Source organism: Pristis pectinata, chromosome 21, assembly GCF_009764475.1.
Source record: "Pristis pectinata isolate sPriPec2 chromosome 21, sPriPec2.1.pri, whole genome shotgun sequence".
In the NCBI taxonomy this organism is placed as follows: domain Eukaryota; kingdom Metazoa; phylum Chordata; class Chondrichthyes; order Rhinopristiformes; family Pristidae; genus Pristis; species Pristis pectinata.
This window is the reverse complement of record NC_067425.1, coordinates 12,220,961-12,509,318: the sequence shown is the minus strand read 5'-3', so window position 1 is coordinate 12,509,318 and position 288,358 is coordinate 12,220,961. Positions and strand designations below refer to the sequence as shown.

The 288,358-nt window shown below is 40.8% G+C and overlaps 4 protein-coding genes and 1 non-coding gene across 8 annotated transcripts; 4 read left to right on the top strand and 1 right to left on the bottom strand.

Moving 5' to 3' along the window:
• Positions 1–1,601: 1,601 nt before the first annotated feature.
• Positions 1,602–1,674, bottom strand: trnak-uuu (transfer RNA lysine (anticodon UUU)). The gene has a single exon. It is a non-coding gene; the product is annotated as a tRNA-Lys (tRNA).
• A 45,357-nt stretch (positions 1,675–47,031) lies between these two features.
• On the top strand, positions 47,032–84,442 carry tlcd1 (TLC domain containing 1). Its single transcript, XM_052035881.1, has 4 exons — positions 47,032–47,355; positions 55,467–55,549; positions 65,723–65,805; positions 80,681–84,442. Exons 1-4 carry the CDS (start codon positions 47,156–47,158, stop codon positions 81,071–81,073), a joined length of 759 nt encoding a protein of 252 aa, XP_051891841.1. The 5' UTR covers positions 47,032–47,155; the 3' UTR covers positions 81,074–84,442.
• A 3,382-nt stretch (positions 84,443–87,824) lies between these two features.
• On the top strand, positions 87,825–182,290 carry LOC127581486 (nuclear pore membrane glycoprotein 210-like). The gene is given in 35 exon segments (XM_052035945.1): positions 87,825–88,142; positions 94,535–94,671; positions 99,359–99,490; positions 107,718–107,814; positions 108,542–108,692; positions 111,271–111,403; positions 116,530–116,688; positions 118,765–118,833; positions 120,780–120,886; positions 124,803–124,943; positions 127,121–127,243; positions 128,984–129,182; positions 132,240–132,385; positions 135,533–135,692; positions 135,695–135,753; positions 137,366–137,539; positions 140,083–140,206; positions 140,209–140,274; positions 143,350–143,447; positions 145,625–145,732; positions 151,359–151,460; positions 151,540–151,668; positions 152,045–152,172; positions 153,501–153,633; positions 155,117–155,179; positions 156,330–156,509; positions 159,047–159,127; positions 162,379–162,510; positions 165,485–165,643; positions 166,613–166,704; positions 167,437–167,611; positions 169,634–169,809; positions 175,023–175,243; positions 178,595–178,741; positions 182,154–182,290. Coding segments are annotated over 35 exon segments (4,710 nt in total). The 5' UTR covers positions 87,825–87,870.
• Positions 182,291–201,295: 19,005 nt separating this feature from the next.
• On the top strand, positions 201,296–232,176 carry tada2a (transcriptional adaptor 2A). Of its 2 annotated transcripts, none has more exons than XM_052035451.1 (15): positions 201,296–201,475; positions 205,043–205,149; positions 207,593–207,652; positions 208,368–208,459; positions 212,425–212,582; positions 213,387–213,475; positions 214,369–214,441; positions 214,987–215,050; positions 217,161–217,204; positions 221,934–222,044; positions 223,046–223,117; positions 225,375–225,507; positions 229,281–229,324; positions 231,203–231,276; positions 231,686–232,176. In XM_052035451.1, exons 1-15 carry the CDS (start codon positions 201,451–201,453, stop codon positions 231,869–231,871), a joined length of 1,332 nt encoding a protein of 443 aa, XP_051891411.1. In that variant the 5' UTR covers positions 201,296–201,450; the 3' UTR covers positions 231,872–232,176. The 2 variants fall into 2 exon arrangements, with proteins under 2 accessions (XP_051891411.1, XP_051891410.1); XM_052035450.1 differs by having other exon boundaries at positions 231,194–231,276; positions 231,686–232,165.
• A 25,411-nt stretch (positions 232,177–257,587) lies between these two features.
• dusp14 (dual specificity phosphatase 14) lies at positions 257,588–286,928 on the top strand. 3 transcript variants are annotated; one of them, XM_052035454.1, is made up of 4 exons: positions 257,674–257,869; positions 280,015–280,053; positions 282,205–282,276; positions 285,007–286,928. In XM_052035454.1, the coding sequence occupies exon 4, from the start codon at positions 285,118–285,120 to the stop codon at positions 285,724–285,726; it is 609 nt and encodes a 202-aa protein (XP_051891414.1). In that variant the 5' UTR covers positions 257,674–257,869; positions 280,015–280,053; positions 282,205–282,276; positions 285,007–285,117; the 3' UTR covers positions 285,727–286,928. The 3 variants fall into 3 exon arrangements, with proteins under 3 accessions (XP_051891412.1, XP_051891414.1, XP_051891415.1); XM_052035452.1 differs by lacking the exons at positions 280,015–280,053; positions 282,205–282,276 and having other exon boundaries at positions 257,588–257,869; XM_052035455.1 differs by lacking the exons at positions 280,015–280,053; positions 282,205–282,276 and having other exon boundaries at positions 257,698–257,825.
• The last annotated feature ends 1,430 nt before the right edge of the window (positions 286,929–288,358 follow it).

Below are 288,358 nucleotides of genomic sequence, written 5' to 3'. Positions count from 1 at the left end.
TGCCATTTGTCACACTTTTGATTACCAACAAGACCAGGTTTCTCATCCACAAATCATTCTCAGGTTTTCATTTACAAGGAATCGTGGACAGTCAAAATTTGAAGGCAATAAACTCCAGCCCTGACCTATATTAGTTCATGGAATTTAATCACCGCTGGCAAAGCCTGCACTTTCTGTCCATCCCCATTTGTTCTCAAGGAGGTATTGGTGAGCCACCTCCTGGAACCATGCAGTCCATGTGGGGGACTTCGTTTCCTATCACCATTAGGTAGGAAGTACCAAGAAGTTGAGGTACACAATGAAGGAACAGTAATATTTCAAACTCAAGATGCTATTGTTGGATTCGACTGCTTTAAGTAGTTTTTTAACAGGTATAGTGTTTAATACACCTCAAGTGGCTGCACAAGGAATGGCCGCTTCCTAGCTTATTGGTTCATCCATCAGGTGAACACGTGTTTTTTCATTGGTTGGTTTGGCCACAGGTGTCCAATAGGTTTCCTGATTGGACTATTGTTAGCTAAGAAGTACCTCTTATCTCAGGTATAATAGGTGTCGTTTTTTTGTTAATCACTCTCCTGCCGCTATTTGTCTCTTGCTCACTTCCCCCCATCCCCCCTCCACCCCCATCCCTAGCTCATCTTTAGTTCCTTTTGTCTCGGTTTATCTCCTAGCAGTAGTGTGCTCTGTGACTGTTTCTTTGTTTTAAACTTTTCCAATAAAACCTTGTGAAGCACCAAGTTGTTTTCAACTCATTCCTGGATTCCTGAAAGGACCTGCGGATTCGAAAATAACCGGATCCGACACTTATGTTACTTTGAAGGGAACTCATGTTTCTACTGCCTGTATTCTCGCAGCTAGTGGATATCACAAGATTGGGAGGTGCTGTTGAAGAAGTGGTGACACAGTGGTGTAGCCAGAAGAGCTGCTGCCTCACACCTCCACAGACCCAGGTTCAGTCCTGACCTCAGCTTCCATCTGAGGAGTTTGCACATTCTCCCTGTGACTGAGTTTCCTCGGTTTCCTCCCACACCCAAAGACATGTCTGTTGGTTGGTTAATTGGCCACTGTGAATTGCACCTTGTGTGTAGGTGAGTGATAGAATCTGAGAATGGGGTAAGACTGAAATGGAATTAGTGTAGGATTGGTGCAACTGGGTGCTTGATGATCAGAAGCAATGGGCCGAAGGGTCTGTTTTGTGTGCTGTATGACTCTCGGCTTTGATGCTGCATCATGGACTCTTGTTGATGGTTTTATGATGATCTGAAATGCACTGCCTGAAAAGGGAGTGGAAAAAAAGATTTCTTTATTAGTCACATGTACGTCAAAACACACAGTGAAATGCATCTTTTGCAATAGAGTGTTCTGGGTGCAGCCTGCAAGTGTTGCCATGCTTCCAGCGCCAACAGAGCATGCCCACAACTTCCTAATCCGTACGTCTTTGGAATGTGGGAGGAAACCGGAGCACCCGGAGGAAACCCACGCAGACACGGGGAGAACGTACAAACTCCTTATAGACAGTGGCCGGAATTGAACCCGGGTCACAGGCATTGTAATGGCATTACACTAACCGCTACACTACCGTGCCTGCCCCATAAAGTCAGCGCCTGAACAGGGACTTGAACCCTGGACCCTCAGATTAAAAGTCTGATGCTCTACCGACTGAGCTACCCAGGCTCTCATTAGTGACATTAAAAAAAGTGGAGTTTATTTCAGAGGTAGACTGACTACAGTATAAAGCATATTTAGTGCTGCTAGACAGGGAAACACTTCTAAGCAATGATCACTTATCCAGGGATTGGACAGTAATCGTGAACTCCTGATCAAAAGGGATAAGAGTAGCCAAGTGACACTGAACCCAAAAGACTGTTTACTGTAGACCTAAAAATTTGGTAATGCATTCACAATACAGGAAGGATGTGGTAGCAATAGAGAGAGTGCAGAAGAGAGTCACCAGGATGTTGCCTGGAATGGAGGGCTGAGAGGATGGGTAGACTGGATTTATTCTCACTAGAGCATAGGAGACTGAGGGGTGACCTTATAGAGGTTTATAAAATGATGAGGAGCACAGATAGGATAGAGAATCAGAATCTTTTTCTCAGGGCTGGGGAATCTAGAACTAGAGGGCACAGGTTTAAGGTAAGAGGGGAGAAATTTAAAGGATATCTGGGGGATAAGTTTTCCACACAGGGGGTGGTGAATATCTGGAGATGGTAGAGACAGATACAATTACAATGTTTAAAAAGAATTTGGACAGGTACTCGGACAGGAAAGGCATAGAGGGTGGTCACGTCTAGGGATTTTCCACTGTAAGCCGGAGCCTGCCACATACTACAAGCTCTTCTGTTGATGAGTGAATGAGACATTCCTCACAGCAGCCCACTTTCAACCTGTGATAACAAAAGTACCCATATATATCTTTTGAGATGTGACAGACAACAAATAAATGATCACTATCTGTAAGACTCACTATCAGATCAGATAGTCTGGCTCCAGGGAGCATTATCATTCATAAATAGCAAAAAAATTCTAATAAGTCTGTGGTATTTCTCCTGAAATCTGATGTGGCCTATTACTTTTTTTTCTGCTTTTATAAATAAGCCAGACCTTTATGTTTCACTGATAAATTAAAATTATAACAGAGGCAGCATAATGAGATTCCTTAAATGAGCCTTCAGAACACACCACCCTGGGGCACGATCCTTCTCATATTGCCGCTAATATCCTCCAATATATAGAAAGTCATTAATAATAATACTTTACAAAATGATGATCCCGTTTCAATTATACCACAGGTTTCGTCATGTCAAAAGATAATAGTTGCGACAGCAACTTTGTTTCCATTATGGTGTGAAGTCTCTGCAAAATTCCAGCAATATTGTAATGATAGGCATCAGTTTTCAGCTGAAGGGTGGCGGCAGGTATCCCTGGAATCTGCTAGTGTTGGTGGGAACTGTCAAGTAACGCGAGCGGACAAAGGGACAGGACACATGTTAAACTGCTTGAAAGATGCACCAGGCATGACTGAGCTCAATGGCAAATAGATACTGCAGAAGACAGAACTACTCACCAGTGTGAGGGCTTAATGATTCCAATTACTGCTGCAAAGAACTCTGTCATGTTATCATTGCCCACCCTTTGTGGCCAAAGATTTAGATTAGTTTAAGTACCTCCATTTTGTTACCTTACTGTTAGCATGCTATTTGAAAAGATGGAAAGCTTTGGCAATGAAAAGGCAGCCACAGAGGACTTCTATTAGTTGTGGACACACTCTGACAGGAAGCATACCTCACTTCGTCATCTTTGATTTACTGTTAAGAGGTGCCATTAATCTTCATTTTCTTTCTCACATTACATTATCTGCTTAGCAGCCTCACTTCAAACCCCAAAGCCAAACTCGTATCGATGCAAGGCTTTCCTATCCTTTCAAATTACGCAGGTGCATCGGCCGTTACTTCTGCTTCCAGCCGATCCAAGTTCCAGCTGAGATACAGCAATATGCTGAGTTAGCTGAGGGTTTGATAGAGTTAAAACTGGGCACAGGGTCTCTGGGGAAGAGAGACAGACTTTGGATAGTGTTCCCACTCCTGAGACTGCTACTACCCACCCAAACAGTAAAATGTGCTACAAGGGAGCAACAAACAATCTGCTGGAGGAACTCAGCAGGTCGAGCAGCATCTGTGGGAGGAAAGGAGTTGTCGACATTTTGGGTTGAAACCCTGCATCAGGACTGAGAGTGGAGAGACAAGATGGCTAGTATGCAGAGCAGAGGATTTGATTGTGATGCACTCTGTGGTTATCCATCTACGTTAAAATGCCCCCAGATCTGGGGAATGGAGAGGGAAGCCACCCTGGGATGCGTTCCACAAGGTTTCTATCTCAGTCGCCTTTCTTCTTCCAAACAGCCAATTCCATCGACAGAATTTCCCAGACTAAAATCCCAACAGCTACATGTAAAATAATATTTTGTGTTATTTTTCTCTTATAGCCTCATCTTTGGTATGAAATAACCCATCCGATACTTCAAAGATAAGAACGCAAGATGCTTCAGTATTCCTTCAGATGATTAGTGGCAAACACTGCAGGATCTTATGGAAAATCACACAGCAAAACAGCTGCTTCACAAAGAACCCTCCTCCCTCTCATCACTTGGAGCCCTGACAGTGCAGATCATCTAAACAGTGCCTGTCATATTTGAGTCTTTCTCCTTCTTCTAGTGACCAGAACTGGATGTAATGTATGAGGTGTGGCCAGACGAGAGCTTAATTAGCCTATGTTACCAGCAGCAGGGCCAACACATTTAGCATAAGACATGCAGTAGAGTGAGAATGACCCACCTTATTCATCCATTCACATTGCACCTTAATTTGAACACTCACGTTTCCCACCAAAATATTTTTAAAATACATCGAAGGCAATAAAACCTTCATTGCATTCATTTGATCATTACCTCTGATGCTTATAGAAAGAAAGATTTGCATTTATTTAGTGCCTACAGATGTGTTCTCCTTAAACCCAGCTCCATTGCAGCAGATCTTCCTGACCCTTGTACCCCAGCCTAATAACAAAGTCCAACATACCGTTTGTCTCCTAACTCAGTCTATTAAGGCATAGAATCATACAGCATGGAAACAGGACCTTCAGCCCAATTGGTCCATGCCAACCAAGATTCTCATCTAAGCTATTCCCATTTGCCTGCCTTCATCCTTAGCCATTCATGGTGTGTGTGTGTGTGTGTGTGTGTGTGTGTGTGTGTGTGTGTGTGTGTGTGTGTGTGTGTGTGTGTGTGTGTGTGTGTGTGTGTGTGTGTGGGTCCGCACGCGCGCGTCATCTCTTCATCTCCCTTGCATTTTACCATCGCTAGATCTACATTTTACCTGACATTATGCCCAACATCAAACCACTTCCAACCCATTGTGTTACCTTTTTGAGTTTCCTCAACTATTTGCACCACTGATGTACAAAGCTGACCAAATCGCATTGAGTTTCCACCACCCCTTTTGTTTCCTCAACTATTTGCACCACTGATGTACAAAGCTGACCAAATCGCATTGAGTTTCCACCACCCCTTTTGTTTCCTCAACTATTTGCACCACTGATGTACAAAGCTGACCAAATCGCATTGAGTTTCCACCACCCCTTTTGTTTCCTCAACTATTTGCACCACTGATGTACAAAGCTGACCAAATCGCATTGAGTTTCCACCACCCCTTTTGTTTCCTCAACTATTTGCACCACTGATGTACAAAGCTGACCAAATCGCATTGAGTTTCCACCACCCCTTTTGTTTCCTCAACTATTTGCACCACTGATGTACAAAGCTGACCAAATCGCATTGAGTTTCCACCACCCCTTTTGTTTCCTCAACTATTTGCACCACTGATGTACAAAGCTGACCAAATCGCATTGAGTTTCCACCACCCCTTTTGTTTCCTCAACTATTTGCACCACTGATGTACAAAGCTGACCAAATCGCATTGAGTTTCCACCACCCCTTTTGTTTCCTCAACTATTTGCACCACTGATGTACAAAGCTGACCAAATCGCATTGAGTTTCCACCACCCCTTTTGTTTCCTCAACTATTTGCACCACTGATGTACAAAGCTGACCAAATCGCATTGAGTTTCCACCACCCCTTTTGTTTCCTCAACTATTTGCACCACTGATGTACAAAGCTGACCAAATCGCATTGAGTTTCCACCACCCCTTTTGTTTCCTCAACTATTTGCACCACTGATGTACAAAGCTGACCAAATCGCATTGAGTTTCCACCACCCCTTTTGTTTCCTCAACTATTTGCACCACTGATGTACAAAGCTGACCAAATCGCATTGAGTTTCCACCACCCCTTTTGTTTCCTCAACTATTTGCACCACTGATGTACAAAGCTGACCAAATCGCATTGAGTTTCCACCACCCCTTTTGTTTCCTCAACTATTTGCACCACTGATGTACAAAGCTGACCAAATCGCATTGAGTTTCCACCACCCCTTTTGTTTCCTCAACTATTTGCACCACTGATGTACAAAGCTGACCAAATCGCATTGAGTTTCCACCACCCCTTTTGTTTCCTCAACTATTTGCACCACTGATGTACAAAGCTGACCAAATCGCATTGAGTTTCCACCACCCCTTTTGTTTCCTCAACTATTTGCACCACTGATGTACAAAGCTGACCAAATCGCATTGAGTTTCCACCACCCCTTTTGTTTCCTCAACTATTTGCACCACTGATGTACAAAGCTGACCAAATCGCATTGAGTTTCCACCACCCCTTTTGTTTCCTCAACTATTTGCACCACTGATGTACAAAGCTGACCAAATCGCATTGAGTTTCCACCACCCCTTTTGTTTCCTCAACTATTTGCACCACTGATGTACAAAGCTGACCAAATCGCATTGAGTTTCCACCACCCCTTTTGTTTCCTCAACTATTTGCACCACTGATGTACAAAGCTGACCAAATCGCATTGAGTTTCCACCACCCCTTTTGTTTCCTCAACTATTTGCACCACTGATGTACAAAGCTGACCAAATCGCATTGAGTTTCCACCACCCCTTTTGTTTCCTCAACTATTTGCACCACTGATGTACAAAGCTGACCAAATCGCATTGAGTTTCCACCACCCCTTTTGTTTCCTCAACTATTTGCACCACTGATGTACAAAGCTGACCAAATCGCATTGAGTTTCCACCACCCCTTTTGTTTCCTCAACTATTTGCACCACTGATGTACAAAGCTGACCAAATCGCATTGAGTTTCCACCACCCCTTTTGTTTCCTCAACTATTTGCACCACTGATGTACAAAGCTGACCAAATCGCATTGAGTTTCCACCACCCCTTTTGTTTCCTCAACTATTTGCACCACTGATGTACAAAGCTGACCAAATCGCATTGAGTTTCCACCACCCCTTTTGTTTCCTCAACTATTTGCACCACTGATGTACAAAGCTGACCAAATCGCATTGAGTTTCCACCACCCTTTTTCTCACATTGATCGTCAAATACTTGATTTTAAACTAAAACTGGTGGAATGCTGATGAGATCAAAACCCCCATCTGTTTTGCAGTAGTTTCCATTTCCCACGCCTTCAGTGTAGAATCAGGCACAGTGTAAAGTGGGGCAGTGGTGGGGAGGAGCGCTGGTTGGCAATCAATCTCATTGTCATCTCCAGTTTAGATTAAAGTGAACTTCTTATTGTTTTTTCCCTCTTCCGGATAGCCTTTTATCAACTTGCAAGATTTACCCTGAAGCTGCACAGCTATGAGATGAAATAAAACTATTTCATGGTCACTAATAATCATTAAGTGTTTGAAGTTATCCGGCATGATATTACGACGGTGGCAATAAATGTGTTAGTATATCAAGTTCCTTTATCTGTCCTCTAACTTTAATCTCCTTCGTTAACACAGCAGATGGAGAGACTTCAAACAGGCACATTCTGACGTCTTATTACAAATAAACTTTTGTGCAGTTTTGAAGCTGTGACTTTCAGGAATTCTGGCAATAACTTTTGTATCATTTATGTAGGACACTGTTAAAAAGAAAATTATCCAGCAAACTTTCTTTTCTCAATAAGGGCTTGAAATCGGCGATATCAAACCTACAGGGATAATTGGATTTTCTTAGTCATAGAATAATACAGCATGGAAACAGGCCCTTCAGCCCAATTCGTCCGTGCTGACCAAGGTGCCCACCAACTCATCCCATTTGCCTGCCTTTGGCCCATATCCCTCTAAACCCCTCCATTCCATGTACTTTTGCAAATTTCTTTTAAATGCTGTTATTGTACCTGCCTCAACCACTTCCTCTGGCAGCTCGTTCCATACATTCACCACCTTCTGTGTGAAGAAGTTGCCCCTCAGGTCCCTTTTAAATCCTTCACCTCTCACCTTAAACTTATGTCTTCTAGTTTTTAGTTCCCCTTCCTTGGGAAAAAGACTATGCGCATTCATCCTATCTATACCCCTCATGATTTTATACACCTTTATAAGGTCACCCCTCAATCTCCCACGTTCCAAGGAATAAAGCCTAGCCAGCCCAACCTCTCCCTGTAACTCAGTCCCTCGAGCCCTGGCAGCATCTTGGTAAGTCTTCTCTGCACTCTTTCTAGTTTAATTATGTCTTTCCTATAAAAGGGTGATCAAAACTGTACACAATCCTCCAAGTGCAATCTGACCAATATCCTGTACAACTGCAACATGACGTCCCAACTCCTGTACTCAGTGCCCTGACTGATGAAGGCCAGCGTGCCAAACGCCTTCTTCACCACCCCCTCTACCTGTGACGCCATTTTCAGCGAATTATGTGCTTGTACTCCTGGATCCCTCTGTTCCATAACACTCCCCAGGGCCCGACCATTCATTGTATAACTCCTACCCTGGATCGACTTCCCAAAATGGAATACTTCTTGTCGGAAGAACTTACACAGACTGCAGGACAATCAAAATGAAAAGGAAAGGTTTTCTCCAGGGTGGGCCGCCAGGTTTAGGAATTTATCTTCTCCCATCATTAATGTTATTAATTTCGGCTTAATCTGAAGAAAGTGTTAAATATTAAATTCACATCCATCTGCTGAACACTTATAATGTACAATTTTTGAATATCTTAATATGAATTTTAATGTGTTTTCTAAGATTAAAATGCAAATATTCTTTTCTTGATATCACTTGGAAATTGGGTCGTAAAGGCATTGAAATTGTGCTTTAGTTATGTGTAAGCAATCTAATAATAGCCCAGTTTAAAGCATGATACACCAAACTCCTTCATCTGGGTGCTTGGCAGAAGTTCATTGATATCCAGTTCAAGGTTACAACAGATGGGAACAGTTTTAGATTTTCCAGTAGATTTAGCGTTGTAGAAGTGTGATGGCACAGAAGGAGGCCACTCTTCCCACTGAGTCTATAGAAGTTGCTAGTAGAGTCATCCCATCAATTCTGTCTTTTCCCCCGCAAGTTATTCTCTCTCAAGTGCCTATCCAATTCACCTTTGAACTGGTTCTGTTACCACCTCCCTACAGCTGTGTCTACCTTTCTTTCTTATATCCTTCTTGTATCTATTGCCCAAAATATGCACCCTCGTCTTTGAACTCTCCTTTACTGGGAACAGCTTCCCTCTATTTACCAGGTCTGAAACTGGGGTACAAATCAGTCCAGTCACATGAGCCTAGGGTTTGTTTCTTCCCAAGCTTGTTGTGAATAAGTTTGGGCCCAATTCCAAGTGGTAACAATAGATAAAAAGGAAATGTGTGCAGAATTCTAGAGTTCAAACAACACGTTAGCTGATTAGCTGGTATATGGAATGAAGAATCCATATGGGTGCTGACTGAATGGTTCATCTGAGTGTAAGTTCAAGCAAGGGAACTGCAGGTGCAACATGAACTGATTTCATCCAGATCAGATATAGAGTCATAGAGGAACGCAGCACAGAAACAGGACCTTCAGCCCAACTGGTCCATGCCGACCACAGCATCCTCCCTGCTAGTCCCAGTTGCCCGCATTCAGCCCACAACCCTCCAAGCCCCTCACCTCCATGTACCTATCCAAATGCCTCTTAAATGTTGCAATTGTACCCCCCTCGACCACTTCCTCTGGCAGCTCATTCCAGGTACTCACTACCCTCAGCGTAAAGAAGTTATTTCTCAGGTCTCTTTTAAATCTCTCCCCTCTTATCTTGCATCTGTGCCCTCTAGTTATGGACTCCCCAACCCTGGGGAAAAGACTATGACCGTCCACTTTATCCATACCCCTGGAGAAACAAAGGACTGCAGATGCTGGAATCTAGATGAAAAACACGATGATGCTGGAGGAACTCAGCAGGCCAGACAGCATCCGTAGAGAAAAGCAGGCGGTCAACGTCTCAGGTCAGGACCCTTCTTCAGGACTGAAGATAGGAAAAGGGGAAGCCCAATATATAGGAGGGAAAAGCAGAGCAGTGATAGGTGGACAAGAGAGGGGAGGCGGGGTGGCCACAAGGTGGCGATAGGTAGATGCAGGTGAGAGGTAGTGATGGGCAGGTGCTGGGGAGGAGGGGAGAGCAGACCCACCAGGGGATGGGTCACAGGTAAGGAGAGAGAGAAAAGGGGTAGAGAAAAGAGAGATAGGCTGGGAGAGGGAAGAAAAGAAGAAGTGTGATTGGAGGGGGTGTGTGGAAGGTGTGTGGGGATTACTTCAAATGGGTGAATTAAATGTTCTAATTGTTCTAAGTTAGAGGAACTGAAAACAACGAATCCTCCTGGGTCTGACAGTGGATCCCCTGTAAGGTTGTGGGAGACCTGGGACAAAACTTGTGGGGAATTACCATTCCATCTCACATAGCATTCCATGCGTAAACAACCTTCACCATGAAGAAACTTCAGCTGACCTCTATTCTCCCACACTGTGGGAATTTTAGATTGATGTCCCTTGTCATCACCCTCCCTCAAGAAGAAAGTATTTCCGTATCCACTCCATCAGGTGTGCCATAATGACACAAAAAAACCACTCGTACCTGTGGAACTACATTCATGCACACTAGGGCATTCTAGGGAAACTTAAACCAAAAATGCTCTTGGCTATATCACAGTGATTTATGAAACCTTCCAATTGGCATGCCTTCTGAAACATCAGGTCCCATTGTAAGATCTCATTTATGAATAACAATCGGAAATTGTTCTTCTTTTCTGGTGCCTTCATGGACATTGATAAATTATTGTCATTTTCAGTATGGAAGTGTTGTCAAATATTAATAACCTTAAAAGTCATGTAGCAACGTGATTTAATTGGGCTTCTGGAAATGTCAATTCCTTCCTTTAAGCAGATGGTTGATGATCCTGTGCTAGCAGTGAGTTTGATGAAGTTGAAAAGTGTCTGGGGAACACTGAGATATCAAACTGTCTATGTTAATAATTTACAACAAGAGAAATGTGTTTTGTCACATCAGTCAGGGCTAAAGTTGAACCCTGATTTGGAGTCAAAAAATCAGATTTCCAGTCCACCCAATGATTTCATTTCCATATCTAAGCACTGTATGGAAGTTGTTTTGACTATGAGTATGTACAGGCTGCATCTTATTTAGCACAGAGTGCTGGCTTCCAAGAACATCTTATACAGCTGATACCAAACTTTGCAGATGAAATAGCTATCAATGCTTACAGTAGATATTGTAAGCACTCAGGAACAAAGTAGAAAAATGTACAACAATGTCAGATATTAACAAATATTATTTGGGGTTAAATTCAAAGGCAAGTTTTCATTTTGCGTTCCTTCTCTTAGTACAGCAAGAACAATCTATTGGATGAGCTGATTACTTGGCGTTTGATCAGATGTCATTAATTAAACATGAAATTAAACCAACTTTTTGGCCTGATACCATTGCTTTGTGGCACAATCCATAAATTCAATGCTTTATCCTCAATTGGAGATTATTTTTATTTTTCATGCCCTACTGTACATAACGGAATTCTTAGTATGTTCCTCTCAAGGTAATACTTTTCCTCCCACATTCCAAAGACATACGGGTTAGGAAGTTGTGGACATGCTATGTTGGCGCCGGAAGCGTGGCGACACTTGCAGGCTGCCCTCAGAACACTCTACGCAAAAGACGCATTTCACTGTGTGTTTCGATGTACGTGTGACTAATAAAGATATCATCATCATATAAAAACAATTCAGTTGCATGTCACTCAGAGAAAATGAACTCTCACACAGATTTTTTACCATGTATATGCAATTTTTACAATCAAATGCTCACCCACTGCATGAGCCATTCCGTTGATCAACCATTAGAACTTAGATGACCAATTTGCCAGTATCCCCACCCATTATAACGCAGTTCTCAATTAAACAAAACATTCACCCTCCTGTTTCACCTTCCAGTTGGGACGACAAGGCAGTGTAACTAGTAGAGCTGCTCCCTCTTGGCTCCAGTGACTGGAGTTCAACCCCGAACCCCAGTGCTGCCTGTGTGGAACTTGCACATTCCCCTGTGACCGCATGAGTTTCCTCTGGGTGCCCCGGTTTCCTCCCACATCCCAAAGACCTGCAAGTTGGTAGGTATGTAGGTGAGTGGTAGAATCTATGAGGAGAATTGAAGGGAAAGTGGCTGAATGAAAAAAAATTCATTCAGCATTAACATCAGTGGATGGTTGATGGTCAGCTGGACTTGAAGGGCCAAAGCACCTGTTTCCAAGTCGCATGACAATTTGACCCTTAAAGAGTTAAAGCTGGACTGGAACAGTTAGTTAAAGGATTGTCACAGATGAAAAAGACCATTTAGTGATAGGGTGGGTGACGCCCTTAGTGGATGAGAGAAAGAAGGTGGGGAGAAGACAATGCCATGCAAGTGTTTAATAACATTGAGATCATTTTGTTAGAAAGTTTACAAGGTAAGTTAAAAAATAATGAAAATACACTGGGTTCACCAGCTGCCTCACCCAAAGGCGGTCCTTAGGAATCCTTGGGTAAGCCCAATCCCTTAGTAAGGAGTAAGCTGTGATATCAGCAGGTGTTGAGGGTGAGGGAGAGTGAGGGCATATTTTGCCCCATGTGAACCTGTGGGACTTCCATTCAAAAATGATTTGGGAAACCACTTGTGTCACGTTCTGGTTCCTTTTCAGGTGTAAATGACCAAGCCTTTCCAACCTATCACCATAACTCAGTGTCGCTGGCTCCAGGGATGAGTCTCAAGATGTTTGTCAATGTTGCCCTCAGGTTTTGATTACCTCCCATGTGTCTCAGTGATCAGATGTCTACGCACAGTTGAGGGAACTTGATGCCAACTTGCTCTCGATTCTATTCTGTTCCTTCAGTTGTACCTACAAATCACAAGGTGGAAAACAATTTACCCCAACAACTGATGTGGCAATTTATCCTTCATATGTGCTCTCAATCACAATTACCCACTCTGTTCAATTTTCCTTTTTTTCCCCTTTTGGTTCCTCCAGCTCTTCCAGTGTGAACCCAATGTTATTTCTGCACTAACCATTAACCATTCCAGTGCTTTACACCTCTGTGTGAAAATGGGCCTCTGTTTTAAATCTCTCACATTTAATCTTGTTTCTCCGACTGCTCTTTTCTCCATCTCTCAGCTACTAGAAGCAATCTGCTTCTGTCTGCGCTGCTATCACATTGTTCTGCTGCCTTTCATTTATCTGTCGAGCGGCTGCTTATCTCCTGCTGATGTAGAACCGTTCTCAGCTACTGTTGGCAGATAAATTGTGGCTAAGTATCACCACTGGTGTTTTATGTAAAATCAAATCAATTCTTCAAAATGGAGGGTGAAATCACTCAGTACAGCAACCACAAATTGAGATTATTTAAAAAAAATATTTTAAACTAGTATCTTAAAACTCGACTATCTATTGGAAGTGCTGGACTGTAAAGCAGGTAGTAGCCTGCAGATGATGGTAGGTTCTTGTCACAGGCATCTCTGGTCACTGCTGCTCAATGCTGTGCTTGCCAAATCCTGTCACTGCAAGCACGGTAGAGTAGTGGTTAGCGTAACGCTATTACAGCGCCAGCGACCCGGGTTCAATTCCAGCCGCTGCTTGTACGTTCTCCCCAAGAGTGCATGGATTTCCTCTGGGTGCTATGGTTTCCTCCCACATTCCAAAGACGTACAGGTTAGGAAGTTGTGGGCATGTATGTTGGTGCCAGAAGCGTGGTGACATTGTGGACTGCCCCCAGAACACTCAACGCAAAAGGTGCATCTCACTGTGTGTTTCGATGTACATGTGACTAATAAAGATATCTTATCTTATATACTTTACAAAACACATGTTCTGAATATGTACATAAACACCCAGTTCATGATTTATTTCAAGAACTTGGAAAGAAACAGAAAATGCTAAAAATAATCAGCAGGTCAGCCTGCATCTGAGGGAAGAGAAACAGTTAATGTTTCAGGTCGAAGATCCTTCTTCAGAATTGGGAAGGACAAAAGAAACTCATAAAACTGCAGTGAGGGGGAGGGAGGGGGGGAAACAATTCTGTCTTTATTTTAGACTTCTAGCATCTGCAGTTTTATTTTGATTTTCATTAGACAGCTTCCCTCTCCCACCCTCCCTGAACCATAATGAGCTTCTTTCCTCTCCATCCCAGTTCTAATGAAGGGTCTTCAACCTGAAGCGTTAACTCTGTTTCTCTTCCCATGGATGTTACCTGACATTTTGTTCTTATTTTTGATTTACAACATCTGCAGTTTTTCAGGTTTTCATTTACTTGGAAAAAAACCTTCACTCAAAAGGCAATGAACCAGAAAGCAAAATGAAATATGGGAATTTAATTGTACAGGGATTATTTGGAAACTGGGGGACATCAGAAACTTATAAATAAAAGGATTCCTGATGAAAAGCAATCAACCTGAAACATTAACTCTTTCTATCTCCACAGCTGCCGAGTCCTTCCACCATTCTTTATTTTTAGTTCAAAAACTGGATTAGTTCTTCCAGTCTTCTCTTCCTGCCCTGTATCTATGGAGTCGGTTATTTCTATATCTCAAAACGTTACTAAATATAAAAGCACTCACTCCATGCTTCCAGACATTCAACAATTCCGAGCAAGAAATAGGATGCTGGAGGATCTCAGCGGGTCAGGCAGCATCCGTGGAGGGAAATAGACAGTCGGCATTTTGGGTCGAGGTCCTTCATCGAAGGGTCTCAACCCAAAACATCGACTGTCCATTTCCCTCCACAGATGTTGCCTGACCCACTGAGTTCCCCCAGCATCTTTTTTCTTGCCCCATGTTCCAGCATCTGCAGTGTCTTGTGTCTCCATTCAACAATTCCAAATCCAGATCAAGGAGATTTCCAAAAGTTCTGGCCTGCATCCACCCTTCATCCAATATCAGCAAAACACTGGCTATCTACATTCATATCATCTGCTTTGTTTTGAGACTTAGATTTGCTCCGGGACATGACAACATCACAACAGTCACAGGTGTTGACACCTTTGGGATATCCTGAGCAATGGAACAAAATAAATGTGGTTTGAATAACTCCTCCCAACATCCCCCCCCCCCCCCCCACCCCAATGAACTCTTTCTACGACTCTGCTTTTGGGTCTTCTGGTCCCACACTATCCATCTCTCCCTGAGCTCCCAGTCGTTCTGCCATCATGCTCCTGCCTCTGCAGCCACCTCACTCCAAGTCCTCATCAAGTTAGTTCTCTTCCTGACTTCGAACCTGACCCTGTAGCCCTGCTTCTTCAGCTTTGATTTTCATGCCTTTCCCCCGTTGGTTTCTATTCAATATCCATCACCCTGAAATACCCTGTGCCACAGAACTGGGTGATGCACAATATTATGTTAGTGTCAAATGTCTATCATATTTCCCCAGAACAATCGTTGCACTCAAAAGAAATTCACCATTTAAGATTCTTTGAGATATTCAACATGATGGAGTAAATGCTCTGTTTATCATTTATTTACCTTTGGTGTATACAGACTCACACATTTGCAGAATACTTAACAGGAGACAAATTTGAAACTCCTCCTGAAGTCTGTCAAAAGGGCTGTTTAACGACAAACAGAGTTGTAGGGTTTTTATGCCATTTGCTAATGAATTAATTTGTGTCCTGAGGGATTTAAAACTTTGAAGCAATAAACTCTTAGTATGGTACTTAAAACTGTTTCACTGCAGTTCACAGATCTTTTATCTTTTATGGGTTACCCTGAAGTGTACTGATCAATGTCATTCAGACCAACGTAAACCTTCTGTACCTTGAGATTCCTTGTACCACTTTCACGCTTCAACAAGTTTTAAAACTGGCATCTATTGTTAACAAGACGTCAAATCCAAATACTGTCTATATAATTGCTACTTATAGAATACGGATTAATTACCTTAAGACACCTCCCGGAGAATAATTATGTGGCACTGGTTTTAAACTCTAAAGGTCTGTTATTTGAATTCCAGCTTCATTCACTCCCCTGTAATTAAATACTAATGAAATTTATTGTGCCCTTTGTCTGGTTTCTCTCTGTGAACCGTGGTGGAGCCATAACCAATTGTCCCTCTCAGCTGCCTCAATTGCTAATCATAGACCATAGATCAAACCTGTCTATTCCTGATCTGTAGATTTATCACTGAATAAATTCAGAGTAAACTAGCCAATTATTGAAACAGCATTCAGCTGCTCCATATCTCAAGAACTTATTATGCGTAATTGCATTTGTTCCATTTTAAAACAAATATTGGGACTTTCTACTTCTCTCTTTCCCTTCCGTGAAAGATGTGACTCGATAGGTAATAATCACTGTATGCACAGAACAAGGTAAGGTGATGGTAACCGTAATGGATTCTTAATTCAGAGCCCCAAACTAAAGATCTGGGTGTGGGGGAGGGAAGAGGTTATATATAGGAGAATTAGGATTAATGTGATAGACATGAACCTACTACAGGTATTGTCTTCTGTTTAAAGACAGGGTTCAAGGAATGATTAACCTCCGACACCTGAGCTCGGCTTTCAACTCACTTCCTGGAAATACACATTGGGGAGCCATTTATGATGGATGGATAGAAAGAATCACAAGAGACTGCAGACACTGGAATCTGGAGTAAAATTAAACAAACTGCCGGAGGAACTCGACAGGTCTGTAGATGAAAGTAGACCTTTTGGGTCGAGACCCTTCATCTGGAGTAGAGGGGGGAGAGCTAGTAGAAAGAGGTGAGGGGAAGGGGTGGGGTCAAGAACTGGAAAGCAATAGGTGGATCCAGCTGAGGAGGGGCAGGTTGGGAACAGGAGCCTTGGAATCCTTGTGCGCTAGGTGAGTGAGACCCCAACGATCACTTCAGTCTCTGACCCTCTACTGCAAAGACACAACCAGGCAGACGTTGGGCATGCTCCGTATTAAAAATTTCCCGGTTGCTATCTGGGCTCAGGTGGTTGGCCTCTGTAGGGCTGATCAGGACTGGCCTACAGCCTTGGAGTGGGAGAATGTGGTGGGATGGAAGAACCTAGTGCTGTAGCCTAGGGGTTGGGGTATGTAAGGTGCAGCATCAGCTTTCCTGTTCTCTCAGATGGTTAGGACGAGGAGGGATTGGGACCTTGTTCCTTGAGTCTGAACTGGGAGGACTGGGAGCCAATGATGAAGTAAGTGACAGAGGAGAGAGGGGTCGGAGACTGCTGCCTTCATTGGGATCCTTGGAGGATCTCGGGGTAAGGACCTTGGCCTCAGGGGATGGAAGGGTAGGGAGACTGGGGTCTTGGTGAAATGAGGTCAGTGGTGTGATGGAGAGGTTGGTGAAGTGTGAGTGGGTGAGGTATGGTCTTCAAAAGATTTGTAGGTAACGCAGTGGTATTCAAGTAGCGCTGCTGCCTCACGGTACCAGAGACCCAGGTTCAATCCCAACCTCTGGTCTCTCTCTCCCTCTGCACATCAAGTAAGGAGATTCCACTGAGTATTGAATGCAAAAGACAAACACTAAATGCTAATCAGGCAGCATCTGTGGCAAGAGAAGCGGTTTACGCTTCATTTCAGAGGCCCTTCATCAGAACTGAGTGCAGATGCTGGAATCTGGAGCAATACCCAAACTGGCCGAATGAAGGGTCTCGGCCCGAAACATCGATTGTCCGTTTCCCTCCATAGATGCTGCCTGACCTGCTGAGTTCCTCCACCATTTTGTTTGAGTACAATAGGTGCCCAATACTAATTCGCGCACTAAACACCAGCAACCAAAGGTGAATTTCTACCCCAATTTGTTTTAACATCTTTAATCCAGTTGATTTTCCAACCTTCCAGTGCTTTTTTTTCCAGCAACTAACAGCGTGCAAGACAAGTAGCCTGTTCCTGTGGCTTCCCACACCTTCAAACTGAAAATACATCTACCCATCCACAATAGATTATAAATGTCTGAGCTGCAGCCCATGCTCGCCTTTTATTGAAATGTTGGTAACATTATTGAAAACACCACCAGCAATTGTTATTAGCGGATCTGTCTATGCTCAGCTCCGGACCTGTCTGCTGTTGAAGAAGGCAACCAACAATCATCCTTCATAAAACCTGGAGGAGTCTGAGTGCAGCACTTTAATGATGACACAGAGTGAGCAAGATGACAGGAGTGGAGGAGAACGTCTCCACCACCGCAGCAGGTTTTCTTTCGCGATTTCAACAGGATGCTGAATATCGAAAGGAATGCAGCAGTGCATGACTGCAATCGTTCTGCAACAACAATAGACCCTCCATATCTCCAAATTAGGAGGCCTCAACCTGTAAATGGAACACAGAAGGTGATTGTGTTTGATGGTGCTGCTTTGTATTCAGACTGAGATTTGTAAAACACTGTCCTTTACTCTGAGCTCTGTTGTGTCCCCATGCACAGGGATATTATCTTCCTGTGTTGAAGTTAATGCTTTTTCTGTGTTAATTATTTCAGTGCAATATTATCATTTAAATTATTAACATCCTCAAGCAGCTAAAATTCAACAGGTTTAACAAATGTTCAGCAGCTTAAAGGTGCAGTGCTTTTGTGGAAAGCAATAGTTTTCCCGACAATGTTAGATTAACACCGTTGACACTTCCATCAGACTAGTGGAGATAGTGTTTCCCTGCTCCGAACTCACCAAACCATGAATGGCACGAGGATAGAGCACACATGTGGCAGTCTGTATATTTTGACGTGGTTAACATCACTGAGTTTGCCAGTGAGGGATCGGAGAACATGACTGTGTGTCCATTGTTTTTTCGCTGCACCCTGCAACGTTCTGTTGACGGGCGCTCTGCATGAATTGATTAGTCCAGCACTGAGACCAGGAAGACTCCCAGATCTCTTTCTGTCTCGTTTCACAACCAATGGATTAACTTTGCCTGCCCTTCCTCTGGATGACTTCAATGGAACCTATCCCTCTCACTGATGTTGACATCGTTGGACTCTGTCTTTACCTCTCACTGCCTTGGTGAAGCAGCCAGCATAATTGAAGACCCCACCCACCCGGGTCATTCTCTCTTCTCTCCTCTTCCATTAGGTAGAAGATACAGGAGTCTGAGGGCACGTACCACCAGATTTCAGGACAACTTCTACCCCACTGTGATAAGACTATTGAAAGGTTCCCTTATACGATGAGATGACCTCACGATCTACCTTGATGTGACCTTGCACCTTATTGCACTGCACTTTCTCTGTAGCTGTGACACTTTACTCTGTACTGTTATTGTTTTTACCTGTACTACATCAATGCACTCTGTACTAACCCAATGTAACTGCACTGTGTAATGAATTGACCTGTAACAACGGTATGCAAGACAAGTTTTTCACTGTACGTCGGTACAAGTGACAATAATAAACCAATACCAGTACCAATACCAATCTGTCACATGCTTGGCCAACCATCCTCCCTCCATAACTCTCCTGGGTGGGACTATGTGTCTGGATCTACTTTCCAGGCCCCAATCACTCATGTCCCAGGCTGTGATCTGGGCCTAAGGATGATGTAGTGTGGGCCTGGGCGTTCACTGGTCAGGGGAGAAGAGGGGTTAATATGTCTGGGTGTAGGGGTTGTGTAGTTGGGTCTGGGAACCATGTGATCTAGGTCCTGGGTAAGTGAGGTTTGAACATTTGGGGCCTTGAGGAGTTAAGTGATCTGAGCTTGGAGGCCAACTGATCAGGACTGGGGATGGGACAAGGGAACGTTGAACAATTGGACCTTGAGGGTTGAGTGACTGAGACCTGGTACTTCAGTGATCTGGATCTGGAGGGATTAGGTCATGCATGCAGGGCTTGGTACTGAAGCCTGCAAAGTGAGTGATCTGGGCTGGGGATGGAGAGACTGGAGCTTGGGTGTCCAGGGATCCCAAGAACGAGGGGGGCCAACAAACAAAAGAAGGGAGTTGGGGCTGAGAGAACAAGGCCTGAAACCCCATGGTCTGGCCTGGGGGTTGAGAGATTCGGGCCTGGTGGTCGAGCAATTGGAGCCTGGGGGTGAGGTGAGAGCTGTGAGGTTGGGGATGGGATATGCTACCCAATAGTGCAGTGGTGAGAGGGTCAGTGATGGGGCCATTTGAGAACAGGCAAATGATTAAACTGATGGGAAACCATCTGATTCAAGTTTCCTGATGAGAAGTATCTCTAAGACACTGGAAGATAATCAGCAATTCAAATTAACAACAGGATTATTTTATTAACATAAAAGATAAGTTTACAGTGCATTCTTTCCACAGAGGCTGATACACTCTCTGACATTGAATGGTGTTACAACATGGAAACACAAGAGACTCCATGTTAGCACTTGGAGCAACAAACAATCTGCTGGAGGAATTCAGCTGGTTGAGTAGCATCTGCAGGGGGAGAGGAGTTGTCAACATTTCAGGTCAAAACCCTGCATCGGGGCTATCCTGAAAGGTCAACAAATCCTCTCCCCCCCACAGATGCTGCTCAGCCTGCTGAGTTTCTCCAGCAGATTTTATTGATGGAGACCATTCAGTCACAGAATGTGGCTCAGGTGTTACCAACCTCTCCCCTTGTGGGAGGCCCCCTTTAAATTGGAACAAGCATTGTTTTGAAAGTTTTTTTTGTATTAGAGTGCACAAATACCAGCTTAGTTTGGAAGCACTGGGCGAATTTCTCCCAGTCACGATCTAAATCAGAGTTGTATAGGGGATGACATCAATCACAGTCAACTCAATGCATATCAATTTTGTAAGTGCGATTCACAGCAAATCAAAGTTCTGGAATGGCACGATTCAATGCAGAGAATCCAGAAAAGAAACAATTTTCATACACTTGGTGCTGAAAAAAGACAGCTTTCTGACATTGAATTTCGAGGCACATGTTTTTACCAGAAAAAATATTGCTGCATTCAAAACCCAAAAGGGACTGGATAACACAGACCATAAAAAGTTATTTCCTTATCCAAAACACAGCTTACACTGAGGCAGTAGGTTGTAAGCGTGAATTAAATTCAAACCTAACCTGGGAAAATATTACCTTAGTCAGTGACAATAAATTATAGAACATTCCCCAGGGAGCTGATGGATACAAATTGTGCTGACATTTAAATGAAAATTAATTAGATTTCTCCCAGGAAAGAATATTTTGGGATAGTGCATCTGAGTAATATGGTAAGTGATAGACAGTAAACATAATATGCTCAGGTAGAAGACTGCAAATACTAAAGTGTTCTACCACTGCTGTTCTCTTTGTCTCATGCCTGGATCACGAGTGGACTGATTGAGAGAAATTCATTGCCATAATTAGTCAACAACTGCATTACTGCTCTAATACGTGACTGCCACCTGGTGGAAGCTAAACTATCTCAACCTTCAGCACTCTTCACTGAGCTGCTGAGTTTTTTCCAGCTTTTTTCTGTTTTTAATTTTTCACCGAGCATTCCCTATTTCTCCTTCGAACTAATTGAAGAAAGTATTTCTATTCTTACTCCATTTTTATACAGCCTTTTCTATATCCTTGGGATTTTCCAATGTGTTGTACAGCCATTTTAGTACTTAGAAGATTAGTCACACTGTAAACAGAGTTGCAGGTCTGTTTGTTTATTTATTTAAGGTAAGATATCTTTATTAGTCACATGCACATTGAACCACACAGCGAAATGGACCTTTTGCGTAGAGTGTTCTGGGGGCAGCCCGCAAGTGTCGCTACGCTTCCGTCACCAACATAGCATGCCCACAACTTCCTAACCTGTACGTCTTTGGAATGTGGGAGGAAGCCAGAGCACCCGGAGGAAACCCACGCAGACACGGGGAGAACGTACAAACTCCTTACAGACAGTGGCAGGAATTGAACCTGTGTTGCTGGCGCTGTAATAGTGTTACGCTAACCGCTACACTACCGTGCCTATTTGCGTATCTGCTGTTTGCAATTTTTTTCTTTGGATCACTGTCTTGACCAGCCTAATGTCCCTGAGAAGGTGATGTAGGGTCACCTTCTTGAATTGCAGCAGTTTCTCTGGTGAAGGTTCTCCAACAGTGCTGTCGGGGAAGGAGTTCCAGGATTCAGACCCAGCGAAGGTGAAGGAACAGCTGGATATTTCCAAGTCAGGATGGTGCGTGACTTGGAGGAGAAGCTGCAGGTGATGGCTTTCTTCTGCACATGCCGCCATTGCCCTTCCTGGTGGTAGAGGTCTTGAGTTTGGCCGGTGCTGTTGGAATTCCTTAGACATTCCCACAGGATTGAGGATGACTTACTTGCTCTCTAGTTCTGCGGGGTCTGACATGACTGATAAGGCCAATGTGGGAACTGCTGACTCTTTCACAGATGGGGCAGGTGGTGGCTGATGGTATGGCGGTTCGGGGGGAGTGGTGAATAGTTACTGACATTATGTAAGTCCTTATGCAGATGTGCTTTTGGTGCGTCGCCTTGAGGTTCTCCGAAACTTTGAACCGTCACGGACCAGGGGGATGTTGCAATTTTTCAAGAACACATCTCTGAATCTTTTCCTCTGTCCACCTGGTAATCTCTGAATAGAGTGAAGAATAAACTGCTTGAATAACTCAGCGGGTCAAGCAGCACCTGTGGAGGCAAAGGGACAGTCAACGCTTCGGGCTGAGACCCCGAAACCTCCTGCACCCCACCCCAGACCCCCATCACCCTGTTTCTTTCTCCTCCTCTATCCACTCCCTCTGCCCATTACTTCCACAGGGTCCCGTCTCCCCACTGTTCCCATCTGCCCTCCCCACCTCCATTATTTGGTTCCATGCTCCACCTTCCGCTCCTATCAGACTCCATTATCTGCAGCCCTTTGTAGCCTCCCCCATCACCTCCCAGCCCCTGTCGCGACTTCCACTCCTCACTCCTCCATCTGTCTATCGCTGCCCCTCGCCTGGATCTCCCTAACGCTTGCCAGCTCTTGCTCCACCCCTTCCCCTCACCTCTTTACACTGGCCATCTCCCCTCTATCTTTCAGTCCAGGTGAAAGGTCTTGACCCGAAACATCGACTGTCCATCTCCCTCCACAGATGCTGCCTGACCTGCTGAGTTCCTCCAGAAAATTGTTTGTTACTCCAGATTCCAGCATCTGTAGTCTCTTGTGTCTCCTGTCTGTTTAGGGAGTCTGGTCCTCAATACTAGGGATGTTGGTCTTTGATTTGCTTATCCCTCCGCTGAATTTGGGGACAGCATTGATGATGCCTTTCCAGTGCCTTGACGTGTCGGTGGCAGGTAGTCCAGGTCTCGGATGCATGTAGGAGGGCAGGAATCACTGTCGCTCAGTCAAACATGAGCTTTGCGCCAGGTCTGAGGTCTTAATTCTCTGTTCGTCAATTAAACAAAAATTGTGCTGGTACACTGAAAGCAGTGGTGAATGTCTGTCTTCACTGATAGTTGGCTCCTGAGATGAGATCCATGTTTCCCAGGATTTTGCCATGAACCTTTGCTGTTGGCGGCAGTGTGTACAGAGGTTCTTTGTCTTGTGGATGTTAAGTACCGACCTCTCGTATGCTTCACTGAAAACATCAGCGATGCCTTGAAGCTCAGTCTCTGGACCAGCACAAACACAAATGTGGTCTGCACACTGCAGCTCAGCTGCTGAGGCTGGAGTAACCTCGATGGGTCCATCTTGCAGATTGGTATTGGAATTGGTTTATTATTGTCACTTGTACTGCGGTACAGTGAAAAACTTGTCTTGCATACCAATTGTACAGGTCAATTCATTACACAGTGCAGTTACATTGAGTTAGTACAGAGTGCATTGATGTAGTACAGGTAAAAACAATAACAGTACAGAGTAAAGTGTCACAGCTACAGAGAAAGTGCAGTGCAATAAGGTGCAAGGTCACAACAAGGTACATCGTGAGGTCAGAGTCCATCTCATTGTATAAGGGAACCGTTCAATAGTCTTTTCACAGTGGGGTAGAAGCTGTCCTTAAGTCTGATGGTACGTGCCCTCAGGCTCCTGTATCTTCTACCCAATGGAAGAGGGGAGAAGTGAGAATGTCCAGGATGGGTGGGGTCTTTGATTATGCTGGCTGCTTTACCACTGCTGGTTCTAGACACTCCAAGCCAGTTAGCAGTCACTGCCTCACAGTTTCAGAGACCTGGGTCCAATCCTATCCACTGGTACTGTCCGTGAGGAGTTTGTACTTCCTCCTGCGTGGGTTTCCTCTGGATGCTCCGCTTTCCTCTCACATCCCAAAGACGTGTGGGTTGGTAGGTTAATTGGCCACTGTAAATTGTCTTTAATGTGTAAGTGAGGGGTAGAATCTGGCGAGGAGCTGATGAGAATGGTATTGGTATTGGTTTATTATTGTCACTTGTACCGAGGTACAGTGAAAAACTTGTCTTGCATACTGATCGTACAGGTCAATTCATTACACAGTGCAGTTACATTGGGTTAGTACAGAGTGCATTGATGTAATTTTGGGGGCGGGGGGGGAGGGGATTGTTTTGAGAGCTGGTATCAACCCTATGGTCCAAATGTCCTCCTTCTATGTCACATGGAAGTGCTTCCACCTTGTCAAGCTTTTTAGAATTTTATACATTTCGATGAGATCAGCTGGGCTGATAGCTGCTCTTGAAGCCACAGTCTGTATTCGGCAGATCCAGATAAGTTTTGGCCAGTACTGACCCCCGATACATTGATAGCAATGTGTTCAACCATTGACTATTAAAGGTAGGGTATGGACACTGCCTGGCACTTGTGAACATTATTTGCCACTAATCTGAGACACAAGAAATTCTGCAGATGCTGGAATCTGGAACAACACACAAAAAGTGCTGGAGGAACTCAGCAGGTCAGGCAGCATCCATGGAGGGAAATAAACAGTTTCGGGCCGAGACCCTTCATCAGGACTGGAAGGGAAGACGGCAGAAGCCAGAATAAAAGGGTGGGGGAAGGGAGAGGAGCACACGCAGGCAGGGGATAGGTGAGTCCAGGTGAGAGGGGAAAGGTAGTGGATGGGGGAGGGGGAGAAGATGTAATAAGCTGAGAGGTGATAGGTAGAAGACGCCGAGGGCTGAAGAAGAAGGAATCTGGTAAGAGAGGGCAGTGGACCATGGAATAAAGGATGGGGGAGGGGAGAGGAGATGGGCAGGTCATCAAGGTGGGGGAAGGGAGCCACAGGAATAAGAGAAGACAAAGGACTTGGGGGGGGGGGGGGGAAGAAAACGAAGGGGTGGGGTTACCAGAAGTTGAAGAAATCAATGTTGAGGCCATCAGGCTGGAGACTCCCAAGGCGGAATATGAGGTGTTGTTCCTCCAACCTGCATCTGGCCTCAACGTGGCAGTAGAGGAGGCCGTGGATAGACATGTCAGTATGGGAGTGGGATGTGGAATTGAAGTGGGCGGCCACCAGGAGGTCCCAGCTGTTGCGACACTATTAATCAGCTTGTGACTGAATGTTGGCCCAACTCTTTATGCATTGGACATGGACTGCCTCAGTACCATGTTTACGTATGATCTAAAAATACACTGTCAAACTCACTCTCAAGGTCAATAAGGTAAATGATTCAGCCTAAAGCTAAAAACATTAATCTGCACATTCCATTAACTTTAAACTTGGCTTGAAAGTCTCTATATCTAAACCTGGAGCTGACTCACCAGAGTGGCATTTACTTTATCGACTTTCACAGAGCTTCAGCAATCATGTCCACAGGAGCTAACCTTCGACAATTTGCTCGGTATCCCTGTTCTATCCGGACTCAGAAAGGCATGGAATTAAATATTGACCTTGGGCGCCATCCTGTGACTGAGGATGAATACTGCAATTGGCTTAAAATTTACAAGTCATGTGCAGTCATCAACTATTGCTATATTGTTAATGCTATATTGGTGTGGGGGTTAAATTGCTGACTCTACCACTATTGGAAAACCTCTGTCTTTCGAACTGTGCTTCCGTTACAATTGAAACACCAGCCTCACTGCCCAGTCGTGTCCTAGCTGACATCAAAAATTCACTATTTCCTTTGGTCGTCCCTTGGGATCGAGGGTGACCTACTTCCACCACAATTCTATAGTTTCTGATGTGGCTGATATAGCTAATGTGGGACTATGCCAATTAGTTTAAAACTTTTAAATAAAATAATTAAAACACCAGAAAACATGTAAAACAATTAAATTTATCTCTTAATTCAATTATGTGAAATTTCTCTTTCTGAGTCATTAATATCCATTGAAATGAATTGACTTGCTGAACTTGGGTCATGTCTACCTGGTGCACACTTCAACATTCAGATTGCCCAGTGTAACTGCTGAGAAGCTGCAAGAAGCTGGAAAACAGCCACTGAACTCCATGAGGAATCCAACATCAACACACAGTCGGAATGACAGTGACAAGGACCCATCAGGAAGTTCAAGGCTTCCCTATTCAAGTGAGCTACCCTCAAAAGTGAGCCAGGTTGTCAATCTGGGCCTTCTTGCAATAATGTTGTGCGTCACTGATTAGAGGTAAGCAAGGGGCTGTTTCATTACAATGCTTTACTGAGGCTACAACGACATTTCACTCTGTACTAACTCAATGTAACTGCACTGTGTAATGAATTGACCTGTACGATTGGTTTGTAAGACAAGCTTTTCATTGTACCTCGGTACACGTGACTATAATAAACCAATACCAATACCAAATTTTCTTTCATGCTTTTTATCGCAGTTAGGTTGCAGCTGAGGTGCTCAAGAACTAAATGCATCATCTATCATTGCCATTGAAATACAAGAGGCAAGCTGGGCACAAGTAAAAGGGAATGGTATGTGGGTGCCGATCTTCGCAGACACTTGAATTTTCATGGAGTGGAGCCAATTGGGGGCACTGCCCCCTCACTGTCAGCTGCTCTCCATAGTACAGCTCTCGAGGACTAAGCAGCCAAAAGCCCAGAGAAAGTGTGTCCTTGAACAGATAGATGCAAGAAGAGTAAACAAGGGAAATCTTGTCCACCCATCCCCCGGACTGAAATCTGTGGGCTGATCGAGCAATAGGGGCCTTCATCGAGGCACATTAGGGGAGTGGATAAAATACAGCACTTGAGGTGTGGTGGGGGTCTGCAGCTCACTGGCTGAGAGAGCTGTGCAGGCAAAATCGCTCAGCACCTGGATGAGTACTTGAGGGGGTATTACCTGCAAGACTATAAGATAGCTTTATTAGTCACGTGTACATCGAAACACACAGTGAAATGCATCCTTTTGCATAGAATGTTCTGGGGGCAGCCCCCAAGTGTCGCCACGCTTCCGGTGCCAGCATAGCATGCCCACAACTTCCTAACCCGTACGTCTTTGGGATGTGGGAGGAAACCCACACAGACACTGGGAGAACATACAAACTCCTTACAGACAGTGGCTGGAATTGAACCAGGGTCGCTGGCACTACAACAAGAGCTGGGATTAATCTAACTTCTTTTCTTGGTCAGCATGTAAATGATGGGCCAAATGGGCTCATAGCATCACATAGCACAGAAACACACCTTTTGCTCCAACGCGGACCACATGAACCAATTTATACTAATCCCATTCACCAGCACTGGGCTCTTTGTCAAAACAGAGTCCAATCCTGGGCACTCAAATCAGATGGAAGACAGTAAGAACCTGTAGACGCCTAGCAATGCCTCAGCACTAAACCAATGTGTTGAAATAAAGCATGTGCCCACTTGTGGTGGGAGATTCCTGCTACATTCTTTTCATCCACCAGGGGTTTGCTTCAAGTGCAGTGTGGGCAGAGATTCAACATAAAACATTTCAGCTCTCATTTCTGCTCCACAGTACCATGGTTCTGTACACTGCACAGACTTTACAAAAAGTGACATAAATAGAAATAGTTTAGTAAATTATCACATACTGCCTTTATATAAGATGGCATGATTAACATTAATCAGTGAATACTTAGTGTCAGCATTTTCAAAATTCTGGAAACTTTGGCATGCTTAAATGTGAAACCAAACCCCAAGAAACTAAAGGTAAAAAGAAACAATGGAAATTTTTACATGTGAAAAACAACACTGTTTAAAACTCCAGTGGGAGTTTGGTTTACTCTCAGGAGGATACATAGCAACTCCCATATTGGGTAAGCATTAAAGCCTATCATGGTTTACTGCAAATGTGTAATAAAATTTAACAAGCTGGAATTCTGCCAGGTACTCTCTGATTTTTTCACTTTTCCTCCCTCAGTTCCTCAGCACTCTCTGTACAGCTGCAGTCCTGGTATGTTTTATGTTTGATGTCGAACCACGCCTCTGGCACTGAGAGTGTCCTGGCCCTTGTTGAATTGCTGAGCCAATGTGCTGTTATAGATGTTACAGTTAATCCTCATGCCCTGGGATATGGAAGAGACAAATCAGCCTGGGTTTTCATCTCCTGATACTAATCTGGTCCCTCATCCACATGTGTGTCTGTGGCAAGTTGATCGGTGAACTTGAGGTGAGGACTACATTACTCTGTCCTGCGAACAAATAGCACAATGATGCCCATTGGCTGACACTGTGAGTACCAGCGTGTACCAGCCTCTTTGAACCAAAAGCAGAGGAAGTTCAAACAGAGGGTAAAATCAGGCACGGTAGTGTAATGGTTAGTGTAACGCTTTACAGTGCCAATGACCCAGGTTCAATTCCGGCCACTGTCCGTAAAGAGTTTGTACGTTCTCCCCGTGTGTCTGCGTGGGTTTCCTCTGGGTGCTCCGGTTTCCTCCCACATTCCAAAGACGCACGGATTAGGAAGTTGTGGGCATGCTATGTTGGCGCCAGAAGTGTGGCGACACTTGCGGGCTGCACCCAGAATACTCTACGCAAAAGATGCATTTCACTGTGTGTTTCAATGTACGTGTGACTAATAAAGATATCTAATCTTATCTTATCTTTGTCTTATTTATGTTTCACCAGACTATGGCTTTGTCAGCCAGTAAATGCGACTTCAATCATACCCCTGCACCACTGTCACATCAGAAGTCAGAAGCAAAGTGATAGTTTTCCACAGAATGAACTGCAGTTGCTCTTCTGATTTCATACAAAGGTTGGTTCCAATGCTCTTAAAGCAGTTTTTCCTCCTTGTAAAGAACTGGTGAGTGAAAGCTGCCAAGATAAACTGCAGGGTTTTATTTGCGCTGAGTCAAGGGCAGGTGAGGAATTAATTATTCATTTAAAATGGTGCTGTTGCTGTGATCCTCCTCAAACATATACACGGACCCTCCCGCCCGAGGTGACACACAAAGACATACAGAGACACAGTGCGGAGACAGGCCCTTCGACGATCAACACCTCATTTACACTAATTCTATTTTTTATTCTCCCCATGTTCCCATCAAACCCCCCCCCCCACCCCCCCTAGATTCTGCCACTCACCTGCACACAGTGGCCAATTACCCTACCACAGGTCTGGGATAACCCGGGGGAAATCCACGCAGTCACAGGGAATACGTGTAAATTCCGCACAGGCAGCACCGGAGGTCAGGATTGAACCCAAGTCCCTAGCACTGTGAGGCAGCGACTCTACCAGCTGTGCTGCTCTGCTGCCATTCCGACATAGTAGGGAGATGAGCGTGTTTGTAGTTTGAAGTTATAAGAAGGGGAAGTCAGGAGAACACACACCAGTCCTCATTGAGGGGTCAGCGGTGGAAAGGGTGAGTAACTTCAAGTTCCTGGGTGTCAACACCTCAGAGGATCTATCTTGGGCCCAACACATTGATGCATTCACAAGTAAGGCATGCCAGCAGCTCTACTTCATTAGGAGTTTGAAGAGATATAGTATGTCACCAGAGACTCTTGCAAATTTCTACAGATGCACGGTGGAGAGCATTCTGACTGGGTGCATCACTGCTTGGTACGGAGACTCCAATGTGCAGGATTGGAAGAGGCAGCAGAGGGTTGTAGACTCAGCCAGATCCATCATGGGCACAACTCTCCCTGCCATCCAGGACATCTTCAAGAGGTGGTGCCTCAAGAAGGCGGCATCTATCATTAAGCACCCTCACCATCCAGGACATGCCCTCTTCACGTTACCACCATCGGGGAGGAGGTAAAGGAGCTTGAAGAGCCGCACTCAACGTTTCAGGAACAGCTTCTTCCCCTCCACCATCAGATTTCTGAATGGCCCATGAACACTACCTCGTTATTCCTCTTTTGCACTTCTTACTTATTTTTGTAACTTATAGTAATTTTTATCTCTTTCACTGTACTGTTGCTGCAAAACAACAAATGTCAGTGATAATAAACCTGATTCTGAAGATTTATCAGCTTAAAGGCTTTCCTTTCATTCAAGCCTTGAGTTGCAGGTTGTCCACAGTCCCTCAGCTACTAGAGTTCAGTAAGGCTTGAAGCTTGGCATGAATGAAGCAACTTATTCCATATGTGTGCGAGAGCCGTGATGCCTGTGTCCCTTCCTTTCCTCACCTGGCACTCATGCCCCTTTCTAGCAGGGAATTGTGATCAGGAGTCAGGTCCTGGGTGAATTGCTCTCTCTAATCTGGGGCACACTGACTAATTATAATCCTACTGCTGCCCCAACCGAGACCAGCTGATCACCACACAAACGCGACTGAACCTGGGACAGCTTTAACCTGCTTCACCCAACAACACCTCAACTAGTGCGTTCATTCACCAAACTATCAGGGAACACTTGGCAACTTCCCTCAAAGCTCCCATTACTACAGATCATTACCCGATACACCCAAATATTTTATCAATGAAGGAATATGTGGCTCATGTGACCCAGAGACTGACAAGTGGTGCAGGTTTCTCAAAATCAAACTGCAAACAATGTTAACAAGTCGTTGCAAATTTTGCTGTTGCGCATTGTTGTAAATAAGTTACAGCAAAAGTGAAACACATTGGAGACACAAGAGACGGCAGATGCTGGGATCTGGAGCAAAAAACAAGCTGCTGGAGGAACTCAGCGGGTCAGGCAGCAGCTATAGAGGGAAATGGATGGTCAATGTTTCTGGTTGAGACCCCACGTCAGCCCTGACCGAGGTGCAAGGTCTCAACCTGAAACGTCAACTGTGTCTTTGCCTTCATAGATGCTGCCTGACCAGCTGAGTTCCTCCAGCAGCTTGTTTGAAGCACATTGTAGCTGGTGCTGCCTTGAAAATTATACTTCTTGTTGTATCTTGCTCTTCTCAAACTTAATATGGACTCTGACCTCACGACCTACCTTGTTGTGACCTTGAGCCTTATTGCACTGCACTTTCTCTGTAGCTGTGACACTTTATTATCTACTGTTATTGTTTTTACCTGCACTACCTCAATGCACTCTGTACTAACTCAATTGACCCGTACGATCGGTATGCAAGACAAGTTTTTCACTGTACCTCGGTACAAGTGACAATAATAAACCAATACCAATACCAATATGGGGAATTAAGATTGATGTGTTCAAAATGGCTGCTGCAGCCACAAGCTGAGGAAGATCATCCCAATAACTCTAGCCAGTTATTGAAGTGAAATGGCCAATAAGGTAGAGTTATACAACATGGAAACTGGCCCTTCGACCTAACTCGTCAGTCCCAACCAATTTGTCTAACTGAGCTAGTCCTATTTGCCTGTGTTTGGCCTATATCCCTTTAAACCTTTCCTATCCATGTACCTGTCCAAATGTCTTCTAAATGTTGTAACTGTATCCACCTCTTCCTCTGGCAGCTCCTTCCATATACCCACCGCCCTCTGCATAAAGAAGTTGCACCACTGGTACCTTTTAAATTTTTCTCCTCTCACTTTAAATCTTTGCCCTCCAGTTTTGGACTCCTCTATCCTGGCGAAAAGACTGTGGCTATTCACCTGATCTATGCCACTCATTATTTTATAAACCTCAGAAAGGTCACCCCTTAAGCCTCCTACACTCCAGGGGATAAACATCCTTGCCTTTCCAGCCTCTCCTCATAACCCAAGCCCTCCACAGGCCTCCCAGATGGCACAGCAAGAAGCCACGTGGTCCTTTCACCTCTGGGTTCCTGATTAGGTTCCAGCCCATATTATGGGGCAAGAACCCCTCACCAATGAATGTGCTTTCAGGATTATATTTCCTGAGGGAACCACTAATTTCTTCCTGGAAAGATGTTACTCCTTGGTTGAGGCTTAAGTTCTTACTCCACATGCGGGAACCATATTTTTCAAAAATATATTTTATACATAAAAATTTCAGATACGTATATAATTCAATAATCCACACCAACACTTTCATCACAGGTCATGTTATTCCAATTACGTACTGTTAGCATGACATCAGTTATCATTTATACGCAACCCATAGCAAACAGTTCGTGAGGCTTTAATACAGATTCCAGCCACTTACTATATAATAGGAGGTAGGCCTCAAACTGTGCAGTGACTGCACACAGCATCAGTGCCCCCCTCAGTGTGGCCCTGGACCTTAAAGTGTACCTGCTCACGGCAGTCGGTCATGGACTATACCAAGACCAGCAAGTCCCGAGTAAACCAGAGGGTGCCTGTCACTGAATTGATGATGATTGCCACTTGTCTCAGTGTTCATCCTTAAGAACAGCTTGCAGAGTTATGATTGTGGGAACCAAGTCAGAGTGAAGAATGAGACTGAGCAACAAGCTTCAAAATTGTGCCCAATTCTTTGTTCATCCCATGCCCCTCTGACTTATTTTACATAGGAGGCAATTGGCAGCGTTGTTTGCTTATTTCTGATGTCCGTGACCAGGTTGATTTAGTCCCAGTGGCCTGGATGGATGCTGCCACGTGCACCACTTTCATCACAGAGAACAGCTTTTAGCTTTCATTCTCAGGGCAGCCTGTCTATAGATGTGAGAAACATTACGGTGGCCTGCATCCACAGCTAGCCTTTGGAATTTTAGAAAGGCAGCTGCTCCGCTCTCAGTTTCTTCTGGCTGCTCCATTTTCCTCCCACATGCCAAAGATATATGGGTTGGAGGGTTAACTGGCTACTTTTAACTACCCCCAGTGCAGCTGGGTGGTAAAATCAGGAGAGCTGATGGGCAAATATGGAGAATAAAGTAGGATTGGTGTAAAAGGGTGCTTGATGGTCAATGCAGACTCAGTGGGCCAAAGGACCTGCTGTATATCTATGTCTGTATGTCCATCTATGTATCTTAATGACCATTAATTATGTACTTAACACACTCAAAGTTACCAAACCAATTGTCACAATTGAGGGAGAAATAGAGACATTATAAAAGTACATTTCAGCCAAATCCACCTCCACTTTGCCTACTGTCACTATATGGGTGTAACTGTGTATCTCCATTTCTAATAATCAAGTGGAAAGGTTATTTAAGCCATAGAAACAGTGCTTGAAGAGCAATCTTATTTTGGTATGGGGCTCACTGCATTACATCAATGCCCTGTTAATTGTCATGGCAATTGGAATCATTAAACAAGGAAGAAGATGATAGCCCCAAACAACCTAATAGAGGAGACACAAGATGATAGCCAGAACGTTGACTTTCAAAATCCACATCTAAAACGACCTTGGAACTTTGTGTATACCTGAATTAACCGGGAGGATGGTCCTACTGATGTTGCAGAGTACTCCCTTAATGACTTTCCTATCTCTGTGGAGCACTACGTACTCTGAAGGTGCCCAAAATGGATTTACTTGTGTAATCAATGATGCACTAAAGTCTTGGGGAACAGGTTATTTCAAGCATGCCTTGCTGCTGAGGCTTTGTGCCAATGTACATGAATCAGAGCTCAGAGTTCAGTAGCCTCTCCCTGAGCCTCAAGTTCCTACTCATTTCAGCTGACACCCAATTTTCCCCTTCTCCCCTACACCTTTATCTCCCAGCCCCACATCCACACTGGATTTAACCTCAGTTCCTTTGTGCACTTCACATATGTCAGGTGCAAAGTGGAAAGGCCTTCCAAAGCCTCAGGCCTGTCAGTAGCCTTGCCTTATTGAACCCAGCAATGCTGGGCCCTCAACAGCCCACCACCCACTGACATGCCTTTGCTGCTGTTATTCTCCACTGGAGGTCTGGGACACAAGTATCACAGCTGTGACGATTTGAAAAGTCACAGGAAGCTCTGTGTTGGTATCAGACTGAACATTACAGCTTATGACTCATTGAGTGACATAGCTCAGTAAACATCTCCCTGGAAAGATTGTAGTCATAATCAGTTACTTCTAAATTGCTGGAACATTTTCTTCCTGTATGGACACACCCCTGAACTACTTCAGAATTTAGATAGAGATTGGCAATACAAGGTGACAGGCTAGAAATGGAACAGTAGCAGCAAATAAGAGTCACATGCACATCGAAACACACAGTGAAATGTATCGTTTGCGTAGAGAGTTCTGGGGGCAGCCCGCAAGTGTCGCCACGCTTCCGGCTCCAACATAGTATACCCACAACTTCCTAACCCGTACGTCTTTGGAATGTGGGAGGAAACCAGAGCACCCGGAGGAAACCCAGGCAGACACGGGGAGAACGTACAAACTCCTTACAGACAGTGGCCGGAATTGAACCCGGGTCGTTGGCGCTGTAATAGTGTTACGCTAACCGCCTGCCTATTTCTGGGCCAGTGAGTGATGACACAAGGGCCTGTCGCTACTGAATTCAATAGGGTACAAAGTCCAAGGGATTGTAAGCTACTGAACAAGGAAGACACTTCCATTGTGCATCTATTGTTATGGAGTGAATAAAAGAAATGAGGTGTGTGCAGGTGTGGTTGTGGAGATCTGTGTCACAAGGGAGGGGAGAACTTGGTGTCAGTTTGGGAGGATCAGACCTTGCAGTTTCCAGTGATCATCAGAGTGTTCAGGGCAAGTGTCACGTCAGGAGGGAGGATGAGGTGAGGGTAGGTCCAAAAGGAAGAGTGGGGCCGGGACAGATGTACAATCAAAGGATTGGACTGAGTGTTGGGGCAACGTTTGGGTTTGTTTTTTGGTGGTGAGGTGAGTTTCAGGTTGGGGGTCAGTAGAGTGTCAGATCAGTGATTGGTAAAGGGGTCAGGATGGGCGATCAGTGGACGGGAGTCAGGAGGTCAGTGAGCCATGGGTTGGGCTACCTTGAAGGGACTAGGGCAAAGATCAGGCCCAGAGTTGGGGTAAGCGGAAGAGGGGTGGATCTGGAGCTGAGTCAGGGATTAATTGGAGGATCAGGTTGGGAGGTCTGCAGTGGGTTATGAAAGTGAGGTTGGGTGGGGAGTCAGGGTGTGACTCGGGTATGGCAGATGGTAGAGGGGTCAAGCCAAGGGTTGGGCCACGTGGTTGGTAGGGGATGATTAACAGCAGATGGGTAGGAGCTGGTCAGTGGTTGGTGAGAGGAGAGGGAATGATCAGTGGCTGGTAGGAAGGGGGCTGGGAACCCATCGGTGGTTGATAGGCGGGGCTGAGGGCCAATCAGTGGTTAGTGGGAAGGGGACAATCAGTGGTTGGTGGAGGGGATGGCAGCTGATAGGTGGAGAGGATGGGGCATGATTGGCAATTGGTTTTCAGGGCTGGTTGGTGATTTGTGGAGAGGATGGAGACCAATCATTGAGGGGGGAGGGCCAAGAGATGAATGGTGGTGGATAGTTGCAAGGGTGGTGAGCTGGGGAGGCAGGAGCTGTGGCTGGTAATGTGGGGGTTGGCAAGGGAGTTCCTGGTGCAGCTACAAGGGTGGAGGACCAGAGGGGAAAATCAGTGAAATGGGTAGGTATGTCAATGAAGAGGAGCCACCTGAAGTGGAACCCCAGCACCTGCATAGTGGGCTCTGACCTGAGCAGGCTGATCTCTGTAACCAGAGCTAACACAGCCTCGTGCATCCTGGAAAGTCTGCTTTCTACTTGAACAGCTGCTTCCTCTGAAGGACGCACGTGCGGTCCAAAATCTCAGAAGTGACATCCAGGTGCACATTCCACATCACTGGACACCTCCACACATCTCTGGGCTCCTCCACATTATAGAGCATCGGTCACGTAAAGGTAAACCACAGACTTTGTGGAACTCACGACAAGTCCACAATTGTCTGAGTGACCTGACAGAAATATATAAAATTATGAGAAGCATATATAGGGTAGATAGTCACATCCAGGGTGGAAATGTTAAATACTGGAAGACATAGCTTTACGGTGAGATGGGGAAAGTTTAAAGGAGATTTACGAGGTGTTTTATTTTAAACAGAGAGTGGTAGGTACCTGGAATGTACTACTAGAGATCCTGGTGGAAGCAAGTACGATAGTGGCGTTTAAGGGGTATTTAGACAGACACATGAACATGTAGGGAATGGAGGGATATGGACCATGTGCAGGCAGATGGGATTAATTTAGATTGACATCATGGTCGGCACAGTCATGGTGGGCCGAAGGGCCTGTTTCTGTGCTGTACTGTTCTATGTCTGCTTTGTCTTCCCATCTACAAGGCAGGTCATTCACAACTCATAACTCATGGGACCTACGACATAGAAGAAGTCGGCCATCTGGCCCCTCCTGCCTGCTCCGCCAATCAATGCGATTATGTCTAACATTACTATCCTGCACTAACTGCATCTTCTTTGGTTCTCTTGATATCCAAAAATCTACCAATCCCTCTCTTGAACATACTTAGAGAATTCTAAAGATTCATTAGCCCCTGGGCGTAGAATTTCCTTCTCATCTCAGTCCTAAATGGTATATGCAATTTCTGGACACTCTATCCAAGGGAAATATCATTCCTGCATCTCCTCTATTGAGCCCCATTCTAGAATTTGAATTGAAGATGACAATTGCATCCATTTTCTTCACAGGGACCTCTTTCAAAATCTTGGTATACAGCTCATTGGATCTGATGCATTTATCAGTTTTCAATTCCATTGATCGCTCTGCACTTATTTTTTAGTAATAATAAAATTACATACATTCTAGAATAGTTTCCACAGATTTGAAGGTAGCAAATATAGCCCCACTCTTTGAGAAAAACATGGAGAGCTACTGACTACGTAACCTGATATCAGTTGTAGGGGAAATGCGACAACCTATTATGAAGGAAATGGTAACAAGGTTCTGTAAATAATAGGATTGGGCAAAGTCAATATGGATTTATGAAAGGGAAATTGGATTTGACAAACCTATTGGACTTTTTTTGGGAATTAATTTGGACTTTAAGAAGGCCTTTGAGAAGATGTTACTCAAGGGATGAATAAACAGGGTTCATGGGAACAGGATCAAGGATTGATTAACAGACAGAAAACAGAAATTGGGAGTAAATAGATTGGTATCAAGTTATGAGGTATAACTAGTGGGGTTCCACAGGGATTATGGTTGGGGCATCAATTAATCCCAAACTGTATCAATGATTTACATGAGGGGACCAAGTGTAATATATCCAAGTCTGCCGATGATACAAACTGGATTACAATCTGGGTTATGACAGGGGTGCAGAGAGGTTTCAGAGGGTTATATACAAGCAAGGTGAATGGGTGAAGATATTGCAGATAGAATGGAACATGGAAAAATGAGATATCACCCACTTTGATAGATAACTTGGAAAAGAGGATATATTTTTAAATGGTGAACAATGTCCCAAGAGACATGGGAATCCTCTTGAATTATTGAAAGTTACAGCAAGCAGTTAAGAAGGCAAGATGTATGTCAACCTTTATTGCAGGAGGATTTGATGACGAGTAAAGATGGCTTACTGGAATTATAAAAGGCCCTGTTGAGATTGCACCTGGAATATTGTGTGCAGGTCAGGTCTCCCTACCTAAGGAAGGTAATACTCGTGATAGAGGGAGCGCAGCAAAGGTTCCCCACATTGATTCTTGGGATGATTAGTCTTCTGGGCACAAGTTAAGCAGACTTGCCCCATGCTCTCTTGATTTAGAAGTACGAGAGGTGATCTCATTCAAACTAACGTAATTATTTCAAAATAAGGGGTCAGTCACTCAGAAAAGAGATGGGCAGTCCTGATGAGGGGTTTCAACCCAAAAAATGGACAAATGCCTTCCCTCCACAGATGCTGCTCGACCTGCTGAGTTCCTCCAGCAGATTGTTTGTTGCTCGAGATGGGAAGAATTTTTTTCACCCAGAACGTGGTGAATCTTTAGAATTCTCTGCCTAAGAGGGATGTAGAAGTTCAGTCACTGAGCAAATTCAAAACTGAATGATAGATTGTGGATATTAGGGTAATCAAGGGATATAATGTTACTGCAGGAAGGTGTCACTGAGTGGTCATCATCTTATTAGAACACATAGAGCAGTAAAGCACAGGAACAGGCCCTTCAGCCCACAATGTCTGTGCCCAATATGATGCCAAATTAAATTAAACTTCTGTTTGTGATGTACATAAATGACCTGGATGAGCATGTTGATGGATGGGTTAGTAAGTTTGCAGACGATACCAAGATTGGTGGAGTTGTGAATAGTGCAGAAGACTGGCAACGGATACAGCGTGATATAGATCAGCTGCAGATGTGGGCAGAGAAATGGCAGATGGAGTTTAACCAGGATAAATGTGAGGTGTTGCACCTTGGCAGGACTAATGTCAAGAGGCAGCACACTCTTAAGGGCAAGACCCTTAACAGTGTTGAAGAGCAGAGGGACCTTGGGTGGAAGTCCATGACTCACTGAAAGTGGCTACACAGGTAGACAGGGTGGTTAAGAAGGCTTATGGAATGCTTGCATTTATTAATCGGGGTATTGAGTATAGGAGTCAAGAAATTATGATGCATCTCTATAGAATTCTGGTTAGCCGCATTTAAAGTATTGCGTGCAATTCTGGTCACCTCATTATAGGAAGGATGTCGAGGCTTTAGAGAGGGTACAGAGGAGGTTTACCAGGATGCTGCCTGGATTAGAGGGCCTGTGCTATCAGGAGAGGCTGGACAAACTTGAGCTCTTTTCTCTGGAGCAGAGGAGGCTGAGGGGTGATCTGTTGGAAGTGAATAAAATTATGAGGGGTATAGATAGGGTGGACAAGCGATATCTTTTTCCCCATTATTGAAAGATCCAATACCAGAGGGCATGCATTTAAGGTGAGAGTGGGTAGGTTCAGAACAGATGTGAGGGGTACATTTTTTACTGAGAGTGGTGGATGCCTGGAAAGTGTTGCCTGATAGGGTGGTGGAAGCAAATTCATTGGGGGAGTTTAAGAGGGGCTTGGATGGGCACATGAATGAGAGGAAAATAGAGGGATATGGGCATTCTGTAGGTAGGAGGGAATAGCTATGTTGGCACAACATTGTGGGCCAACTGGCCTGTTCTCTGCTGTACTGTTCTATGTTCTAAACCTATCTGCCTGCACATGATCCATATCCCTCCATTCCTTCTCCCCGTGTCGGCGTGGGTTTCCTCTGGGTGCTCTGGTTTCCTCCCACGTTCCAAAGACGTACGGGTTAGGAGTTGCGGCCGTGCTATGTTGGTGACGCTTGCAGGCTGCCCCCCCAGTACGTTCTCAGTAACGCAAAAAGACACGTCACTGTGTGTTTCCATGTATATGTGACTCATAAATAAAACTTATCTTATATCTTATCTTATATTGATTGGTAGAACAGACACTGGTTCCAAATGGCCTACTCCTGCATCTCAATTCAGTTGGAACCTAAATCCTACCGAGCAAACCCTCCTTCCAGTAAAATATCAACAGCCCATGTTTCACCTTCCTATCACGTCTAACTGTTAGTCCACCCAATTAAACTGAGGAGTGAATCAAGTCTTAAACAACACTCCCTTAGGCAGCCACAATACTGCAGCATACAAGGCTTTCTTGGAGGTGTGGGAAAACAGGCGGGAGTATTGATGGGGTGAGGAAAGAGGCAACACTGTACTCTCCTGTGTGTCTCCACCCCTCCACTGGGCCTACTTGCCATGAGTGACTCCAAAGCACTAAGGTACAGGCATATCATAGGGCCAGTGAGCAGCATGGACCAAGGTTACTTACCGTTAGAGGTTCTGCGAGCTTAATCAGTGATGCTTCTGGAGAAAACAGAGCACTTCAACATAAATCTGACAGAAGCTGTGGACAAAACATCAATGTCCCAGTGGGACCCATTTAATTCGTATCTCTTTGCTGACCTGCTGTGCAGTTTGTTCCTTGTTTTAAAGTGAGTGATAAATGCAGGTCACAGATTGCATAATCCCCACACAACTTCTGTCACTAAACACTATTTGATGTGCTTCTGACACCACACAACTATCAGAGGGTCTAAGGCTAGTCCTGGTTGGAAGTGCCCAGGCCAATAGCACCTAAAAAGAAATGTGTGAATAGGACATGTAAATACTCAAAGCAATAATGTGGTGCCAATGACCCGTCCTTGCAAAGCTTTTAATTGACATGCACAAATACATTTCGATTTAAGTTTTCTCAATAAGTAGATAATTCTTGCAAGAATTCCAGCATCTGCAGTCTCTTGTGTCTTGATTATTGCAAAGACCAGTTTCACTGCAAAAATTTAATGCCCACTGCATTTTTCAACTGCAGCGACTTGGACAATTGGAAGAGTGGGCTGATCTTTGAGCGGGCGTCTCATGGTGTATACACTAGTTGAACTTACTTTAGCTTAAAAAGAGACCTGTGCTGCAATTGGTTGGAAATGCGAGTTATAACGTTGCTGTTGGACTATGAAATAACTGGGGCTTCAATGAACAGTAAGACAAATGGATGCCTAATAATTGAACTGGCTGGATTAAGAGGGGAAGACAAAGGCACTCATTTTCTCACATAGCATTTTCTTAGCACCATGCACCACTGAGAAGATCATAGATGAGATGGGAAAACCATGTCACCAGAATATCAGATAAACTACAGCCAAAGATCTTCCGCAGTGAGCTAAAGGAGGGAGTGTTTTCAGAGAGGCCAGAAGCAGCTTTTCAAATTATCATTGACACATTTCAGCAATGACCCAAAGGGGAATCTTAGGAAGATCTCACTCCACCTAGTAAAGCTAATCCGTGCAACACTATGACCACTTTTCACTACAATAGACTTTGGCTTTTTTTGTTCTAATTGTGTTCTTGTAAAAAATTGTGTTATCTTTCTGAAAATAAACTTTAGTTAACCTGGGATGTTTATTTTCCCATATGTAAGAAGAGATAATTGAGTCAAGAGAATCAAAAAAAACTTAGAAATAAAAACAGGTAAAGCTTGAAATAAATACATAAATTTAGGTAAAATATTCATTTTAATAGAATTAATGCAGCCAATCAGCAATATAGAGAGGGGTGACCAATTTGGTAAGATCCTTTTCACATAATTCAATAAGGCAAGAAAGTTCTCTTTAAATAAGTATTTATAATTCTTAGTAATAGTTACACCCAAATAGGTAAAATGGTTTCTTACAGTTTTAAAAGGAAGATTAATATTGAGTGGTATCAGATTGTTCAACAGGAAAAGTTCGCTCGTGTAAATTCAATTTATATCCTGAAAATTGACTAAAACGGGAAAGTAAAGAAAGCATAGAAGGTAACGAAGTCTCAACATGAGAAATGAAGATAATGGAGGGTTTGCTTTACCTAACTTTAGGTTATATCACTGGGCAGTCAATATATGAAATCTTACTTTTTGGTTACATTATATCAATCACGAAGCCTGTCCAGTATGGGTCTCTTTGGAAGTTAATTCTGTAAAAAAATTTACTATTATTTCTTTGCTTGGCTCTTCACTTCCTTTATCAATCAATAAATTAACTGATAATTTGGTAGTTAAACATGCTTTGAGGATTTGGTTACAATTTAGAAAATACTATGGTTTATTGAATTTTTCATTGTCTAGTCCCATTTTTGCCAATATTTTCTTTAAACCTTCTATGACTGATATAGATTTTAAAGAATGGGATAGATTGGGTATTACTTGTTTTCAGGATCTGTTTGTTGGAGGAAATTTCTTAATGTTTGAACAAATAGCAACTAAATATAATTTGCCAAAAACTCACTTTTTTTGATATTTGCAAATTAGAGATTTTCTCCTTCCCTATAAGTCCTGATAAGAACTTATTAGATGTAATTTTTAACTTGAAGCATTTCTATGATGCTTCAATATCTAAGATTTATGGTAGATTATCAGGAATGAATAAGGTCCCTTTAAACAAAATTAAAAACGCTTGGAAACATGATCTGCAGATTTCAATTTCTGAGGAAACTTGGAATCAAATTTTTTAAACTGGTTAATACTTCATCATTATGTGCACGTCACTCCCTCCTTCAATTTAAAGTGGTCCATAGAGTCCACCTGTCCAAAGACAAGTTATCGCATTTCTGTTCAGATATATCTCCTTATTGTGACAAATGCAATAATGGAGAGGCTTCCTTAATCCATATGTTTTGGTCATGTCCGAGTTTGGAAAAATTCTGGATAGAGGTATTTCAAACTTTTTCTGTACTTTTTAAAATAAATTTTAAGCCAACTCCTTTCACTGCATTATTCAGGATTGTTGGAGAAAAAGATATAATTCTGGAGACTTCCGATTTACACATATTGGCCTTTATTTCTCTTATAGCCAGGAGGGCTGTATTGCTTAAATGGAAGGAAACTACTCCCCCTACTCATGCTCAATGGTTACGGGATGTTATGTCATATCTAAATTTAGAGAAGATCCATTGCTGTATTTCTGGATCTATTCTGAACTTTCAAATATTATGGGGACCTTTTTTGAACTACTTTCAAAACCACTGATTTGGTGCTAAACGTACAGATATTGGCCAATACTACTATATCTTTAGGATGTTACTACACAGTTTTGGTTTTGGTAGTGGGGTTGGATTCTTTTAATATAATAAAATTATTCCAACTTCAATCAATTGATTTTTTTTTGTTTATCAATATGAAGCATTGTGATTTCTTGTGTGACTCAATATAATCTATTTTGTAACTTTTTTTTCCTGTTTCATGCATTTTGTACTTATTTGAAATTAATAAAAATATTGACAAAGAAAAATTGTGTATAATTTAGTTTTTTATGCTTTTCTTGTGAGTGCTGCTTATCTGATACCATGTGCCTGTGATGCAGCTGCAAGTAAGTTTTTCTTTGCACCTGCGCATACTTGTGCATTTGACAAACTTGACTGATTTTTGAGTTTGACTTTGAGGTAGAATCTATGAGTAGAAGTGTTGATAGTGCACACCAGCCATACCAAGATATGAACCACTGGAAGTGAACCAGTAGTAAAGGGTGGCAACAGGCAAGGAGCGTGAATGATAAACCCAAGACAATGGCTAAGAGAGCAAAAGAATCTGTGGTATGGCGGGCAGAGGCCATTTGGTTCTCACACTAACTATGGTCTTGACTCCGAGTGCTTAATGGTAGCTGGTGGAGTAGGAACACTATAGCCAGAAACAGATTACCACAAATCTAAAAGAGCTTTTTTAGAGAGAAGAGTTAAAGCAGTTGACATATACCATGTGTTCCAGAAATGTCATATAGTACCGGTGAAAGAGAAATTCAAATGTGAGCAGTTTCAGTCCTCTAAAAGAGTTTGGGAAAGGGCCGACCAGGGGGAAACTGAATGTGCCTTATTAGTGTAGCTTCAACTTGTAACTTGAATTTGTAACTTGAATTTGTAGATGGAGTTCATCGTCAGCCATCATTAGGCACAGGAAGAATGAGAGTTCAGGAGGCTGTGAAGGAAAGTGAGGGATGGACTTGCAAAGGAAGTCAGCGATGAACTGTCACCTTCCAACCACAGCACGGGGATCCAGAGTGTTGCCAACGAAATAACCAGCCAATGCTGAGGAGTGCCAGCACTAAACTCTGTTAAAAATATCATGAATGAAAGATCCGAATAGGCAAGTACTCGGTGAATTATATTACACCTGATGACATCTAAGCTGCTATTCTGAACAGAGTCCAGGAACATTAGTTATGGCTTATCACTCTTCAATTACTTACCATAATAACATTTACAAATATCGAGACTAACGGCAGAACTTATAAAACCCCCTGCAGTGTAATGTGCAATACTTAACTGCATTGGAAGTTAACACCACAATAAATCTTGGATAAATGCTGGATGCAATTATCTGCAAATGAATACTAGTTAGCATGAATTATTATTGATTCCTCAGCTGTGAACTGTGACCTCATGAACAGTGCACTGTGAATTGCACAGCCTTGCTCACAGAAAATGAACTCTCATCTAACACACACACAATGTGCTAAGAAGCAATTAACCCACCACCAGATCTAATATTCTGAACAGTAAAAATGTCACTGCCTGATGGCACATAACTTTTATTACAATTAAAAAAAGAAAAGAGGCTTTCAGTTCTGAAGTTAATTTGTTTTCTCCGCCAGCTGCTTGACGCATTACTCTGGATTTCCAACATTTATTTATTTTTTTGCTTTTAACACATCTTAAGTCATATAGATATCAGTTTTATAAATGAAATATCATTAGCTATACATTATACGTGAACCTTTGTGATGAGTTCTGGTAGCTAATTGATGAGTGGAGGCTGGAAAAACAGCAAGGAGTTTCACCATTGACTATGTCACAAAGAGGATTCTGTGCTTATCCACAGTCCACATGCACGTATTTTTGAAAAAAGGGCAGAGGGGTCACTGCTACAGCAGCGCCCAGCAATTTTCCTCCCCCTAGCGTATTGGAAAATTGTAGCAAAACTATCCAGCATCTGCAGTCCTTTCTTTCTCCAGCAAATCTATCCAGGTACCTTCTGAGGTCTCCTAACCAGGAATCAAACTGCAACACTCCTGGTCTTTGAGGTTTAGAACTCAGCTCACACTACGTCCTGCCAAAGAAGATAAAAGGAAATAGTTGATTTAGGTGTGGTGGCAACATTCAATCTACTGAGAAGGCATTGTACGTACTGAGCTCGGGCATACCCAAGGTTAAAAGTTAACTTTGGTCTGAGCTACTTGGGAAGGTTTGAGAATTTGATTTTCAGATACATGTGAGGTTCAACCCTTTTAATGTACAATGAAACACCAAGCAACCATTCCCCAGTGCTCTGAGGAATTATTCAATGGGCGATTGTGATCAGTTTCTGCTTCTATAGTCATGTGAAAGATGGTACCCAGTATATGCCATTCCCAATAAATAGCACTCAATACAAAGCATCCCAAGTGTAAGGAAACCTCAAGGCACTTGTCACTCTTACGGCATGGCAAGCCCAGCAAAAATTCCTAGCACATGACACTCCCAGTAAATATCCCAGCATCTGGCACTCACAAGGCATTCCCAGGATACAGCACTCCCATTCACAATTTTCCTGCTGCTTAATGGGGCATTAAGATGCCCCACTTGGGTTAAATGTAACGTGTGACTGGTCGCCTTGAACGTGGACTGTCCACAGTTCCAGAGCAGTATTTGGGCAATGACCTGGCACCACCCTCTCACATGTTATCCACTGAGAAAGCAGACAGTACTTAAATATAGGGAAGGCACAGAATCTTTGGCCTGAAGTACTAACCCAAAATGTCGACAATTTCTTTCCCCACAGATGCTGCTCGACCTGCTGAATTCCTCCAGCAGATTGTTTGCGGCTCCAGATTCCAGCATCTGCAGTCTCTGGTGTTGTCATTAACTCTGTTTCTCTTTCCTCAGATGCTGCCTGAATTGTTGAGTTTTTCCCAACATTTTCTGTTTTTTTTCCTGATTTCTAGCATCTACAGATTTTTTTATTTGCATTTATAAAATTTTAATCTTCAGGGGAAAATGGGCTAGAATGATAGAAAACTGGAAAGCTATGTGGGAGGGAAGGGTTACATAGACCTTAGAGCAGGATAAAATGTCGGCACAACATTGTGGGCCGAAGGGCCTGTACTGTGCTGTAGTGTTCTAAAAAAAGATAAGATACCTCTATTAGTCACATGCACATCGAAACACACAGTGAAACGCACCTTTTGCATAGAGTGTTCTGGGGACAGCCCACAACAGAGCATGCCCACAACTTCCTAACCCATACGTCTTTGGAATGTGGGAGGAAGCCGGAGCACCCAGAGGAAATGCACACAGACACGGGGAGAACGTACAAACTCCTAACAGACAGCGGCCGGAATTGAACCTGGGTCGCTGGCGCTGTAATAGCGTTACGCTAACCTCTACACTACCGTGCCTGGGGGGAAAGATTTCCCACTTCTTGTTCCCATGGTCTTACACTCTCCTGGCTTTAGAACCTCAAACAACATTTGCTGCCATCCAACGACATCAGATGGGCCCCTGAACATACAGGTTCCCACACAGTCATCTCCTTCTCCACATTTGCCGTCTAACCTGTTGAATTTCCAGCATTCTGCCTGAAGCTCTGATTTCCAGAACCCTGGTTTCCTTCAGTGCCTTGTTCGCACCTCTTGCTGTGAGTGTTAGGAAGTCAACCTTCCATCATCCAGAGTGAGATGCCTTCAAAGGCTTCCAAAGCAAAATCCTCTCCACTCTAACGCAAATTCAGATGAGGTTCTGTGCTTGAACAAACTTTCTCTCTGGAGCAACAGTTTGCCGGAGGAACTCAGGGGGTCGAGCAGCATCTGTAGAGGGGGAAAGGAACGGATGCAGGGTTTTGACCCGAAACGTCAACAATTCCTCTTCCCCAGCTCCCACCATAGCACCACCACCCCCACACAACCCACCACCTCCCCCACATAACACACCACTGCCACCACCCCCCACACCCCTACCCAACACCCCCACACAACCCACCACCACCCCCACATAACACACCACTGCCACCAACCCCCACCCAACCCACCACCAACCCCCCACCCAACCCACCACCACCCCCACATAACCCACCACCACCCCCTACCCCAACACCCCCACACAACCTACCACGACCCAACACCCCACACAACCCACCCCACACAACCCACCACCAACTCCCTACCCACCACCTCCACACAACCCACCACCACCCCCATCCCCCAACCACCACCACCACCCACACCCACCCACCACAGATGCTGCTCGACCCGCTCTGAGTTCCTCCAGCAGATTGTTTGCTGCCCCAGATTCCACCATCTGCGGTCTCTTGGTGTCTCCAGACTTGTGTGTTTTGCGGGGATCGACAACAGGCGTGCCGGCTGCATTGAACCCTCAATCTGGAGGTGCAAACCCTGTGGCGTTAGTGGGACGGGATTTAAAACTGGGCGCTGGAACAAGTTGCACTGACAGGACTGGCACAATGGAAACAAGCAGCGACCGTACCGGTAAGAAGTTAACTTCCAGCCTAACTTGGCTCCAGTGCCTGGTTCCGTGGCGCTGGGGGCGAAACATGTTGCCGCCTTAGCCCTGGTTAATTGAAAGCGTTTGCAAGTCGCTGCAGCGAATGCCATTGGTGGGTTGGTCCTCCCCCCCCCAAGCAATAGGGGAGCAGGGAGAGTGAGCTCAGCCTTGTTACATGGAGAGAGGCGTTTCCAGCGCCGCCGCTCTCAGCGAGTTCAACGCCAAGCCTGTGCCCTGCTCTTTTCCCCGCACCGCAGCCGCACCATGTTCGCCCAGACTCACCCCGTGCTGTCAATCTTCTTCTTCGCCCTGACTTTCAAGACGCTTCGAGCCTTCCTACGGGAGCGGAGTTTCTCCCTCCCGCCGCAACAAGTCAAGGAGAACAAGACCAGGTCCTGGAGGTGGACCAATCTTAACGTCTCCCTTGTTCACTCGACGATCACGGGACCGTGGGCTTTGTTGTGGTAAGTTGCTAAAAATGGTTCTCCACATGCGGGGTTGTCCGTCTGTTTACAGGCGCAGGCTGCTCGCACTGTTCTCCTCCACGGGTCGGGACCTGTACCCGACACCCACCCCCCGCCCTTCTCAGCACAACTTGAGTTTAGAATCTGGGCTACTCCACGGCTGATCTGTTACTGACAACTGAGCGCAGCCCTGGATAATGTGGTACAACTCTTCTCCACACAAGCTATATCACCCTCGACATTTTAACCAGCCATGGAAATTAATTAATGTCTTCTTTTACAGCTTGAAAATAAAACAGGATTAAATCTTACTCTGACACTTTCATTAAACACCACTCCACTGCCAGGTTTGAAATGGCAAATCCTGCCTTACAATTGAATAGTGATTGGCTGAAAGGTATTTTCATTGGAGTTACCTTGGTGATATCAAAATACTGCTATTTTATAACTAGGTTCAAGGCGATGTGGGCCTTGGCCTTGACTCTGCGGCGTGGGCTGTACGCTCTGCTCTGGGACGTAGAATGTACTCTCTTCTCGGGGGCATGGGCTGTGCTCTCTTCTGGGGGGCATGGGTTGTGCCCTCTTCTCGGCAGCGTTGGCTGTGCCCTCTACTCCGCGGCATGGGCTGTGTCTTCTAATCTGTGGCATAGGCTCTGCCCTCTAATCTGCAGCATAGACTGTGCTCTCTGTGCCACGACATAGGCTGTGCACTCTACTCCACAGCGTAGGCTGTGACCTCTACACGATTGTTCAGATTTATCCTGCATGCTAAAATTATTGTTCTAAGCTGCACACTAAAGTAGGTTGTACCTTGCTTGTTACAATGCAGATCCCATCCTGTGCACTGAAACACAGATCCTACCTTGTAGGCTGTCATGTACACTAGGACGTAGGTCTTCCCCTTACGTTAAAGAAATTCTACTGTTGGCTGCAATGTAAACTATCCTGTGTGCTAGAGTTTAGGAATAATGGGTGAACAACACAAGGAATAAACCCACTTGATCTCATCCTCTCCAATCTACCTGTGGCAAATGCATCTGTTCATGATAGCAGTGATAGAAGTTCAGTTGCAGTTCTTGTGGAGACAAGGTCCAGTCTTTGCTCTGAGTTGTGTTGTGTGGCACCACAATTATGCCGTGGGATAGACGTAGAACAGACTGAACAGCCCCAGACTCTGCATCCATGATGTTCTGCAATGTACACCATCACGATTTGTAACCTTTTTACCATTGCCATCAAGTCAGTGGATCAACCTTGGTTTTTTGGTATAGACAGGCATAGCTAAAATGGTGAGGTGCCACACAGGACTGTATGCATGCTAAATGGCATATAGAACACTACAGCATAGTACAGGCCCTTTGGCCCACAATGTTGTGCCGATGTTTTATCCTGCTCTAAGGTCTATCTCACCCTTCCCTCCCACTTAGCCCCCTACTTTCCTATCATTCATGTGTCTATCTAAGAGTCCCTTAAATGTCCCCAATGTATCTGCCCCCACAACCTCTGCAGGCAGTGTGTTCCGCACACCCACCACACTCTGTGTAAAGAAAAAACTTACCCTGACAACCCCTTTATACCTTCCTCCAATCACCTTAAAATTATGTCCCCTCATGTTAGCCATTATTGCACTGGGAAAAGGTCTCTGACTGTCCACTCGATCTATGCTTCTTGTCATCTTGTACACCTCTATCGAGTCTCCTCTCATCCTCCTTCTCTCTAAAGAGAAAAGCCGTAGCTCGCTCAACCTATCCTCATAAGCCATGCTTTCCAATCCAGGCAACATCCTGGTAATTCTCCTCTGCAACCTCTCTAAAGCTTCCACATCCTTTCTATAATGAGGCAATCAGAACTGAACACAATAGTCCAAGTGTGGTCTGACCAGAGTTCTGTAGATCTGCAACATCACCTCACGGCTCTTGAACTCAATACCCTGACTAATGAAGGCCAACATTCCATACGCCTTCTTAACAACCCTACGGACCTGCGCAGCAACCTTGAGGGATCTATGGATGTGGACCCCAAGATCCCTCTGTTCCTCCACACTGCTAAGAGTCCTGCCATTAACCTTGTATTCTGCCTTTGAATTCGATCTCCTGAAGTGCATCACTTCACACTTATCCGGGCTGAACTCCATCTGCCACTTCTCAGCCCAGCTCTGCATCCTATCAATATCCTGTTGTAACCTACAGCAACCTTCTACACTATCCACAACACCACCAACCTTTGTATCATCAGCAAACTTACTAACCCACCCTTCCACACCCTCATTCAAGTCATTTCTAAAAATCACAAAGAGCAGGGGTCCCAGAACAGATCCCTGCAGAACACCACTGGTCACTGACCTCCGGGCAGATATTGCAATCATTGGATTAGATCAAAGCTCTTCAGTCTTACCACATTTTGTCTGAATGGTGCTGGACAGTTAAACAGCGAATGGGAGGGGGAGGCTCAACAATATCTCCATCCTTAATGTTGGCAGAGTGTCATAGACAAGGCTGAGGCATTTGTAACCATATTCAGGTGGAAACATCAGATATATGATCCATCTTGGCTTCCTCCGGAGATCCCCACCAGCAGAAAAGCCAGTCTGCAGCCAATTCAATTCACTCCATGTGAAATAAACAAATGGCTAAGAGCAATGGACACAGCAAAGGCCAAGGGACCAGATAACATCCCAGCTGTGGTACTGAAGACCTGCTCTCCAGAATTACATGCACCTCTAGGCAAGCCATTCCAGTAGAGTTACCACACTGGCATTTACCTGGCAATGTGGAAAATTGCCCTGGTCTATCCTATTCACAAAGAGCAGGATAAACCCATTCTAGCTAATTGGTGCCCATGTAGACTACTCTCAATCAGCAAAGTGATGGAAACTGTCATCGATAGTGCTATCAAGTGGCTCTTAGCAATAACATGTTCACCGATGTGCAGTTTGGCTTTTGCCAGGACCATTCCACTCCAGGCCTCGTCACAGACTCAGTCCAAACATGGACCAAGGAGCTGAAGTCCAGAGGTCAGATGAGAGTGACCACCCTTGACATCAAGACAGCATTTAGTCAAGTGTGGCATCAAGAAGCCTTGATATAACTTTAGGTATCAACGGGAAAACACTCCAGTGGTTGGAGTCATACCTCGCACAAAAGAAGGTAGTTGTGGTCGTTGGAAGTTAATCATTCCAGCCCAGGGTCATCACTGGAGGAATTCTTCAGGGTATTGTCCTAGGCCCAGCCATGTTCGACTGTTTTATCAGTGACCTTACTTCTATCATAAGATCAAAAGTGAGTAAGTTTGCTGATTGCTACGCTATGTTTACTTCCGTTCACAACTTCCCAGCGTGCAGTAAGATTTATAGAGTACGTGGGTAAGGGTTGGCAAGTGGCAAGTAAAATTTATGCTGCAATAGTGACCATCTCTGACAAGAAAGAGTCCAATCACTATCCTGAACATTCAATGGCATTACTGTCGCCAAGATCCTACCGTCATCATCGTGGGGGTAACCACTGACCAAAGACTCAGACACATAAATAGTGTGACTACCAGATCAGAGGCTGGGTATCCTGCAGCAAGTGACTCACATCCAGACACCACAAAGGCTTTCCACCATCTACAAGGCACAAGTCAGGAGTATGATGAAATTCTCTTCACTTGGCTGGATGAGTGCAGCTCTGTCAACTCTCAAGAGTCAACCTGTTGATTGGCACCCCTTCTGCCATCCCAAACGTTTACTCGTGCCACCACCAGCGCACAGTGACTGCAGTGCCTACTGTATTCAAAGTGCACTGCCGTAACTCAACTAGGCTATTCTGACAATACCTCACAAACCTGCGATGCTGACCACCAGGAACGACAAGAGGGTCCATCACAAACAGCACTGTGGAAGCACCTTCACCCGAAGGACTGCAGTGGTTCAAGAAGGTGGCTCACCACCACCTTCTCAGGGTCAATTCAGGATGGATAATAAAGGCTGGCCTTGCCAGAGACACACCATATCCCAGAAAATGAATAGATTAAAAATGAAACATTATATGCTAACATTTAGTTTCTGCGTTGTACACAGCAACATAGGTTCCATCCTGTATAGAGTAATGTGGGTCTCCAGCATTAAGAAATACTTAAAAACTATTAAAATCAAAATAATGAATTAAAGAATTTAAAAATTTTCAGGTTATGTAAATATAAGAGGCTAAAATACTTAAAACAAATTAAAACATTAAACAGATAGAACTAAAGTGAAAACATTGGCACTTGCTCCTCCTTGCATTTCTTTCTCACAGGCCAATAATACCCAATGAAATCAGTGGGACGGCATATCCCGTGCCAGATTAGACCAGACGCAGGAGCAGAAGGCCGATTACCATGTGAAAATGCTGGGGAATCTCAGCAAGATTCAGCACCCAACATTGGAAGACACGGCAGTGGAGTGTATTGAAATATCCAGTTCCCACTAATGTTAAGTTCAGGACCTCTGTGCTTGACTACATGTGCAGGGAAGTCCCACATATTCAGGTCGATGTAAAATTGGGAAGTGGGTCTGAAGCTGTCAAATTTTTTTCTACATACGAGAACAGGCTTTTCAGCCAAGCAGTTTGTATATAATTCTTGTATGAGCAGAAAAGGAAGTATCCTCAACTGAAACATGAACTTTGTTTCTCTTTCTGCAGATGCTGCCTGACCTGCTACATGTTTCCAGCATTTTCTGTTTTTATTTCAGCTTTCCATCATCTCCAGTTTTTTTTTATTATCTTGGATCATATAAGATTGATGAAACCTCTGAGTTAGTAAATCATAGTTCAAGCCCCACTCAGAAGACTGAGAACATTTCGTAGGTTCTCATTTGAAGCCTCATTCTGGAAACCTGAGTACAAAAATCCAAGGTATTACTTCAGCAGTGTATTGAAGGAGTGCTGCACTGTCGATGATGCCACCTTTCAAATGCGACACTAAACCAAAGCCCTATCTATTCTCATGGGTGAATGTAAAAGATTACATGGTACTATTTTGAAGAAATCATTGCCAATGTTTATCCCTAATGAATATCACTGATAAAGGTTATCTGGTTATTACCAGATGATTGATGGGAGCTCGCTACTTTTTCTACATTACATCAGAAAAAGCCAATTGTCAGTAAAACATTTTGGGACATCCTGAAAGGAGCTACATAAACAAATATCTATCTTTTTTCCCTTATTACCAGGTAAACACTACATCTTAGGGTGACATTTCAAATGACTTGTTAAATGCTTTTAAAGCAATGGGGATCTCACTGACAGTGCAAGCATTAATGCCACCCCCAATAGCACTTGAGAACATGGTGGTGACCTGCTCTTTGAACCACTGCAGTTCTTTAGGTGAAGGTACTCCCACAACACTGTGAGGGAGGGGCTTCCAGGATTGAGACTCTTCATTGATGAAGGAGTGGCGATATATTTCCAGGACAGGATGGTGTGTGACAAGGGGAAGCTTGGAGCGGTGGGGTTCCCATGCACTTGATGCCTGTGGATGGAGGCAACAGGTTCAGGTGATGCTGTTGGATCAGACTTGGTGAGCTATTGTGGTGCATTTTGTAATGGTACAAGTTGCAGCCACTGTGTGCCAATGGTGGAGGAAGTAAATGTTTCAGGTGATAGATGGGGTGTCAGTCAACGGAACTGCTTTGCCCTGGAATATTTTGAGTTTTTTGAGTGTCGTAACTGATCAGTAGTGATCTCCACGATGTTGATGGTGCTGAGACTGGGTGACAGTAATGCCATGAATGCTAAGGATAGGCATTTGGACTCTCACTTGTTGAAGGTGGTCATTGCCTGTTACTTGTGTAGCATGAATGTTACTTGGCACTTAAAATGTGTCAAATATTGTGCATACAAGCAAAAAGGAAATGGGAATGGCCATCGAAGGTTCTAAAGCATGATTCCAAGAAGACTGGGGGAATTCTTCTTGTGACCAGAGCAAAAATTATCCCTGGTTATCTTGTCATTTAGCTTTTTGTTGTATCATACCATGTGCATGTCAGCTGGTGTGTTTTGCTATAGTGACGACTTTAAAAAAACATTATTAGCTGGGAAACACTGAATTATCCTGAGGGCATAAAAGGCATTGCATAATTGCAAGTCCATTGTTTAAATGAACATGTGAAGAGTCTAGAAGGCATGTTACTATGGGAGCAACATACCTAGCAATTACAGTTTGAAAGACCAGAAACACCAGTATTAGTAAGACTGAGAGATGCACAATACATAGCAATGAGAATACACATAGGATTTGCATTAGAGCTAGGCAGAAAATTTATTCTGTTTTGCTCATTGCAGATGTTTCAATATACATATATTCAGGCAGTTGATCAAATGTGTCAGATTATAATTCTGATAATAGTACAATGACTTGAAATTAAGAAGAAATATACAAACTCCAGGTCCTGGTAAATCCAAGAGGTTCTTTTGCTTTTTATATCACAAACTCAAAGGACACTAAAATGGGTCACAGGATACTCCATGGAAGGATCCCTTGTCCCAAAAATATTGACTGCTCTATCTTACATTATAGTCCTCAAGCTTACTTCCAGTAATTGTTGCAACGTATTATCAGTACATGTCTCAGCAGGTCCACATGTGTGTATATGCTTCACAAAGGTCTCCTCCCACCTTTCTTCATCTAATGTCATCAACATATTGTTCTATACCTTTCTCCCTCTCTTTTACTGCACCTAGGCTTCCTGCCTCAATTACTCCCTCCGGTAGCCAGTTCTATGTTTTAACCACAAAACTAGACAAAGATGCTGTTTTGAATTCCTAATTAACTTTTAATGACTATGTAAAATTGATGGTCTGTAAGTGGAGGACATCTTCTCCATATCTGCCATTTCATAATTTCATCAATGAGTTGTCCCTCATTAACCTCTTTATGAAAAAATTCCAGCCTGTTCAGTTGTTTCTGACTGGTAGGAATCATTCACTTCTGATATGATTTCTCTGCATCTTTCCAAGTCTCTAGATTTCTTCACAGTATTCCATGCATGATCTGACCAAGTTTCCTAAACCAGTTTAATGAAAATTCTCTTACTTTCAATTCTGTCACTCAATAGGTAACTCCCAGTGTTAGGTTTGCTAATTTTATGGCCATGTAAACCTGATACTGATTTGAAAATAGCTAGCACTTTCATACAGGCAACACCAAGAAAAGCAATGCAAGGAAGGAGAAGTGAATAAGCTTTGGTGATACGCCTCGTAACGTTTACCCATGATTTCTCCATGGAAATATGCCCCTCAGGAGCTGCTGTAATGGACCAGCAACAGAGATGTTCTCAAAGTCTCCCCATTGGCTAGTCGGGTTCAATAAATACGAAAAATTGTGGGATGACAGTAGAACATGAGAGCATGAAAGCAATCAGGTTACCACAGAAACCCAGCTGGTTCATAACATTTCATCCTTCCTGTATGGTTTGTCCTACTTATAAATCCTTGACTATGATGGATTGCTGACAAAAGACAACAGGCAATTCCAGTTCCTCTTTTCTCTTTGGAGAGAAGGAGGATGAGAGGTGACTTGATAGAGTTGCACAAGGTGATAAGAGGCATAGATCGAGTGGACAGTCAGAGACTTTTTCCCAGGGCGACAATGGCTAACACGAGGGGGCATAATTTTAAGGTGATTGGAGGAAGGTATAAGGGGGATGTCAGAGGTAAGTTTTTTACACAGAGAGTGGTGGGTGCGTGGAACACACTGCCGGCATAGGTTGTGGGGGCAGATACATTAGGCACATTTAAGAGACTCTTAGATAGACACATGAATGATAGAGAAATGGAAGGCTATGTGGGAGAGAAGGGTTAGATAGATATTAGGGCAGGATAAAATGTCGGCACAACATTGCGGGCCAAAGGACCTGTACTGTGCTGTAGTGTTCTATGTTCCATAGTAATCTTGCCACCATTGCACATTCGAAATACAAATAGTAAGGAAATAGAAAGGAGCTTTCAGAACAAAATCCTTTTGCTTGGTCCAATGAAAGGAATCTTTAGCCAGTTTTGGAGCCCTATCCTGCATTCTGTAGTACAACATACTTTCTGTAAACCACATGTTCAACAGTGTAACATATCTCTTTTTCCTCTCTTTTGCAGTGTTTACAACGCTCCTGAAATGTTAACTGAAATTTTTACGTTCCAAAGCTCCTTTTCATATTCGCTTGTCTGTGTTTCCACAGGTGAGAATCTCAGTCATTAAAAATCTCATGGGCAGTATGAAAAATAAAGGCCATGTTCAGCTGACTCTTCTTGACATTAAGCTCAGACAGGTCTCCCAGTTAACAACGACTGGCCTCCTCTGTAATAGCAATGTGATTTGTACTGTAGTGCCAATGGCTGTAGTGATCTGCTGATGATTTTAGTGTTGTAACTGTCATTTCATGGTATAATAATGAAACAAATTTCACTGCAAAATTGAGAATTCATTATCATTGATCCAGTCCCATTACAGCCATGCAATTAACAATGTTTTCAAACTTATATAAGAAAATTTATTATTTTAAGCTATGGTTATTTTTTTCTGTTGCCTTACGACTGCATTCACTAGAATTTGAAAGAATGAGAGGGGATCTAATGGAAACTTAGAAAATTCTGTCAGGCTAGAGGGATTAGATGCAGGGAGGATGTTTCCTTTGGCCAGGGAGAGGAGGGGTGTGGAATTTCAGAACAAAAAATAAGTCTCAAGTTACAGAGCGAGAAACTTAGGACTGAGAAGAGAAACTTCTTCACGATGAGGGTGGTGAATCTGCGGAATTCGCGACCACGGAGGGCTGTAGAGGCCAAGTCTGTGAATATCTAAGGGAAGCAGATAAATATATAGATATAAAAGGCTTCAAGGGCTACGCGACCATAGCAGAGATATAGTATTGAGATAGATAATCAGATGGATGACAATCAGATCTGCACTGAAACCATTCGAGGGCAGCTTGTGGTGGGGTTGGGACTTGGGCTGTGCATAAAGGGTCTGACAAGGAGACCCTTCTTGTCACCGGCCAACCAAAGTTTTGCTCATCAAACTTCATGGGTTTGCAGATCAGACTGGAAGGGCTGAATGGTCTACTCCTATTTTCAATGTTTCTATGTTTTCTGTGTATCTGAGGCCAGATACCTTCATGAAACATATACACAGATATAGGTTTTATTTTCCTGAAAATATGCTGTGTGCATAAAATTTGCAATAGTAAGTAATAGTAATACAGTGTATTCATCTCTCATCATTCATTGTACCCAAGCATTTTCTTACGATACTGACAATGGCATCAATTTTTCAGTTCCAAACATTGCATCAGTGATAAGTTGGAGTGGTTATTATACAAGGCCCTACCCTCAGTATCCAGTGGCAGGAAGACCCAATACTGCGGCTTGCGGTGGCTGCACCAAATTTCAGTGTGTCCCTCTGTATATAGTCCTGCACCTTGGAATGTGGCTGTCTGCAGCATTCACTTCCAGCTCCTTTCGCACATACCAAAGTGCATCTTCCTCCGAATCGATGATCTTCCGGCAGCAGTCACTGTTTGTCTCAGTGCACATCAATGAAGTACAAAGTCCCGCATTATGCAGATGTTCAGGATCAACCTCAACAAAGGTCACCGCATCTCTTTCTAGACATTCCTGGCAAGCACACACTTCAGAAGCGATGGATGACAATCAGATCTGCACTGCAGCCATTCGAGGGCAGCTTGTGGTGGGATTGGGACTTGGGCTGTGCATAAAGGATCTGACAAGGAGACCCTTCATGTCACCGGCCAACCAAAGTTTTGCTCATCAAACTTCATAGGTTTCCTTACCTGGTGTAGCCGAAATGTGATCCCAGACCTACCAGTGTGAAATACCCTAGCAAGCTACTCAGTTCAGGGCCAAAATAAACAAGTGCTAGACTTGTGGCACCCCGAACTTGAAAAATGAATAAAAGGAAACCTTGTTTATATCTACTTCATGTTCACTCAGATATGTGAACGTGTGATCTGTCTGTGTACAAATGCATCCTTTATGGCGTAACCTCAAACAATGGTGACTGTTTGGATGCAGATAATATAGAAATGCTTAGCAGAGAATTAGGTACAGTATGTAAGGGGGGAAGCAAGTGTTCAAGAGGATTTTGTTTTTGTTCCACTGTGTCATTTTGATTCTAGATTTTCCTGTATTGCAATATTCTGATTACTAGAAACGTTCTTTGTCCCTGGAAAGATTAGAATTCAAGTTGTGCATAGCGTGTTGATAAACATATCTAAACTTGACTTCTGTTGTTTCTGAAAATTATTTTATAAAAATTAATGGCAGTATTATAGTGTAAAATCCCATATGCTGTGTAAATCTTGATGCTTTGACAGTTTCCTCACAATTTGCTGTTGACAGCCTACTGCACCTCAGCAACTTGACTGGCTGTGCTGTCATAAATTCCAGATAAACATATTTGAACCAAGTGCTATTACATTGGTATTAGAAAAACATCTGTACTGGGATTTATTGTTCTTCTTCATTTGTTCCACAAGTTTCAGATAACTTACTAAAAAGGCTCAAAAACATGAAGCAATTGGTGCCAGTTAATATGGTGAAAATGAATACCCTTTAACTAAGAGGTGAAGGTGCCATCCAATAAATCACTAAACCATACAGATCAGCAGACTATATGTTTATTCCTCAGTCTGTTAAGTCATCTAAGGTAGAAGTCAGTTTACAATGCTTTATCTTAGTAGCCTTAGTCTTGATGAGAAATAATCCCTTTCTCAACCACACTTACAGCTTCTGCTGCTTTATGTTTCAATCCCATTGCTCCCTGCCTAACTCCACCAGAACACCTGTACCTGCTGCTCTTGGTCTTCAGATTGGCGGCTCCCTCTATTTCTGGTTCAAGTCCCACTACTGTGTCTTGGATACAAAATCCCAGTCTGATGCTGCAGTGCCCTGCTGTCAGAGGAGCTGTCTTTTAGATGATCTGAAAAACCAAGGCCCTGTCAGGTCTCATGGGTGGAATGCAAAAGATCCAACAGACCCATGGGCTTTGGGGTCATTTTATAATGCAGGATAGGTGAGGCTCTTGTGAAAAATGCAGAGTAACAAAATACTGTTATAAGAGAACATAAGAAGGCTCTTATACTAAAGGACTGGCTCTAAGACCTTTAGAATGCTCACTAGACTGGTACTCCCACAGAAAGCCAAAAATGTTGCATTCTCAGAATTGCTGCAGAAATTGGACAATTATTTGATATGGTAGAGAGATGCATGAGGATGTAAAGAGCTGAATAAACCAATCAGCAACTATCTTGTTTTAAAGGATTAATCAAAGCAGCACAACTTTGGTGATTTCTTAAACCATGCCCTGTGGAATAGATCTGTGTATGGCCAGAATTATGAAGGATATGGTCACAGCTGTTAAGCACACAGAATCTTGCCAAATTGCAATTTGAATGGAAACAAACAAAATGAAGGAACTTCACCCAGCACCAGACACAAACCTGACTGTTGTTTATAGTCAGCAGGACAGCAGTAAAAGCTCCATTTCCCAAACAAACTTCACGTCACATGGATTTAATTGGCATGTATCCATGATATCAATGCAATGGAACCATCCATCGCAGTCTAAAGAAAGAACACAAAGTGATGGCATTTAAATCCAAGCCCACAACAGCTAACCAGAGCAAGGTGACTGGTGCCAGTTCATCACAGAGAGGAAGGTTTTTGAACAAGAAAAGACAGGGAGGGGATCTGCATAACCATGATGTGGAACCAGACAGAATAGAGCTAGTCTTGTAGAGTGTCTACTCCATGAGTCCAAATGACAGAAGCTAAGAAGGTTTTAAGGTCATGGCACAAATCAACCGCCAATGAGTAGAAATGCAGATGAACATTGCAGCTGATTGCTCCATAATGGTGGAGGCATCTTTGACCAAGAGAAGAACTAGTCTTAAGGTATATGCTGGTGAAGTACTAAGGCACTAGGTGAAATGAATTTGCACAGTGTTTGCCTATGGTGGTAGCCAGTACATAGAACAACTGGCATTTCTCGGCAAGGATTAACTAAAGGAATTAGACATGAATTGGGAAGACCCATTCACTGAAGGTGAACGTGAGGATTTCGATGTGAGAGACAGAAACACAATCCTTGCCTGGCAATAGATGGGTGATGACTTCCCAATCATAGCTAGACAAATGGTTGAGGCAGTTCAGATGGTACACTGCCTGAAAGCAACTCATCAGCAAATTGTTAAAGGTTGGATCAACTCAGATAAATGTCCAAATGTGGATTTACAACCATTTTACAATAGAAGATATAAATCATTATTAATCAAGGATGTCTCAAGTGGGGATGTAGAGCTGTCATCCCTGGGGCCCTGAGGAAAAAACTCTTAGACAACTCTCAGAGCATACTTGTATTGCCAATATGAAAGCTATTGCCAGAGGCTTTGTCCATTGACCAGGTACGATAAAGATTTGGAAAATCTAATTTTAATGTGAAAGACAAGCTGAGATCAACTTTTGCAACTTATGGGATACCTGAAGAAGTGTTGTTAGATGGTAGATCTTCATTCACATCATATCTGAATGCTTCATGAGGAGGAATGGTAACAAGTTCCCCAGTACTATCCAAGTTCTAACGGTACGGCTGAAAGGGTAGACATTTCAAGGAGGCTTTGAAGAGACAAGTTTTGCAAGATTGTTCAAATTTGACTTTGAACCTTCATCATCATGTAGCTAGCTTTATACTTAAGCTCCACATTCCAATACAGGAATCATCACAGCAGAGCTGGGACCTGGTATGCTGCAGACCTTGAATGCGCTTGAATTTGATGCAGTTTTGCCTTGAGGAGGAAATGGAGGATAACCATTTGAAACAAATGCAAGCTTGTTATTCACAGTTTAAAACTCTTTGGGAAAGGGCAAAAAGAAGCACTTCAAATTTCAAGGCACAGTGAACTAGCAAACTGGTATAACACACAACTGTGGGATATAGTGAGATGGGACAAAATAATTAGTATGAATTGGAGGAAAGGTTGTAAGTGTCCAGGTGGACCAAATTATCACATTAAGAGATGTCCCAGAAGATACGGATGATCTCTGAGATGTGGAATTTATTCCAGAAGTCCACATAAGAACCAACCATTATGGAGGAGTCACAAGTCAACAGTGAGTTGAATCAGGATGTCATACAGTCTTCAGATGAAGAAATAGCCACAACACTAGGCACCCAACCACAGTTAAGAAGATTCAGACTTTTACAATACAGGTTAACAGACTGAGTTTGTAACTATTGCATAAAGATGGGGAAAAAGAAACTCTTTTTCAAAGAGGAAGAGCAAGTATATATATTCATGTACGGACATGCAATGTAACTACATGAATTATCAGTTTGTAATAATGGAGCTGGCATGTGCTCTGATATCTCTGTTTCTTTTAGTATTATTACAGTGGTTCTCATTACATGTACTATTGTAATATTAGCACCACCAGGCAATGCAGCTCATAATTGGCCATTTGTAATCATATCACTTCTTTTCTTGCAACATTTTCTAGAATGTCATTGGGCAATTCAGTGGTCACTGAGATTGCAAATTAAGAGCAAGCTTATTAACCAAGAGTTATTATGTAAGTTCGCTCTTTTGTCAATTTCTGAGAAAGTTACTTGATGTCTAAGCAAATAGTCATTTTGTTCACGTTTAGTACAGCAATATGGAGTAATGCTGGTGAAGGCGATAAGTACATAGGGCTCAGTTCACATAATGATTAATTTAAAGCTCTGTGATTGGTCACCAATATGCTACTGGTTTGGGGTGGCAGAGTTGCATAATTGGCCTCTGTAAATTGTGTATAGGTGAGTGATAGAATCTGGGATGAGTTAATGTGGGGAGAGTAAAAAAAAATGGGTTTAATGTAGGATTCATGTAAATGAGTGGTTAATGCAGACTCAATGGGCTGAAGGGTCTGTTTCCATTGCTCTATCTCTCTATGACTCTCTATGTAAGGGCTGTTCCTTAAAATATAGTGACCAAGTGAATATTACATTTAGATTAACCTCACAAAGTAACAATGTGAAAATTTCAGTTGATTTTTCTTGGATACAAAAGTAAATCTTAACTACGGATTACATGCTTCAGAAAACAACTTCTTCAAGACCAATTAAATGAAACAGCAGTTTTACAGGCAAAGTTGGATCTTCCAGTGGTGTTGGAAAACTTTCAGGCCAGCTAGAGTTCCTGACAGTTGACCACTCTTCAATTCCCTTAGTCTGTCAACAATCTGAATTAGTCTTCCTCCAATAAAGACTCCACCGGCTCTGCTAGTGATGTGGAAACTTGTTGCTGGCATGGATGGGACAGAATTGCAGGCCTTCCCTTTACATACCTGTTTAACAGCATGCTTCAGATATGCAATGTTGTCAGACTTGCTTCTGTTGGCAAGCAATTTATGTGCAAACTGATCTCTGTTTGGAAGGTCGCTGCACACTGTCACTCTTACAAAGTTTTGTCGAGCCTCAGTTCGCCCACAAATGGAGTATTGCATCCAATTCTGGTCAATGCACTTGAAGCAGGATGTAATAGTCCTAATGTGCATGCAGAAAAACAATTACTAGAATGGTTCCATGGATGACAACTTTACAGATTTCAACTGTAAAGAGGAAAAGAAATACAGTCCAAGGTAGTGATTGAAGCACTTTGAAGATTATGGCTGGTTTAGTCAAGGTAGATAGAGAGAAGTTGTTCCCATCAGTGGATGGTTCAAAGACCACACACATAATAGGATAGTGGATATGTTACTAGCCTGGACCATTGATCCAGGGATATGGGTTTGAATCCCACCAGGGCAGGTGGGGAAATTATATTCAAATGACAAAATATATTTGAAATAAAAATTAATACAGCAAACATACTTGCTATACCAGATAGTTATAAAAACCTTGTAGTTCACTAATGTCTGTCAGGGAAGGAAATCTGCTGGTCTGGATTGGGCCATATATGACTCCTGATGTATCATTGGGGGTTAACCCCAAGTTTTGGATGGGGCTAACGCTGTCATTGCCAGTAATGTGCACATCCCATAAACATTTGGGCAGAAGATGCATGGGGGATGTGGGGAAAACTTTTCCACTCCAACTAGTTATTTGAAACTCTCTGGCAGGGAGGGTGGAGGAAACAAAATTGATCAAAGTTTTCAAAACCGAATTGGATGTGCATTTGGGAAAGAATAATTGGCAGAGCTTTGAGGAAAGAGCAAGGAAATAGATTGATCCATTAGGAACCAGCACAGTCTCAATGGGCCAAATGGCTTCCTTTTGTGCCATAATAATTTTCTGAATGCATGCCTGTGAAACAGTCCTGGCTACTTTAGAGAAGCTCTCAAATGAAAATTAATGGTGAAGGGAAAGTCAGAGACAGACACAGTGGAGGACCAATTAGACAGGCCGATAATTAATGAGGCAAGAGTAGGTGAGTGTGAAACAGTAGTACAATGTAAGCTATGGTTTCAGCCAACCACCCAAGAGGAGAGTGGGAAGCATGATGCTAGACTCTGCAGAGGGTTGTAGACTCAGCCAGCTCCATCACAGGTACAACCCTCTCCGCCTCATGAAGGCAGCATCCATCATTAAGGACCCACACCATCCGGGACATTCCCTCTTCTCATTACTACCATTGGGGAGGAGGTACAGGAGCCTGAAGACCCACACTTAACTTTTAGGAACAGCTTCTTCCCCTCCACCGTCAGATTTCTGAACGATCCATGAAACCATGAATATTATCTCATTATTCCTCTTTTGCACTATTTATTTATTTTTGTAACATAGTAATTTTTATGTTTTGCACTGTACTGCTGCCATAAAACAACAAATTTCATGACATATGTCAGTGATAATAAACTGGTTCTGATTCTGAGAATATGACTGCAGTATTGAGGAAAAGAATCTATACTCCCTCAAGTGAAGTACAACAAGACAGCTGGATAAATTTTGGGCAGATTCTAAGGCAAGATCTGACAGTAATTGACAGTAATATTCTGTGACTCACTGACCCACCACTGGAAACATTTGGTAGGTCACAGTTACAACTGAAAATTTAAAGTACATGTTGTATGTTAGGCAACTTGCCCACAAAAATTAAGCCTAGGTTGGAACTAAGATGTCAGGTTCTCAGCATTTCCAATGAATGCAGAACTTAACTTGGCAAACTAATAATACTGTCTGCACCAGGATATAAAAACATTTCCACAAAACCATGCACCTAACTCAATTGTTTTCACCCAGAGCTGCCAAGCTAAGTAATTGATCTTTACTGAAAGATTCAAATGTGTCACAAAATTCACTTCAGCATCGTAAAAAAAATTGCCATTATTTCTCAATAGTTACTGTAAACAGCTTGTTTGATTATTGAAGTATCACAGCCTAGCTCCATCCTGTTGTGACTCGGTGTTCAAATACACATTAAATTTTGACTTGGCCTATAACCTAAGGAGATATTTCAGTGCAGAATTGAAGAAGCAGACATATAATGCTATTAGCTATGCCAAGAAGGTTCAAAGTGCTTTACAGCCAATTAAGTGTCTTTGAAGTGTAATCAGTATCATAATGTATTCCCATGAATCTCAATTTATTAATGATCAGAAATGCTGTTTTTGGTGATGTTAATTGAGCAGCATACGTTCGCCAAGCTGCCAGGAATAACATGCCTGCTCTTCTTCAGGTGAATGCCGTGGGAACTTTGACATGCACCTGAGAGAACAGATGGGGTGGTTGGCATTAACTGAGATGGTGGTAACAAATAAGATGTTAAACTGAAGCATCTTCTGCCTGCTATATGGACACAGTACATCCTTTGGTACTCTTTAAAAAAAAAAGTTCTTCTTAAAATACTGGACAACGTTCCTCCCTCAACCAGCATTACCAAAACAGAGAATCAATCCATTCATCTGAGACTTGAAATTGTGTGAACTAACAGTTGGATTTGCCTACAAGATATCGAAAGCTACACTTCAAATAAGAATTGATTGGCACCAGAGGATCTGCTGACTTTATGTGAACGTGATCAAAGGCAATATGTAAATGAAAGTCCTTTCTACTTTGGCTCAAATGTAATTGGAAAAAGCATAAAAGTTAGATTACCTGCTCAGAATGCCAGGCACACAGATGAAGTGCACTTTGTGGCTTATTAAAGAAACTGTTGAGATTTGAACGATTGCTGTTGCTGAAGTTTAATGATCTGAACCTCCCTCATTTTCTGAACAACTCTGATTCATGCTGATTCCCTCCTCTCTCTCCTACCCCCATCCTCACCCTCGCCCTCACCCCCAATTTGCTGGATTTTCAGATTATTTAATAGTGGGGAGGGAAGAGAGAGATTTTCAATTATATGGCACCCTTCATGACTTTAGGATGGCCCCAAGAACTTTACAATCAATGAAAGAGAAATGAAGTTATTATGTCAGACACAAGGCAGCCAATTTGTACATATTAGCTCCCTTGCACAGCAGTGTGCTATTGACCAGATTTTAACAATGCTGTTTGGGAGTTAGATATTGTTTAGGAGACTGGGGAGAAATCCTTTAACTCATGTAGGATTATGGTCTAGATTATGTACTCAGGCTTCGAGATTTGAACCTGAATCATTAGTTCTATGAGTCAAAGGCAAGTATGCTGGCCACTGAGCCACAATAGATAATCAAGCCACAAGAATCAATTCTATCCAGGGAGATGTGGGCTCCAAGCTAAGGGGACAACACAGTGGTGCAACTAGTATAGCTGCTTCCTCACAGCTCCAGAATCCTGGGTTCAATCCTGACCTCTGGTGCTGTCTGTATGGAATTTGCACATTGCCCCTATGACCTCCGGGTGCTCTGGTTTACTCCCACTTTCGAAAGATGTGCTAACTTTTTGGTTAATTGAAAGCTGCAAATGAGTGTAGGTGAGTGGTAGAATGTGGGGGGAGTTGATGGGAATGTGGGGAGAATAAAATGAGATTAGCATAGGATTAGTGTAAATGGGTGCTTGATGGTCAGTGTGGACTTGATGGGCCAAAGGCCCTGTTTCTGTGCTGAATGAATCTCTGCCAAGTTACTGGGTAGAAATGAGAAGCATCAGCCCTGGCCATTATCCACTGCTCCTCCTTAAGCAGCTTTGAAGGCAACTATAACACTGCCACCCTGGCTTAGACCCAGATAGCACTGTGCAGGTTCCTGATCTTATGATTGCACCGGGTGGTGAACCCACGCAATGAACCAGTGGGTGGGAAACTTGTTTATTCTTGCTGTTTTCCTAACTATTCAATTTGTTCATGATCCAGCTGTTTGAATAAGTATATTGTTTTTCTAGTCATCTTTGGCTTTTCAGTAATAGATTAATAGCTTTTTGCACTGTTCTTTTCCCCCAGGCTATTTTATCCAAGATGTGGCTGATATTATCATGAATGGACAGTCCAGAGCTTCCTGGGAGTTTCTGTTGCACCATATGTTGGTAATGATACTGTGGAGCTTATACACAAGATAGTATTTCAAATCAGCTTTTAAGTTAAAAATTGTTAAAAGTAAATTGCGTTGAAGGACATAATTTGTTTTTTGAATGCTCTAATGCTAGGTTTTGGGTCTGTAAAAACTCCCTCTCCCTGGCGCAGTCAAGTGCTACATTGAGAAAGCATCTGTAGTCATAGCAACCGACAGCGTTATCTGCTGATGCAACACAGGAGCTAATTTTATGAGTTACACTGCTGGTAGGGAGTCTAGTTCGATGAAATCACATGTTCAGAATCCTGGATAGTGTGTAGTGCTCACAGTTATTCAACCATTTTAGCCGCTCACCCCCTCAACATAGTTTCTGTGGTGTATCTTGGTGCAACACGATTGTGTTCATAAATAAAAGCGGGAAATGCTGGGCCTACTCAGCAGGTCAGGTAGGATCTGTGGAAAGAGAAAGATAACTATTTCTCGAAACTAGAAAGAAGTTAGAAAATGTTTTAAGTTGTGGGGAAAGGGAACAAATGAGATGCCTGTGATAGGGTGGAGACACAAATGAAAAAGAGTGGTGAACATATGTTACCTGCAGCCAATCTGTTCATGTTGCACTTTCTCCTCCTTCCTCCTCCCTCACCTCAACAACATCTCTCCCTGAACAGGGCACTGGTACCTCTCTCTTGCCCCCAATCAATAGGATTCCGCTTCTTTGCAGCCCTTTCGCTTTTCTCATATTTCCTTCAAAGTAGGAGGAGGCCATTTGGCCCCCTGAGTCTATGTCAACTCTCAGAGCAATCCATTCAGTCCATTGCCCCACTTACTTCCCTGTAACCTATTCTCTCCCACATGCTCATCAACTCCCAATTCTCCTGCTGTCCACCTACATTAGGGCAAATTAGAGTCGCCAATTAGCCTAACAGCATGTCTTTGGGATGTGGGAGGAAACCCATGCAGTCACAGGAAGAGCATGCAAACTCCACACAAACAGCACCCAATGTCAGGATTGAACCCAGATCACAGGAGCTGTGTGGTAACAGCACTAACTATTGTGCCATTAAGCCATACCATTGTGCCATCTTTCTTGCCCTTTGGTTAAGTCTTGTTTCTGAGGCACCGTTATTGGCATTGGTGTCTGGATGAGGTGCAGAAGCAGACAGGCTGTAATAAGAAAGAGAAAAGCAAAGTAGGTACAAACCATGTAAAAAAAAAACAACCTGGAGAAACTGTGAAGGAGCAGAGCCACAATATCCTTCTGATTTCCTGCACTTTCAATGTTTTCTCCCAACATTTTAGAGGGGAGCATGTGAGGAACACCGTTGCCACTATGAGGCAGACAGATTCAGAGAAGCTCCTCAGAGCTCCTTTTGTGCCTAAAAAGTAAATCTCTTGATGGTTCTTGTGAACTCTTCCATCATTAAGTTAAATGGTCGCTGATGAATGGACAATGTTGGATTCTATTCCCAGCTCCTCATCAAAGGCGGCAGCCTGTGCCCATATGCAGCAAGACCTAGGCAACATTCGGACATGGGCTGATAAGTGGCAAGTAATATTTGGTCCACAAGAGTGCTGGGCATTGGACACCTCCAACAAGAGAAAGTCTAACTGCTTCCTTTGATGTTCAATGGCATTACAATCACTATCTTAGGCATCACCATTGACCATATACCCAACTACACCAGCCATATAAATACCATGGCTACAAGAGCAGGTGAGAAGGCTGGGAATCCTGCAGCAATTGACTTACCTCCTGATGCCTTTCCACCATTGACAATGTGCAAGTCAGAAGCACGATGGAATACTCTCCACTTGGCTGGGTGCACTAATTCCAATAACTCTCAAGAAGCATAATACCATTCATATGAATTGGGCGAAAGAGTAGGCCACTTGACCCCTCAGGCCTGTGCTGCCATTTAATAACATCTGATTGTAGCCTCAATCCCTGTGACACATCATTTGTTACGTTCTTCCAACCAGGGAACAAAAAACATTTTTTGCCTACTCTCTGTTTCCGGTTAGCCAGCCAATCAACACCACCATTTTACCTTCTACACCATGAGCTTTTATTTTCTTCAATATTCTTTGAAACAACATCTTATTAAATGTCTTCAGAATATTTGAGTATAGTATATCCATCTTTATCCACAGCACATATTACCTGTTCAGCGAACTCCGATAAATTGGTCAAATGTGATTTCACTTTCAGAAAAAAATAATGATTTCTAAGTGCCTTTCTATAACATCTTTAATAATAGATTCTAGCACCTTCTCAGCGACAGATGTTAATGCTTAAACTAGTTTCCTGTTTTTTGTCTCCCTTCCCTTCTGAATTAAGGAATTATATTTACTATTTTCCAATCTAATGGAACATTACTGGAACCTATGAAATTTTGGAAAATTAAAACCAACATATCTATTATCTCAGCGGCCATTTCTTTTAAGACTGTAGGATGAAGTCATCAGAACCCCGAGACCTGTCAGCCTGCAGCTCCAACAGTTTGTCCTTTACCCTAGTCCTGGTGATTGTAATTTTCCTGATAAAGCATCTCACTTGATTGTTACTTCCCTATCCACCCTAAACATTCGTTTGCTCTACCAGCGGCGCACAGTGGCTCCAGTGTAAACCATCTACAGAATGCAGTGCAGTTACTAGCTTAGGCCATTCTGGCAGCACCTTTCAAACCGGGAATTTCTACCATCAAAAAGGATCAGGGCAGCTGGCACACGGGAACCCTCCATTTAACACGCCATCTTGACTTAGGAATATATCATTTGTCCTTCATTGTCATTAGATATAAATCATTGAGATTCCTACCCAACAACACTGTAGCAGTGCCTTCACTAGAAGGACTGCAGCAATTCAAGAACACTCACCACCACCTCCTTATGGGCAACTAATTAGTAAATGCTGGGATTGTCAGCAACATCTTATCCTAAAAATGAACTTAAGAAAAGAATTCTTGTTTCTCCCTCTGGGTGAACAAATTATGATTGGAAATCCTAAACGTTTTGCAGCCTTAACACAAAAGTAAATCTGAAATTAAAGCAGAAATACCAGTAATTGGACAGTACCAGTGGAAGGAGAAACTGAGTTAATGTCTCAAGACAGTGACCTTTCATTAGAACAAACTGAGTCAACTATAATGTGAGGGTGGGGAGAGGGGCAGAATGTGTAAACCAGTGGCTATTACATGCTCAATTTTACTTTTATCTATGTTCATACTAAGGTGAAAAAGACTATTGGTTCGTCGAGAACAAACTTGACGTATATGGCAAACAGAATATTTTTGACAAATGAATGAAGTATTGCAATAGGAAAGACTTTCAATACTAAAAAATTCAGCAATCTCAATTATTTGATCCACAGAGCAGTATTACAAATGTTAGCATTTTACATACAGCATTTCATTGCTGGGATAAACAGTGCCTTAATTTTATTTTTAGCCTGTGCCTGATTAAGTTGCTGACAATCTGTCATGTAAATTTTAACATTAGTATGTAGGTTAATCATAAGATCACTGTAGTCTGGAATCTCACAGATCAGCCAGGCGGCAGATAAATTTACATAATGACAATCAGCCCTCAACAAGACATTGAAGAAATCACCAGAGAACAGTGAAACCATTTTGCTTTCTGCTCTGAATATGAATAAAAAGTCTGTTTAATACATATGCCCTTGTGATACAAGTAGAATTATAAACAGTGCTATTTCTGTTATCATCAAAAGGGGAAAGAGGCTAATGTAAATGCAACAATTTATAATGATATTGAGGGTGAAATAAGTAAACTGGTGCCAAAGTTTAGCTCTCAGTTATGCTATGCAAATAATAGTCCAAATACATGGGACACTTTTCTCACTGCTGTGCACCAAATGGTGAACCTTGGTTCTGACGGCACACCTCAGGAATTTTGGGAAGGGCCTGTGAATAGTTCTCCGAAATGTATTTAAAATAGAAATTGAATGTGGCTTGCACTGTGAATTTTGAAATGTTCTCCCTAGAGCACAACATTGGAAATGTGTTAATGCTACACCCTCGATTCAGACCTGCTTTCCAAAACAAATGTCTGCCAATTCCACTCTGCCATCCAGGGTCTTTTTTCTGTCTCCTCTGCACTGTATGGTATTCTGGGGCATTTTTCTGCCATCTGGAGTGATTTTGCCAAGCAAGCTGTTGAACCATTTTGGCCTAATATTTGAACAGAGGCAGGAACCTGTTTAAAATTAACACGTTGGCAGCTATGACAATAAAGGATTTTAATACAAAGATATCAAGCTGACATTTGCTCCAGGTTATGTTAAGGTTTTGGTTATTTTGAAAAATAAAATATTAGAGCCCTTGCTAATTTTCCAGTTTTTCTTTGGAAGGAATTAGAAATTACACACAATTCGAAAGTAAGTTTCAAAGAGGAATAATACAACAACAAACTGGCAGGTCATTGTTGAGACAGGGGTGCATGACATCTAAAATGTGAATACTGTGCCAACATTCTGGAGTCATTGCTTCCTTTAGTGGGGACATGATGTCAGCTAGTTCAACGGGATGTGAAATGGAGATCATCAAAGCACCAGAGATATCTGCAGTTAATTTATGCATTATGCATTAATGAATTGTGGATGATCCAGGGCCTTTACTGAGTATTTCCATAACTATTTTAGCAATGTAATAAAACAGCAAGCTTAACCTATGTGCCTGGCTGGCTGAGTGTGGTGGGATGCTAAAGCACAGCTGGTTTGCTCCATGTGTGTGCTTGCTTCATGCAGCTAGGCTTCATGTAATTAAATGTAATCATTTGGAATGATGTTTTGCGAAACAGAATTTGTAATGTGCTAACGTGAAATAAAGATGTTGAGGGCTGGTGTCTTTCAGGGGTATCAAAATTGACTTTCAACATTAAAAGTCTATATCATCCACTTTCCTTAGTTTAGCTAAGTAGCAGTTCTGATTGGCCTGATTGCCAAGATGTTTATGCAAAACAGAGTCTCTGTGAGTAGGTGGAGTTAGGAAACGGGTCAGCCATGATTGCATTGAGTGTTAGAATAGGCTTGAAGGGCTAAATGGCCTACCCATTCCTGTGTTCCAATTTTGCAGCACAGGTTTCAATCTGAAATGCAGAGGCCATTTCGGTAGTTCAGCAGGGACTGAGTTCCAAGGTTGCATCGTTGACAGGGAGCTGAGCATGTTGGTTGCAGGTATTGGGAAATCATAGGAATGCCAATTCCCAATCATCCATCCATTCGTCTGTTTTACTTAATTTAATGTTGTAACACATACACATGTTTGAAGAACCTCATTGTTTAATCCAATTAGTGCAGTACGTATTTGACATTTTTAAAGGTTCATTAAGCATTTTGATTTAAAGAAAATGAAAGATTCTACTACAGGGTTTGAATCTTTATTGCCAAGAAATTCACCCCCAGTCAGTAGTGCTAAACATGCTGAAAAACAGCTGGAGGAACTCAGCAGGCCAGGCAGCATCCCTGGAGAAAAACAGGCAGTCAACGTTTTGGGTCAGGACCCTTCCACAGGTCCTGAAGAAGGGTCCTGACCTGAAACGTTGATCGCTTGCTTTTCTCCAGCGATGTTGCCTGGCCTGCTGAGTTCCTCCAGCGTCATCGTGTTTTTCATCTAGATTCCAGCATCTGCAGTCTTTTATTTCACTAGTGCTAAACATGCTATATGGTAGCATCAGCACTTGGACTCTGCATCTGAAACTGATTCCTCTGAATCTGATTCAGTACTCCAAATAGAAATGAATTTCTAGGCAAGTATGGAATTTCAGCTCCGAGTTTCTATCTCTCTGTGGTCAAGAAATGAAACAGAAAATGCTGAAAATATTCAGCAGCTCAGGCAGCACAGGTACAAAGAGAAACAGGGTTAATATTTCAGGTCAGTAACCTTTCCCCAAAACCTTCATCAGGTTAATAAACGTTTCATCATTTACTCTGTTTCTCTCTCCTAAAATGATGCCTGACCTGCTGGCTATTTCCATCATTTTCTGTTTAATTGTCCGCAGTATTTTACTTTTCGCTTTCTGCTTTCATGGCTAAGCCCTGCTCTGTCACTGAAACCCCTATGCCTCCCTCTCCTTTCCTATAAATCGTCCTTTTAAAACCAATTCCTTGGCCAAGTTTTGATTATTCTTTTCATAATTTACTCTTTGGCTGGGTGTCTGTGCTGTTTTTTTATTTTAAGTTTAAGCCACGGTGAAGTGGTTTTCATCACTTTCTCTGTTAGAGTAGTCTTGTCCTCTACATTAGTTACCAGTCAAGTTGCATTCCACTTTAGCAAATAAAAGATAATTAATTGTTTCAGATGTAATCTCTACTCATATTTCCACTGCATACTTTTGCGTGTTAGCAAGATGGAGTTCAGGTTCTGAATGCCTTGGGCAATTGTGTGTGCTTTACAAATTTGATAATGAAATATTGATCAATGTTTGTTGCATGAATATACACAGATAAAGCACCTTAACCTATATTGTCTGAGTGCCTTTTCTGTTAAAATTAGTGCATGTGAATAAATGCCCCTGGTAGTTTGAACAGTATTATTCTGTGCAACATTGTTAACGTTACTTTATAGATACAAATTTCTGGTTCTTGAAGTTGCAGTCTAAATCTAACCTGTATCAGAATCTGGTTCTTAAGGAAACATCCCCGAATCACCAACCCAGAAAAAACTTTGAGAAAAATATTTCAAAAGTTACCTTACAAAAATTTACACTCAAGTTCTACTAATTCAGTGTGCAGTTAAAACCGTAGCATTTTAAGCCCATCAGTAACACTGAATTGTTTGACTGAGTAGGAAATTGTTCTTCAAAAATTGCTGATTCTGCTCATTTTTTCCATTAAAATCAACCTAGTGTATGAAAATAAATCACACTTGCCGATCTTAGTGGGAAAATACACATTAAAAGGGGATCCCTTTGACTCACATGACCAAGTATCTGGCAATTCCAGATCCTCTGAATAAATGGAGTGCTTGTCGAGCTCCACAGAGGACCTGCAGGCCACAAAGTAAGTATATTGGGTTCTAAAAGGATGGTACAGACTCCATGAAGGAGCTGTAGGTTGTGCAGGTTTATGGAAATGGCATCCTGCTTTCAAAGACTAATCCCAGGATGTATTTGGTTCCACAGAATATGTCCATGACAATGTGTTCATGACTGATTCCCCAGAAGGAACATATTAAAAATTAATATTGCTGAGTTGTTAAAAAAAAGTTCACCTTTATCTTTTGGGTGCTTCATAATGCTTAACAGTGGAATTGCTGCATTTTTAAAAAATATTTGCACTCCACGTAAAAACTTTCACCAACAAAGAAAATAAAAGATCGCAAATTGTAAAGGATGCTAATATATATTTCTCTTTAAAAAATGAATAATTTGGACCAGTCCAAAGCATGTCATAATTAAGTATATTGGTAAAGATGGTCCTCAATGCATACGCACAAACGCACACATCTAAGTACCTGACAATTTTGCTAATGAGAGCGTACTGAAGGAGGCAGAGTAAAAATGGAGAAATTAAACACCAGGGTACTTCAAATGTCACACAGCCCACAGCATTTAACTAATGTGAATTGTGTTCCTGTAGACCCAGCTGCGTGTCTTAGCCAAGGCTGCACAAATGAATAGGCAATTGGTACAGAACTGCACCGTCTTTGGTACTATATCTTTAAATTGTTGACGATACTTTCACACAGTCTCCATTGTTCAGCCTCCAGTGAACCCAAGTTACACCATTGTCAGGCCACCTCACCGCAGCAATCTCTTTCTGTTCAACAGTGTTTAAATTGGTAAATGTGCTTAAAAGATGACTTTTAGGTTCAGATCCTTCCAAAGTACTGTGCAAATGTAATCTGTTAATCTGAATCGTACCATTTTCTGCGGTGCAACCATTTGATTGATGACATCTTGACAATGAAAGAAAGAACTGGATGTTAACTTAAAAAAAATGACAAATTAAAATGGCAAAAGTCTGCAATGAGACTTTTCTTTATGCATTTATTGGATGTGGGTGTTGCTGGCAAGGACAACATTTATTGCCCATCCCCAACTGCCTTTGAGAATGTGGTGCTGAGCTGTCTTATTGAAGCCACTGATTCAATAAGGCAGCTCAGCTTTCTCAAAGGCAGTGTATGTGCTTTTGGACTGGAAGTTCTAGCATTTAGACATTGATGATAAAAAACTTTGTATTGTATAATTTTAATAATGTAATTTATTTGTATTGTATAATTTTAATGTATTATATATTTTGTATAATACAATATAATATTTTATTGTACATTTCTACTTGTAGTAGAACTTGCAAGTGATGGCATACCTGAGTGTCTGCAGCCAATGATCCTCTAGTTAGTATAGTTCAGGGGATTGGGAAGTGAATGTCTTACTGCTGCAGGTTAGTGCTACCCTCTCCCAGCTCCAGTGAGCCAAGTTTGATCCTGACCTCTGGTGCTGTCTGTGTGGAGTTTTCAGATTCTCCTTGTGCACGTGTGGGTTTCCCTGAGTGCTCTGGTTTCTTCCCACATCCCAGAGATGTCCTAGTTGATAGGTGAATTTGCTACTATAAATCACACATAGTGTAAGTGGGAGACAGGAGAATGAGGGGTGGGGGATGTGGACAATGCTGGGGTGTTAATAGGAATGTGCACTAAGTGGGGGAATGGAAATAAAAAAACAGAACACTGGAAGAACTCAGTGGGTCAAGCAGCATCTGTGGAGGCAAAAGGTGCAAGTCAACATTTTGGGTTGAGACTCTACATCCGGACTGAGGGAAGAGGAAAGATTGCCAGTATATAGAATACAAAGGAGGGGGTGGGACGGAGGATGGTGGGTGATAGGTGGAACCAGGTGAGTTGGGAGGATGGTGGCAGAGAAAAACATGCGGTGGGGGGGGAGGGGGAGATGGGAAAGTTGAAAAAATGGGGAAGAAACTTAGCTGGACAGATGAGTGTATGCATGTGGAGAATACCAGAGGTATGGATTACTTGACATTGGAAAATTCAATGTTCACATCATTGGGTTGAAAGCTACTGAAGTGGAATATAAGATGTTGTTCTTCCAATTTGCGTTTGGTCTCCCCACAGCGATGGCGAAAGCCGAGGACAGACGGATAGATGTGGGAGTTAGAAGGAGAGCCGAAATGAAATGCAACCGGAAGCTCGAGATGGCCATTATGGAAAGAGCGCAGATGCTCTAAAATGGTTGTCTCATCTATGCCTGGTTTCTCCATTGTAGAGGAGGCCATATGATGAGCGCTGGGTGCGGTAGGCCAGGTTAGAAGAGGTGCAGGCAAATCTCTGCCTCATTCGGAAGGCCTGTTTAGGTCTCTGGATGGTGGTCAGGGAGGTGGCGAAGGGACAGATGTTGCACCTGTTACAGTTGCAGGTGAAAGTGACAGGTGATCAGGAGGGGTGCATGGGAGAGGATGAGTGGACCAGGGAGTCATGAAGAGAGCGGTCACTGCGTAAAGCAGAAAAGGGCTGGGGAGAGGGGAAGATGTAACTGGTGGTGGGATTGCTTTGGAGCTGAAGGATATGTTGGATGCAGAGGCGGTGGGGGTGGGGAGGGGGACAAAAGGTGAAGACCAAGGGCTGTTCTATCTGGGGTGGGGGAGGAGTGAGAGTAGATGTGCAGTAATGGAGAAAATGCATGTGGATGCTCCATCAACCAATCAACTATGGCAAAGGGGAAGCCACATTTCAGGAAGGAGAAGGTCATTTCAGAAGCCCTCAAGCAGAAGGCCTCATGTTGAAAAGTGATGCAGTGGAAACAGAGAAATTGGGAAAAAGTGATGGTGTCCTTACCAAAGGCAGGGTGAGAGGAGATATACTTGAGGTAGCTGTGGGAATCGGTGGGTTTATAGAAGATGTTTGATGAAAGATTACCAACGTAAAATGTTAAATCTAATTCTCTCTCCACAGACGCTGCCTGACCTGCTGAGTATTTCCTGCACTTCCGGTTTTTATTTCAGATTTCCAGCAATAACAATATTCTGCTTTTGGTGTATTTGAAGGATGCCAGTCAGTCAAAACTGAGAATTCACTGTAGCTCAGCATCTAAAAGAGAAAGATAATTTGGTCTTCAGATGAGCCTTATGTTAGACTTCATTTTTCTAAAGTGGGACTATACCCAGACCTTTGGAGCCAGACTAATTTGTTTCAGATATTCTCCACTTTGGATATAAAAGAGGTGCAAGAAGAACGATGAGACGAAAGGTGATAGGTAGAGGAAATGGACCCCTGCAAATTTAAGCTGAATGGTCAGGAATTCAATGAGCTTGTAAAATTCCACAGGGGAACAGGTGGACAGCCAGACTTTTTGGGTGCATTACTTCTCAAGCAGTAATTAGCCAGGGGAAAGCCTCAGTCATCTGATGGACAACTAGAATTGGTGATCTGTGCCATCCTGCAGCACTGCTGGTTCTGCAAGATCAAATGAGAAGTTAGTGTCTTTCCTCTCCCCTTCTGCTGATGGCAAGATTTCCCCAGAGGAAGCAAAACAGTTCTTAGAGCAGAAACTGACAGTTCATTCCAGCAGGAAAACAAACAAGATATATTTGTGTACGGTGCACCTACACCTGTGCTGTTTTCAGATTCTTTTTAAAGTCAGGGCTCTCCACATTTTCTTCTGCTTCTGCGGAGACAATGTTCTAGACCAGCGGCCTTGACAATTTCATCGTGAGTCTGATTGTTAGGCTGTTCATTTGTAGGGTTCACCACAGACAAGGCGAGTCTTATTCCCAGCTGACTTTTCCATTGGGATCATTGTGAAAGAGTCACTGTTTCCTGTGACTTGAAGCAAACAGAAGCCAACTTTTTTGAATTCTTCTATGAACTCCATTTCATTGCCATTAACACTGCCTCTCTCTTTGCCCATCTGCTCAGGCTGAACTTTCTGTTCTATTTGATCCTATTATCAAATTCAGCACATATTCATCACCATGACTGCACTCCACCTCTTCCAAAATATGACATTACCATCCCACCTCATGCCTGTCACTGTTGAAACACCTACCAAATTTCTGCAGTGCCTTCCTTTCTTCATCAACAATCCACAAACTTGTTCTAGGCTGTTACCATATACTGCTCTACCTGCAGGCCCTTCTTTTTTACTCCAGTGAAGACCTCTTTTTCCATTTGCAAACCATTTGCAGACTTGCCTTGCACCTTAGCCATTGTATTTTCAACATTATGTGTCCTCCTGTACCCTCCACTGTAGCATTTTTGTGCATCTCTACTCATGGAGTCAGGTCATCACACAGCACAGAAATATGCCCTTTGCCACACTGAGTCCATGCCGCCAATCACGCACCCATTTGCGCTAATCCTACACAAATTTTATTTTATTTTCTTCCCATTCCCCTCAGCCTCCCCCAGATTCTACCATTTACCTACACACCAGGTACAATTTACAGTGGCCAGTTAACCTACCAACCTGCACAACGCTGCGATGTAGGAGGAATCCGGAGGAACCCACACAGTCACTAGGGAGAATGTGCAAACTCCACATAGACAGTACTGGAGGTCAAAAATAACCCAGGTCTCTGGAGCTGTGAGGCAGCATCTCTACTAGCTGCCCAACTGTGTTGCTAATGTTTCATTGTCTGATTTTTTGACCCTCAACTTCCCTTTCCAGCATTCAAAACCTTTCAAAAACTACAGCCAGAGGCCTCCTAATGTATTACCCAACCAGTCAATACTTATGCACAAATCTAAACCAGAAACATATGCAGTATAGTTGGTTGTGCCATATGTCATGGCCAAACCCAAAGGATCCTCACTTAGCGTCTAACGTAACTTGAAATATTGCAAAAGTCATGAATCTTGTAAAATGTGGCCTGTGCAGTGATAGCCTGGATTGTTCAACCCATTGATCTTGCACTGTTTGGTATGGTGACTGCTCTGCCCGTGACTGCAAGAAACTGCAGAGAGTTGTGGACACAGCTCAGCACATCACAGAGACCAGCCTCCCCTCCGTGGACTCTGTCTACACTTCTCGCTGTCTCGGTAAAGCAACCAACATAATCAAAGACCCCAACCACCCCAGACATTCTGTCTTCTCCCTTCTCCCATCAGGCAGGAGATACAAAAGCCTGAAAGCACTTACCACCAGGCTCAAGGACAGCTTCTATCCTGCTGTTATAAGACTATTGAACAGTCCTCTGGTATGATGAGATGGACTCTTGTCTTCACAATATACCTCATTATGCCCTTGCACCTTATTGTCTACCTGCACTGCACTTTCTCTGTAACTGTAACACTTTATTCTGCATTCTGTTATTGTTTTCTCCTGTACTACCTCAATGCACTGTTGTAATGATCTGTGTGGACGACATGCAAAGTAAGTTTTTCACTGTACATGTGACAATAATAAACTAATTTACCAATTTTGGAAGGTCTGTGCACTGCTGTTCCCAGGGCTTTTGATCTCCCATGTAGCAGCCCATGGGATCTCTGGTCTCCTTCTTGGGCATTCCCAGAGTCTCTCACCTCCTTCTCAGCTGCTTGCAGGGTCTCTAGCCTCCCTGTTGAGGTCTTTGGCCACCCTGTCGTACACCACCACAGTCTATGGCCTTCCTCTTGCCCATGTCCGGGGTTTGCAGCTTGTCTATCCAATTCCAGACCCCAAACCCACCTATCCGAGCACAGACACTGCCAACCAAAGCAATCACATCCTAGAAATCTGAACAATGAACGATGGTGCACCAGAAGAGACAGTGGGAGGGAAATGCACCAGTTGCTGCCTTTCAAAATGCAGAGTGTTTGGATATTCAAACATTTTTTCCCCCAGGAGCAAGTGTAACATTTTGTAAATTACCGTATCAATTGGCTAAAACCTTTTGTTACTGCTGCTTCAGGAAAAATGTTTAGTTGTCAAAAATATCAACAGATGTTTTCAAAATGTATTGAAAGTGTTCATGTAATTTAAACAGTTACCCCTTGCCCCAAGAGACGCCTATGCCCAGTAACCTTTGCAAATTAGGCACTTAATAGAAATTCATTATTGCTTTCTGCAATTTTTTTTCTTTCTTGTCCACAACTCTGCCACACATTTTTGAAGTTCACTTTGCAATTTGGGCAGGCCCTAGTCCTGATTCCATGTACTGTATGCACATAACCACGATCAGCAGAGACCACTGGTTAGTGATCAGAGGCAGGAACAATAAATGCTTATTGCCTTCCTAACTGAGAGGCCAGTTGTTGCACATCTCCAGCCATTCCAAGTAGATCAGGAAATTCAACACGTGTCCTCAGCTCTTGCAGGCTTTATTCAAACGGTGATAAATGTAAAAACATAAGTAATCACAATGTGGTTGCAGAACAGCACTGTGCTGTTGAATCCTTCTATGTAAACAACCCAAGTAAAATATCCTCCAACAATCTTTGAAGGCAGCAAAATTGGAAGCACTTGAATTTTTTATTTTATTATGTACAAGACACGTCTAATGTTTCAAGAGTACTTCCAACACAATTATAGGCAGAGTTATGCAGAACTATCAGCATAATTATAAATATATAGGCAGCATGGTGGCACAGCAGTTAGTACTGTTGCCTCACAACTCCAGCAAGCTGGGTTCAGTCCTGACCTCGGGTGCTGGGTGTTTGAACATTCTTCCCCTGACTATTTGGCTACCACCACCCCCCCCCCTTCCCCCCCCCCCCGGGTGCTCCAGTTTCCAGCTACATCCTAAAGAGCACCTGGGTTAATTGGCCACTGTAAATTGCTTCTAGTGTAGGTGGGTGTAATTGATGCACATGTGTGAGAGAATAGTTACGGAGAAATAAGTTGGGGAATGAGATTGATGGGATTGCTCCAAGAGCTTATATACACTCAATAGGGCAAATGGGCTCTATCTATGTCATATGTATCTGAAATAATGGAGAGTGTGCTCTCAATATGGGGGTTCACCTACTAGAAAGACTTACTGGGATATAGTGCATGTCCCTAAAGATTTTTATGACCATTCAGTTCAAAGGACTGCACAATTGTGATGTTTATTCCTGTCTAGAAAAATAACTGACTTCTAGCTCAGTGAAAGATTTTGCATAAATTAATTGTTGTAAATTACACGTCAGTGAAACATTACAGTGGGTATGTGAAATTTTCATGTGTATCCACTTGAACTGTGAAAGCAGCCAGCAGCGTAATTAAAATTTTTACACTTGAATGATTTTTCAAATTTGTGTTGTGCCCTAAGACCATCAAAACCTGATGGTTTGTATTTTCTGGTTAAAAAAATTAAATAATTGCTTCATTTGAATTTTTAAAAAATGCAAATAGTACAACAGAGTTGCAACTTGAGTGAGTAATGATTAGTTGGATAATTACAATTAAGTAATTTTGATTTCAAGAGAGTTGAACAATACTAGAATATTTGTTACTGATGGGGCAATTCTGAGGTGTTGGAGAAGCATATCAAAACCATTGTTTATTAAATCCAGTTGTCCTAAAGCCTATTAATGACAATATACCATATAAGCATAAATAATATAAACAAAACTTGGGTGCATTTTTCTTCTTGCATACACCTGGATTTCAAGCCCTTCCTTCAATGCAAAAAGATGTTCCTATACATGATATGTAAATTATAATCCATAATGTTATACAATTTAGAATTGTGAAGATGTAGCCATTTATTTTACCTCTACTCAAGAAATGTAGTTAAAATAGCCAGGATTGGTGCAGGTGTATGGGAATGTAGATCCTAAGTACAAAAGCAAAATACTGTCTCGAGAAGCTGAGCAGTATCTGTGCAGAGGGAAGCAGTTAATGTTTCAAGTTGATGAACTTTTGATGGAAGTTCTGTTGAACCTGATGACCTGAAATATGAATTATAAAAATACAACAGCTGCTGTCTAACAAGATGGCTTTTTTCTCCCCAGGTGATTTCCACTTTCCTGTATATACTGCTGACCCAACGCTATGTCGCTGGAGCTGTTATTGCATTGTTCGTTGAGGTAAACAGTATCTTCCTCCATGCCCGACTGCTCCTAAAGCTGGCGAATGCACAGAGCTCTCTGCTGTACTACTACAACAAGTACATCAACGTTTTCACCTACATTGTCTTTCGACTATCTACCCAGTTTTACCTCACTTGGTTTATGATGAAGAATCTAGGTGTCCTCCCACACGCAAGCTACATCAGTCTGTCCTTGAATACGATGAACATCATGATCTTGATTTACTTCTATCGTCTGATCCGTGCAGATTTCTTTCATAAGCCGAAACACTGCTTACACAATGGAAACAATAACACAAAGTTTTTGGATGATTAAAAGACTCAAGCATTTAAACTCAATGGTTTGCAACAAAAACAGAATCATTGAATTAATTTAAGGCTGAACTAAGTACTGGAGCAGAATAACTTACATTTTAACATTGGTGTTTGTTCAAGATTGCATTTTTAATGTATGTAAAGGGAATGACTCTTATGGCTGCTGCAGAAAAGGAAAAGGTAACACAGCCAGTGTGACTACTGATGCGTATGTATTATTCTTCATTAGCCAACATGGCTAGATTGGGTAGGAAATGTAAACAAAAAACAATAACTTTGTGCTTTAGTTGTTAGGCTAAAGGTTGTGTGAATGTTTTCTTATACTTCACAGGAAAAGATAAGAGTGCAATAATACAATTAAGGAGATCTCAAGGAGTTCCCCTGAAAATTAAACAACTTTATCTGGTAAGTCGATGACCAATCTAAGTGAGAAAGGTTCACATCTGGTACCGGGTTTACTAACCAATCTCTGCTGTGATGTGGGGGACTCATTGTTGCATTCCTGCTTTAAGGCAGCAAAGAAATAATAATGGTTACTATACAAAAGTGTTGTATTGTTTGTGTCAGGTGTACGGTAGATTTGGTCTGATTGTGGTATACTTTGCAACGAATAATATGCCAACACTGTAACCTGTATTATTGCAGTTGTGGATCCTGGCTAGCATGCCTTTGACAAGGGAGGAGCTTATCACAGCTCCAATGATGCTTGTCAATTTTCAGAGATGGGGTATTCAGTAGAACTTTGGTAGGACTCTACAGGGACTCTGCCTGGAACAGATGTTGAGAGTGGAAATGGCAGATCATGGAAGATTGTTGTACTGCTGTCAGCAACCTTTATGCTGACTTTAAGTGAAAAGTTAATTTTAAAATTTGACTTCGAGGAGCATCTTTGTGCAAATAACTGAATTGCCATTGGCTGCACAGTTCTTATTAAGCATTAAAATAACCCCTGTGCCACCTATTGTAACACTGGCTGGAATAACAAAAAAGCGTCCTTCCATCCCAGGGCTGTGAGTGGGAAATCCATTGAACGATTTATTCATACTTATTTACGGTAGTAATAATAATAAACTTGCTTGCATTCAAAGCTTAAATGAGTCTTCCAGCAGGAAATGGTTAGGAGTGACCGTCATAAATTAACAGAGGTTTCCAACTCATTTTTCTGGAGTTAGACAAAATCCCCAATGTAACTTCAGCAAAAGAATCATCTTCTAATCCACTTTCACGCTTAAATTTTGACTTGGGTGAGGTACTATAGACTTCTGGCATGTTCATTAATGTAATGCCTTTAATTATATTCCAGTGGTTGCTGTCCTTGTTCAGAGGACTTCATAACATCTTATTTGTATTAAGTGCTTTTGGTGTCAATGGCACTTAGTATAATTACAATTTACAATTGATAAAACAACTAATTTATAGATGTATTTTTTACTTGCATAATAAGGGGAAATTATCATGGAGAGCGCCAGAATATTTAATCAGTTTGTGTATTAATTTAACAAAAGGTTACAGTCCAATGTCTATTCAAAATGAAAGCATGTGATATGTAATTCTCCACCCCATGGTTTTTAAAGCCACTTTCTGGTATGTTGCAAGTGGATTGAGGAGGTAGTGCATAATTTGTAATTTCTTTCTTGTTACTGAGGCAGCCCCACTGATGCAATAAGGTGCAATATCATAACAGAAATACTATTCCACTGTTTCAAAGTTACTACATTTTGGGAGAAGTAAAACATATGGACAGATTTTATATTTTGCAGTTTCCAAATTGTGCAGACATATCTGTTCTAAGTGTCAGCAGGATTGGATTTCATCAGCATTCTCTTGCTGTTCCAAAAGTTGCTAAATGGTAAATTCTGCCTTTCAAGCCAAACATTCCTGAAGACTTGTGGCTGCCAATGAAAGTCAGATGATTAAAACAAAGATAAATAGGAGAGGAATCTGAATTAACTCTTTGCTATTTGATTTGTACCACTCTTGGAATAACTCAGAGGTGGTACCCTGGGAGCTTGGTCTTGGGTGAACAGTCACTCTATTACTGCCTCTGTAGCCTCTGGCTGTTTTTTTTAATGTGTTCCAGGTCTCTTGTGAATTGCTCTACACACACTTGCGTTTTAGTAATATTAAATGGAAGCAGTCTAACATCTGCTACCAAACCACACTCTCCAAATATCAAAGAAAAATTCTAAATAATAATGGGGAACATAATTTTTATATGTTATATCTTCTCTATTTATATGGATACATATGAAATATTGCTAGATTTTGTGGTTGGAAGGATGATACTGTGGTCAGAGTTTGCCATTGTTACGCCATGAAACTGACACTAACTTTCTCACTTAACGCATGTAATAAAAGCACAGTAATCGAAGTTGCTGAGAGTCATACCCTGCTTCTCCATGGGCTCTGTCACTAATGCTTCATGGGGTCTGCTGATGAAATCTTTGCAATAAGAAATTCAAAATTTTATGAATTACTTTTGGGTGAAATTAACAAGCCGTGTTCAATGAAATACAACCAAACTCTTAATGGCATACCAAGCCACGAGCTCCCTTCTAACCCTGAAAATCTAATTTTATATGTGGAGTCTGAATCCTCAGCATAATTATTTATAAATTCAATGGTTTTGAAAGAGAAAGGTTTTTTAGCTTGTGTTTCAGCCTCCATCTTTAATTTTATGTATGTGTACATCCCAAACTTTACTTCACTCTTTGCCCACCAACAAATCCTCTTGGTTGAAAACAAGATTTAATGGTTTTCAGTAGTCTTGCTGACAGACATTGATATCCCATGGTTATAAATGGACAGACTCTGTTTTCTCAATGATATATAACACTGATTGATATTAAATGACTGATGCAAATCATTGCACATGTCACATTAGGTTGACAAGATTAGAGGTCAATATTCATGACATTAAAAAACTTAGACATTAATAATAGTATTGAATTGCTTGTGATTTCTTCACTATATGGTAAATCATGGAAAATCTCGGTTTTATGAAACTGCATTCACTATACTAAGCTACACATTCAAAAAAAGATTAAGTAGACTAAAACTATCAATCAAATTAGATTGTCAATGAATGACCCCATCCTCAACAGGACATTGTATATCTGGTGAGAATTGCTGTGTAACAGTTCAATCTACTTTGCAAGTGAGGGGTAAATTTTATCCATTTTAATCCATTTAGATGATGTGCAGATGCTGAGATATTAAGGGTATGACTGTACTGAATGAATGTAGGTCTTCATTAAATTCTTTGGTACAACTAATGGGATTTGTTGCCTTGTATAAAAAGAGACAAAATGTAAAATTTTCTATGTTTTTTCACAATCTTTGACAAATAAAATTGCATTCTATAAACTTCAATGCATTATATTTTCATAAATGTCCTTTATAAAAGAAGCATTGTTCACAGGCACTCTAAATATTTGAAGTATTTATTACCTTGGCATAATTCATTCCATATGAATGTTACAGGTAATAAGAATTCATGTCTTCTGAGTTTGTTATGTTTTAAATCCATTGAAGAATTTGCATTTAACCAGGAATACGAATATAAAAATTTCATTCCCCAGACCCCCTTCTTTCCGTATCCTCATATCACTCTGGCTTTTATATTAATCTCAAAGGAACTCTGTCCAAAAATGATCCATTGCATTTTAGGACTGGAAGAGGAATTTTCCAGTCTCAGTTTATTTATAGAGACCACAGCTTGGTGATTCTGACTGCAGTTAAAAATACCATCTGGTGCATCTGACAAGGTGTATCGCAGAAACTATCCATAGAAATTTCTAAAGGTTGAACTATCTATCTTCCGTTTTTTTATATATTTATTAGGATGTGAGTATGACTGGCAAGACTAGCATTTATTGCTCTCTCCTAATTGTTGTCGAGGTGTAAGTGCTGAGCCACTGACTTTAGCAGTCCTTCTAGTGAAGGTATTCCCACAGTGCTGTTGGCAAGGCGGTTGCAGGATTTAGAACTGGCAACAGTGAAGTATCATTTCCAAATCAGAATGGTGTACAACCTGTAGGGGAACATGCAGATAGTAATGTTCCCATGCACTTGCTGCTCTTCCTGTTGGAGTAGCCTGGATGAGTAACTGCAGTGTATCTTGTACTTGTTATACACAGTGGCTTCCACAGATAAGGGCAGTGCCGTTGTAATCTGGCACACTGGCTTCCACCTTGCAGGGGCCAGACGACAGTTCCCGGATACCTCCTCTTGCCAACCCCGGACCATGAGCCCACAAGCGAACGCCAGGCCATCATCTTCCGCATTGTCACAGACTTCATTACATCAGGAGATCTCCCCTCCATAGCCTCAGTCCTGATGCAGGGTTTCAAACTTAATAACGTTGACAAAAACATCAACGTCATAATCAAAGACCCCACCCACTCGGGTCATTCTCTCCTCTCTCCTCTTCCATCAGGTAGAAGATACAGGAGCCTGAGGGCCCGAACCACCAGACTTAAGGACAGCTTCTACCCCACTGTGATAAGACTATTGAACGGTTCCCTATACAATGAGATGGACTCTTGACCTCACAATCTACCCTGTCGTGACCTTGCACCTTATTGCACTGCACTTTCTCTGTAGCTGTGACACTTTACTCTGTACTGCTATTGTTTTTACCTGTACTACATCAATATCTGTATGATCGGTATGCAAGACAAGTTTTTCACTGTACCTCGGTACAAGTGACAATAATAAACCAATACCAATACCAGTTCCTTTCCTCCCATGATGCTGCTCGACCCACTGAGTTCCTCCAGCAGATTGCTTGAGGCTTCCAGGCACCATAGGTGGAGGATATAAATGCTTAGACTGGTGAATGCCATGCCCTTGATGGTTTCGACCATCATGAGACCTGCTGGAGCTACACTCATCTAAGCAAGTGGAGAGTATTTCATCATACTCCTGACTTGTGACTTGTAAATGGTAGGAAGTCTTAATGGTGTCAGGAACTGAGTCAACTTGGGGCAGGATACCTGGCCCTGACTTGTGCTTGTAGCCATGGTAATTATTCGGCTGATCCGATGGACCTCTGATCAATGGGCACCCCCAGGAAGTTGAAGGTGGTACAGCTGGTGATGGTAGCACACCTGAGGAAAACTGTATTTGCCTAGTACACCACTTTTATCTCGAATCAAACTGGGGTATCTTGCTCAGTCAGTCAGTGTAGAAACTGAAGCCAAAATTTTTGATCAGTATTAATGCAATAAGTGCAAAATATCCCATAACCAACGTTGATGCCAGTGAAATTTCTGAACTAAGCAGCTGTAAGATCATATGCCCTTTGGAATATGGTTTGCACATGAGCCCAGCAAGAAGCAGCCTTGACTCTTGTCTTCTCTGGGTCAGATGTACCAAAGTCACTTGCAGTGACCCAACCTCTATCTTGTTAGAGATCAGCTAACCAAGCATAGACCTGGGATGGAAGCTGGCACCTTAACATTCCTTGTTCATTTCTATGCTTTGTGTGTACTTGTGTATTTAGTGCACTCGTGAAGTGTGTTAACAATGGACTGTGAAGAAATTAGATTCAGAAAGTTCACCTGTTAAATACAGAACACTTGACCTGGGACGACAAATTAAAGGTTAAGAAGTCAAAAAAAAAGATTTAAAATCTTGATTTTTATTTGGATGAGGTTGATAGAAATGTAAAGATAATGAGTGGAATAATATATTGGCAGGTTTTAAAAAGAGATTGGATGAATTCCTAGGTTGCAAGAACTCTAGACTGGGAAATACAGCAAAGTGGGAACACTGGAAGAGTAAAAAAAAGTTTGAAAGGGCATTGTTTCCTTGCTCACAATATTTCTATCATCTTCCTTCCCCCAATAATGTGTAAAAAAAACCACAAACTCCAGAGCTGCAAATAAAATATCACTGCTCTGGATTAGTCTTTTTTCAAGCTATTTGAATAAAGTGGATGTAAAATCTGAATTTAACGCAATTAAGAACCACATATTTCCTTTAAGACCTAAACCTATTACTTATGCACCACCTAGTGAAATGATTCAGTACAGCACAGCCTGTAAGCTTTTTTTTAATAATCACGTCAAAAATGCAAAGTGCTCTGAGAAAAGAACTGGATAGAAACATTTTATGATGCTCTGATTTCCACATCAAGCTTTGATGTAAAGTCCGTGTTCTGTATTTTCCAAAGTGAAATAAATCGATTTACTACATTTGCATTAATAGAAAATTGTGAACGTTAAAAAACTTTTTTCTGGATATTGGTAGCAATGATTCCTGGTGACTTTATAATGTTAGTTATTTAATCGTCTTGTGATTTCTCAGTTCACATAATAGGTTGCAGCTGGTCATAAAAAGCACATATCAGTGATTTCCCATTGCAAGTTTATAGTGAAATCAATCCTTGGCTCTCTCAATTGTTTGCTCATATTTATAAAAAGAAATGATATTTTTATTTTAAGTGAACATTTGCCTACGGTTACAAGCTAAGCAGGGGGATCTCAATCTTTACAAAACTATTGCAATGTCAGATGTTCCTCCGTGGAACATGCAGCAGAGACCCAATCTAGATAAGGAAATCACAAAACCTGACGTGGGGGTGGAGGCATCCTCCCGCGCCTCGGCTCTGGCAGCCGACAGCAAGTCCGTCAGCGCAGGGCGAGGCTGCACTTTCCAGCCGGCCGCCAGGGTGCGCCACGGAGCGAGCACGTGACCCTCGGGGTTGGGGGGGCGCGGCGTGGCCTCGAGGGATCACGTTGTCGGCGTCGAGGCCTGAAATGGCGGAGTTGACGCGGCAAACCGCATGAAAACATGCGCCATGACCCCCAGGGGAAGCCCCGCTCTGCTCTGAACAGTGTCCTCCCTCGTGTGGTGGGAAGGGCCGCACGGTGCAGGCAGCTTGATTCGAGGCTTTCTGGCGGGGTTGCCATGGTGACGGCGGCCTGGGACCGGCTCCTGCTCCTGGCTCTGCTGCTCGGTTCCTCGGCCGGAGCCAAGCTGAACGTCCCCAAGGTCCTGCTGCCTTACTCTGCCACCGTGAGGGTCAACTTCACCCTGGAGGCCGACGAAGGCTGCTATGGATGGTGAGCTGTGCTTCTCCCCACCCACACCGGCCGCTGGGTGAGAGCCTGGGCTTAATTGCCCCAGTGCTCTGGTATTTCACATCATTGCAATGCGTGCAGAGAAGGCTCACAGGGATGTTGCCAGGACTGCAGGGACTGAGTCACAGGGAGAGGTTGGGCTAGGACTGTGTTATTAAGTAGTTATGATAAAGAACTACAGTTCCCGGTAGGCAATGCAAGGGGTTACATGGGGGAACAGGAAGTGGCTGTAAAAAGAGAGGGAAAGCAAGCAGTCTGGTGTTGGGTAATAAAAATGTACAGATGTTAAACCCATGCAAAGTTTGTCTCTTGATGAAGAACAAGCATAACAAGGATTTTATTCAATGGAGCAAAGGAGACCGAGAGATGATCTTGTAGAGGTGTATAAAATCATGAGGGGGCATAGATTGGGTGAATACACACTGTCTTTTTCCCAGGGTTGGGGAATCAAGAACTAGAGGGTATAGGTTTAAGGGGAGAGATTTAATAGGAACCTAAGGGGCAATTTTTTCACCTAGAGGGTGGACCGTGTATGGAATGAGCTGCCAGAGAAAGTGGCTGAGGCAGGTACATTAACATTTAGATGGCACTTGGACAGGTGCGTGGATAGGAAAGGTTTAGAGGAATATGGGCCAAATGCAGGCAAATGGGATGAGCTTAGATGGGTATCTCGGCTGGCATGGACTAGCTGGGCCGAAGAGCCTGTTTCCGTGCTGTATGACTATGACACCATGTCATGAGTTCAGGTGCACAACTACCTGAGATAAATGGGATCACTCCCTGACAACTGCACTATTTACTGTCATTCTGACTCTGGAGCCATCCCAAAGGATTGGAAAACTATGAATGCTAAGCTTCTATTTTAAGAAGGAGGGAGACAAAAAGTAGTAAACAATAGGCCAGTTCCCCTAACATGTGACATTGGGAAAATGCTGATTCCACTTTTTAGGATATAACCGCAGGGCAAAGAAGGCCAAAACATCATAAGACAATCAACATGGTGTCATGAAATGGCAATTATGTTTGACAAATTCGCTAGAGTTCTTTAAGAAAGTAATAAGTAGTGTGGGTAAAGAGTAGATGTAGTGTGTTTTGATTTCCAGAAGACATTCAATAAGGTGCCACATAAATGATGACTACACAAGATAAGGGGACACGGTTGGGGTAATGTATTGGCCTCGATAGCAGAGTGGTTATCGAACAGAAAATGGTGAGTAGGGGTAAATGAGTCATTTTCACATTGGCGATAGGGAATTAGTGGGGTGGGGACAAGCAATGTGCTGGAGGAACTCATTAGGTCAGGCAGCATCTGTGGAAGGAAATGGACATACACCATTTCAGGTCAAGACCCTTCATCTGTTCATATGAGAGGTCTTGATCAGAAACATTGAGTGTCCATTTCATTCTACAGATGCTGCCTGACCCTCTGAGTTCCTCCAGCACATTGCTTGTTGTTCCAGATTCTAGCATCTGCAGTGTCTAGTGTCTCCCTTAGTGTGTGTACAGGGATCAATGTTAGTGATTTAACTATTTTGTAATATATATTGATGACTTGAATTAAAGGGCCGAGTGCTGTTGCCAAATTTGCTGAGATGTGTGGAAAGTTATGAGCAGAACACAAAGGCTCATCAAAGATAGGTTAAATGGGTGGAGCAAGAAGCTGTCAAATGGAGTAAAATATAGAAAAATGCGAGGTTATTTTCTTTGGATTGCTGCTTGAGTTCTGTGATGTTTAACATCACTGTGCCATGGGTTCAGTATTTTCCCTTGAGACAGGGAGTTTGGTTTAGATTATTCAGGTGCAGGGATGAGAAATTTCTGACCTTCTCAGAATTCCAACTTTCCAGTAACTAAATTTCAACCTTGTGGATGGCTTTCCAACTTCCTGATCTGCTGTTACAGCCGTGATGCTCAACAAAGAGTCTCAGGGCCATGTACACCTTACAAGATCGATCTGATCTGCCAGACCTGCAAACAGTTTCTCCCCCCTGAGCCCCACAAGGTCCACTTATGTCCTACCTCGCCATATGCCAGCTTGCTAACAGTTCAAAGGAATATCCAATTCAGCCCCAACTCCTTAAAAGATACATATAGCCTGTGGTTATCCAGCAGAAGTGCGTAGGGACAAGTCACAGCACTGGAGGGTGTATATGAAGGCCAGTGGTAGGATTCAACTCACCCAGTGATGGGCCTAGGTATGAGGGATCCACAGATGAGGTACTGAGGCACCGGGGACCATGTTGGGCCAGTCCATTCTTCTGGGGTTCAAGTCCAGATCCACTTCTAAATGTACGTATACTGCAATAGTCGGTCACAGAGTCATGCTGCACTGAAACAGGCCCTTCAGCCTACTGATTCTGTGCTGACTAACAAGCACCCACTTACACTAATACTACACTAATCTCATTTTATTCTTCCCACATTCCCATCAACTCTCTCCAGATTCTACTAGTCACTTATACATTAGGGGAAATTTACAATGACTGTTTAACCAATCGACCCACATATCTTTGGTATGTGGGAGGAAACCAGCACACCAGGAGAATCCCACACAGTCACAAGGAGAAAATCCAAACTCCACACATACAGCACTGGAGGTCAGAATGGAATCTGGCTGCAAGGCAGCAGCTCTACAAGTTGTACCACTGTAGCACCCCATGGTCTGTCACTATGTGACATTGGAATACAGCACTAGAAAGCATAACTAGGTCATTTTATAAAAATAGGATACAGTGCTGGTGGGCAGAAGTCTGTGTCACTATAGCTCTGGGGTACTACACTGGCGGGTACAGATCTGTCTTCATATAATGATACTTTACTGGGTTGGCATAGGTTTCTCACTGGGACTAACTGGAATTTCAAAGAGCTCTTTTGAAGAGTTGATACAGGCATAATGAGTTATAGGATTCGTCCAGTTACTATCCCTGCCACAGTCTCCATCTTGCATTTCACTCTTGTTTGGGAGAGTCTTGTACACTAGCTTAAAATACAGTGATTATTGAGAGTGAACAGGAAATGTGTTCACCTCTCTGACTTGGGGAAATACATATCTTCTAAGCCACCTTCTTAAAAAGCATGCTTGAGTTTTATGTACTTTTCTGAATAGCTTGGACAAATAAAATTTATTTATTTTCAGAGGTGTTCAGTTTGTAAATCTGGCCCTTCCTGAACTCCTCCAGTTGGAGCCCCAAGCCAGGCTGCCACCCCTCTCCTGCTGCTTTGCTTGATTTTTAATCATACAAATTGTTTAGCCTTGCTTGTCTTATCCCTGAGTCCACCACGCTTGTCTTGGACTATGGTTCTGTCTGCATTCAACAAGGTAGGGAGTGCCATGTTTTCTCAGAAGAACATTATTGAAGCAGTTGTGTTTGAATGGAATTCTTGTAACTTTATTGTCAAGTTACAAGATTGAGTTTTTCTTTCCCTGTTGTTTTAAACTGAATTCAAATTGATGACTGCCAAGGTGGAAATTGAGGTCCAGGATTATTAGTTCAGAACACTGGAGTACCGGTTCGGTCAAGTGATATTTGGTCTGGATATGAATCCACATGCCACCATCTTTTGAATGAAAATCACGATGATGCTGGAGGAACTCAGCAGGCCAGGCAGCATCTGTGGAGAAAAGTAGGCAGTCAATGTTTCAGGTCAGGACCCTTCTTCAGGACTGAAGATAGGAAAAGGGGAAGCCCAATATATAGGAGGGAAAAGCGGAGCAGTGATAAGTGGACAAAAGAGGGGAGGTGGGGTGGGCACAAGGTGGTGATATGTAGATGCAGGTGACAGATAGTGACAGGCTGATGCGGAGGAGGAGGGGGAGAGCAGATCTACAGGAGGGTGGGGTCAAAGGTAAGGAGGAAAAAAGAGGGGGGTAGAAAAAAGAGAGGCTAGGAAAGGGAAGAAAAGAAGAGGTATGGGTGGGGGTGGGGATTACTTAAAGTGGGAGAATTCAGTGTTCATGCCGTTAGGCTGCAAGGTTCCAAGATGGAAAACGAGGTGCTGTTCCTCCAGTTTGTGCTTGGAATTCTCTTGGCAGTGGAGGAGGCCGAGGACTGACATATCAGTGATGGAGTGGGAGGGGGAGTTGAAGTGACTGGCAATGGGGAGATGCAGATCACGGTTACAGACGGAGCACAGGCGTTCTGCGAAACAGTCACCTAGTCCGCGTTTGGTCTCGCCAATGTAGAGCAAGCCACACTTGGAGCACTAAATGCAGTAGATGGTATTAAGGGAGGTGCAGGTAAATCTCTGTCTCACCCGAAAGGACTGTTTGAGTCTTTAGATGGAGCTGGTGTAGGGGCAGGTGTTGCACCAATGGCGGGGACAGTGGAAAGTTCCAGGGGTGGGAGTGGGATGGGTGGGGGGGGGGGGGGGGGGCGGGGGAGGAGTCAACCAGGGAGTCGCAGAGAGAGCAGTACCTGCGAAAGGCAGAAAGGGGTGGGGAGGGGAAGATATGCTTGTTGGTGGGGTCCCGTTGGAGAAGGCGGAAGTGGCGGAGAATGATGTGTTGGATATGTAGGCTGGAAGGATGAAATGTGCGGACAAGGGGGACCCTATCCCTATTGGGTCTGGGAGGGGTGTGGGTGAGAGCAGGGGTGCGGGAAATGGCAGAGATGTGGGTGCAAGCTCTCTCAACCACAGTAGGGGTAAGCCCCAGTTAGTAAAGAAGTTGGACATCTTGGATGTCCTGGAGTGGGAAGCCTCATCATGGGAGCAGATGCAGCGGAGGCAGAGAAATTGAGAAAAAAGGATAGCGTCCTTGCAAGAGACAGGGTGGGAGGAGCTGTGATCGAGGTAGCTGTGGGCATCAGTGGGCTTGTAGAAGATGTCGGTGGATTAGGAAGATGGAAAGATCGAGGAAGGAGAGAGAGATGTCAGGAGATATCCAAGTGAATTGGAGAGAGGGTGAAAATTTGTGGTGAAATTTATGAAACTTTTTTCACCGTTTTCACCACCACCATCTTTTCACTGTTCTTTAGACTCCATCATTTGTGTAAATATGTAATTTATTGTCAGAATATACAAGTTTTAGTGAAATTGTGTGTTACCATCAGGATCCAAAAATGTCAGTAAATTATGCACACTGTAGTACTTTGAAATTCTCTTTTATAGATTGAGAGTGATTGTATTTTGGGTAATACACAAACTATGATGGAAATAACATGTTTTAGTTGAATTATATGTGAGGGTTAGAGGCTGAGCTGTGAGTGACTACAAAGACAAAATTATTTTGGGAACAAACAAGTTCAGCTTAAGATGAAGCAGAAAGATCTGAGTTATATGAAAACTGAACTGTACTTTGTTTGATCTCACACTAGAGACTGGGAAAAGAAATTGAGCAACACTGATTTAACAGTAAGAGTGGTTCATGAAGTCAATAATGGAAGTGTCATGTGTTTATAAAGTATGATGCTGTACATTTGCTTTTGGTTTTATGCCCTGTTGAATGATATGCAACACTTTTAATTATGTAACATGACATGATTACATCTTGAGTATGGACATACATTTTATTTACAGCGATTTTAATCTTTTGCCAAGTGCAGCAATTGAAATGAGGAAAATAATTAATTAAAATTATTACAATTAAAATGTTAATGTCTTACAACATAATTAACTTTAAGTAGTTTAACTGTTCTCACTTTGAAAGATAGTGTATAGTTCTACAGGTCCTCCCCAGATTATGAACGGCAGACTAATGGACATCTGGTACATACAAATGAGTATTTAGGAGACCGGCAGGATGGATGGGAATGGATTTGCCAGCTGCTACAAGGCTGCAGGCATCTTCCGCTCACCCCTCATCTGCATCTCCTCGCCACCCCCCCCCCCCCCCCCCCGCCCCCCAAGCTGCAACAATTGGGGGCTGTGTCAAGCTGAGCAGAGCTGGGAGCACTAAGCAGACTGACTTGCTCACTCAGCCAGTGAGACCAGCTGATGGCTGTTCTTCCCACGCCTGCTCGCTCTCCTGTCACAGCTGTTTCTGTGATGCCCTCCCACACATTTCTTGTTTATTTCCGATTTACGAACAATTCAGGTTACAAACAATTCTAAGGAATGGAACGCTGTCGTAACCTGGTGACTGCTGGTATTGAGAAGAATGACAAGTCCAGACATATATTGTTTTCAAGTTAATTAAAGTAGAGTTAGCGTGCTTATTAAGTGTTTGAATTCATTTAACTCATATTTAAACTACAATATTTGTCGTATTTTAAGTGAGATGATAAATTCTGAATCTGGCTGAAGCTCACATTGCCTGAATAAAAATTACATCTCAGTTATCAAACTTTGAGATGAGCACACTTAGTAAATGAATACAGTAAAGCAATAATGTGTTGGTACAGGTCAGAGAACTGAATAGCTCTTTTTCATGACAGGTTTTCAACACGACCAGATATAGCAACTGTTGAACCTGTGTATCAGAATGACACTGACTGTTCCACTACAGCCGTGATATCTGTCCGCTCAACTCAGCCTACTCGCCTCACCAGCATAATTATAGCGGAGGAAATGGGTAAATATCAAGTGATTATTATAATTATTTTAAAGGGTGGACATGAATTGAAAATATAACTCAATACTAATTTGGTATTTAGTAATTGATGGAATGGATATTTGACATCTCCTGAAACAGATGTTTCAAAATGCTTTGTAGGCTATCCCTCAGGATTGAGGATAACTTGCTTCCTCTACAATTCTATAGGTTCTGAGGAAGCTGCAATGTGAGACCTGTACATCCTGACATAAAGTGAGGCAGGAGATGCTTCATGGGATGGGTGGGTAGGTAGTTTGGGAGGTCGTGTGCTCCTTCCACCAATTTGTTGGGTTCCTGAAGAATGGATTTAAGTTTCTCAATGCCATTCTAAAACTTCTGTCTTAAGTAACCATGGGTCAGCGATCCTCATGAGTCAGTAGAGATGGTAACCATTTTCAAGTAAGTTTTGAGGATGTTCTTGAACTATTTCATCTTTCTATCTGGTAATCACTTGCACTGTAAGTGTCTTTTTTTGCAGGTCAGGTTGATTATAACAGAATGGATTAAGCATTGGTCAGTGCAACAGTTATGACCTGGATGTAGTGGACCGTAATGGGCCCGAATCTCAAATAACTGAGTACAGGAAGGAGATAGAGAGCCTCGTGGCATTTTGTCATTACAACAACCTTTCCCTCAATGTCAGCAAAACAAAAGAGCTGATCATTGACTTCAGGAAGGGGGCAGTGCGCATGTTCCTATTTACATCAACAGTGCTGAGGTCGAGAAGGTTGAAACCTTCAAATTCCTAGGAGTGAACATCACCAATAGCCTGTCCTGGTCCAACCACATCAACCCCATGGCCAAGAAAGCTCACCAATGCCTCTACTTCCTTAGGAGGCTAAAGAAATTTGACATGTACCCTTTAACCCTCACCAATTTTTATTGTTGCACCATAGAAAGCATCCTATCCGGATGCTCATCACGGCTTGATATGGCAACTGCTCTGCCTGTGACCTCAAGAAACTGCAGAGTTGTGGATACAGCTCAACACTTTACAGAAACCAGCCTCCCCTCCATGGACTCTGTCTACACTTCTCGCTGCCTCGGTAAAACAGCCAACGTATTCAAAGACCCCACCCCACCAGGAATTTCTCTCTTTTCCCCCCCTCTCCCAGGCAGAAGATACAAAAGCCTGAAACACGTACCACCAGGCTCAAGGACAGCTTCTATCCCACTGTTATAAGACTATTGAATGGTTCCCTAGAACAATAAAATGGACTCTTGACCTCATAAATCTCCCCTCACTTATGGCCTTACACTTTATTGTATGGCTGCACTGCACTTTCTCTGTAACTGTAACACTTTATTCTACATTCTGTTGTTGTTTTCCCTTGGACTACCTCAATGCATTGTTGTAATGAAATGATCTATATGGATGGCTTGGAAAACAAAATTTATCACTGTACTTTGGTACTCGTGACAATAATAAACCAATTCCCCAGTGATGTGGATTCCTTATGTTCTCTCATAATCTGACAGGTGCCAATTCCTAGATCAGCAGTGTTGCCAAGAGGTGTGCTTGCCTTTCTGGCAAAACAGTGTTAATGACTGTACAGTGCTCCAAATATTTTGTCAGGAGAAGGATTCTGTTAGATCCAACTTTCTGTGCTCCTCATTGTCCTCCTTGCCTTGTCAAAGGATTGTATCTTTTCTGATTCTGGCATTGACGTTGCCCAAGAGGATCAATTTTCTCCCTTTGGGATGCAGATGAGAGCTTTTTCAATGTTGAAATTGAAGTCTTCCTTGGCCATATCTGTAGCTTCCAAATTTGGAATTCTGCATAATGATAGTACAAATATGCCCATGTCTCATTGACATTCAAAGTAGATAGATTCTTGGAAAATTAGCTGAATTAGTTGTGAAGTAAAAAGAATTATATTTTTGTAACTTCACAAACTTAAAAATAACCATAAGTATGAATCACAAAAAAATGTGATGACTTAATGGAATGCATTGCTACTGTATATAATGGATCAGTTAAAAGTGAGAATTCCCAATGCATCCACAAGGCCCTGCATGTTTCTAGAACTCCAGTGAGAAGCACAAAAGGAACAATCAAATTATTGAAAAATGAAATGTAAGTTGCTATCACACAATGGGAATTTTAAAACATAAGTAATATTTACAATACCATGGTGAATATTGCAGCATTTTGTAAGTATATGCAATTATACTTACAAATATATATATGTATATTCAGGAAAATGTAAAATAATTACATGAATAGAGTTGAGTATCTGTTTCATTGCAGTAGTTGGAAGATTGTGGATTCTGAGTAAGCTTCAGCACTAAATTAAGGATGACACTCCACCACTGAAGGAGTAACTGCAATAAGAATTGCAGTTTTTCAGATGAAATGTTAAACTGAAGCCCCCTCAGGTGCACTAAAAAGGACCCATGGCACCATTTTGAAGAATAGCTGGGAGGTTCTCTCCAGTGTCCCAGGCACTTTATACATCTCAGTTAGCACCAGTGGGACAGAGTATGTGTTTTGTGTTAGAAGCCTTTCCTGGTTAATTAGTTGTGTTTCTAGCATTGCAGCAGTGACTACACTTCAAACAGTATTTTAGAGGTTAAGAGCACTTTGGGATGCCCAAAATTTTGCAAGGTGATTTACTGCATCTTTTTTAAAAATTTTCTTCTGCATTGCCAGTAAAATTTGAAGCTCATTTCAAATGATGCTATCTGGCATTTGTATTGTAAAATAGCTTAAAATTTCTTGATGCGCATGTTTCTGATCTCCTGCACCCCCAATTCCTCCTCTGTCAAAGAATTTGAAATTTTAGTGAATTAAATGGTGCAAGTTACTTTTGCTTTAATCCCACACTGACTTCAGTTTTAAATAGGAACCTCTTTTTATGTTGGTGCTCTGCCTTTCCCATACAACTGCGTGTGGAGAAAATGATCTTCTAGTACAGTGACAGGTTATAATCAAGTTGTTGGGCTAATGGACACTTTAAAATTAAAATCCAGATTAAAATTCAGAGAGCACAGTGCTACAGCTAGTAGAGCCACTGCCTCACAGCACCAGAGACCTGGGTTCAAGCCTGAGCTCGAGTTCTGTCTGTGTGGAGTTTGCATGTTCTCCCTGTGATTGCATGGGTTTCCTCCAGTACTTCGGTTTCCTTCCACATCCCAAAGACGTGCAGGTTGATAGGCTAATTGGCCGCTGTAAATTTTCCAAAGTGAGTGGTAGAATCTGTGGGGGAGTTGATGGGGCCTGAAGTGCTGATGAAATGGAAGGACATAGCTGGTTGTGGGGGTTATTCTGAGATTCACTGGGAGGAATCTTTCAGATTGGATCATATACTTATTGTAGATCTTTTCCAGTTTTCAAATCAGTGGAATGAATAATTGGGTGGTTGTTTACCATTGCTCCTGTAACTGCACAATATGGACGTGACTATTACTTAAGCATGCAGAAGACTGTTCTGAACAGTTGAAGATTTTCAGCCATTGCTGTAAAATCTTGATAATAAAAAGCTGCTGTAATTTTTTTGTACCAAGATGACTATAAGTAAAGCACACTACAGGTGAGCCCTGCCTTACAGCAGTTCAGGTAACGGAAAGTCAGCCTTACGGAATTCACAAGCCACTACCTAAAAATCTGGGATAGGGAATAAAATTTGCTCTTACAAAACTTATGTGGAAAAAAAAGTGAATAAATAAACACTTTTTTCAACTTGCATTTCTTAATGCATGTGTAGATCACACAGCTTCACATTATGGAAAATCGCAATACAGAACATTTTCTAGGAATGCCAATCCCTCCCCTGTAATGCAAGGGTCGCATTTGTATTTGAATAAACAGTATAAAACTATAGGTCAGGAATTGATAGTTTCTTTTCACTACTGTTGTTTGTAATATATAAATGAAGTGTATTTTGTTGCTTAGAGCAACTAGTTATGCTTAAGGACCAATATGCATCTGTTTTCATAACTGTCAACTTTATACAGTGGAGTTTAGATAAGCTCAACTTGATTTAATCATTGTAGCCTGTTTCTGAAAACCCAGATGATCCTTTGAAATTCCCTTATTCATTAGTGTCAGAGCTAATCTGGAGTTCACTGCTTTGTCTTTATCTGTGTAATTCTTTACACTTTTTCAAGACTCACTTTTCTCAAGGCTTTAAGAATCTGATATCTAACATTATTTTTCAGAAGGAGTCATTGCTTAAAATAATAGTGTAAATAGATAGACTATTACTGATTTCTTCCACTTTCACATCTCTGTTCATACCTTTCAACTGCTTGTTAAAACACCTGGAGGAAATTATGCATTTATTGTAAAATATAGATCATAGTTGCAACATTGTTGGGGTGGTGCTCCCCACTGTGGGAAGAATATTGGGATAAATAGAGTTACTGGCACATTTATTGACGATCGGGTATGTTTCACTGTTGATAATCATAGTGATTCCCTTTGCAGAGCAATGTGTATTCTTCTTACTCTCAGATGTTTTGTGATTCTCAAAGGCAAAGAAAAGTAATGATAAAATTTCTATTCCTTGTATAGATGAATTAAGGCACACAAAGTTTCTTTGTTGTATGGACTGATAAATTGTAAAAATAGTGAGCATCGCAATATATTTCCAGTGTAATGATTAAAGAATCTTGGAGAAACAATTGAAAATGATCTGCAAAGCAGTAATATGCTTTTCTTCAGTGACAGGACAGGTGTTGCGGTGTGATGTATTGGTGGACATAGTAAATCAAATTGAAATTGTATCGACAACCCGGGAGTTGTATGTGGATGACTCGCTGTTAAAATTAACAGTTAGAGCCTTGGATGAAGAAGGTAGGACTACTTTGTAATACTCTTTAGAGCCATTTATATCTTATTTACATACTTATCTTATTTATAATTTCCCATGCCTGGTCGGTGGTCTGATGATTGCAGAATTTAATTTTCTCCTATCCTTTTCAAGGAACATTTCTTCTGGATTTATCTGTTGCTAAGTACCATACATTATTTTTCCCAAGTAGTTATTTTTCATCTATGAGATACTACACAATTGACATCACAACCGATGTCAATCCCACTTTTTTTCTGCTGGAAATGTGACTGTAAATATCATATACATCACTTATAGAAGTGGCAAGTCTGTTGGATTTTCTTCTCCATTTCTGTATTGTGGGAACATTGAGGCCAATTGGACTGTTACAGCCACCCTGGCTAAGAGCAACTAACGTAGGAGAGGCTCACAATTAAACCAAGTACTTTCGTGGTCCAATGCTCAGCTTATAGGACCATTAGGGAAAGGAACAATCTTTCAACTACAAAATTTATTTACCCGCTTTTAACATAGCCCCAATGCACTATTATCGAACAGGAATTTGAAACCTTTACTACAGAGTATTAGGGAACATCACCAAAGGGTTGGTCAAAGAAGCAATTTTTAACAATCATCAACATAGGAAAGAAAGATAAAAAATGTGAGGAAGAAAATTCCAGGGCTTAGTGCCTAGGTAGCAGGAGTCACCACTACCGATGGTAGAGCAATTAACATCAGATGCTCATGAAGGCAGAAATGGAGGAGCTTGGGTATCTGGGAAGTTAAGGAGGCACAAGGAAATGACAGAGGTGGAAAAGAGCACAATCATGAAGGAATTTGAAAACAAGGATGAGAAATTTAAAATGGAGGCATTGCTTCACCAAGCACTAGTGTGGGCCAGCAAGCACAAGAGTGATGGCTGCTCAGTTAAATATTCTACTACACTGATATAAGCAATTCAGCCCAACCAGTTTACAACAATATTTATCTTTTGTACGAGCCTTCTTTCTTTCTTTTTCAATCTTTTTATTAATTTTCAAATTAATACAGATTAATACATATAACATCAGTAATTATACACGTAATACAAAGAGATTGGGAGGACAATCATGACATATATAGTCATAAAAAATAAAAAAATATATATTCTAGGCCCCACGGTTTCTTGGTAAATGAATATATTACAAAAAAAAAATCAAAAGGAAAAAGAAAAAGATTTATTATATAAAAAAAACCCAAATCGGAAAAAAATTGTAAGTAATAAAACGAAACAAACTAAAAAAAAATTTCAAAAGAAAAAAACTGGACTGATATTTCTCGATGAACAAAGAGCATTATTATGTTGTCAACTCTGCTCCTCTAAATTCAAAGATTATTGAAAAAGGATCTATATCATATAAAAATATTGAATAAATGGACTCCAAACTTCCTCAGATTTAAGCGAAGAATCAACAGTGCCACTCCTAATTTTTTCTAAGTTTAAACATGATATGGTTTGAGAAAACCATTGAAAAGTGGTGGGAGGTATTGGATCCTTCAATTTAAACAAAATGGATCGCTTGGCCATTAATGTAACAAAGGCAATCATACAACAAGCAGCAGCAGATAGGTGGCCAGATTCCATCATTGGTAACCCAAAAATTGCAGTGATTGGGTGAGGTTGTAAATCAATATTCAATACAGTTAAAATAATGTTAAAAATGTCCTTCCAATATTTTTCCAAAAGAGGACAGAACCAAAACATGTGTCAGGGAAGCCACCTCCGAATTACATCTATCACATATAGGATTTATATGGTGATAAAAACGGGTTAACTTGTCCTTCGACATATGGGTCCTGTGAACCACCTTAAATTGTATCAAAGAGTGTCTGGCACACATTGAAGATGCATTAACTAATTGAAGAATTTTCTTCCATGTCTCTGGGTAAAAGTATCTGGAGTTCTCTTTCCCATTCATTCTTAATTTTATCAAGTGTCTCTGGATGTATTTTCATAATTAGATCATAAATTATTGCTATCAAGCCCTTCTTATAGGGATTAAAGCCTAAAATGTTTTCCGTGATTTCAATTTTATATGGAGTTGGAAAAGGCATAGTAACTTTTAAAAAATTTCTAATCTGTAAGTATCGAAAAAAGTGTGATTTAGGCAAATTGTATTTATTAGACAACTGTTCGAAAGGTAAAAAACAGTTATCAATGAATAGATCACGAAAACATGTTATTCCCTTCATTTTCCATATAGAAAAAGCTAAGTACAAGCCTTCTTTCATCCCACTTCATGTAAGGCTATCAATATAATCTTCTATTTTCTTCATCTGTTCTTATCTAGCTTCTATTTATTTGGCTGGATTTTCCAATAACTAGCAAACCATCTTGAGCAATGTGGTCCTGGGCTCAATATTTTGACAGAGACCAGCTCCCAGTTTATCAGCAATTCAGGTCCTTGCATACCATTTGTGGCCAGCTCCACCCTGAATGGGTTTGATAACCAATAAGTCCTTACTCCATACAATAGGTATATGATTCTCACCCCCAGCTTCACCAGCTGTTAAAATTGGCAAATGGCAGAATATTGTGAAAGCTCCATAATCATCCTTGTTTTAATTTTAAAAATCAAATTATTGTTATTAATAGAACTGTGACTTGGTAGGTGTAAAAGAGATGCTCATGCAAGTTCTACTTTTCACCTTATGTGGAAGTGAAGTAATTAAAGTTTGTATTAGTATGTTATATTTAAGCATTTAAATTGTAAATTTTATAGGTGAAGAGGTGTGTAGTGGAAGTTACATGAGCCATAGATCAGATTCAACCATACACATATTAGGTATTGTATGCTCAATTCATAAGGAGCAACAGTTATTAAATTCTAATGCCATTAATGTCACAAATGGAGTGCTCTGGAGACAGCAAAGAATGAGCAGAATTTGAGTTGGTAGAGGAAGAAGGAGGTGCAGAGAGTAAAGAAGCACAGTGAAACTGGAGGCTCAGAAGATTTTTAATGTATTTTTAAAGGTGGCAGAATGGATAACTGGAAAGAATATATTCCAGGAAGAGGCAAGTTCACTGAAGGGCAATGATAGGGAAGGGGGAGCAAGACTAAGAAATAGGTTTATTTAAAAGAGCTGGAAATTTTCAGACCACAAGGAAATGCATTCACACTGGACACAACTACGAATTTGTTTGGGTGCTCCATGAAGAGTAACTGTATTGGGGCAGGTCTGAAAGGTGTGAGGAAGGAATGCTGAGCCCCATAGACCAGAGTGCACTGATTCAGGAGGTTAGCACTTCACCTTAGGCATGTACCTAAACTGGACTGAGCAGAAAAGCTGATAAGTCCCAGTAATTACATGTATAACAGCAAGTATATTTGCTGTACTCTTCTGAGTACCTTACTTAACTAAAATGGCACTAAGGCTAGTAGGAGCATGAAGAAATGTGGTCATAGTGTTTACTGCAATGAAATTTCATTCACTGTTTTACGTGGTTATTGATTTATCTTCTACATTGAATTTTATGGTAATTGTACCTTTTATACTCTAATGATGGAAAATAGATGTAGTGGTGTAGCACTTAAGGTACCAGACTAGCAATCCAGAAACCTGTACTAATAGTGCAGAGAACCAAGTTCAAATCCCAGCATGGCAACTGTGGAATTTAAATTCAAATTATAATGTATAATTTGAGGGAGGAAACACCAGCTGGTGAGGAAATCTACCATTCTTACTTGGTGCGACCTACTTGTGACTTCAGACCCACTTGTTGAAGTTGATTCTTAAATGCCCTCTGAGCAAGCCACTCAGCTATACCAGAACTTTGACTTTGGAGTAGAGGAGGAATAAAATTGGACAGGTCACTTGTTTATCGACTTAGGCACAGAAATCAAATATGGCAAAGTTCTTTCACAAACATATGGGGACTAGTGTCTGAATTGAGAGAGCTATCCCAGATAGTGGTTAAGCAATAGGGTGAAATATCTCCTGATTACCACCTGCCATCCTTTCCAAGATGTTGAATCAGTGTTCCTCCATGTTGAACAAAAGTTGGAAGAATCTCTGAAAGTAGCAAGGGCCAAAATATATTCTGGATAGGGGGCTTCAATGTCCATTACCAAGGATGTCTTTGATGCACTATCATAGGCCAAATCCTGTTGCCAGCTGATATGCAGCAGGCACTAAGTGATGAACCTACTTGTACACCAGTATGTGTGTTGCAGATGCATCTGTTCATGATAGCATTGGTAAAAGTAACTACTGCACAGTCCATGTGGAAACCAAAAAAACATCTTTACTCCGAGGATACTCCATTCTGTTCTGTGTCATTACAATTGTGCTAATTAGGATAATCTTGGAACTGATCTGTTAGCTCAAAACTGGGCATCCATGAAGCATTGAGAGTCATCAGCAGCAGTGGAATGTATACTACCACAACCTGTAACCTCATGGCCCAACATATTCCTCAGTCTACCATGACCACCAAGCCAGGGGATCAACCCTGGTCCAACAAGGAGCATGAATGGACTTGCTGGGAACAGTAGTAGGCATACCTAAAAATGAAGAACTGCCAGCCTAGTGAATCAGAATCAGGTTTATTATCACTGACATATGTTGTGAAATTTGTTCTTTTGCTGCAGCAGTACAATGCAAGACATAAAAATTACTGTAAGCTACAAAAATAAATAAATCATGCAAAAGAGGAATAACAGGGTAATGTCCATGGGTTCATTGACCATTCAGAAATCTGATGGTGGAGGGGAAGAAGCGGTTCCTAAAAGGTTGTGTATGGGTCTTCAGGGTCCTGTACCTCCTCCCTGATGGTAGTAACGTGAAGAGGGCATGTCCCGGGTGTTTAGGGTCCTTAATGATAGATGCTGCCTTCTTGAGGCACTGCCTCTTGAAGATGTCTTTGATAGCGGGGAGGGTTGTGCCCATGATGGAGCTGGCTGAGTCTATAACCCTCTGCAGCCTCTTGCGATCCTGCACATTGGAGCCTCCATATCAGGCAGTGGGCAGTGATGCAACCAGTCAGAATGCTCTCCACTGTACATCTGTAGAAATTTGCAAGAATCTTTCGTGACATACCAAATCTTCTCAAACTCCTAATGATGTGGAGCCACTGGCGTGCCTTCTTTGTGATTGCATCAATGTGTTGAGCCCAAGATAGATCCTCTGAGATGTTGACGCCCAGGAACTTGAAGCTGCTCACTCTTTCCATCGCTGACTTCTCAATGAGGACTGGTGTGTGTTCTCCCGACTTCCCCTTCCTGAAGTCCACAGTCAATTCCTTGGTCTTGCTGAAGATGAGTGCAAGGTTGTTGTTGTGACACCACTCAACCAGCTGATTTATCTCACGCCTGTATGCCTCCTCATCGCCATCTGAGATTCTGCCAATGACAGCAGTGTCATTGGCGAATTTATAGATGGCGTTTGACCTGTGCCTTGCTACACAGTCATGAGTGTAGAGGAAGTAGAGCAGTAGGCTAAGCACGCATTCTTGAGGTGCACCTATGTTGATTGTCAATGAGGAGGAGATATTACTACCAATCCGCACTAACTGTGATCTCCCAATAAGGAAGTTGAGGATCCAGTTGCAGAGGAAGGTACAGAGGCCCAGGTTGTGAAGCTTGTTGATTAGTACTGAGGGGATGATGGTGTTGAACGCCGAGCTGTAATCGATAAACAGCAGTCTGATGTATGTTTTACTGTTGTCCAGGTGCTCCAAAATCGAGTGGAGAGCCAGTGAGCTTACGTCTGCTGTAGACCTGTTGTGGCAGTAGGCAAATTGCAGCGGGTCCAGGTCCTTGCTCAGGCAGGAGTTAATTCTAGCTATGGCCAACCTCTCACAGTAGATGTGAGTGCTACCGGGCGATAGTCGTTGAGGCAGATCACCCTGCTCTTCTTAGGCACCGGTATGATCGATGCCCTTTTGAAGCAGATGGGAACCTCCGACTGCAGCAGTGAGAGGTTGAAAATCTCCTTGAACACTCAAGCCAGTTGGTCGGCACAGATTTTCAGTACCCTGCCAGGTACACCATTGAGGCCTGACGCCTTGTGAGGCTTCACCCCCTTGAAAGATGTTCTGATGTCGGCCTCCAAGACATTTCACTGGGTAGCCAGATGCTGTGGGGATTCGCACAGGTGTAGTGTTATTCTTCCTTTCAAAGTGTGCAGAGGAGGCATTGAGCTCATCAGGGAGTGAAGCATCACTGCCATTTAGGTTTCGCCTTATAGGAAGTAATGGCATGCAAACCCTGCCATAGCTGTCATGCATCCGATTGTGTCTCTAACTTCACACAGAATTGCCTTTTTGCTCTCACAATGGCCTTCCGTAGGTCGTACCTGGACTTCCTGTAGGGTTCTGGATCGCCAGTCTTGAATGCCACAGATCTAGCCCTCAGCAGACTGTGAATCTCCTGGTTCATCCAGGGCTTCTGGTTTGGGAAGACTTGATATGTTCTTGACGGCACACACTCATCCACACGGGTCTTAATGAAGTTGATGATGGCCGTGGCATATTCATTCAGATTCGAAGATGAATCCCTAAATATGGTCCAGGCCACCAATTCAAAGCAGTCCTGTTAATGGTCCTCTGCCTCCCTTGACCATACCTTCACAGTCCTCACCACTGGTGCTGTGGTCTTCAGTCTCTGCCTATATGTCGGAAGTAGAAGTACAACCAGGTGATCGGACTTGCCAAATTGCGAGCGCGGGATCGCACGGTAAGTGTTCTTGATGGTGGTGTAGCAGTGATTGAGTGTGTTGGCTCCCCTGGTTCCACAGGTGACATGTTGGTGGTAGTTTGTCAGAGACTTCTTCAAGCTGGCCTTGTTGAACTCCCCCATGATGATTGGGAAGACATCAGGGTGCGCTGCCTCGTGACTTGATCATGGTGCTCAACTCCTCCAGTGGCAGCTTGACATTTGCCAGGAGTGGAATGTACATCTTTAGTGAAGCTGCAATACAAAACTAGTTACATACTAAGCAACAAAAACAGCTTGGAAAAGACAGAGCTAAGCAATCTCGTAATCAAATCACAGCTCCGCAGTCCCACTACATCTGATTGTGAATGGCAGTGGAAACTTAAACAACTAACGGGAGGAGGTGACTCCAAGAATAACCCTATCATCAAAAATGGCAGGGACAACCATATGAGTGCGAAAGAAAAGGCTGAAAGCACTCACACCATGTTGAACCAGTGCCGGATAAATGATCCATCTCAGTTTCCTCCTGAGATACCCTCCATCACAGAAGCCAGTCACCAGCCAATTTGACTCGCTCCAAATGATATCATGAAGTGACTGATAGCATTGAATCCAGTAAAAACCATGGGATTAGACAATGTCCCAGCTATAGTAACAATGACATGCTCCAGAACTAACTATGTCTCTAGCTATGTGGAAAATTGCTCAGGTACTTTCTGTTCATAAAAAGCAGGATTAATCCAATTTGGCTCATTAGCACCATATCAGTCTATTCTCAATTATCAGCAAAATGATGGAAGCAGTTGTCAACAGTGCTTTCAAGTAGTAATAACCTATTCACCAATGCTCAGTTTGGGTTTCACCAGCGCTGTTTGGCTCCTGACCTCATCACAGCTGTGGTCTAAACATGGATCAAAGACCTGAATTCCAAAAGGTAGAGTGATTGCCCTTGACATCAAAGTAACATTTGACCAGGTGTGGCATCAATGCACCCTTGTAAAACTGAATGAGCATCAAAGGGAAAAGAGCCCAACAGCTGGAGATGTACCTCATACGAAGGAAAATGTTTGTGTTGTCAGAGGTCGCTTATTTCCCAAGCCCCAAGACTTCTGTGCAAGGGTGACGTCCTAGACCCAAGCACATTTAGCTGTTTCATCAATGACCTTCCAATCATAAAGTCAGAAATGGGGATGTTTGCTGATGATTGCATAATGTTCAATTCCATTTGTAGTTCCTCATCAAATGAATGCAAGGCCTAAGCAACATTCAGGCATGGACTGATAAGTGACAAGAAACATTCTTGTTAGAAAAGGCTTTCACCAATTGGAGGGATTCTAACTATCGGTCCTTCATTATTGCAGGCTCTAAATCTTGGAATTCCCTGCACAACAGTCCTCTGGGAGTATCTTCACCAGGACTGCAAGGTTCAAAAATACTTGCCACCACCTTCTTACCGAGGGATGGTTAATAAAATGCTGGTTAGCCAGTGACACCCAAATCCTGAAAATGAATGTAGTAAAAAAGTGAAATTATTTTATCTTTTATTTTCAAGGAAATACTTTTAGTAGTTTGGAAGGATTTATTTTCGATTGGAGCATTGTGAAGAATGAAAATGTGGATAATAATGCCGAGTCGCCCCGTAAAATTAGGTAGGCTGCAGCTGGGTCATTTCTTTGAAATTTAAAAAAAACTAATCAATTATTTCACATTCATTGACAGTAAAGGGACTACCTTTTTGGAAACAAATAACAGGTTGTTGCTGTAAGTATATTTGCTGGTACAGTTAGTTGATGTGAAATAAATTTAGATTTGTTGTATCTAAATGTCTTAGATACAGTATATATTTTATATACACAAGCTGCTTTGATTTCATCATGATGGCTGATTAGTTTCTTTGTTTTTTGCTGGGAGATATTTCCTCTTGGTTCTGTAGTTTTCTATGGTACAGTATATTTGTCTCAAATTACAGAGACTCCAAGTGTCAAGTTCTTAGGCCTCTTAGTTATGTTATTAAAGTAATAACTGGGAAATATTTGATATTGGCAAGGGTTTAATCCCAGTTCCACATTTTACTGCATTCCTTGGCAATAACTTATTTGACTGAGATTAGAAACTCAGCCTTCAAGCAACAGTAGGAACGCTTTACTGTTTATGCCATGTTAATATGTGAATGTGAAGTGCTTTGAACTGACAGAATGATGCTTTTAATAGATTTACTAACAACTTAGTTTGTTTGAGAGGATTAGAATGGCCCAGGTAATTGCTTGGTACACATCGAACTCATCTACTATTTTCAAAATGGACAAAGTCACAACTTTTTGCTTGAGATGATTCCATCTTCTTATAATTTTTGTATCTTTTCACAATTTTTGTCAGAATACTGAAGTTTTCAGAATCCACCTATTTACCACCTTCACACATAGCAACAATAGAAAAAGAAGGAAAGCAAGGAGACATCATTCTCGTATCTGGGTTAATGACTGGTACAGCTAACCTGAAAGCACGACTGCAGGAAACTATATATAAGGTACTGGTTATTTTGCAAATTTTATTTGAGCAAGAAACCAATTATTTAAAAGAATTAATTAGCTCTTTTTAATATTGTTGGTCAAAAGAGTTATGCATATCATTGCAATGAATATGAATGCATCTTAATTGATGTCCAATATATACAACGAAACGTCAGCTTTCTGTTATCACAGCTAATTTTCTGTAGATACGCACATATGTTGTTGTAAAAAATATTTCAGTGAATCTAGATACAAGTTAAGACAACTCAGTGTTCATGCGAGCAGCATCTTCAGTAAATGGCAAAAAGTTTACTTGCTTTCTGTTTTAGGTTCCACCATGGTGCTAGGGTTTGTGTAGAAGCTCTAGTGTTAAATCATCCTACTACTCTTCACATGCTGGATTCTTTATATGGCTGGCTTATATTTGATAGCCATTGAGAAGTGAGCCTTTGTGTCTTGTGTTTCTTTTTAAGAGTTAATTGTTAAAGATAATTTAAATGAAAACAATAGCACTGTGCAGCAGCATAAAGGGTTGCTGTAGATCTGAGGGAAAGCACTAAAGGGGAGACACATGTCTTTAGTGTATGCAGCTACACCCCATTCTTCACTATGATCATTGGCTCAGAAACTTGGTCAGCTTCTGGCCGTAGCTGGCTTTGTGCATAGTTGGAATAAATTCTGGTGACAAATATGGTTTGATAGTTGGCTAAGTCTAGGTTGGGAACCAGCTGTCAAACTTGTCAAACAGTTTGAATATTCATACTAATCATGCCATTCCTTTCTTTAAATTATTAAATTGTTTCAGTAATGAAAAATGTAAAACACTAGTAAATGTGTAGAGCAATTAGTTCAAAACAAATATATTATCTTTGTTTCTGTTGCAGCCATTTCTCTTCATTGAAATAAATGAAGTTGCTGAAGTTATGCCTGGTCTCACCTGGCATAGTTTCATTGGACAGGGAAGCACCTTGAAGTTGGCATTATGACACTGAATTCCATAAGAACTTCAATGTCAGGCACAATAAAAAAAATCACTGGCAGGGCATCTCTTAGAAATTTTGGGCTATTGTGTTCGTGCATGCTTGCATGGGAGTATTGGGCTTTCTGATTGTTGCAGAGGGAGATGCGAACAGTTACACATGGAACTGCCAGTATTTCCTGAGAAAATCACAGTGATTACCTATTCTTCAGTAACAATATAACAAAGTGAAAGCTAATGATGTGCCTTCCAAGTACTTAGTGTAATGGGAGAATACTCTAAATAAAAAAATGTCAAGTTTCTTGTGAAACAGATGTTTGACATTTTTGGATGGCAAAACTGTCATTTTCTCAAGCCACACCAGGCACTTTTGAAGGTGACTGCTTGCTAATTGCATTCAACTTTATTTCTTAATAGCCTGTAAAAAAAAATGGTATCTTGAAGTAGAACCATCTCTTTTGATGGGTGTTTGAACTATCAAAAGCCTCATATTATTGTATTGGCTCAAACATTGATGCAACAGCACAAATGAAAATGTGCTATAAGCATTAAGTCAGAAAGTCATTTTCTTAATAAGCTAATAGTAAATAATAAATTATCGCAAAATTTAATTCTACAGAATTAAAATGTGTACTGTTCCTAAACAACATTGTTATTTATTGGTCATTGTGACTTGCATTTTGACTACTGCATCTGTTTAGGTGACCTTTTATGTTGTCAGTTAATTTCTTTCAATATGTACATTTTCAAAGGGACCCAAGCTGATTTTATGAAGACATTAGCCTTACTCATTCTCAAATCATTAAATATGCTTAGTTGAGATGTACTTCCAGCTTATTTACATTTAGTCATTTCTATTGGATGGATGTATTTATAAATCATTTGATACTTACTATTACATTCCGATTAATTCTCAAGCAGAATTGGTCCAGGAGCTCAGTGACATCCATTATGAACGTGTAACTAGAAAACATAGTGACTGCTGCATGTTGATATCTAAACTGTTAGTTAATTTATTAACTAATTACTATGTTTTACTATAATGAAACATATTATGTTGCCAAATTGTTCACTTTGCATTTTTGAATTTAGAAACAAATTTCACATCCTTCCTAACAACACCAAATATTGTCTGTCTCTATGCCACAATATCCATTTAATACAATCTGGCAGATCTCAAAATCAGATTTATTGTTTTGCTGTCAATTTGTCATAGAGAGATACAGCATGGAAATGGGCCCTTCAGCCCACAGAGTCCGCGCCAACCGTCAACTGCCCGTTTGAATTAAAATCAGATTTATTGTTTTGCAGTCAATTTGTGTTTGGGGAATCTTCATTTGTAATTGACTCGTTAACTTGTTAATTAATTTAATCATCAGAGCACTAACCATAGTGTTAGGGGACTTTGATTTGATCCTTGGTGTCAGATTTGAGTACTATAGTTTTGTTGCTATGGAAGGACATTGAATTGATGTTTCTGCAGATTGGGAATTGAACTTCCTTAATAGGTTCATATTGGATGTAGCTGGATAAGGGGTTTAATGGTCTGAAGAGTGGTGGGATGTTGATTACAGGTGGTGAGTTATTCTAACTTGTGGCTTTTGTTTTTTTTCTAGCATGTTCCTGCTGCAATAATACGCCTTATTATTCTGGAAAACATTATTTTAAGTCCAGCCCATGATATTTACCTATTAGTGGGAGCTTTTATTCACTACAGGGTTGCTAAAATAGTAAATGGGAAAATGACAGGTAAATTCCTATTAGAAGATTAAGTAGAAATCTGCCAATAATGGAACTGTTTGTGTTAATTTGTGTATAATGTAATATGTTCTTTTGGGATTAGAATGAAAACAAATTAGACCAAAGAGCAAATTATTTTTTCAGTGTCCTGCTGTTAACACAATCTTTTTTTTTAAGATTATTTGATGTAAAATTACTTGCAATATTTTCAGGCACACTGTATATGCCAACAGCTGAGCAATTAAAAAGCATAGTCCGATTTAATGCATCTTGTCTTTAGCAATGAATTAAGACATTGAACCAAATGTTAGATTCTTTTATGTAAATGCTGTTTTTTTTAAAATCTCTCATTAAATAGTTATGGATTGAGTACCTTGGCTAATACTATATGAAGTAGCTTATTCATAATTGGCTGACGCTATTACAGCGCCAGCGATCAGGGTTCGATTCCCGTTGCTGTCTGTAAGGAGTTTGTACGTTCTCCCGTGTCTGCGTGGGTTTCCTCCGGGTGCTCCGGTTTCCTCCCACATTCTAAAAGACATACGGGTAGGTCAATTTGGGTTTAAAATGGGCAGCGCGGACTCATTGGGCTGGGAGGGCCTGTTACCAAGCTGTAAAATTAAAAAAAAATATTGCCCCGCCTCCTGACCTTCAGGTAAAATTATAGAAACACAGGATATGGATTTCAAATATTTTCATCTTTAGAACTATATTTACATAAAAATTACATTTGTTGAGGAGAATATTGCACGAAAAGAAGTTGTTAAGCAAAATCTGTGATTTGGTATGAAAGAACCCCCAGCTGGCTTACATTTGGGCTTTGGTAACACACTAGTCACAGATGGTCTGGATACAGGCTTCACATGTATTTGATTTCACAAAAAGCACTGTTCTCTATTATGTTACTTTTAGCAATATGATAACACTGCCTCACATTTTACCTCACCGTCTTTAACTATTGTTATTTATTTCATTAAATAATACTAATAACAAAAGAAATGAAGAGGGAAAAGGAACAAAATATTTAACTTAATATAGGTGGCCTTGTATTTTTTTCAGTGTCATTAAATGGCCTAATTGACAGAAGAAATGCCTTGCAGGAAAGTTCAGAATGATTAATCCACAACTGTCTGTCAGTGATGTTCTGTATTAGAGAAACATGCATATCTATAGGTGTACAGGATAAAATGGCCTGGGTCTCTTTCTGGTTCTGCTGATTTCTGGCAGACATTAAAGGAATGTCTTATGCATTTTAGAAACGATTAGTCTTCCTATGGGTGGAGTAGATTTTGTGTAGTCTCACAATTGTAAAATCAGTGATGGGTTTGTGGTATGGCTAGACTGGTAAAATTTCACCATTATTTTATATGCTTCACAATTTACTTCTGTTATCTGTTCTCAGATTCTTTCCATATATAATACTACACACAACGATGGTCTCAGTTGAATTCTAACAATTGTGATCCATTCTATCACTTGTTGAATATACCAGCCTTCAGTCATGCCTTACAGAAGGAGGCTGTTGGGCCCATTGAGTCCATCCTGACTCTATCCACCTAGTCCTGCTCTCCCATGCTGTCCCCATAACCCTGGAAGTTACTTCCTTTCAAATATTTGTCCATTTACCTTCAGAACAGCAAACCCATTTCAACCCATTCAACCCATTTCAACCCATTCAACCCATTGTGCAGCAAATCTTCCTGCACAATGCAACCTGGAAGTAAATTCCAAATCCTGATGTAAAAAAAATGTTCTATCTAATACAATGTTGCCATGGTGCACTTTTAACTATAAGCAGATTAACTGCCATTATTTCCACATTGTTTGCTTTCTCGGTGATTAACTAAGTCAATTTTTCTGTGGTTTTTCACTCCCTGCTAATTAGCTCCCAGTTAAGCAGAATCTGAATTCTTGCATTTTAATCCTTATTTTCAAAGCTATCTTTGGCATCGTCATCCTTATTTCTGCAACCTTTTCTAGCCTCATCCCTCCATTTCTAGCCACTTATGTATTGTTCTTCTTAATTGATCCACCATTGGTGGACAGGTCTTCAATTGTCAGGCTGTAAATTCTAAAGCTCCCTATCTGAACATCTGTGACTGTTTAGCCTTCTTCCTTAAAATGCTGCTTAACACCTATCTCCTTTCACTAAATGGTTGGTCACATAATCTAATGTCTAGTGTATCTTGGTGTCAAAACTTAGTTAACACGCCTTAAAACACCTGGGACATTTTACTGTTGTAAAGTTACTAAAAAAAATATATGTTGTTACTGATAAACAGCATCCTAAAACAGAACGCTTCCAAAACATCTGCTTTGTGCTTTTCAAAAAAGGCACCACCACCCACCTCCTGCTGCATCTCTGGAAGAGAATCTGATTCCCACATTAGCCTCATCAGTCATCTGAGAATGCACAGAATCAGAGTGGATGCAAGTCATTCTCAATTCCAAGGAGTGCCTAAAAAGATATTTAAAGAACATGCCAAATGGCAATTGCATTATCATTCTTGCTCAGTAATCATAGTGTAACTGCATGGAGTGCAAAGATTAGAAATGATGTAATACGCAGAGGACACATGATGAGCAGCTGTGGAATGCAGAATTTCTTTCTCATAATGGCCTAACAAGCCTAATCTCGCCTAGACGACTGTTTATATCACTTGAAAATGCAATGAAATACTTTGCAAATAAAAACAGAAAATGTTAGAAACACTCAGCAGGTCAGGTGGCATCTGAGGAAAGAAAAACAGAATTGGCATCTCAGTTCATCATCAGAAAACTCATTAGTTTTGAGTTGCCTGAGGAGGAGAGAGAAAGATAGGAGAAAGGGAATATCTCTGATAGCATGAGTCCTGGACTGCCACAGTGGTAAGCTATTGATGAGGACATCTAGATGATAGATTAATGATGGAAGTTAGACAGAAGGGAAAAGCAAGGACCTGCGAAGGCTGTGAAATGCAGATCAGATATTTCAGAACTGCCTTGAAGATCAGACCGTGTCAATGGAGAGAGAAATTTACAGATGGATAGCCTTCAGCAAAACTGGCCAGTTCTGATACAAACAGAGAAAGTGGGTTACCTGAAATTGTTGAATTTGATATTGTCCCAAAGGCTGCGTTATGACCAGATAGAAGATGAGGTGCTGCTCCTCAAGCTTACATTGGGCCTTGTTGGAATTGTGCAGGGAGCCACAGATAGATAGGTTAGAATGGAGTGAGATGGAGAATTACAGTGAGAGGCCAGTGGAAGCTCACAGTCTCTCTGCCAGATAGAATGAAGCTGCTCTGCAAACTGGCCACCTGATCTGTGTTTGATTTCTCTGCTGTAGGAGAGACTACAAATGTAGTACACTAGATGGGAAGAAGTACAAGTGAATCTCTGTTTCATCTTGAGGGAATATTTGATTCACTAGATGATGAGAAGGGATGAGGTAAAAGATGAGGTTGCAAGGGAAAGTGCCACAAGAAAGGGAGTGGTTGATGGAGATGGAAGAGTGGGCCAGGAAGTTGCATAGTGCTGGGATGGGAGGGGAAAATTTGTCTGGTGGTGGAATTTTGTTGAAGGTGGCAAAAATTGCAAAAGGTTATTGTTAAATGCAGAGGCCGGTCGTGAGGACCAAGGGAACTTTGCATATATTACTTTAATGTCTTCTTAAGTAAAGCATTTGACGAGACAAGCCACCATCAAAACATTTCTAAGTAATGTGGCCAGATATATTCTTCAAATAGAACAGGCACCTAATTGACTTAGTCTTTAAATGGTCAAACGTTCAATTTTATGAGTATGATAGTGATGTGATGATGAAATGGTACTAACATAGTGAAAATAATGAGTTCATATTCTATCCTGACAAGCTATAAAATTGAAATTAGTAAATTGGATTTGTGAGCAGATATGAAAAAGTGGCCATGGAAGTGCTGGATTGTCATTAGAAGCCCAAGAAATATATTTAATGTCTGCTATACATGTGGTTTGGCCAACATTTGACATGGTTGACTCTTTACTCCTTTTAAAGGGTATTCTATAATGCAAAGAGATCACCAAGTCTAGTGTCACGAACCAGCAATAAGAGAAACACACCGAGTCATGATACAGTTTTAAAAACTATTTTATTAATCACTACTTATAATAATATGTAAAATAAAAGTAAAAATGTTAGTATGTTAGAATTCAAAAATGTTAAACCTTGAACATTAACCCCAAAAACTAAATTCTTCGTGTGTGTGTGGCAAAGTCCCAAACTCCAAGTTCAGGAATGGTTCTTCAAGTTCAGTTCCGCAAGCCATAAGGTGAAACATGAGCAAAGGCTGCTTTAACAACCACCGTTGTCTGAAGATAAGACGTAGACGTAGAGAAACATAGAGAGAGTAATTACAAAATCCAAATGTTCCACGATGGAACCCAGACAATACCTCAGTGTTTAGTCGGTAGTGACTTCCTCACCCTGAAAAGGATCTGAATCGTGGTTGTCCACACAAATACCTGTTTCCTTCTACAGGTCAGCAACAAAGTGAACTCCACCGGATTACTTCCAATTTCCATTCATGGATTTCAGTGGCAGACACAGTTATTGTTTCTCATCCATCGATAGAGAAACTAGCAGGCTGGTGTCTGTCTCCCTTTTCTTTCTCTCTCTCTCTCTCTCTCTCTCTCTCTCTCTCTCTCTCTCTCTCTCCCCCCCCCTCCCTCTCTCTCTCTCTCTCTCTCTCCCCCTCTCTCTCTCTCTCTCTCTCTCTCTCTCTCTCTGACCTCGACTGACTTCTTCAACAACGTCATTACATCCTTTATCTTCTGTTGACGTAAGCACGCCTACTACTAACTCTACCTTCAAGGGACATTGGGTCCGTAACACTAGATACAGCCCACAATATTTTCTCAGGGTAATTAATGATAGGTAGTGCATGATTTCAGCATGGCCCACATCCTGCAATAAATAATAGAACATGCTACTTGAATGTTAATTTATTAAAGATAATTTCATGGAAATAACTGTGGGCGTTCAGTTCAATTTATAAGTATTAACATCTCTGCAGTAAGGCACTTTTTGTGCAGTTTTCACCAGTTATACACATCTCTGCACTTCAACTTGTCTGTGTGTAATGTTTGGAATGATCCATTTCTTATTACTCTTGTAGAAGTTGAGATGCCATCTGAACAGTATAAACTGGAATTACAAAGCGATAAAGTGAGCTCTGCTGGAGGAGGAAATGCAACAGTTGCAAAGCTGAATTCTGACTCCTCCACTGTCACAGCAGTCCATACAGGACGGACCATCTTAGTTCTTACCTATAGAAGTATCCTTTTTCCATAACCATACTTTCCATTATGGTGTTGTTCATATAATTTTATTTCCAGTAGTGATATGCTAAAATGAAAAAGATCCACATTGGTGTAAAACCTGTCTCTTTCATCTTATCAGAAAGGTAGTGTCTTAGTATTACAAAATATACACCGTTAGTGTGTGTTTTGTTATTGCAAATTGGAGGACTGAAAATAGATAGTTATGATAAATCTGTACTTTCATCATTAACAAAGTAGGATGTATTCTGTCCAGTTTATTATCTGATGGAATATTTAAGTCAGCAGAAAATAGTCAATTTATCTTAACTACTAAAAATTAACTTTTTATAGCTAATTTGAAATAGATAGTACAGTAATCCTTAAAATATGTTGAAAACTTCTTTTCAAGTAACCATTTTCTCAAGCATTTTCTCTGTTCAGTAACACTACTTTAATTTTGCTTTTTCCATGCCTTTCACTTTTTTAAGATCAGTTAAATTAATGATTGGAATTTGTTCTCTTCTGCTTAAAAAGAATGCATTGTTTTTATTGAATCAGTCAAGTCAGATTTAACTTATGATGAAATACCCCACAGAGTCTACCCCTCAGAATCTCATGAATTTGAATTAGATCACTCCAAGTTTTAGTTCACAGACCATATAAGGTTTGCTGGTACACCTCGACTGCCCCACCTGTTAGGCAGGTATATAAGAGATATCAAACTTTATGCTGTACGCCTGGTGTGGTTTCATGGAAACCCTACACAGTTGTAGCAAGATTTTCTTACTCTTGCACTTTTATAGCCCTTGCAATAAAGTCTAACATTCCATTTTTTTAAATAATTATTTTTATTTCTGCATGCTTTCTTCCTATCTGTCAATAACCTCACATTTCTCCTCCCCGGACTCCATTTGCCATCTTCTTGCCCATTGATTTAACCTCTCAAAATCTTGAAAGACTCTTTGTATCCCTTTTCAGAACATCATCATCAGCAAATGTGTTGTCAGGTCATTCATCTAATTAATATAGCTTGTAAATACCAGAGGCCCGAATACTGATCTTTGAAGCATCCTGCTAATTGCAGTTCATTGACTTAAAACTGCCCCTTTATCCCTATTCTTTTTTTTGCTGTCTGTTATCCATCTTTTATCCATGCAAATATGTTAATCTCAAGCACATAATCACATATCTTGTACAGAGATCTTTTTCATTGAAGTTTTAATTTTTTTTTCAGAAATTCATATGCACTATACTTACTAAACTCTGAACAGCTAGGATGCAATTATTCTCTTTAACCATTCTCTTTTCACATAGTTGTAGAAATTCTTGCACTGTGATTTTACTTTTCTTGCCAGTTTATTCTCATATTCATTTTTTACCATTTTATCAATTCTTTAGTCATCTTTTGCAGGTTTCTAAAATTCTCCCATTCCTCGATGCCACTTTTCTTTCTATCTTTATAAACCATTTCTTTTATCTCTTTTAACTCTAATTCCAACCTTAGCTTTTTCTGTTATCCATAGATTATTTTATTTCTCAGTGGAATGTATATTTCTTAGTAATTAAGAAATTATTTTTACCTATCTGCCACTGTTTATCTAGTGATAAACCTTTTGGTCAACTCGCCCAAACTACATTAACTAATTCACGCCTCACACAAATATATAATTACTGTTATTTAAGTGTAGTGGTCTAGTTTTGGATTTATATTTGTCAATCTCAAACTAAATGTGAAATGTTATCATATTATGATCATATTTCCATGGAGAATTATTTGATACAAGATACTAATTAATCCTATCTCAGTGCACATGACTGGATCTAGACTAGCCAGTAAGTGAGGTAAACTTGCATTAAACGTTGAAGTCAAAGATGCCTTCTGCTGTGGAATGTTGCATTGTGAGGATTGCATTATCAGTTTTTAATGCTGGTTGGTATGTTATTAAAAATATTTTCCATTCCCTTATGCCGTATTTTGTGTTGGATAATAAACATAGAGCATGTAATAATCTCTGAGCAAGCACTAATTATTTGTCATCTGCAATTATTTAAATATTAAAAGGCTTATGATGGCTTTAACTAAAATAAAGACATTCACATGCAGGCACTTTCTCATCTACCCAACTGTACAATATATGTTGTGCAAGCTGGTTTTCTGGGTTAGTATTACATCGGTTTTATCTGGATACTGTGTGGGCAGAATGTTCAATGAACTGAGATATGAAGTATTAAATTACCTAATTAAAGTGAAATAAATTAAAGCATAACCAATTTTAATTATGCTTAGTTTCAATTAAATTAGCTCTGCTGCATTGGTGTCTGAATCCTGCAGTAATAGCCATTTCCTGTCTTTCCATTTTCTAAGAGGTAAATTCCCTTGCATAAGAATCGTGCTAGGAAACCTTGCCATGATGACAATGTAGGCAAATGGAAGTCCATCTCTGCTACAGTTCATGGGAGTAGTCCTTCAAGAGCTGCTGCTTCACAGTGGAGCTAAGCAACTACAGATCAAGCATATCTGTATCACTATTCAAGAAATGTTAGAGGGAAAGATTCCAACTGTAAATTCAGAACCTGAGCTGTTAGTGAGCTGACCTGTTCCATAGGGTACCTCAATCCCAGTTTGTCCATTACTAGATAATATAAAGTTGTCCTGGCTTTAGCTCCACAGTAAACTTTGAACAAGTTATTTTTTGCAGTTTCTAGCACAGAAACATTTTTAAAAAATTGTTTTCTATGTTTTAACAGAGGCATTCACATGATATCACTTGAACAGGTTAAAATATGGAAATATTTGGTTTCATGATTGTAATTTCACAGCCTCTCTGCCAGCTGTTGACTCTTTAATATCCTCTGAAGATCAGATGTCTAAGCTTTTTATATTAAGTACATTTGTTTATTGATTCATAAAATGCACACATCACATCAATAAGGAAAATATAAAAACAAATATGGATGTGCTGGACTTTTCTTTATTGGCCTTGTGTACGACTAAGAATATCCCACTGAAATATTATTAAAAATATTTATTCTGGAGACACAAGAGACTGCAGGTGCTGGAAATCTGGAGCAACACACAAAATGCTGGAGGAACTCAGCAGGTTAGGCAGCATCTATGGAGGGAATGAACAGTCAACATTTCGGGATGAGACCCTTCATCAGGACTGGAAAGAAAGAGGGCAGAAGCCAGAATAAAAGGGTGGGGGATAGGGGAGGAGGAACGATGGGTGGGTGATAGGTGAATCCAGCTGAGAGGGGAAGGCAGGTGGGGGAAGTGGGAACGATGTGAGAAGCTGGGAGGTGACAGAGGCAAAGGGCTGAACAAGATGGAATCAGATAGGAGAGGACAGTAGACCATGGAATAAAGGGAAGGAGGTAGGGAACCAGAGGGAGGAAGCTGTGTGGCTGATGGGCAGGTTGTGAGGGCAGGGGAGGGGAAAGAGAAGGGGTAAATGGGTCAGAGGAATAAAGGAAAACAAAGGGGAGGGGGTCAGGGGGTAGTGGGTACTGTTTACTGCAGATTAGAGGAACAACAGCACATATTCTGTCTTGGTAGTCTCCAACCTGACAGTCTCTAACTTCTGGTATCCACTCTCCCCGTTCCCTCCCCCCTTTTGTTTTTCTTATCCCTCTGACCCCTTTACCCTTTCTCTTTTCCCTCCCCCGCCCTCAAGATCTGCCCATCACCCACACCTTCCTCCCTCTGGTTCTCCACCTCCTTCCCTTTATTCCATGGTCTACTGTCCTCTCCTATCTGATTCCATCTTGTTCAGCCCTTTGCCTCTTCCACTTATCACCTCCCAGCTTCTTACATCATTCCCACTTCCCCCACCTACCTAACTTACCCCTCTCACCCAAATTCACTTATCACCCGTCAGCTTGTTGTACTTCCCCTCCCTCCACCCTTTTATTCTGGCTTCTGCCCTCTTTCCAGTCCTGATGAAGGGTCTTGACCCAAAATGTCAACTGTTCATTTTCCTCCATAGATGCTGCCTGATCTGCTGAGTTCCTCCAGCATTTTGTGTGTGTTGCTACTTATCCTGGAGATGTTTTTCACAGTTTGTGCTTGAAATTGTTCTAAACTTTGGTCTTTTGGTTCATCCAGGTTTCTTTGTCTTTCCTGGAGAAAGATGGGTTCTGGAAGTAGGACGAAATTATGAATTTACAGTGGAAGTTTACGACAAAAGGAGTAATAAAGTTTACTTATCTGATGTAAGTTGTTCGATATCTCAGTTATGACACTTTGGGAACTTCTTTTATGTATGTTCTTGTGAATAAAATTCAAATACATAATCCTTTTCAAATTTTAAGTGCTATTATGTTTGTAGCACTTCCTTATTTATAGATTAACTTAAGCATACATAGGAATGCCAAAATTTACCACTAGTTTATTTACAATGCAGAGATGGTCCTCTGACCTGTCATATCTTTGCAAGCATGGAGTAGTTTTAGACAATTGCATCTTCCATTCTTTAAGGCAAAGGATTCCAACATCAAGAACTCAGTGCAATGAGGAAAAAAGATATAACCTTTTGACATTTCTTCCCCAGACAAAAAAATAACTATAGTTAATATTCTCATGAGAAACTTTAAATAAAAGATGAGTATGGCATTTTAACAAATATTAATATTTTGGTTGTAATTTGCATAAGTGATAATGGAAAATAATATAGATTAATAGAAAATCAGGAAGTAGTGGATAAAGAATCTGGGACATAACTTCTTTGTGCTTGCAGACTAATAATACTTCAGAAATTTATTCCTAGTCAATCTTTTTCATGATTTTAACTTCAGGGAAATAAATAGTTTAGGGAATGAATTAGTTGAAGGGAATCTCATCTCTGCCAGTTGTGGAGACTTGAATTTTCACCACAGCTGAACTTCGATAATTTTTTTTATGGTTATGTGATACTTACTAAAAAGGAAAGAGATTTCCTTATGGTAGCTTTACTTTTTGGGATTGAAATGGATTCAGAGAAAAACAGTACTTATAGTTTGCTGTCAGTTGTGAGAGTTAAATGAGACCAATTAACTAAATCTGTTTTCTATTAAAAACAATGCTATTAATTACTTCTTGGCACAGTTTGCAAACCTGAATATCAGGAAGCACAAAGCAGATACATTGCCTGTGATATTTCCCAATGCTAATTTCAGTGGATAAAATTTGCAGCAATTGAACCCATGATTTTCTAAAAAGCTTTCCATTGAATGCACCTCACTGCAGTGTGTAAGTGAGCAAAATGAAAATAATACTGCTGGAAAAGCTTGGCAAATAATGGCAGTTTTTCCTTTTGCTTGCAATTAAGGTAAGACATTTGGTCAGAGTAGAAGCACACGATAATGTTGATGCTGTTCTTCACTCAAGTGTGTTTAATGCTGCCACTGAAACTAAGAAGTGGTATATCTTATTGTCCATTTCAATTAATAGAGAAAAATAATTCATTTTTAAAATTCTTTATTTAGTTGAATAAAAACAAAGGTAATACTTCACTACCTGCCTCTTCGTTGGCTACGTTGAACAGTCTTTGTTCCAAGCCTACTCTGGCCCCATTTCTCAATTCGTTCTCTGCTATATCGGCGACTGCATTAGTGCTGCTTCTTGTACCCATGCGGAGCTTGACAGTTTCATAAGTTTCGCCACTAATTTTCACTCAGCTCTCCAATTCACTTGGACTATCTCTGACACCTCTCTCTCTTTCCTTGATCTTTCCATCTCTATCTCAGGAGATTCCTTATCCACTGACATCTTCTACCAACCCACTGATGCCCACATCTACCTCGATTATAACTCCCCCCACCCTGTCTCTTGCAAGGATGCAATCCGTTTTTCTGAATTTCTCAGCCTCTGCTGCATCAGCTCCCATGATGAGGCTTTCCACTCCAGAACATCCAAGATGTCCAACTTCTTTTCTAACCGGGGCTCGCACCCGTATCTCTGCTATTTCCCGCACCCCCACCCCTCCCAGACCCAACAAGGATAGGGTCCCCCTTGTCCTCACATTTCATCCCACCAGCCTACGTATCCAACACATCATTCTCCACCACTTCCGCCATCTCCAACGGAACCACACCACCAAGCATATCTTCCCCTCCCCACCCCTTTCTGCCTTTCACAGGAACTGCTCTCTCCGCAACTCCCTAGTTCACTCTTCTTCCCCCCCACCCACCCATCCCGCTCCCACCCCAGGAACTTTCCACTACCTCCTGCCATAGGTGCAACACCTGCCCCTACACCACCTTCATCACCTCCATCCAGCGACCCAAACAGTCCTTTCAGGTGAGACAGAGATTCACCTGCACCTCCCTTCATCTATTGCATTCGGTGCTCCAAGTGTGGCCTCCTCTACAATGGTGAGACCAAACGCAGACTGGGTGACCGTTTCACAGAACACCTGTGCTCTGTCTGTAACTGCGATCTGCATCTCCCTGTCGCCAGTCACTTCAACGCCCCTTCCCACACTATCACTGATATGTCAGTCCTCAGCCTCCTCCACTGCCAGGAGAATTCCAAGTGCAAACTGGAGGAACGGCACCTCATTTTCCATCTTGGAACCTTGCAACCTAACGGCATGAACATTGAATTCTCCCACTTCAGGTAATCCCCATCCCCTTCCCCACCATCACCACCTCCCCCTCCCCCCACCTTCCCTATCCTAGCCTTTTTTTCCCCCTTTTTTTCCTCTCTCTCCTTACCTTTGACCTATCCCCGGTGGATCTGCTCTCCCCTCCTCCCTGCACCTTCCTCTCACTATCTCTTACCTGCATCTACCTATCACCACCTTGTGCCCACCCCACCTCCCCTCTTTTGCCACCTATCACTGCTCTGTTTTCCGCTCCTGTCTCTTGGGCTTTCCCCATTTCCTATTTTCATTCCTGAAGAAGGGTCCTGACCCGAAATGTTGACCGCCTGCTTTTCTCCACGGATGCTGCCTGGCCTGCTGAGTTCTTCCAGCATCATGTTTTTATCTAGATTCCAGCATCTGCAGTCATTTGTTTCTCTAGTCTCTCCTTTCAGAAAGTGTAGCTCACAGATATCAAAAACAAAAGTGGACGACTCATGGTTGTGTGAAGGTCTGTTGAGAGCACTAAACATATTATATTGTAATGTCGGAATGTCGCATGTGCTCAAATTCATTCCATCAAAATCACTGAAATGAAGTTTGGAGGAAGAGTACAGTGTGCTGATTTAGTGTGCTCGATGCAATGGCAGGATTAATTTCTAGGCATATGTTTAGAGTCATAGGGTTATACAGCTCAGAAACAGGCCCTTCACCCCATCTTGTCCATGCCAACCAAGTTGCCTGCCTGAGCTATTCCCATTTGCCTGCATTTGGCCCATATTCCTCTAAACCTTTCTTATCCAATTTTCTTGACCAGTGCATTATCTTAACTGCTTACTAGTAATTGGTGTATTATTTTAATATTGGATTGGGAAGTTTGTTTCTGTAAGTTTATTGTCCATATTTAATCAGGAGTTACATTAGCAAAAGTACTTATTAAGCTAATTAGCTTACAGAAGCAATACTATGATGAGAACTAGGACAAAAGTGAAATTTTCAGATCCAAGGAGACTAAATTGGAAAGAACCATTTATGCATAATTAACCAGTGCCTGTTCCTTCTGATGTAGGAAGAGATTGATAGGTTCTTGATTGGTAAAGGGGTTAAGGGTTACGAGGAGAAGGCAGGAGAATAGTGTTGGAAAAAAAATCAGCTATGATTGAATGGCAGACCAGACTCGATGGGCCAAATGGCCCAATTCAGCTCCTATATTTTATGGTCTTATGGAAGGATATAAACTTTATGCTGCCTCCTCATTTACACAATTTGCAATTTGAAAACCGATTTTTTTGTTGAATTATTGTGTCATCATCAGCACTGGTTAAGATTAGGCTGCACTATTTAAAGCCTGTCTGCAATTCTCCAAGGGACTTGCAGTAGACACTAGCAAGCATCCTGCAAGGAATAAATATTTCTGGATGGAAGAATTTAGTTCCCACAACTGCAATTTCTTCTAGTCGTAGAACCACTATTTTTGAAAAGTCATATTGCAGACAAAATTACAGGAAACTTTGTTAGAAGCATAATGGAAAATAATCACAAGCTCAGAAACTTCTGTTTTCTTCCAGAATTTAAATATTGCCACTGTCCTTCCAAAATCCCATTTCCAAACTCTGAAAACACTGAGGAATGGATCTTATCATTATGTTGATGTTTTGTTGAATGGCCAAGCAGTTATTAAGGCAACACTCTTTGGGGTAGTTGGGCAGGTAAGGATAAAATACTTGTACAAAATACTACAAGACACTGGATGAAATGGTTTATCAATGTCATTAGAAACAGGTAGTGTAATTCTTCAAATGTGCTCTATCTGGGATATTTTATCTTATGCTATATGTAAGTGGAGATTTTTATGACTTTTTCTTGTTTTTTTTAATGATGGCGTACTAATCCACATTAAAAGTGGTAGCCTTTCCATAACAGACAATAGAAGCAAAATCGATGAATTGGATTTTTAACTCAACTATTTTTATATTTCTCTTCACAGCTCCACAGCAAATGTTGCTTTAATCGAAAATGATTTTTTTCTCTTTTGCTCATATAACTGCCATTCATAAAATTATTACTTTGCATATTGAAGCAGCCAAAAAAATCAGATTTTCCTGAATCAAAGCATTTCCTGTATTTTGATAACTATTGTTTGACTGTTGTTTAGTTTTAGAAAATGTTTGGTTCCTACTTTAAAAATTAATTTTTTGTAAATATGATTACTAGTTAGTGAAAGCTTATAAGTAGAATGCTAAATCATTGTTATTTAGAGCAAGATTTTTAGACTTCAGAGAAATTGCAGGTTATGGGACCCAGCAAGGAAAGTGAAGTTAGGGCCAAGATTAGATCATCATGATCTTACTGAATGGTGGTGCTATATGACCTTGTCCTGTTCGTGTTTCTTATGTTTTTATGTTTGCTGGAAAGGATTAATATGTTAAAGTAGGTCTTGATGTTAACTAAATACACCAAGATATGGTTTAACAGAAATAAAATTCAAATTAGGTATTTATTACTCGTTTATTTAATTTCCTATAGATGAATAGATAAAATCTACTCTGTGTGGTATTTTTTCATGAATAAACCAATTTAAAACCAATTTGTTATATGTGATTGTCAAATATTTGACTTCTGTAATGCAGCAATGAGCAACATAGTTTCATATGTGGCATATATCAAAGACAGCAAGGATCCTGAAGCAAATTTTTCTGAGAGTGATGGTGACTCTGACTTCAACTGTGAGAGCAGTGCTGGCATTTGTGTGAAACTTGCACAAAGTTCTCAGAGGTCAGAGATGTGAGAGACAACTACATTGTGCATAGATGTCTTTCCTGTAGGAAGTGTTGGTTGGAGGGCTGTGGTCCCCTGTGAAGCCCAAATGGAAAAACTTTTTAGTGCCAACTCTTTTGACAGATATTTTTCTCCTTTTTTTTTACTCATTCTCATTGGACGAACAAGGAACTAATTCTATATTTGTTTGATTTCTTCTGGCATTGTGACCAGAAATTTTGAGGAGGTAACCTGCTGAAACCACCTGCTGGTATGGTGACTCATCCCAGTTGAGTCGGTCTATTTTGCAGAGAATTGTGAAGCATTCTGTCAATGCCTGTAGAAAAAATTCTAACCCTTTAAATATTTTCAAAAGTAAGCCTTCAGCATTATCAAAATCTGGGTCTTCAATGAGTGAGTAACACCAGTTGCTCTTAGGACCAATAAGGTGTAAAATCTGGGCAAAAACAAACTTTGGGTATTACATTTCTGTTGTCCTAATTTGCGTGAGGGTGGGCATTAAGAATACATAAAAATCTTGCACCAATGTCCATATGTTATTAATGACTATTAATTCTCCCAGGTGGAAAATCAATAAGCACAGTTTTAATGTGATTTTTCATTTGAACAATACTTGTCCCTTTGGCATTGCACAGTTGAATTTCTAATTAAAATGATTTAAAAAAATAAATGACAGCAATTTTGGTATTGAACCAGATTAAACTTGGTGCACTAGCAATGTCTTTGGTTGGAGTTGCTGACCTTGATTAAAAAGTTAATTGCTAGTAAGAAGTTTGTTTCTTCTCTTTATTTCACTTTATTATAAGGTTTTTAATTACTTTTTAATTTAAGAACATTTAGAATTTTAAATGTCTCTGGTTGTCAAAGTTGCTTAAGAATAGTTCAAAAGACTTGGATGGCAGCAGGTTGTCAAAAGGCCTTCAGGGGATTCCAGGGACAGGGCCTCAGGATATACCAAATGCTTCATACTAGCTCTGCTTCACAGGAGCACACCCAGCTATAGAGGATCAACTTGGTCATTCTGCCATATCCTTAAGAATTTAATCAGGAGGGAGTTCATGTGTAAAATTTTGATTTATTTTGCTCTTATAACTTTGTTTTATTATAGATTCTGGCTACACCCATTACCAACCACCAAGAAGTAATTATTTATAAACCAATAGCCCTGGAGCCAAGCATTCTTGTCTTCCCATGGCACCCCAAGCCTCGAAGTTATCGACATGAAATCAAGGTAGCATGAGACAAGTATGATTTACACCTTGATTTACAGACTATTGTATAACATTTCTGTATGTATTTTGTCAGAAAGCACAGTGGGTTGAGTAGATGAGTCATTTTTGAGTAATTCAAATTGGGAAGAGTGAAGTGAGTGAAATAAAGCCAGCAAACCAAACCTTAACTTTTTATACCCTACACTAAATAAAAGTACCCGAGCCCCAAGTACTTTGTATGTAGTGGCTTATAACATTGCTTTTAATAAACATACTGGCAGTAAATATGAAAGACATGCGTGTTTCTCCTTGGCGTCTTATGGTTGAAGCCTTTTAAAGCTGTGCTTCATTGGGAGATTTGTCACAAATGTTCAAAATCAGAGGCATTTTGATAGACTAGATGAGGAGGAAAGTGCTTTTGGCAGTAGGGTTTGAAACTAATGAATGCAGATTTAGTAAAATTGCCAGAAGTTCCAAAGGAGATAATATGATAATCTTAAGCAATGATTTGTTTTGATCTGGAATTTAATATTTAAAAAGTAATTTAATAGTGACTGTTGAAAGGTACTTGGAAGCATACTTGAATTTGCAGAGCTGTGAGCAGAGAGCAGAAGAGAGGGACAAATTGGAAGGTTGTCTCAAAGAGCCACAAAGACATGATGAGTTAAATGTCCTTTGCCATACCATTCTATGAAGTATTTTGCTCAAACTATTTGTGATTTTAGTGGAAAATGGACATTTACATCTGATAATGCTCTTGACTGCCCAGACACAAATGCTGTTCTATAAATGCTTGCATGCTTCCCAATCTAGTGCTCTAAGTAGGGAACCTCACTTGTCACAGACATTTGCTAAGTAGTTCAAGGTAAACAAGCGTGATTTAATGTACAGTCAGAAAGAAGTGCACAATGTGCTAGAATTTTTTAACAGACACTTGACAGCTGAGGTACCCAACAACAAAAGTGCAAGGTCTGGAGCACATTGTCCTAAAATGGTCCCTCTTCGTTTTTTCAGGCAGTTGCCTGCAAAATTTGTATTATAAAAACTTGAATTGTATTTTGCAGGTTAATGGAGGAAGTGGGAAACTTTACATGGTCCTCAAGTAATGAAACTGTTGCTGTAGTGACTGTAAAAGGTTTGATAGCAACTGGTGATAACCGAGGGTTCAGCATTATACAGGCAAGGGATGTGGAAAATCCAATTCACTTCGGCGAAATGCAAGTAAGTAAATAATGATTTCCTTAACTATTTAATACCGATGATCCTGTTTTTCCAAGCTCTGTTATTTTTGCATTGATATCTAACCAATTTTAAAATAAATTAGTTGGCGTTAAATAATGTCAATTAGAAGTTCTAAGTTCTTGCTCACACAAAATTTTTATTTAGATTTTATTTGTTCTCTATTTAACCCTGTCTTTGTAAATGGCTTTGATGTTGAGTCTAAAATGGGCACGACAGTAAGTCCAAACTGCAGAGTAGTGCAGAAACTCTTTTCAGATTTGTACCTTATTGAAATTTAAAGCAGCCACTTTCTGCATGAATTGTGCTGGTTCTTGGATATTTCACCCAAGAATGATAAATTCTGTAGATAATCTACTTATCTGTGTTTGGAGGTCTACATATCTTAAGTGCAAAGTCTGGTGTTCATTGTAGAGATTAACTTCCTTTTGCTCTCTCCTTTTGAGCCATATGAATAAATTACCTTGATGAATAAATCTATGTAGATTGAAAAATTAATTTGGTATTTTGGATGATTGTAGGTCAATGTGCTGAGACCAGTCAGCATAGAGTTTGTCCAATCCCGAGTAGAGATTGAGGTTGCTCAATCTCTTTACCTACCTATTATGGTTTATGGACTCATGGAAACGGATGCCACAGAAACAGTTCCAGTGAATGACTGCACACTCATGAACTTGGAGGTAGAAATGGACAAGCAAGCGGTATTCAGAGTCATTCAAGGTACATCAGAAAGCATGATTCAGTTTTATGGTTGCATCTGAAAACAAGATATTTTGTTTTTATTGAACGTTTATTTGAAGAAATGAAAGTTTTGCCAAAAGCACTCATTTTTTTTCTACATTAGGTGAAGAATTCAATACTTCTGGGTTAAATGAACTTCCTAACCCTAAATTGGTTTTTGAATTCTGGGTAAAATTGCTTATAATGTATGTCCCAAAACTCTGCATGCATCTGGTTTTCAGAGTTACACATATGAGAACACTACAATTACCCGATTGTAAAGTGCCATTCCAGAAATATTTTAAGGCACCTCTTGTCATGAATCGTGTTTGCGATGCACTGGATATGCGTGTAATGACATCATCCTTAGTGCAGTGCTCATTTAGAACGTTGCAGAAAGACATTAGGATGTGTTGATCCAAACCCAATCAGGTTTTCATAGTACTGCGTATTCTGCACCCCTCTTCCCCCATCCCCCACCCCCCCCTCAGTACTTGGTAGCAGCTCAGTTAATTTCTCTTCAAGTTATCTACTTACTGGTTTTTCAGGCCCTGCCATACCTTCAGCTCACCTTCATCACCGCTGGTACTGAGTCATTTATACTTTTCTCAGTGCTCTCAATCTTTGTCATTTCCCCCAGCCCACCAATCACCAAATATTCCTGTATAGTGATCTGATTGTACTTCCATTCACGTGTTGATCACCTAACATAGGCCTTGTTCTCCAGACATGCTAACACCATCCACTGAGTAGTGATCACATTCCCCACCACCATTGATAGTTTGCAGCCAACTCTCTCCCCAAACCCTCATTCAGATCCCTCACCCTTACCCTCCTCCCAATCCTGGACTTATCCAGTATCTTTCTCGCACCCTGCACTGGTAAGGAAGAGCTTTACATAGCATAAGGCCAGTTCATCTGTGCCTAGCCCTTTGGGCCTAGGATGTTACTGAATTTCCAAATCACAGGTCCACAACCAAAATTGTAATTGACACACCATGCAGCAACCAATTAACACAACTGTGCAAGGACTATGGAGAATCTAGGCAACTATCTATATTCATCATTTTCCTAATACAGTCCAACCTTGATATAATGCAGGTTTCAGGGGACAGTGTTACACCCACATTATAAGTTATTCACTTAATGAGTGAAACAAACATTTACCTGATTTTAGAATCCCTCTTTTTAATGTATAGTACAGTACATTCATAGACTGTTGAACAGATTTTCCCCAACATCCACTCCCATTCTCTCCACTCAATCACCATTGCCGTGTCCCACAGCTACGATATGTAGAACAGATCCCCAGTGCTGGATTGCTGATCCTTTTCCAGAATCTATTGCTCCCTCTCCAGTACTGCTGTCATCAGAGGGACTTTCACAAACAAAGATCTGGGAATATACTGGTTGCATGTGACCCTGGAATAAAAATGTACTTTGTCTCAGAATATTGTAATCCCTGAACCACAATACAACCATGAATGGGACTATTGATCTGCAGATATGAGTTCAATTCCCACAATAGCAGCTCATGAATTTTATTCAATAACTTAATGAACCTGGAAGTTAGAAAAAAATATAGTATCACAAATGGTGATCATAAGACCATGGCTTGTCATAAAATTCATTAACACCCTTCACGGAAAGAAAATTGCCCTCCTTATTCAGTCTAGTTAATATGTGACTCCTGATCCACTACGTGATTGACTATTAACTCTTCCTTTAGATGTCTAGGCAAACCATCTGGTTTAGGGGATATCCATATGGAAGGAAGAAATGTAAAAAGCAGTGTATATATCCTTCAAAAAAGGGAGGCTTTCAAATAACTAAAATTACTTGTGATACCAAAGCAAGAAGATTGTAAAGGGTAAAAGGATAATTGATGTTAAAGAGTTGGTACAAGTAATGAATTTTGGAGATGTGAGGGGCAAGTCTTTCACACAGAGAATGGTGGTCTTATGGAATGAGCTGCCAGAGGACGTGGTAGAGGCAGAAACAATTACAGTGTTTAAGAGGCATTTGGACGCATACTTGGATAGGAAAGGGAGTAGTGGGCTAGTGCAGGCAAATGGGATTAGCATAGATAGGCATCACTGTCAGCATGGACAAATTGGGCTGAAGGGCTTATTCCTGTGCTGTGCAATTCTGTATCTCTCTATTTAGGTTGCACTGTGCTTCTCTTTTTACATCTGTTTGTGCACATTTGAACATGTAAAGTAAAAATTATCTTCACCGTATCTGCACATGGGCACCTAACTCTCCCCAGCTCCTCTGCAGTTCCTAGCTCCTCATCGTTGATAGTCTGATTGATCTTTTTTCGGTCTAAGGTCGTTGTGAGTCCCCACATTGATCTCTATCTGCCACACTGTTAACCACACATTTAGACTATTATTGTGCCTTTTTTCTCTTTTCTACTTTATGTGCCGTCTAACTCAGTGTCACCATTGGGTGTCTTTATCTTCATTTAAGACATTTTTAAAATAGTGAACAGCTAAGTTCCAGTAAAGAATTGTGGGCGATATTACTAGTTACATGTTGTCAAACAGAGTGCATAATCTATTACCCCTACTATCCCCCTAACATATTCTCAATTCATTTCATGAGCTTCCTTGCATTTTCTCCAAACCTCTTGTGCAGTATTTAATCAAGTGCCTTTGAAGCCTATTTAAACGACATTTATAGATCTTTATCTACTTTCTCATAAATCATCTGTTACAAATCAGTGCTCTTAGAAAATGTTGCAGCATTTACTAAGGTAATGCCTGTTGTGAAAATCTTAAACAAGATAATTAATAAATTTATGCTGTTTTAAGCAAATTTTGTGCCAAATATGAAGGATTTTGAAATCAAAAATAGTGAAGGCAATTAAATTTTTGTACCCTAATAACCAAACATTGATACGAGGACAGTTTGATACTATAATGTTTGCAATGACATTTTCACTGTGTCCTATGTAATAACAAAACATTTCAAATTAATTGTGTATAGTATTCTTGGAATTATAAATTTCCAGTAAATCACAGTTAACAACTTTGTCAATTTTTTTTCCATCAGGGAATTTAGAGCCAGATGTTACTCATTGTACTGGAATATTTGTACGAGCAGAGACACCAGGTCATACATTGCTAACAGCAAGTGCTGGATTTCTGGAGGTCCATTTCAGCAGCAGCATAACCATAGCTTCTTACCATCGACTTAGAGTAAGCATCTATGATACGTTATTCTGGTCATAATAAGAAATATTGATGCTCAGCACAATTTCAGAAATAAAAGTTTCCAGATCATGCTCCCTGAAAGTGGCTACACAGGTTAACTCCGTGAAAGTGGCTACACAGGTTGATAGGGTGGTAAAGAAGGCACATGGCATGCTTGCCTTCATTAGTCGAGGCATTGAGTTCAAGAGTCAGGAAGTTATGCTGCAGCTTTATAAAACTTTAGTTAGGCCACATCTGGAGTATTGCATTCAGTTGTGGTCACCCCATTATATGAAGAATGTCGAGGCTTTGCAGAGGGTGCAGAAGAGGTTTACTGAGTTGCTGCCTGGATTAGAGGGTATGTGCTATGAGGATAGGTTGGACAGACTTGGGTTTTTCTCTCTGGAGCGGCAGAGGCTGAGAGGAGATCGGATAGAGGTTTGTAAGATTAGGAGAGGCATAGATAGAGTAGACAGCCAGTATCTTTTCCCCAGGGTTGAAGTGTCTAATACCAGATGGCGTGCATTTAAGGTGATAGGGGTAGTTCAAAGGAGATGGGTAGGGCAAGTTTTTTACGCAGAGTGGTGGGTGCCTGGAATGTGCTGCCTGGGGTGGTGGTGGAGGCAAATACAATAGGGGTGTTCAAGAAGCTCTTAGATAGGAACATGAATGTGAGGGAAATGGTCGGATATGGACATTGTGTTGGCAGAAGGGATTAGTTTTGTTGGGCATTTTATTACTTATGTGATTGGTTCGGCACAACATTGTGGGCTGAAGGGCCTGTTCCTGTGCTGTACTGTTCTATGTTCCATGTTCTAAATCGTGTATGTGAGTGGTTCCCAATCTTTTGAAGTGAAATGGAGATGCAAGAGACTGCAGGTGTTTGTTTCACGTATCACCTTCCAGCCTCTGTCTCTACCTCCCCTCTCCCCAGCTGGCTCCATCTGACCAGTTTTCCCTTTTTTCCTTATCTGTTTCCAATTATCACCCACCTGCCTCTGTCTCACCCATCCCTCTCACTTCTATACACTATATTAAAGTGACTCCTAGTTCTGGGTTCCTCCACCACTGAGGCATCCTCTCTATTTCCACCCTGTCAAGATTCCTCAGGATCTTAAATGTTTCCATCAAGTACCCTCTCGTTCTTGTAAACTCCAGCAGATACAAGCCCAGTTTGTGCAAGTACCATTTCCTCTGCCCATTCCAAGTCTTATTCTGGTGAGCCTTCTCTGAACTGCTTCCAACACGTGAACATCCTTACTTAAATAGGGAGACCAGTACTATACACACTATTATAGATGCAGTCCTCTCCACTGCCCTATATAACTGAAGAATGTTGCCTCTACTTTTGTATTCAGTTTTCCATGCATAAACAGTAGCATTCTAGTAGCTTTCCTTATTACTTGCAGTTTCTCCATATTAATCTTTCAAATCATGCATTAGGATACCCCACTCTCTCTGCATCTTGGCTCTGCAATCTCTCACCACTTAGATATCGTGCCTTTTTTTTCCCTACCAAAATGAACAATTTAACTTCTGCGTATTTCACACATAACCAGGTCTCACTGTACTTATTTCATATTTTCTTATGACAGAGAAGGAGCAATTTCAGCTCATCAAAACTGTGCAGGCTCTCAAAGCATTCCCATCTGTTCCTCTTCCCCACTTATTTCCCTACAATCCACTCTCTAATGCACTGATCAATTTCCCTTTGATTCTGCCAACCACCCCCATTAGGGATCATTTACAGTAGCCAGTTATCCTACCAGAATGTCTTTGGGAACTGGAGAAAATCCACACAATGACAGAGGGAATGTGCGAACAGCAAATTCCACACAGCATGTGAGGTCATGATGAAACCTGGGTTGCTGAAGTTATGCAGCAGCAGCACTTCCAGCTACCCAATATAGCACACATTGTTTTGCATGACAGAGGTGCGTGCTACAATGTCTGCAGAATGATTATCCCATGCCTCTTGGCAGTTTGGGACAACTTAAACTGTCAATTGTAGTTGGGGGGGGGGAGGGGTGGTGTGGTGGGAATGTAGAGTGACCACACACACAATGAAGATGCTTATTCCCTCCTCCGCCCCCCAATTTTTCCTCTCACATTCATGGTATCCTCTTATGCTTCTGTACTGTGTCCACCATGGAGAGAGAGCCTTTAAGCCTGAGATCCTCCTCCCATGATTCCTGGTGGCAAAGGCATGATAGCTGCAATTTCTACAGGAATTGCAGTTTAACCCCCACAGTCAGATTGAAAACTGCTAAAAAAAAGAGGAATTTCCCCAGATTTGCAAATTTTTGGGGTCTCTGATTGGGTGATAGCACTAAATGCAGCACTTATTTAATGTACCAAATGATGGTGAACTCTAGTTTCTTGGAAAAGTTTTGTTATTATCTTCCCAGCTGTGATGAAGAAAAGTACCTGTTTAAGTGTCAAAAATTTCTCTTTGGTACTTGTCTTAGTAAACAAAAATGATATATAGCTTTTCATTGATCCAGATAGTTGGCAGTGATAAGCTGAACTATATCAGCCAGGAGAGTCCAAACGGGATACCTAGCCTATGCTGTTGATTCTTTACCAAGCGACTTTTTGATTGGGGGAAATCATCAGGAGCTTCTGTTTCTGATAACCTCTAGTTTGTAGGAGTCGCCATACAAAATGGGGTAATACAAAATGGCCATGAGGCAAGATATCAAAGGGTGACTGGTGCATATGAAACTGCTTGGCAAGAAATCATCGGTTTCAATTAAGGATTAGCAAGGGTGTAGAACTGGGGAAATGGAGAACAATATGTTACCATATATATAAAAAAAGTGTTTTTCGTGCTTTTCAGCCTTCTTTTGTTGTAAGGGAAGGTAATGCTTTTTGGCAAAATATTTTTTTGTCAACGAACAAATCATCTCCATTCCTGCTTTCCCTAGTGATGCTGTTTCCAATTGTGACAGTTGTTGGTATTATTTTCAAAGTCTATTTTGACAATGTATGACAAGTATGACCTCATCCAAATCATATTACATGAACTTGCAAATTATTTAATAATATAAAGATTCTATTAACAAAAACCGTGAGCCTGTTTTTGTTAGTACTTTAGATTTCATCTCAAAGGGAATGATTCCAAGGCATTTACTATTTTGCTCCTAATGTCAGGCTATTGATCCAGTTGCTGTTGCTATAGTCACTCTAACCTCTTCAAAAGAAATGCTGTTTGAAGGAGGTCCCAGACCTTGGGTACTGGAGCCATCAGGATTCTTCACAGATTTGAATGGTGAAAAGAAGGATACAATAATCATCAAACAACAACGAGCTCCCTTGGTGAAAAGAAAAATCATCATGGGTTCACAGTCATCTGTGTAGCCTTGGGAGAACAGGTAAGAAAGAGATATCATGCAAGGGTGAACTTAAATTCCAATTTTTCAAAATTACTAAATCAGTTGTTGATTCACCAGATAAATGAAACCTCATGATTTTATGAATAAAATGTTAATTATACTATTTTCTAAATTTGACACACAAAAATATGGTCTGAATTTGTACATTTTGTTCAAATGCTGTTGTGGAGAATAATCAGACTTTTTCTTGGTTGGTGCATTTTCTGGTTCATGGTAATTTTTTCACAGACTAAGGAGTTCAGTTAGGGTGTTTAAGGAGTTGAAGGAATGACATTCCCCAGTTTCTGGAAGACTTTCTATTCTCTATTGTTATAATTAGAGATGTTGTTTTGTGCATGCTTCTATGAAATGATTCCAGATTGCTAGTTATTTCTTAATCCTAAACAGAACAAGAAATATACTGCCCTTCAGGTCAAGGAGGATGATTGTTTTGAAAGGCTGTGAGATAGGATCTAGCAGGACACATTCATTGAGTTCAGGGAAATTTTTGAATTGTGTCAGATTAAAGATTTTTGGTTCAAACAATTCTGAATACTTGGCATTGTTGAACTGAATGTTATGTGCATGCTTTGATGCTGATACTAAGCATGTAAAAGATGATGCTCAGCTCTTGCACATGATAACATAAAGCCTTGTGTGGAGAACTAGACCACACCACAGATGACTTACATGAAACTGTTAAAGATGTTTAATGGCTTTGCTGAAATAGGTAAGTTCAAGAAAGTAGAGATAACTATCATAAATAGATGGGAGTAAGATGAATGGCAGTAATAAAAACAGCAATAAGATAGTGTAAATAATAAAGAATAGTGAATTACAGTCACAATTGGCCAAGATGTGGGTAATGTTGATTTTGGCAGCATGATGCTATGTGTAAGGGGAACATGGAATTGGAGGGGAGCAAGGTGTTAGTGATATAAGGGGTGATTATGCTGTTGCCTTCCAAGTAGATGATATTATTGATATGTTTAAGGATTGTTGAAAAGTAAAATCAAAGATGAGCAGTGTTTCAAGAAATTAGACTTGTTAAAATGTGGTCTTTAAAGCAAGGAGGTTATGGTAAGGTTTTAAAATGAGTGAAGATAATGCCACAGGATAGGAAAAGCATTAACATCAGTATAGCAAGAGAAAAAAGGGGCAAGTAGGATCGTTAGGAATTGGGAGGGGATGAACTTGAGATAACAGATGATGAGTTTCACAGAGAATATCAACACTGTAGTTTGAGATCTTCAATGGAGATAGCCTAAAGCATAAGCCTATCTTTTGCATTTCAGACACCGTCAGACCTTCAGAATGTTTTCTGCATTTTCTATACATTGCAAATCTATTTATGATCTTTGTGACTTCCTAGTCCATTGTTGAGTATATCTGATATAGAAGCTTGCCAGGCCACTAACCCTTCAGGCAGAGAGTAGTGGCATTTTGAGATTTATGTGGATCATAAGTTGATCATGCATTATACTCTGCCCATTATGGTCTATACATTGGTTAAGATTTCTGCCTCTTATAAAATTACTATTTTGGAGATTAAAAATAAATCTTCTAAGCATAAGTAGTTTTTAAAATGAACTCTTCAATCTTTCCATCTTAGTTTTTGACGTTTAAAGTTGGTAATCAGCCAAGCTTGCTGAACCCAAATCCGGCTGTTGAACACATTAAAGTGAAGTTTGTCTGTGCTGTGCCCACCAGTGTGACTTTGGCTCCTGTTTACAAGTCGCGTGAAGCTGGTCTTCCATGCCCTTTGTTGCAACATAACAAACAGTTGGTAAGATTCAAAAGGACTTTGTTTGTTAGCTGAGGTCATGTTTATGTGCCATTCTGCATTATATATGTGAGGAATTTTGCTATAATACAAAAAAAGTCTGTATTATTGTAAAGAACATATTTCACTGTCATGCAAGCTTTTATAGTATACCTGGGGATTGCAGCAAGCTTGTTGCCAGGCTTTTGGCTCCAGGAATTGGCGCAGATGATGAGCTCTGCACCAAGCCTTTCGGCAGTTTTTGTGCAGGGTAAAACAGTTCTATATTGCTCCATCTTGTTCAGTCGGCGTCATTGCTCAGGTCCAAGCTGCAACCTCTACATTGGTAAAATAAGTTGTTACAGTTTTATTAATGACAACCCAGGTTTTAAGGTTGTATCCTTTCTAAAAGTGCATATTTTTAAAAGGCTAGTGCAACCTCTGTTGTCAGGTTTAAAATGGCATAATTTGCACACATTTGCTGATGAAATAAGGCAATCCAAAATAAAATTAAAAGAGAATGTCACTGAAATAATTAAAAGAAATTATAGATAATAATGTAGAACTTGAGCACAGAAATCAGCCATTCAACCCAAAGGTCTATAGATCCTAATATTTTAAGAGTTTTGTTTGATCATTGTATAAATTGATTTCTGTAGAGCTAAATATGGGTGTTTTTTGCCTTTGGCCTGAATTTATGGCAACAAATTGGAAAGATTTAAAGCAAATTGGAAAGGCTTTAAGCCAAATATTCAACAGGATATGTCTAGGCTTTACCACTTAACTGATATTCCAAACATTTTGTTTCAGTATTCTCATTTGCATGTGAGAAGCACTTGCTGATATAATCTCCAATCACCAGAGTAAGAATAAGGGGGGTAGTCAAAACTGTAATGCAATAGTACCAAAAAATCCATTATGTTTAATTTAACAACCTATTTAACTTAGTGCTGTGCAATGCAGCCAAGGTTATTTACATAGTTGTTTTTAGGTACTTCCATTGGTCAAATTATGAAATTACTTTGTCACTTAGTCAAAAATCTGTCAAAGTAGGATCACAAAAATTAAAATCTTTGCTTTTATGATTTTAAAAAGCTGTCAATTAACATTAATCAAGCTGATAATTAGTCTGATCAGCATGGCTTTGTGAAGGGCAGATCATGTCTCACAAGCCTGATAGGGTTCTTTGAGGAGGTGACCAGGAAGATTGATGAGGGTAGTGCAGTAGACGTGGTCTACATGGATTTTAGTGAGGCATTTGACAAGGTTCCACATGGTAGGCTTCTTCAGAAGGTCAGAGGCCAAGGGATCCAGGAGGCTTGGTAGTGTGGATTCAGAATTGGCTTGCCTGTAGAAAGCAGAGGGTTGTGATGGAGGGAGTGTATTCAGATTGGAGGGCTGTGACTAGCGGTGTCCCACAAGGATCGGTGCTGGACCTCTACTTTTCGTGATTTTTATTAATGATTTGGATGAGGGGGTAGAAGGGTGGGTTGGCAAATTTGCAGATGACACTAAGGTTGGTGGTGTTGTGGATAGCATGGAGGACTGTCGAAGATTACAGGGGGACATTGGTAGGACACAGAGCTGGGCTGAGAAGTGGCAGATGGAGTTCAATCCGGAGAAGTGTGAGGTGGTACGCTTTGGAGGACTAACTCCAAGGCGGGTACAAAGTTAATGCAGGATTCTGGGTAGTGTGGAGGAGCAGAGGGATCTGGGGGTTCATATCCGCAGATCCCTGAAAGTTGCCTCACAGGTGCATAGGGTAGTTAAGAAAGCTTATGGGATGTTAGCATTCATAAGTCGTGGGATCGAGTTTAAGAGCCGTGAGGTAATGATGCAGCTCTACAAAAGTCTGGTTAGACCACACTTAGAGTACTGTGTCCAGTTCTGGTCACCTCATTATAGGAAGGATGTGGAAGCGTTGGAATGGGTGCAGAGGAGATTTACCAGGATGCTGCCTGCTTTAGAGAGTATGGATGATGAGGAGAGACTAAAGGAGCTAGGGCTTTACTCTTTGGAGAGAAGGAGGATGAGAGGAGATATGATAGAGGTATGCAAAATATTAAGAGGAATAGGTAGAGTGGACAGCCAGCGCCTCTTTCCCAGGGCACCAGTGCTCAATACAAGAGGGCATGGCTTTAAAGTATGGGTGGGAAGTTCAAAGGGAGATATCAGAGGAAGGTTTTTTTACCCAGAGAGTGGTTGGGGCATGGAATGCGCTGCCTGGGGCGGTGCTGGAGGCAGGTACATTGCTCAAATTCAAGAGATTGCTAGATAAGCATATGGAGGAATTTAAAATAAAGGGATATGTGGGAGGAAGGTTTAGATAATCTTAGGCACGGTTAAAGGTCGGCACAACATTGTGGGCCGAAGGGCCTGTATTGTGCTGTACTTTCTATGATTCTATGATAATTTAGTTTTACAAATTTTTAACACTTGGGAAAACTGTGCTTTTCTCCTGCACTGGCTTAATTTACTACTGTTTGTTTCAAAATATATTTAAAAACTTCAAGTTTTGTATTTAAGTGATGGTCATATTCATTTTATGTTTTTTTTTCTTTGAGTAGGTACCTGTTTCTTTCTGCAGGAACACCATTTTGGAGCTGACCGCATATGATCAATATGGAAGGAAGTTTGATAACTTTACTTCACTGTTAATTAATTGGAAATCATCTAACATTTCTCTGGGCAGTCTTCATCCTACGATACTCATGAAATGATTTTGAGAGATGATGGGAGTGGACAGAAGAGGCTACATGGTAATGTATTTTGTGCTGAGAACAAGTACATCAAACTATAAATATATTGCAATGAGCTACAGCAGGATAACAAACTGTCTGTTGATAACAGTTTTTCAATAAATGACTTGGGTCAGGTGAAACCCATTGCAAACAAAGTATTTTAAATACCAGAATATGTTTAAACTGTGCATTACAAAAGCAGACTACGGTAGCTATTTAAAAAAGAATTGATGAAATCTAGTAAATAGAAACTTATGACCTAAATTGTAGGAATTCTTTCCCATATAAGCAAAATGATTTATCCAGCAAAGGGAGATGTGTGGAGAATAGTTGCAGAATATAAATTGATTTCTTTGCCTGCAAATAATGTGAGATTACATAACCTGTAATCTCCGGTGAAGCACATTCTTTTTATACAGAGCTCATCACTGAAAACCTCAAGACCTCCGTGGATTTTCTTGTGGAGTGGATCTTCTTTAAACCCATTCTCTTACACTTAGCTTCCACTCCCATCTAGTTAAATAAAGAACACAGAAATGCCCTAGAAGTTCAAGTGCAACCAAATGGTTGTGCCAGGGAGGCATTGCAGTGGGTTGCCAACAAACTGTTTTGTTTGAGGACTTCCTGTTATGACTTCATTTCCACCCAAGGCAAGTCTCAGGTGGATTGCTGTGTCAAGGGTTTGAAATATAATAGGGACTTCAGGTGGCCCAGGAGATCTGGGTCTTGGGCATTTGTTAACGACATTGGTTTGTAGTGTGGAACGGTGAGAGGGTTGGTGGAACAGAAGGATGAAAGGCAAGTTTGGCCTTATCTGACAAGGATTCTAATCCAGAATTGGTGTGGGAATATCTAGTTGTCCTGTGAGTGACCAGTGAGGTGGCAGGTCAGAAGATAGCTCAGAATATAAAAAACAGCAAAGAATGACTGAAAGATTAATAAGGAAGATAAAAATAAAGTTCAAGCTAAAGAGTCTGAAATGTGAAAACGTAGTGAGAATTTTAAAAGATGTTGAAGAAAGAAGCATAAACAGAGTGAGTATTGGTTCTATAGTAGGTGAGTATGGAGAATTAATGATGGAAAACAAAACATGGGGCAGCAAGTAGAGCTGTTGCTTCACACACCAGAGATCTGACCTTGGGTGCTGTCTGTGGAGTTTGTATGGCCTCTCTTTGACTGCATGGGTTTCCTCTGAGTACTCTGGTTTCCTCCTACATCCCAAGATGTGCAGGTTGGTTGGTTAATTGGCCACTGTAAATAACCTCTAGAGTGTAGGTGAGTGGTAGAACCTGGAGGGAGTTTATGAGGGTGTTCTGTATTATTGCTTTTCCTTTGTACTACCTCGATGTACTTATGTTTTGAAATGACCTGTTTGGATATATAAACCAATTACAATTACAATTAAGATGTGGAGAGATTAGAATTGGGATTACTGTAAAATTGATATAAATGGATGGTTGATGGTCAGCATAGACTTAATGGGTCGAGGAGCCTCCTTATGTGCTGTATCTCTCTATGACTCCACGAGATGGCATATGAATTTGAGATACTTTGCATCAGTTTTCACCATAAAGGATCCAAGCAACATTCCAGAAATAGTTGTCGATTGGGAATCAGAAGACACAGAAGAACTCAGGAAAATTATAGTCTCCAGAAAAGTAGTACTGAGCAAATACCTGAAGTTGCAGGCTGATAAATCCCCAGGTCCTGATGGATTTCATCCTAAGAATTTAAAGTACTTGGCTATGAAATATTAGTTTTAATTTTCCAAAAGTTCCCTATATTTGAAAAAAGATTTCATTAGATTGAAAAATAGCAGATAAACATCTTTATTCAAAGCAGGAGGGAATCAGGAAACCATAGGTCAGTCCACTTAACATTATAACAGGGCACTTAGAAAGATCCGAGGTAATCATGGGGAAATGTTAGACAGGCCAGGCTTCCAGGTTTGTATCCACTAGGGTTTAGAAGACTGACAGAGGTTTTGATTGAAACATATAAGATCCTGAAGTGTCTTGACAGGGTGAATGTGGAGAGAATGTTTTTCTTGTTGGAGAATCTAGAGCCAGTGGCCACTGTTTAAAATAAGGGATTGGCCATGAAAAACAATGAAGAGACAATTTTTTTCTCTGTCATATAGTCATGAATCTTTTTAACTTCACTTCTTCAAAGGATGATGGAAGCAGCATGTTTGAATATTTTTAAGGCAGCGATAGATAGATTCTTGATAAGCAAGTATGTAAAAGATTACTGGAGGTAAATGGGAATGGAGTTAAGGTTACAATTTGATCACTTATGATCTTACTAAATGACAGAGCAGGCTCAAGCGGCTGAATGACCTATCCTGTTTTTAATTTGTATGTTCTTATGTTCCCATCACAGTTTAATCCAGGTATCCCCACAGTGATCCAAAAGGTGTGTTGCATAAGGATTGATGTTATCCCCTACATAAGTGAGCTGGAAATTGCGTCAAGCACAAAGCTGGTTTGCGTCAGGAAGTGCCTGATTTCCAGAGTGAAACCACCTGGTACTGGTCATAGTTGTGCTTCACTTCCAAAGTAATATTGATTTTCAATTACTTAACACTAAAGAAAAATCAGTGTTTTGTGATTGAATTTCTCAGCACATACCTTTAATTCTAAACTTTTGTGGGTGTCAAGGGGAAGGTTGACTTAGTCAAGCATAGAGAAAGCTTCTAACTGCAGAAATCACACTATAAAACTTTCAGTTGCAGGCTCCGCATTAAAGCATTGCTGTCAGTTACTGGGTAATGCTGCAAACAACATGCTGTTTATTATGCTGTGAATTGCCAAGTTTTATAAACTTACTCAGCATTTTTGCACACTATAAGAATGCCTCTAACTTAGACATTACTGGCAATTACAAGACTGAAGCAGAATCTCTGCATATTTACAAGCTTCATTGAGTGCAAAACTCATTCTGGAACCAAAGAACTGCTAGAATTGAGCAAATTGAAGTGTACAATGTTTTTCCTTAAAGACAATTGTTAGAGATTTATGTTTTACTAAACATTTTCCTGTGATTCTCAGTCAAAACTGAGTATGCATGTTATACTTATTTTTTTCATAACAGGTCATAGAATGGTTATAGTTTACAGGAAGAAGGGAACTGTGTCCATTTCGGCATACTTAGTTGGTTATCGAAAGACTCATTCTGATGTAACAGCTAATGTAAGTTAACAATATAGCTTTGAGCTTTGCAAATCCATTTGTGCCTTTAAGTTCCTGTCTTGTGTATATTTTTAAACACTATTTCCAGTTAAATGGTCAAGTAAATTCAGTGTTTTAGGGTTATTTTGTCAATCCTGTTTGTGAATATGTTGGAAGAATTTAAAATGAGCTTTTTTCTACCTTTTATGGGATGTTCTGGTAATAATTGTATTTTCGGAATTAAATCTATCATATATCCTTATTTAAATTTACTTCAAACATTTTTAATGTAATTCTTCAACTATAAAACTTGACCGTCCTCTTAGATGATATTGAGACTACAGATGCTAGAATCTGGAGCAAAAAATAAACTGCTGGAAAAACTCAGTGGATCAAGCAGTGTCTGTGAAGCAGAGGGATGGTTGACATTTCCAGTCAAGACTTTGCATCAGGACTGAGAGTGTAGAGGGAAGATAGCCAGTATGTAAAAGTGAGAAGGAGGGGTGATACAGGTAGTGATAGGTGGAATCACGTGAGGTGGGGGATGATGGGCAAGTGGAGCTAGGTGGGAGAGGGGGTGGGACAATTTTGAGACACAGGCTCAATCACATAAGGGAGAGGAAGATTGGGCAGATGGAGCCAGGTTGGGGAGGAGGGAGGGGATAGGAAAAGTGAGCCAAGGGAGAAGAAACCCAGCTGGATAGGTATATGGATGATGGGCAGATGGAACCAGTTGGGGGAGGGTGATGAGTTGTTGTGGGGGGTTGGGGGGGTGGGGGTGGAAAAGATGAACAAAGGCAGAGAGAACTACCTGTCCACAATGGCCATCTTTTGCAGAGCACCTGTGCTCTGTCCGCAGTGGCCGTGTTGAATTTTGTAGAGTACCTCTCAACCATCCCTCTTCTGGTTCCACTTAGCAGCTACCAGCCTATATCTCAGTGCTCTCTTCTCCCCCTCCCCAACCTGGCTCCATCTGCCCATCATCCCTTTCTCATCTGGTTCTACCCATCACCTACCTCTGTCTCATCCACCTTCTCACTTCGATGTACTGGCTTTCTTCCCTTTACACTCTCAGTCCTGATGCGGGGTCTTAACCCAAAACTTTCACCACCTGTTTGCCTCCACAGATGCTGCTTGATCCACTGAGTTTTTCCAGAATTTTATTTTTTGCTCCTAAATGATGTGGCCTGATTAATGTAGGATTCAATCTTCTATTGACTAACCAGCAACCCTAGCTGTAAGTGTATATTAGATTAGGGTAGAGTCAAATCCTTATAGTCAGATATTCTACTTCTTATTTGAGAAAAGCATTAGAAAACAACTGGCAATGCTACAACTGTACTCCAGCTAGAAGTCAATGTCTTCAAGTAAAGTGGTTGAGGGAGGAAAATAAATAAGAAAAAGAAAATAGCTTGAACAAAACAATCTATTTTACATTTCTTAGCAGGAATCATGTGGGTGGGGTTTAAAGCAGATGTCAAATAGTCCAGCCTTCTGCATAATGAGGATTAAGAGATTTTAACTCCTGAGCCCCATGAGTTCTCTAATTTCACAAGGGGAGTCACTGAGATGCTAGACTAGTTGTCTTAATGGAAGGCAGAGTTCCTCCTTTGGTTTGTCACTCCAGATGTTGTACCCACCACTTTATTCTTTGAACTGGCATTTCCTGCCTGTTGTGTCTGACTCGGAACACTGTGTTGATGTCAAAATGTCCGAGTTCCCAAACCATGATATCAGATCTATCATAGTTGGGACTGTTCATGACCATTAAGGTGCTCATGATCCTCCAAGTCTTTCAGCAAGTTGCCAAAACCAGAGGAATGCCTTCCAACACCAGTTGCAACCACAAAATTCTTCCCTTTTAAGAATTGGAAGCATGGCTTCAATCAGCACTAGCCAGCTTTAACTGGTGCTGGCTACTGATAAAATGAGATGCCTTGGATCCATCCTGAGGTAATAACCAACGTTATTAACGCTGACTGGAAACTGAAATCATGATAATAAGGAATAAGAATTAATTTTATGTGCTTCCTGGACCAGTCAAATGGGGGAAGTTTAATCACACATTGCAATCCCAGTGTGTGTTTTCCAGTGTTGTGAGTTAAGCACCCAATTGTTCTAGTGGTGCATTTTTATTTTAATAATGTACTGAGTCCATGTAATCCATTGTCAAAATACTTATGTCTTGTTTTCTGCAGGTGAATGATTTGCTTGTGCCAATAACAGCCACAATTGATTTATTGCTGGTGGGTGATGTGTCCTTGGTACCCAGAAACCTCACTGTATACAATCATCCTGATATTTTGGTAGGACATGCATTTAAATATTAAAGAATATAATCCAAGATTTCTTTTATGGAATAGAGTATAGGGACACCATCCACAAAATAGTTCTATAAATCCTCGAATCTCATTCAAATTGAATTTAACTTAACTGGTCTCTATAAACCTGTGGTCTAATTCTAAGCAGATGACCGTAGAAATTAAAGTGAAGGGTAAGGCATACTGCAAGGGTTGTTACATGTTATCTGAACAGTGTACCATGGCCTGGAGCCCTACTAAATCTGCATTTCACTTTTCGAGATAAAACTAGACAGATAATATTAACCTCACAAGATAAAGCACAGATGGATTATTAAAATCTGAAAATCAGATATGTTAATCCTGTCTTGCAATTTGTTTTTTTCAAAACTTAAGTTTGTTTTCAAAATGTGAAAAATATAACTTTTGTAATTTTATAATTATTGGAAATTTCTTGCAGCTGGCCAAAATTTGTCATATTATGAATGTGGAAAGATTTTAACATTGATATTACACTACATAAGAAAACTGTTGAATCTTAACAGAAAATCATGGATTTAAGACTCACTCCAGAACTCCAACACAACCTGTGTTTTAATTTTCTTAGTAGGGTGTATTGTAGAGATATGGTAATGATATGGAAATAGGTGGTGTAGAAGTTGTGGACAGGAACAATAAAATAACTAGGTATTGATAGATTAAAAGGGTGGAACAATGCCAAATATATTTCATCATAGCTAATTACATCAATTTTGAACCAAAATTGATAATTTACCTTATTTAAATGGTGAAAATTGCAGCAGGTCCAAAATTAGTCAGCCATATAATAGATCACGAAAGTACAGTTAGGACCAAAACATAATAAAAAAAAACTGACAAAAGGAGTCTGAAACATAAGGTGTGGTTGTTTTGCAACACTATTCAAAGATTGTAGATTGAGAGATTATATAAACTAGGCTTGTATGTTCTCGGATATAAATTTAAGGAATGATTTGATAGAGATTTCTTAAGGTTTTCCAGTTGTAGATTAATCCTGCTCCACAGAACTTTTTTCCAATAACTTCACCACCATTGACATTAGACTCATTGGCCTGTAGTCACCTGGCTTCTCCATGCAGTCCTTCTTGGAAAAAGTACCACATTTTCTAACCTCCAGTCATCTGATGCTTCACCTGTGACTAACGAAGATTATAAGTTTCTATCAGAACCCCAGCAATCTCCTCACTTTCCTCCCATAGCAACCTGGCACACATCTCATCAGGCCCTGGGGATTTATCCACCTTTATGCCCCCTAAAGTCATTAAATACCACCTTTTTAGTGATAAATTTGTAACTACATCGTGAATATGGATGAGAAATACTCATTTAAGATCTGACCTGGATCTACCTCTGGATTGGTATTTATGTTTTTACAAAACAGAGCCTTTAATATTTTTTAGTTTGTTCTTCAAATACATCAAATTATTGTGCAATATTCGATATTTTCATGAATTTTGGCACTAGTAGGAGTTGCTACAGGATAAAGTGAAAATACGGTGTCAATGCAGTGTTTGGGGTGATCTTTTGGCATTAACACCTTATAAAACTAACCGGGCAATATATTAAGCATAAAGTCCTCTTTTTTTTATTTTTGAGCTAATAAGATAAAACCAACCTTGCTAAATTACTTTCTTTGCTGTTTTCTAATACAATAATATAGATATTTTGTATATGTTAATTCACAAGTGCTGAACATCCATCATATGTAGTGAAATTAAGATTGAAGTGGAGAGTTACTATGCAGCATGGAGGCACCAAGGGGAGATGGATATATGAACAGACAGGAGGGGAGGGGGGAAATAAAATCAAACAATTACTTGAGACCAATTCTGCCACTCCTAATATCTGATTCATTATGCTCTTACTAAGTTATCTGACCATCCATTTAGAGGTAGGGTTGTGTGTCCCTGAGTAAACTTTAAATAATTTACATTTCAGAGCGTGCAACAAAAGTCTGATTTTGAAATAATCTATAATTGAAAATTTAAGCCAAAGGTGTAATGGATAGATCACACAGAACATAAGAAATAGAAGCAGGATCAGATCATACTGGGCAGCAAGCATCGCATTAAGGCTGATAATGTATTGGCTTGAATATGGTTTTCCTGTAACTGGTGTATACTTGTCAATTTCTAAATATATCCCCCTACTATTCTCAAGTCAGCCTTGAGGTGCAAGCTTCCCAGTCAAAGAACTTAAAAATAGATAGAATGCTTTCACAGTGCATTTCTGGTGGTATTCCACCTTATACATTTATTGTGTATATTAATAAGTAATGCAGTTCAGATCTTTTTGTTGTTTTACATCAGATGAGTTAAAACATACAGAAGCTTAGAATAGAATTGTCTCTGGAACATTTAATCAAATGAACCTTTGTTGCTGAGTTTTCTATTAATGTTTTCAAATGGGTTAATAAACAATGTTTTGGGTGATTTGTGTTACTTCATCCACAAGGAAGTAAGATAAGGCATTTATACCAGGCCCTTGAATACTTCATTTCATGAACATCAAGATGTGACAAGATGCACTGCACATCTCTAAAACAATACTCTCATTTATCCAGACACAATCCCATAATCACAAAGCAGTTATTTCATCTTAACTCTCTGCAACACCACCCACCCCATTTTACAAAGTTGACAAAACAGGGGTCTAACCTGCAAATGTGGGATAATGAAAAGGTTACTCGCTGTCCTTGAGCTTCCTTGTTTCGTGAGAAATAGGAGGCCCTTGCAAGTTCAGCAACTCACCAGGTTGGAGGGGACCATCCTCCTCCTTGTCGCCACAGGGTCCACAGAGGCTCATGCTATCTTACAAGCAGAGGCTGTAAGGAATTCGCCAGGTATGCTCACTATAATTTTTCTTTGTGAATACTACATCCCTTTTGATTTGATTTACAGTAGACTTCATTATTATTATCTGTGCTGTATTTTTTGTCTTTGAGAATATGAGGAGAGACCCCTGTTATGCTCTCTGCAGAACACAATCATTGGGAGCAGGATAGAAGACTAGAGGTACAAAAGATCAAGCAGAATGATGATGACAAACAAAGTGCATCATTGACCCTTATACCCCACAGCACCATCTTTGAAACTGGCACTACAAGGGATAAGCAAATTAGGTTAGAGGGAATTATGTCGTGGGAAGGTATACCAGGCACTGTTGGGCTGAAGGCTGGCATGGGTATAGGAAATCTGATGTGGAGTCTCACCAGAGGGAAAGTCCATGCACCCAAACTGCCCTATAGAATGCTTGAGGACTGTGGGATGCTTTAATCACTGAGTTGTGTGTTATGTATGCCTGGGCGGATCCATGAGATGGTGAAGTTCAGGAAGGGGTCCGTCTCCAAGCTCTTGCAGGAGGTTCTGTAGAGCCAAGAGGACATAATCACCACTTTCAAGGCCAAACATGGTTTTTCTCAAGGACTTAGCACCAATCCACAAGGTGACAGCTGTGGTGGAGGCAAAGACAGTCACCACATAAAATCTTTATAATATAATGCAGTTTAACCCTGATTCAACTGCAGGTCTGATCTTTACCTCACGGGAACATCTTGAAGCCTATTTCTTCCCAGCTCATAAAGATGTGTTGGTCGGTAGATTAATTATCCACTGTAAATTTCACATTGTCTAGATTGGTGATAAGAGAAACAGGGGTCAGCAAGAACTGGTCATCTCTAATGCAGGCACGTGAGAGAGACTAGATTACATGGAAAGAGGTTGAGACTGAAAGCCAACATAAACTCGATGGACCGATTGACCACCTTTTCTGTCAGAAGGGGAAAAAATATGAAGCTCTAAAGGGCAAGGCACCAGGGAGTATGTTGATGGCCTCGAATTAACAGAAAGATGTCACGTGAGCAGATCTCTGTTCTCTCTATACAATAATATAACATTGGTAAGCAGATTGCTGCTTTCACAGGGGTGCAACCCATAAGCAGTTAGTAGTACTTTAGGAGCAGAAGGATGATGCACATCAGCAACTAGCTTTTCTGCATTAACAGGTTACTCTCTTGCATGAACAGAGAGATGGCATGCATTAGCAGGTTTTTCCTCTACAATAGCAGAGAAATGCACGCCACTTCCATATGCATGCGCATACATGCACACACCTACTTCTTCCTCGTGAGCAGGGTGCTGCTTAGATTGCACAAAGAGCTGATTCCAAGGGAAAAGTGAAGACAGCAATGACTGGGCATCTGTGATTCATAATTTGTCAACCAGATGAATTCTAGGCCTGAAGTTTGAAACAATAGTAGGGCAGTCTATGCCAGCGGGTCATTGTACCATTGTCCATCCAATCTTTGGAGAGTTAGCATGAAATGCATTTTCAGTACATTGATGCCACCTCTCATGAGGGAATCAATCTCCCACTACAATATCTCAGGTAGGACAATCACCTGTGCTTGACAACCAGCAATCCCAGACTGCTTCATTCGGTCCTGAGCAAGAACTTGCCATGGATCATCGAGGGCATCTAAGCAGACTCAGTGCAAGGGAGCAGCCACCCAGCACCCAGACTGCATTACCTTAGGACTTCAAAATCCAGGTACAATATGGTGAGAGAGAAAAGGTACCAGGGTGTGTAACTTTACACCCTGTGCAAAGGTAGGGACATCAGAAGTAGATGTAGATCATTCAGTTCCTTATCCCATGGCACTCTTATGGGTTCAGGATCTTGACCAATGTTTAGACCTGCAGAGTGGAGAATCTCCAAGATTAACATGCTGTATGCAGAGGTGATTCCTGTTTAAGCAAGATGCTGTTCACCAGGAAATACATAGATTTTATCATAACCATTTAGGTTAAAAGGTCAGGGAATCATTCATTGATATGTTCTATTCGGTGCAGATGGACTTGCACTCTAGGATATGAGTGGATTTTATGCATCATCTGTGTTCTGGATGGTAATTGGTGTGTGTACTGTCTTGTTGAGGATTGTAATGTGGAAGGCGTTATTTGGTTTGCATTAGGGCTTTTATTTTGCAAACTCCTCAGGAGCTTGTCCCTCTATTATATCTCTTGAAGTTAATTCTTGCTTCCTCAGTTTGGCCAGGGGCTGCAGTAGTGGATGCTGAGCCAGGACAACTCCCTGTCAAAAATCTTCTTTATCTTATTTTTTCTGCTTGTACTGCTGTTCAAGCTCAGCTTCATGACTCTGACCCTCCAAGTCTCCTTGCTCCTCTTCCTTCAGCACCACTTGCTGTGTTTGACTGCCAAAGTTGTGCAGCAGTCAGCAGTGAAGTTTGCATGTCTGCTGGCATGTACTGCAAGACACCCCCAGACTGAAGCAGGTAACAAAATGTCATTTTCAGGAGACCTGTAACATTTTCCATATGTGTGGCTCTCTTTGTATCTGCACTCAGCTGGTATGGTTGAAGAATGCAGCAGTGTGAGAGGCCACAGAACTAAAGGATTGTCCTCTCCCCCTAGGATCCATCACTTTTCAAAAGAATCATTTTGAAAAATCCTGGTGATATACTAAAGCACAATATTGTGTGAGTTTGTTCCTTTCTTTGTGAGAAAATTATAGAGTAAATCTGAATCTCTGTGAATGAAACAAACTCAGTAACTTCCATTTTGTTTTTCTCTAGGAAGCAATTTACTTAACTGAAGGCTCTGGATATTTTTTCATTAATACTACGGACTCTGAGATTTTGACCAGCACATATATAGAGGCCAAAAATTATGTACAAGTTAGTATCAGGTTCTTGAAAACCTGTTTATTTTTACCTTTACTGATTGTGTTGATACTGATAACCCTTGTTGCTGCAGATAAGGCCACTGCAACCTGGAATAGTGACAATGAAAGCATATGACCTTTGCCTGACCTGTAAAGGTCCAGCCAGAGCAGAGATCCATGTATCAGATATATTAGACTTTGAGCTGGACTTTATTCATAAGGTAAGCATAATGACAATTTGCATGTGCTGTGAAATGTATAATACTAAACGCCTACTACTTCTGACTAGTTGGTTATTTTTTAACCAAGTAAAAGTTATATTTTTATGCCTAAAGCTTCAGGAACATTAAAATTATATGCAAGGTTTTCCTGTTAATTTTCTGAGAGTCACATAGAAATCTAGCAGTGCAGAAGGTACAAATTCAGCCCATTGAGTTAATGCTGAAATCTACTGTAGGTACCAGATCGGTAGAACTTACAGAGTGTCTCAAGGAAGAGGCTTATGTCAGGGGATGATCCAAAGGAATTTAAATGGGAAGATGTTTGAAAAATGCAGAGAAGGCACTAAATAAATTTCATTGCATGATTTTTCCTCAGGTTGAAATTGGAAAGTCTGTTGCAGTAAATGTGAGAATCCTGGATTTCTTCAAGAAACGCTTTTTGAACAGATACTTTCATTTCATGAATATAAGCCTGCAGGCAGCTTCCCCAATTGTCACCTTAGAGTAAGTACAGAGTGAAGGTGCAGTTGTTTAAAAAAGTCGTTTTAGGTAGACTGCCTAAATAGACCAAAAATAAGATAAATATTTCTTTCAAAACCTATATTGATCTCTTTAGTGCCACTAATATCTTCACTTTCAGATCAAGTGGATGTGTATTTTGATACTTTTTCAACTATTTCATGGTTTTCACATTTTGGACACAAGTCCTCTACCTCTTAACCAGATCCTGAAGATATTTATTAGTCACATGTACATCGAAACGCACAGTGAAATGCATCTTTGCGTAGTGTGTTCTGGGGGCAGCCCGCAAGTGTCGCCACGCTTCCGGCGCCAACATAGCATGCCCACAGCTCCTAACCCATATGTCTTTGGAATGTGGAGGAAACCGGAGCACCCAGAGGAAACCCATGCAGACACACGGGGAAGACGTACAAACTCCTTGCAGACAGCGGTGGGAATTGAACCCGGGTCACTGGCGCTGTAATAGCGTTACACTAATTGCTACACTACCGTATCGCCCTTGGTCTGCCGTTTAATCTACTACTTCACATCAAAGACATGCAGGTTTGTAGGTTAATTGGCTTCCATAAATTGAAGCTATGAGGCAGCAGCTCCACACTACACCAGTGTTGCACACATTTTAGACAAGGCAGAGAAAGGCTAAAAGGAATGTGAAAAGTTAGAATGAATTAAAGGAACGTACAGGATGTAAAGAAGGAGAAATTTTAACTGAAGGTTGTGAGAAGAAACAAGTGAAGTAGACAACAGTGAAATAGAGGTTAAAAATGTAGGTAGAGAATGGAAGTGAGATCAAAGAGAAATAGTGGATAAAGGAGAGAGGGAGAACATAGCTAATGGATGAGAATTATCCTAATATTGAAGTACTTTTTGAAATATATTATGCCAGTGGAGAACTGCACAATGTAATGCACTTAATTCTAATATGCATGGTTCATAATTTTTTTTTCCACAAAGCATATGGAGTGCAATGTAATGATAACTTCTTAGTGGCAGCTGAAAAAGCTTGTTAAATCGACACCATATAACTGTTAACAATTTGCATAGGGCTTTAGGAAGCTCATTAATTGGGTACATGCCTGTTGAAAGGTTGAACATGGCTTTCCAGCAGATCAACTAATTTTCTACTTCTTGCAAACAGTTATATAATTTAATTTCAATTGTACTAATGGTAGTTGTGGATAGATGCACTCCCTCAAATAGTGCTTATCAAAGAATTGTATTTGATGCTGTTTGCTTATAGTAGTTTTAGGAAGGTGTTGGAATATGCTGTAAATTATAAACATTTTCACAATTTTAAAAAATATTTTCAGAGCAGTTTCTAACTTGGATAAACATGCTGCAAGTTACATAATGAGAGCTGTGACCTTGGGGCAAACAACTCTTGTAGCAACTGTCAGGGACAAAAATGGTCGAAAGCTGAGCTCTGCTCCACATCAAATAGAGGTAAATGTGTCTTTCTTGTATGTTTTTATGAATGAAAGTTAGTATCAGTACGTATGTCTGCTTTAGCTACTGAGCAGAATGTAATGGATCTTGCTGAGAATGTTTTGCAGAGTTCCAACAGGAGGCAGGTCATTTTCTTTAAACAGGGAGTAGCAGAATTTTCATCTACAATGATGCTTCTGATAATATTTCAAGCTTCCTTATGAAACCAAAGGCACAGTTTTTCCTCCATTATTTCACCACAGATTAGGTGGGATAACAGCAGAAGTAATGGGGTTAGGGGACCTACCACCTTGAGTAAATTTGCCCTCTGCTGAACTAAAAACTGCTAGCTGCTCCTTCAATATCCTATGTCCTGCAAATAATAATAGGACCCAATATATGAGTCATCATCCAATTTTTCTGTCAGGAGGGATGCCAGGCATAGGTTGTAGACGTAGTTATACTTGAGGAATGGGACCTTAATAGTGGGCTCCTCTCTCTTTCAAGATCTCCTTGCCTTTTTTCTTAGTGACTCTGACAGTGCTAATTCAAAAATAAATCTTCGTGCAGTTCCCTGTTCTTTCTAATAGCAGATATAGATTTGGTATTTCAAGAGGTATTTGACTGCAGGACTCATTACATTTACCCCTTTGCAACAGTGACTTCTGCCTTGGCAGTAATTTTGCTGTTCTGTATTATTAAATGGGTCCCAGGGACAACATTGGCAGGGATTACAGCTGGTAAAACTTTCACCCCAGTACTCTTCAGCATTTTGAGAGGAATTCAGCTCAAGAAGAAATAAAAGCAAAGAATGCTGGAAGTTCAGATGACATCTACGAAGAGAGAAGCAGTTAAAATCACAGGTCAATGGCCCTCTGTTGTAGCTAGAGAATATCTGAGATGTAACAAATTTTAAGGGAGTATGGAGGTGGCAGGACCCTATTCCAGCTGTTATACTTGTTGTGATCCATTTAGTCCTGATGTAGAGTCACTGTTCGACCTGACTATTTTCAGAATTTTCTGTTTTATTTCAGACTTCCAGTATTTTAATTTTTGTTTATCTGCGGAAGACCAGATTGAAAGCTGGTGATGACAGTACAGTTGCCTGAAAAAAGCATGTTTCATGAAAGCATTGCACAGTTATAAAACAGAATATTTTGCCCAGGTGTTGATTAAAATTGTACATGGTAAAGGGAAGGTAGTAAGGTTTTTAAAGCAGCTATTTTTGAGGTAGGATAGGATTTGCATTTGTTGTACAATTGATTTTTTTTTAGAGTTTCAAGCCAAATTCAACTTCATGATCATGTCTCTTATTTGACAATTTTCCCTTTGATCTTAGTACCAAAAAGTCATGTTGTTTTCTTAACAATATCAATGCTGCATAATATACACTTGTATAAACTGGATACATTATGTTTTCCATGCTTAAAAAATAAGCATTAGTCAGGCTTTGTAATATATATCTCACGTCATACTAACCTGCAATTTTCTTTGGCTCCAGGTATTTCCACCTTTTAGACTAATCCCTCGAAGAGTGACATTGATCATTGGTGGTATGATGCAGGTTAGTAGAACCAAGTAAAATCAGAATGCTTATTTATTGCATGAATACAGAATTTAAGAACACCCAGCTGTGATATAGAACCAAATATTTTCTAAATAATAGCATAATATGTAGCATGCAAAGAATAGAGAGCCAACATAGATTTAGAATAGTTGAGAATCTTAATGTGTGAGTATGTAGTGCTTGGAACTTTTATGATTAACTAACTCCTTGATCTCCTGGTCATTCTCATCATACCAGTCCTGGTTCTTCTTGGGAGGGAAACCAAAAGTTTCTTAACAGATGCCAAATATAGCAGATTTTAGGGCAGCCCGTAAACTGGACACTACACTATTACTGCAAGTTGAGAGTTGACAGATTATCGGTGAGGCACTGTGAGGTCCTTGAGAGTTTTGACATTGATCTTTTTGCAGCAGTGCTGCTGTTGCTACTAATATTTTCCAGCCAGGTTGAGTGAGATAACAGCCAATTAAGCATTAGTTGGTCCAGCAATCATCGGTGCTTGTCATGGTGCAGGTGACATAGATACCCTTGTGGTCCTTCACTTGTGCTTGTCCCTTCGACAAAACAGGGTGTTCTTATGACAATGCCATGCTCCAGGCCCTTTGTCAAGAGCAGGGCCTCTGGAGTTGTCCTTTTCTACTCCTTGTTTGACAATGATAGCCTGTCAGAGTGGTGTGTCACTTCCCACCCTGGACAGAAAGTCATCCAGGAGGATCGGTCTCTTTCCCTTTGGGATGAAGACCAGGATTTTGTCAAGGTCGGATTAATTGTCATCCTTGGGCTCATTGAAAGCTTCCAAGGTGTGGGTGTAGAGTACCCTACTTCAGAATAAAAATCAAGAATGACAGATATGGGAGTAATTCTGCTGCCTCAAGTGAGCTTGAAGTGGATATGCTCCCAATAGGATTTGAAGGATAGGGAAATAAATACATGAAGAGCAATAGGAAAGTTTGTTAGAAATTGGCTCCTTTATTTTTAAATTATAGTGGTTCTCTCATTTGTATTTTAGAGGTTCCATTGCATAGATGAGAAGACAAGAAATTGTGAATTTTGTGAAGATCACAGGCAAAAAGTACTTCTCTAATTACTTGCCTGAAAATAGTTTTGACAGTTGTGCATTTTCTGATTTTGTTACAATTAATTGCAGGTGATGTCTGAAGGTGGTCCACAACCACAATCAAATATTTATTTCTTTATTAATAATAACACTATTGCTAAGGTAAATAAATTAGGACAGCTTACTGCCTTGGCGGTAGGAACTGCAAAAGTGACTGGTATTGTCCAAGCGGTTGACGATGACACAGGAAGAGTGGTTGTTTTTTCTCAGGTAATGCTATTTTTGCCTTTGAACTTGCTACAAAACATGTTTCTACCCTAATACCCAGCTTTTAATTTGTATCGTGACTTGTGGTTAAAACTTATTATTTGTTTAATGCATTAAAGGCTCATTGCAATTTTTCCTAATTGAAAACAAATGAGTCACTTTTGATTTTCGTATTATCTGCTGCTGGAATGTTTGCATTCAATTTTGCACAGAGTGAGCCCATGCCAGCGCTCTGTAGACCAATCTAGTCACTACTATTCCCCAGCTAAAGTTTCTCTAAAGCCTGGCAAATTACTTTCCTTCAAACATCCATTTAGTAGTTTAGAAAGGCTATCTAAGTTGTGACTCTTATTGTGCATAAAAATTCTTTCAGGTTATATCCAGAATAAGACCGTAAGACATAGGAGCAGAATTATGCTATTCGGCCCTTTGAGTGTGCTTTGCCATTCAATCAGGGCTGATTTGTTTTTCCCTCTCAACCCCATTCTCCTGCCTTCTCCCCGTAACCTTTGACCTTACTAGTCAAGAACCTATCAACCTCCGCTTTAAGTATACCCACTGACTTGGCCTCCACAGCTGTCTGTGGCAATGAATTCCATAGATTCACCACCCTCTGGCTAAAGAAATTCATCCTCATCTCTGTTCTAAAGGGGCGTCCTTCTGTTCTGAGACTCTGCCCTCTGGTCCTAGACTCTCCAGGTCTACTCTAGCCAGGCCTTTCAATATTCGGTAGGTTTCAATGAGACTCCCCTCTCATCCTTCTAAACTCCAGCGAGTACAAGCCCAGAACCATCAAACAATCCTCATACATTGACCCTTTCATTCCCGGGATTATTCTTGCAAACCTCCTCTGGACTCTCTCCAATGCCAGCACATCCTTCCTTAGATATGGGGCCCAAAACTACTCGCAATACTCTGAACAGCACCTTATAAAGCCTCAGCATTACATCCCTCCTTTTATATTCTGGTCCTCTTGAAATGAATGCTAACATTGCATTTGCCTTCCTTACTACCGACTCAACCTGCAAGTCAACCTTTAGAGAATCTTGCACCTCTGATTTCTGAATTCACTCCCCGTTTAGAAAGTAGTCTACGCCTTTTTTCCTTCAACCAGAGTGCATCACAGTACATTTCCCTACACTGTATTCCATCTGCCACTTCTTTGCCCATTCTTCTGCAGACTCCCTGCTTCCTCAACACTACCTACCCCTCCACCTATCTTTGTATAATCCACAAGCTTGGCCACAAAGCCCTCAATTCCGTCATCCAGATCATTAAAGTATCATGTGAAAAGTAGTGGACCCAACATCAACCCTTGCGGAACACCACTAATCACCGGCAGCCAACCAGAGAGGGCCCTCTTTATTCCCACTCTTTGCCTTCTGCCAGTCAGCCAATCTTCTATCCATGCTAGTACCTTTCCTGTAGTACCATGAGCTGTTATCTTGTTGAGCAGGCTCAATCATGGCACCTTGTCAAATAAATACCACTTTTTTAAATATTTAACTTTCTATATCATTTTTTCTGGTGAAATTATACTCGGCTCTCATATTAAAATGCCATTCCTTCACCTTAATTAGCTCTTTGATGATCTCAACTGACTCATTTCAAAAATACTCAGGAAGGGGATTAAAATGGCTTAGAGCAATCCTTGTGGTAGATTGGTATGGAAAGGATAACTCAATTGACTTCTATATTTCAGCTGTATTGATATATCAGGTTTTTTACTCTATTGTGAGACCAAGGTTACAATACTTTCAAATGAATAGAGATAATTAATAAATAGGTGATTCTCATTAATTACAGATTTAGTATATTGACACTGTAAATGCAACATCCAATTTGTAGCAACCATTTGCAGTAAAACAAGAGAGTACCTGAAAGATAAGTTCCTTTAAACCTTTTGTGTTTTTATCATGCAACATTTATGGTGGCAGTGGAAGACCTGATCATGTATTTGTCCATTTTCAACATTTTATATACAAATAAGATCTAGGACATGAAATTGAAATCTGTTGCACCCATTATTTGCTGATGCAAGGAATTTGCAGAGCAGTCAGATCTAATGTCAGTCTGTGTTCAGCATAAATTTGATAACAGTACTGATGGCTCCAACCAAGGCTCTTAACCTGAAGGCTGGACATTCATTAAGCTGCTGGAAGGACAGCTATATTTTAAAGGTCATTGGTTACCCACAGATTATTATTCGTTCCCACTCAAAAAAAATCCAAACCACAGTCACTAATGAAATCGTGCTGTATTGCACATATACAGCAACTCATCACCCTTGTGCATGCAATAAATGAATGTCTTTTGTGTACCTTTTCCTGCCCTATTGTGCCTACACAGTGCCAGTTCTAAAGAGTGCTGTTGTCAATCTCAGCCAGTATATTTATTTATTAAATTGTATGAGAGGATCATTTTAAGGTGGTTTGGACATATGCCTATGGAAATCTGCTTAGATTAACCAGCAGTTTCCAACAGGCTGCACTAATGTGAGATTAACTTTTCTGAATAACTCAAGTTTTTTTGGCAAAAAGGATGACGTGGCTGTAGAAGTAATTCGGCTAAAGGGGATAAAAATCCATGCTCCAGTAACTAGACTGAAGACTGGAACTCAGGTACAGTGTGTAATCTTTTTGTATACCTACATTTAAGTAATTTGTTGTTAGTAATATTGTTGTTAACATTCAAATTTTAAAAGATACTCAGAACAAAATTAATTATTTCTCAATGCAAAAGTGCACAATAAAGCACAATTGCCTGGAAATTCATAATATGTCATTAGTTGCATCAGCACATCATGCTCTGCCTCCACTGAAGTTAAGTTAATGGAATGAATTTTGGAGGCAGAATACAACCCACTAATATTGCTGTATAGTGTGCTTAATGATAACAACCCAGGATGAATTTCTACCCAATGTTTTGTGCATTGTGAATCTTAGAATTTTACAGGAAAGGAAGAGACTAGTTTCCCGAAATATTTAATCCTGTCCCCTTAGTTTATTCCTCACATGTGGTCTTTATAGTTTTTCTTCTGAATTATCTATCTGCTTTTAAAAGATGTTATAAAGTCTGCTTCCAAAATATTTCAGTCTGTTTTTAAATAAATGTCTAACTACCCTTTGGTTCATTGGTTGATGATCTAAAGTTTATGCCCTCTCAGTGGCAACAGTGAAGATAGATTTTACCTGTTTTCATGACCTCGAACTCCTCAGGCATCTTCTTTTAACCTTCTTTATTCCCTGGAAAAGACCTTCCATTCATTTCTCATATCATTTCAGTACGTTTTTTCTGTCCCCTCTCAAAGACTTTGATACTCTTCCTAAATTAAGGTGACCAAAACCCTTTATATCTGCAGAGCTGTTCATCAGACATAAGATTTTAAATGTTTTGTTTTTATCAACCTGTCTACCTATTTTCAAAGATTTGTTTACCTAAAGCTCCCAAACTCCATGATTTGTTCTTCCTTTTACATTTTACTGTAAATTTCATGTCCTTATTCTTCCAAAAATATCATGCTTCTCTGCCTTAAGCTGCATCAGACATCTAGTTTCTCAAACTGCTTGTATGTCTCCATGATTAAATAACCTTCACAGTTACTACCACACTTTGTTTTTATATTGTCTCCATAGTTCCATTGTCTCCATTTTTATATTGTCTTTGAACAGTGAGGCCATTTTAACACTTTTAAATTACAGCCTTGACAAAAGACAAAATTCTGTCACCCACTGAGTGCAGAGGGTTGGTGAGGTCAGCCCTTTGCATCTGGACCAGGTGAGGACAGGCAGGTGAGCATTTTGAACAGTGGGCTTGGTTGACTTTGGGCATAATGGGTCGTTGGGAAGCACCCTGATTTATATCAAGATTCTCAAATCTCTGGAACATAAATTAGAACTTAATACAGACACATGGGATCTTTTGATGTTTAGATTTCAGAATTGTTTATGTTGCAAACGTGTGCTATAAGCTGCTTCTTGTTACATTTCACAGTATTTAATCTATTTTTTTCTGAAAACGGATATGGTATTGAATTAATATTCAAGGGTTGTATGTAGAAAATGAATAGACTTACACAGGTTTAAGATGTGCCGCTGGCTTCTGGCATTGAATGTGCATTGAATCCAAACTAGCCAGGATGCTGAATTCAGAAAATATAATAAATTTATTTTGAGAACAATGGGCAGAATACTACATTTATAAATATTGTACATTCTTTATACGTTGTTCAACAGCATCCTGCCAATACCATGTGACTTCTGTACGTCCATATACAAAGGGATGGGTAAGGGACCATTATTTCCACCAGAAATTGTCTTGGAACTAAAACTAGGTAGAAGCCTGCTCTCAAAGTTCCCCAACATCATACATTCCAATCCTATTTAAAGCAAGGAAATTTGTTGCCAATATAATGTTAAATAATAAAGTGTCAGCATGGATTAAAAATTGGTTATCATGTAAAAGTAAATGGGTCCTTTTCAGGTTGGTAGGATCTATCATCAGGGAGTATCCAAGGATCAGTTCTTGGCCCTCAATTATTTACTATTTATATTAATGATCCAGAGAAGGGGGCAGAATGTAAGATACCTGAGTTTCCCATGACACGAAAGTAGGTGGAAGGGCAAGTTGTGATGAGGATATTGAGACACTGCAATGGGAAATAGTAGATTGAGTGAGTGGGTAAAAATTGGCAAATGGAGTTTATGTGTGAAAATATGTCATGTACTTCAGAATCAAAAGGCAGATTATTATCTAAATAGAAATAGACTGCAAATGAATGAATTTTAGAGATATCTAGGTATTCTTATGCCTGAATCACAAATAGTAGGCAAGTGTAGCATGTAGTCAACAGAGCAAATGGCATATTGGCATTTATGGCAAAATAGTATGAGTTTAGCAACAGGAAAGTTTTGTTATAACCATATATGTGTTGGTAAGGCTGGAATAATGTGCACAGTTTAGATCCCTTTACCTAAGAAAGGGTATAGTGGCATTGGAGACAGTCCAGAAGAAATCCACCAGGCTAATTCCTGGGATGAGAAGTTTGAGCTGTTAAGAGTGGTTTGGTCTGTCTTCTTTGGAGTGTAGAAAAATGAGGAGTGATCTTATTGAAACACATAAGATGCTTGGGGGCATGACAGAGTAGATGTCAAGATGTTTTCACTAGTGGGAGAATCTTGAATGAAGGTACGTAGTTTCAAGATAAGAGGCTGGTCATCCAAAACCAAGATACTTAGAAATTTCTTCTTGCAGAGGGTGGTGAATCTCGAGACTTCTTTGCCCTAGAGAATTCTGCAGGCTAGCTTATTAGAAGTATTTAAAGTGGAGGTAGATATATTTTGAAAGGTTGGGGAATTGAGGGCTGTTGGGGAGTTGGCAGAGAAGAGGAGCTGAGGCTAGCATGATGATACTGAATGGTGAGACAGGCTTGAGGAGCTAGGTGGCCTACTCCTGCTCCTATTTTCTCATGTTCTTGTGCTATTGAGTTCCAGTTCACTGACACAACTGTTGTATCAATAATATGAAGAGACAGATTGTAAAGAGAAATGCAGTTTTTTAGTATCAGAATAATTCATAGTGAAGTGGATTGCTTAATATTTATACTCCATATAATGTGGAAAAGAATTAATCCCATCTGTTTTGCTTTGGCCAATAAAATCTTCAAAATAGATGACTTCAGAATTATATTTTAATTATACTTTCCTAGGTGTATTTGTCCTTTAAAAATCTTTCAACATTTGTCTTAGCTATTATTGCAAAATCAGTTCTGTATTCAGAATATTAGAGATAAGTAGCAAACTAATTGAAAGTCTGGATTCTTTCTCTAAATATGTGATACAGAGCCAAAAAAAATGACATATTATCTCTTCAGGTGCCAGTGTACGTGACAGGAATCACAAGTTGCCAAACTCCATTTACCTTCGGTAATGGCGTACCTGGCCTGACATTTCACTGGACAACAACAAAACGGGAGGTTATTGAGCTCATCACCAGACACTCGGAGGTAATTTGTCATTTCCTCACAAATGTTCATGCTCTAATATTCAATCAAGTATATGATGTTAATTTAGCATTTTGAACAAATCATAACATCCCGTATTCAAGTACTTCAAATACCTACATTCTCCAATTTTAAAATGCATGATAATTTTTTTCTACAGATTGTTTTTTGTTGATGTAAGATAACTGGATATTTAAGAAACCTTAGTTTGGAAGCAGTATAAAGAAAGAATATGTAACACATAACAAAGAAAATGTAACACACCTTCAATAGGACTGCGGATCTTAAAGTTTTTGGTTTATTGTCTGTCAAAGGCAATAATTTTTCATCTTTCCTTCTTCATTTATAAATGTATTAAATTTCCTCCCCAGGTACTTGGGCACCCCTGTTACCCCTGGCTGAGAGAGATCATGCCCTTAGGTGCTTTATGATATGAAAATTGTCATATAGGCAATTAGATCGATGGCTCTCACTTGGCTTTGGAGCACCTAGACGACAGCAAAACATACGTCAGGCTGCTGTTTATCGATTACAGCTTGGCGTTCAACGCCATCATTCCCTCAGTACTTATCAACAAGCTTCATAACCTGGGCCTCTGTACCTCCCTCTGCAACTGGATTCTCAACTTCCTTATCGGGAGACCACAGTCAGTGCAAATCGGTGGTAATATCTCCTCCTCACTGACAATCAGTTCAGGCACACTTCAAGGATGCATGCTTAGCCCACTGCTCTACTCTCTCTACACTCATGACTGTGTGGCTACGCACAGCTCAAACGCCATCTATAAGTTCACCAATGACACCGCTGTTGTTGGCAGAATCTCAGATGGCGATGAGGAGGTGTACAGGAGTGAGATAGATCGGCTGGTTGAGTGGTGTCACAACAACAACCTCGCACTCAACATCAGCAAGACTGAGGAATTGATTGTGGTCTTCAGGAAGGGGAAGTTGGGAGAACACACACCAGTCCTCATTGAGGGGTCAATGGTGGAAAGGGTGAGCAGCTTCAAGATCCTGGACATCAACATCTCAGAGGATCCATCTTGGGCCCAACGCATTGATGGAATCATGAAGAAGGCACACCAGTGGCACTACTTCATTAGGAGTTTGAGAAGATTTGGTATGTCACTAAAGACTCTTGCAAATTTCTACAGATGTACAGTGGAGAGCATTCTGACTGGTTGCATCACCGCCTGGTATGAAGGCACCAATGTGCAGGATCGAAAGAGGCTGCAGAACCGGCTCCATCACAGGCACAACCCTCCCTGCCATCAAGGACATCTTAAAGAGGTGGTGCCTTAAGAAGGCGGTATCCATCATTAAGGACCCTCACCATCTGGGACATGCCCTCTTCACATTACTACCATCGGGGAGAAGGTACAGGAGCCTGAAGACCCACACTTAATATTTCAAGAACAGCTTATTCCCTCTGCCATCAGATTTCTGAACGGTCCATGAACACTCCCTCATTATTCCTATTTTGCACTATATATTTATTTTTGTAACTTATAGCAATTTTTATGTCTTTATGTCTTGCACTGTACTGCTGCTGCAAACAACAGATTTCATGACATATGTCAGTGATAATAAACCTGATTCTGATTCTGTCCACTAAAATCTAAAAATCTCTGAACTCCGAGATACAAAAGTCTGAAAGCACGTACCATCAGGCTCAAGGACAGTCTGTCCCACTGTTATAAGACTATTGAATTGTTCCCTAGTACAATAAGATGGACTCTTGACCTCACAATCTACCTTGTTATGACCTTGCACCTTACTGTCTACCTGCACTGCACTTTCTCTGTAGCTGTTACACTTTATTCTGCATTCTGTTATTGTTTTACCTTGTACTACATAATTCACTGTGTACTGAATTGATCAGTATGAATGGTATGTAAGACAAGTTTTTCACTGTACCTCGGTACATATGACAAGAATAATCCAATTCCAACTTTGTTTTTTCTGACTTCCATGTCTGTTCGGGTGTCAGTTGAATAAGATCCCAGCCATTCAGAAAAAGTGATGTCATTTAGGCTGGCTGAGCAACCAATTATGTTCAAGAATTCTCACATATGGCAAACCAGAAAGGAAGAAGCACAAGTTTTAATAATAATAATTTAAAGACTTTACCATGTACAAAATTACCTTCAGATTAAGGCTAAATGCAAACATTTAAATAAAATAAACCCATTATATTTCAAAGTTTTTTGCAAGGAATTACAATCCATATACATAAAATTAGTTTTTAAAATAAGAAATTACTGTTCCATTTAAATACTCATTTACACTTTATGAAATATATGTAACATTTTCAGAGTATTTTACAGCAAAACATACCTGAAAATTTCATCACTTTAGTGATTTCCTTTGAACAAGTTGGGGAAGCTTACACATTCCCATATTGAAGTATTTATGCTTGGAAATCTTGAAGTTTGTGATAGATTCATGGTGTAACATCAGTGAATGCTAACAGTTTTGTCATCATAACTATTGCAAAGTCTATGCCATATTTTTGAAATTGCTGCTTTTCTGCATTAGGACATTATTGCAATTAATTGGCATTTTGTTAGCTATGTCCTGAGGAAATGAAAGGCCCCAGAATTCAAGATTTTCTTTCTAATTGTTGTAACTGTGATTTAGTCACTGGAAACAAAAGCTGGTAGACGCAAAAGGTCTGTATTCAATACAAGCAGGTCTTCTTGATCTACTTCTCCTCTCCCCCATTCCATAACTCCTGAAAGATATCCCAAATAATCCACAACACTAATTATAAAAAACTACCTCCCACTTGCAAGCTTGGACTGACCAATTACGTTCAGACCAGGGAAAACTCAACCATTCCTCTTTGATCTTCAGAAGTGCCATTAAGGAAGTGGCAGGTTCATCGAACATGTCTGATATGTGGCAAATAGAATAGTAGTGAACAGATTTTAAAACACTGAGATAACATCTAAATAGTACTTATGCTTATTTCATAGATTTCTTTAGAACTTTCCACGGAACATAATTTTGCCATGTTGCTATATAGCCGAGCACAAGGGAAAACAGGCTTGAAAGTCACTGTGATGGCACAGGATCCGTCTGCTGGACAGTTTGAAGGACATGCTGACAGATTTTCTGATGAGATTCAGATTATGGTATTTGTATACTTTTTTTGTTACATTCAAATTTAATAATAATTGGAGTCAGCTTGGAATCAACTCTCGAATGATTCAGTACATTAGTTTTTCACATACTGAATTCAAAGGGAGTGTGGAGGATATGTGATTGGCTTTAATAGCACTCAGGTTTATGATCTCTGGTGACCAATAGAATTGCAGTGAAAGGAAGAATTAGCATAATAACTCGGTTGCTTTTGAACTATTTGCATAGTGCAATGGACCGTAGCTTTGTGATGTTATGTTTATGTTATATACTTGCTAAATATATTAGTAAATATATAAACATGAATTAAGTTCGGTCTCCAGCACAGTTTTAAAATGTTTTTTTTTAATTTTTTTTTATTTACAGCGTGGTAACAGGCCCTTCCAGCCCAATGAGTCCGCGCCGCCCATTTTTTTTAAACCCAAATTAACCTACCCATACGTCTTTGCAATGTGGGAGGAAACCGGAGCACCCGGAGGAAACCCACACAGACACGGGAGAACATACAAACTCCTCACAGACAGCGACGGGAATCGAACCCCGATCGCTGGTGCTGTAATAGCGTCGCGTTAACCGCTATGCTACCGTGCCGCCCCTTATGTGATGTGATAAAATTGTTAATTTCTAACATAAAATATGCTGAATTGAAAATGATTGCCTGTATGAATTATTAGCAGAATCTAGCATACAAGTGTAACAATTTTACAAGATCCATACTTTCTTCAGTAAAACTAGAAGTATAGTCATGGTAAATTATTTATTATGGAATGTGATTTATATAATTTTCATGTGATTGAATCCAGGTAGTTATTTACTGCTAGTAAATATAATCAGAAAGCATCTTTGTAAAAGCTGAAAAATAATTGCAACTTTGCAAGTGCTTTTTTTCAAGTGTGTGACATAATAATGTAAGCACATGGATTAATGAGGCCATTTTGGTAACATATTCTCCTTTACTGCAGGTGTTTGGAATACTACAACTCTTGCCTCTCACTCAGCCAGCAGAGGAAATACTCATGTCACCAAATTCCCAATTGAAGTTACAAACCTCTCGGTAAGTTTTTTTTTCTTGGAATCACAGTTCACAAGCGCTACAGCAACAGTAGAAGAGTGACCACCACCAGCTTCTCAACCAGGGCAAGTAATAATGGGCAGTGACTGTGCCCATGACAATGCTGGCCAAACCCTCCTCAGCAACAATTTTGAAGTCAGTTAGAGGTAGATTTACATTGGTGAGTGCTGTTCACGTTCTGTACTGACTTGGAAAAAAGGTGCAAATCCAAGCGGTTTCTTTGTGGCCATCATAGAAAATGGAATATTCCATTTTAAACACCAGTGCCAACATTCCAAATCAGTATAACAAGAATATAGATGTAAAATGCTATCTGCTAAATCCAATGACATGCACTAGTTATAGCCTGAACATAATATTCATTTTCTCCATCCCCCCCATAGTTTGGCCAATTTACTTTGCTATTTAGTGCTCAATTAGTGGTAATTTCCCATGTCAAATTAACCAATTAATATCCCAAACTTAATTCAGCCATGCAATCAGCAAACATTGAAAGTTTTCATCTGAATAGTCTGGGCTGATTGAGCCTAGCTTTCGGAGTTGAAGGCCAGCACATATTGTGTTGCACCAATCTGTTCCTAAGAAAATAATAAGTGTCTGTAATTCCAAAAATTGCTGTTTCTTTCTCTGTGACAAATTGTTTTTTTCAGTGGATAAGGTTTAAAGTATAACACAGAAGCAGGTATTTTAAAGCTCTCTTTCTGGAATGAACAGGGATGGTAAAGCTCTTGTCAGTTACGAAGTACGCAAATGTCCTAATAATAAGTCTGTGATTATGGAGGATGGGCATGGACTTTTGATGTCTGGACACAGAACTGGTTCTTCTGCACTTACAATAACATCACGGGAATACTTTGGATTGAACCAAACCATTGTAACTGGAGTGAGAGTAAGATCTTATCTTTTTTTATTATGCAGTGAATTAAAATCCAGTATAAGGCAGATCCCTAGTTTCTATAATGAAATTAAAAATAGAAAAAGTGATCAATTTGATGGTGCCTAAAATGCATTTTGTTAATGTAGCAATACACAAAATGATGGAGGAATTCAGCGGGTCAGGCAGCATCCATGGAGAGAAAAGGACAGTCAACATTTCGGGTCGAGGTCCAGATGAAGGGTCTCAACCCAAAACGTCAACTGTTCATTTCTCTCCATAGATGCTGCCTGACCCACTGAGTTCTTCCAGCATTTTGTGTGTTGCTCCAAAGTCCAGCACCTGCAGTCTCTCTTGTGTCTCCAGTTTGAAAATGTGCACAGCAAGGTCCTAATCATAACAGTGCTATAATGTGAATATGCAAAATGAAGGTCAAGTGCCTTCTAACATAGATGAGTAAAAGAATCACAAAGATAGTTAACCTTAAAGTTATTCTTAAGGTGTAATGCAATTCCGAGTGAATTATTTCAACAAGTTTCATCTTTAGGAACTCACTAATTCACTCTTGGAGACATGCTGAGGGCCTAGTTCTATCGAGAAAAAATAAAAGATGGTTGAAGTAAAATGTTTCATTAAAAATTAAAGGAAATCTTAAAGGATCTGTTCCCAGCAGGCTGATTAACTAGAATGTGGGTCAAAGCTAGGACTTCATTGCTGTGAAGACAGTCTGCAAGTCTTGGTATCTGCTGGGCTCTATTATGGTAGTACAACCACATAGGTTTTATAAGTGTGGAGTATTTTGACGTTGATGTTTTACTCATAAGACCTTGTACTTCTACAGAATTCCAGTGTTAATGTGATTTCCTACAAGTAGCCTAGGTAATGAATAAAAAAACTAAAATGTAGTAGCTGTCCTGTTTGATACATATTGTGGCTGAGTTCTTCCTGTACAAAACTATATTGTTTTCTTTCAGTGACACAGATGCAGGCAAGTTTGTATTTATTACGAACATTTAGTACGTTGGCCAAAAAGTCAATAGTAGTACTCTAAATTTCAAAGGAAAGCAGAATGCCCATTATATGTGGCTGATTGGACCTTACTGGAGGTTTGTTGTGCATTAATCCCAAACTAAGGGATTCTGAACATAAATGTTAGGGTTATCTCTCCTCTGGAGTCATTTATAAGTAGCAAATCTTAACAGACACTGAGCAGCCAAATCAGACTGAGTCTTCTGTTATGGAGTTTGCTGATACCCCATTCACCTCATCCCACACTCTTTTATTCCCATAATTCCTATTCACTAATTTTCTCCTGTCGCCTTTGCTCACCAACATGTATATTTCTCAAAAGCACACTTGGGATAGTACCCAGTCTCTAATAACTTGTTTTAAGTAGTAATTCTTTGTTTGTGAGTGAGGGAAAAGCAAGTTATTTAACTGTTAGGGCTTCACAACTCATTAATCCTATACTTCTAGTAAAGGTAATTGGGTAGGAGTCAAAGGCAGGTAATCTGGATGATTTTGCATCTCTGCTACAGAATTGTTGAAATCAAAGACAATACTCATTTATTCTAATTGAGAATAGTTGGCCCTTTTCTGACTGGGGATCAAATTTAGGACTTCCAACTAACAACCCACAGGAACCAGTTATGCCTTGGTGGGTCGCTCATACAGATTTTGAGGTAGACTTTATTCTACCACATGCGTAACTATATTGCAAAATAATATGTAACAGTCCTTAATGGTTTACTGCTATTATTTCAGAAGTAGGCCATCTACCAGTGATAGCAGCAAAGCTTTACAATCTGAATTGTTTTGAATCCTATAAAGTTGTTAAAAGAAACGCCTAGGGACTATACTGAATATATAACTTTTCATCAGAGTCTTGGAGCACCCACCAAAAATACACAGCTTGAAGATGGTGAAAATTTGCTGTATTTGTTTTTAACAGATAATAACCTAGGTTAACAGTAGTCTTGTGATTTTTTTTTTTAAGTATGCTGTCAACATAGATATTAATTGTTATTTTCATATTAGGTGGCTCCAATAGCATACCTCAGTATTGTCACCAGTCCTATGTTGTATATATCCAAAAATGAAGAGCTAGCTGCCCTTCCTCTTGGAATGACATTGACTTTTACAGTCAACTTTTATGATCTCAGTGGAGACCAGTTTCATGCACACAACACAGAATTATATTTAGCTCTTAACAGGTGAGCAATATTTTAACTACCTTCACCTTCCTTTTTAAGATAACTGTTAATGTTATCTTAAAGGAAAAAAATTAAAGGAATCTGTTATATTATAAAATTGATTTAAAGCTTTATCTAAGCATATACTATATTACATTAAGGGAATCTAACTAATTTCATTTGATTAAGGCTAAGTAGAAAACATTTTAAGAATGAGTAATTAATATTCTTCTTTATTCCACCTTCTCCACATACCACTGGCCTGCCTTTTTCATGATAAGTGCTAGAACATATGCTCAGTGTGTAATAAAATCTGTACTGTTGTCAATTTATACTGGCTTGTGCCCAAGGGGAATGGCTCCATATGATAATACATGGTTTATATCTAAGTATTATTTTGTCATACCTAAAGCTTACCATATGATGGACAGGAACTTCCATAATGGATGGGATGCTGTAACGTTGAGCAAAACCATAATTGCTTCCATAGCCTGCTGTGCCCTCTCTATATGAAGGCAGACATTGTAATTCTACATCACTTCAGATTTCCCAGCTCCAGCACTGTGATTGCTTTTTGTCATTTGCATATCAATTCTTGGACTTTACTTTGAGAAGTAAAGAAACTGCAAGATTCTAGCCAGCTTTTTATTTTAAAAAGAGTAAAGATTAAGAGAACGTAAAGGAGAAAGATCTCTTTTAGCCTTTGGATTACTTTTCCAGTATAAAATATACCTGCTCTACTTCCTGTGAAGGGTCAGTGATTGCACTTTATTCTCAGTAGCAGATCAGTCTATCACAGTTCATGGCATTGTTCATCACACTGCTTATATTACAAGGAAAAAGCATTCTTATCCCGAATCTAATCACAAACATAAATGCATAAAAGGAATGAAATAAATGAGGACTTCAGATAAAGGATGGAAGCCTTTGATCTGAACATTGTTACTGTTTAATCCTGGAACTAAACACCATGAGTATTTAGTTGACAGAATCAATATAAAATTTAAATATAAATTTTCCACCAAGGAAACTTCAGCTGCCATCCCATGTCAAGGTTTTTGTTTTAGAAATAACAAGATATTAAGCATCAGGGGTCAGCATTGAATCCAGTCACTGGAGCTATGAGGAAGCAGTATTAACTGCTGCAATGCTGTACCATTGACAGATCATGGGACTGACCCTGAGATCCACTGGCTACACCAGCCAAACTCTTACAATACCCTCCCATACGCAGTGCACATTAAGTTACTTTCTTGTACCTGCTTAATGGAAGTTGCATACTGGGTTCTAAGCTGCAGGAAATTGGTATTATTGAAAATGGTAAGTTACTGGCAGCAGCACAGGCACAAGAAACTGAGTAATATGGAATAGAAATCAAACTTGATTTCCAGTTTCTCTTAGTAGAGGTGTGATTAATTGTGATTAATAGAGAAAATATTGAAAAGGTAATGAAATAGAAGTTTTACTGATCTCATCAGCCCACTGGAAGTATAGCTTGTTAGTGAGGAACCTTACATATTAACTGAGTATTGATAAAGTATATCTGAGTTTTTGTGTTTTGATGTAATTGTGTATTGTAGAAATTTCCCACAATTCACTTAATAAATCAACTGACAGCTGCAAAGGTTCTGTTGGGACTCTAATGGGAATGGGAATTTGATTTGAATTAATCAATCAAACTGGATAATAAGCTTTGAAGTATGTTGTTAAATTCCACAAGCATCAGATGTAATTTTAAGTATTGTATGAGTAAATGTATGTTTAATTATTATCACATACAATGAATCCATTAATGTTTGACTTTCATGTTTTAAAAACTGTATTACCACCAAGGAAATATCAATAGATATTCCTTATCTATATATAGATATAGATTTAGATATTTCCTCAAACTAACCCTAACTCAACCAAAATATACTCATAGTTGCCTTTTACATTGTTTTGCTCAGAAATGTATGTATTGAGTTGGTACTGCATATAGCAATAACACTCACAAGTTTTTCCCCCAAAAAAATGCAGAATTGGCTAAAAACAGCTTAAAAACATACTGCTGTGGTTTCCACCCAGAATTAAACAGGACCTATGCTGTTTTACAAGGCCCATGGCCCAATTCAGCAGACTTACACACACTTGTGCATCAGTCCCACAAGTACATCAACCCTTGAACACACACTCCTTAGTAATTACAGGTAGCAGCAACACACATCATGATAGTAATGGTCAAAAGAGAGGCTGCAGGAGAGAGGGAAAGAGCTCTGTAACTCAGCCAGCATGATTGAGAAGTGCTAGTTAATCCTATAGATGTGCAAAGAGCAGTCTTGCACTGCAGATGTTGTTAGGAGATCCATTGAATTTGCCATTATTAGCATTTGGGAGGAGGTGGCTTGGGTGATATCTGGCCGCAGCTACAGTCCCTCTACCATGGAGAAATGATAAAATCATTCCAGCACACATGAAGTGCCTGTGTCAGCTCCCTAAGCATAAACCAAGAGATGTCGCAAAGACCTGGCTGCGGCTGCTTAGAATAATTCTGTGGTGAGAAAATCAGTGGTCAAGGTGAAACCTTGATGGAGAGCATACTCCAGCACAAGAGCTTGACATAAGGTCTCACCTGAACAGATCACATATCTCCATCTTGCCTCCCATTAGCAAAGCCTGCGCCTATGAGATCTAGATAAGATACAGTGATTCTGAAGACTGTCTGCAGATAAGATTTTCTTTGATGAGCAGGTGTGAGCCTCTGAGGTGAGGTTCGTCATTTTAATTCCTCCAGTGATAGATAGTTCCACGTGAAATGTCTAAAACATATGAGTAGTTACATGCAGAAAAGCTCACTCACTATGGTTTCAGCAGAGACCAAGCTATATGTCCTGATATCAGCTTTAAAATAATGAACAAAGCTGCAAAGTAGCACCATGTACTCAAGGTTGAACCGTGAATAAATCTGGGAAGTGGTAAATTGCATTCAAAAAGGCCTAATTTATACTGTTAAATCCAGCAAAGAGAATCATGCACAGAATTACATATGAACTACGGGCAGGAGTAGACCACTCAACCCATCAAGCCTGCTTCGTCATTTAATAATATCGTGGCTTATCTGATTGTAACCTCATCTCTGCATTCCTGTCTAACTGCGCTAACCCTTCACCCCTTTGTTATCTGTCTACCTTACTTTCTTCCACTGCCCTTTGAGGCAAGAACTCCAAAGATTCATAATCTTCTGAGAGAAAAACATTGCCTCATCTCTTTCTCCCTTAAATGGATCACCTTTTATTTTTAAACAGAGATCCCTAAGATTCTCTTACAAGATGAAACATCACTTCTATATTCAACATTTCAAGACTACTTAGGCTCTTGAGCAGATCACATCCAAACATTACTTTCGGCACAAGCGTGAATAGCAAATGGAAGTGCCCAGGCCAATTTCACAACAGGTTCTTTTTCTGTTGAAAATTGGCACAGCCTCTTGAATTAAAAATCCTTTTATACACTATTTCCATGTAAAAATTGGGTGATAATTGATCCATTTTCTAAGTATTAACATCTTGCAGGCAGGACATGCTCTGTGTCATTCCTAACAACTTAAGAAATAGAAGCAGGAGCAAGCCTTGTCACCCCTCTTATTCTAAAGTTCAATAAGATTATGGTGGATTTACAATGCCCCCTGTTAAGAAATTTCTTCTTACATTGAGACAAAGCCCCCTGGTTCTGGTCTCTCTGTTAGTGGAAACGGTTTAACAGTGTCTATCTACCTTATCAATCCTCTCCGAAACTTGAATGTTCCATGAGATCATCTCTCATTTTTTCCTGCAAAGAATGGTCAATATTACTAAATCTCTGTTCCTAGGGAAAGCTTCCTCAATCCCTGCAATCAATGTTTTTGCTGCACTGATTCCAAGAAGTTTCTTTACTTAGGTACTGATAATCTCTAGCTGGTTTCTCGTTGAGCTAAAACATATATATAATTGCTAATTTGAGTATACTGTTAACTTTAATTTACCTCACCAGGCAGAAAACCTATGGCATTTTGTGTGGTTGTACTGAATGTACTTGCCACACAATTCTTAGTGTTCCAGTGAAGTCAGACTTGATCTTATCCTTTGAGCCTTCCCATTCAGCAAATAAAATATTAATTAAATTCAGCAAGTGCATTCCACAATGTCTTATGATAGAATTGTACCTTCTAACTTGTAGTTATTTATTAGGCCCCTATGGTGTAAAGAGGTAGTGGAATAAAGAAGAAAGCATTGTCATTGAGCAGTAAGTCCTGCATAATATTTTTTTACTGAAGCAATCACTATGCAGACTTGTGGTGAGATCAAGACTACCCAATAACTGTATTGATAACAGACCTGAATTTGTAAATGGTTTACCCAAGAGTCATTGATTATCATATCTGGAGGCCTAAATGTTCTTGTCTTATAATGCTTCTCACACAGAATGCTTCCTGGGAAAATCTACTGTTGTCAGTATAGTTTTCTGAAGTTGTAGAAGATACTTAATTTGCATTATAATAGGTGGGATGGATCTAAGCACTCAAAGCATTGGTAGGACTGGAATGTCCTGCTGAGTACCCACTGATCCCTAGGAACAATGCTGCAGCTGTTGGCACCTTTCTAAGGAGACTACCTAAAAAAATTTAGGTGGGGGCATCCACTCCACATCACAGGCCTGATCCAAAAAATGTGCTTTCCTGTATAATTTACAACTCATCCATTGGAGTTACAGCAGGAGTATGCTAGAGAGCTATGGATTTTTCATTCATCAGTACCTGAAGTTGGTAATCTTCAGATTTCTCAGACATAAATACATTTTGATGCCTGTTTTGTCCTTTTTGTGTTGCTTTATGTGTCAAAGAAACATGAAAGTTTTCTGAGAACAAAGTTATGAAGGTGCCGATTTGTGACAAGTTTTGATTTACTTTGTGAGGTGAATTAATGTCAGCTGTCTTAAACTCATTTTACATTGGACCCCGGCTGACAGAACAGATTATGATTCCACCAAATAATGTATTGCCGACAACAAGTGCATCCTGAAGTTATTATTACAAAATTGTTTTCCATTGGTAAAACTGTCAACCTAGTTCCATAGTTACCATTCCTATTAACATATTTAATTACACTTTAGGAATGAATGCTGTAAAAATGTGACAGGAACAAAATTTGAAAGTGAACACATCATTATTGTGTTTTCATTGCCTGATAAGTTAATGTATTTGTTTAAAATCAATTTAGGGATGATCTGCTGCTGATTGGACCAGGCACCAGTAATAACACTTACGTGGCTCAAGCTGCCAATGTAGGATTGACCATACTTGCAGTTTGGGACAACAAGCATCCAGGCATTGCAGACTATATTCCGATACCTGTCCAGTATGCAATATGGCCCAATATATCGGAGCACGTGATACTGAGTGATGTAATATGTTTTTCCAGTGTCCTGGTAAACCAGGAAGGTTAGTCATTTGTCTGAAAAGAAGAATTTAACATAATTGGTTTGAAAGCACAGCTTCATGTTTTTCTGGAATACTTAAATTAATAGCAAAGTATTATTCTGCTGAAATTCATTTGAGACACACCCAGTCAATTTATAGCCCTAAGGTAATATAGCCAACTCTTCAATCACTGTATTAGACTGATGAAGGTGATTCTTGCCCTACAATGAAAGGTTGAACAGAATGAGCCAACACTATGGAGTTGAGAAGAATGATGGCTCAGAATTGAAATCTGGAATTTAAAATAAAAGCTAGTCTCAATAATGAAAACGTGAAACAACTGAATTGTTTTAGAAACCGATTGGGTACAGTAATATTCTTCAGGGAAGGAAAGCTTCCTTCCCAACTCATCTGGCTTCTACGTGACTCTATACCCACCAACATAATTGATGAATTCAAGTTTCTCCAGCTCTCATGGTGGGATTCAGACTCGTATCTCTGTATAAATGGTACTGAACCCTTGCTTCCTTTTTAGTTCAGGTATAATTAGAGATAGACAATAGTTCTCACCATTGTCCCCATTCCGTGAATGAATATTTTTTTAAAATAATTGTTAAGCATATTCAAGGTTTTAAATAGATAGGTTTTTGCTGTATAAGGAAACTGAATATTATTGGGAATCATTCAAGAAAGTGGAATTGAGGCCGAAAATCAGATCAGTATTAAATGGCAGCGTGAACTTGGGTGGCGTTATGGCCTCCTCCTGTTCTTATTTTTTATGGTTTTTATATACTCAGTTTGCACGGTATATGTGGCACTAACTGACAGGAGGTTAATGTAGTTCCACAAAATTAGAATTTATAGGAGGAGGACTTCTCAACCCTGCAGTGTAAGAATGCAGGTGGCCAATTTCCCTTAGGTAGCTTCCCTCCACCACCCCCTCTTCATTCAAAATCATAAGACCTGATTTTTTTCCTAAGGTGGCAGAGAAGAACCACTTAATATCCCATCCAAAAGACTGTAACTACAATGGTCATCACCTTCCCTCTACTGCATTGGAATGTCATCCTTTGTTAGGTGTTCAAGTCACTAGAGGAAAGTAGGGTAAGAGACTTGAACGCACAACATTCTCAGAAGCAAGTATTATTACTGAAATAAAAGCAGACAATGCTGGAAGCAGTCAGCAGGTCAGGCAGTGTGTGGTGAAGGGTTTTGGACCTGAAATGTTAACTCTTGTTTTTCTTTCAACAGATGCTGCCTGACCTGCTGATTGTTTCCAGCATTTTCCGTTTTTATTTCAGATTTCCAGTATCTGCAGGGTTTATTTCGATTTACTGATCCAGGCCTAATAGATAAAATGCAGGATAGATTTCATGGAAAAACCTATATGCATGCTATAAGCAGGAGTGGGTTCATTTCTGTAAATTTTATCTGTGTTTATATATCATTAAGTGGTTGGTCAATTATTGTTGAATTACCTTATAATCATAGGGATTTCAGTAACAACAGACACTGTTTGCTCCATTATGTGTGTGCCACAGTTACATCTAATCAGAACTATCTACATCTGTCATGTTGCTGCACTTTGTTTTGTGAAGTTGCCTGTTTTATGGCAGATGGTGCAATAATTATAATTTATTTATAATCTTCACAGATGTTAGAGGAAGAAAGCTTTCATACCAAGAGATTGTTTTTAGCCCCAAATACCACACATGTTGAAGATATAAAATTTTACTTTTGTATATCAGCATGCTTAAGGACTTTAATTTCAAAATAAACATTTATCTTTAAGTTTACTTTGCTTAATTTTTAACAAATGCTGAATATTGCAGATGAAATTGTTTCCGTGACTGATATGTTCTCCGTAAGTGATTTTGTCGTCTTTTGAAATGCTGAATGAGTTTTTTTTGCTGAATCTTTTTGAAGTTATTTATATAGAAATGAAAACTGAAGCATTCATTTAGGTGAGCCTGGGAACTGGCATTCATTGTCAAGTGAAGTTCTGCAAATTGATCCTGCCACAGGATTGGGAGTTACCAGGAGCACAGGGTCAACCACAGTCTATTATGAAATTCCTGGAATTGTGAGAACCTATAGGGAGGTAAGATTTTCGTCATTCAACTTTTACATAACGTGTCTGATAAAGATAAGTAATTCATTGTAAGCTACTGCAGCAAATGATGAGAAAACTATTTACCTTTTACCTTGCTTTCTTAGTACAAATAACTTCTTCACAAAAATTATTCTTGTTAAGAGTTTATCAAAAAAATTAAGAGGCTAGGGAGATTTCTTTCCTTCCTCAACCCCACCTATAGTTTGCTTATCAAATTTCATAGTATAAATGAGTTAGTAGCAAAATTCTCATTACATAGTTCACATTATCCTTATATTTCCAAAGAAAAATAGAAATGCATAAAAATTTAAGTAAACTGAAGCCTTCATTACTTTAACATATATTACATGCACTATTTTCAGATAAGAGTTATGCGATAATTCTCCCCCTATCCATTTCAGATCACAGTTACTGGTGTAGGAAAAGTCTCCATTTCCTTTCATGGATTCAGACATATTATTGGTCTTCCTAATTTTAATGTTTACAGATTTCTTGTGACTACAATGAACAAAGATAGCAGCCTGAGGGGTGAGTGCTCATTGTTACTATCCATAAATGAGAAACTACTTACCCATCAGAAGAAGTGTTGCATTTCCTCCACTGACAAAAAGGCTTTGTCACAGTACAATTCCTTCATCTAGGAAGTTTACAATCTAAATTTGCACCTAGGAATTTACAACACAAAAAAAATAGTGATGCATGACTTTAAAAAGGCAACTGAATTACATCAGCATATCCCTGTGAAATTATTCTCCACTGTCTGTGCGTATTTCACCAGAAGACTGTTACCTTGACTTCCATGTGAAAAACCATGGGAGATTGAGTAATAAATGTTGCTTCATATTATTGAGCAAAATATTTGTTGTGGACTGGGACAGTATAACATTCTGATTGATGTGGAAGTGGTTAATCGAGAAAAACAAAATCTTTAACTGGTGGGATTAGAAAAATGGACAAATATTTGAATTAATTAAACTGTAACCTTAGCACCAACATTGGAAGGACTTTCTTCACACATTGAAATAAATTTTATTTATATCCTTCCTGATTGGAGTGCCATCTCTTTTCCTCTTCCCCTCCTGCAATCTTACTGGTTTGGTTGAAGTCAAGAACTTGTGTTGAATTAGATCTGACTGACAGAATGTTGTTATCAATTGCTATGAAATTACTTCAGTTTTATTTGCTCAATGATTGTAAATTGGTATACATACTTAATTATATATAAACTGTGTAACATCTTTTTATTTTTATTTGCCCAGGAGACTGCAGTTTTGCTCAAGTTAAAGCTATGTCAAAACTAAACCCAGAATCAAATCTTGCTTGTTCTGTGCGGTTTAATAATATTGTATTACAAGTCTTAGCTTCCTCTGTTTTTTCTGTGGAACCCGAATTCATTGCAGATACAGGTAAGTTATTGAAAAGGCTTTCCTAGAGTCATGTGATTTCACACTATTCAATGCCAGTTCTAATGTTAAGATATTTAATAAAATCTAATTATTGCCCTAAATAATGCCATTTTATTTTCAGGTGTTACTATTACTGGCAAGGATTGCAGCCATCCTTTTGAACCACTGCATTCCTTCTGGTGAACATATCCCCACACTGGTGTTGGATAAGGAGTTGTAGGATTTAGACCCAATAAAAATGAAACAATTGCAATGTGCTTCCAAGTCAAGATAGTGTGCTACTTCAAGGTGAACCTTCAGGTGGTAGTGTCCCCATGAGCCTGCTGCCCTTGTCCTTCATGGTGATAAAACTTGTGGGTTTGAGAGACGCTTTTGGAGTAGTCTATGCAAGTGACTGCATTGTATTTTGCAGGTGATGGTACGCATTGCAGCCAGGGTACAATGGTGATAGACGATGGTAGCATGGATTGTGTCGAGCTTCTTGAGTGTTGTGGGAGCTGCAATTGTTGAGGCAAGTGAAGGGTATTTAGTCATGTTCCTGATTTGCGATTGTAGGTGGTGAAGGGGATTTCGGGTGTCAGAAGGTGAGTCTCAGATTATAACACATCTACCTTCTGTGACCTTGTAATCAGAGTATTCATGTGGCTGGTTCAGTTGATATTCTGGTCATTAATCAGCCTCCTTCCCTCTAAAACGATGATTCTGGAGTTTTGGTGATGGTCTTGGATTGTATATTGAGGGTGGTAATTTGATTCTGGATTGGAGATGTCTGGTGTTTCTGTGGCATGCACATTACCGCCTCTGATCAATTTATGTCTGCAGCTTGTCTGGCTCTTGAGGCAAGTAAACATGAACTTATTCCTTTGCTGAGGAGCTGTAAATGGAATTGAACATTCTGAGAAGTGAATCTTACTGATAACAAAGCTGGTTACATGATTTCTTTCCATTCCTGTACAGTTAAGGCTACTGAAACCGTTTATATAAAGCAGTATTATGTAACGGATTTCTGCTAAATTGCCCATTATTGCTACCAGAAAGTGTTAAAAGTTGCCAGATATAAAGCAGTGGTCTGAATGTTGCAAGATTTGTCACCATTACTGTGTAATTGATAGCTACTTTGGTATTTCCATCCATGCAGAATTTAACATGGAAATGTCAAGGCTGTTTTCAATAATTCTGCATGCACTGTTTGCAGCCCATGCCCATGGAAGTTATTTCAATTGACATGAATCTAAGCTATTTATGTAGAGGTCTGGTTGTAACATACACTGAAAACCTTACGCTGTATTGCATAAGATCAAAGTGAGGTTTTCAATTACATACTAAATCATGTGTGAAGACTAGCGTCAGACAAAGCTATATTATTGCTCCAATGTTTTTCTCAATCTTACTTGCCATATTACATCTTGCCTGCAACAAACTTCTAAGTCAGTGGAGCTAATCTTCAGAATTAATGGGAAGCTGTTCACCCTATGGCGACTACACTCCCAGACCAAGATTGCCCAATCTTCATTAGCTGAGCATTTGTGTATGCTCAGAGGCTAAGCTTCAAGCCATCAATGATGCTCCCTTTGAACCATATGAGAGGATAGGCCTTACTCTCAATATAAGTAAGAAAAAAGTTATTTACCAACTGACCTTTGCTGCAGCACACAACAATGAAGATTTATGGTGAAACCCTGGAAAGCACAGATCACTCCCCATATCTTGGGAGTGACCTCTCAATGAAGGCTGACAACAATCGTGAAACTCACCACTACTCCTTCAATGGTCCAGCACAGCCCTTGATTGATTGAGGGAAGGGGCATTTGATGATCAAGACATTAGATGTGGCACAAAATTCACGGTCTATCAGACTATCTACAGTAGGCGTCTCAAGGCTCTAGTAAAATACCACCTGTCTCCACAAAATCTTCCAAATTCACTGGCAGGACAAGCAAATCAATGTCAGTTCCCTCTCCCAAGCCATCATCCCAAGCACTGAGGACCTAGTTACTCTTGCCTGGCTACATTGGGTAGGCCATCTTGTTCACGCGCCCAACATCAGACTCCCAAAGTAGACAGTCTACTCTGGGCTCAGCAGCAGGAAGAGATTACAGTGCAAACAGAGGAGAGGAATCAAGAATATACTCAAAGCCTTCTTAAAGCAACATTCCCACTGATTCCCATGACCACTTCAAGTGGAGAAAAAGCATTCAGGATGGTATGAAGAACCTCAATACCCATACATCCACAGCATCTAGGAGCCCTGCATAAACAGTAAAAGGAGCAGACCACCTCACAAACTACCCACCCACCTGCCTCATCAGGTACCTCCTTCCCAATCTGTGTAAGAGTCTGCAGTTCTTGCCAGTGGCTTCATCAGCCATCTCAGAACCCATAAAACCAGAGTGGAAGCAGGTCATCCTCCATCCTGAAGGACTTCCTAAGATAAGTCTGGCCCTTTAAAAGGAATCTTATGCATGTCCACAGGTAATTCCCTTACAAATCTTTCAAAATCTTTTTTTGTAAGGTGTTGTGATATTTCAGATTCTACCTTAATCAAATGTGTTTGTACCATTTTTATAACTCTGTATCATGCTTAAAAGGCTTATTAGAAATTGTGCTATGAGAATTTTTTAAATATAATTGATTACTGAAGTTTGATGAAATATTGGCTGCTGGTTGACAGAGATTTCTTTGAATTGATGCCTGACAGCCACTGACATTGAAAGAGAAGTTCTTATCTTATATTTATAATGACATAGAAGGAGGCCACTTGGCCCATTGTATCAATGCCATTTCCCAGTGGATCAATGCCATTTATCCCATCCCATTTCCTTATTTCCCTGTACTCTTGCAACTTATTCACTCCCATGCCCATCAACTCCTCTTTGATTCTTTTTGCATTAACTTAAATAGTAATTTACAACAGCCAATTAACCCATCAGTATGTCATTGGGGTGTGAGAGGAAATGGAGTCATCTGGAGGAAACCAAAATGCTCATAGAAGGAACATGCAAACGCCTCAAAAGAGCACCTAAGACCAGGATCAAACCAAGGTCCTGGAGCTGTGAGACTATCACAGATACTGCTGTATTTTGGTAGGTGGCTTTCACTGAGATCAGTAACGAGTGTCATTGATACCTAACTGACAGTAGATTCTGGGCTGACTTTTACTATTTTTGCTCTTCATTTTGGATACAGTTCATTCATTAATAATCTTACCCGTCAGATTTGCTGGCTTTTTTTTAACCGAAAGGGAGGTTACATTATATGTATCTCCTGGACATCAGCAATAAAAAAAATTCTGCTTAAGTAACGGGGACGCAGAATAATATAGTTTTCCTGCTAATCTCAAAAGAACCTCATTAAAAGCAATAGGAAGTTGGTTGGATTTGTTTTCAGTGATATCTTTTTCCTTTACTGACAGGAGGTGTGGGAATGATGGAAGATAGCAAAATGGCTGTACAAATGAGTAGCAGCTGTTTTACAATTAGGAGTCTTAATATTGGGCAGGAAAGGTACACGTCAGCTGAAAACCATATTGTGTTTGTTGACAGGACCTAACTTAAAGTGGTCTTACTTACAACTTGGTTATGACTTTATGAGGGTACTGCTGCTTTCTAAATTATTGCTGTACAATAGAGAAATAAGCCATGTGTATCTACAAATTAGGAGAAGTGAGTAAAAGTGGGCCAAGGTTAGTGGCCAGTCACTGTGTCTTTTTAGTTTCAGATTCCTGCAATGGGTCTTTTTGACGTGCTTTCAAACCAGAGTAATGTGCTGGCATAGGCTTTGTTGGGTTTCTGAAACCCTGGCCACAAGCCAAAAATGTTTCAAAATGTAAAATAATTTAAAGGTGCTGTAAAAAATTAATGTTTTAACAGGCTTGAGGAAAAAAAATTAAAATCCAGTGTGCTTATATATTTAAAAAAATCAGTGTCTGACTAACTTTAAAATATACCACAAGTGCAGTATGCAATCACTGATATCATTAATAGATGCCTTTCTTTATCAAATTTACAAAGAGACTTTCTAATTTGCAGGTCTATACAGCTGTACAGTCGCTATAAAAGAATTACCAGATCCTCTGTGTAGGGAGTTAAGCACAGGTGGAGACACCTATGTATCTGTGAAAGCTTCTGTTCTAGGAGGACATTATGCAGGCCAAGTTGGAAGAACAGAAATCCCTTTCATCCCTGGATTTTATATGAACCAAACAGCTGTTGTTCTTAGTAATAAAGAGCCAATAGTAAACATCACTATTTTTGGCATAGATAAAGTATTGAATGAACTGGAGGTAAGCAATGAAAGTACTGTTGAGTTAAACCTGATTGCTAAGGAACACCTGAACAATGTCTTGGGAATTTGTGTATTGTAAGTTTGAGACACAGCATTGCAAATATCAATCCAGTCCAGATGAAGGGCATCAACCTAAAATATCATCTGTTCATTTCCCTCCACAGATGCTGCTGAGTCCCTCCAGTAATTTTGTTTTTAGTTCTAGATTCCAGCATTTGCAATCTCTCGTGTCTCCATCAGAAATATCAATTTTATAATATACCATAAGTGAAAATTTGCTCAGAATTCTCTGCTCCACTGTTGCAACTTTGACTGGAACATGACAGAAACCCTATGTCATGCATAGACAAGACTTCCTTCTTACATTTATTGGTTTCTGCAACAGATTTGAAATAGATGCACATAAATTCCCAGCCCATTAACTGTGTGTTAAATTGCATGTAAATATTTATTCCACATTAAAAGGAATTAATAGTTAGATAATTGTTTCAAAGTATACTTCCACTTTGGCATTTAGTTAGGAATTGATGAGGATTTTTACGAGCTTTATAATCTTTATGCATTGAGTTGGTAATGGTACGTGGTAATTGTGGAGACAAAATAGATAGGTTTTGGAATATTCCTGTCTAACCTTAAAAAGTTTTAGGAAAATAATAATAGTAGTAGTATTACAAATATTAGTAATACTAATGCTAAATTTAACTGAAATATTTTTCCCTCTTTTACATAAATATCATAAATATTTACCTATTACTGGGATGTAGTTTATTCAACGCTTCACGCCCTGTAATATCTTACTCCTAACTCATATGAGTATTAGAGGGCCTCTTTGACTGTGAGACCTCACAAATAAGTTTGATCCTGACCTCATCTAATGTTGACAGACATGCACTATCAACAGTCATCATACAGTGATCAGAAACAGCAACACTGCCTGGTTTACCTGTTCATAACTTGTCAAGTGTATATTTTTTGCCCTGAGATCAGCTAATTTTGTACAGTGTATCAATGAAATAAATTATTACCTGTATAAAAGCATTTATATCATATTTAATTCAAACCTTAGGTCCAATCTCAATCACCTGCCATTGTGGTGAGTCAACCTATCAAATTACATACTGTGCCCAACATTGTTTACACAGTAAGTACTGCCAATCTTAGCCTTCTTCAGCAAGGACATTCATGCACCAATATCAGTGTATCCAGCCCACTGACAAGGCAGGTGATTCATGTGACAGTCACAGTTCTGAGGAGTGGAGCCAACACTGGTACAAGAGGTAAGATTTAGCACTATCAGTGCAATATTACCTTTTCTTTCAACAGTATTTAATGAGCTCTTTTTAAGTGAAAGTTTCCTTAAATGAATTTATTAAATTTGTTCTTTCAGACTTAGAACTGAATTCCTTGAAAACTTAAAAAACTGTAATTCTCTATGTTAAAACCATCTTTCTAAAAATTAAAATTGGAGTAATGAATGAAGACTCAGTGGTGTATTGTAAGAGATGTTATGGTTGATTTTTCTTCTCTGTATGTGGAGATTTTCTGTTCTCCAATTAGGGAAGAGCAAAATGGGGTGAAAGAATTGTATTTCTATAAGCCCCTCTATTGCACCATTCTTGGATTTCCTGAGGCTTTACCTTCCTGGGTATACGAGCCTGCCTCCAGTTGCTTATGCTAGACAAGGGGAGCCTGCTAAAACGGCTGGGGCTGGAGAATTCTCAAAATTCCTGCAGGTAGGACTGAACTAATCAAGGCACCCAAGTACCATAATAATTTTCTCAGAGATAACCACGGCTTTCCTTTCTCAGTCATCGCACCCAGCGACCTCATCGCCAGTGGTTTTAACACTCTGTGTCCATCATTTCCTAATCCTCCTGTAACCTTTCGCCTTGTATAAATTCCCAACCCAGAATACATAGTCATATACTGACCTTGCCACCTCGCTTCCTTGGTAATCCCATCATCCTAGAAAAGCTTTATGCATTTCCTTGTAATATCTTCCCCCTCTTCCCCCCCCCCCCCCCCCCCCAAACACTTCTGCCTTTGGTGCTGGAGCTCTCCCAATTTATTTGTACTTTCAAGGTTGACATTTTACCTTTGGCCATAATTTCTGCAGCTGCTGCTCTGATCTTTGCTTCCACCTTATTCACCATTAAAATAATTACTCTCTCTCACCTTGGTTAGTTAAAAATAATTTTGATCATTGTCATCACCACTTTAATAGTTAAAATATATTAAGAATTACAAAAATACTGGACAGTGATATGGTAACACTGATATTTTTCACTGATATTTTTTAAGTTCTGCCAAACATCCCAGCCACTGAGAGTATGAGCATATAGTGTAGATATATTAATTAATTAATTTATTCATACACATTGATTTAAGGAATTCCTCCAAAACCGCTTTCCAATGATTTCACAAATATTTACCTTTAACCAAATATAGTTTTTTAAATACTAAAGTGGAGTTAATACTGATTAAAATCTTTAGTTGAATTTGAAAAGAGGATCAAATAGCATAACCCAATCTTTCTGCTAGAAATGGTAAGTAAAAGATTTTAAGTGTACAGTCATTTCACATGTAAGTACCTTTTGAATAATTGCATGTAGTCACAAGACCTGCATGTGACATGCATTTTGCTGGTTTCATTTTTGTATAGGTTAAAAGCTTTTTGTCAAATTTATCCAATTTCCATTACAAAAATGTGATTTAACTAAATGTATCTTATTTAGAATCACTATGTGGCAGTTTAACAACCTTGGTCTGACCAACGAAAACATTTTTTTAATATTCTGCTAGATTTCCCTTTTGAGGAGCCTACTTTCTTTGACCAGCTAGTGGAATCTTACCAGGTTCTGATGTTCACCTTGTTTGCAGTCCTGGCTACAACAGCAGTAATCTTTATTGGTAAATACCTCATATGTATTGACCTCTATTTGTTACTTTTACTGTGTCACATGCAATTGAAGGTTTCTTGCTCCACTAAACTTGGAAGTTACACTACCAAGTGACAGGCTCCTGCACATGGGCAGTACAAAGTCTTTTTGTATTTGGTCTTTGCACAGGGTTTTAACAAATTGAAAAAGGCCCACTGGCATTGTTGCAAAAAAAAATGTAAGTCACCATTGTGTCATTTGTCATTGCTAGTCACTGATCCCATGATCAGAGCAGCAATTATTGTAATAAGTGGAAATTTGTATCAGTTTAAAAAATTCTGCCATAATTCATAAAATATTGTAGAAGAATATGAATTGGTGCCAAACCAACAGATGACAGTTATGACTTGTTGCAGTATCATGGAAAATATATTTTATTTGCATTATTTGTTGTTCATTACTGATAAATTTGCTTAATTTGGAAGGTTCCAGATAATGGCTGCATCTATCAAATGTAGTGCAAATGAAGGATAATAAAGATTTTTCTGTCCTGTTTTAACCATAACCCGCAAGGACAACTTCTTCCCTTGTATACCACTGAGTTTTTTCCTTTCATAGAGTTGTGCAGCCAACTTGTCCATGCCAACTGTGATGCCTGTCCTCACTAACTCCAGTTGCCCACATTAGGTCCGTATTCCTTTACATCTTGCCTATCCAAGTTCCTGACCAAATGCCTTTTATACATTATATCTACCTCTACCACTGGCAGCTCATTCCATATAACCACCACCCTCTGTGTGAAAAATTTATCCTCAGATCTCCTTTAAATTATTCCTCTCTCACAAACTTATACCCTGTAGTTTTAGACTTCCCCATACCAGGAAAAAGAGTCTGACTATCTAGCTTATCTATGCCCCCCATAATTTTATAAACCTCCATAAGTTCACCCCTCAGCCTCTTATGTTCCAATGAGAATAAACCCAGCCTCTCCAATTTCTCCTTATAAGTAAAGCCCTCCATTCCAGACAACGTGAAAATCTTTGGCAGTCCTTCTAATACTACCACATGCTTCCTATAGTGTGGTGACCAGAACCATACACAATAGTCCAAGTGTGGCCTAACCAGTATTTTGTACAGCTGCAACATGGCATCCCAACTCTTATACTCAATGCCTCAGCCGATGAAAACAAGCGTTCTGAATATACCGTTCACTGTTCCATCCACCCGTATCACCATTTTCAGGGAGCTATGAAGGTACACCCCAAGGTCCCTCTGTACATAAATACTCTTGAAGTTCCTGTCATTTACTGTATTTGTCCTGTTACTGTTTGACATCCCAAAATGCATTACCTCAGACTTGTCTGGATTAAATTCCATCTGCCACCATTCCACCCAGCTTTCCAACTGATCGATGTCCCTGTTGTGTGAAATGGTTCTTTTCAGCCTTAAGGATGAAGGACTCTGGACACGAGCTTTGGATATCAAAACTAGTTTAATCACCAAGAAAAATGCGGGGACAGAATGGATGGGAACACACACACACACACACACACACACACACACACACACACACACACACACACACACACACACACACACACACAAGACCGCCAACGTGAGGGGGAATTGCAACTAGAAGAAGATACTCACACACTGATACACACAAGTGCACAATAACAATGTACATCTTCAGGATATAATACTTCAATGCTTGACCCACACTAGCATTGGCCCTTAACACTCCCTGAGTCTGAGTGAAACACTTCCAAACTACGTGGTGATGCCCCCTTACCAGTGATCTCTGCAGCATTGTCTCACTACTCCTGGGGTTGTCAAAGAGGAAGGGCTAGGGGATTGCAACCCTTTTTATGGTGCTAGGAGGCTGGGTGGAGCCTCACTGAGTGATTTAAACAGGCCAATGGTTTGGGGGTCAAGGACAATGGTCAGGCAATTTCAGAGACAAAAGGTACTCTTACACCTGAGGGGTGGGTGGAGCTGCACCTTGATTGACGGTGGTATAACTTCTGATCTGAGGAACAATGCTGCCCTCCGACCAGCGGGGGTCAGTGTTACTGTCATGTGACAGCCATGTGCTTTCTCACTACAGTCCCTTTGTATCCTTTCACATCCTTCTTCACTATCTACTACTTTTGTCAATTTTTGTGTTGTCAGCAAGCTTACTGATCAATCCATTTACATTCTCATCTAAGTCATTCAGATATATGACAAACAACAATGGTCCCAGCACCAATCCCTGTGGTGCACCACCGGTTACAGATTCCAGTCAGAAAATCACCACTTGACCACTATCCTCTTCCTCTATGCAAAAAGCCAGTTTTGGATCCAGTTTGTCAACACTCCTTGGATCGCAATTCTCCTAACTCTCTGGACCAGTTTACCATATGGGACTGTGTGAAGCACCTTGCTAAAGTCCATGTAAGCCATGTCGACCGCCCTGCCTCCATCAATTTTCTTAGTTACCTCCTCCACAAATTCAGTCAGATTTGTGAAATATGATCTCCCCTGCACAAAACTATGCTGACTCCTCCTCATCAGTCCCCACCTTTCCAAGTGAACATAAATCCTGTCCCTTTGAATTTTTTTCCCAATAATTTCTCTACTATTGATGTAAGGTTCACTGGCCTGTAGTTTCTTGGCTTATCCGTGCTGCTCTTATTGATCAACATTAGCTATCCTTAACGTAGCTGGAGAAATCTCCATTGGAGCCCCAGCATTCTCCTCCCTTACTTCCCATAGCATCCTGAGATAGATTCCATCAGGCCTTGGGGATTTATCCACCTTAATATGTGCAAATATCTCTTAACACTTCCTCCTTCCTGACACAACCATGAAATGAATACTGGGAGTGGGAAGAATTCGGGAGAACAACATGTGGATTGAAGTTCAGAAGGAGCAGGAAAAAAGGGTGTTGTTGGAAATTGTTTGCAAGGAAGGATATTGAACAAGATTGCAACCCTGGTGGGGAATTGTAGCTCGATTAGTGTTCAAAGTGTGAAGGGTCATGTAGTTAGACATAGAGGCTGTGGAGATGGGGAAACATAAATTTTAAGGTCAAAGGGAATGGACCTTCGTTAGTAATGACTATCTTAAGATGAGTTCCAGGTCTTGCCATGAAGCAGGGGCACCAAGAGTAAATCAAATGCTTCTCCCAGACTGAAAGGAAAAGTGAAATTGATGCATTTCTCCAGGGACTATTGCAAATTTTCTGTAAGATGTGCTGTGCAGCATTACTAAGTCTGGGAGCAAGCTGTCTATATCCTGTTCATTTATTTATATTCATTGGCTGATGGTACGGGAAGGTTTGGGTACATAGCATGGGTTGGTTTAAAATGGGAAAAGATAAAGTAGTTCACTTCTGTAGATTGTGGAATGCCTGAGCAGCCAACTTGCAAAATTCTGGAAATACCTATTCAAAATTCATATATATGTTCCCTTTAAATTCCATGTTTATGATTGGAGTTCTTCAAGTGAGCGAGTTAGTTACTTATGGTAGTATTATCAGTTCCAGTGATTTTTACCAAAGAGGCACAGAAGTTTAGAGAATAAATTTTTTGGTTGATAGAAAACAGAGTAGTGAAAATTAAACTAACACTTAGAAACTAATAGTCTGAGGTTGTGCAACAGAAAAAATAAACACAACTTATTTTTTTCTTATAGCTTATAACGCCTTCTTGACAAGGATACAAACTATTCCTGTAATCTATGTTTCATCAACACCACAAACAGGTAAACGTAGAAAGCTTAAGCTGTCGCCACAGTGATACTGTTTCTGCCTTGAGCTTTGGTTATATTAATAATCAACTGTAATTATGCTCACTCTGGAGTTTGCTAAACAAGACAGTCAACTTTAAACTGTTGTGGTTTTGGACCGTGCATTGCAGGCAGCACCAGAACCATCTGTACATAGGATGCAGGTGTAAATAGTACTATCCTTTACCAGAGTTGTCACTATCTTATAATTTAATTTAAAAAAATAAATCAGGCATCCAACTGAGGCCATCTTATACTGAGAGCAATTCAGTTTTCCCATTATTGTACTGCATAGATCACTATCATGGAGAAATTTCCCCTCACAGTTTTACATTGTGATTTCAGATGAAGTGAATCATCTGCAGATCTTATTATGTATCATAACTTTTGAAGGATGAAAAAATGTTAAAGGATTGGCACTATATTACTGTACAGTATAATTCATGAACCATATTGATCAGTCAGACATGCTGTAGTATCATTTTGATGGTGAATATACCACTGAGGGTTAATCAGGAGCTGCAATCTGCAGATTGAGCTTAGTTCTGTATGAAATAAAGAGACAGGACAGAGAAAATATTGATTGGTTCCACTTTGAGTTTTCATTTCACGATGTGCAAATCGGCTTCCACATTTGTCTCTTATAACTGAACATAAATATTTCTTGGAGGGTTGTGAAAAGATTTGCCATGTCGTGAGAATGGGGTAAAGTACTTCATCAAATTTATGCTCTTTCTCTAACTTTTGCTTTCTTTAACTCATCCTTACCTTGGCATAACCTTGAAAGTACAGCTAAAAATGAGTGCTCAAGGCCATAAATTCAATGCTTTAGTTTAGGACAGATTTCATTTCACTCAGAAGTGGGCTCAAATGAGAATTCTGTTAAACAGGTTTTCCATGTTCTTTACACATCACCTGCACAGTGATAACAGCTTAGGACATAATTGCTGCAGATTTATTAAGTGTGCCAGTTAATCACCAAGAAATTTTGTTTCTTGTATGAAAAGAAAATAAGCAGGCATTTTAAGATAAGATATCTTTAATAGTCACATGTACATCGAAACACACAGTGAAATGCGTCTTTTTGCGTTATTGAGAATGTGCTGGGGGCAGCCCACAAGTGTCATCATGTTTCTGGCACCAACATAGCATGCCCACAACTTCCTAACCTGTACGTCTCTGGAATATGGGAGCACCCGGAGGAAACCCACGCAGACACAGAGAGAACGTACAAACTCCTTACAAACAGCAGCCGGAATTGAACCTGGTTCGCTGGCACTGTAATAGCATTAGGCTAACTGCTACACTACCGTGCCTGCCCAGGTTATCGATCTTGTTTACACATCATTCAAATGATTCCATGTGACTCCCATAATTTTCTTCGTAGTCATCAATGTGGCTGCCAATTTTAGCATCACAATATCAAAAAAGCATAAATGAGGTGAATTACCAATGGGATGAGGGAAGTATCCCCACTATTTTTATTTGATTCAATTTTATAGAATGGACCATGGTATAATGGCTTTTATTTTAGAAAAGATACTGTACATGCCTTGAGTGCAACAGTTTTATAAAACTGCACTGAACTACAAACTTAATGGATGTGAACCTACAATCTTCTGAGACAGAGAAAGAGTGCTTCCAACTGAGCTTAATTGGCTCTGATATAATGTAAATGTAGTCAGTGTCCACAGCATTGTACATGGAGAGCTGAAACTCATGTAGTCCTTAGGCAATAGAGGATTGGGAGGCCAGGAATACTTGTTGCATTCAGTTTTGTCAGACCTTGTGCAGCAAAATCATTGGTCTTTAAAAATGTAAGACTCTATTTAGATAGTTACTTGTCTAATTGGGGACCCAGGAGTATGTTCAAAAAACAGGCAATTGCTTGACTTTCTCTCTGAAACTGGCACAACCCTTGACTTACTGTGGTAAAAGTGCTTACTCCAGCCAATCTTTGACCATTTCAGGACCAGTGCAATTTCCCCAGGGACATAGAGTCATACAGCACAGAAACAGGTCGTTCAGCACACCATGTCTATGACAACCGAAATGTTTTATCGATACCAATCCCATTTACGAGCACTTGGTCCATAGCCTTATGTGTCTTGGTTAATTAAGTGTTCCTCCAGATGCTACTTGAATGTTGTTTGAGTACCTGCCACTAGCACCTTCTCAGAAACTGAAAGAAAAGATCTGGAAGAAAAAAATTCCTCATGATCCCTTCTGAATCTCTTGCTCCTCACTTTAAACATATGCCCTCTGGACTTAGACAACTCTGCCATGAGGAAAAGTTTCTTACTATCTATCCTATCTATGCCTCTCATAATTTTGTATACCTCTCAGGATGGACTCCACCCAGCCTCTTCTGCTCGAAGGAAAACAACGCCAGCCTTTCCTCATAACTGAAACCTTCCATCCCAGGCACCATCCTGGTGAATCTCCTCTGCACCCTCTCCAGTGCAATCATGTCATTTTCTATAATGTGGCAACCAGAACAGTATTCCAGCTGTGGCTTAACCAATGTTTTATAAAATTGAACAAAGACTTCCAAGCACTTATACTCTTATGCCGGGCTAATGAATGCAAGCTTCCATGTGTCTTCTTCACCACCCCATCTACCTGTGCTGTCACCTTCAGGTATCTTTGGACATGTTCACCAAAAATGGCAGATAACCTGTAAGGTTAGCTTTTGCATACTTTTCTTGCACATACGTATTATCATTGTTTTCTGAAGTAAGATGATAAAATGCTCAAAACACTCAGCAGATAGGCAGCATCTGTGAAAAGAAAAAAGGAGTAAATGTTTCAGATCAATGACTTTTCGGTAGGTCAGTGTTTGATTGTTCTGATGAAAGGTCATCCGCATGAAACATTGACTCTGTTTCTCTCTCACAGATGCTGCTCGATTGCTAAGTATATTTTTATTTCAGATTTCCAGAATTGGAATTTTTGGTTTTTGATTGGTGTAATTTTTGTCACTCCTGGGTTTGGGAAATGTTGTCCATGAACTATTACCTTCCGCAATGTAGCTATTCCCAGTGTAGTATCTCATGAGTTCGCAAAGACAATTTACATCATAAAAGTCAACATAGTCTGTTATAATATGCTAAAAAAAGATAAACAGTTTAGATGAAGGGAGAATTTTGGTTTACAGGAAGAATCAAAAAATAAATATGTGAATATGCTGATCTGAATGAAATTCAACTTGTAATCATCGTAAGTCAAACATAATTAAAACCTATTCTGTCAAAAAAATATTATACAATTGTATTTCGTACAGACCATATGAGAAATCAAAGGTTTATTTGATCTTTTCTCTTTATAATTTAGGTTACACTTCAACACCTCATTGTAATAATCCCCGAAGGCGATATCTGCAGTCTTGGCTGTGGAGTGTACGCTAACAAACACTCGTGGAAGGCAGTGCAATTAGTTGCTAGCTAGCAGTAAGAATTACTTTTGTAAAATATGACTGCATTTTGTCAGTTGTGTTTAAAATTCAAGCAAATTTAATCTTGTCCTCATTAAATAGTTCTTTTAGAAGCAGACATCTAAATTATGATGCTGACTGCATTTAAGACAGTTACGTTAAAGATTTTAACTTCAGGGTATGATGAGACACACTATCAGTTTCACTTGTAATCCAGGAAATTATCCTAGCAATATGGTCTTCATTACCACTCAAAGCTTGATTTATAACCTGCCTTGGGAGGGAACATGTGCTTTGTCAATATTTGGTAGCATAAATTAGCATAATTACCATGAATATTGGGAGTGTAATTGGTGTGTGCTGTGGAGAATTTCATTTCTCACTTAAAAGAAAATCAGCAAAAGAAAAATTGTAAGTTTTGGTTCTTATTTTTATATCAAACTTTTAGGTGATGACATTACGTGAGTAGCAAATGAAATCACCATACCCTATACAGAAACAGAATACTGTCCACCTACTGCAAATTATTGTTCATTGTTTCATTTTTCAAAGAGTTATATGTTTGGCAACAGAATGGTTTATTCATCTTCTCTCTGCTCATTGTACTCCTGTATCTTAAACTGATGGTTGGAAGCTGCATAATACAGATATTGCTGTCATGCTATCTTTTGTGTTCTAGAATTTGATCTTGTAGAACATTGCACATTGAATCTTGATTGTTATAAAACTCAAGGATGTTTTATTGTTGTAGGTAATTCAAGATGGAATGTTTTTGTTTTAGATGTAATAAAATCCAGAGGGAAATTTACAGCATATATCTTTACATTTAGACTTTGAAGTTTGGTATTGAAACTTTTTGATTATAGGTTCAGTTTACTTGACTTCATACATTGGGAATAAAAAGGTTATTTTCATTTCTAGTGATTCAGACTTACACTGTAGCAAATTTATGGTGTAAATAGCAATTTAACAAATACCTTTTACACATTGCTAAGAATAAACTCAGCTCACCAAAAGATCAATTTGAAAGAATGACTTTAAGATGTCTTTGACATGACAAAATCATTCACTGGAACTCTGCTTTCTCAATGTATATTAGTTTAAAAAGGATTCTCCTACTGGGGCCTGTCATTTGCATCTTTGGCTTAGCTGCAACAGTCAAAATTGTGGGGACCCTAAGTTTTGTTTTCATTAGAACTACAAAGTTAGACAGAAAAATTAAAGTCACGTGCTGTTAAAGCTAATTAACAAAATATACAAATAAGTGATACAATATCCTTAGAATTTTTACTTGCCTCCTGCTAATTTTCTCTAGTTTTACCTCAAATTGTTGACCCTTGGGAGGAATCTATTGTTCAATAAGCCACTCTTTAATAAGACAGTGAGGTAGGCATTGTTCTTATCTGATGTAGTGAGATGCTACATTATTGGGGATGATAGAGGACTTGTTCTCAAGTTAAGTTATAAATCAGTTCTTTTCCAACAAACCTTATTGTAGATTAATGCCTGACAAAAAGGTCCTGCCATTTGTGTGAGACTTATAGAGTCATAGAATCAGAATCAGGTTTATTATCACCGACATATGTCATGAAATTTGTTTGTAAGACATAAAAATCACTATAAGTTTAAAAAGTAAATGTGCAAAGGAGGAATAACAAAGTCATGTTCATGGACCATTCAGGAATCTGATGGCAGAGGGGGAAGAAGCTGTTCCTGAAACATTGAGTGTGGGTCTTCAGGCTCCTGTACCTCCTCCCCGATGGTAGCAACATGAAGAGGGCATGTCCAGGATGGTGAGGGTCCTTAATGATGGATGCCACCTTCTTGAGGCACTGCCTCTTGAGAATGTCCTTGATGGCAAGGAGGGTTGTGCCCATGATGGAGCTGGCCAACTCTACAAACTTCTGCAGGCTCTTTTGATCCTGCACATTGGAGCTGTACAGCATGGAAAAAGGCCCTTTTGTCCATATGTGTCCATGCCCTCCAAGATGTTATTCAAGCCAATCCCATTTCCCAGCACTTGGCCCATATCCCTCTAAATTTTTGTCATTCATATACCTGTCCACACACTTCTTAAATGTATCTACTGTACCTGCCTCCACCTCTTCCTCTGGCAGCTGATTCCATATATCTACCACCCACTGTGTTGCCCCTCAGATTCTTATTAAATCTTTCACCTCTAACCTTAAAACTATGTCCCCAACCCTGGAAAAAAAGACCCCTCACCCTATCTATGCCCCTCATGCTTTTGTATACCTCTATGACATCACCTCTCAGTCTCCTATGCTCGAAGGAGTAAAGGCCCCTCCTCTATATACTGCCTGAGGAAACCTCCCTGAACACACTGAATAAATTCAAACCCATCTGGACCTTTAACACTATGGCAATCCCAGTCTCACTGCACATTTGTTCCTCTAATTCCCAAAGACTATATGGAGGCCTATAGTACAATTCCAACAAGGTGATCATCCCTTCTTATTTCTCAGCTCCACCCATAAAGCCTCTCCAGATGAACCTTCAGTAATGTCATCTCCAACTACTGCTATGATATACCCCTTAAGCAAAAAAGCAACTCCTCCTCTCTTCCCTCCACCTCTATATTGCCTAAAGCATATGCACCCCAAAACATTAAGCTGTCACTCCTTCCCTTCCCTTAGCCATGTTTCTGTAATGGCTATAATATCCCAATCCCACGTACCTATCTGTGCCCTAAGTTCATCCACCTTACCTGTCAGACCTCTTGCATTGAAGTAAATGCAATTTAATCCAACTGACTTTCCTGGCTCTTCACCATGCTCCTTCCTGTCCTGCCTGTTCAATTTGCTTTCGCTGTCTTCTCTATCACTATCCTGCCTCTCAATTGCCTCACTTCTACTTGGGATCCAACCCCCGCCCCTCCCCCCACCTCCAGCCAATCCAGTTTAAACCCTCCCCAGTTGCAATCCAAAATTTCTGTAATCCTTGCACCTAGATACTTATGTAAATAGAGATAAATCTGAACTGGATTTTACTCTCTATTTTGAAGTTCTTTCATAAATGTTAAGTCATTCTTAAAGGTCGTTCTGATAAATTATTGCTGCCATATGCTTTTAAATGGTGCTGATGGGCACTGGCAGCAAACATGATAATGTCACATTTTCTTTCAAAATTTTTCAGAATTGTCCTTCTTGAAGCAAAGCAATTATACATTTGACGTTGGTAGGAGAAATTTGTTCTCCAGCTTAAATATCTTTTTTGGGATAAATCCCATACGTTTAGGTAGATGTTCTTACAAGTGACATTAAAAATAAGTTTTTTTCTGTAACAAATGCTATTTATTTGTCTATCCATAAGCTTCTTTGTTAGCACTTCTGACGCTGATGATTTTCAGCCATGAAGTAGTAGATGCAATCACACATAAAGCAAAAAGAATTAGAACCAACTTGCCCTCTGCATCAGCGGTGAACCAGATTTTTCCCTCTGGGTCTTTAAGGATACCATTTTCCCAATTCGATATACTTTGGATTGCTCAAAAGCCATCAACTAGAATAATACAAGGTTTGAAAAGCAGTATTTGCTGATTCACTAGTAAATTCAATAGCTTAGTTTGGCATGTTGTTGTTTAACTATGGATTCAACTCATAATAAAGTTTACACTGCCCATTGCTTGTTCACAGCACTCTCCAGTTTACACTTGTGTGCTGAGGTATCCAGCTGTTTATTACAGCCATAGTTTTTGGAATGATTTTCATGAATGGTGAATTTGGCAATAAAGTTTTACATATTACATACTAGAGAGAAGATGGTACTGCAGCCTTGGGAAAAAATGGGATAGTTTTGTTTACTAGTGGGAATCTACAATGGAAAAGTGTTTCAAATATTCTGGCATAGCCAGCTTACAATTTTTGGATCAATTAAAGATCTGCTATTGTATACAATCAAATTTCTGCTATTTCCTTGTCAGTAAAGGGTAGGGGAGGGGGGAGGTGCATGTGGAGAAGTTGGAGTTTGAAGTTGCAAAGCTAAATCTGAAAGGTATCTAGGAAAAAGTTTCTGAAAAATCTCTTACAGCCAGCAGATGGCAATCTACTCCCAGCAACAGAAAACAAACAACAAGCAGAATCCCCAAATCATCTGTTTGCAGCAGTGCCATTAATTTCAGATTGTCAGTTCCAGGATTTTTTTCCAATCACTTTTGTAAGGATTGTGAGCAAGCACATTCCCATTTTGAGAGGCTTATAGATATTTCATTTTTTTAATTACTGTTGTGGATTTTGAGACTCAGATGATGAGGAACTAAAGGACTAAAAGTTATCAAAAATTTTGGAATTAAAAAGGAATATGGAGGTCTCAGTAGGTGAGGTATTTTCAAGAATGATTGCAATCTAGTGTATAACCTATTGCGCCGATTAAAGTGATAGAGTTGTGCTTTCAGACCCAATCTCAGAATCAGGTTTATTATCACTGACATATGTCATGAAATTTATTGTTTTGCAGCAGCAGTACAGTGCAAGACATGAAAATTACTATAAGTTACAAAAGTAAATCGTGCAAAAGAGGAATAACAAGGGAGTGTTCATTCTCCCAACAACAGCGGTGTCATCAGGGAATTTATAGATGGCGTTTGAGCTGTGCTTAACCGCAGTCATGAGTGTAGAGAGAGTAGGGCAGTGGGCTAAGCATGCATCCTTGAGGTGTGCCTGTGTTGATTGTCAATGAGGAGGAGATGTTGTTACTAATCCGCACTGACTGTGGTCTCGCAGTAAGGAGGTCGAGGATCCAGTTGCAGAAGGAAGTACAGAGACCCAGGTTTTGAAGCTTGTTGATTAGTACAGAGGTGATGATGATGTTGAACACCAAGCTGTAATCAATAAACAGCAGCCTGATGTATATTTTTCTGTTGTCTAGGTGCTCCAAAGCTGAGTGGAGAGCCAATGAGATTGTGCTGTCTGAGCATTGCTGTCACAGGATATGCCAGTTTGAAAGAAAATTGTAGTAAATGTATAATGTAGAAAGAGGCCATTTGGCCCATCTTGTCAGAGCCAGTCAAAAAGAATTAACTAGCCTAATCCCACCTTCCAGCACTGGATCAAAGCCCTGCAGATCACAACTCTTCAAGTATACATCCAAGTATTTACTAAATGCGACAAGTATCTCTACCACTATCACCGTTCAGGACTGTGAGCCCGAGACTGCCAACACCCTCTGGGTAAAAAACTTGTTCCTCATCTCCTTTCTAACCCTTCGACACTTATTATAAATCTATGCCCCTGGGCTATTCAACCCTCTCCTGAGGGAAATAAATCATTCCCCTTTACTCTGTACAGGACCCTCATAATTTTATGCAGCCCAATTAATATCTTCTCAGCTTCCTCTATTCCAAAGATATGTTTCTTCAAAGCTAAAATTCTTCAGCTCTGACAAAATCCTCGTAAATCTCTTCTGCATTCTTTCCAATGCAATTACACCTTTTCTGTAATGTGATGACCAGAACTGTATGCAGTCCTCAAGCTGTGATAATGCAAGTATAACCTGTCTGCACTTATATTCAAAGGCTGCCTACTCTTCTCTCTATTGTTTGTATTAAGCTTTTGCTGAATTCATCAGGAAGGATATGGGAGTTAGAGGCCATGCAATGGAGGCCATCAGATTAAAGCCACCCTGGACATGGATGACATCACTATTTTTTGCTCAGACTCACAATCGATCTGCAGGTTGATCAGCACCTCTACTCAGTCTGAACTGGCCTGGCCAGAGATAGTCGCAGCAAGAATGAGGCCATGTTCTCTGGCAAATGGCCTGACCAATCCTCCTTCCTTTCACCATCAGGTTTAACTATCTGAAGGTGCTGGGAGTTTGCTTCTGAGGAGCCAGGTTGCCTGGCAGGAATTGGTGAGAGCAGATACCCAAGGTGAAGCAGAAATTGAATGTGGGAGTAGCCCTCCCCCTCGACAGTAGGCATAAGGTGTTCTCGGTGTTGCTGTACGTGGCATAGTATGGCCCTTACCCAGCTCCTGCGCCATGGAGCCATTTTCCGTTTCAGCTGGAGATCCAGAATGGGTCACATCCGTCGGGTCGTGATGTACAAGTCTTCAGAGAAAGGTTGGAAAAATGTACCTAACGTAGTCATCCATCCTGCTGCTTATGTGTGGCAGCATCAAGCTGTGTGTAGAGCCAGAGGGTGCAAGTACCAGGTGCCACTACGTGCTGAGGTTCTACTTGTCCTGGTGTTGCAAAGGATGGGCTTGGCCTTGGTGCCGCACAATGTTCCATTCTGTTGGATCTTGTTGCACTACCTGTTCTCTGTAGAAAATTTTCAGCAGAGGAACACCTTTGACCACAAGTCCATCAGCTGGTCCTACCACCACTAAACACCAAGGGTCTGGGCCCTGTGTTTCGTTCTCAAGCAGTTCACAGATGCATTAAGGAGGTAATATGATTGGCATTGATGCATTGTAAGAAAATGAATTGATGAGTATTGATTGTAGTAATTGTATATACAGAATAAAGTATTTGAAATATTAAAAAATATTTAATGCTTTAGCTAATAAAGAAAAGCATATCATATGCTTTTTTGGTTCCATATTAATCTGATCTACTACCTTTAAGGATCAGTTCCTTCACATCATTCACTATCTTCCTATTGTGTTCCCTTGCTTTGTTGCACCTTCCCAAAAGCATTCAGTTCAAGTTTATTGTTGTCATGGGCATACATAACACAAGGTATAAATGCCATGAAAATTAGCTTTTTGCGGCAGCAGCACAGTACAAGGTCAAACAGAAGCTAACATAAACTATATGTAATTTTCACGTGCCAAATAAACATAACGACACTCGTGCAAGATTGAGAGAGAAATAAATTCTAGTCCGAGGTAGTGTTAAGGTTTTTCAGGTCAGTTCAAGAACATGATAGCACGCGGGTGGGAGGGGGAGCTGTTGTCGAATCTTGAAGTGTGCGTTTTCAGGCTCATGTACCTCCTGCTTGATGGCAATATTTCTGGGCGTGGGAAGAGTCTTGTAGTTCCTACATAGCACAAGATAAGCACTTTGTTGGTTTTAGGTGCTCTAGCATGTGAATATTTGTCATTTGAACTCAATAAGCAGTAAAATACTACAACAGCACGTATTTTCCCAATTTCACCTTTTTGGGGAAAAAAATCAGCTTTGCGTGATGTGCACATAAATGTCCAGGGGTTCCTTGGCAAGGCAACATATAAAAAAAAGTTCAAAGAGTGTGGTATTAGCATCTCGTGAAATTAACATAAATTATACGTAATTTACATATGTGCAAAATAAACATGACATTATCGGCAAGTTTGCCATCTTCAGTTTATGAAGAGGAACATTCACCTGCGATAATCTACGAAGTGGTTGCCTGCATTTTGCTCGTGTGAAACCTGAACCCCACGGCAACGTTTGGAGAGCAGCATTTGAGCTCAGCGAATCATCTTCGGCCTGAAACGTTAACTGTATTTCTCTTTTAACATATGCTGCCTAATCCGCTGAGTGTTTCCAGCATTTCTATTTCTCAATCCCAGTCACAGGAAGAACCTGGAAACTCCACGCAAATTGCACCAGAGATCAGAATTGAACCCAAGTTGCTGGAGTTGTGAAGCAATAGTTGTGCTAAATGTGCCACCCTCTATAATGTTGCTAAAAGTTATCCTGCCAGTTCTTTCATTATCGTTTGTAGGATCTCGATGTTCAAATCATTTGCCGTATTCTCCAAACCAATTCAATAGTTGCTTAATCCTTTAAAACATCTTTTCGAAATGCTTATTCATCCGCTGACACACGGATACCACATACATAACTGAGAATACATAATAGGGTAGAAAAAAATCTGCCTTGCACCATGTACAATTTTGAATGCAAAGTCCTTTTTTTTAACAAAAATACTTTATTCACTAAAATAAATCCAGGAACTGCAATCCATGCGTGCCTCTTTACCCACTCAATTTATATTTAAGTAATTGGAGTCACGTACAGCATAAAATAAACAACCAAAGTCTAAATCAAACATTCAGCAATTCAGCACACCAACAGAGAATAAACAGATTTCAGGTTGCAAGCTTTGAAGTTTGCGCATAGGCTTAACATGATGAATGTAGGCGGGTGTACCTGCGGGATCTCGACTTTCGATTGGCCGGCCCGTGTGTCGATCATCTCGATTGACATGAGCCGACATTTTGCGGGCGGGCCGTCGAGCATGTGTGTAAAACTCAAAATGGCTACGCGGCGAGGAGCGTGGTCCGGGGAGGCTGCGGCAAGGCCGGTTCTCTGAGGGGTCGCGGGGTTCTCTCCGATCATCATTCGGTGTCCGTTGCTGACCTGTGTCCACTGTTGGCGGCGATTTGCGAAGTATGGACCGGCTGGCGCCGTTTGGCAGTGAGTAGCCTCCCCCTCGACCCCATGTGTCCCGACCCCGGGGGGAAGCTGCAGCCCCGGGAGGGCGGGCGGCGGGGCGTTCCGGGCCCACACCCGGACCTGATGAGGTTGGTTTGGGTGGGAGAACTCTGCTAAAATTTTCTCACCCTCTTCCCCCCCCCCCCCCCCATTGCCAAAGTGCTTCATTGTGCACTGGTTTAGGGCACAAGTAACCATTAAATGTATTGTATAGTGGGGATGTTGGCTAATGATGTTCAATTCCAGCTGCACATCCTCAGCAAATGAAGCAGTGCACAGCAAGACCTAGACAACATTCAGGTTTGGGCTGATAAGTGTAAAGTAACTTCTGTGCCACAAAAGTGCCATGCAGTGACCATTTCCAACAAGACTAGACTCTAACTATTTCCCTTTGACATCTGGTGGCATTACTGTTGCCAAGTCCCCCATCATCAATGTCCTAGGAGTCACCATTGACCAGAAACTCAATAGGACCACGAATACTGTGATTACAAGAGCAGATCAGAAGCTGGTATGTTGCAGGAACTGACTCTCCTCCTGACACCCCTATGCCTTCCCACGATATATAAATAGAGGAGCATGATGGAATTCTGTTAACTTGCCTGGATGAGTGCAGCTTCAGCAACTCTCGGGAAGCTTGATGCCATTTCGGACAAAGCAGCCTGTTTGATTGTCACTGTCTCCTCCATTCTCTCCACCAGTATGGTACCCCCTATAAAATACACTGCTGTTACTTGCCCAGACTGCCTTGGTAATCTCCCAAACCTGATACCTATGCCACCAAGTAGAACAAGGACAACAGGAACATCTGTGCATTTCCCTCCACTTACACTCCATCCTGACTTGGAAATATGTCAGCAGGCATTCATCATTACTGGGTATAAAGCCTGGAGCTCCCAACCCATACATGTAAGGACTGCGAAGTTTCAAGAAGGCGGCTCACCACCTTCTCCAGGATGTTGGCTATAGGCAATAAGTGCTGGCCTTGCCAACAATGCAATAAATGCATACTAGATTTTTTTTAAGTTATTCATCAATGCCATGTCTATGTCAAAGAATTCCTGTCCATGTATGGATCTGGAAGTTGCTTGCTACCTGAGGATGGTGAAGGTAGAAACCCTTATCACATTTAAAAATTTCTGGGATGAACACAATGTGCTGTCATCTTCTGGGCTCCAGATCAAGAGCTGGGAAGTGTGCTTTACCTGGATGGCTGTATTTTTGGCTGATATGGACTTTATGAACAAAATGCACTCTTGAACAGTAAATTGCAATGATCTACAACTGAGCAAACCAAAAACTTGTAATTATGTTGTAGCATTTCAGGCTGTTCCAAGTTCTTTATGCCAAAAAAGCACTTGTGCACAGTCAGCTCCCAAAAACAACAATGTGTTAATATTTGATTAATATTGATTGAGAGATGTGCATCAGGGATAAGCCCTGCTCTTTAAAATTATACCTTGGGATCTTTTGCATTCACATGGGAGAGCAGATGGGGCCTTAGTATAACGACTTATTCAAAGGTGGGGGCATCTCTGGCAATGCACCACTCTCTTAGTACTGCACTGGAGTATCGTCCTGGATATTTGTGCTCGGGTTTCTTGCACTTGAAGCTGCAACTGCTTACCAGAATGAAAGACCTGCCAATTGAACCAAGTCTGTCGCTATGCTAAACAGATGACTGAGTGAAAAATTATTTTAATGTAAAAAGACCATATTTACAGCATTTAGATGTTAAAAGCATCCACTCAAGGTCATAACTAATGATATCTCTAGGTTGCAGTAGACTGATGCCCCACGTATATCGTTAGCCCACTGAAGTGTTTCAGTCATACAGCGCAGTAATGGGCCCTTCCTCCCAACCTGTCCATGCTGACCAAGATGCCCATCTAAGTTAGTCCCATTTATCTGCATTTGGCCCATATCCCTCTAAACCTATCCTAACCATGTACCTGTCCAAGTGCCTTTCAAATGTTATGATGTAGCTGCCTTAACCACTTCCTCTGGCAGCTCATTTCATGCACGGACCACCCTCTGGGTGAAAAAGTTGCCCCTCAGGTTCCTATCGAATCTCTTCCCACTCACCTTAAACCTGTGCCCTCTAGTTGTTGATTCCCCAAACCTGGGAAAAAGACTGTGCACATTCACCGTATCTATGCCCCTCATGATTTTATACATCTCTATAAGGCCACCCTTCATTGTCATTTGCTCCAATGAATAAAGTCCTATCCTGCTCAGCCTCAGTCCCTCAAATCCTGCCAACATCCTCATAGGTCTTTTCTGCACTCTTTCCAGCTTAATGGCATCTTTCGTACAGCGGGGTGATCAAAACTAAACACAATATTCCAAATGTGGTCTCGCCAATGTCTTGTACAACTGCAACATCCCAACTTTAATACTCTGTGCCTTGACTGATGAAGGCCAGTGCCTAAAGCCGCCTTCATCACCCTGTCTACCCGTGACACCACTTTCAGGGAACTATGTATTTGTACTCCTAGGGCCCTCTGTTCTACAACGCTCCCCGGGGCCCCACCGTTTACTGCGAAAGTCCTACTCTGATTTGTCTTCCCAGAACGCAACACCTCATACTTATCTAAATTAATCTCCATTTGTCATTCCTCGGCCTAAGCTCGGATGTCAGTAAACCACGAGTGTTGCTTTCGTCAGAGGATGTGCTACGTGTGTCATGCGCATTCTGCCCAATGCTGCCATTTATAGAGTGAAATAGGCAATATGTGTGTTCCCCAGGTGTAATATAGACAAGGAAGGCTTGTTCCGAATTTAAATCTGCTGGTGCCTGTCCATACCAGCTGGCAGCAAACTGTATAATTAGTTCCCCTAGCTAGAAGCTGAGAATGGTCAGCCATTGTTTCTGATGTTCATGATGCCCTCATATCTCGATAACAGAGTGCAGTCTTGTATATTATCACAGTTTTCTTCTTTATTTAATATATCTTTTGTTATTCAGCCACTGAGCCATATGGTTCTTTTACCTCTAAACAGACCAATAACGAATGATTTTTATCTTCAGATCTTTCCCCTCTGGAAAAATGCACATCCCCTACTATTATCCAGTGTGGCTGTAGCGTGCCCAGTCTTCAGCGTACACTGCAGCAACAAAAAGCTTGTTTGACAACATTCTAAACCCTCTACCTCTATCCTTCTGCCAGTTCCCCTCTGAGTTGCATGCTGTGCTGCTGTTGTATTTCCTTAAATATTGCAGAGAGAAGTCCTGGAACTTGCTTTGTAACAGCATTATGGAAATATGTCCTTACTACAGTTAAAATGCTGCTTACAAACACACACACCAAAAATGGAAGGCTAAAGTCTACATTCAGAGCACTTAAAAATAAGTTCAGCAAGAACATTTCTTATGACTATTTGATGATGTGCTTGGGATCACTTGTGGAGTTGCTGAAGTAGCTGCATGAAAATTTAACAATTCCACTTTAGCATGTGCCAAAAACTGAGAGTATGCAATGTATTACAGTTTTATTATAGTATTCAGAGTTAGTAATTGTTCAGTTGTCTTGTTCCAATTTATTTCAGGTGACCCATTTGATCAGCCACCATGTCGTGGTTGCTCTTCCTACTTAATGGAACCCTACATAAAGTGTGCTGACTGTGGGCCGCCTCCTTTGCTTATATGCTTACAGGTACTCTGCAAAGTACATGCTGCATAAAAAATATTATTCTTATACAGGGGGTCCCTGGGTTACGGATGACCTGACTTGCAGAAATCTGACTTCACACAACTTCTCCCATATGTTTTAAAGTATTTTTCAAGATAGTAATAATAAAATGTTTTGTGGTATTCATTAATGACTGTATACAGTAGATATTCTTTTAGTTAATTTTGGGTAGCGCTAGGGTGGATATTCAATGAAATGAAGGAATTATAGCAAGTGGATGTAGAGCAATACAATGTGGGTTCCTATAGATGGTGGCCATTTCTGACTTGTGGAGAATCGGCTTGCAGGCAACTTGCAGGAATGGAAACCTTGTGTAACCTGGGGACTGCTTGTTTTTGATGCCCTGTTCTTGTGTTTTATTAGATGTCAACCATAGCTCTATTTATGAATGTTGTAGTCCAAGTTAAGGGAATTAAATTAGTTATGGTATTAAGAACTCTTCATTGATGTGTATCAGGAAAAATATATCCTCCTATGTGAAAAATGGATGGATTGTGTTCAATTTATGACTTATTCTCCTATTCCCTACTATACGTTATCTGCTGATTTGCAGATCTTTGTGATTGCAAGGTCAGTCACCGGTCCCATCTCAATTTTTTTTCTTAACAAATATGTCTGTAGTACATGTACACTTTGAGAAATGAATTAATGTCTGTATAAATGGGGTGATCAGTTTCAGACCACTTGTGTCAAGTGGCTCCCTGCTGTTCACTGTTCTAATAAAGATCAGACTTTGTTTACACAACTAATCATTGCATATAAATTTAATTGGAAGTAGTTTGTTAGTTAATATTTCATTTTAGGTACTTGTGTTAATTATTTATTAATGCATGTTAATATTTTTACAGTATAGGGCATATTTATACTTATTTGGAGAGTGTATGGGGTAGAAAGTAAAAAACCCTTGGTGGTATCTGCATTCTTTGGTTATCTGCGGGAAGTCCGTGACCTTTTCTCTCACCAGTTACAAGGACATGGAGTTTTAATTGATTTGGTTTATAACATATACCGTAATGGTGAAGGGTTGGGGTTCATGATTTGCACTCATTTTGAAGTTAACTTGTGTGGTCTTAGAATGCTACCTCCATTTTACTCGCAAAACAAGACTCAACAGATTCAAACTGCTAGTGTTTGATCTATTCAGCTTTAAGGCTCAGCATTTTCCAATTCCTAGCTCTTGTCTTGTTAACCACATCTCTGATGGGGCACGTCTGAAACCTTCACACTTCCACTGACATCTACTACAAATCCATTGACTCCCACAGCTAACTCGAATACACCTCCTCCCACCCTGGCACTTGCAAGGACGCCATTCCCTTTTTTCACTTCCTCTGTCTCCGCCGCATTTGTTCTCGTAATGAGGTCTTCCACTCCTGGACATCTGAGATGTCCTCCATTTTCAGAAAAAGGGATTCACCCCCTCCCCCCCACTGCTTTTGGTGGAGCCCTCACCTGCATCTCCTGCCCTCATCTGCCCATCTCTCCTCCTCACCTGGATTCACCTATCACCTGCTAGCTCTTGCTACACCCCTTCCCTCCACCTCTTTATACTGGCTATCTCCCCTCTTTCCAGTCCAGATGAAGGGTCTCAACTGTCCATTTCCCTCCATAGATGCTGCCTGACCTGCTGAGTTTCTTCAGCACTTTTTGTGTTGAAACCTTCATTCTCTTTGCTTGGCACCAAATAAAGAAAAATAATAATAATAAATGATGGTAGGAAAGATCCAGAGGATTCTCAAATTATTGGCATCTTCATCGGAGATCCAGAGGTGATTATACAGTTCAGATGAAAACCAGAAAAATCAGAGTGCATGAATAACAGTTTTTAAAGATGGCTCAGTAATTTATAATTTTGCTGAAATGTAGCATCTGAACTTATGAACTGAGCGTATTCCTCTCGTGTATGAATTTTTCTGAAAAAGCAATGGCCAAGTTTTGGGACATGCTGGCACAACATAAAGTCTTAATATTCATGACTGCTTAAAGAAAAAGTATTGTAAAGGGTGAGGACTTGGGAATCAATTGGAACATTGATTGCAAACAGCACTGGAATAAAAAGAACAACACAATTTCCTAAAGTAAAGTAGGTTATTTTAATTAGAAAGCAAGAAAACTGTAGATGCTGTAAATCTGAAATAAAAACAGAAGATGCTGTCGATTCTCAGGTCAGGCAGCGCCTGAGGAAAGAAAGAGTTCTAGATTTAGATTGGCGATCTTTTATCAGATGAGTGGTCATCAACCCATAATAAAAAATCCTAACCTGCTGACTATTTTCTGCTTTTATTTCAAATAATTTTACTAATGAGTATTTGTCTCTACTACTTGAAAAGCTCGCTATATCAAGCAACTTTTTTTAAAAGAAACTTAAGGTGAAGAATGTTTTTAAATTATTTTTTCTTGTTTATAGTGCTTTACCAGAGGCTTTGAGTACAAGAAGCATCAAAGTGATCATAGCTATGAAATAATGGTAAGTACAGATATTTTCAAAATTCTCCCAAACGTAAGTACTAGATTTTCTTTTCAAAAGAGTACTGATCACTTCCTAAATGTAGGAAAATTTTATTTTTATAATTTGGAGTAAACAATTTCATTCATACAGTTTTAGGTATGTAATGTTGAAGGAAGGCATACCAGTGGCTTCACATCTGAGTTTTTAAATAAATCTTGCAGTTCTGTAGGAAATCTTGCATTTCTGTAGGTTCTTTCAGAGGGTAAATAAAAGCAAATAAAGCATTTTTTTGGAGCATAATAACTTCTGTAAAGTAGGAACAGGTAATTGAGGAGAATTTCTCTTGATCATCACACCTAGATATCAGGCCAAGATCCAAAGTACAGGAAGTATAAAAGAGATGATTAAGATTATAAAGATGAACGAAATCTGTTGTTTTTTAAAAGGTAGAACAGACAATGGTTGAGTATACTGTATGCCTCAAGATGTTATCGTAATTTCCTTGTACTCACAAAGTAAGATAGGCTGAGTTTATTGAACAACCTCTGATGGAAATTTGTGTGCAGAGAATGAAAGTGTTTAAATTTATCCACCTCTTTTGTTCTTTCAATCAGGCATAGGTCAACTGTGACAATGAGATTCAATTTCCGTACTTAAACATTGGAACTAGTAAGATGAATGGTGCTGTGTGTAAATAGATTTTTTTTTCTTTTTTTCCATTACCCATACACAGACATCTGATTTTCCAATTTTGGATCCAAACTGGACAGCTCAGGAGGAGATGGCATTACTTGAGGCTGTGATGGACTGTGGTTTTGGAAACTGGTAACATAATTGATCTTTCATTTGCAATATAAAAATATTCCATGAAATTTAGGATTATTTTCATACCAGGACTCCATGGATGTTTCTATTACCATAATAGAGGCATTCAGCTCTCTTCACTATTCCCTGCTACTATTTTGTTACCCGGCAAGCCAATTGTTCCCTGCGCACCCATCACAACCACACCAGCATCGAATCCCATTTCTTTTGTTCTTTATGAGTAAAGAGTGTTCATCTCAGTCCTTGATAACTTAGTGCATTTGCGGTCAGCAGTGTTATCTATACTTAACTGTAGGGTTTGTCACAAAAGTTGTCATCCAGTGACAGCATTCTTATTTGCAAGCCCTTCTCTTTGTACCAATGGATGTGCTCAGTCTTTCGTATTGTAAAATGAGCCTCAATCCATTTCAGTCCTAAATGAGACAAAGCTCCAAATCATCAATAAAGTTATCAGGGGCTATAAAGTGACAGGTGAGGTGGAGAAATTCATGATGATAGCCAATAACTTCTGTTTAAGATATTTGCTGTGGTTGCATTTAATGCCACCACTTGAAATCCAAAATTTTGCCTGTTTTCCATGCCATAATATTTTCCATTGACCACAAAAAAAGATGATAATGTAAATGCACAATATTTAATATAGTTCTTCACCTCATTTTCAAGGAGAATACCATTCTGAACCTTTAATTTTGATTTATTAAGTTAATCTTGTATATTTTAAATGCATAGTCATAACATAAGGTAATATTTTAAAGGCTTGTTATTAAATATGAAAATTTTTTACTTCAGACACTACAAATTTGAAATTCTATCTTGGGTTGAATTAACTTTTATAATTAAGTTGACTGTATTCAATAGAAAATAAACAGTTTTTGCATCAAGCTTTCTCTACTCTTTTTTTCTCTGTAATATCTGCTGTGTCTGGGATCTTGAAGGGGGTGTGGGGAAAGAAGAAGAACACCAATTTATCAGCAGTTTGGTCAACAAAAGATTAAAAATTTTAACAAAAGAGGTTGAATAAAGCAGAAAAAAATGCACCTTCATGTGTCGTGCCTTTTCAACTAAAATTAGTACATGTTGGCCCCTTTTTACCATCAATCTGTATATCATTTGTACACCTTTGCCAAAAAATATTTCATTACAAACCTTTCTCCCTTAAAAGCCTAACAATATTGTAAATAGTATGTTATTTGCAGTGGTAATATAGAAATAATTACTCGTATCCATAATTTGTTCAAAATAATTTTTAACAGCCTCCTTAAAGTTGTTGTTGCTTACAATAGTGTTCTATTAAAACATTCACAGCCTTCCCTATTTGAGCAGTTTGTGTTTAACATTTTCCAATCCTCCACTTTTAAAATCCTGTAGCTTGGCAAAATGGAAGTGTTGTTGCTCTATAGATCTGCCCACTGTCAATTGCAAATAAGTGAATTTATAAAGAATGTCTTGTTCAGATAAAGCATTAAAATATGATGGAATAATGTACAGAATGAGCTTCAAGATACTAAATTATTGCTTGTAAAATAAGCCTGATTAAATAAGGATTAATGCCTATTATAAATATTGCCATGAAATTTTGCTTACAGTTCAAATTCCTACTAAAATAAATTTGTTTAATCATGAACATGAAATCCTCAATTAGAAAGTTTCTTTTCCATCAAAAGTAATTCATTATTGCCTTTCAGAGGTGACTTCATGCAATTTTGTTTGCACAGCTAAAGGTAAAAGTGAAAATAAATAATTTTAATAAGGTTGTACAGTCGTCCATGAGTAACCTGATTTTAAATCAATTAAAATGACATTTAAAGAAACCACTGAACCATTTCAACGTGCAGCTGGTCAGTTTTACAATAAATTAAGTTTTTTGAAATGAAAAAGAAACACTTCAAACTTGCCTTTACATCTAATCAAAATCTACACAGGCTTCCCAACACAGCACAATCAGTGGAATCAGGCAATTTTGACCTGAGCATTTGATCAATTTTGCATGCAAGGTCCTCATCCATGGCAAATTGAATCTTGAATATGTGCCCTTCATCTCAAGCCTCTTAAAAGCAAGGTTACATGTATCTGGGCATCTACTGTGAGCAACTGACTTAAGCATTCATCACCAGATTTGTTCAGGTCATGCATCCGATAATGCTTTCCTTGGCTAGAACTGATCACTGTTCTGGGATCATCCTGGAATGCAGTAACTCCTGGTTTCACATCCACTAGACACTAATCTCTTGCCTTCCATTGTTTCCACTTTCACCACCAATGAGTATGAGGAGTTAATGGAAAAGATTGAGGCCATTTATTCAGCTGCCTTTGATGTTTCCCTCCTCTCTCCTAACCTACCATGCCAAACGTCCCCTAATCTTCTTGCAGGCCTGACCACTTCCCAAATTCTCCCACCTCTGCTGCTCTTTCCAACCTCATTAATGTTCCCCACATCCTGTTCTCTTAACCTTTATTTCACTTCAACTGTTGATTGTCTGACTCCCCTTTCCTGCCTTAGCTATGTTACTTAATCCTTTTCTTTGAGTACTATCTCTGTCCCCTTCAGAACTTTACCCACTTGCATCTCATTCTGCCAATTCGTACCATTAGCCCACTTCTAATGTAGCTACTTCTTAAAATACCTCCAAAACTGTGTTCATTTTCTATTCTAATTGATTCCATCCAAAGTGACTTACACTCCAGTACAGAAGTAACTCATCAGAATTGCAAATAGCATCTTCAGCAGGATCATATTAAAAACCACAAACACCAGCATTTGGTTTTTTTTCTACTCATGCACTGTTGCCTGCTTGGAATCTTCCAAGGATCTATTCTTGGCTCTTATTTCTGATCTACTTGAATATCTGATGACATTAACCTTCATCTCACATCCACCTGCTGACCTCCTAGTATTTCTCATTTCTCTTGCTACTTGACAAATGTCCAGTAGTGGGTGAGCACAAATTTCCTCCAACCAAATAGTAGGATAACCAAAGCCATACCAATGGCCCCAACCCCAAACTTTGTTCTCTGATGTTCTCCCAGTCAACATTCTCAAGCTGAGCATCAATATTAAAATTCTCATGCTTATTTTCGAATCGGTCCATGGCCCTGACCTTCCCAAAATCAGTAACTTCCTTGTGGCCTTTAGGAATTGGGATCTCTCTGCTTTTCCAGTTCAGGCATTAAGTGTGTTTCTAATTTTAATCACCATGATTTATGCTGCCCTTACGTAAAGTTTGAAATGCCCTCCCCACTTCTCTATTGTTCTTTTAAGACTATCCTGAACACATTTGACCCACTTTGACCAAGCTTTCTGGTCACTTTTGTGCTCACTGACCGATGTTGTACCTGGTTAACCGATGCCTTGATTTTAAAATTCTAATTATTTTCAAAACTTTCAGTGAACTCATCTCTGTAATTTTCACTCTCTCCCTAACTCTTGGACCTATCTAGTTCCCATAGTTATGCCCTGAGCATCCCTGATTTTAATCCCTCCACCATTTTGTGGCTATTTCTGCTCGCAATTTCCTCCCAAAATGTCTCCACCTTCCTACATCACTATGCTGCTGCTTAAAATCTACCCCTTTGACCAAGGTTTTGATCGTGTGCACTAAAATCCCCTTGTGACTGCAGTATTTTTTTATTTGTTTATGTACCTGTTAAGTGCTTTGGGATGTTTCTGTTGGATTAATGCAGCCACACAAATCAGATGTCATTTGGTGTCAAATCTTGATGATAATCCTCATGAGGCTTGAAACACTTTGTTATGTGGAAGGTGCTATGTAAATGCAATCGTTGTTAAATAAAACATCAATGGTAATGAGTTGTGTAGAATTGAGCAGAATTCTAAAAGGCTGTATTTTTTTTGGATGGCATGTGCAGCACATATACCCAGTAACCTACAGTTTATTACTTTACTCTACATTAGAAGAATGAACAAATATGCTTGTTAACCATTTTTCAAAACAACTTTTTTGAAGGCAAGATGTCGCCAACCAGATGCGTACAAAGTCCAAGGAAGATTGTGAGAAGCACTATATGAAACATTTTGTTAACAATCCACTGTTTTCCTCAACATTACTGAGTTTGAAGCAGCCTGAAGAATCCAAAGACCTTGATACAGCAATCACATTCAGATGTGAGTATCATTGGGTTTGAAAGTAGAAAAGTATTTGCAAAACAATCCAAATTGGAAGAGATATCTATTAGTCACATGTACCTCGAAACACACAGTGAAATGCATCTTTGCGTAGAGTGTTCTGGGGGCAACCTGCAAGTGTCACCACACTTCCGGTGCCAACGTAGCATGCCCACAACTTCCTAACCTGTACATCTTTAGAATGTGGGAGGAAACCGGAGCATCCAGAGGAAACCCACGCAGGCATGGGGAGAATGTACAAACTCTTTACAGACAGCAGCCGGAATTAAAACTGGGTTGCTGGCACTCTAATAGCATTACACTAACCGCTGCACTACCGTGCCTGCCATCTCTTGGAGTCCAAAGGAGTGCCACAATTGTTGCCAGATCACAAAGGGGTAAATATGCCAAGCTTGTTCTGGTGGGACATCAGATGGTGACTTGATCAGGTTTCAATATGATGTTCATCCCATTGAATGGCCAGTTGCTACTCACTGTTTATTGAGAACATTGCACTGAAGCATTAGGGCATCAAGTAATATCTTCTGAAGGTTGAAACATGAACTTTCAGGGTCTCGTAGTCTTGTACTGTCACAGATCTTACTTAGCCAGACCTCTGCTCCAAGTTTGGAGTACAAGAGAAAAAATGTGATTGGGGGAAAAAAACAAATTAATATTTCCTTAGTGCACCTTCCATCAAAACAATTGTGGGATGTTATCCACCATTGGGAATTAATATTTACATTATTAATTGGCACACCGTTATCATAAAGTAAGTTACTGTTGTTTTCTAATTAACCACAGCTTCTGATGAACCACCTAGGCCAGCATTTGATTCGGCACTGTCAAGGGACATGGCAGGATATATGCCAGCGCGAGCAGACTTTGTTGAGGTAAGTAATTTACCTTAATTGGGTTTGAGAATCACCATGTAAATAATTTTTTCAAAAGGACCCGGCGCGAATTTATTTTTTATTTGGTAAGGCACAGTTAAGTTCCCAGAGACCAGATAGAGTGTAGAAATTGCTACCACAGGGAGCAGTTGAGAAAAATTGATGTATTCAGTGGAGTGTTGGATAATTAGAGGAGAGAAAGGAATGAAAGCATATAAAATAAGGTTAGAGAAAAGATGGGGAGAGCTATGTGTGGAGCACAAATACCAGTATCAATAGGCAGAATAGTCATAGAGTACTACAGCACAGAAACAGGCCCTTCGGCCCATCTAATCCATGCCACTGATCTTTATTTGAAAATGTTTATACTTGAAAATCGTTTATATCAGGATTGTAAATTCAGAAATGTTCATGTAAAATTATTGTTCAAATGTCGCATTATGAACAGTGTTATAAATACTGACTTTGGTTCTTAGAATGCCTTTCCTCTCACCTATTTGCAATTCGTTCTTGCAAAAGCTGGTCACATAATGTGTCCGCCTGCCAACCCAAGTGAAGGGCAGTTGAATGCACTTTGTCATGAGGTAGCATCAACTTTTTAATGTTTGGCATATATTTGATATTGGCATCAATATTATGGCCAGTCAGCCACTGTCAAGATCCCAGTGTGAGACATGTCCGTTGGGACCACACTCTGCAGAGTTAAGCTGACAGCATTGGAGCAGGGAATAAGCAGACTTACCTTGGCTTGTGTTTGATATTTACAATTTAGTGGAAGTCCGAGGCTTACCAGCTTCCTTCTAATAAGTGTTGCAGCAATTGCTTTTCCATTTACCACATTTAATTTAAAAAATTGAGTGATACTAAAACTGATGCATATATCTCTCAAACAGGAATTTGATAATTATGCAGAATGGGACTTGAGGGACATTGATTTTGTAGAGGATGACTCTGATATTTTACATGGTGAGTTTTTTGATTGACAGTATACCTATTGCTAGCTTAGTAAACCCCATCAAAACATAACTGTATCTTTGATGCTTTTTCCTCATGCAAGGAGAGCTTTCTAATTCTCCCTTTTACAAAATAATTTGCAATTGTTGTCTGTTATGGGAAGATGCCAAAATAAATTCTAGTGGAAATTATTTCAGAATATTGATGGGTTTAACTTGGCAAATGCCTTGTATAACAAGCAAAATATTTCTGGATACACAAAAGTTGCAAAGATGGTAACTGATTGCTCATCAGTGAGTACAATATTTTGCCTCTGCGATATAGCATTGATGTAGCATTCCTGCTTTTGACTCCCTTATTGCTAGAGCATATTAAAACTTAACCAGAAAATGCAATTCTCAAGAAAAACTGTATTAAATAGAGTCAAATTCTGTTATTTTCTCTCTTATCAGTTTATTTAGCAATTCAACCTTCTCTTTTTAATATAGCGATTAGATGCTGGTGTTTGCTTAAGTAATCCCCTTCATCATTTTTATATTTTCACTTTGTTTGAACAGCTTTGAAGCTTGCTGTGGTAGATATATATCACTCCAGATTAAAAGAGCGACAGCGAAGAAAAAAGTAAGTTCCTGCTGAATTAATTTGACCTTTTATAAGTTTGAATTTTTTTCCTGTTTTTATTCTTTGAAAAATCATTTCCAAATCCAGAAGAAATCAGAATAAATGCCTTTTTCTGTTAGTTTTATATTGAAAACAAACTGATTCTTTTCTTCATTTACATAGTGGTGATATTAAGCATACACATGTTTGCACTGCAGCCTTAAATTATGCTGCTTTGTGTGAAGGTTCCAGGTATAATGGAAAATAGACATAACTAAATCTTGATGAATGAGGTTTTGTAGCAATGTTCTAACCTCAAATGACAGCATGCAAGTTTGCCACAATCGTGGCGGTACCAGTGACCTTTGTCATCAATCATTAGCAGTGCGTGCATGTCCAAAAGAAAGTGAAAACAAAAATAAATTTGTACTGTGTAGCACATTGATGCACACTGTTTTGTGAAGAGAGCTGGATTTATAATCCAAATCAATTCCAAGGCCACTCATGAGAAACAAGTTTTATTTTACCAATATTTAACCAAATACTGATATATTCAGGTAAACTTAATACAGGTAGCATAGTTCTTTGTTTTCCTCTCACTATCTTCTCCCTACTCCACTCCCACATCTCCTGTACCTCTCTCCACCTTATCAATAATCCAAACCTCCCCTATGCTTGTTTTAAGAGCATTGAGACTCTCCCTGTTGATAAGAAAGGGTTTTTATTTGAAAGGTCCAATCAAAAATCAGTCGTCATCAGGACTCTGGGGCACCTGAGGCAGCCCATGTACGGGAGTTTCACAGTACTGCTGCCTCCTCCTGATTGAACCATTGAGATGGTTCCTTGGCCAGTCAAAATTGGAACATTAACAGTGTGGGTAAAAGGATCCTGCAGAGTGCAGGTCCTGCAGCAGACTCACAATGTGAGTGCGGTTAGACAGAACATTAGCAGGGTGACGAGTGCAAGTGGGCCAGACGGGACTTTCCCCTTGACCTATTCCACAAATCCAGGCAGAAAAATAGGAAATTGCAAAACTAATTTCTTGTCCTTGAAGTGTATGAATCTGATTGTTGTTGAAACTAGTGTAACTTCTTATAAACCAGAATAAAAGAACACATAATGCTGGAGTGCTTCTAGCCCAATCTCATAAATTCCAGTTCCATGATCTACATCTTTTCCCAGATAGAGAGCAACTGAAGATAAATTGCCTTCTGATTTTGTTTTTGATTTATTTCTTTTGAAGTGTATTCTCATTTCATATTTTGGTATTGTAACCCACCAAAAAAAAATCAAGAGTCTGACTTATGCTCAGCATTCTTCTTTAGTTCTGGGGATGTCTACAGCCTAAATGGCATTTGGGAAGGGAAAAAACAAACTTGTATTTATATAATGCTCTTCTTGACTTCAGGATATCTCAGACCACACCGTTGCTAATGAGGTATTGAGTCGTTTCTTACTATAGGGAATGCCTCAGCATTGAATAAACTTGTTGCAGTGTACTGATACATCTGTGAGCATACCACTTTTTGTTACCACTCGCATACTGATAAGTCAATGCACTAAACTGCATGCAGTGGTATTCTAGTCTGCTCAGAAATTGACATTTTCACAGTTGAATTTCAGAGCTTCCAGTGTTTATTGTGCAAAATTATTTCCCAACCAGAACACACTGTATGAATTTTGTGAGATTAAGCTTGGAGTGTTGCACCAAATCACTTTCCCTAGTGACTGCAAAATAGATTATCCAATTTAAGCTCTGACCAACAGATCATCTGCTCCACACTATAGCTGATGATCTCTTCTACCCTTTCACACAATGCTTCCCCAACCATGCAGAATATTTTATCTCTGTAAAAGCCAATTTTGAAAAGGCTGTGTAATATGTATTTGAACCCTGGAGTATATTAAAGTGGTAAGTTGTATTCCCACCTATACCTACCTCACTTATGAGCCATTTTGTGTTCTTTATTACTGCAGAGAGCTTGGTTATATAGTTTATAAATGTTTTGGAGGAGAAAGCTTTTATTGGTGAAAATGGTGACAATGTACAATTCCTATTAATCCAGAAATGATTTGATTCTACCAGTAATGTAGAAGGTAATTTCTGACTGGTGAATTTTGCATTCTACAGAATTCTGAGAGACCATGGGCTGATTAACCTCAGAAAATTTCAGAGTAAGTATAAACAAGCATCCAGTATGTCTGAATGCAAGCTTATTAGTGTTACAGATCTGAATGGGGAGTAATCAAGTTTCATACTGAACTTCACCTTTTCGGAGTTATTCTCCTTAAAATAAAAGAAAATGTTATCACAGATCTTCACGTTATTGGTGAAGAAGTACATCAGCTAATAATGATTCATTGCTGTTGGCTAGTTTATGTTTTTTTTATCTGGAATAAGTTGTGATGTATCTTAGCAATTGGTTTTGGGGCCCAAATAATGAATGAAATAAATAATAAATGCGGTTTCCACATAGTATATTATTTATTGTGGTGCTTTATTAATTTCAGGGGATAAATCAAGAATTTTGTGTGGGGAAAGGGTTGTACAAATCTGGTCACATTTATTGTAGTCTAATCCCTTTGTGCATATCTCTGAGCTTTTAATCTGATAATTCCTTTGGCCATCATACTGTCAAATAGACCTATAGCTGTAGACAGTTGCTGTCCAAGTCCATTAATGTAGTGTTAAATTAAGATGGGCATGCTAATATTAGGTTTATAATCAAGATAAAACAAACATTAAAGAGTTCTAAATTCTCTAAGTTTACACTTTCCGTTACCTTTTCTATCACCTTTTGTATTGCATTGCGCTCATCTTCATCCATGCTTTTGTCCTTTCTGGACTTGACTATCTCTTTGATATTCTGACTAACTTTTCATCTACATTCTGACCTTGTATTCATTGAATTATTTTTCCTGCCCAGATTCTGTTCTGCACCAAGTTCCATTCACCGGTCATTCCTGTGCTTCCTGCTCATATTTACCCTCATACTTATATCTTTTGTCTACATTCCTTTTTGGTTGGCACTTCCATATCATAATAGCTTGTTTCAGCTTGATAAGCCACATTCGCTTTTGCCTCCCTATTGTTAGCCATTTCTTCTGTCATTTGGGTCCCACAATTTGGAGTTCCCCCCGGGTCCTCAATCTCTCTACACTTTCCACTTCTCTCTTTGAACCTGCTTAGAGTCATGGAGTCAAGCAGCATAGAAACAGGCCCTTCGGCCCAACTGGTCCATGCTGACTGTGTTGCCCAGCGAACTAGTCCCATCTGCTCATGTTTGCCTTATAGCCCCCTAACTATCTCCTATCCATGTACTTATCTAAATATCTTTTAAATGTTGCTAATGTGCCCGCCTCAACCACTATCTCTGGCAGCTCATTCCAAATATGCACCACCCTTTGTGTGAAGAAGCTGCCCCTGACGTCTCTTTTAAATCTCTCGCCTCTGATCTTAAAGCTATTCCCTCTTGTTCTTAGCATCCCCTCTCTGGGGAAAAAGAATATGTGCTTTCACCCTGTTTATGCCTCTCATGATCTTATATATCTCTATCAGGTCACCTCTCAATCTCATACATTCCAGGGAATAAAATCCTAATCTACACAACCTCTCCTTGTTATTCAGGCCCCCAGCTCCAGACAACATCCTAGCAAGTCTTTTCTGTATGCTTTCTAGTTTAATAACATCTTTCCTATAACAGGATGACCAAAACTGTGCACAATACTCCAAGTGTGGCCTCAACGACTTCTTACATAACTGCAACATAACTTCCAAACTCCTATACGCAATGCCCTGACTGATGAAGTCCTACACTGGTTTGATCTCCCAAAATGCAATACCTCACATATATCTGGATTGAAGGCTATTTGCCAATCCTCAGTTCACAGACGTAGCTGATCAAGATCCCCCTGTAATTTTTCATAACCTTCTACACTATCTACAACACCACTTATTTTAGTATCATCTGCAAAGTTACTAACCATGCCTTGTACATTCATATCCAAATCATTTATATAAGTTACAAATAACAAAGGTCCCAGCATTGACCCCTGTGGCACACCACTGGACACAGGCCTCCGGTCCAAGAAACAACCCTCAATCATCACTCTCTGCTTCCTACCACAGAGCCAGTTATGAATCCAATCCGCCATCTCCCCCTGGATCCCATGGAATCAAACTTAACAGACTAGCCTGCCATAAGGGACCTTGTCAAAGTCCATATAGACAACATCCACTACCCTACCCTCTTGGTTACCTCGTCAAAGATCTCCGAGAGATTTGACAGACACAACTTCCCACGCACAAAGCCGTGCTGACTGTCCTGAATCAGATCCTATCTCTCTAAGTGTTGGTAGATCCTTGGTTATATCTGTTTCATCCTTTAGTCTCATTATACCGCCAGCTTGCAGAGCAAAACGCTTTAACACAAATATGTATGTTATTGCAAGTTGTTGAACATTAGTCAGTTAAGGACACCTATGCCATTCTATTCATTTGTGTACTATTTTCTTAATTTTAATACCAAAGGAAGCTGATTTTATTTTACAACAGGTTTTAATAGTTAGTAATATCAGTATTTAATAATCTGACTGGGCAATGATTTTGAAAATAGGTCATGGTAAATCAACTACAGAAGATATTCTGTTGTTATGAAATGATTCCCTGAGCTAAAGTTAGCTTGTCAACCAATTAAGGTGCGTATTATAAATTGGTTATCTGTGTTTCTACAAAATGGCGATCAGTTTTCCTTTCACATTGCATTATTTTGTTTTAAATGTATTTATAAGTTTAAAAAATAAACACAAAAAATACTGGAAATACACAGCAGGGCAAGCAACCATAAAAAGAGTTCTGATGTTTAGCATGTCATCAGAATGTCTTTCACAGCAGATGATTAACCAATAATTAATTAATTTAATTTGTATCTCACTAAGGTTCCTTCTTGGCTCATTCAACTACAAGAGTAGCTATAGAAACTGAACTCAAATTAAAACAGCACACATGTTATTGATCTTCATTGGAATATGCTGAGCCTTGCAATGTAGGTCCATGTAAAACACAGGTTACTTCCAGCATTCTGCATAATTACAGCATTATAGATGAGTTTCAGGATCCTGTGCTCATGACACAAAGTGCCACCAACATATTCTAGACCTATCAAAAAAAGAATCAAGTTATAAAATTTGTAAAAATATCTTCATTTTCTAATTTGAAAAAAAAAGTTCTTGTGTATTTTGCTCTCCTTGAGCAAAATTGAAGAGAAAGATGACATTTTAAATTAGTGCTTCTGTATTAAATTTCAATATCACAGTGGATCCGGCATTTACAATTTTAAAGAAACTTGATAGCAAATAAGGGCATGTTCATACCTTATATAAATCTTTTAATATTTTGAAAGAGGCCTGTTGGGTTAGGTTGAAAGGGATCCTACTGAAGGTGGGGAGGGAACTCAACCAATGAAAGTCAAAAATCTGCAGATGCTGGAAATCTGAAATAAAAAAGAAAATGCTAGAAATGTTCAGAATGTCAGGCAGCTTCTGTGGAAAGAGAAACAGTTAACATTTCAGGTCTGGGAACCTTCATAAGAACTGAGAGAGATTAAAAGGTTAGTTTTCAGTAGTAGAGAAGGTAGGGGAGGGATAGGGAATATTTTTGATAGGGCAAGTCCAAATGGCTTAATGTGGGCAGCTGCCCGCACATTGAGCTTTTTTGTCTGTTTAATGTGTTATTGATGAGGCTATGGGACATGCCCAGCAAGCCAACTGTATGAATAGAATAGGGAAAGCAGAGCCATAATGATGATAGGCAGAAATGGTCAGCTCTGATGCAGTCAGACAGAAAGAGCAAGTTACCTGAAGGTGGAGAGTTTGATATTGAGTGTGGAAGGCTGTAACATGCCCAGATGGAAGGTGAGGTGCTGTTCCTTAAGACTACATTGGGCCTCGTTGTAACAGTGCAGGAGGCCACGGTCAGAGTGGGAGTGGGTTGGTGAATTAAAGTACCCAGGCAACTGGAAACTCTGTTACTCTTGCAGTCTGAATGCAGCTGCTCCACAAAGCAATCACCCACTCTGGGTTTGGTTTCTCCAGTGTGGAGGAGGACATATTGTGAACACCAAATGTTGTGCAGTTGGTTGCAAGAAGTGCAAGTGAATCACTGCTTCGCCCACCTGGAAGGACTATTTGGGTCCCTAAATGGTGGGAAAGGAAGGGGTGAAAGACCAAATGTTGCATCTCCTGTAGTTGCATGGGAACATGAAGTTGAAGACAGCAGAGAGAAAGCAAGATGGCACTGATGAGAAATGAGAGAAATGCTAAAGATGGCAGAATGTTTGTGATGAAGAAGAAGGGAAAAATGGTTCCTGTTGGTGGATTCTTCCATCTTCCAAATGGCTTTTGTCTCTGAAGTGCCTGACACCCATGTTAGCCTTTCCTATTTATGTTGGTTTCCAGCTTATTGGTCTTTTAATAAGGGAATGTCCATTATATGGAAACCGAGAAAGGATAATCAGAAGTAATAGAGAAAGATAATGAAAACAGCTTAGTACTGAGATACTTAAACAGCAGGCCTCAGTGTCGTGTGCAGCAAGCAAAAGAATGAAAAACGTTTAGAGAGGAATGAAAGAAAGCAGAAAATGTAGGACTGATGCATTTTCCAGTCCCAGAAGTCATTAGTGACTCACCCGCAATTGATTTTTTTAAAATAATGGCTGATGTTTGAGTCATTGAAACACATTGATTATTCCTGAATGTTTCAAGGATTTCTATGCAGGTAAGGAGCCATTGGACCTTTTGGAGCTAATTACTAAATGGTAGCATGCAAAAGCTTTGGTCGTTGCAATAAAGCTTTTCCTGGGATAATTGCAGTTAAATTCAGAATTATTTGTTTCTATAATTGCAGTTCTTGAAAGAAGATATCCTAAAGAAGTTCAAGAGCTCTATGAAGCAATGAGACACTTTGCAAGACTATTGGGACCTACAGAACATGATAAATTTATTGAAAGCCATACATGTATGTGGTACTTGTACTCATTTGTTCTCACCCCCCCCCCCCCCACCCCCTTGCCGGTAGTTGCCTTTTAAAGGTGAGATAAAAATATGTTCCGTTGCACATTATTGATCATGATCAGAATATCTCTTTTTAACAGTGATTTTTGTAGTTTTTTGTGCCTTAGTATGTACACAGACCAATAGGTTTGTTCTTTAGGGCACAAAGTAGAGAATTTTATCAACCAATTTTAGAAAAAAAAACTACAGCACAATTCAGGCCCTTCAGCCCACAAAGCTGTGCCAAACATGTCCCTACCCTAGAAATTACAAGGCTTACCCATAGCACCCTATTTTTCTCATCTCCATGTACCTATCCAACAGTCTCTTAAAAGACCCTATCGTATCCACCTCCACCACCATTGCCGGCAGCCCATTCCACGCACTCACCACTCTCTGAGTAAAAAAAACTTACCCCTGACATCTCCTCTATACCTACTCCCCAGCACCCTAAACCTATGTTCTCTTGTGGCCACTATTTCAGCCCTGAGGAAAAGCCTCTGACTACCTACCCGATCAATACCTCTCATCATCTTATATACCTCTATCAGGCCAAGTTCCCTCAACCTGCTTTCATAACGCATGCTCCACATTTCATGCAGCATCCTTGTAAATCTCCTCTGTACTCTTTCTATGGCTTCTACATCCTTCCTGTAGTGAGGTGACCAGAACTGAGCACAGTACTCCAAGTAAGGTCTGACCAGGGACCTATATAGCTGGAACAATACCTCTTGGCTCCTAAATTCAATTCCACGATTGATAAAGGACAATACACCATATGCTGCCTTAACCACAGAGTCAACCTGCGCAGCCACTTTGAGCGTCCTATGGACTCGGACCCCATTACATTGGATCCCAGAAGTACAAACTATCATGAAAAGGTGGTTGGAGCGAGCACGTGGGGAATGGTGATGTTACACAAATTAAATTACAAAATTCCACTTCTGACATACCCTTTTTTCACAGTGGATTTTGAACTCCGGAAGGAAATCAGGCGTTTGCAAGAATACAGACGGGCTGGAATCTTCACATTCCGTGGTGAATTGTTTGGGAATGCTATTCACTAAGTATTGTTTCTCATAATAACCTTGTAAATACATGCATGTTGGAAGAGAGAGGAAAACTGTTTTATAAAGAGAATCTTATCCAGTTAATGTACCATGAAATAATGTTAATGTGCATGTGTGCATAATATATTTTTACATAATATATGCAAATTAAAGCTTTGCAGTGAATTCTAGTTCTAGTAGCAGCTTTTTTAAAAATCTGTTTCTAAATTAGAAAAGCAAAACAAAATGATATTCATTTAAATCTGATTCATGCAGACTATTATCAAGATTCAGTACCTTCTGATTGTTACCAATGTGCCCATTCCTTTTATAACCAGAACTTGGTATAAGCAATATCTTTGTTCCCATAACCAGCTCCGTCTGATTGGACAATATCTTGCTTACTTAATTTGGAGATGTATATGGATGAAAAGGCTAAATTTATTCTGTGGTGCTGTTCATCTGTCCGCCAGTAAAATCTTAACATCACTTTAACAGTGTCACCAAACATATTTCTTCATGGCACTTCCTCTGTAAAACAATTTGTAGAAATCAATAGCCTATCTGAATCCTAAAAGTCTGCTGCTCACCTGGTGTGTATCAAGTTTGAAACAGAAGCATTTTTTTTACACTTTTCATATACCTATGCCATGGCCTTGCTTCTCTTGAGGTATCCTATATCATGCACCTTGCTGATAAGCTCAAAGAACAAAGTTGACAAGTACCATTCACACCACACTCACTGTAATAGCCACTAATGTATTAGGTTAGGGTAGGGTAGCTCATTTGGTGAATTTCCCTTCTCCCTTCAGTTAGTTTATCCCAAACTCTTGCTGTGTTTGATGACCAATTAGCATTGGCATTTTCAGCTTTATTACGCAACATCACTCTGCAGGGAATGCACAATTTAAAATCATCTCCATGACTTGATGCTCAGAGGCACAATTTTTTTTGCCTGACTGCAATGTTAATCACAGCCATCAGTATATATTTTCTGGTGTATTCCCTCAGCAGAGCTTTTTTTTTAAAACATGCATCAAGCTGTGGTTCAGATCCATTTGTCACATATAGCAGAATAAGAGAAAGATTAAAATCCATTTTAAATTAACTTCTAATAGAAGGTTGGTACAACTATCAGAAAAGTGTAGAAATCAGAATTCAAATACATCATACTTTTGAATTATAAATGAAATGTAACCTTTTAATTAAATTCATTTTTCAGAAAAATTTGACAAATGAGTGATTTATAAATATCTTAAATTGCATTGATCTTTACTTTCATTTCTGCAATAGCTATAGGGTTAGAGTGAGGGTACAGTCCAAAGTTCTCACCACTGGACGGTGTTTTACTTTTATGACCGTTAGGTTCTCTGACTAAAACTGGAGGCATAATCTCAGGCTGTTTGAGATTGAGACATGTAACGTTGTTACTCAATGGGTTATGAATCCGTGGAATTCTCCATCCTAAATAGTTGAGGATGTTCAGTTGTGAAGTATTTTCAGGGCTGAGGTTGAGATTTTTGGACTCAAAGGACATAGAGGGATCTGGTGATTGGACAGAAAAGTAGACAAGGTAGAGGGTCAGCCGTGAACTTTTCGGCTTACTCCTGTTTCTACTTACATTTTTATCCTTATATTCTGAAAAGGAGCAAGGTAAAATTAGTATTAAATTAATTCATTGTAAACATAGACTAACTTACAGGATTTAAATTTGAAGTTAATGTATGAATTTCTTAATTCATCGTCAAAAATCTGTACATTAGAAAAGCAGAACATTTAAATCTGACTCATGTAGACTATTATCAAGGTTCAGTACCTTCTGATTATTACTAATGTACACGTTCCTTTTATAAGCAAAAATTGTTGTAAGCAATATTTTTGTTCCCATAACCAGCTTCATATGTTTGGAGTACCTTGCTTACTTAACTTGGACATTTATATGGATGAAAAGACTAAATTTATTCAGTGCTGTTGTTCATCTGTCCACTGGTAAAAGTTTAACATCACTCTAATAGTCTCATCAAACTTTTTTCCTGATGGCATTTCCTCTATTGTTTCTATTTTCTAAAGCTGCCTTTTAGTTTCTATAAATTAGACTTATTTACAAGTATATCTATTCCTATGTAAGTTTTTTAAAAAAAGAATTCTTGGAAAGTTGATAGAGTATTTTTATTTCTTAATTGGTCAATAGTTGGTTCAAGTTTTAATTTTCACATGCTGTTATTTGATCATATTTTCATATCTAGGTGCCAAAGTATATGACTGCTTGAAGGTGCATCGTGAAGAGGAACGTCTAAAGCGCTGCATGCTCACAGATGTGCTTCAGTGCCTCCAGGACTCCAGTGCTTGTCAGCAGTGGTTACACAGGCAAGCAGCAATGTGAGTTCTCCCCGATCTGCCAGAGGCAAGGGCTCACAATAGTAGGAATAAATTATAATGATATAAGAAAGTAGGAGCAGGAATAGCCACTCGATTCCCCCAAATCTGCCCCGCCATTTAATACAGTCATTTCTGATCTGCTTCAGGCTTCATCCCCTCTTCTGTGCAGTTCCTCTTACCCCTCAATTCTGTGATTTTTCTCTTTACCTTCTCCTTAAATCCAACCCCACTCCCCCAGTGATCCAGCCTCAGCAATCCTCTAGGGTAGAGAATTCCTTTACTTATTACAGTTAATATAATTACACAGTTTGGATCTTTTATCTCCATGGGAGGATTGGCAATGCTGGTATTGTGAGACATAATGAGAGTTGTTGCAGAATTCTGAAGTCTAATGTTATCCATATGTACCCTCAGCTGGTTCCTGGCACACAGTACTTTAGCATGGGATCCTCTTTTATTCCTGAAAGACTTGATACAATTGTCGAAGCATTAAGTTAGGTTTGTGTCACTCATGTTAGATTGCCATCGCTTTAGACCCAATTCAACAAATAAATTGCAATTCACTAGCTGGACTAATTCAGATTACTTTTTTTCCAAGGCAAAGGCTGAGTGATGCTTGTGAATCAGATGATTCCTTCCCCCATGGCCTTGCATTTACAGATCATCATGAAATGCTTAAGGTTCCAATTCTAATCACATTCTCCATGAAAAATGTGTTGCTTGTCATTGAATCTAGCACTACGTAAATTTTCTGTGGCTTCTAAGTGATTCAATTTGCATTTTGTGCAGTTGCACCCTGAGAAAAAGATTCTGCCTTGGTACAGATGCTACACTGAATAGAATTGTGACAGTATATGGGGGACACACTAACTATAACTGAATTAATAAACATAGAAAAATACATACCGTATTGTAATGTATGAAATTTCATCACGTTCATGTCTTTGTCACATTGAACTTTGTCCTCTTATTTATACAGTTTTAAATTATTTGCTCTGTTGATCAGGCTATATTCATGCAACTGCACAAATAAGCTTTATAGTTATAATGTAGACAGTATAATAGGCAGAGGCATAATGTAGGCAGAATTTCACCAATGAGTTACATATATGCAGTGCAGAATCCATGCTGCAAATGTTCCAGAAGTATTATTTTAGAGTTACTTCAAGTCTGTGGTGTAAGTTTCCACAAACTACCATGAAGCATAATGAGAGGTGACTAAATCTGTCCCACAAGGTAGCAAACAGCTCTTAGCATCTACAATCAGTTCTTTCAGCTGAAACAAGTGAAATTCATTATATTTATCTCTTGTTATAAAGACTCTGTTTACTACTTCTGAGTAGCTGAAGTAGATACTAGCTCAACTACATGTATATAAAAAGAGGAGAAACAAAGGACTGCAGATGCTGGAATCCAAATGAAAAAACAAGATGCTGGAGGAATTCAGCAGGTCAGGCAGCATCCTTGGAAAAGAGCAGATGTTCAACATTTCGGGTCAGGATCCTTCTTCAGGACTGAAGGTAGAAAAAGGGGAAGCCCAATATATTGGGGGGGGGGGGGAAGCGGAACAGCAGTGATAGGTGGACAAAAGAAGGGAGGTGGGATGGGCACAAGGTGGTGATAGGTCATTGCAGGTAAGAAATAGTGATGGGCAGGTGCGGGGGAGGAGGGGAGAGCAGATCCACCGGGGGATGGGTGAAATGTATGGAGGCAGGCGGCGTGGGGGTCAGGGGAGGAAAGGATAAAGAAAATAAAGCGAGAAGAAAAAAGGAAGGCTAGGAAAGGGAAGAAAAGAAGAGGCAAGGTGGGGGGTGGCCAGTTTACTTAAAGTGGGAAAATTCAATGTTCATCCCGTTAGGCTGTAAGGTCCCAAGACGGAAAATGAGGTGTTGTTCCCCAGTTTGCATTTGGAAAATATATCTCCCAGTGGATCTGCTCTCCCCTCCTCCCCCGCACCTGCCTATCACTATCTCTTACCTGCATCTACCTATCACCACCCTGTGCCCACCCCGCCTCCCCTCTTTTGTCCATCTATCACTGCTCTGTTTTCTCCCCCCTTTATATTAGGCTTCCCCTTTTCCTATCTTCAGTCCTGAAGAAGGGTCCTGACCCGAAACATTGGCCATCTTTTTTTCCAGGGATGCTGCCTGACTTCTGTGTTTTTCCAGCATCTTCTTGTTTTTTCATTTATATTTAAAAAAAGGCAAAGTGATTTCACATTTTTTTACTTACAACACCTTACATATCTTACCTACTGTTTGCAGTTATTTAGTTTATTTCTTTAGGGAAATGGAATAATTTCAAATGCTGGAAGAACATAAATACTTTAGTTATTTAAGGTGGATAGAAATACACACATTCTGACAACTATAAAAGCTACTTTATTTAGTATAAAAGAGAAATTGGTAGCTTTGATATGAAGTTGTCTAGGTAACAGAAAATGGAAGGTCATGGTGAATTTTTTTTGGATTGAAGGGAGGTAGATAATGGCATTCCCCAGGGATTGGTGTTGGGTACAGCTTTTAATCTATATTAATGACCTAGACATGGGGGTCCAAATCACAATCTCTAAATTTGCATTTGACTCAAAACTTGCCAGTGTTATGAACAGTGAGGAGAATACAGCAGAATATAGGCAGGCTGCTGGAATGGATAGATGCCTGGCAGATGAAATTTAACACAGAGAAATGTAACATGATGCCTTTTGGCAAAAAGAATAAGGAGAGATCATAAAGAATAAAGGAAACTTTCTAAAAGGTGTGCAGGAGCAGAAGGACCTGGGGCAAGGGTGCACAAATCATTGAAAGTGGCAATGCAGAACTTTTATAAAATACTGGTCCGGCCTCAACTGGAGTATTGTGTTCATTTCTGGTCACATTATTAGAAGGATAAGAGGGCACTAGAGATGGTCCAGGAAAGAATTACGAGAACGGTTCCTAGGATAAGTTACGAGAATTGATTAGAGAGGCTGAGGTTGTTTTCATTAAGGAGAGGGCTGAGGGGAGATTTGACAGAAGTATATATAAAACTTAAAAGGTCTGGACAGAGTGGACGGTGGGTGACTGTTCTCTTTGATGGATGGAGTCAAAGATTAGAGGCCATAGGGGAAGAAAATTAAAACATGAGGAGAAACTATTTTACAGAGCATGTTGTTTGAATCTGGAATGCACTGCCTGCAGATGTGATGGAAGAAATTTCCATTGCAGCCTTCTAGAGGGAATTAGATAAATATATGGTGAAGAAAAATTTGCAAGGCTACAGAGAAAGTGCCAGGGGTAGAATTAGTGAGTTTCTATGGCAGAGGCCGGACACAGATACAGTCGCCTGAATAGCCACCTCCTCTACTTTAAGTGTTCTATAATATAGATTTCAGGAACGCTATTATTCAATGAGTGATATTGGAACATTTTTCTTAGTATTTTGGATGCAGTGTGTAGTGTATATTTGCAAGGTTTTTCAGCATTTCAACATCATGTACTTTTCATTAAAATCCCTATTATTTATAATATACAAAATTCCCATGAAGTTGCTGACAGAGTTGCATTTGTTTCTTGCTGAACAGTTGCATTTCCATAATTATTTTCTGCATAATTTCCAGTGAGGAGAGAATACCTTTCAATTTTGAGGGTGAAATGCAAGAATTTGCCTGGTTCTAACTGTCAATTTTTAGATTCAGATTAAAAAGGCAACTCCCTAATTTTCTGGAGAGAAGTGGCTTTCACATTCTAGAAATGTACCAATTTCATTATTTTTGTATTTCTTATTCGTTTCAGTGATTCAGGACTAAACCCAGTGGCACCAATCATTTCTACTGCAGGTGAGTAGCTGCTGTTCATGGCTAAGAATGTGAAGTGCACAAAGCTCTCCTTAACTTGCAGAAAAGCAAATTGACGATATGTTAGAGATTAGACCTGCTGAACTAGCTAGTGTTTGCTTCCCCATCTCTCTTACAGATACTTGGAGTCATTCTTTCTTGCTGGATAGCTTCAGACAGAGGTTGCATTGATCCAATAAATTAATTGTCACTGTTGCATACACTAGGTTTACACATCCTGAACTAAACAAGATGGCTTGTTTTTAATGTATTTTGAAAATACTGCAAATAACAAAAAACATTATTTCATTCAATCAATTTTTGTTCTATTCTGGGTTATTAATTTACAGATTTCACTTTATTGTGGCCATAAAATAGAAATTCATGCATATTAGAATTTCAGTGTACTTTAAACAGAGAAATGCCATCGATTCCCTGCAATTTCTTGCATAGACTTCTAATATTCACTGTAGAGATTGGAAAAGTCTATCAGCAGCACTGCCATACCATTTGGAACAGAGTAATGGACTTTGAAATAGTGTGAGCTTAATAGTCCAGACCACCCTCTTTTCAATTCCCTGTGAGCTTTCCATTCAGTGTTGCAGATCTTGTAACATGCATGGCATCATTGAGAATTTTGCTGTTCAAACAAATATTTGTTTCTGTTGCTTGGCTTGACTTAATTAGTCACAGCAGTACTTGGGTTTCTCATCTTATCAAAACTCATTGCTGTAGCACCCTAACTTTTCTCAGCCAGTATCAAAGATATCTTTTAAGTTTAATCTTTGTTTAAAAATTATTGTCACCCAAGAAATTCTAACGCCAATTTTAAAAGTCTTGGATTCACTTAGATTAATATGCCATTGAAAGAATTACAGGTAATATTCTCAATTTAGCTCTTGTGCATCCATTCATTTCCCCTCAGTTCCAGGCTGCAGAGCATATTGTTAATCTTTCCCACTGATCTCATTTCCTTTATACTGGGAATCACCATTTTCTGCACTAGCTCCAATTGAACAGAATCTTGAGGGGTTTTACAAATACATTCCCTCTGAAAAATGCTGATTCAGTAACATAATCCCAGCATGTTTTAAATATACTTGGCGTATTTGACAGCAATTGAAAGTGATAGGTCAGTCCCAGCACCCAGGTTATTTTTGAAATCTCTCATCAGTGAATCTGTGAGTATGTGGGCAATATCCCTCCCCCAGTATGCTTGAAGGGACTATGAGTTAAAGAATTAGTGTTGAATGAAGTCATCCTTTGTCTGACCCCTGGTCCTTTAAGGCATAGCTTTTCAGTGAGAGTGCTGAATTTCCCAGTGATATGTAATGTTTCCAGTAAGAAATAATGTTTCACGTTTGAGTACTGACCCTCTATTATCCAACTATTGCAATGGTAATCCTTTGCTCCCATCCTTCCCTTCTGTTCCCAATAGTTGTAACGTTACCAACTTTATGAAGTGTTTGGATAGTTCTCTAATTTTGATTTTCTAATTTATGGGAAGTGAACGTTGCTGGCGCTTGCTTATCGCCCCTTCCTTATTGCCTTTGAGAAAGTATTTCAAATAGAATTGATGCACTTTTTATATAGGGACGACTATCCCGTGCACTTATTCGTATAGTATTGATCTCATTGCTCACTTCATTACTGCATCACGCCCTACTCTAAATTCCCTTCAAGAACTTTCTCCTATTCATTAACACATTCATGACCAAAACCCCAGATACTTTAGGCGAATGGTAAATGCAGAACAATTTCCACTCTGCTTTATCAGCAGCTGAATCTTTCTGCCCAATAAAGAGTAGAAAATTAACTTTTTGTCATACTGTTCTTTACTGAAATTCCATTTGTTTTCCTTTTTTGTTATGGATGGAGCAGGTAGGAGAAATGCACCACCACTGAACCTCACGGGCCTACCTGGAACAGAGAAACTCAATGATAAGGAAAAAGAGGTACAGATGATGGTCTCTATGCTGCTAACCTTGGGAATATAAAATCCTAGTTTTATGGGTGGGGAGGGATAAGGTAAATCTAATCAAATTTTACTTCAGACACTTCGAGTTTCTTCAGGCTATCCCTAGTTCCAATCAAAATGTAGCTTTATATTCTTTAGTAGTTTTTACAATGACTTTTGCCTTTAAGAGAAAGCAGCAGAAAGTCATATCTCAACAACACTATTAAAATAGAAATTTTTGAAATACTGCTATTTAAAGAAAAATGAGTGAAGCGTTTTATTGTTCTGGTATGACATGGTCCTCCTATAATTGGAAGAAATTTTTGTAAAACCTTTCAATATATGTTGGAATAATGTTGCTTGTGGATTTTTTTTTTCTTCCTACCCCACCTCCACCCATCTCATAGCTGTGTCAGATGGTGCGATTGGTTCCCGGAGCATACTTGGAATACAAGTCGGCTTTAATGAACGAAAGCAGCAGGTTAGGTGGCTTGAAGCTAGCCCAGGCAAGGACTCTCATTAAAATAGATGTGAACAAAACAAGAAAGATCTATGATTTCCTGATCCGAGAAGGATATATTACTAAAGCTTAAATGGGCGACCCAAGGCCGGTGTTCAGGAATGCTGTCACTAGGCAACCTTGACACATAGCTGACTGTCACCTGGCAACCTCTGATTTTTTTTGTCAGTGATGTACAGAATAGAAAAAAAATTACATCATGTATTTTTATTTATTCTCTTTTTGTAAAAGATTAGAATTTGTTCACTGTCAGATTATGGATCTTTTGTGTTTTGGTAAATGTAGTGTGAATTCGGCATAATAAAACATGCTTTTTTTAAATAAAAATGTATATTTAAACTTTTTTATTACGAAAAATGATTAAACTTGCTTGACTGAATTTACTGTTTTAGATCATTTCTTATAATAAAATCCTAATTTTATGGGTTGCGAGGGACAAGTTACTGCACTTCCAAGCAAAAATTACATGATCCAGGGATTAAATATGCAACAAGTAAATCCACTTGCTCAGATTGGATTTACAGAATGAAAATTAGTGAGGAGTTGCATTCAAAGCACAGTTTTAGAGGAGGCATCTTTCAGGACTGTTAGGAATTTAAAAATGTGATTGGGGCAATACAGCTTTTGAATATTTACCTTCATTTCACAGAATGCGCAGTTACTGCTTTAATGACAGCCAGCCATATGAGATCACCAGTCTTGGAGCACACGCCATATGCAGGTCTCCTTGACAAGGTAGTAAAGACCTGGCAAATATTAGGAGCCAAGGATGATGACCCGCAAAAAATTAAATCAGCTACTTAAATTATGTTTTCAGATGCTCTTGATTTCATTATGTACTTTTTAAAAAAGTATGTGATTAAGAAACTTGCTGTTTAATGTATTTAATTATTAATCTCCAATCTCATGAAAGGGATACTCCTGGATTATGTTTGACTGATTATTAATACCAGTTTTCCACCCGCAGCTGAGTATTTCCTTAAGTGTTCATCTCACTCAGTGCTAGCTGAGATAATATACAGAACCGTTAGTAAGTTCCGGTGTCACTTTACTGCAGGACAACATTGCTATTTTTTTATTGCTTTCCATTTCATGCCAACTGAGGAAGAGAGTTTTCGATGACCAATTCCTGACACAGAGTAGATAGGACTTGGATAAAGTGGACATGGAGAGGGCATTTCAATTAGTAGGAGAGTCTAGGATCTGAGGGCACGGCCTCAGAATAAAGGCCATCCCTTTAGAACTGAGATGAGGAGGAATTTCTTCAGCCAGAAGGTGGTGAGTCTGTGGAATTTGTTGTCACTGAGGGCTGTGGAGGCCAAGTCATTGGGTGTATTTAGGGCAGAGATTGATAGGTTCTTGATTGGTAAGGGAGAAGGCAGGTGAATGGGGTGGAAAATAAATCAACCAGGATTGAATGGTGAAGCAGGCTCGTTGGGCCAAATGGCCTAATTCTGCTCTGATAGCTTATGGTCTTATGGACATCCAATGTATGCTTCACTGATTTGAACAAGTAGGAATTTGAAAGCACTGGAAAAGTACTACCAATGCTGCCTCTGCAAAAATCCTCCAAATCCATTGGTAGGACAGATGGACCATTGTCAGTGTGCTCTCCCAGACCAACATCCACAGCACCAAGACTGATTGTGCTCAATCAGTTCCACTGGTTGAGCCATATTGTTCACATGTCTGACACCAGATTCCAGAAATGCATACTCTGAACTCTGTCGTGCTAAGAAATTTTCAGGAGGGTAAAGAAAATGCTTTGAATATGTTGTCAAAGCTTCCTTGGGGAACAATGTAACATCCTCACTGACTTGTGGGAATTCCTGCCCTGTGACGTCTCAAAATGGAGAAAGAGCATTCGGGAAGGCACTAAGCACCTCAGATCTCTGTGACAGATGTGTGCAGAGGCCGTGTGCAAACAACAGAAGGAACATACCTGTCCGATCTCTGATGGAGTGTGCACCCTACACAGAACTTCACAACCACTTCAAAATGCGGAGGTCTAAAGGGACAATCAATGACTCGTGTCCTAATTGCCTGTTTTACACCCGTTTTAGGAATTCCTAACTTATACAACAGTGGTCTTGCCTTTGCATCCTTTAAGCTATGTACTAGCTAGAGGGTAACTATGGCAAATTCATAAAGCTGACTCTTAGTGTTGAAATCACACAGAAATGCATTTTCAACATGAATTGTAAACATTCCACAAAAAATATTATTTTGTGTAGTCTTCTAAAACTCTCAACACCCTCTTAAATAACATTCAGTGGTTGGCAAGCTAGCTGAAAATAGATGTGCTGTGTGTTGTGAGGGGATGCAGGCATACATGTGAGTGTACGTGCCTGTGTGCACAAGCTTGAATATGGAAATTTAAATACCACCATCAAGGTCTTATTCACAGACCATCGGATAAAATAGTGGATAGTTGGAAACTGATGTATATTTCCATTCCCGCTTGTGCTGTAATAATTTCAAATTCTGGACCCTATTGATTTCTGAAAAATGTGACAGAAATGTGCTGGGAAATTTCTTAAGCGAGGTTAGAGCTCAGTGAAAGAAAATCTCTTCCACTTCAGCTAATGTTTGAAACACATGCTGTTTGGAACACATCATGTTTGAAAGTCATCGATTAAGTACTTTTAAACCATCAATGTCAATTGCCACCTTTGGAAGCTTTGAAACTAACACTGCTGCAGTTTATTACCATTGACAAGTCAAGGAACCCTTTCTTGTCCTGCTCCACTCAAGACTTTGTTCTTCCAGCCAGAACTAAAGGAAGCTTATAACTATTGGTATCCTGGCATTTGGATGACTTTCCCATCTTCTATATCTTTCCTTCTTCTTCTTAACTATCTCTAACTCGGTCTCAGTAGACAGGTTGTTACCAACGCCCAGCATACACGCACAGATTCCAAAAGCTACCTTGACTTCACCTCCTCCCAGCTTGCCTCCTGTCAGGATAACATTCCTTTCTCCCAGTTTCCCCATCTTCATCATGTCTGTTCTGACCATGAGACTTGGAACCAGTGCCTTTAAGATGTCTTCCTTTCTATCTAACTGTGGTTTTCTCTCTACCGTTGTTGACAGGACATCCAACCGTGTCTCCTCTCTCTCCTGTACCTGCTCTCACCCACTCTCCTCCCATCTAGAACAAGGTTCCCTTTGTCCTTACCCTCCATCCCAGCAGCCCCAATATTCAATGGACCTTCCTCCATTCAGCAAGTCTCTTCCTCCCCTTCACACCTTTCCTTCCCCTCCCCTTTCACAATTCTGAAGGGACTGTTCCCTCTGAGACTCACTAGCTTGCTCTTTCAGCTCTACCTTCTCATGACACATAACCTCTCATAACCTGTCCTTTTTCCTCTTTACTTCCCACCATCTGGAAACTCAAACAGTTCTTCCAGGTGAAGCAGCAACTCTTTGCACTCCCAAGTTAATGTATTGCATTCAGTACTCACCTTGTAGTCTCTGAAACAGTGGAGAAATCAAAAGCAAATTGACTGCTTTGCGGCGAACCCACATGGGCGACCCCGAGTTTCCAGTCATCCGTCACTTTAATTCTCTAACCCATTTGCACTTTGACCTTCCTGTTTTCGGCCTCCCACACTGTTCAACAACGCCCAACGTAAGTTCAAGGAACAGCACCTCATCTTCCATCAAGCGCGTGGCAGCCCTCAGGATATAATATTGTATTCAATAACTTCAGAAAACCAGCCTTTCCCAATTGCATCAAACTATAAGATCATCCATGGGTAACATTAACAGTTTTCTCTCCCCACAGATGCTGCCTGATCTGATGAGTATTTCCAGCATTTTCTTTTATTTCAGATTTCCAGGACTTGCTGAGTTCTGCATCTCACAGTTCCAGCATGTTTTTCCCTCACTACTGCTATCAGTCATCTCCCTCCAGTTACACCTCCTCCAGACACAGCAAGCAGAAACAAGCCTGCTTAACCGAAGTATTCAACATCACTCTACAGATATAGAAAGAATATTCCTGGCTGCAAATGCATTCCAATTGATTCAGCTGGCAAAAAAGTTATCCGTGAGCAACACACAAAATGCTGGAGGAACTCAGCAGGTCAGGCAGCATCTATGGAGGAAAATGGACAGTTGATGTTTCAGGTCGAGACCCTTCATCAGGACTGGAAAGAAAGAGGGGAGATAGCTGTGGAAAAGGGTGGGGGGAAGGGGTGGACCTAGAGCTGACGGGTGATAGGTGGATCCAGGTGAGAGGGAGGTGATGGGCAGGTGGGAGAGTGGGAATGATGTAAGAAACTGGGGGGTGATAGGTGGAAGTGACAAAGGGCTAAAGAAGATGGAATCAGATAGGAGAGGACAGTGGACCATTGAATAAAGGGATGGAGGTGGGGAGGGGAACCTGTGGGAGGAGTGTGTGGGTGATGGGCAGATAGAGAGGGCAGGGGAGGGGTAAGAGAAGGGGCGACGGGGCTGGTGGGATAAGGGATAAAGGGGACAGAGGGAAGTGGTTACCGGAAGTTAGAGAAATCGATGTTCATGCCATCGGGTTGGAAACTACCAAGGAGGAAAATGAGGTGCTGTTCCTCTGATCTGCACCTAGCCTCAACTCAGCAGTAGAGGAGGCCGTGGACAGACATGCCAGTGTGGCTGGGCACTGGGAGATCCCAGCTGGTATGACAGGTGGAGTAAAGGTGCTTGAGCAACACCTCCATAGATGCTGCCTGACCCACTGAGTTCCTCCAGCTTTTTGGGTTTTGCTCCAGATTTCCAGCATCTGCAGTCTCTTGTGTCTCCAAAGTTTTCAGTGAAATTATTGGACTGTCTGAATTGCATGGATAAGTGATTGGTGGCAAATAGGTGGACAAGATGGACATTTTCACAAAAGAACACTTAATAGACGTGGCCGAGAAGGTAAAGCTGATTAGGCAGGCAGATTGAGATGAGGGTCCCTTTCGTTGTTTGACTGCACAGATTCCAACTGCTTTCATTAGGTTGCAAGATCACCTTTTCTTGAAAAACTAATGCACCTGTAATCATCGTACAGTGAATAAGCACTGCAGGAATATACAATACAGCTCCTTTGAGGCACATTAAATTCACATGGTCAATATTATTTCAGAAATAGGTTCAATCTTTTTCAAGCCTTTGTCAAATAGTCCATCAACTTATACAGAGCCACACTTAAATTAAGCTGGTTTATGCCCACTTCTTGTATCTGCACAGATGATTCATCGGTGGCTTTATCCTCAAGGTCAGACCAAGGACAAGTTTTTGTTAGCTTGAGTGAGAGAGCTCTCTGTCCAGAGAAAACAGACTTTACATTCTCTATCCCATCATTTCCCCTGCTACAAGACCATGTGTGAGGTTGCCTTTGGGTAGCTGACAGGAGGCAATCCCACTTTGGGAAATACTCCATCTAAGCAGGAAAGACACTATAACCAGAGTACTTGCCAACAGGACACAAAACCCTTTCAAATTAATCATGTCCTGTCAGGCAGCTAGGCAAGTGAATCACGAAGTGATAGGGAACAGTCCAGAGTTATTCTGCAGGAGCTGTTGATCCCAAACTCTTTGCAATTTAAAAAAAATGAGGGGTGATTATATCCTAAGATTCTGAGGGGGTTTAATAGGATTGACACAGTGAGGATATTTCCTCCAGTGAGGGAATTTAGAAGTAGGAATTGTCCCTTTAAGACAAAGGCGAGGAGGAACTTCTCTTCAAGTTAAATCTTTGGAATTGTTCCTCCAGAGAGCTGTGGATTCTGAGTCATTATTTATATTCAGGCGGCAATGGTGTTCTGGATTCCAGAGGAATCAAGGGTTATGGTGATCACGCAGCAGTGTTGAGGCTGACAGTTAGATCAGCCATGATCTTATGTTTTTTTTACATTCATTCAAGGGATGTGGGCTTTGCAGGCTGAGCCAGCATTTAATTGCCTGTCCTTAGTTGCCCTTGAGAAGGTGGTGGTGAGCTGCAGAATGGGCTTGAGGAGCCGAGTGTTCTCTTCAGTAAGCTGCTCCTTATTGTTCTTAGTGTTTGCAGATTTTTTTTAAAGATATCGTTAATTATTCTAATGAAAATTTTAAAAGTCTATGGTTGATGGACTGCTGAGCATTTTCTGTTTCTAGTTGTTCTCATCACTGACTCTAATTTCCCTGGTGCTAGAAACCACATACTTATCGTGTAGAGGTATTGATGACAACCAGATTCCTTCAGTGTTTGGAGATTCTGTCCATAATTAAGCTTCAGAATAATCCTTATGTCTATAAACAAAACAAATATAAATATCTGGTGGTCTTTCGAACAGATTTTGTTAAGAAACACAACCCAGAAAGAGACATGTTTTACTCAAGATGGTAAATGCATAATCTGCAGTTTGTATGGACAGAACTCCCTGATCAATACATTCATTCTCCCTTTGTGCAAGCTTTTATTGCCAAGGGAGATCTAAATTCCACAAAAACCCCAGTGTGGATTAGCAGTTCAGCACAATTATGAAGCCTCCAAAATAGTTGTGTGCCACATGCAAAGGAGGCACATGCGAATGTTGCAGCTCTATAGAACTCTGGTTAGACAACACTTGGAGTATTGTGTTCAGTTCTGGTCGCCTCATTATAGGAAGGATGTGGAAGCTTTAGAGAGGGTGCAGAGATTTGCCAGGATGCTGCCCGGATTGGAGAGCATGTCTTATGAGGATAGGTTGAGTGAGCTTGGGCTTTTCTCTCTGGGGAGAAGAAGGATGAGGGGTGACTTGGTAGAGGTGTACAAGGTGATAAGAGGCATAGATAGGGTGGACAGTCAGAGACTTTTCCCCAGGGCGACAATGGCTAACACGAGGGAACATAATTTTAAGGTGATTGGAGGAAGATATAAGGGGGATGTCAGAGGTAAGTTTTTTACACAGAGGGTGGTGGGTGCGTAGAACGCACTGCTGGCAGAGGTTGTGGGGGCAGATACATTCGGGACATTTAAGAGACTCTTAGATAGACACATGAATGATAGAGAAATGGAGGGCTATGTGGGAGAGAAGGGTTAGGTAGATAGTAGTGCAGGATAAAATGTCAGCACAACATTGTGGGCCGAAGGGACTGTACTATGCTGTAATGTTCTATGTTCTATGAGGCAAATTATTTAATATATTTCCCAAGCACAAATGAAAATTGAGATGTACTTATGAAACACAACTCTCAATTCAAATAAAAATGCTACATCTTGAAAAGCAAAAAGTGCAAAGGCTGGAGATCTGGAATAAATACAGAAAAAATATTGGATATACTCAGCAAGTCAGGCAGCATCTGTGGAAAGAAAACCAGAGTTAACCTTTTAGCTCAGGGCCCATTCATTATAATTGATGAGACTTCTATTTCCAGAATCTATCTAATTCAATTCAGACCATGCACCTTAGAATGAAGTTCAGTGTGTTCCCAACAAAGCCCTAGGATCAGATTTGTGATTTGTAGTTTAGAACCATTATTTCTTACATATGCCTACTTTACATTTACAACTATGGAAAGATTGCTCCATCAATCAACAACTACTCACAATCAGTATGGAATAGAACACAACAGTGAAGACTATTGGGCCCTTCAAGTCAATGTGAACGTTTCAAAGGGCAACTTATTCGATTTGAATATCCATGCATTTTTTTTCCCTTTGGTTACTTGTTTACTTTTCGTTTCTGAAAATATTTCTGCTACCTTATGAATTATTCCAAGTCATTGCTTGAAGCACTTTTTCTCCAAATGCCTTTGGTTCCTTTGCCAGTGCCCTTAAATCTGTGGTCCCTTAACCTTTCAGACATCGGGAAATTAGTTCTTTTTTCTACCCAACCCTTCAAAATCACTTCCAAATCTTAGCTTTCCCTGCTCTTGGGGAACAACCCCAGTTTCTCCAGCTTCTGTGCAAAACTATAACCTCCCAGTCCCAGACCATTCTTGTAAATCTCTTCTGTGTCTCTCTAAGGTTTTCCTAAAGTCTGATGCCCATTTGAATGATCCTCTCGCTGGAGCTGCCTTATGTACGCTTATCAAGTGAGTTCGAGCTTCGTAAGCTACTGAATGGACTTTTTGGAGAAGGAGTTCATCTCAAAAGTACCTCCATTGAAACTGCATCAAGGACAGGCCGTAATGACATGGCTCATTGTTTTATCTGGGTTAGTACATTCACAGGAAGGGGGCTTTGTTCATTACTTATGCATCGAGTGGCCATATCACCAATGTCCCAATTATCAACCACCCATGTCCTCAGAAGCTGGTGAAACCCAAAGCCTTGCCATTAAGTTAATGGCTTTGCATTGTGTTGTTATCACTGAAGAAATTGACAAGGTGAGGTAAACAGGGGCCAAAATGATTCCTTGAAACCAAGGGGTGAGTTGGGGTGTGTGAGGTCAGAGAGGTCCCAGTGGATTGGAAGGTGGGTTACCGACTGTCCACACAATCTCTCTGTGTGTTGCAACATCTCAACGGATGTGAGGTGGGCTGATATTCAGAATCATGGGGAGCTATTCATCTGGGGGTAACCTTAAGGTCTGGCTGCAGATCAATGAGGTTTACATACTAACACTCAGTAGAGAATGAAGGCAGCATAGAACACCATTTAACTGGAATATCAGGTCAATTTTAAGTCAGTGACCACAATTAGAGTCATCCTGGCCGACAAAGCAACTTTCAAGTTGAAACTAAAATAGTGTTTAGCATAACTTCCTAGCCTTAGATTCTATTCCCCCTGTTTTATTATGCCAGGATCTCATGTGTTTTATAACCTTATCCAGACAACTTCAAAGTTTTATGTACAAACATTCACTCCCTGGTCTCTGTGCTCTGTAATCTCTCTTTAAAATTGTACAATGTTTCTCACTTTATCTTTTTTCATACTCGCTAACAATTTTTATTTATTGAGAAGTACTTCACTATTGTGCACTGTGAATTGTTGTGACAACTTGGAGCCTGCTGTTGTATCCATTGCTGCTGGAGTTCACCCAGTATAATCAATTTTCCATTCCGTTTCTCTTTATAAAAATGCGGTTCAGTGTGTGACATTTAAGAATAAATCTGAATCCATGGAGACAAAATTGTGCATTCAATAATGATGCATTTACTTTAACCCCCCCCCCAACAAACTATCTTCCCTGATAACTATTTTGGCTAAATTGCCAATTAATTTCTGCCTGTGTCGAGCTTCAAATGATGCCAGCAAAGCTTGATTGCTGATGCACTGGTGCTTCGGAAAACAGGATTGGATAGGAGATGGGTGACTGAACTTGTCAGCTGATTCATTAACCTTGTCATTATTGAGGTCTGCTTTGGCTCCAAGTGTGCCTTTGGTTACATATGACATCTTCAATATTTCCTGTGGACTAGATCCATTCCGAAAGGAAACAAGAAGCATCCAGATACAAGAAATTTTTAACTGGGGGAGTGCATTCCTACTGAGAATTAGTGAAACGTGATGCAGAAGCATCTAGAGAAATAAATGCGCAATGTTGATAGTTTTGCATTCCTTGTCAATCCTGTGCCATGTCAATTATTCTTATTAATTTTTTTTAAATTCACATTTACATTTATTCCAATGTTATTTTATGCACATCTTGAATTTTGCACAATTATTCCTCCGCAAAGTGTTTCGCTGTTAAACTAAGGAGCTGAAATAAATTTCTGATATCTGGGAAAGACATTTAATTCGCTGGGGTTGTATGTTTGTTCATGTATTATCTATATATGTATTTATGTATCTGGAGATGTATGTTTGTAAGAGTAAATTGTTAACAATTGGAAGCTGATTTTACATCACTTCCTGGGTATATAGTAAAAATGCACTGTATTAAACACAGAATGCACAGTCAGTTTTTATTCTGAGTATCTATACAAAATTGGTTTCATTTAGGCTTAGTAGTTGAAGTTTGATTGTCCTTATTATTAATGGATTGTGTAAGCATTTTACGTCTTCATACATTTTACCTTGTGTTTGAATTTAGATGAATCCAGGACATTGTCCGGAGTTTCAGAGGTGCCCTGACTCTGCTTGGTGCCTAGTCCTGCAAAAATTCTTAATCCAGCTCTGCTCAGTCCTACACTGAAGTGTTGCTCAGTGTACTGACATCTTAAATATGCAATCTTTTAATTCCAGAATGCACCTTACTGTGGATTGTGATGAAACCATCCACAGTATTAATTAAAAACACAGCATGGTAGAACTCTGAAAGCACACAGGTCAGCCAGAGTCTGCAAGGGATTATTGTTCCAGCCAGGACCACTTTGATGAATTCGGATTTATGTGACCACAGACCAAAGGCTGGAAAACGGAATTAGTTTCAATAATATGGACATGATGAACCAAATGGCCTTATTCTGCATCCTAAATTTCTGGGACTTTACAATTTTATGTTAACCTCCTTTTGCTTTTCAGGTGCTGATAGATTGCCTTGTGTATTTACATTTTTCTGCAATTTGATTTTATTTACACTTTCACATTCTTTGACTTTATAACTCTAATTGCGAAAAACTATCCACGATAGCTACGAAATATTTATGCTGATTGAGTCCCTAAATCAAATGCTCCTTTCTTGTTTCCACACAAGATGTTTCTGATTGCAGCTTCTTTGTTCTATTCCTGACTGTGGAATACAAAATTGTGAGGGGCATAAATAGCAAGAAACTTTTCCTCATAGAGAGGAATCTAAAACTAGAGAGCATAGATTTAAGGTAGCTGTAAGAGGTTCAGAGGAAATTTGAGGAAGAATTTTTTTACCCAGAAGCTGGTTGGAACCTGAAACTTGCTGCCTGAGGGGATGCTGGAGGTCGGAAATCTCAGAACATTTTAGAAGTATCTGGATAAGCATTTCAATCACCACTGCATCGAAGGTTGTGAGCCAAGCACCGGTAAATGCACTAGTATAGTTGGGTGGAGTCATAGAGTCATACAGCATGGAAATCGGCCCTTTGGCCCAACTCATCCATGCTGACCAAGGTGCCTACCCGAGCTAGTCCCATTTGCCTGCATTTGGCCCATTTCCCTCTAAACCTTTCTCATCCATGTACCCGTCCAAATGTCTTTTAAACATTGTAATTGCACCCACCTCTACCACTTCCTCCAGTGCATGATGGACATGGTGGACTGAAGCATCTGTTTCTGTGCTGAATGTTTCTGTGACTTTATTTTATAAGTTTAAAAACATTTGTTTTAAATAAGCAGCTAGGTAAACATTTTCATCTGCAGTTATGAATCATTTCATCATTTCTTCCCAATCAGCTTCCAGTTTCACATTTGCAGAAAATATTCAGTGGGATAATTGTGACCTAATCCTAAATTAAACAGATACTAGTTCTATTGTATGCATGTCAAAGGTGCATGTTTTTACATGTAATATATCTCTTCTATTTACAGTATCTATCTATACATGTATGGAAGAGCAATTAGTTATAATTGGAAGCTGGATTTAGATCATGTCTTGGGTAGATATAATCGCTTGTTTTAGATTTTTTGAGAAACATTTTTAATATTTTTGCCCTAAGAACATCTCCCATATGTTTCCATAATTCAAATGCAGCCTATTTTCTGTCGGTTGCCGAGTATCTGGCACTTGATGTCTTGCAATATTAGTTTAAATTCACAGATGATATCCAGCTGCCTGCAGGTACCTCTTGCAATGTGATGTGATCTTGGCTGGCTGCACAGAGCAAAAACAAACCATTCCTTTAATGGAGTATATCATGGAAAGAAGAGATACACTCAGGCAAGTAGGTTTGTGAAGTACTTTTCTTGAATCTTCATCAATCTTATTACAGAATGATAAATAGCTACGAAAAGGGATGATCTGTAGATGCTCATTTGTTGCTAGTATTCATGGATACTGTGAGATGGATAGTTATGGGGATTCAGCAGGAATGTGATTGTATGGAATGGCAAAATGGCAGAACAGGGGCTGTATGGCTTGCTGCTCCTATTTTCTTTGCTTTCACGTTCTTAATAAAGCATCAGTATCATAAGACATTATCCTTACATGGAGCTAAAGCCAAATCCATCTTAAAGCCATGAAAAACATTGAAGCTAAAATTAACAACAACCCATCAAATGCGGCCCAGTGTATGATGCATTACTGATCTGTTCTAATTCCACAAGAGCACAGTTGTCTACAATTAGTCTCAGAGGCTCAAGTTCAAAGACGGAGGAAGAAAAACATCTCCTTACTTTCGTGCTCCCAGTCTGAAGACTCTTGTTGAATTACTGAGCTTATTTGTAAAGGAAAATGTAATGTCAGAATGCATTGAGGGCAGTCTAAATATATCCAAAGGAGGGAGAAGTTAATTTACAAAAGAGTACGCAAACTATTTACATGCTGGGACTTTAAGACTTTAAGCAGACTTTAGCTGCAGATTGAACGTCTGTGAGACTCCTACCTTGTTGGGAAGCAGGCACACTCACATGATTGTACTGTAAAATATGGTAACAATGTGAACATTTTGCTACCTATACACTAGAAAAGCACATTCCATGGTTAAAAATACATCGCAAACTATCCCCCCTTGTCTAAAACAACAGTGACATATGAGTAACATGTCAATGTACACATGTGATTACTCTAGATCAGGTCTTCCTAATCTCCTCACAGGTTTCAGTGTTGAATCCACTTTTGGGTTTTTGGTTCTTCATTTGATTCTGGACACTGGATCCAACCTGAGAGAACGTTAAGGTCAAGTGGCTTAACGTCCAGACGTGGTTCATCTCTGGCAGAGATAATCTGATCGACACAAACACCTGATGTTATCTCCAATTTTACTCAACCATCTTTAGGTTTCACATCCCTATCTATAGCATGCTTCTTATTTCCCACTTTTGGTGAGCTCGACACACTAGATGGGCTAAAAACATGAATTTCCACATTTTGCTTGAAAATGCCTTTTATTTCTGATTAACACCAGAGTGACCCTTCTGATTCAATGCCTATATTCAACTCTAGAAGTCATATTTGGTTGAACAAGTTTCACATGTGTCCTCAATCTTATCATCATCAAGATTCAGAAATGTTTTGTGCTAAGTTTTGAATGTCCCTGCTTATTGAGGGCTTCCTGTTCTGACTGACCTCTCAACTGCTCCATTTGAAGCTGAGTAAATTCAAACTGATGGTCACTGTCAAAAAGTAAGTTCTTGGTAAACCAAGAGCTTGTCTGTAATCTGTTCAGAGGTGGTGCCTGAACCCAAGTGCTTCACTTCAATCCACTTTGAGTGACAATCAACCATTATCAGGAAATTCTCGTTCACAAAATCTGCACGTACTCTCTGAAATGATCTAGTTGCCCATGACCATAACTGCAGAAATGACTTTGGTGACTTGTTTCCATAATTTTGGCAGCTATTTAATTTCTTACCAATGAATCAATATCACTGTCTCACTGAGGGCAGAAAACAGAGCTTTTGATTTCATTCTGGCTACCTTCTGCATGAAGTTCAGCCAAACTCTCTTCCATTAAAACAGTGGGCATTACCCCTCCATAACCCCACCTAATGGACCCTACTCACATGAAAATTCACTGCAACGATTGTGGAACACTTTCTGTTCCTTGTCCGTACATGGGTCAAATTCTATCTATCCTTTCAAAATCTATCCATCGACCATTTTCAAAGCTGGGACTTTCTGGGTCTTATTAGTAACTTCAGACTCAGTTATTGGAAAGATCTTACCAACCACACAACACGTAGGTCCCACTTTCACCTCCAACATCAGAGTTCTCAAGCAGGGCCCAAGACAGAACAGCTGTGATGCTCGGACCTTCTATCCTCCACTAAGATAAGATAAGACATCTTTATTAGTCACATGTACATTAAAACACACAGTGAAATACATCTTTTTGCTTAGTGATTTGGGGGGCAGCCCACAAGTGTTGCCACGCTTCCGGCGCCAAAGTAGCGTGCCCACAACTTCCTAACCCGCACGTCTTTGGAATGTGGGAGGAAACCGGAGCACCCAGAGAAAACCCACGCAGACACAGGGAGAATGTACAAGCAACCTTACAGACAGTGGCCGGATTTGAACCCGGGTCGCTAGTGCTGTAAAGCGTTACGCTAACTGCTACACTACTGTGCCTGCACTACATTATACAGTTGTACTGTGATAGGATTGTCCATCTTTACGTTCTTGCTGTCGTCATAGTAGATATTGTTGAATTGGGACTTAATATCACTGATAATAGCTTGTCACAGGGTAAAGGATCTGCTCTATAAAAACAAATGAAATCCCTTGATTCCAAACACGATTTTAAGTGCCTCCTTCTTCATTTGTGCTCAATTTCTGTGAGAGTGTGAGAAATGAAAGTGATGAGCTTCTCATGATAATCATCCATCATGCCTCTTGTCACTGTACTTACACCATAACTTGGCACATCACATGCCAATGTCAGCTTGTAATAAACAAGGAGAACCTCACTTGCTGACACCAGCAACTGCAGTTGCTGGAATCTGGAGCAAAAATTAAACTGGTGGAAGAACTCAGCGGGTCAAGCAGCATCTGTGAAGACAAAGGAATGGTTGGCGTTTCTGATTGAGACCCTGCATCAGGACTGAGAGCATGGAGGGAAGATAGCCAGTGTATGGAAGTGAGAGGGAGTGGTGAGACGGAGGCTGGTGGATGAAAGCCGGAACCAGATGAGGGGAGGATGGGGGAGACGATGGGCAGGTAGATCCAGGTGTGAGAGGAGGGAGTGTTGAGACGGAGGTTGGTGGAAGGAGATAAGGGAGGGATGATGAGCAGGTGGGAGCAGGCGGGGAAGGAGATAGGAAAGGTGAACCAGGGGAGAAGACACCTAGCGAGATAGGTATGTAGGTGATGGGCAGATGGGACCAGGTGGGGGAGGGTGATGAATCTAGGCAACAAGGTGGGTGGGGGAGGAAGGGGGGGATGGAAAAGATGAACAAAGGGAGAGAGAACCTGGGTGGGAAAGGAATAGGGGAGGTGGGCCACCTGAAACTGGAGGACTCAACGTTCCTACCATTGGGCTGTAGGCTACCCAAGTGGAATATGAGGTGTTGTTTTTCTCGTTTGCATTCGGTCTCACTGTAGCAGTGGAGATGGCTGAGGACTTGGAGTTTCATTTGCCAACCTTCCCGTGCATTCAATGCATTCGTCTACGCAGTTTTTATTCCTTGCTTCATGTCCCTTTTCAATAACTGATGCGAGGGTCTGAGCACTGTCACAAGGTCTGAAAGGAGTCATGGAATTCTGCACCATCCTTATGAACAGCCTTACGCCTACGTTTTATGCCTTTGACGCATTGTTGATGCAGAATTTGTGTATCAATTCTTTTATTTTATTTTCAGCTGGCATTTCTTGCTGCATATGCAGATGATGTGGCTTTGCGTTACGGAAAATCATGATACAGACAGTTTTCTGGGAATGCAATGCCCCCGTAACGCGGGAGACGCCCGTATCTGGCTGAACTTGCTCAAATATATACCTCGGCTCATTACCCCATAGTCTGCAGCAGTTTTTGTTACTTCATAGCTTTACTGGAAAAGTAGCCCGTTTGTTGTGGATACGACTTGTGCCTACTGCACAATTCCTGTTCCTCATTGTCTGAATGAACTTCCAAACTACAAATTCCAAGTTGTAGCTTGGATTTGTCACTGAAATTGCTTTTTGTGTTTGCCTTGATCTGCAGGTAGTTCGTATGCGACCTTTCCTGTTGACCGTCACTCACCAAGACCGTGGCGAGTGATGCTGATTGCATCAACGGCCATAGTCTTGAACTGGTCTCATCAGCCTCTGGCGGACTTGGTTCTTTTGCTGGCTCTGTGAGTGTGGACTGAGGAAGTTATTCCAATTATTCGTGGTATTCTTGGATGCCATTTCGTTTGACAAAGCAATTTTACCTGCAAGCTTGAATGTCAGCATTTGAGAGCTCAGCAGCATTGACTGAATTCATTCATCTCTGAGCCAGAGCTATCATAAGGACATGAAAATGCAATGCAAGGCTAAATTCGTAAATGAAGCAACGTATTCTCTGATTGTGTCACTCTGCTTCTGGCTTCTTGATATTTCTAATGGCTTTGGATTAAAGCAACTATTTGTTTCTGCACATCTTTAAATAAGGCATCCTTCAAGACAATATGTCACCATGCTGAATGATGTGGCCTAACTTCTGTCAGGAGTATTGGTTTTTAAAGATCACATATTGCATTGTTTTGGCTTCTGACAGTGTCACCTTAGTCTTCAACCTCTAGCATCTTACAGGCAGTCCCCGGGTTACGGGAAGGTTCCATTCCTGAGAACTGTCCGTAACCCGAACTGTTACTAAGTCAGAATTGAACTGTGTGTGGGAGAGGGTCACAGAGCGAGAGAGTCTACTCGGCGCTCCCGGCTCTGCTCGGCTCCACCCAGCGGCTTGGGATGGGGAGGGTGGGTGGGGGTAGAGAAGGCACATGGAAATGTCCCATTCCTACCTGGCAGAAGATGTCTGCAGCCCCGCAAATCCATCCCCATCCATCCTGCCGGTCTCCCAAATGCTTATTTGTGTGTGCAGGGTGCCCATAAGCCAGGCGTTCGTAACCCGGGGACGAACTGTACTCGCGTTAAAGAACACGTCCACTTGTTCGATACACAAACTCAATGGTTCGTGGCCCCGGTCAATGTACCCAACACTGCCACTCGCAGCAGCCTGTTCCCCTCCTGCTCAGCTGATCTGGTGTGTGCCACAGGTCAACACGGCTGTCCCTGTCCAATGTCGCTTGATATGCTCACACACGCATTAGGACAAACTGGACTGTTTGTAGGTGGTTAAGGCAAAGCACCATGAAAAAAATCAGTCATGGTGCTTTCAACTCACCCAGTGTTTGGTATGTGAGACTCATCTTTATTCTTTAACGACATCCTCACTACCAACGGTTCATGCCTTCAGAATGCATTGAGATACAGCATTAACATATCCCAAAAAGCAGAGGTTTATTTATAAGAAGTAAAATAGTTTTGTTGTGACTGTAAAACTTGCTGCTGCAGACTTTTAACCAGCAATTTGAATGCCTGTGAAATGTTTCATTGTTGAGAAGCAGACACTCCATATACTGGCTGTGCAGTGGGGCATCAACACGAATGTACACATTGCTACAGAGTGAACAACATGTTCCATGCTTAAAGATACATTACAGCTATTAAGTGGTTCTTGGCTCGCTGATGTTGGCTCCAGGTTATAGATGATGATAGAAGCATTCACCCTTTATTTTTAACCAACTTTCATCGCTCCCATTCCGCACCACAATAGCCAAGGAAGCAACCGACAACTGATGATCAATCCAATCCAAGATGGTCAATCGTGCTACAGGGTCCACTCATGGTCTAAGCAGATAACTGTTGATATTTCAATACCAACAGAACGCTGCATTGTTGGGAAGTTCATATTTTCCATGAGCCATTAAACCAAGATCCTGTCCATTTCCATATGTGGATTTAAAAGTCCAATCGCACGATTGAAAGTACAGGGTCTACTTGGTATTTAAGATCTTTATTAGTCACATGTACATTGAAACACACAGTGAAATACATCTTTTGCGTAGTGATTTTGGGGGGCAGCCCGCAAGTGTCGCCACGCTTCCGGCGCCAACATAGCATACCCATAACTTCCTAACCTGTACGTCTTTGGAATGTGGGAGGAAACCGGAGCACCCGGAGGAAACCCACACAGACACGGGGAGAACGTACAAACTCCTTACAGACAGTGGCCGGATTTGAACCCAGGTCTCTGGCGCTGTAAAGCATTATGCTAACTACAAGTCTTCCCAGATGAACAAGGAGATGAAAGTTGGGGGATCTTGTTCTGTGAAAGCTGTTGTCCAAAAGTGGCAGTGAATTGTGTGAGGGTGTCGTGGGATAAAATATAAACGCAGCTTCCAGTAGCTATCAAACCTGGACATCGAATTCCAAGCATGTTTCTGAAAATAAATAATCTGAAACTAAGAGGTAGCTGAGGAAAATTGTAATCGCGAGGTGACGCAAGCAATATTTATGTCACATAAGTGCCAGTACAGATAGGTTCAAGCTACATAAACCTTCGACAAGAGAATAACAGTGAAGCTGTTTTAAAATGAGAGGGAAAGCTGAGATAACATACACCTTAGAGTTTCACATACCATTAGGACTAGCCTACCAGATGGAGTGTTCACCAGTGGAGTTACAATAGTGTAGCAGCTTGATCCCAGTAGTACATTTGCTTTGAGGTCAGGAGGTTGTAAAACTGAATGCTGCCTCAGGACACATAGTTCAGCAATTGCACATCTGAAGGCAGAAAAGAAGATCAGTGCTACTAAAATCAGACTGGTTTATCTTCTCTCTAGTGTATGTAAAATCTTGCTGGGCATAAATTTTGCCATCTAATAAGAGTATCTGCACTTCAAAGTAATGTGTTGCATGTGGAAATAACATCAGCAGAAAAGAGGCGGCGTGCTTTTAATCCTCTTCCAATTGGTGCACCTTGCTGTGCAGTTTTAGCTTCAAAAAATGACAGATAAAAGTCTAAGTACTAAGGTCAAAAAAATTATATAAAATATTAAAATTATTTACTGTAAAATTCCAATACATCCGATTGTTCGGAGTTTCTGATGGTTCAGCACCTGACCCACTCATTGGTCTGGAATGTGAGCTGGGGGATTCAGAGCGAGGGCTGGGCTGGGGTCCGCACTGTGGGCAGGGCGTGTAGCCGGAGCCGGGGTTGGGATCCGGAACACCAGAAATCAGGAATGTGGGTACATTCGCAGCCGGAGCCAGGGTTCAGAGTGCTTGAATATTCCCCACTCCCTTTAAGCTCAACAGGTTCAAAGAAAATGTATTATACCACTGTGTAACATGGGTATTAATAGGAGTAACATCCAATAGTTCGGAAAATCTCCTAGTCTGGCACCACCTAAGTTCCAAGAATGCTGGATTTTCAGAGCTTTTCTTTATATAGTTTTCACATAATGAGAGAGCTGTGAAATGCATTCTTCAATACAACAGTTAAAATTCTAGGCTGCAGTTTAGATCTTCATAAACCACTGATGCCAGCCTTACCCATATAAAGCAGCAACACTCCCATCGTTAAAAAAAACCCAGCAAACCCTCAGTAAGAGCAATGGTACAATAGATGCACTGCTGTAAACTCATTGCACATGCCCTCGGTTCTAATCTATCACATAGTGGGTGCAACAGGCAATTTAAAACGAGACACTGGGCCACACTTAACAAGGTAGCAAGTATAATTTATAGACAAACTCTGCAAAAATACTGCTTTTGGGAGCCAGAATATATGCATCTTCTAAACTGATATTGGATTGAGCTGAGCCAGAACTAGAACAACATTTATAATAGGCCTTGACCAGGTGGTGGTGAGCTGCCTTCTCAAACTGCTGCAGTCCGTCTAGTGATCTGAGGGGGTTGTAGAGTTTAGACCCAGTGATGATGAAAGGCCATTGATATTTTTACAAGTCAAGATGGTTTGCAACTTGGAGGGGAATCTGCAGGGGATGTTATTCCCTTGCGTCTGCCACCCTTCCCCCTCTTGTTGATATAGTTTGCGGGTTTGGAAAGTGCTGTCGGAGGAGTTGTAAATGGAATAATAAATACTCATCTATAAACGTCCCCACTTCTCACCTTATGTCAAAGGAAGGTCATTGATGAAGCAGCTGTAGATGGATACACTAAGACACTGCCCTAAGGAACACTTAAAGTGATTTAAATATAATTAGACATTGCGGAGAACTATTTCATAGTAAAAAAAAATCAGCATGTTTTATGTATTCCAATGCTTCAGGTCTTGTAACATAAAATCCCATGCTCTAACATACATGACGAATGATCAACCCTCTACAACATGACTGTCATCGAAGGTGGGAAAGGGTAGTGTGGAATCCAGGGCAGGAATGGACAGAGGTTTGGTGGACATCAATCTGATGCCTTGAAAGAGATACTAAGGGTGTTATCTGAATGCCATTCCTTCTTTTCTTTATATACTAATCATGCCGTGATAAAATGCTTTGATGTTGGGTTACCAACCTGAAACGTTAATTCTGTTTCTCTCTCCACAGATATTGCCTAGCCTGCTGAGTATCTCCAGCTTTTCCTCTCATTAACCAACTGCACTTTTGTCTTAAGATCACAATTTCTTCAAAAAGCGGGTAATGGTCAACATACTAAGGTGTGTGCAACACTTCAATCTCATGGAAATCTAATTGTCTGAGTAAAAGCAATGGACAATTTCAGCTGAGCCATATATCAGCCTTAGTGTATTGCATATATGCTGACCACAATGGGTCTCTTGCCTGCAATATTAATTCAATTAATTATCATGTAGTTTTCATTAGTTTGGATGGGAGTCAATGATACATGAGTACAGTGCCTTGGAAAAAAAGCCTCCTGCATTATTCCTTACATGTCACACCATTGTACTTTATAAGATGGAGTATGGCATTAGTGTACTAATCCAGATATCATTAAATTCAAATCCCATCAGAGTAAATTGTGAAATGAAATTGGTTGAAAATTGCAGTTTGTGGGCTAGCAGCAGGAAGACCCAAATTTAGCCCAGGAAAGAGAATACGTTGCCCTATCTGGAGCAACACACATGAAATGCTGGAGGAACTCAGCAGGTCAGGCAGCATCTATGGAGGGAAATGGACAGTCGACGTTTTGGGTCAAGACCAGGACGGGTGAAGGGTCTCGGGCCAAAACGTCGACTCTTTATTTCTCTCCATAGATGCTGCCTGACCTGCTGAGTTCCTCCAGCATTTTGTGTGTGTTGCTCCAGATTCCGGCATCTGCAGAACCTCTTGTGTTGCCCTATCTGGCCTCGGTCATGACATGTGATTGGCTCAGCTGCTCTTTGAAGTGCCTTAGCAACCTAATCATTCTTCTTACTGTGTTTCATATTCCCGAGCGATTAGAAGGAGGCCATTCAGCCCATCAAGCCTATGCTGGCTCTCAGAGAAATCCCATCAATCCCATTCCCCCACTTATTCTCTCACACATACCCTTTATTCTCTACACTAGGGAAAATATACAACAGCCAGTTAACCTAACAGCCAGCAAGGCTTTGGTGTGTGGTCCATGTGGTCACAGGGAGAACTTGCAAACTCTTCAAAGACAGAGTCGGAGGTCAGAATGGAACCTGGGTCACTGAAGCTGTGATACAACAGCTCTACCTGCAGTGCCACTGTGCTGTGGTAACAGCTTTTACGTTGATGCCCAGGTTTTGAAACCAGATGACAGAGTCTGTGGCGAATGGTGGCTGTGCAGTCCATTACATTGTAAACAATCACTACAGAATATAACTATAGGAAAAGTATCAGCAACCACACAGGCATGTTGGGGTTTACATTTTTGCCAGATGGTAATTGCTGATAAGTAGTCTGACTATATTATTACAATCACATGTTATATTCTTTCTCCCCCAGGGATTCAGCTAATTGAAAGATGAGCCCCAGTTTGGGCTGTAATTAACCTTCCATGCGACAAAGTTTATTGTAATAATTAGCCTCTAATAACAAGGTATCACTGAATACTGTTTATGTTTTTCCTCAGACGGAATGGGTGTGTGTTGGGTATGGAACTGTTCGTCCTTGCCGCAGTTTTGTATTGTGATTAGCCAGCCACTCTGGATGCAATTCCAAGTTCGTGGAGTTCTCACCTACATTCAGTGACCACTTTTTCTGAAGCAGTCACAACACTGGTTAACACCAGACAGCGAGGTTTGGATTGCAGGGAAGGGGTTTGAGGGATAAACATAATTTACATTTGAATGCCACTGCCACCTAGCTATGGCAACCAATTTGGTTTAAACCTTCAAATGGCCACTTAAAAAGGATTCTCATCACAGCACAGGATTATAACTGTTACCATAGCAACCGGATCTGCGCCACTCCAAATTCAAAATGCTAGGCAAACAAAAGAAAATCAAAATTCATTACCAGTAAATGTGATACAAGAAACAAAGGCAAAATATGTCAATTGTTTAAAAGGAAGATATTTGGGTCCAGGTACAAAGCATGTAATTTAGTAGGAAAGATCTCCAGTGGAGACTATTTTATGGTCAGCCCCTCTAAATGTGAAGTAAAGGATCTCACTCAGTAATTCTTTCCACAGAATTAATTTTATCCATCCCAACCCTCAGTAAAAGACCAGTCATCCAATGGGAAGAAACTAACAAAGATTTTTTAACACCTGCTCTGTGTAAAACAAAGGGGAATAAATAAATATGGATAGAAAAGGAAATGGACACCAAGTCTTAGGGAGTGAGAATGAGAGTATGAGAAAGCAGAGAGGTTTTGTGAGGAGAGGGGCTGGGGTCATCCAGGAAGCAGTCCAGTTTTATAAAGCTGAGAGTGCTGCCATGAACATTGATACACAAAGGCAGTGCAGAAAATGTTGGAAGAGATCACCAGACAAATGGACGTGGGCAGTGATGTGACTGATCTCACTATAAAACCTCAGCTCTCTTCTTCTAACTGGAAACTCTCTTGCAAACAAATGATTATTACTTTACAAATTCCAAACGTCCACATGAGATGATCAAACCCTAAAAAGGAGGGATGCGCATCCTGACAAATCCTGACCAGGTATGTTTTAACAAACTGCCTTTCTGTTTTACTCAACCTGAAAAAGAAATTAGCTACATTTTTATTAGCAAACACATTAGTTAAGAAGGATGTCGTTTACTGACGTCTGTGATAGTGTGGATCAGTGCTCCCACAGTGTAGCTTGCAAGTGAGCTAAAATAGCAATGCAGATATAAACTTGCACTTATCCTAAGAGGAACTGCAGTGCCAAGGGAAAAAAAACTAATATGCTTCTGGGGTAAATAAGAATTTGAAAAGGTTCAGGGAAGATATTTTAGGCAAGATCTGATATCATCTACGTTAAAAACGTTATAAACAAGGTAGATCTGAGGCAGAAACTCGCCTATTCAGAATTTGAAGTTAAGTATGCAGGTACAGTATTGGGAGAGTGGAAAAAATGTTTTAGGACTCTTCTCATCCTCTGAATAAAATCCTGTTTCTAAGGAGAGCACAGTAATATCACCTGCCATTTTATCAATGGAACAGTTATACCTAACCAGTGTGCTGCAACATTCCCTGGGAAACATGTTGTGATTTGAACACAAAGACTACATGACTGGAAGAATTTAGCTTTGTTATTTCATGCCTATATAACGTTATCTATATAAAAATGAATCTTACGTTATTATCAGGGCTGTTTGAGTGGCACATTGGGACAGCTAGAAGAGCTGCTGCCTCACAGCTCAAGTGGCCCAAGTTCAACCCTCACCTCCGGTGTTCTCTGTGTGGAGTTCCCATTGTCCCTGTGACCACGTGGGTGTCTTCTGGGTGTTCTGATTTCCTTCCACATTCCAAAGATGTGCAGGTTGGTAGGTTAATTGGCCATTGTAAATTGCTGCTTGTGTGTAGGTGAGGGGTAGAGTTTGGAAAGAGTTGATGGGAATGTGGGAAGAATAAAACAGGATCTGTGTAGGATTACTGTAAATGGTGGCTTGATGGTGGTGCAGAATTGGTGTGCTGAAGGGTCTGTCTCTGTGCTGTATGACTCTATGAATGTGTTTCACTTGCCATTAGGTAAACTTTACTCAGTTCAAATGTTCCTGGTTAAAGAAGGTCTGAATGTTCTTCACTTCCAAACTTCCACTGACCCTTCAGACGGTGCAGAGCTCCTGTCCAGAACAGGAAACTCCCCATCGTTCACCTGCTTTTAAATTGGTAAATTGGTTTATTATTGTCACATGTACCGAGGTACAGTGAAAAACTTGTCTTGCACACCGTTCATACAGATCAATTCATTACACAGTGCATTGAGGTAGTAGAAAATCATCAGTGAACAATTGGTGGATGAAAGATCTTCAAGATCCATCACTGATAAGGTTTATGGGCCCTGCTGCTCTGAGTAGCAAATTGCAATTGTTTCCCACACCATGTTGGTGGACATTCTCAAAGCAAATGGAGAAGGAATTCTTTGAAACTGAGATGGAGGCCAACCTGAGTGATCCAGGATGACTGTTGGCCGCTTGCAAGGTTTGCAAGGATACACATCCATCAAAACCATTTTAATTAGGATTGAGAATGGCTTCAAAATGTTCTAAAGACCCACAAAGCATGAGACCCTTCACTTATCCTCTGGTAGATCAGAAAACTTGAAGGGGTCATTAAAATCAGAAAATACCTTTGTATTTCTAAATGGGTTTCCTGAAACCAACTAACCCAGGTGTTTGTGCCCAAGACCACATGGAATAGATGGAGCAGCAGGACGCTGATAATATTGGCACCCACAACACTTCTATGGTCATGCAAGTTTCGTACGGGAAAGAGAAATGCCCAAGTAACCTATTACTGCCTCCTTCCAAGAAACATAATTCTGTCTTGAAAATACCCACTCCATTAATGAATTATCATTCATGATCATCCTTATGGACTCTGAATTGATTTTTTTTTAAGAATTCATTTATGGGATTTGGGAATTGCTAGCTTTATATATTGTCCATCCTCAGTTGCCCTTGAGAAACTGGGTACGAGTTGTTTCTGGAGCTTGACTGCTGAATAGAATCCACCTATACTATTGGAACAGGAGTTCCATGACTTTGACCCAGCACTGGTGAAGGATCAATAATATATTTCCAAGGAAGAATAGCATGCAACGTAGAAGATTTCCTCCATACCTTCTCTAGTTCTTTTGTGTGGTAGAGGTTACAGTAGAGGAGGTGCCATCAACAAAGCTGTGGTCATTTGCCTCAGCGTACTTAGTAGATGGTGCACATATGCACACAATTAGACTTGTCAAAATCATTTTAGCACCATTATAAGTATTAAGAGTATAAAATTTTTTTAAAAATAAGAGCAGGAGTAGGCCACTCGGCCCCTCGAACGTGCCCTGCCTTTCAATCTGATCATGGCTGATTTGCCCCAGGCCTCATCTCTTCTGTGCCAGCTCCCTACAGCCCTCTATTCTCTGATCTTTTGAAAATGCATCTACTTCCTCTTTAAATACTTCCAGTGATCTTGGCTCTGCAAACCTCTGCTGCAGAGAATTCCAGAGATTCACCACCATCTGCCAGCAGAAGTTCCTGCGCACCTCTGTTTAAAATGTCCGCCTCCGAATCTAGCAATTGTGCCTCTCATTAGATTCTCCCACCAGTGGAACTCTACCCTGCCCCCCTTGAGATCTCACATGTTTTACTAATCCCTCATTCTCCTAAACTCCAAAGAACATGGATCTAATTTCTTAAATCCTCTCATAAACCAATCCTCTCATCTCAGTGAACCTCCTTTCAAAACTTCTAGTTTCATTGTGAGACCATTACATTCAGGTCAGGGTCTTCCAGAGCTACAGGACCTGGAGATATCAACAATGTTTTCAATCGTGTTACAGACATGAAACTTTTTACAGAAATGGGAAACTAAACAACTGGTTGAAAGCCTTAGTTGGGATCAGACTGAATGGCCCAAACTGAGAAACCATCATAACCACTCAAGACTCTGAACATGTTAATGCCTCCAGCAGGTTTTTTTATGCTCCAGATTCCGGCATCCGCAGTCCCTCGTGTCTCCAAGGGATATTTTCTTATTAGACGATGGATCTCTACTAATGTGTGTGAAGGAACCTAAACTGATTGGATTATTTTCCCACTGTTGTATTTGGCTTCCAAACAAAATAAGGCATTGACTCTTTTATATAAGGAAACTGTAATTTATGGATTGATATCAATGCGATATAAATTAAAGATTCAAGAGAAATGTGTTTCCCCCAAAAAAGCTATAAATCCATCCTGAAGGCACCGCTTGGTTGAAGGATTTGAGTGGACTGTCTCTTTAAATTGTGTAATCTAAGTACACTGCCCGTGAGCTCAGTCCCTGCTTTAAGAGGCTGGGAGGTGGAGCTGTGGCTTTTATTTCTTCCAGATCCGATTCGAAGAGCGTCGAGAGCGAGTGTGATCCGGAGAGGCTGCAGGAGAGAAGGGGCAGGCGAGCGGCGAGCGCTTGTTAGACCAGCAGCACCGGCGTCTTCGCTGCTGGCGAAGCCAGTGTGAGCAACGAGAGAGAGGGGGAATGGAGCCTCAGCAAAGCATGGTAGAGTCATGAGTGGGGGAGGAAGGGGGGAGGAGGAATGAATGAGGGAGGGGAGGAATGAATGAGGGAGGGGAGGAATGAATGAGGGAGGGGAGGAATGAATGAGGGAGGGGAGGAATGAGGGAGGGGAGGAATGAGGGAGGGGAGGAATGAGGGAGGGGAGGAATGAGGGAGGGGAGGAATGAGAGAGGGGAGGAATGAGGGAGGGGAGGAATGAGAGAGGGAAGGAATGAATGAGAGAGGGAAGGAGAGAGGGGGGAGGGAAGGAATGAATGAGAGAGGGAAGGAGAGAGAGGCGGGGAGGGAAGGAATGAATGAGAGAGGGAAGGAGAGAGAGGGGGGAGGGAAAAGAGGAAGAAAGAAAAAGGGGAAGATGAGCCACCTTTTAAATCTAATTATTTAACCTCTCTTTTAACAACGGTACAAGTCTTCAAACACAGTGTGGCGACAGTCGCACTGAAAACCTTATTTACCGGGTAAATGAGGTCACAAGTCCCACTTAATGGAAATTTCCTGGGCTCCAGCTTTTTTGTGGGGGGGGGGGGTAGGTGTTGAGCAAGTTGTGGGGGTGGATCGGTCACGATGCAGGTCCGGATCCCATCCCAAGAACCCTTTCCAAACATTTGTTACTGCGACACCCGGGACAATCGCTTTATGTTTACCCGGCCCGCTTGCCCACTTCTGCATGTGTGCTTTTATTTTAATAGCAGTAGCTGCTGAGGTCCGTTTATGTTCTCTCTTCTCCCCCCTCTTCCCCCCCCCCCCCCCCCCCATTGTAGCGATAGTGGCCTGTGGACCCGCAGCAAGGGGTCCGCTGCGCCGCGGTTACAACTTCAATTGAAGCCTGTGTTGGGACCAGAAGAGAGAGAGAGAGAGAGAGTGTGTGTGTGTGTGTTAAGCATCGATTAGCAGCGGGTCTGCAACCGAGGCGACACTGGGAACTTGCTAGAACCAACATTGTTGAGCTGTGTGATTATTTTGAGGAAGTGTTGCCAGGGCGACACTTTGCACCAACATTTTTTTAGTTGTTGGTCTGAATTGTGCCCTTCCTCGGTGCTGTGAAATTACAGGGGGAAGGGAGGAGAAATTAAAAGTTTGATAATGTGTGACTTCTCCAAGACAAGCCTCCTCCCACTGGCCCATTTGGAGAGAGCAAGGTGGTAGTGGCCGAGGAATTGATATCTTCTCCCTTTTTTGTTAGCTTTTCCTTCCACGTTTGATGTTTGCGTGGGAGGAAGCTGTCACACGCACGATGGGCTGAATGTCCGCCTCCTGTGCTGTGGATTTCTGATCTGACGTGTCTATTCTTGCACACTTTGTCCAGCTCCATTTGTGGTTTTCCAGGCTCCTGAGATTCATCTCTTTGATGTGCACACTTCCTGAGATTAACAGATTTGATCCAAAGATTTATAGGAGGAAGGAAGTGTTGGTGCTACCTGAGATTCCCAAATATTAGTGGTATTGGATTAGAGAAACTTTTCGGGGATTGGATCTCAAATGTCTTGCTCCCTGGGTTGCAGTCCTGGGACAGTGTGTTCGGGGAGTCAAGCCGACATGTTGTCTGGTGGTACAGATGGATGAGATGCTGGTGGGTCCTTGGACCAGTTCTTGCAGATTTTCAGTAAGGTACTTCATTAAGCAATTATAACAGTTTTTTTAGCCAGTGTTATTAGACTATAAAGTAGCCATGGGAGTTTTTGAGGGAATAGCATTATTGCTAAATGTACATGAAGGAGAAGGAATAGAAGGTAATGCTGAGTTAGGAGAGGCAGGAAGTGGAGCATAAACAGACACTGGCATGGAGGACATGGGCAGAAAAAGGCCATTCTGTGCATGTGATCTACGTTGAGCTGGGCGATTCACGTGCGACAGCACCATCAAATGGCTGGAGGGCACAATTACCCTGAGTCTTAAAAGGGAAGGCTCCCATTATAAATGAGATATAGAAACTTGTGTAATTTAAAGGAGTTGACAAAAGGTTAACAAAGCATGATTTGTAAGTGTTCAATTAACTGTTGGTGGTCCTCCGTCAGTGGATCTGGCCATTAAACAGCTTGTTAGAATGTTCTGGGTTATTTGCACATCTCGATGACCAAAGGCCCCACAGTTTTCACTGTGCTTTTCCATCTTGTTCCAGAGACTATGCAGTAACATCCAAACTTCCGTCTTATAGTGGGGGTTGGGGTACTTCTAGGAGATCAGGAGGTGAGCCATTTGCTGCAGAAAGCCTCCCTGCCTGTGGGAGGTGATTTGTTGATGAATGGAATTGATTCTGGATGGCTGAGGTTCCCTGCGAGAACAAAACGATTACCGACTTGGTTGATTATCCAAGTTCCTTATGTCTTTCTTTTCCAATTATTCATTCATGAGATGTGGCTTTTGCTGTCAAGGCCAGCATTTAATTCCCATAAATTGTTAACCTTGAAAGCAATTACCATTCACCATCTTGAATTGCTGTGTAGAGTGTTGATGTACTCCTGTGGTGCCATTAGGTTGGGAGTCTGGGATTTTGACCCAACGATGATGGAATGGCAATGATTTCCAAGTTGGGATGAAGAGAAGTTGCAGAATGGAGGCTTCCCATAGGTCTGCTGCCTCCGCTCTTTTTAAGCAGAGGTTGCAGTTTGGGTGATGCTTGCTGTCAAAACAGTTGTGATGACTTCCTACTGTGTCTTGTAAATGGTGGAAAGACTTTAGGACATCAGGAATTAAGTTGTTTGCTGCAGAATCCCTGCCCTTGCAGTCTTTCAGCTTACTGACGAGTTTAACTGGACTAGAAATGATGGAAAACTCAAAGTTGATGATTGGCTGGATGTCAAAGGGAGTTGGTTACACTCTGATCTTTACTTGATATTGGTGAAGCTTACTTGTCCCCTATCAGCCTATGCCTTAAGTGTCTGAACATTTTGCATGCAAGTGGCTTTGTTTTCTGTACAGGGAAATGGACAGTTGATATTTCAGAATGAGTTTCTTCATCAGGTCCAGATTGAGGATTTTGATCCGAAATGTTGATTGTCCATTTCCCTCAGCAGATGCTGCCTGACCTGCTGACCTCCTCCAGCAGTTTGGCTTTTGTTCCAGATTCCTGCATCTGCAGTCTCTTGTGTCTCTGGCTTCACTTCCTGATGCTTTGTGAATGGGACTGAACATTCCCATTTTTGACTTTATGGTGGAAGGTGTTGAAGCAGCTGAAGATGTTTGGACTTTGGATGCTGAGGTACAACTCCAACCAGTGCTTGAGATTTCCTGTAGTTCCCACTGATTCCAATTTTACCCATGCTGCTTGATGCCCTTCGCTGTCAGATGCTGCCTTGATGTCAAAGGCAGTCTCTCTCCTCACCACCTGAGATTCTGCTGTTTGGACCAAGGCTGCAATGAAATCAGGTACTCAGTGAGTGAGCAGGTTGTTGGTGAATTATTGCTGCCTGGCAACTTGGTTGCTAACACGTTCCATCACTTTACTGAAGATAGAATTAGCTGAAGGTGTGATAATTGGCATGATTTGTATTTGTCCTGGATTTCATGAATGGGGCACAATCGAACAACTTGCTTCTGAGTAGCTATACTGGAAGTACTTGACAAGAGGTTCGGCTAGTTCTGGAACACAAGTCTTCAGTACAACATCAGAGGTGTTGTAAGGGCTTGTAGCTGTTAATATATCCACTTTGTGATCTCAAGTGGAGCAATGGCAAGATTTGGGATCTTGTTCGTAGAGTGGAAATTTATCACCAAATCATTGCATTTGAATTTGCCTGTTTGTTATTTTGGTCTGCAGCTATGTTTGATAACCATTTTTGGATATGGCTATTACTGGTTGCTGTAGAGCCATACTTGAGATTGCAACTTGTTTAATCTTCGACTGAAGGGAGATCATTTGCACTGTTCAAGAACACAGGGCAAACAAGTCCCCATTAGAGGGACATGTGCCAACAACATAAGTGAGTTGTTACTAACTCCACTCTTTGATTGAAACACCAGCTACTCATGAAAGTAGCTGGAATGATGTGTCCTGCTCACGCACTTCTGCCTTGATCTAGCTGACTGGTTGGGATTAATTCATTAAGGAATCTTCTGAAGCAGTGAATTTGGATGTCCAAATCCCATCTCTTATATTGACTATTTTCTGAACTATCAGAGACTGACATGCATTTCTGACAGCAACTTGGGGAAAGTTGATGTGTGAAATGGCTACACTGTGACAGGAAGTAAATATGGTGTTACAGGAAGTGTATTCCATATGTAATTTAATGGAAGAATGCCAAAACCCCTTGTGGTTTGCTAGTAAGGAACAACTAAAGGGGTCTTCTCGGAGGTTTCATGAGAAAACAGTCCTCTATTTCACTTGGGTATCTATCTAGATTTCTCTGTGCAAGTACTTAGACTTGGAACCTTAAAGATTGAGTGGTGTTGCTGGCTACTTAAAGCAGCTGGTGGAGGTGTTCGATAGCTTTTGCTTGTGTTAGTTACAAATATTGTTATCAGCTTGGGTACGTTGGGTGTTGAGAAGCAGTTGAAAAGCTTCCTTCTGGCCTGTAAATTTCTGATTATATAATTCATTTCTAAATAAACTAATTTTTTTTTGCATTCGAGATATGAAAGCAATCAGATTTTTTGTAAAGAGAACCTCAGCGTTGTTCACTGGCATTGGCTGGTGCACCTTCCTTGGATGTTCTGAGGTTGATTGAATGAACATGTGACCCATCCTGAATCACTCTAACCAGTACATTTAGTTGTAGTTTATATAAAAATACTGTTGATTGTGACACTCTAGATTTTGGAATCATAGAAATTATGACACAGGCACACTTGGCCTTTTGTGCTCCTGGAGCCTGTTTATATTTCATGTGCAGCACTGTTTGTACTGCCTTTGTTGAAAGGAGCTTAGTTAATAACACAGCCTGGTTACGTTAAGAATAATGGAAAGTGGGCTGTGTTACAGGTTCCCAGACACTTGCTGGCGAGTAAGGTTTCGTCTTTTTTTCATTCATTAGTTTCCTTCGATAGTTCTCTCCTTTCTGCTGTCATGGTGACTAATTTTCACCCTGCAATTTCCAACATGGAACCACTGTGCATCTGCTGGTATTGTGTTAGTCCAGTCAGATGGTGTTAGGATGAGAGAGTACTTATTTTGGATAGTAATAACTATGCAGAATCCATTCTGATATTTCTTCGCAGCAGAGGGGACAAATGTTGGAAATAATGAGGAAGAGTTTTTCTATAGTGCTACAGAATTTTGGTATGTCAGTAGTGTTTGATATGACAGGTGGCATTAGTCAGACTTTATTATGACCTAACCTTTACAAATTGGGCATGGCTGGCAGGTTACGTTGGTTGGTGTTGCCTCTGCTCTGAGTATTTCCTGGTACCCACTGACCATCAAGGCAGATGATGGGCACCCCATGCAGTGGAAGGGTTGCTAGCCATGCTTTTTACCTTATTGACCCCACAGCACTCGCTTTATGGCTTTTCAAATCCACCTAAGCAGAGAGCTTGTGTATTACGGCGGGGGCTCTGGTTTTAGCTGATTGAGGAGCGATATGTGATCCCTGTTGCTAGGGATTCACAGCCAGCCCCTGTGGCGAGGAACAGGCATTCAGTGTTCGTTACACTTGTGGACAACTCGGCTATTTGCATGGTGAATAAATTGGGTAGAATGTGTTAGATGTCATTCATGACCAGTGACATAATGCTACAGTTATAGTGCAGCACATTCATTGTAATCAACCAGATAATGAACTAGATGGTTGTCCGAATTTTTTTTGTTATTTTGCAGTGCCTTTTATCAAACGAGATTAGATGTGCTGAGAAGTGAAAGGTATTTAAACTTTGATCTTGACGCATGTGGTTCTGGACTGGCTGTCCCTCTATGTCATTATGACATTCCCTTGCACATTATTCCTAATGGTTAACTATTGATTATTGGGTTTGGGTTGTTCCAATGTTCACTTGCTTATAACTGACCAATGCAACACTTCAGACTTGTAAGCTGCTTCTAAAGAGTCAGGGATATTGTATTTTTGTTTGGCTTCCAAATCTTACTGGCAACTGGAAGCTAGTGGAGGTCCCCACTGAACAATGGGGGGCACTTTCCTCTTCAGGAGTTGCACTGATGTTGCCCTGTTTGTACAGGACCAACCTGTCCACAGTGCTGCAGTGAGATGTCTGGGACTTGGTGGTTTGAATTTGCTGTTAATTTTAGTATTTTCCTAGGGCAGGCATGTACTTTGGAGAATGAAGCTTGATATTTTGTTTCTTTTGGTATAAAATGCAGCACAGCCTTTTTCCTTGGCCAAGTTCAATCCTGATGGAGGATAATGGACGTGAACAAGACCAAGGTTTAGAATTCCTACCTGTCCCTTCGCCCTCGATTTATCCTGGCCATTTCAAGTGCAGTCACCTAATGGAATAATGTGACTGTAGGGTGGACTGGATCTTCAATCTGCAATTCAAACTGAACCCAGCTGTCATCATAAGCAGGGATTAAATTTTCAGAGCAGCTGAAGATCCCTTAACTCTGACTTGCTTGCAGATGTTTGGTCCCAAAGGATTTGATTTCCTGTGTGGAATCTAATGCCTTTGTTTTTAATTACATCCTGAGCTGTTTTTCTGTCGGGTTGGATTCTGTGTCATTTTAACACAATTGTACAGACAGCTGAATTGTGAGGCTAAGTATTTAGAACCAGTCAGAAGCCCTGCTCGTTTCATTCTTCCTCCCTTGCTGCATTCAAAGGAGTTGCTGCTGGAACCTGGATTTGTGGTCATTGTGTTCTGTAATATCACTGGTTTCTTGAACCTGCTTGGGACATCTTTAAGAATGTTGGAGAGGAATCTCCCAGATCATTGAGTCATAGAGCGATGCAACACGTAGATAGGCCTTTGGCCCATCAAGTCCACACTGGCCATCCCATCCATTTACACTAATCCTACCTTTTTTGTTCTCTCCACATTGCATCAACTCCCCTACCACTTGCCCACACACCCGAGTCCATTTACAGCGGCCAATTAACCTACCAACTGGGATGTGGGAGAATGTGCGAACGTCACACAAGGTCAGGATTGAACCCGAGGCTCTGTCGCTGTGAGGTAGCAGCTGTGCTACCCCAGGTCAGTCTTGTACTGTCTTGTATTGACAGCCTTATGGTGACAGGGAAGGCATCGACCAAGTGATCTGACGGCACAGTTGGTAGTTCATGGTCCCCTTGCACTTTAACAGTCATTCATTGGAGGATGCTGGGCTCTGGAGTGAGAGAAGATCCCAGCCTTCCTGCAGTGATATCCATTCCCTGGAGGAAAGCAGTGACAAAGTTTGCTTCCTAGCTTGTCTACTGGGCCTGGGCAGTGTTCAGTAACTGCACCTGTTTCTGTTCCCCTAGATCAGATTCACAGGGCAGAGCCCCTGATGTAATTACTTGTCCTAAAAACGGCAGCTGGGACACTGCAGCATTCCCTCAGTCCTGTGCTGAAGTGTCAACCTAGGTTGCATGCTCTGGTCGTGCAATGCAGTGACAGGGTACTGCAATGTAGCCCACACTTGTGGAGCCAAACTCCAGTCACCGAGTAACTTCTGGGATGGGTGGAAGAAGAGTGAGGCATGTATTTTTAAAAAGCTGCAGCACTGCAATACAAGATGTCCTGGCAGTTTGTTGTGACCTCGGCACAATGTGAAAATGTTCCCAGATTTAGGGGTGTGGTAAACAGGGGCTCAGACTCTGTTTAATGTTTGCTTCAAGTTTATTAATTTGCCAGCCACAAATTGCTGGTTTCTCACTTGCAATTAAGAAGGCTTTTTGTGAAGCGGAGTTTACTGCATCCCACTCAAAAAGAATCTTTATCTGACCACTTAATGCATTGGTGAGTACACTAAATATCACCATTTAAAAGGAGCCATTTCCTGCAGATTGATCACTTTTGTTTGCTCCATTATTTAGGGTTGGGGGTATAATCCTTGGCCACTCCGGGACTTTGCCAAGGTGGAGATTCCACATCTCCTATGAAGGTCTCTGTACCTCCAAGTAACGTATGGCTTCAATAATGAAAGCCATTGTGCTACATTTCTCACTTCGGTGACAATTTAGGTGTGTGCATGTGTGATTGGACTGCAGAGTTTCTATACCATCAGAAGCGCCAGCCTGCTTTTGCTTTTCCAGAATACTACCATACTGACCGTGACAGCAACTTGACCTAACTCACTGTGGCAAATGCACAGTCATCAACGACGATGCTGGAATTGTGACAGTGAGCAAGTTCCTACATCACAAGGCAGAAATTCAACCTGTTTAATGTCAGCCTAAAATAAACCAGGCAGATTGCATTTCACAGATTTAACCAGGTTTTGTTATTGGGATTGTTTAATCTCTCTGCCCAATGACGTGAACCATTTTATCAATAGGTTGAGGAACAAAGAGTCAAAGGTCTTTTAGCAGGCTGGTAAGTGGGGGGAGAAACATTTGGTCTGATTAATCAGCATTGGGAGAATTCCTTTAATGTGAATGGTATTTGTGGGTTTTGCTGGCAAAGTTGGTACGTGTGGCCCCTGAAGGTGGTGGTCAGGCACATGGAGCAGTGCTTGAGGTGATGAAGATGTGCCCACAGTCTAGTTTGGGAATGCAGCAGTTATTACCAGTAGTGGAACTTCACCACAAAAGGCTTTTCCAAGTGGCAACTACCTGTGAAGACAGTTTTATAGTGAGAAACTAATGACATAGCTCCTCAATAGGTGTAAGGGGTTTTCTTTGTGATGCCTGCTGACAAAATTTACCTGAGTGATACCTCAGCTAGGCATCTTGTTGGTCTTAAGTACAGTTTGAGTGTGCTTAAGTGTCTGATCTTTACGATAGTTCTGCCTAACAACCTCTCAAATTTCTGTTGTGTGTGTGTGTGTATATATAATGAATAAAACACTTTTGGAGCTGCCAGATCTGTAGCTTGAATCTGCTTCAGCACAGTACAGGGAACCCAAGTTTGCCAAGCAGGAACAAATCTGATGCCATTGAGTGAAAGCAGTGGAACTGAAAATTAATCCAGAGTAAGAAACGTGTCACAGGGCAATTATACAGGAAGACCAGGGAAAGGTTTGGAATGGAACTTGACATGTGGCAAGCTTGTATTGCCAATAGTGACAAAATTCATCAGCCAGTTTTCAGGGAAGAATTGTCAAAGAAAATTGCTATCTTCCATGAGGTCTGGAGACTATTTGAATCCTTGTGCTAGCATCAGTTCTTAACCCAGGCTTTCTGCACTCATTTTCAATTGATCTAAATCTGATGCCTACTGAAATGGTTTATGGTAGCTTTTTAGAAACTGTTTAATAAGCATTTAATCCCTCTGTAATGGGTTGGCAAGGGCACATTTACTGCTGGTCCCCAGAAATGTTTGAATGGAAGGTGTCTGAAGCTCTTTGGAATTGCTGCAGACATTGACTATGTAATGGTCAACATTAGCTGGTGATCATGTTTGAGGTAAAATGAGACCTGATGTGCTGCAAGAGTCATTGACTTTTATTTTCTGGCCCATAACAACATTGGGATTCTGAACTCAAAACCTGGGCATCACACAACCAGCAAAGTAGTTGGTAATTGTAATTGGTTTAATATTGTCACATGTACTGAGATAGTGAAAAGCTTTTGTTTGTGCCATCCAGACAGACCATTCCATACATGAGTACATCAAGGTAGTACATAAGGGAAAAAGAAAAAATGCAGAATATAGTGTTAAAGTTACAGAGAAAGTACAGTACCGGTAGACGAATAAGGTGTGAGAGTCATGACAAGGTAGATTAAGAGATCAAGAGTTCATCTTTATCATACTAGAGGTCTGATCAAGAATCTTGTAACAGTGGGATAGAAGCTCACCTTGAGCCTGGTGGTACGTGTTCTCAAGCTCCTGTATCTTCTGCCCAACTGGGGGGTGGGATGGAGGGCAGAGAGAGGATGCCTGGGTTGAGAGGGGTCCTTGATTATGTTGGCTGCTTTCCTGAGGCAGTAGCACATGTAGACACTTGTATAAGTCAGTGATAATAAATCTGATTTGGAGTCAGTGGAGGGAGGCTGGTTTTTGTGATGGACTGGACAAGGAATGGGAGATGGCTATTAGATGAGCAGAACTAGTGGATGTATGTATTTGGGTGATGAGGTCTAATGTAGGAGGTTACTCAAGGTTTGAGCACAAGGAATTGGGTGGTGGAGGTAAATGTGTAGATTCTGAATTATTTATTTATTGGACAGAAGGCAGAGTAGGAATAAACTGAGCATTCTTGGGTTGGCAGGCTGAGACAGATGGGGTACCTTGGATTGGTGCCTGGGCCCCAGATTTTCACTGCCTTTCCCCTCAGTTTGGCTGAGCGGGATGCATGTTACATTTTCAGGTTTGCTGATGATACTCAACTAGGTGGGATTGCAAGTACGGAGAATGTAAAGTAGCTTCCAAGAGATATGTACAAGCTGAGGGAGTGGGTAAGAATATGGCAGATGGAATATAATGCGGGAAAAATGTAAGCTCATCCAGTTTTGGATCCTCTACTTTTCCGTTTTAAAAAGTGAGAGATTGGGTAGTGTTGATGTTCAAAGGTACCAAGGTGTTATTTGCACAGATTGAAGCCAACAATTAGGAGGATAAATGGTACTTTTGCCTTTTCTTACAGGATGATTTAAATAAAAGCAAGAAAGACTTTTTGCAGTTGTATGGGACTTTGAGGCCACAGCTGGAGTACTGCGCACTGCTTTGGTCTCCTTACCTAGAAGGATGTATTTGATCTAAGGTATAGAGTGAAGATTTGTTGGACCAATTCCAGGGATGTTGCTTTGCCATATAAGAAGAGATTGAGTGGACGAGGCTGCATTCTTCTAACCTCAAGAATGAGAGGAGATCTCATCAATTCTCAATTGTTACAGGGCTGAGCAGGTTGGATACAGGGAAGATGCTTCCCTTGGCTGAGGAATCTAGGACCAGGGGACAGTCTTGGAATACTGGCTGAAATGTGAAACTTCTTCACTTGGAGCATGATGAATCTTTGGAATTCTCCACTCAAAGGACTGTAGAGGCTTGATTGTTGTGTTCATTCAGTGGAAGTTAAGGAAATTGTGCTGGTAAAAGATGAGCCATGATTAATGAACAGTGACTAGGCCATCCAGCCCTATCTAGTTTTTAACCCATTCTTGCCTGTTCCACCCTGTGCTGGGTTTGTGATTAATCTTTGTCTCCAGTCCATTTTGCCTGCTATTCCATTTCTTGGTGTAACTCCATTCACATCTATCAGATATTAGTTGTCATCATCCTCACAGCCTCTTGTCTGGGGACTAACTTCTGGATTTCCACGACCCTTTGTGGAAAGGTTTCCTGACTCTTGTGGCCTTGCTGTCTAATTTTGATTGTGACCTCCTGTTCCTGGGTTTTCTTGCTAGAGGGAGAGTTTTCTTCCCACCACCCCCCCCCCCCCCAAAAAAAAACTGTATGCTCTGAATTCACTTCATTTTAAACGTTGTGGTTAGGTTACTCTGGAAACGAGGCAATTAGCAGAGTTCCAGATTTCACCAAGTTCCAATGATTAAATCCTTGTCCCAATTATATGGGGAAATTGGACAGAAAGAAGCTCTGCATGCTGGAAGGCTCCTATCTAACAATTTATTTTGCAAGAGTGTTGTCATTTTAATGAGCTGAGAATAAACCCTTGTCTCTTTTTGTTTCAATAATTGATGCAGGGCACCCATAACCCTGTTAATCCTCCCTCAGTACAAGCTGCCTGTGGGTTAGGCAGTAGCAGATGAATTAGTCACCCAGCCCAATCCGTTGCCCAGCAACGGGCGTAGGCCTACAGTGTAGGTGGAGGCACAGAGCCACAGTTGTGTATCAGCACGCCTCCAGCACTCCCAAAGTTTAAAATCCACTTTGAGCTGCAATTGTAGTCTGTGGGTCATGCAGCAAGTGCCTCATTAATTCACACCAGACTGACATTCCTTGAATTGCACAGCCTTCAGTGGTATATATTGTAATTGGATAGTTATGGAAAAAATGTAGCATGGAAACAGGCCCTTCAGCCCACCAAATCTGCACTGACTGTTTACCACCCATTTACACTAATCTTACATTAACCTCACATTCTCATCAACTCCCCCCAGGTTCTACCATTCACCTGTACATTAGGGGCAATTGGCAGTGACCAATTAACCTACCAACCCATTTGTCTTTGGGATTTGGGAGGAAACTGGAGCACCTGGAAGAAACCCAGGCAGTCACAGGGAGAATGTGTAAACTCCACACAGACAGCACCGGGAGTCAGGATTGAACCCTTGCCTCTAGTGAGGCAGCAGCTCTACTAGCTGCCCCTGCCCACATTAACAACACGGGAGGCTGTTTGGCATGTTAAGTCCATGGCAGCAGGGAAAAGACTGATTTATCCCAATGTAACAGACAGTCTTCTGGAGGAACTCAGCGGGTTGAGCAGCATCTTTTTGGAACAGCCTAGGAATTGTCGACATTCGGGTTGAAGCCCTGCATCAACCTAATGCAGGATTTCAGCCCAAAACATCAACAATTTCTCTTCCCCACAGATGCTGCTTGACCCACAGGGTTCCTCCAGAAGATTGCTTGTTGCTGCAGATTCCAACATCTGAGGTCTTTTGGTCTCTGATTTATCCCAATGCCTGATCTGCAGGCACTTTGAGTGCATGTTGCTTTTTCAAAAAAAAAGCACCGAGGTTTCTGCATCCACCATCCTTCAGCCAGGGTTCCAGACCCCTGCCATTCACTTGCTTAAGAGCTTTTTCCCAATTTCTAACTTTTCGCTCTTTCCTCTCTCCCTCTTTTCTCCTCCAACCCAGTTATCGACTTCTCAAGGGAAATTAGTCCTTCCTCCACACCCTATCTAGGCCTTGGGTTTTATACACATTAATTCAATCTCTCCTCCTGCTCTAAACAAAAACAAAACCATTGGCCTATCCAACCTTTTCCTTGTAATCAAGTCTCCAGCCCTGACAACATCCCAGTAAATCTCCAGTCTGTACAAGGCTGTCATATCCTCCTTTGACATACGACAAGAGCCAAAATATCCCTTTTTTAACCCCAGTCTGCATCAATGACTTTGAATTAAGTAGTCTGGGGTCTAGTTGCAAATCCTAGATTGCCCAAATTCTAATCCATGACTACCTCTGGACAGATCACCAACTGGTCCTATTGTCATACTTCCATAGATGATTAAGATTTTTGTTCAATTCTTTGACCCTTGGTCTATCAATGTATCCCAGCCAAGTCGACTCGCACATGGCCTCTGTCTCTGTGTTGGGAAGGGTGTAATTGGGGTGTAGCTGACTGTGTAGCACCATCTGACGCACAGCCAATTGTAAATCTTTTCAAATCCTATCCCAAAAATAATACAAAATATTGCAGATGCTGTAAATCTGAAACAGACACAATTCTGGAAACACTTGGGTCAGGCAGCATCTTTGCGGTGAAGAGTGTTTTGAATTGTTACCTAACTTGACTTTGGCTATTTTGAGAGGTTGTCAACCAAAGCTTGAACCAAAACGTTGTCTGACCTGCTGAATATTTCCACTAATTTGTTTATTCCGAAAGCACGTGTAAGGAAATAGAAGAAGGAAGTTAGGAAAATATCTTTCTGAAAGATAATGTTCTGCACCATTACATGCAAAAACTGGACAGTTTTTAAACTCGAATATTAATTAACATCCTCTGTTTCAAAGTAGATATTCAGATCACAATCTGTCCACAAATTGAGTATCAAAATTCATTAGAAGAAATTAACTACTGTCATGGGTGCGAAGACTGCAGGACCTAACATCTCAAAATAGAGGAAAAAGCTAAGCATTATTTTGAGAGCAGCCATGGATTTCAATGACTCATTGCTGAAGAAATCCTTTTGATCCAGAAATGACATTAATCCTCATAAGGGTTGCAGTTGGATCATTATCAAAATCTAAGTGACTATTTGACAAGGAAGCAAAAGTCATGGCAAGGGTATAGTCAAGATTCAACTGTGACATGAGTTAGGATAATGTTTTTTGTAAGCAGGGTCACAGAAATCTACATGTTCAAATTGAAGGGTTTGAGAGTCTTGGAGAGAGATGACATGGAAACGGGGCCCCTTTAGCCCATTAAGTCTGTGTTGACTATCAACCACCCCTTTACACTAATCTGATGTTCTCATAGTCCCCCCCTCTCCTGCGGCCCCCCCCCCCCCAAGATTCTACCACTCACACATGAGGAGTAATTTTTGCAGTGGCCAACCAATCTATCAACCCAGACATCCTTGGGATCAGGGAAAAAAATTGGAGCACCCGGAAGAAATCCATGCAGTCACCAGGAGAACACGCAAACTCCAGTCAGACCGCAGCCGAGGTCAGGATTGAACCTGGGTCTCCGGTGCCGTGAGGCGGCGACTCTACTGGCTGTGCCACTCTGTGGCCCATCTCGATGAGTTGAATGATGTATTTTTACTGATCAGTGAGTCAGTAACTAAAAGGAGTAAATTAAATTTTAACCACATTGATTGTTTTGGATTGTGCTACAAGAGGTTGGACATTCAAAAACAAAGTGGTTAGATTTTTGGTGGGCAAAAAGAGCAATGGATAATGCCTCCAGAGCCAGTATGGGTACCTTCTAATTATTTTCCAGAAACTGGGTAGTGCTGGTGAGGTAGGCATTTACTGCTCTGGAGAAGGTTGTGGTGAACTGCTGTAGTCCTTCTGGCAAAGGTACTCACACCATGCTGTTGGCTGGAACATTCCAGGATTTGGACTTGGTGTGACAGTGAAGAAATGGGGGTATATTTCCTGTGAGGGGAATCTGTCCCTTGTCCCTTGTCTACAGCAGAGATCATGGGTTTGAGATGTTGTCAGAGTAGCCTGGGTGAGTAACAGCAATGCATTTTGTAGATGGTACACACTGTGGCCAGATGGAGGGAATGGATGTGTAGTTGGGATGTCAATCAAACAGGCTGTTTTATCCTGGATGGTGCCAGGTTTCTTGGTGTTACATTCCTCATTCAGGCAAACGGACAAATGTTCCATCACACTTCTTGTGCCTTGTAGATGGCAGAAAGTCCTGATGTCAGGAGGTGAATCACTCGGTGCAGGTTTCTGCTCAATGATGACACTTTTTGTTTTCTTCTTTTTCCAACCACCACCCCACCCAAACTAAGAGTTTGATGGGGGACTCTGATAATATCTCTGGATATCAAGGGGAGGTGGTTAGTCTCTCACTGGATATTTTGGCACCTTTTGTGGCATGAATGTTACTTGCCACTTCTCACCCCGTACCTGAATGTTGCCTAGGTTTTGCTGCAGCAGACATGGCCTACTTGATCTGCTGAGGTGTGAATGTAATGTAACATTCCCCACCCCCACTTCTGACCGTGTGATGGAAGGAAGGCCATTGAAGATGGTTGTTGGGCCTCGCACCCTGCTCCGAGGAACTCCTGGGGTTGAGATGATTGACCTCTAACAACACAACTGATGCAAGGCATCACTCCAAACTATTACCCAGTGAATAAATTTTAGCGGGACTTCTTGATGCTACACCTGATCAAATGCCTTGATGTCAAGGGTAGTAGTTCTCAGTTGCCCCGGAGTTCAGCTCCTGTCCATGTCTGTGAGACCTGCAGCTGACTGGTCCTAGTAAAGCCCAACCTGGGCATTGGTGAGTAAATGCTGCTTGATTGCACTGTTACTACCTTCTGTCACTGGATTCAGAGCAGATGGGTTTAGTGGTAATTGGCTATACTGGATGTGTACTTGGGCAATTTTCCATACTGTAGATGCCAGTGTTGTAACTGTAGTGGGAACAGCTTGGTTAGTGCACAGCTGATTTTGGACTGTGGGCTTTCTGTACTACAGCTGGGATGTTGCCTGGTCCCATAGCCTTTGTTGTACCTGGGGCTTATAATTTCCTGATTATCACCTCGAATTGAATCCAATTGGCTTGAATTCAGTTTCGGAGATGGTGGGGATCTTGGGAGGAAGCTAAGGTGGATCATCGACCCAGCACTTCTGGCTGAACCTGGTTGACAATGTTTCTGTATTTTATTTCTTTGCCTGCTGGGTGCTGCTGTTGTTGAGGATGGAAATGTTCTTGCACTGCCTCTTCCCAATAGCCACCATTCATGACTAGATGTCTCAGGATTGCAGAGCGTCAGTCTGAGTTGCTGGCTGAGAGGTTACTTGGCTCTACTGCATGCTGCTGAGATTGTATGTGGTCCTGTGTTGCTGCTTCACTGGGCTGGTACCTCTTCACTTTTGGGTGTGCCTAATACTGCTCCGAGCATGTCCTTCTGCACTCCTTGAACCAGGTTTGATCTCCTGGCCTGATAGTGATGACAGAGCGAGGGATGTGTCAGCCTGTGAGGTTACAGGTCGTGGTGCTGTCTGTCTATAGCACCCCCCCCCCCCCCCCCCCCCCCCCCATGGATGGCCCAGTTTTGAGCTGCCAAGTTTATTCAGAGGCTGTTCCAATTATCATACAACACAATGGAGGGCATCCTTGGTGGGAAGATGGGAACTTGTCTCCACAAGGACTGGGTGGTAGTCACTTTTACTGATGCTATTGTGGACTGCCTTGCTATTTTCATTGCTCCTTCATCAGCTAAGTAGGTGTTGTTCAGGTGGAGCTTTCCTTGCCCATGTTTGATCTGATACTACGAGACTTCATGGGATTTGGAGTCAATGCTGAGGACTCAGAGGTCTGCCAGCTTCGGTACACCCAGGGATTGTGGAGGAGTCTGGCATGCTGTATCTAAGGACTGATTCTGCGTACAGCTATCAGCCTGTTGCTTGACTAGTTGGAGGGGCAGTTCTCCAAAGTAGACACCGGTCTCTGGGTGTTTGTGAGGAAGTCTGTGCAAAGTAGAATGGATTGGAAGCGACACTGCTGTATATGGACTTGGTGTCTGGGTCAATGCTGGGTGGTGCATCCAGTATTAACCTTCCTCTGTTTGAATGCAGCGAGTGGCCACCCGAGAGGGCACTCGAGAGTCAACCACAAGGGGCAGGTCTGAGGTCATCCATCGGCCATACCAAATAAGGATGGTAGATTTCCCTATGTGAAGGACATCTGTGGACCAGATGGTTTTTATGACTGTTGAGTCATCAGTACAATAGTTTTGTGGCTTTGTGGTGAAGGTTTTCTGGTCTGGGTGTTGTGGTGTCTTCATACCAGAAGAGTGGCCTGAATCTTTTGATTTGGGAGTACCCAGAAAATGTGTCCAGCTGAGCAAGGTTGGCTGTGCTACCATAGAGGAGATGACCAAAGTGAACCTGGAATGGCAGCAGAAGGTTGAATGGTTGGTTACTGAACAAACATAGTCTGTGGTCCATTGGTGTAGTTGAATTTAACCAACTCTTATTAACAACAATCAAATATTTAAATAATCCTGGAAGGTGCATTTCTTTTGTAAATTAAAGGAATTGAGTCAGAACTAAGAAAATGGATGTGATCAATTGGAAATAAAAGATAACTTCATTTAATCTCTTTGGTTAAGACAACAACCCAAAGAACAACATGACTGGTCACTAGAAGCTGAATGCAAGGAGTTTTGCCCGTACTCTGCCTGAGGTGTAGGTAGCTGGTGCTTGTGGGGTGGGATATGAGGGGAATGAATTTAATATTGAGGATTGGTCATTTTTAAGCAGTGCAAGTTGGCCCTGAAGAAGCTGACAAAGACGAACACCATGCAAAGAGCTGGGAGGGTGAGGGGAGGAGATGTGGAAAATCAGAAGGGTTACAGCTGTAAAATGTCAAGTGCAACCTTACTGTAGATGCTGTGACAAACTGCTGCTGCTTCCAAAAGCCAGCCGTCTGTCTCTGCACACCCTTGCTTGTTTAAATATTAACCCTTGTCCATATTTTTATCCATTTTCAGTGGCAGAAGGTGAGGACAAGGTGGCAGTAATGAGCTGACATGGGCACCATGTCTAGATTGGATGGGAGCAAGTAGAGTGCACTAAGATGATTGTGAGAGGCAGCTGGAGGGGCTATCCAGAGAGGAACTTGCCCAAGGCACCATCTTAACTCTGCCCAAAGCAAAGAAGCCCAACTCGAGGGGTTCACCATACTGATGGTCAGCTATGTTGACCACCTGCTTGGGAGTGTCTGAGCTTCCATGCAGGGTCTAAGTGTTATACCCTGAGTCATCGGTCAGTTCTGTGAGCCATTACAGCAGTGCTCTTGTTGGCTGTCAACCTGGGCTGTTCCACCTTGGCTCTCTCTCGCTCCTCGTGAAACAAGTGGCTTAAAGGTTCTTGGAGCTTGCCAGCACTCTGTTCCCATAGAGCAGTGGATGCTGAAGCCTGATGCTCTGTATGGCCGCCTGGCTTGAGTGCACACTTGCCCCTCCATGGCATTGTCAACCAGTGTCCCTGTTAGACTGGATGGCCTGGGCTGAACCCTAATACATCGATGATAACCAGTGGTCTTGTTGCCCTCTGCAGCACCTCCAGTGCCCTCAGCACTTGTGCCACCATGCAGCAGTGCCAGACAAGAAGCTGCCATATCAACATACACTTCCGTCCCATCATTATCTCTGGGTGAATTAGCAGGCCCTGTAAAAGTCTTTATTCTAAGAACAGCCTTTGAGGTATTTCTACCCCCCCATTATACATTCAGGATTAAGCTGGACTGCATTTACTGTAAAGTAATAGCTGCTATTATAGAAATGTGGCTGCTTTGCAAAGATTTGCAAGGCATTGAAATTTGAAGCCACTGTCACTGTATTTCTGCCTTTCAAGTCAAAACCAATTTCACAAACTGTGACCTAGAAAGCATCCTCACATCAACCCCAATTCAAGACCAGTTTGTGCCAAACTCCCTCCCCACAACACGACAGTTTATTGGCTAGTGTTGAGAATCATTTGAATGAAGACTAAGGCTATAGACTTAACCACATCAGCATTTGACAGGATATGTTTGTACACTGGAGTTTCAGAAGCAGGGCTCGATTTCAGAAGTTTGCACCTTTCACTACAGTGTGAATTTGGTATGTATTACTGGGGTTGAATTTCAACATCTGAATCTTGTTAAAGCTGGAATTTTTTAAAAATATAATTCATTGCTATAGGGAAGAAAGAAAATCCATCTGAGGAAAGTTGGAATTGAAACCATTTTATAAATATTTAAACACTGAATGCATTATTAATTTGTAATAACAAATATTGGTGATCAGTGTTTGTACCCTGTTACTGTCAGCTTTGGTACAGTTCTGACTTTATTCTAAATCACAATTATCTGTGTTCTCAAGCAAAGTAACAAGAGATTTGCAGTCAGTGTCTGTTAACATTTTCAATATTGAGGTTGATTATACAGTTCTACCTAGCAATATCATTACAAACCTGCATTTGAAACAATTCTATGCAAAGTGAATGGGATACATGAGGTTGGTGAAAAGTACCTCTTGCACTGGTGAAAATTTTCAATGATTTGCTAGTTCAGGAGAAGTCAAATGTTGCGGTGAGACTTCTGTAATGGCAGAAGGGGAAAACAAGCAGCATCTGATGAATGTGTGCATTAATATCTATAGAAAGAACAGCAAAAGCAGGTTGCTGTTTTGGACCAAATCCACAGCAGAATTAAATCAATAGCCAGGTCTGTCTGTCTGAAGCTCTGCTGGTGCTAATGGATATGTCTGGCATTTCCTACTTCATATTTCCACATTTGTTATTTTACCACCTTGTATCTTTAAGTTTGACCATCAGAATTGACGCATATCTCAGTCATACGAGCCCTTTGGCCCAACTGGTCCATGCCAACCAAGATACTCATCTAAGCTAGTCCCATTTGCCTACGTTTGGCTGATATCCCTCTTAAACCTTTTCCTATCCATGCACCTGTCTAAGTGTCTTTTAAATATTGTTAAATGTACTTGCCTCAACCACTTCCTCTGGTAGCTTGTTCTATATATAGACCATCCTCTGGATGAAAATGTTGCCCCTCCAGTTCCTATTCTCTCCCTCTCACCTTAAACCTATGCCCTCTATTTCCTGATTTCCCCAACCCTGGGGAAGAAGACTGTGTGTGTCTATGCTGCTCATGATTTTATACATCTAAAGTCCTAGCCTGCTCATAACTCGGTCATAGTTGTACAGCATGGAAACAGACCCTTTAGCCCAACTGGTCCATGCTGATCAGATTCCCATCTAAACTAGTCCCATTTGCCCATGTTTGGTCCAGTCCTTTGAGTCCTGGCAACATCCTCGTGAATCTTTTCTGTGCTCTTTCCAGCTATTGGCATCTCTTCTATAGCAGGGTGACCAAAGCTGAACACAGAATTCCATACGCAGCCTCACCAATGTCTTGTGGAACTGCAGCATAACATCCCAACAATACTCAATGCCCTGACCAATGAAGGCAAGCACGTCAAAAGCCATGAAAAACATTATGCTGGAGGAACTCGGCAGGCGAGGCAGCATCTGTGGAGAAAAGCAGGCGGTCAACGTTTCAGGTTGGGACCATTTTCTCCATGGATGCTGCCTGGCCTGCTGAGTTCCTCCAGCATCATCGTGTTTTTTTTTCATCTGGATTCCAGCATCTGCAGTCCTCTGTTTCTCATTTCAAAAGCCACCCTCACTGCATTGTCTACCTGTGGTGCCACTTTTCCAAAGAACTGTATTTCTAGGTCCCTCTGTTCTACAACACTCCCCAGGGCCCTCCCATTCACTGAATTGTCACTAATTATGGTGTAGATTCCCATTTCCCACCTATAGCTATACGCTTGTGTGTTAGGGATGACACATTTGACAATTTTTTTGTGTTTTCAGTCTTTGATCTTATGTAAAGCTTGCTCCATAGTTTTTTTTTCACTCCCTCACTCTCAAATGATCTCTGCTGGTTTTTCATTGAGATACTTCACTGGATGAGGGCATTGGGAAGACCCCCCCGAATGTCTGTTCCTACTGCAGTGTGAAGGTGGTGATGAATTATGGAGGCTGGGTGGGGAGTGCAGTGGCGTGGGAGTAGCAACAATGTATTTCCAAGTGGGTTGCAGATTGGGTCAGAAGGTGGAATAGGACCTTCAAGCTTGTTTTGCTATTCATCAAGATCATGGTACTGTTTTATTGAACTATCTCCATTTTCCTTAACTCCCACAAATATCCAGAAGTTTTTGAATGCATTCAATGACGGTGTCTCCACAGAATTCCAAAGATTCACCACCTCTGAGTGAAGAAATTTCTTATCTCAGACCTAAACATCCTACCCCTTTATTCTGAGACTGACCCCTGGTTCTAGACTCCACCCCACTGAATGCTGTAAGAATCTCTGACATTTTGGTGAGATTCTTTTTCTTTAAACCTCAGGTAATACAGATCTGGTCTACTTGTCTCCCCTCGTGGGGCAACCCTGTCATTCCTGGAAAAAGTTTGGATCTGTTACACTCCTTCAATGACAATACAGGTCTTCAGCTGTGGTCTCACCAAAGCTCCATGCAATTGAAGTAGAACTTCCTTGCTTCTGTTAACCAAATCTCATTTAAAGGCGAGCATACAATTTGCCTTTTACTAATTGTTTCTTTACCAGCACATTGGTTTACAGTGATTTGTGTACAAGCACACCTTGGGTCCTTTTTGAACATCAACACCACTCTGTCTTGCTCCTTTATAAACACTCTTGGGTGCACCTTGGGTTTTTCTACATTCTGTTCCATGTGCCACGTTCTCAGCCGCTTGGGCAGCTAGTCCCTTTCCCCTGAAGCCTCCTTGCATCCTCTGTCCCCATCATCCCACCTGGGTTAATATCAACAAACTTGGAAATATGACATTTAGTCCCCTTGGCCAAATCACTGATGTAGATTGGGGGGGGGGGGGGGGGGGGAGAGCTAGGACTCTGAGGTATTCTGCCAGTCACAGCCTGAGAATTCTTTTATTCCCATTCTTTGCTTCCTGTTTGATAACCAATTGTTAATCCATATCAGTGCATTAGTCCCAATTCTGTATCCTCGAACCTTGTTGGCCAACCTCCTGTGTAGGACAGTGATTTTTTTTAAGTCTTCTGCAGAACCAATTACACCACATCCACTGGTTCCCCTTGTCTACTCTAGTAGTCACATCTTCCAAGAACTCCAGCAGATTAGTCAAAAATGATTTTCCTTGCATAAATCCATGTTGATTCTGCATAATCCTTGTATTCTATTATTACATTCTTCATTATAGATTCCAGTATTTTCACTATCACTGATGTTGGGCTAACAGGTTAGTAGTTCTTTTTATTCTCTCTGGTAAATAGTGCAGACACATTCCCTACCCTCCAATCCACAGGAATAATTCCTGTGTGTGTGTGTGTGTGTATCTATCTAATATATTATAAATAATGTATTTTATATATAGAGAACGTGATAATAAGAACATCTTTCTAGCCACTTCTTTCAGATCTTTGGGAAGAAATTATCAGGGCCTTGGGATTTAGCTTTCAAGCTCACCAGTTTTTCTACTTTGTTCCCAGCTTGTGCTTCCTTAAGTTCCCTTTTTCTTGACCCCAATTTGCTGATATTTGACTTTTTTTTTGCAAAGACAGATGCAAAGTATTTGTTTAACTCCTCTGCCTTTGTAAGGAACCCACACTTGCCTTCATTTGGTTTCTGCTGTTCTTGTTTTGCTAGCTCTACTTGATTTGTTTCAAGAGTTTGAGAAGTGCATTGGTTTATTAAGAGATTGGGGTGTGTTTTGGAGTGTAGTATTGCACCTGAATGGGTTCTATATAACTGGCATATTTGCAGCCCATTTGGCCCATCTGCTGTGGTGCTTCTGTTCCACCTGAGTTGCCTCCTGTGTATCATTGGCCCTGCCAGCATTACCTGCCGCTGCTTTGCGCCTCTTGAACTGTCCTGCTTGGATGCATCAAGGGGGGGTTCAGTGGCATGCAGAAAGGGGAAATGGAGCATGTGGTGTGTCATTGGAACTGGCTTGGCGTGAGCTCTGATTCTGCTGGAGATTTGTTGTTTGGAATAGCACAGCATGAGTACTGTTTCTATGGGAACTACTTGCTGTTTTCCATATCGTGTCAGACACCTTTCACTGTCTCTTCTCTCTCAGCATTAACCAGTGCAATTTGCAGCCTTCCCAGTGGGATTGCTTGGGCACTTTGAAGTGGTGCCTCAGTGGGGTCTCTGCTGACCAGCTGGATTGTGAGAGCTCACTGGGGCTGGCTCTTGGGTGCTTAGAATGTGGAAGCAAGCATCCAGGTACTGTAGGACAACTTAAACGAACATGTGGGTGAGAAAGGATGAGAAGCATCTGTTATTAGGGGAAGAGAGGGCGATTTGTCATATGGAACTTAAAAATTGGTATGGGTCTGCCAAAATGAATTTCAATGGTGAAGGTTTGAGGAAAAAGAGCCCCAATATATAAACTGGGGTAAGATTCTGACTTTCGGACTCCAGCTTGCATACCAGAACCAAGAGGTCCTAAGATCAGTAGATGTGTCTATTTGGTGTGGGCACTGGGTGTAACACAGTAGGTAGCTAATGTGAGCAAAAGACCAGTGTTCACTTGTTGGCAGAGACTTTCGGTTGATCCCAGTGCCGGTTTGGCTGGAGGGAGTCTGGGTGGGTCTAGAGGCACAGTGATCATGACCCTGTGCTTCTAGCCTTGCCCAGTGTTGTTCCTCCCTCCCATATTCAGGAAGGGTTTTTGTTGGGGTTGGGGTGATGGGTGTTGCTGAAGAATGGAACCTGATGATGTATCTTGAACGAGCTCTTCAATAGGGTGTGAGCTCTGATCCTGTGAATTTAAGTGTGCGTTGCTCCTTTGCTTAATTGTATAAATGTTTACAGTTTAACACCTTGACCATCACAGCTTGTGTCAACCCCACCGGATGGGGAACAACTCGTACACTGAAATAAAAACACAATGCTGGAAACACCCAGCAGGTCAGGCAGCATCTGTGGAAAGGGAACATTTCAGATCTCAGGCCCAGTTGTCACTTTGTACCAGAACTGCCCACTTCTGCTGGAAGTCATCCATCTGTGATATTGGTTCAGATTTGCTCTCTACGTTAGCCCAGCCTGACCTGTGGGCACATCCTGTAGCCCTGCATTTCACAACTTTTATATTCCTTCTGTGTTCTCACTCCCAACAGCCCTCATTTCATTACCATTTTTGTTCATTTTTTTTCCTCTCTAATTGCCCCCATTTAACCCATCAGCCAGATGACCTCTGAACTTGCCCCATGCCAACGATGGCCTTGCCCTATCCATCCATCCTACCCCCCCCCCCCCCCCCCCCCCCCTTCTGCAACTTAAAACCAACTTGTTTTCTTTCTGTTTGACCTGAGACATCATCTGTGGAGAGAGAAACAGTTACTGCCTGACCTGCTGAGTGTTTCTGGCAGTTTTATTATTTCAGATTTCAAGCATTGGCATGTTTTTGATTTCGTTGTACACCATGGAATCCCCTCTTCCCAACCTCCCACAGCAGGTAAATTAGCTGTTTGCATATTCTGGTTAGAACATCTTGTTTAAAGTCCAGATAACAAATTGCAAGAGTAGTTTGGCACTACCGGTTACCAGTGCCCCTACACTGTCGGTCAGTACTCTGACCTTGAACTCTGCAATGTTCTGAAAACTTTCCCTTGAATTGCCATTGTGCCTTACTAACTTTATGTTGATGTCTTTTTATAATGATTATTATTGGAATTAATCTGAGTTGGTGGGTAAGGAATTTGGATAAAATTCTTTTGAGTGCTGTTTCAGGGTTTCTTTTGTATATTGCTTTCCTAGCTTCCTATTTGATTACCATTCTCAGATTATGTTTCATTTTTGAAGCTTGATAAATGGCCACTAATTCTGCATGAATTATTTTTAATGTGATGCATTCCTGCATGATTTGCAGTATTTCAGTCTGAGAGACTAGAAATTTTCAGAACTCCTGGCTGCCTTTATGGATTCAAGAGTCCATAAATCCCAAGCTGTGTTCTCTTGAGCTGGAGGTTGAATGTGGCAGAAAGTGAATGGATTGTAGATTTGTCCCTCATTCAGTAGTTCTGTGGGTGAGCCAATGGGACACGTCTGGGAAAGATTCCAACCAGCAGTAGGAATTTCATTGTGCATGGCCCAGGCTGAACTGTGCCAGCTTGGAGCTGGCACAACCTGCCAAATATCTCAAACTCCTGGAGAGAATTGATAGTCTTGTCCATTGAATTTTTTTAAATCTGGGAAGGGAGAAGACAACAATGTTCCCTTCTGAAGTCTCATTTCTGTCGCACTTGGAGTGGAATAGCACAGAGGTTCATCATTTTTGATTTGCTTTAATCACCAAGAGATGTGCTCCTTCTTCCATCTCTGATCTACACTAGTGTAGAGTATCATCCCAGCTGATTCCTTGGCCATAGAACTGCAATGAAAGCACATTTGTTATTTCAACAGACTTCATCCTAGCCAGACTCTCCACAACTTTGGAGTGGTGTTTGACAACTCCAAGCCTTTTTGCTTTGAACCACATCCCTGTCATTGTCTAAAATTGTCCCTCTCCTCAATTTGTCTCCTGACTGGTGCTGGTTTTGAATTTTCCACACATGCCTTGCAGCTCTCCCTTGTATTACCCTGTCCCTACCCACCCCCCGTACTTGAGGTTCCTGTATTTGATCCTGACCTCCAACATTGTCTGTGTGGAGTTTGCATGTTCTCTGTGACCACATGGGTTTCCTCCCACATCCCTATAGATATGCAGGTAAGTAGGTTAATTGGTGACTCTAAATTGTCCCTTGTGTGTAAGTGAGTGGCAGAATCTGGGGAGAGTTGAGGAAAATGTGGGGAGAATAAAATGGGATTATTGCATGTGGGTAGTTGATGGTCAGTGCACATAAGGTGTCTGTTCTGTATGACGCTAAGACCGTAAAATTGCTGCCCATCCTAAATCGCACCACCCAGCCCACTGTTCTCTCCTATACTTGCTGATCTACATAATGTCCCTGTCAAGCAAGCCCTCTGGTTTTAAAATCCTCATCCTTGATTACAAATCCTGCCATCGTCTCACCCCTCCCACTAGTCTCCCCCTGGCCTTCTGATCTGCACTCTGAATCATTGGTGTTCTTGCTTTTTTGTTTTTAAAACCCTTCCAATTCCTACACTCCTCTGCCTCCTTTTCAATGTCTAAGGTGCTTCTTGAGCAACTGTGTTTGCCCAGGTTTTTGTTCATCTGATGTGGCTCATTTGTTTCTGGGCTTTGTTCTTATGAAGTACTATGGATAGTTTCCTAACTTAAAGCAATGTAAATGAAAGGTATTTCTTCTGAATCTGTTAAGTACCTTGACCAGCTTGGCTGAAGAGGCTGTCATTTATCTTAGTTGAGAATCTACTTCTTGACCAAATTCTAGTGAGGTCCGAACCTGTGACCTGTTTCCAAGGGCAGGGGTGTTCTTGCATGAAAGCTGACCCCTGCAAACTTTATGAATGCTATAAACTGGTGCGTAGTTAGAACATAGACCAGTACAGCACAGGAACAGGCCCTTCAGCCACAATGTTATGCTGAACTAATTAAACTAGTAATTAAACACCAAAGTAAACTCATCCCTTCTGCCTGCACAATGTCTATATCCATCCATTTGCTGCATGTTCATGTGTTTATCCAAAGGCATCTTAAACACCTCTATCATATTTGCCTCCACAACCACCCTGGCAGCACTTTCCAGCCACCCACCACTGTGTTTTCAAAACAAAAACTTGCCCTACATATCTCCTTTGAACTTGCCTCTTCTCACTGTAAATGCATACCCTCTAGAATTAGACATTTCAACTCACTCTGGGGGGGGGGGGGGGGGGGGGGGTGGGGGGGAAGGATGCTGGCTGTCTATCTATGCCTCTCATAATCTTTTAAACTTCCATCAGGTCTCCCCTCAGCCTCCAGAGAAAACAACCCTAGTTTGTCCAACCTCCTCATAGCACATGCCCTCTAATCCAGGCAGTATCCTTGTAAATCTCTTCTGCACCCTCTAAAGCCTCCACATCCTTCCTATAATGGGGTGACCAGATTTGAATGCAGTACTCCACATGTGGCCTAACCAGAGTTTTATAAAGCTGCAACATAACATAACTTCCTGACTCTTGAACTAAGTGCCTTGACTGATAAAGGCAAGCATGCCACCTTTGCCAACCATGCTTGTGTGCTGGCTGCCTTGATGTAATAATGTTCTTTCACACTGTTTTGCAGGTCCAATAAGATGAGCAAACGGGAAAGTGTGTGGCAGGAAGTTTGATCCCAGCAGTCAGATTGTGGACCCTCTGACATTCCATTGCAGCCAGCTGTTAAGGCAACACTTCAATGAGTTCCCGCAGTCAAAGTTTCTTTCACCGCACCCCGCCTGGTCCCTCTTCCAAACCCCGGCTGGTGACCGGTGGGGTGCTGGGTGGGATTGCACAGATAACCCCATTCCTCTACCTTAGCAGTGGGAATGCAGCTGCCAACCGCAACCTGGTCCTGTCTAAGGGCATCACCTGCATCATTAATGCCACCATGGAGATCCCCAACGCCAACTGGCCTGAGGTGGAGTATGTCAAAGTGCCTGTGGCCGACCTGCCGCACGCCCCGCTCTCCCTGTACTTCGACAGCATTGCCGACAAGATCCACAGCATCAGCAAGAAGCACGGCTCGGCCCTGGTGCACTGCGTGGCCGGGGTGAGCAGATCGGCCTCCCTCTGCATCGCCTACCTGATGAAGTTCCACAAGATCTCCCTGCTGGAGGCTCATAACTGGGTCAAATCTCGCCGCCCCATCATTCGCCCCAATGTGGGCTTCTGGAGGCAACTTATAGAATACGAGCGGAAACTCTTTGGCAAGAACAGTGTTAAAATGGTGCAGTCTCCCATTGGGGTCATTGCAGACATTTATGAAAAGGAAACCAGGAACCTCACCCCTTTTTGGGGCATTTAACACAATTTGAGGGACTAATCTTCTACAACACTGTATAATAAAATTAATGTCTCCCATAGGATTGTAAATCTGATGGAAATACTAACCTGTAGTTACTGCTGAATCTGTCGTAAATGGATTGAGCATCCAATGTTCTATTTCCCCACGAGGCCCTCAGATACTCCAGTGATCTGAAATACTGTAAATCTATTGAGACTAGATGGGCCTTGTACAGCTTGATAGTGGAAATTATTTTTAAACATTTCTAAAATTAATCCTAATTATTTTATCTTTAATGGTTTTTAATTGGTGTCCTTTTTAATGGACATGCAGGGAGATATTAAACTTTGTGATACTGGCTTGAAGTGGGCATTTAGACAGTAGGCTTTAGAATGGAGAGTTTAGCTTGATTAGTGGATGTATGAACTTCAGCCTCCCATTTCTCTCCCACCTGCAAGTTGCTGCTATGAACTTGGGAAGATCATAGCTCCAAGTTCATCTTTGAACAAGACAAAACTGTAAATGTAATGATCTGATTTGCACTGCTACGTCATTGTTACGTCCTGTGTGCTACCTTCCTTTTTATGAGGACCTTGCTGAAACATGAGGTGTGTTTTAACCAAGCAGAGATGAGCTTGCCTGTTGAATAGTGTGATGCAAGATCTCGGTACAGTCAGTGAAATGTTAAACAGCGCTGCTATTTTTTTTAGATTAAGGTACAAATTTAAAGAGAAAAACTTGCTGGAGTGAATTGGTCAACAGGGATTTTGCAAAAGATTGATTTTAAACACTTTGTCCCAATTAAGACTATATTTGCATTTGGCTTCCCAGTGAGTGCTTTGGTATTTCTCAGTAGTGTATGTTTATCTAATGGGGTTTATGGATTTAAGGTCTGCTCTCTGCTCTGTGGTGGGATTCACACCTCCCCAATGGTGCACTTTTTGTTCTGACCTGCAAGGGACTTGAACTGTTTCCTGGGCAGTGTAAGTCGCTCAAACCGATCTGGGACTTGTCCTTTTGGAGCGCATGGTCTAAATGATGCGTCAGGTGGCCCCATGCTTGAGTATTTGTAAAGCTGAGCAAAGATTGTCCAAGCAGTGTGAGAATATTATAGACAGAATCAAATTTCTCTGGAACTGCTTGTAAATGGTTTTCTTTAATGAGAATTGCAATGTATGAAGAGCTTTATCAACAAAAAAGAAATAAAAGGTGTTTTTTTTTTAGATAAAATCACAAGCATTTGTCTGATTTGATTAGCCTTGCTGTTTGGACTCCATTGATTCCCTGCTGTACTGAGACATTGACAGATACGCCAATCCTGGCTCTAAATTTGGGGCTTCACCACAGGATTGAGAATGACTTGCTTCCATTCCAGTCCTGAAGGGTGGAAGATGCCTGTGTCAGACATTTTACAAGGATCAGCTGTCATGGGTTTGCGGTGAAGTCCTGCTTGCACAGCAGGGTCCAAGACAGTTGGTGACCAGCCTCTGCTGTACAGATGTAGCACACAATCCTGCCTCCCTCAATCATGCCCAAACCCTCTTCCTTGGACTTTTTTTTGCTGCCCTCCCTTTGTCTGCCATCCCTTCCTTGCTGATGTGCCAGCATCTTCAGGACCTTTGATCAGGAAAAGGAAAGGCAAAATTAGTCAGACCCAAGGTTTTTTTGAGAGAAGTTCTCAAGAGTGAGAGGACAGGATCATTTGCAACCAGGAATTTTTCACATCCACCCCCTTTCCCTCTCAATTATGGCCTTTTTTCTCCCCTTCCCCCACCCTTTGACCCCCCCCCACCCAACCACCCCTCTTATTCCTTAAGCCAATCATGGTTGCAAGGATCCTGACTCCCTCACTCTTGAGAATATCTCTCACCACAAACCAACCCTTGGGTCTGACCATCCTTTCTAATTTTGGCATGTGTCTAATCAGTTTTTCCTGATCAAAGTTCATGAAAATATTGCCAAAGCAGCATTGCCCTCACTGGCCCATATTTTTCTGTTTTTTTTTTGGGGATGTAATGCATGCCTTTTATACTGGAGCAACATACAAATCTGGAGGAACTCAGCAGGCCAGGCAGCATCTGTGGAAGGAAAGCAATAGGTGACATTTCAGGTCCTGATGAAGGGTCTCAACCCAAAACATTGACTGTTCATTCCCCTCCATAGATGCTGCCTGACCTGCTGAGTTCCTCCAGCTCTGTGTTGCTCCAGATTTCTGGCATCTGCAGTCTCTTGTCAGTATAAACAGCAGACTAGTTTGGAAGTGTCAACAATGCAAAGCATGATTTTTGCAGCTTTGAAACCCCTTTCACCTTCCAGACTACTTGGCTGAAGTAATATTGAAAGATTTTTATATAGAAAGTAAACCCTCTGATATTTAGTTCCAACATCTGCTCAGCCCTCAGAGTTAAGACTGCCAACCATTTCAAGGTAGCTCAGGCATTTAATGTTGCCTCCTCAGGCTGTGGAGAATTTGTTGGGGCATTTACAGAGGCTTAACTTTTAAATTACAAAATCACTGGGTATGGGGAAAACTAGTGGTTTTATTGGATTTGAGCAAGCTATTCACTAGCTAATTATGGGAGGCTGGGATGCTGGTGGATAGAGATGGGGGCAACTGGTGCCTGGGGTGTGGCAAGGCAACTTGATACTTCCA

Excerpts from the sequence above, each read along its gene's own strand:
- tlcd1 (XM_052035881.1), top strand. The coding sequence starts at position 47,156 with ATGTTCGCCCAGACTCACCCCGTGCTGTCAATCTTCTTCTTCGCCCTG. Across the intron at positions 55,550-65,722 it reads GCTTGTCTGTGTTTCCACAG|GCTATTTTATCCAAGATGTG; the intron begins GTGAGAATCTCA and ends CTTTTCCCCCAG. Across the intron at positions 65,806-80,680 it reads TTCTGTTGCACCATATGTTG|GTGATTTCCACTTTCCTGTA; the intron begins GTAATGATACTG and ends TTTTCTCCCCAG.
- tada2a (XM_052035450.1), top strand. The coding sequence starts at position 201,451 with ATGGACCGGCTGGCGCCGTTTGGCA. Across the intron at positions 213,476-214,368 it reads CGCGAGCAGACTTTGTTGAG|GAATTTGATAATTATGCAGA; the intron begins GTAAGTAATTTA and ends TCTCTCAAACAG. Across the intron at positions 225,508-229,280 it reads TTACACAGGCAAGCAGCAAT|TGATTCAGGACTAAACCCAG; the intron begins GTGAGTTCTCCC and ends TATTCGTTTCAG.
- dusp14 (XM_052035452.1), top strand. The coding sequence starts at position 285,118 with ATGAGTTCCCGCAGTCAAAGTTTCTTTCACCGCACCCCGCCTGGTCCC.